We start from the raw sequence: 288,358 nt of genomic DNA, 5'->3' as shown, positions 1-288,358 counted from the left end.
ATCTATGACATACAAACCCTTAGCCTAATTATAATTATGTTCTAAAGTCTAAGTACCAGTGATTGTATATAGAGATTCCCTTCTTGAATACTTGTTTGTTAAACACATCATTGGAAATATGATGTAAAAATAGAGCAAAACCTAGATACATAAGGCCATATAGTATAACGCTAAATGAAAGGATCTCCAGGATATAGAAACAAAAGCCATATAATGAGTGATTGTTGTCCTTAATGTACTATTATCTCTCATCTCTTTTGCTGTCCCATGGTTATCTCATATGGTTACAGTATTTTACCTTGCTATCTGATATATTGTATATATGTTTATTTGGTTATTTGAAATAGTACAGGGAAGAGGGAAAACAAGATGAGGGGTGGGGGTGGGGAAGGGATATGGGGACCAAGACATGAGAAAGGGTATCAATGTTTGTGAAGTAATGTACCTTCTTTCTGATGAATATAATGTCCCCTTCTATTAATTACAATAAAAATATGTGAAAAAAGAAATATGATGTAAAAATCAGTGTTAATAAATTCTTTAACTAAAAAGAATCAACAGTAACAACAAACAGAAAAAAAATCCAGGAGCAGTGCTGTGGCTCAGCTTTTAAAGTATCAGCCTAGAAGGAGAAGAGCTACAGTACAGTGATCAGACCTTCAGTTTAAAAAAAAAAAAAACAGCCCCTCTCCCCCAGTCCTATGAATAAATGAAACTTCTCTATCCCTAAATTTAGCACATTTATATACGACAGATTATTTATTTGTCATAGTTTCTATTGACCAGGAATTTGATGGATGTTTGGCTCAATGTTTCTGGCTCAAGGATTTTGTCAAGATTTCAGTTTAGATACACATAACGGCAATAATTCACTGAAGGCTTAACTGGAGAATCTGCTTCCAATATGGTCTCCCACAGGGCTGGTGTCAGACTTCTAGCCCGTCTTTTCTTCCTTTCCTCCCCTTAGAACTGTGTGAGTATGTTTGCCCAAGAGCCCGTAGCTCACTTTTCCCAGAGAAACAAAGAGCAAGATGGAAGATGTAACTTTTATGACATGATCTTAGAAGTTGCACACAGTAAGTATCTACTCCCAAAATACAGCCTGTGCTCAATGAAGAAAATCATAATCTGCAATGAATTGGAAAATAGTCAAAATTACCTGCAAATATATATATATGTTTGTGTGTGTGTGTGTGTGTGTGTGTGTGTATTATCACCAAGTCTACAATGAATCAAGAGTCTTCCTCACATAAATAATTCTTGATTTTATTCCCTATATACTTGGTATAAGATTTCATCAAAGATGAAATTATAAAACAGAATACTTGAATTTAGGTTCATCATAAGACATGTATGTATTAAAGCTGGTGTCACAAAGAAGAAAAAAAGAAAAATGACTTTTTAGAAAATATGTTATATACTTATTACAAACATACCATGCACAAATTATTTCCTTACCAAGTACTTTTCTTTAGAGTGAGACTATACAATGAGAAGTAGAACAGAGTCACCGTTTTCTCAAAGAGGCATTGTATAGCTTCTATTTTCTCCATAATCAGCATGGTGAAACAGTACGCTTCCCATTTTTTTACAGTATTTTTCACAGCAACATCAATTGACCTAGATTTGGCATTCTGGGTAATGACCATGTGTCAGAGATTGCAAATTCTGCACAAAGGAGGATGAGGTAGAGTTAGGCAAAATGTTAAAAAAAAAAAAAAAGAAGAAGAAACATCTTACACTTTTTTAACAGAGCCAGATGTACTAGAATACGAAAGGAAAGGAAATCCAGGAAGCTCTAGAAAGACGGACCGTAGGGGAGGCCCTTACAAAAAAGCAAACACCACCAAGGCAAGGGAGTGTTATCCAAAGGTTGAAAACATTAAAAAGAGAGTTTGACATAAGTGGTAATTCTACTACTCTCAGAGTATAGGATTGGAAGGCATTAATTCTTAGTTGTTCTGAGACTTCACAGAACCCTGGAATTTGTGGAACTAAGATGATGGTGACCTTATGAGGAAGTATAGATTGGAGACATGTTTGAATGATACTCAAAATTACATTCGCCTGACTTGAGGCTGCCTAAAATATTTACGTAAATGAAATGAATGTGGAAAGTGAATCCCTTGGACTTTCTCAAGGCTAGAGCTCTACCACTTGAGCCTCAGTACCAGTTCTGGCTTTTTTCTATGTATGTCGTACCGAGGAATTGAACCCGGGTCTTCATGCATGCTAGGCAAGCACTTTAACCACTAGGCCAAACTCTCGGCCACTCTCATCGGAAATTTAAAGGCCATTTAGATATATATGTTTCTTTGGCAGAATTATTCTATTACCCTATAAATTCTTTCAGGGCTTTATCATAAATGAAATCTTGGATATTTGCAAAGAAAGCCACATGAAAATATGTTGATAATAATATTTGTTAAAATGCTTTTAAAGTCAGAATCTACTTCTATGAACAAAACCAAACAGTTAAATCTTCTATGATAGACTAATGCACAAATGCCAATGACAGCCTTCCTGTGGTTCTCACAATGATATAGAGACATGATATGATGTTTAGTGCTATATTCTGGATACAAAATCATATTCAAGAAGGAAGATTTTATTAATATGGGGAATAAATACACTGTAACATGGATCCCTTTTGTTTGTTTCTGATTGTCTTCAAAAATGTCTACAATAGGAATGTGTTATTTTTAAAACCCAGAAGTGGGGGGAAAGAGACCATGGTCAGCAATAATATTTTTTGTTGGTCATGGGTTTTGAACTCTGGGCCTGGGCACTATCCCTGAGCTCTTTAGCTCAAGGCTACCACTCTACCCCTTGAGCCACAGCGCATTTCTGTTTTTTTCGTGGTTAATTGGAGATAAGGGTCTCATGGACTTTAGTGCAGAGGCTGATTTTTAACCTTGATCCTCAGACTTCAGCCTCCTGAGTAGCTAGGATTACAGGTGTGAGCCACCGCACCTGCTAGCAGAAATTTTTAAAAGGCAAGGGCAAAGGATTCTTTTTTTTATCAGATGCTAAAAGACGTAGACATAATATTAATTATGATTAGTGATTGTTTCCTGTGGTTCTAAAAAGGAGGCTTTGGATTATGAATAGTGAGAAGGCAATACTTTACTATAAAGAAGAAAAGTTCAATTACACGTATTCTTTATGATTTTACATTGAAATTACTATGCTTTAAGTTAAATGTAAATTAAACAATAATTGATTGGAGGAAAGGGTTGGGTTGCAAAAGATGGGGGAGAATGATGAAAGGGGTGATATCTATCAAGAAATACTGTACTTATTCATTGATTGGTTAAATGGTATGCCATTTGTACAGCTACTGAAAATTTTAAAAAAATAATTAAAAAAAAAAAACAGAACAGGCTGGGAGTTTGGTTTAGTGGTAGAGTGCTTGCCTAGCATGCAGGAAGACCTGGGTTCGATTCCTCAGTACCACATACATAGAAAAAAAGTCAGAAGTGGTACTGTGGCTCAAGTGGTAGAGCTCTAGCCTTGAGAAAGCCCAAGGACAGTGCTCAGGCCCTGAGCCCAAGCCCAGAACTGACAAAATTATTATTATTAATAATAATAATATAATAATAGTCACATAGTTTTCACTCATTAAAGTTTTGTTGTCTTTTCCTCAAAATTAATAAGCAACATAAACAAAAATATAATGTGTTCTCTTATATTCTGTGAGATCGCTGAATCAATGCATCTTTCCTCATGGGAAGATATGTATGGACTTTTATGGGATTATTTCACAATATGAAACATCAAAATGGTGATCAGCTGCCTGCTACAAGCTAATCACTCTCATTATCAGAGGCTTAGGAGGTATTTATATATAAACAAACAAAAACAGTACTTCTAGTTCACAGTATCAAAAACTTGCAGCTGTAAATAATTTTTTATTATAATTAATAGAAGGGTTACAGTATAGTATCCAGATAGAAGGCACATTTCTTAACAATCATTGCTACCTCTTCTCATGTTTTTGTCCCCATTTCCCTTCCCCACCCTCTCCCCTCATCTTGTTTTCACCTTCCCTATCCTATCTCAAATAAGCAAATAAACGTATATATAATATATCAGATAACAAGGTAAGATGAGAAATTACATAGTACATTAGGCTGTAAAGATATTTTTATGTAAATTAAATCCTTAGGTACCAGAATTTAAACTATGGAATGTGCCTAAAAATAGAGGAAAGTTTTCTTCTCTAAGATGGATTCATTCACCTGGCCTTTTCACCCTGTTTCTCAAAAAAAAAGAAAGAAAGAAAGAAAGAAAAGAAAACAGAAGAAAAACGAATACTTCAAGTCCATACTCTTCTACAGAATGAAGGAAGGATGCAGCCGACAGCCTCATTAGGTTGAGAGTTGTCCTGAACTTACTGCCACTTCCTAGAACTTACTGGAGAGACAAACATTCACTCATTCTTTTTTCTAGATCCCTGACACATGCACAGAATTTAAAATGTCTCCCATGAAACAGGAGGTCGTACACTTCAGTGGTGTTTTACTCTACCAGATTCTTTAAAAGTCACTTCCTTTCCTTCTTTTACTTTTCTGCTTTATTTTGTTGTTGTTGTTTAGAAAGAGGAAAGCTGAATGCACAATTCCCCTTACTTTGATCGATGGATTTATCGATATTCACTGAGTGGCTATGTAGGCAATGCAATTCCCCCCAACTGCATTATTAAATAACAAGTGCAGAGCACAAAAACATCACAGTAGCATAGGAAACTTCAAGACTGTTTCAGAACAGAGGAGAAGTGAATAGCAGTTTAACCCCATCTCATGCTGCAAAATTTAATATACATTTTGCCCTGAGCCATACAATTTTAAAGTGATGTCTTCCTGATTCAATGCATTTAAGACAAAAAATAAAATAAATAAAATAAATAAAACTCCCCCAACACATAGGAAGCCGCTATTTGGGTAGTTAAACAATTGCATCAATTATAGAAATGTCCTGACAACAAAAACATTCAATTTTCCAACAAAGGTCAGCAGTAAATCTCTCTAAAATGTACAACTCATAAAAGTCACGGGTCTGCATCTGTGATTGAAACAGATGTTCATAAAATCAGCATTTAAACATGAAGACACTGTAAAATAAACAAAGATGAGATTAACTTAACAAGTTACTTCCAAAGCTGCATGGGAAGAGAACATTAACAGAAAAGCATGCTATGCCAGTAAGTTGTGTTGCAATGTAAGAAGACAGAAATGAGCTAACACACTTGCCTGGACAGGCTATAAGGAATGATTTGAATATTGCACATTTACTCTAGACCATTCTACTGCAGAAAGTAAAATTGTATTCTCACATTACATGACTATATAGACCAACAACAATATAAAGCCATCAGGTCAGTTTCCTCTTCCTTAATTGGAAGTGGGAGATTTTTATCTCAACTAACTAAATTCTAGGTTTGCCACAAGTTCCATGGTGGGGTGCGGGGTACACAGGAGGAGCAAAAGGAAAGCTGCAAGGACCTTATTACTTTCCATCACCAAGTTAGATGCTGCAAATAAAACAAGAGAACCAAGTGGAAGTTCCCAGAACACTTAGGATAGGTTCCCAAACAGGTGTGAGCAATTAGCAGAGCCTTATAAACAGGAGTCTATAGCCCAGCTGAGAAAAACTGCCCTGTTTGCATGTTGTCTACAAATAAAGGCAGGCGGCAGAGGGTCATTTCTGGGGCAAAGAGGCCTTATGCTACTTTACATATCCACACACAAAGCATGCCCCTGAACCATGAGACATGTGCCATTATGCTCCTTGGGTGTGAAGTAAATCTTTTGGGACTTCTCACCACTGCTGAGTAGCAAGTAGAGTTTGGGTGGCCTTGCTGTGTTCTGGCCTCCTGCTGTTGGCTATAATTTTTCTTGTAGAAAAGGATGAAGGGCCTCCCGGTTGGTTTTAAATCTTCATAAATAAAGACAACTGGGACTGAAGTTTCATTTGGCTTGCTTGTATAACTCCAAAGGGGACAAAGGAGAATAGCCATCAGCTGGGGTAAAAGCACTTCTCTCCTAAGGCAAGTGCCAGAGACATTTGCTCTTAACAAAAGTAGGTTCACACTTAACTAATTTTCGCAGTGTGCATATTGGCTTCTCTGAAATTACTCTTGGCAAACCAGTAGTTGTACTTGGGAGCTTTCTATATGATTTTTGGCATAACTCACCACAAAGCTGAATTTGGCCAAATCACGGATGAAGAGGTAAACCCTCCAACAATTAAATTTCCTCCTTAAACATAATTCGGAAGGTAGTCATCAATAATTCAGCATTTCAGATTTCTCTAGTCCTTTATGTTTTATCAATTCAATATGTCTTGCATATTTTGACCACCCAGTTGATCTTGTTAACACAGAGCAAAAATACCAACAGACAATTTTTCACTATAATGATTTGTCACTTTAAGTTTAAATTGATGTTTTCAACAAGCATTATTCAGTACTGTGAAAAGACCATTGTGATAGATATGATGTAGGTAGTGGGTAAGAAAAGCAGATGAATATTGTTTTAATCCTCAGTAAATTTACTATATGCCTCTGTTGTATCTCAGTGGTGGAGTATTTATCTTTTTTGTACAAGGCTTTTAGGTCAACCTCAAGCACTGTAAATAAAACAAAAAATCATTTCCATTTCTATTTTTTGGAGAGGTAATGAGAAGAGGAGGAAGACAAGAAAGGACAAGGAGATGAATACAATAAAGTATGACTAAATACATGCATCATTATCCACTGTATAGGTATGTGAAAAATGTCATCATGAGGAAGTAGCACTTGGCTCAAGGAGTAGAGAGGTAGCCTTGAGCTGAAGAGCTCAGGGACAACACCCAGACCCAGAGTTCAAGCCCCACAAGTGACCAAAAAAATGTTTTTAATGTCATCATAACTTTTTTGATATAAAAGCAGTATGTACCAATTACAGAAATATGGAACAGTTAAATATACAAAGATAAGAAACTTTCATTTCAAAATAAAAACATTTTATTTTCAAATAGTTTAGATTTACAGAAAAAAGTGCAGTGATGGCTCTGAGAGTTCTTTTTTTAAAATATTTTTATTGTAATTAATAAAAGGGTTACATGATATTTGTCAGATAGAAGGTGCATTAATTCACATACATTGATACCCTTTCACATGCCTTGGTCCCCATTACCCTCCCCCTCCCTGTCTTGGTTTTCCCCCCTCCCTATCCAATTTCAAATAACCAAATACAAATAAATCCAATACAACAGATAACAAATATATCAGATAACTGTAACAATATGAGATACCCAAGGGACAGCAAAAGAGATGAGAGATAACAGAGTACATTAAGGATAACAATCATTCGTTATATGGCTTTTGTTTCAATATCCTGGAGGTCCTTTCAATTAGCTTCATACTATATGGCCTTATGTATCAAGGTTTTGCTGTATTGCAGATCTCAGCTAGTAGAGCCCAAGGTTTCTACTGATTATGACAAATGAGGGAAACCATTGAGCCTAAGTTCCTTTGAGTCTGGCTTATTTCACTTAATATGATTTTTTCTGTCTTTCCATTTCCTAACAAATGGGGCCATGTCGTTTTTTCTGACAGCAGCATAGAATTCCATTGTGTACAAATACCACAACTTGTTGATCCACTCATCAACTGAGGGACATCTAGGTTGGTTCCATATCTTTGGTATGGTGAATAATGCTGCAATGAACATTGTTGTGCTAGTGGATTTAGTATGCCCTAGTTTCTGGATGATTGGGTAAGTGCCAAGTAGTGGAATTGCTGGGTCATAGGGGAGCTCTATGTTTAGCCTTTTGAGGCACTGCCATACTGCTTTCCATAGTTGTTGAATGAGTTTGCACTCCCACCAACAGTGTAGTAGTGATCCCTCCTGGCCACATCCCCTCCAGGGCTCTGAGAGTTCTTATATGCCCTGAACTCCATTTCCCTATTTTCAACACCTGCATTTGTTATACTTGATTATGCTATTGTTAACTCAAGTCCCTAGTGCAATGAGTGTTATTTTTATCTTTAGTTTATTGTTTTATAGTTGTTGTCGTTTCAGGATTCCATGCCAGCTATGATATGAATTTGTTTTTCTGGCAGTACTGGGCTTTGTGCTTGTTAGGCAGTCATTTTGTTACTTGAGACACAACCCTAACTCCACACATTACATTTAGGTGTCTTGAGAACTTGCTTCTTTGGGCTGTGACAGTTCTTCAGACTTTCCCTATTCTTGATGACCAAAGGGTTTTAAAGTAGTGAAACACTCCATACAATATCCCAATACAAATATCTAATTGACGTTTTCTCATGCTCAGATCAGGATTATATGTATTGGAAGACAAGGCACAGAGATAAAATTTTTATCACATTGCAGCAAAGATAAATGCATCGCCAAGATGACTTACTATCATTAGAGGCTGAAACATACCTCCAAACACCTATGCATTAAAGATTTGGCTGCCAGCATGTGGTACTGCTAGGACATGGTGGAATCTTGAGAAAATAGACCATAGTGAAGGGAAGTTAGGTCATAAGGTGACATGCCCTGGGATCTCTGTCTCCCATTGCTTCCCAGCCACTGTGAAATGAGCAGTGTCCTCTGCCATTCTGTGCTCATGCTTATATGGAACCAGGGGGCAAAAACGAGCCATACACTAAAACCTCTGAAAACCTACAACTAGGAACCAAAGTGCATCTTTCCTCATTTTAGTTTTCTGCTAAAATTGATTTCACTTGCTTCTTATTGTTTTTGAACCCGGCTACTAGAAATATTCAAAGTACATATCTAACTTGCATTACATCCTATAGTAACTGCAATCTAGCGAAAGATCTGAAATGTGGAATTCCATGCAGGAATACCCTCTACCTGTGTTCTTCACAGGTATGGAGAGATTCAACTGAAAGATTTTAAAGGACTTATTTTAAAAAGAACTTGCTTTTTCTATTTCACATTGAATATCTAATTAGAATAAATTTTCCCAATCAGATTTCAAAACAATTTTATATGTCGGTAATATTTCTTTAAAAAATATTGTCAGTGATGTTGAAAGGTTGTCTTCCTTACAAAGATTTTCCAACTGTACAGTATATGAGCCTGTTTAGAAAGGAAAGTGCTTGAGGTAGCAAAATATACCAAAAGAAAGAAAGAAATGAAAACAAAAAATGCAAATTGGGGAGAGCAGAAGTAGCTTCAGGTATCAGAAATGTTTTGCTGCTTCTAATGTCAGAAATTGCCATTTAATTAGTGATTGAATATCTAGAAGTAGGAGTTTTAATCTTGTTTAAAGAAATTTCCTTTCAGAAAATATAAACTTTAAAAAAAAACCTTTTCTTTGAAAGTTCTGAGTCTATCACTTTAAAAAAAGTGGTCTGACTTGACTCAGACATATAAATTATTCAAGAGCATAATATCCTTTTGTGTAGCTTTTTTTGAAATGGGACAGATAAAATAATATGGGAGGCTAAAATTCTTAAAATCCCAGGGAGACATTTTTTGCCAAAGGTTTGGATCTGTAACTAATTAAAAATGAGACGTTTCCATGGCAATTCAAGTTCACAATAAAATTGTCCCAATGGCTAAGACATTTTGGAAGACAAAACTTTGTTTTTCTTTTTTTTTCCTGTTGTTTCCTTTAATGGTTGGTAATAAAACAGGAGGGAAGATATTTTAGCCCGAAGACACATCTGGAAATGATATTTCAAATAATTCTCCTAGGGGTCTCCCAGAATGGAGTTTAAGCACCCTGGCAACCGACTTTGAGTACCTCTGGAAACTCTATAGAAGAAATCAGAGGATTATTGACAGCACTGAGATTTCCTTTTGGCTCAGGGAACATAAATACACATTCCTCTCCTTTAAAACTCAGCAGTTGTGGTACCCATGTTTATAGATGCTTTCAACCCAAGTGTCCATAGATGAAAGACTGGATATATAAAATGTATTATATGCATACAAGGGAATATTATTAAGCCTTTAAAAAGGAAGAGAATTTTGATACACAGTACAACTTGATGGATCTGGAGGATATTAGGATCATAAGATAAGATAATCATCAAGGGACAAATACTACTGAGTAATTCCACTTACAGAATGAAATAAAACTAATCACATTCATAGATACAGAAATCAGAATTCTGGTTTCCAGGGCTTCAGTTCAAAGAGAATAAAGAATTGTTGTTTAATGGTAAAAATAGCTTTAGTTTTGCAAGATGCAAAGTTCTGTTTATTGGTTTGTATTCATGCAAATATACATAACTCTACTAACCAGTCTACTTAGAAATGGCTAAGGCAATACTTTTTATTTGTGCATTTTTCTTTACCACAATCTTTAAATTCTTCAAAAAACATTCACATCGACAGAAAGGTTTACAAAGTATTTGGTGTTAGAAGTGAAGAGTCCCCAGTTGTATGTATACATAAGAAAAAGGCCCTAGAGCCAAGATTACTTTGAACTAATATTATACAGTTAATTGGAAGTTTGACCAGGATAAAAATTAAATTCCTTCACTATAAAGTGTGTCTTATGTCATAGCTCTGTGGATAGCAGTTTACTCTGGAGAATTCAACGTAAGTAGCAGGTAAGAATCATTTTTGAGGTCTTCCTTTCATTATGTAATGCTTCTTCCAGCAGGTTTTACCAAATGTGAAAAGAGTGAAATGTAGAAATGTGGTAGTTCATGACCCTTCTATACATCTCAACTTCAGTAATCCCACTTTTTATGGTCTTCTTTAAAACTGATGTGAATTGTTGGCTCACTCATTCAGAGTGGATCGACATGATGTCGTAGGTTATGGTGAGGTCCATGGGATTCGCGTGGTTAGAAGGTCTATTGTTTTAAGTCATGAGACAAGAATCATCTGTATAGAATGCTTCTGTGAAGAGATGATGATAATGTCATGGTCCCGTGGCTTACACCTGTAACCCGAGATATTCAGAAAGCTGAGATCTGAGGATCAGAGTTTGAAGCCAGCATAGGCAGGAAAATTCCAAAGACTTATCACCAATTAACCAACAAAAAGCAGAAAGTGGAGCTGTGGCTCAGGTGGTAAAATGCTAATCTTGAGGGAAAGGAAAAAGTAAGAGACAGGCTTTGAGTTCAAGCCCCCAAACCAGAAGAAAAAATATAAAAGGAGTTCATGATGGAATGCACACACATAAAAAGATAAATACCATGCACCATTGGAGTGTCTGCATCAACATTCAGGATCATCAGACATCCAGTCTTAAGCAAACTCTCCTTCTCAAACCTCTGCTGACCTGCCCATCCACTCCTACAGGAAACCAGGCTGGCCCAGCCCTGTACAGACACAATTCTCTTATCATTTCTTTTTCCTTCTTGACAATGACAAGAATTCCCAGCGTTTGCCTAAAATCCTGCACTCCACATATTCCCTTCCTAAACCATGAATCGTGACTTCTGAGAAGATAGTTCAAGTGACTCTTCATTTGCTCATTCTCTTGAGCACAGTATCTCAATAATAATATCATTGGGTTTTTTTATACTCTTCTTAGAAATATGACAGGGACCTCTTTTTAGAATGACTGTTTCCACTCTGTCCACAGAAAGGAACCTGAGCTCAGGGAGCACACTGGGATATATTCATTCACTGAGAAAACTGTGCAACACTGCTCACAGCAAACCTGGCTTCCACACAAACTATTAGCTCCAAGGATGAAAAATTTCAACATTAAATCACACTACATTTCTTTCATGATAACAGTTGTTTGGGTAGCTGATTATTCAGCAGTTCTTGTCACAGAGATCAAGTACAGTGCAAAAGTCAATGTAATCCGGAGCACACCTGTAATCCTAGTTACTGGGGACACTAAGATCTGTGGACCGTGTTTCAAAGCTAGGCCACACTCCAGCCCAATCATGAGACTCTTATCTCCAACTAACCACCAAAAATTATGAAGTAGGAATGCAGTGCAGAGTACTAGCCTAGGGAAAATAAATATTCAGGAATAATATCTGAGTTCTCTGAGTTCCAACTCTGGTACTAGCATAAAAACAAAAGCTAATGTCAACCAAAACGTGTATTTCAGGGGTTGAGAAATTGTGCAGTGAGCAACAGGTATACACATCATATTAGTAAACTACTGCAATTACTGAAGAGTATGTAATAATAATAATTGATATATATATTTGGTGTTATTAAAGTTGTTAGATCATAACTAGAAAGACAGACTGAAAGACAGATGTGTTTATAGTATTTATATTTTAAATTTTATTTATAATTTAAACCTTAACTATTTTTTGCTTGCCCTGGAGAACTCTGAAAATTTTTGTGGATAAATTGACAAAATATGTGAACTTTTGTTCTGGGATATCCTGGAATTTGTTTTGTGATAATTTAAAAATATTTTAAGTTCATGCAAGGAACCACTGTGGACTACCTGCTTGTTTTGTGTCTGATCACTGATGCCCCAACACACCTTCTAAAAACTATGCCAGAGAAGAATCCTATTACAAAAAGTTGAACAACAGGGAATGAAAAATCTACTCAGAAATACCATTGCTAAGCAATTGAACATGGCCTCCAGTCTGAAAGCTGAATAGATTCCTTGTTTAATATGATGGTTCTATGACATGTTGTAGAAGTCAACTATCGGCTGTTCTCCTTCTGGAAAACATAGACTGGGAAATTCTCATTCTATTTAAATAAGATATATAGGAGCTCTAAACTAGTTTCCCTCCAGCCTTGACATTCTTGACCCTGATAAAAATATATCAGTTAATGAACCTCAATTGGTGCAATAGCAACAATCATCTCACTCTGAGGAGGGTTTCCAGCTAGCTACCTTTAGAAAGGAATTCTCAGTACCAGCTGATCTCAAAGAAGACAGTTGAAATAAAGTCCTGAGAACTGATAGGAAAGGAAGTGTAGAAAGAGGTTGGATAATAAATACCAAAATAGGGGCTGGGAGCATGGCCTAAGAGTAGAGCCCTTGCCTAGTATGCACAAAGCCCTGGGTTCAATTCCTTGGTACCACATACACAGAAAAAGCCAGAAGTGGTGCTGTGGCTCAAGTGGTAGAGTGCTAGCCTTGAGAAAGCTCAAAAACAGTGCCCAGGCCCTGAGTTCAAGCCCCAGGACTGACAAAAAAATATTGTCAGATGAGATTAATAAATTCTAGTGTTCTCTAACACTGTGTACTGACTGCACTTTACAACCTATTGTGTGTTTTATGAAGAAATACAGCAGTTCAAGAATGCAGGCACAAAGAAAGCATAAATGTTTAAAAAGGTAGAAATGCAAATTGCTCTGATTTGCATAGTACATACTGTGTACATGTATTGAATTCTTACATTGTCCCCCTCTAAATATGTATGTATAGTATATGTCAATTAAAAAGAAAAATTTAAGAAAAAAATTCATTTGTTTACACTTTTGATTTCCATCATTCATGTGGGATGGGACCACATAATGAATTCTACAAAAAGGAGTCATGTGTGGGTTTCATTCTTTACCATAAAGGGCAAAATTAAGTGACTTTTACATCTTATGTAAACATGTTGTATTTAATTTACATTATTGTTATTATATAAATGATATACAGAGGATTCTAATTACATGACTCGGGTAATGAGTACATTTCCTTTATTAAAATTTTATTTTATTTTTTATTGTCGGGTAATGTATAGAGGGGTTACAGTTACATTCGCCAGGTAGTAGGTGCAAGTAGGTGCATTACTTCTCACATATTGATACCCCTTCTCATGTTTTTGTCCCCATTCCCTCCCCCATCCTCTTCCAATCATCCTGTTTCCCCCCTTACCTTTCCTCTTTCAAATAAACAAATAAACGCATATGCAATATACCAGGTAACAAAGTCAGATACAGTGTACATTTCCTTTTGTGCAGTGTCTTTTGTTCCCTCATTCTCTCCCAGAACCTCCCTCCCATCTCTATCCATGAGTTGTGCAGTTTGATTTTTCACCAGTGTCCAGTGAGTGCCACTGCTGCATTTTTTTCATCCTTTTCCCTAGATTTCTGTACCATCCACCTCCCCACCTCCTTTCCTGAAGAGATACCATACATAAGCAAAAGAAGACAGAATCATCAAAAAAGAAAAAAACTAAAACCAAATTTTAAAAAGCAGCTCTCTTCTCTTGTTTCCATAGTTTAGAGTTCTTTCTGGTTTCTTTCACTAACTATTGTGCCTGAGTTGGCTTCCAAACTCAGTTTTCAGATCCTCCAACTTCCAAAATAGCAAGAATTACAGGCATGACCCACCAGATCCTGGCTTAAACATCTTGATGAGAAGAGACCCAAATGTATAATATGCCCATAATGTGATTGTGAATTTCCAGCTCTCTTTACAAGCTGACTGCAAGGCTTGGGCTACAAACAGTGATTACCTGTGGTCATGCATGGGTTTTTCTCCCTTTGTTCCATTTTTACCTGTTCCTTAACTTTTGCTAGAAGTCACCTCAAATACCTTAGGTAAAAATAGAGTCAAATATTTCAGTAAAAGTTTATAGTGAAGTTTATTTGGTCTTCTTTAAAACATTTTCACCACTGCAATGGATTGTGTATATTTCAACCTGTTCCTGCAAGTTCAGCCATTGTAGCTAAACTATGGAACAACCTTTGGAGACTCTTAATTATCTTCATCCACAATTAAGTAATGGCCAATAAATAAATAAGAATGTATCCTCCATGCTCCTGTGCCTGCAGCTAGCCTTCATTCATTACACCCTACGAGACGTTCCTTGTTCAAAAGCAATGTGGTGGGAACAGATGGCCCACCTGTGTTATCTCCATCTCTATGAGCACTGAGGACATTTTCTGTTGTGTGACTTAGTACCAGGATTTTCAGGAGTCTCCACTCCACAGCCATCTGGCATTGATTTTTCAACTACAACCCCTGAGGTTTCTTTGAGTGTCTCAACAGGAAGGAAGTAATATGTCTCTAGCCACTGCAATTACCAAAATGAGTGACCAGAAATTTTTATGTCCACTAACAAAAAATGTGGAAATTATATTGAAAAGGGTGTGTTCTCTTTACGAGTCAAAAGACTGTGACATTAAACTGAGAGTTCACCATAGTTACTGGACAACCAAATACCTAAGTATACCTAAGTTGAATTGTAGCCCCCTGAACTTATCATTTAAAGCTCAAGTATGTCACAAACACCCTGGTTCTCAATTTCCTTATGTGTGAAATGGAATAACATCAACACTTGAATAGTTAGAAGACTAAACGTTAAAGTGATAGTCTAATGAATTATTAAAATTCTGTAAGGGAGAAAAGGTGTTATAGATGCAATGGATTTGAGTAATCTATAATTTAGCTTCTTATTGTGTATAAATTCATATTCATACTTTATCGATTGTGAGTTACTCCTATAACTGATAGTGCAAATATATTTTTGAAATGGTGAAGTGCTTCAGTGGAAAATAGATTCATGTAGGCCTCCCTTCACACAAAAGGAGTGATGGTCAACCACAGGTTTGGTACCTTGATTGGGCTGAAAGACATCAGGAGTAAAACAGACTTCTAGTTGTATGTATGAGCCCAAACTTTAAGAGGTGCAGGGAAAGTAGGAGAAAGATCTGCCCTGAATATACCTTACATCATCCTATAGGCTTGGACCCCCAAAGAAATAAAAGGTAAAGAGGAGGAATGCCGGCTGACACAGCCATGAATGTTTCCCTTCTCTCTTTTTGCCTCCTAGCTTCCATGAAGGGAACAATTTTGCTTCTCCACACCATTCTGTCACAATGTTCTGCTTCAGAGCAGCCCCCAAACTACAATTGCCCAAGCATGGACTCAAATTTCTGAAAGCATGAGCCAAAATCAATCCTTCCTCCCTTAAATTGATATTGTCAGCTAATCAGTCACAGCCATGGATAGCTAGCTAATAGTGGTATTCTTAAAAAAAAATAATCTTGAGTCCATGATGATACGTTGATGACAACAAATACCTCTTAATTGTATATAAATATTTCTGTAATAATCATGGTTAGAAAACAATAACTTTATAACAATGGCAATTCTACTTTTGGAAAGTCTCCTTTCAGTTTAAATTACAACATCCAGTTCTTTCTTGTCCTTTCTCAAAGCTGTACGATTTTTTGCAACATTTACATTTTCATTAGTTATCTTAATTTGGTTTCATGAGTGGACTGTGCCAAATATTTCTTAGTTGGTAGACATCAGTGAACAAAAGCAAAGCGAGTAGCCTTCTAAGTACTCAGAATCTTCCCTTCCCTCTTGCCTTCTTGCTACACAATACCCAGAGACAGACACTGCCTTCAGAAAGTTGGGTAGAGAATGTCCTGTCCTTTTTCTTTCTTTTCTTTTTTCGCATTGACTCAGGAAGGCCTACTTTGGGTGGACCAGCTGATGAAGCTGTGTCTGGCAGGGTCTAGAAGAAAAGGAGATTTTCCTCCTATTCTGTTCATCCAAATCAGTTGCCCTACATCCTTCCTCTGTTGCTGACTGTGCTAAACAGATACTTACGCAATTCTCATTTCCCACTGGTGAGTGAAATAAAAGCATTTGTCTACGCTCAACATCAAAAGATTGGGCCCACCTTAGTATCTGAATTGATTTTGATGCACCATCTCTCTACATTTATGACTACTTTGTGCGTAGTGTATTTTATTTAAAAATGTCAATTATAAAGAATTGCCTACCAGCACTTCTATCAGCCAAATACTATACAATCATCGAAGGTGAGCCTTTCCTACAAAGAAACAAAGATTTTTTTTCCCCACTAGGTTTGTAATACTGCTTGTATAACTGACTTGTTCCAGTTTACTAGAGACTATGTGCTAGCTTCCCATCATTACCACAATTTACCCAAGACAAGCCACCTAAGGGTGGAAATATTCATTTTAGCTCACAAGTTCAGCCTATAACCATAAGCTCCCATTTCCCTTGGGCCACAGAAAGGCAGGATATTGGGTCCAGGAGTTTGGCCTAGAGGTAGAGTGCTTGCCTATCATGTACCAAGCCCAGGATTCCTTTTCTCCCTACCATAAACAGAAAAAGCCAGAAGTGGTGCTGCTTTGGCTCATGTGAGTAGAGCTCTAGCCTTGAGAAAGCCCAAGGACAATGCTCAAGCCCTGAGTTCAAGCCCTGGCATTGGGGGGGGGGGAAAAAAAGAAAGAAGGAAGGAAGGAAGGAGGAAGGAAGGCAGGCAGGCAAGTAGGCAAGCAAGATATTGCAGAGGAACTAACTGACAAAAGAAGACGACCATCTCTAGCATCAAAGATGTAAAGATGGAGAGGAAGAAGAAGAAGCCAGGGTTTCAATAGGCCTTTCAAGGCCACACCTCTCACAACCTACTTCCTCCAATCACCTTCTGTCTCCTGAAGTTTTTCCCAGTAACACCAGCAGCCTTTCCATGACATGGACTGGTCATTTTAGCCCTGTTGAGCAATGAAATTAACTGGACCCAAATTCTCCCTACTTAAGTTTCTCTCAGATCACCATCACACTAAGCTCTCTACAAGTGTAACCTTCATTTATGAAACATTCCCCTTTCTTGTCTCATTCATTTGTAAGCTTTAGAAGATTTTATAAGATGAGAACTCTTCATCCTTTTTTTTTAATGAATTAATTTGGTTGGTTTTAACTAAGCAGTCAGTTCAAAGAAAAATAACAAATAGTGAAATTTAAAATACTAACTGTGGATTTATCATTTAGTAGAGTACTGGCTGCATTTGCTTTCTTCTTTTATAAATCACACTGTGGGAGGGGGATACTTGTATAAAATAAAATTTTAGTTATCTCATATTGTTATAGTATCTCACTTTGTTATCTGATATATTGAATTTATTTGTATTTGGTTATTTGAAATTTGATAGGGAAGGGGGGAAAACCAAGATGGGTGGGGATGTGGGGGGGAGGGAAATGGGTACCAAGACATGTGAAAGGGTATCAATGTATGTGAATTAATGCACCTTCTATCTGGCAAATATCATGTAACCCTTCTACTAATTACAATTAAAAAAATGCAAAAAAAAAGAACAGAAAAAAATAAATAAAATTTTATGAAATAAATTTTAAATAATTTGACCAAATTATTAGTTTAAATTAATTTAATGTTCATCATTAGAACTTGACAGGAAATGCTCCATTTCTGCTCAGGACTGCCCGTGCTGTTCCAAGGGACAAGCATGGCAGAAAAGAAGGCATTGCAGAGTCCTGGAGATAGAAGTAACCACGTTTAAAAATGTTGAAGTAGGGGCCGGGAGGTTGGCCTAGTGGTAGAGTGCTTGCCTAGCATGCAAAAAGATCCAGGTTCAATTCCTCAGACCCACATACATAGAAAAAAGCTGACAGTGGTGCTTTGGCTCAAGTGATAATGCTCTAGCCTTGAGAAAAATGGTCAGGCCCTGAGTCCAAGCCTCATAACTGGCAAAAAAAAACAAAAAACAAAAAAAAAAAACGTTGAAGTAGGCCAGCCATGTGACAAGCTAACAGAATCCATTGTATGGATAAAATACTGGGACAAGTATAGAGTATCTTTAAAAGTAGAAAGCTCTGGGGCGGGGAGTTTGGCCTAGTGGTTAAAGTGCTTGCCTAGCATGCACGAAGACCCGGGTTCGATTCCTTGGTACCACACACATAGAAAAAAGCCAGAAGTGGTGCTGAGGCTGAAGTGGTAGAGCTCTAGCCTTGAGAAAGTCCAAGGACAGTGCTCAGGCCCTGAGCTCAAACCCAGGACTGGCAAAAAAAAAAAAAGTAGAAAGCTCTGTGGGTATAAAAAATTCTAATATAGATTCAGCTCAGGAGGACAGAGAATGAAAGATGAGTATGGTAAAGAGTATTATCGGCTGAGAGTTTGGCCTAGTGGTAGAGTGCTTGCCTAGCATGCATGAAGACCCAGGTTGGATTCCTTGGTGCCACATACTTAGAAAAAGCTGGAAGTGGTGCTGAGGCTCAAATGGTAGAGCTCTAGACTTGAGAAAAGTCCAAGGACAGTGCTCAGGCCCTGAGCTCAAGCCCAGGACTGGCAAAAAAAAAAAAAGAATATTATCATCATACTTGTAGAACAATAAGGCTTCAACTTATTATATTTCTTTGGATTGACCACAGATTACCTACAAGAACCCCAGAAGAATGCCATGTAGAATGTCTTTGTGGAGAAATTCACCATGCTAGATGACATCTGACCATTGGATTTATCAGAATAAAAGGGGGACAATGAGTTAAAGTCAACTGGATCCTGACAGATTCAGGCCTCTTTGCCTTTATATTGATCTGTTCTTACTTTTGGTTACTGCAAACAAGATGAACGAGGCAAGTCATGCTAATTATTTCCAGAATATTATTGATAGAAAACTCTAGGAAAGTCGTTGTGTGTAGCTAAGTATTAGTCCTTTTCTATTGTGCCTGGGATAAGAAGCAAATCATAAAAGCTTGCCAAAAGGATCAAAGAGATAAGAAAGATTTCTACTATTATTCTATTTTCTGAAACCAAATGCTCCTTTAAAAAAGTTTTAATATTTTAATTAGTACTCAACTTTTCTGTCTATATGACTATTTTTATGTTCTTTAAGACTAAAAAATAGATTTGAAACTATTTTGAACTACATAGATGAATGAAGCCATTAAACCGATAATAACAGTCAAGCCCTTGAGAGAGAAATGCTATATTATTAGTTACCCTCCACCCTTTCACGGAGGTAAAGTTTCATTTTTGTAAAATTCAATCTTGGATTGAAGAGAACTGAGTTGTCTGAGGAGTAAAGGCAGGATATGTGGCAATTGTTTGGATGAATACTTGAGAGCAGAGGTGAATATATCCATAACTATAAACTATTCTGCATTATAAAACCTTACAGATCCTCTGTTGCATTTTATTAAGAAAACTAAGCCTCTCAGGGGAGAAACATTATATAAATTGTTCTGTTTAAGAATTGCCATGTTCATTATGAGGAGCTTAATTGTGGCCATCATTTACCAAAAAAAAAATCAAAGTGTTGTCAAAGAATTCATAATAACGAATGCTTCTCATTAAAAATTAATGAACAAGTGGCTTATTTTGAAGGAATGATGCCTGTAGAATATCATAATTTTCCTCTCTTGTTTTAAAGAATTAATATTCATGCAAATTATATCCAAATGACTACCGTTTAGGTGGATGGTACTTAGTATTACAGATTATGGATTTGTTTATTACCGTAGAAGCCAATTATATTTGCCAACACAGGCTAGATTATGCTAGGATAAACAAACCTGGGAATCTCCATGGTTTAATAAAACAATAGCTTCTTTCTTGCTCATGGCTATTCCCACATAATGTCTCTCCTCTGTGCAGTGACTGAGTTAGCTGTGCCGGCTCCATTTTCAGCCCCGACCATTTCAACTCTCAGGATCACCAAAGAACAAAGATGGGTAGAAGGTTGAATATCAGCTGTTTAAGGCATCAGCCTCAAGAGGCACACGTATCACTTCTGTGCAGAGCCCAATGCCAAATAGCTAGAACTAGCACAGGTGGGATAGACGCAGAAGCGGATGTCTATCCTGAGAATAATAAGTACCTACAACAGCAATATCAAAACCAAACTAGCATTGTAAGAGGATTGCATACACACTAAGTATGTCCTATGAGGATTATCTGTATAACACAGGAAGGTGACGAGAGGGGGACATACTTGAAAAACATAACTGTATCTTGAATCAGTAAAAACTTCAAGAATCCGTACTAGTGACACAATTGGCATTGTATCCATGTGACAAAGATACTACAATAATTGGTCACATTCTGAGAGGAATGGAGCCATCAGTACAAAAGTCATTTTTTTTTTCAAAAAGAAATTCATCTCTCTAAGGAAAATGGAAGGTATTGCTTCCTTGTATGTAGGGTTATAAATACGACAGGCAAAGTCTATTCTTCAGTTGGATGTACTATGCTGTTAAAATCTGAGGGATGTTCTCTCCTGACCAGATTAACAAGGTACAGAGAATGCTTTGATTAGAAAGGAAAAGCTCTCCCTTCTGAGATCTTATTTGAGTATAACTTGCTTCCTCATCCCTAGGCTAAAATAGCCAATAAATGAAAGACTGAGTTAATTAAAAGCATATTTTAACAGCATTTATCTGGCATTGATTGGCTGAGGTCACTTCCAATAAAGCATGGAAAGCAAGTGTTGGCCATCTCCTATAGGAGGTGACCTCAAGGTTATATAATTGTAGCAGTAATTTATTTAGCTTAAAATGAATGTGTTCTCAATTAGGTTGGTAGGCACTATAATAACACAAGTGGGATTCATGTTTGCTTATGTCTTGGCTTCCAGGGTTTAGTTATTGGACTCGGCTTGTCTGTATTTAGCCCTGTAATCCATGATTCTTCCTAGAAAAGACTGGGAGGTTTGACCATTCTGATAGAGGCACCATCCTAATATTGCAGATACTTGCCTCATCTCAAAACCAGCAGCAAAAGAGAAGACACATCGAAGATACCAGAAGAGAGAATTATCTGGTGGGTTCTAGGAGGAATTGTTTGTTAAAAATGGTAAATTTAACACTCAAAAAGATATACATACACATATATGCATGTATGTATATATGTCTTCAACACTATATATAATATATTCAGCATTAAATATTATATATCTAGTGTTATATAATGCTTATATATTATCTAAGCATTATATTATGTGTAGTATATAGCATATATAGTCATTATATTAAGTATACATATATAAGCATTATATATGTAAATATAATTATTTATGTGCATATAATGATGTTTCACATCAAGATATGTTGGTATATTTTAAGATTTCCTGTAGGATTTATCTTGCCAGAGAATATATTTGGCCTGCATACTGCAATCCCCTGATCGACAACTGTCTTTATGTGTTTAGACACAAACTATTAAGCATTCGTTTTAATGAACTTCTTAAGTAAATGTGCAAATCGCAAAATCTTTTCCAACTTCTGTATTTTACAACCTTTGTACATAAGTATGCAGTTAATAATTATGTATGAGAAATGCAGTAATTATTATTAACTTTTCTACTTACAGTCCTCCACCACATGCCATTTTGGTCAACAAAAAAAAACTGCATGGAACAGTGACTCCATATGATTTAATGACCTAGTCACAGTAACCATCTTCTTAGATCATCACAGAAGAACATCTGTGATGTTCGCAAAGTGATGAGGTTGCCAGAAGATGAGAACCTGACATGCGCCTGTATATTCAGGCTTGTCAGAGATGGGAGTTTGAGCCAGGAGAGTCTGGTCTAGGAGCTCAGAAGTCATCCGGTAGATGTCTCTGTTAGACTCAGTACAGAGAAGTATTCAAGGCCCCTTGGGAAGGCGCCAGCCCTCACTGGCTCAGTGCAGCCTGCTTGCCAAATGTATATTTCTGTCCAAAAATTTTTAAAAGAATTCAAAAAGGAAACCTGGCACAATCTGTATTTGTGTTCTAATTTATTCTGTCATATTCAGAACACAATCTCTATTTTGATGGTCTACTGATAGACAAGATTCCTCCTGAAGACAATTCAGTCCTATGTGCAACCTTCCCTCTGAAGTGAACACTCACCTCACTGTCAGCTCTGTGGCCATCTGTTTTGTTATGCCACCTTTCACCAGCACAAATTGATGATCCTTAGGAATAATAAAGAGCTCTTTACTTATTTATGCTGGTTTCCTCCTCAAGAGGGTCAAGTAAGTGATCAAAACTCTGAAACATGTGATAGATGACTAACACCAGTGCGAGAAGGAAGGTAGACCCATGTGTTCTCAGAGCAAAGCAAGCTTGTTCCCAAATCAGTTTTGTTTGGTACTTAAGCTTTGAAACTCAGAGAAGTAGCTTCTTCAGATGCCTACCAGTGGATGAGTGGAGGATATGAGGACTTCGTATTTAAAGGCCACATAAGCAAGCCTCAATTATAAATATGTCCCCAGACTCAGGAGATTCTGCCCAGTGGGCAGCGTATTGGTCTGGCCATTAGTCTTGTGATTGTCAATTCTTATTTTGGCTCTCTGTGATATTGAATTACTTAACCTGAGAGATCATGTTTACTCCTATGTGACATGAAGATAATTAGATTTGCTTCTCTGGATTGTCCTGAGGCTTACCTCAGTGTGTGTGTGTGTGTGTGTGTGTGTGTGTGTGTGTGTGTCTGTGCCTGTGTGTGTATCCTGTGTCTGTATCTGTGTCTTTGTATGTGTGTGTATGATAGAGAACCACAAAGCACATGTAACATACACAGTCAATGACAGTGTATTCTTTTTCTCCTTTTTCCATCAATCTAATTGACAGGAAGACATAGAAGATTTTTTTTTATTTTGTTTTGTCAGTTTTGTTTTGCTTTTGTGGATCATGGGGCTTGAACTCGGCCAGGGTGTTGTCCCTGAGCTCTTCGGCTCTAGGCTCCACCATACCCTTGAGCCAAGTCCCACTTCCTGTTTTCTAGAGGTTAATTGGAGATAAGAGTCTCTGGTCCTTTTGTGCAGGGCTGGCTTTGAACCTTGATCCTCAGTTCTCAGCCTCCTGAGTAGCTAGGATAGCAGGTGTAAGCCACCATACCCGGCTTCAGAAAGTTGAAAATGGAATTTAGTAGCTGCAATTACTTTATAATTTTTAATTAAAATTTTAAATTTACTTTTCTATTCATATACATAAGTTGTACAAAGCAGGTTTCATTGTAAGCTTCCCACGTGTGTATATATTATGATCAAACTTGCCCCTTCTGTCTTCCTTTCTTAACATGTGCTCCCAACTAAAACAGTTTCAGCAGATTTTATTGTTCTCTTATCACACATGCAAACAAACTACTTCAACCATATTCATTCTCATTGACCCCCTTCCTTAGTCCCCTCATCCCACCCCTCCCCCTCAGCTCTAGGGGTTTTAGAACATATCGGGTAATTTTATTGACTGGATACTCTCTCCAAATCTTTGAACACAGCATGTGTTCAGAATCAAAAGAACAATTGCAGGCCCTATACTGTTGTACTTTGGTTTAAAAGTTATTGATTAATCTGTCTCCTTACCTCTCACATTGTACTAAAAAGGTTTGCGCCACCAAATAGCAACTACCAGAAACTAAGTATAAGTAATATCTCCTTTTCTAGTAACCTACCCATTCATTGTAATGTTTACTGAGTCCTTGTTCTGAGCCTTCTGCTGATAGGAAGAATACTCTCCTCAGTGGTGTCTGCTGTCAAGACAACTTTTGAGTCAGGAAGAAACATTTCTAAATGAGTATCCCCAAAGCTGGTTGACAAATTAGGTATTTGGTGGAATTTAGAATCAAAAAGAAGTAGTTCTCTAGGCTTAAGATAATGCTGCCAATTGTGAAACATGTCCCCAAAAAGAAATATTATTACTGGTGGAATTCAATTAACTAAGGCAAAAGAGCTGGGCAATTACTGGTGGAAGAAGTGGGGAAATAATCTGTTCTACTTCACTGTATAAATTCATGGTTGTAGGTGACTACACAAATTACACAACGGAAAATGTAAATATTTTGGTCTCTGATGCTGCTAGGATTTCCATGGGAAATAAGGAAACAAAAAATTAACTGAAGTATATTGCAGTTTAAAATCTAAGTCTAAGCCAGTATGTAAACAGTCTTTTTAGGTTTAACATAGGCTCTTTATGATCATAAGCTTTCTAGAATGCTTCTCCTTTATACATTACTTCCCCTTGTAAGCCTCTGATAGAAGATCTCTCTAGCCTACCACAGCAGATCTTTAACTTTTGGAAGGGTAGCAGGGTATAAAATTAACCCTCAAAAATCAACTGCCTTCCTCTACGCCAACAGTGAGAGGAATGAGGCAACAATCAGGAAAGCAACTCCTTTTGCAATAGCCTCAAAGAAAATAAAGTACCTAGAAATTATCTTAACTAAGAATGTAAAGGACCTTTCTGATGACAACTTTAAAACCCTGAAAAAGGAAATTAAAGCAGAACTGAGGAAATGGAAAAACCTCCCATGCTCCTGCATTGGAAGAATCAATGTCGTGAAAATGACAATCTTGCCAAGGGCTATCTACAAATTCAAGGCAATACCCATCAATATCCCAATGTCATTCTTTAAAGAAATAGAAGAGGCAATCCAAAATTTCATATGGAATAATAAAAGACCCCGTATAGCAAAAACATTTCTTAGCAGAAAGAACAGTGCAGGAGGAATTTCAGTACCAAACTTTAGACTCTATTACAGAGCCATAGTGACCAAAACAGCTTGGTACTGGCACAAGAACAGGCCTGAAGACCAATGGAATAGAACTGAAGACCCAGATATTAAACCACAGACCTATGGTCACCTAATCTTTGACAAGGGAGCCAAAAAAATAGAATGGAAGAAAGACAGCCTCTTCAACAAGTGGTGCTGGCAGAACTGGTTAAGCACCTGCAGAAAACTAAAGTTGGATCCTTCTTTGTCACCCTGTACTAGAATTAAGTCCAAATGGATCAAAGACCTGGAGGTAACAGCTGACACACTGAAAACTTTACAAGAAGGAATAGGAGATACACTAGGCCTCCTTGGCACAGGTCGAAACTTTCTTAATAAGGACCAAGAATCACAACAAATCAAAGAAAGGCTGGATAAGTGGGACTGCATTAAACTGCAGAGCTTTTGTATGGCAAAGGACATAGCTAGTAAACTAAGTAGGAAGCCTAGAGAGTGGGAGAAGATCTTCACCAACCATACAACAGATAAAGGCCTCATATCTAAAATATATCAACAGCTCAAAATATTGAATCAATCCAAAACTAAACTCCAAAGTAACAACCATCCCATTAAAAGATGGGCCAAAGACTTAAAGAGAGTCTTCTCTGAAGAAGAAACAAAAATGGCCTATAGACACATGAAGAAATGCTCAACATCTCTGGTCATAAAAGAAATGCAAATCAAAACAACTCTAAGATTCCACCTCACTCCAGTTAGAATGGCCAGGATCAAGAAAACTAATAACAACAGATGCTGGAGGGGATGTGGCCAGGAGGGATCACTACTACACTGTTGGTAGGAGTGCAAACTCATTCAACCACTATGGAAAGCAGTATGGCAGTTCCTCAAAAGACTAAACATAGAACTCCCCTATGACCCAGCAATTGGCATTTACCCAATCATCCAGAAACAAAGACATACTAAATCCACCAGCACAACAATGTTCATTGCAGCACTATTTACCATAGCAAAGATATGGAACCAACCTAGATGTCCCTCAGTTGATGAGTGCATCAACAAGATGTGGTATTTGTACACAATGGAATTCTATGCTGCTGTCAGAAAGAATGGCATTGCCCCATTTGTTAGGAAATAGAAAGACTTATAAAAGATCATATTAAGTAAGCCAGACTCAAAGGAACTTAGGCTCAATGGTTTCCCTCATTTGTCATAATCAGTAGACTCTCCTAGCAGAGATTTGCAATAGAGCAAAACCTTGATACAAAAGGGCATATAGTAGGACGCTAAATGAAAGGATCTCTAGGATATAGAAACATATGCCATATAATGAGTGATTGTTGTTCTTAAGGTACTATGTTATCTCTCATCTCTTTTGCTGTCCCTTGGTTATCTCATATTGTTACAGTATCTCACTTTGTTATCTGATATATTGGATTATATGTGTATTTGGTTATTTGAAATTGGATAGGGAAGGGGGGAAAACAAGATGAGGGGTGGGGGTGGGGGGGAGGGAAATGGGGACCAAGACATGTGAAAGGGTATCAGTGTATGGGAATTAATGCACCATCTATCTGGCAAATATCATGTAACCCTTCTATTAATTACAATAAAAAATATATGGAAAAAAATTTTACGTGACATTATTTTTAAATGCAGCTCTTTCAGAAACACAACTGAAACAAAGGTGTTATTCTTGACTTCAGTGCACCAAGAAACCTTAGTCAAGGCTGTGTCTCATTTCTGTTATCAGGCTATATAGAGACACTTCTACTCTCATGTTTGTAAGGTTTTTATTTACTTCAGAGCAATAGTTTGAAATTATTATATCAAAATGTGCCAATTCTCTTTAGCAGTGGTGCAACTGCAATATAATAGTCCTAAAATGGAAACAGCATCTAATTTTTTTAGCTTTCTTTCATGCTAAAAGATTTTCCCAATAGCCATTCTGTAATGTTTATGACAGGTCAAATACAAACATTGCACAAAAAGTCACCAGTTCAACTGTAACCAGTTTTACACAAGAATAAAAAATATATGGAAAAAAAGAAAATAAAAGGAAAGCCATAATAGGCAAGAAAACATGTGCAAGCCATTCGTCTGGTAAAGGACTTCTTATTTTAATATATGCATAAATGTTACAATTTATTTAAAGTTGCAAAAATTGATAATGAAATAAAACATTTACAAATACAAAAAAGAATATAGGTTTGAAAAGAGATTGCCAGAAAACAGAAACTTTGGGGACAGATATGGCTCCAAAGCATTCATACTTCAAATCTGTACTGGCTATAATCAATCACATGAAAGCCAGACATCAGTGGTTCATAGTTCTTAGCTACTCAGAAGGCTGAGATCTGAGGATGGTAGTTCAAAGTCATCCCAAGCAGGAAAATCTATGAGATTCATCTCCAGATAACCACAGAAAGCTAATCACTTAAAAATGAAATATACAACTTGTGAAAAAGGAGAGTTGGGAGAGAAACAGCATGGAGAAAATGAAGAAAGAAGTGATACTGTTCAACCAGAAATGTACTTAATAACTGTAACTGTGTGACCCCTCTGTACATCACCTTTACAAAAAAATTAAAAACAAAAAAGCCACTCAGATCCTTGACCATGGCACTCAGTGGTACACTTCATAAAAGTGAAGGCATCTTCTGGAAAATCAAGAATGGCCTTTTTGCAGATTGGCCCTCTGTTAGAACTTGGGATAGATATCAGTCCTAATTTCAATAACTGCATTGATGTGACAGGACACACAAACTGTGTTAAAAGTTCATCTTAACAGACCCCCGTCTAGGAGTTGGTTTTCTGACATCTCTTGCTCTTCTCCTGTCCATGTTTCCACTCTGTAATATAGAGCTAAACTTAGCACCTTTTTCCCTACCTTTTTACGCCACACTCCTCCAAGTTGTCTATAGAGAGTGGTATTTGAATAAGGTAAGGGATTTTAGAAAATATGCTACTGCTAAATGTTTCCAGTTCTCAAATATTTGCCAAATATATGCCTCTAGTAGGGTCAGTGAGCCTAAAATGGCTAAATCTGCAGTTTATGGATTGGCCTTTTGGGGTAAACATTCCAGGATATCTCTTTTGTCATGGAGAGTCTGAATATTTCTACATTTCTGATTATTGCTCACTCAGAGTATTAGAGGTCATGGCAAAATTGGAACTTCCAATGGCAGTAAAAAGTCGTAAAACATGTATATTCACACGTAGAGTGTGTGAAACATCTAGAAAAAAGTAACTTATGAGTCGCATCTCCAAACTATAAGAAAAATAAAATAAAATGATGTGGAATAATATTGGCATATGTTTGCACATATCAGTAAATTTAATAATGTCAACAATAATATCCATATAGGTAAATATTTTACTTCTTTAATAGATACCCTGCCATAATATAACCCCAAAATTGTTTTTGTTTTTGTTGTTTTAATTTTATTTTACTGTCAGAGGGATTATAGTTAGGTAGTGAATACATTTCTTTTCAAACATAGTTAAGCCCTTTCTCATTTTTCACCCACTTTCCTTCCCCCCAGTTGTAAAGTTCATTTCCAACAGGTTGTCTTGTGAGTATCACTGTTACATTAGTTCACCCTTTTGTTGTTTCATCATTTTATTGCTCTCCTTCCCATCTCTAATTCAAATAAACATATATACAATATATCAGGTACCAAAAGCAGATACAAGGGATAAACCATAGGGGAAAAACAAATGAAGGAAAAAATAAATGTATGTTTATTTGAGTTAGAGAAGGGAAGGAGAAAATACCTAAATGGTTATTAATATGTAAATGTAAGTGTACTTATTAAAAACATATACCCAGTGAAATCTGATGTGATCTTTCTCTATGAAATGAAGTTCTTTTCTTTTCTTCTTTCTTTCTCTGATATTTTTTCATTTTTCTAGCATCAGCATGTGTTGTTTCAGATCCAATTTCAGATAAAAGCAATAGGATATGTCTGTCCACAACTCTACTGTACAATGTGCTAAAAGGTAAATTATGTCATAGACCCATTTTGCTACTTGGAATACAGGATGTGAAGTGCCTGCATTAAAGACAAATTATATACGTTTTAAAAATTTACATAGGACAAAAGTGAAGGGAAAAAGAGAAGAAACAAATATTAGAGAGCCCAAATATTGATCTCTTAAGGTATTTAGAGTAATTTCTGTATAATCATTTACTCTCATAGAGATCCTGGACAAAGGAGAGAATGTGATAAAAATGATTCTTCATCTCTCTTATGTTTGTGCTGTGTTTTGCTCTGTTTGCTATTGTTTTGTTAGTTTTCTTGGAACCACTAAAAGTTTCCTGGTTAATACAATCAGACCTCCCAGAGTGCCTGTGAATTGACAAATTATGTGGACTGTGCCACAGAGAAATTAGTGGCAAAAGTAATATACATGTATATATGCTTGCACTGGATATTGTTAAATACAAAGTGTCTTTAATTCATGTACTGTGAGAAACAAGTTAGTGATTAGATTTATAAAAATTAACAGAAGGGAATAATCCAGTACTGGTTCTTATCCAGTTCTGGGATATGAATGTGTCTCGACAGAATTATTGCTATCAATGTATAGCAATGGTTGGACCCCACTTTCCTCTGCAGTAACATAGATTGAATTATGAACTGTAATTACTTTGCAAAGGAACTGAGTGTGTCCAATAATCTTTATATGATCAGGCCTTCTTATAGACTGTTTTTCTGACACAGGTTTTATAGTCTTATAAAAGTTCTCATATGTTTAACCTGTACATATGTAACGCAAAAGAGGAAGTCCAATACTGCTTAAGTAGCAATTAATTATACTTCCTATGAGGAAGGAAAAGCATTATTCCCATAATTTGTATATTCCCTATTTTTCATGCAATATTTCTACTGCCTAAATGTACAACATCACCCAAGCATATTTGAGATACAATTAAAAGCTACATAACAAGGACACAGAAAGTTCTGAGTTCCTGAAAGGACTAGGCATGCCACCACAGAACCCTGACTGTATGTCTCATTGGCATATGTCTTTTTTATTTAAAAAAAATCGTGTATACTGACGTATAGAAAGAATGTACCCGTTACCTTACATACGTAACTGTAACCCCTATGTACATGAAATTTTTTTAAAAAAAGAGCTTTTATCCAGTTGACACAGGTGACAGGAGATGAAGCTCTTTCCTCCTTGTAAAGTTGCTGCTGTACCACACTGCCTTTATCAAGCCATGTCTGAATTATACAAATGCAACAGAACAGTCTGGTTAGATGGCAGTGTCACCAGCTACTGCAGTACATTTTTAATAAAAAAAAATTCCTCCACCTTGATCAATCCATGCTCTTCATTTTGAAACTGAGATTAATTTTCCAAGACATATTATGGTACAGTATTAACACTTGAAATCATCTCATAACTGCATGCTTTCACATTTGGCATAACTATTGTACCACCTTAGAACCTGCTTCTATTGACCTTTAGATTAAAAATATGTTGGATTATCATGATTGACACTTTTTAAATGACTCTGTCTTGCCAAACACAGCATAACAACTTTTCAACATTCCCTTTTCTTTACAACTGCCTCCACTTTCATTATATGAAATACGGCTGTGTTATACCTCTCATTGCCTAACATGCTTGCTTTTTTAAAAAGAATTTTTTTTTTCAGAGTTCAAGAAGATTTACATTTGGAGCTAAATGTTGCAGTGATTGCTCTGCTGGGTTTCATTATATGAGTATAGTTAATCAAAGCAAGTCTGGTCTTACTACCATGATTCATTGTATGATTTTTTTCCTTGAACTTAATCATTTACACAAAATGAATATACACCTTATCACCAGGGCTGGATTTCTTTAACAGCCTGCAAGACATGGTACTGTAAAGCTTTTGTCAACTACTTGGTCCCAAGAACTCCTCAATTGCTAGCATTTGGAATAAAAATATTTCATGGAGGAGTTCTTGATTAGAAAAAGCAAATAAGAAGCCCATAGGTGGAGCAGGACAGAGTAGAGGAAACTGCAGGCTGACTACTTATCACCCCATGCAGTTGCCTGGCAAGCCTTCCATTTGTACATTTTTCTTTGCATAGTTAGTGTGTGTGGTCTTCACAATCATAATTAACAAGGAACATTTCTCCACTCTCATTCCTAATCCCATCATAAATTATTGGCTGTTGGCATTGGGGTAGGGTTTGGCAGACCTTAGGTTTCAAGGACAGCCTGAGGGAATTTACAGGGATTGTTGTTTTTGAACTTCAGAAGCTAATTGTTTAAGTATTAACATCTGTGAACCAGGCCGAACAAACCTAGTTTCTGAGCAGCCAACAGTGATGCGCCTAGTGATGCTAGAATCATGGGGGAAAAAAAGAACACTGATTTCTATATTCCTATTTGGCTACAACTCATGAAAGCCAGCTATAGACTTTTTTCAGGAATTAAAGGAGTTATCAAACACATCAATTATTTAAAATCAAAAGCATAGCTCATTCTTAATGAAGTAAATCCTAGATTTAGGAAGATAATATGCAGACCTCGTCACTTCCTAAGGCGACTTACTACACTGAGCTTCTAGCTGAGATCTTGGAGTTACCTAGTTGCTTGGTGGCGCAGGTGCACATTTTGTACATCGCCTGTATGCTCAGTGACAGGCCCTGGGCGTGACCTGAAATCAGCCATGAGCTGATTATGCTCACATGGTGGCAATCATAAATTCTACACCCAGGATTTAGTGTTTGTTTTGCCTTTTGTCTTATGTATGAGGGAGTGCAGTTGGCTCTTCATAGCTTAGCCTCGTCATAGCTTCTATACCTGTGGACCCAAGCCACCACCATAATATGCTATATAATCACATCAACAATGATAGCAGCCACACAGAAGAGGCAATAGCGATTGTTTTTCTTGTCGTCCTTTCTTGCCACTCTTTTCCCTAAACAATACAGTGTAACAACTATTTCTATCACATTTGCATTCCATTAAGTGTTATAAGTAATCTAGAGATGGTTTGTGCTCTACAGGAATATGTGTGTAGAAGATAGGCAGATCTTATTGTATAGGAAAGCTAGGAATAGGTAAGATTACGGGATCAGTGATGAGGTCTAGAGTCAATTCCCTTATGGATACTAAGGAGGGGTTATTCTCTGTTGTTTTCACCTACAAGAATGTTGTCTTAAAGTCTTCAGGACAAATACTCAGGCACCTGCATCTCCACTGCAGGGTTTTCTGACTTCAAACTCTACCTCTAAGTCTTGTGCTCTACTATGCCTATTTTTGGTGGCCCCCTCTATCCTGCCATAGTACCATATACATTCAAAAAACTTATAACTACTTTAAGGAGTGTTTATTTGGCAAGTTCCCCCTGTGCCTTGAGTAAGGTCCAAATTATGTACAATGAATGGCCTATATTTTTGCCCAAAGACTCCATTGTACATTGACAAGTACTTAGTGTTTCAGTGTCAATTGAGGGAAATATACACACTGCTATTGCACATGCATTACTATTGATTCTCTTCCATAACTTTTCCTAACACTAGAACAGACTAAACACTACTTCCCAGGGAAAAACCATTATGTTCATTTTTTTAAAAAATCACTAATTACTAGAATTTATCAGTTGTCACACCTCTCAACGCTCTTCTGACTGCTCTTTGAATCACCAGCATTGCTACCAACCTTGTTTTCTGATACCTCCCCAGATGCTCCCATTTAGCTTCAGAACATGTCACACAAAGGCTCTAGAATCAGAAATGTGAAAGAAGAGAGTTACATAGACTTGTAAAGAAACACTAGCCCAGATGCCTATTCTTAACAGGCTCTGAAAGACTTAGCTATTGGATTCCCCTTAGCCCGAATTCTTTCGAGGCCATTCAAATCATTTTTCCATAAGGGAAACAGGCTACCTATGGGAAGCCATTTTTTCAACCAAATACTACATTGTGGCTGTTAGATGAAAGGAACATATAGCTTGGTAGTTAAGAGGTGAGACTACAAGGTGAATAAAGCTACTTCTTGGCTTAACCACTTCTAATTCAGAATTCTATAGCATTATCTAGGAGGATTCTCAAGAAAGAAATGGTCTCTGCATGTACCTTCTACCAGAACTGTGTGAGAGTCTAAAATTGTTTGTTGTGAGACTGAAACTTTACACATATTCTAAATAAACATAGATTAGTTGAACAACATAAGGGATTTTGTGTTGACATTTCCATGCACAAAGATAGGCAGGCTTTAGATGAATGGCATAATGCTAATGAATTAATTTATTTCTATAGTATGCTCAAAGCTCTATCGATGACAACTCAAAGCCTGACCTGTAACACATCGCAGTGTTTCTGTTCATTATTGCTATCCTCTGCAGCAAGAATTGCCTTCAGCTTTACCACTGACCCTGAGAGTCACAGCTTCCTCAGGGCCATCTACTATGGCATGACGAGTGTTTCCTCAAAACCATTAGTCACAGCAAATGTGTTCCTTATGTTTCCTGCCACCAACATTGTTGCCTATTTGGTAGAAACTGACAAGTTTCTACTTTTCCCTTCTGATTTAGAAATTCTATGCTGTGTTGCAGTCAGATACAAATCACACTCTACGTTTCCAAGAAGCTTTATGATAAAACACTCAAACAAAAGACAAAACCATAACAACACTCCTCCAACAGCTATAAAATTCCTCTGCAAAAGGGATACAAAAGCTCAGTGCCAGTGGCTCATGCCTATAATCCCGGCTACTCAGGAGGCCAAAGTCTAAGGATCACTGTTTAAAAACAGCCCAGGCAGGAAAATTCATAAGATTCTCATTTCCAATTAACCAGCAAAAATCTGGAAGTGGAGGGGTGGCTCAAGTTGAGTCTTGAGTAAAAAGCCCAGGTACAGTGCCCATACCCTGACTTAAATAAGAACCCTCTTAACTGAAGATCATTAATGAGAAAATGCAATCAGTTGTTGGAAATTACATTTTTGTCTCATTAAAACTGCATTTCAAGACAGGTTCAGATGACTCATGCCTGTAATCCTAACTAATCAGGAGACTGAATTCTAAGGGCAGCAATTTGAAGCCAGTCTGAACAGAAAGTCTGTAATACTCCTATCTCCTATTAGCTAACATCAACAAAAACCAAGAGTAAAACTGTGGATCAAGTGGTAGAGAGCCACTGAGAATAAAAAAGAAAGAAAAGAAAGATAAGGGATAATATCTAGCCCCTGACTTCAAGTTCTAGTATCCACAGTAAAAAATTGCATTTCATAAGACTAGGATATGATTCAGTTGTCATTACAGATACTTATCATGCAGAAGGCCCTGGATTCAATCCTCAGTACCACCAATTTTTTATTGACATTTTGATTTTATTCTTTTAATGTGCTCTAGCAATTATTTTTGCCTGTGCAAGTTTTCATTTTCCTCCTTAGCTAGACTAAGGATAAAGTATTGTGCAAACAGTAGGTGCATGAAAGCACTAGTCCACTGGCTGACATTAAAAACTGTGGGATTCTACAAATTGACCCATTAAGCAGTTGCTCTCACCTAAAAGTTTGTCCTATTAACACACACACACACACACACACACACACACACACACAAATGCAAGGTTAGACTTCACACAGGTTTGGCAATGACAACCTCATCTAGTTGTTTAAATCTAATTTGTCAAAATCCTAGGCAGGTGAACTGGAAGCTGGGAATAGAGATGCCAAGCTGCCTGAAGATTTGACCTTCCTTCATGCTCTTTTATAAAAGATAATTCTATTTCACTCACTTTGGGGTTGAACAGAAAGAGCAAGAAAAAAATTACCCATGATTGCATGCTGTAAACCTTTAAGACAGAAAAAAATTAACAGTGTGATTTGGTGTAATTCAACTCAATCGAACAAGCAATTTCCATTCTTGAGTTTGACTTGACATTGCAGATAAAATCTGTGACTTGGGCTAAGTCACTTTCACTCATTTACCTCCTCACCTATGAAAAGGAGGAAACAAAAGTTCATTAGAAATTACCTCATTTTTGTATCTCTTTTATATTTATAATCCGAGCACTCAGGAGGTTGAGAGGGAAAGAGCACATTATTCCAGATCAGCTTGGGACTGTCTCACACACACACAAAAAAGACCCCTAAAGTTCCTGAAGATAAAAATTCTACCGATGTTATCTGAAATGTTGAGAGTGGAGTAGGGGGAGCAGGGAGATAAGCTAGAAAATTCTAAGGTGTTCTTGGCTGGGTAACATTGGGGAAAAAAAATCATTCTGAAGAGGAGACACCATTTTCTCAGTACCTTGCAGGATTCTGGCCATTTGAGCCTCCAAAACACTCATATTCATTGAATGCAGACAAGGAAAAAGACTATACATGTGCTTATTTATTGATCTGCATGCTGAGGTTTTAAATGTGATTCATTATGTACCATTTCCTTTACCCTAATCCATCTGCTAAGGTTTTCTTCTTCAGTGCAGAAGGAATTTGAAAGGGAAACATGATTTTAACTGAGAAGAGAGTAACCGAACCGCACCGTTAGCACCACCTGCACTAGGAAAGATTCAAGATGGTATTTGTCAAATATTGGAAGCTGTGTGTCTGCTAGCTGAGGGATAAGGGGGTGTTTCTCAGATACTGTTGTAAAAGTTCTATGGCCAAGAACAAAAAAAAGCAAAGATGCACTTGCTTCTTATAATACTGGTTATAATTTCTCTTGTGAATGTTTATTTACTGATCATCTTACTATGGCTTCCTTTGGATTGTCTTCTTGTTTTCTTTTCTCTTGCTAGAAAAAGAAAACATCCTGGCTCCTGTCTCTTTCCATGGAAAGTACTAAGTATATACAAAGTTAAAAAAAAAAAAAAAACCTTGCAATGTTAATGAGAAGGGTTTGAGACAGGCATTTGGTAGCAAATAGTAATGATCCTTCAAGAACTGAGAGAAAGAATGAATAATGAAAAGGAAGCCAGGCAGTGCCAGTAATTCTAGCTAGTAAGGAGGCTGAGGTCTCAAGATTGTGGTTCAAAGCCAGCCTGTACAGGGAAGTTAAGAGATCCTCATCTCCAATTAACCACCAAAAACATTAGTTGTTTTTTCAGGACCCAGTTCAAGGTCCAGAACTGTAGCCTAAATCAGTTCAAGACCAAGTATTGGCACTAACATCCCCCCAAAAAATGAAGAGGGGAGAAAAAATGAAATACGTACAGGGCATTGTCAAAGTCATCATCCCACACATATATTAAACATGTGCAGAGCAATTGATACATTGTCAACTATTCTCTATGTACACAACATAGCTAAATGTCACCTTTGGAATCAGCAAGGAGTATTTCTTGGTCCTGATTTGTTAACCATGTATATTAGAATTAATGTCACAAATGATATTTTGAATGCAGCAAAAATATTTCTGTACCCTCATAGTTCCCGCTTGTTATAAACAAATGTTTTCATTTTCTTGGTTTATTGGTAATTACTGAGCTCAAAATAACTTACTGACATAGAAGCAGAATTATTTAATTTTTAAATTAATGTACGTTTGTAATATGAGAGGGTATTAGTTCAAAGAGGACTTTTATTAGGAAAATAATATCACCATCAGGCTAAAATTTGGGAAGTAGAGAAAAAATGAAAAGAAGAAAATATTTATAATGTAATCAACAAGTGCTATAGAAATAAAGACATGTACCTTTTGCCCTTTTTTGCCACTCTGGAGCTTGAAATTGGGGCCTGAGCACTGTCCTTGGACTTTCTCAAGGCTACTGCTCTACCACTTGAGCCATAGCACCATATGCATGTGGTACTGAGAAATCGAACCTAGGCCTTTGTGCATGCTAGGCAAGCCCTCTACCACTAGGCCAAACTCCCAGCCCCTTTTTACCGTTTATTCTTCTTTTTACTTGTACTTCTACACAGTTTTAATATTATGTATTTGCAAGCCTGTCAATTCTATAAAACATTGTATTTTCATCACTCATATATTATATCATTAAAAATTACATCCATTATTTTATATTATTTTCAGGTGAATTGTGATTTATTTAATTGAGTCCATAGATTATTGGTATGTCCCTCTCAACTCAGGGTCCATAAGTAAACAGTTCACCTAGTAGGGGAAAGTGAAAGATGCTACATTATAACAACAACCTCATCCTAGTACTGTGAAAACCAGAAGATCACGGAGCTTGCTTTCAAATTTAATCAAACATGATGTCAGTTCCTTCATGAAACTATGCAACATTGGTGTTCTCCAGAGCATACTTTGAAAAATCAGGACTACCATTTTCTTCTTGTTGCTTGATTAAATTATAAGAAATTTTACACTATCATACATAATACAGAATTTACCATCGTAGGTAAATGGAATTTTTTTCATATTTAGAATTTTTTCCTGAGAATTCATTCACAGAAGTAAAATAAAATGAAACAAGTAAAAATATTTGGTTCAAGACCTTGGATAGATCTTGCCAAATTTGCTTTCCAAATGGTCCACTGATATTTTAGATATCCTCATGACCAGTATTAAATTATTCCAAAGAAATTCACCCCTGCTGTTAGATTTTAGTGTAAATAAGAAAACCACAGACCAGGCACCAGTGGCTAATGCCTAGAATTCTCCCTGCTCAAGAGACTGAGAGCTGGAGGATTTCAATTCAAATATAGCTCAGGCAGAAAAGTCTGGGAAATCCATCTGTAATTAACTCACAAAATGTGGGACTGGAGGCATAGCTCAAGTGTCTATTACTACACACACTAGGGTACTTAGCAATACTCATCTTATTTGTCACCTATAACTAATCTTATTGTCATTGAGAAACTGTCTATTCTCTCATTCATTGACATTGTTTTCTATTCTATTCATCACTTCTCTCAGCCTGCCTATTTTAAATACATCTTAGAAGTGGAGAGCCCATTATTTCCCTATTTATTATTTTCTCTCTCCTCCTTCCCTCCATCTCTTCCTTTTATCCCCCCCGCCTTTCTTCCATCCCTTTCTTCTCTCCTTTCTTCCTTTTCTTCCACTTCACCCCTAAGAACTACAAACGTGTAGTAGCCTGTACTCAGTGGTAAGCTATTACTAACAGTTGTACTCCCATGTCATTACTAACTATACCATTACTATGCCATTACTCCTGTGCTTTGGGGGTACAGTCGAGTTTCACAAATAACAGATGTTTGTTTTGTGTTGATTTTTTTGTGCTAACTATATTTAATGTATGTTATTCCTACCCCTAGTGTTTCCTTCTATGTGGAAAGCTGTAAGGAAATTGGATACACTACCCTCTTACTACAGCGCAGTGCTTCTCAACCAGGAGTGATTCTGCCTCTGCAATAACTAGAGATGTTTGTCACCTTGGGCAACTGGAGAGCTAATGCGACCATTTAGTGGACAGCAGCCAGAGATGCTCTCAAACATCATGCAATGCAGAAAACAGCACCAAAATAACAAAGAATCATCATCACATCCTAAACATCGATATTGCCAAGTATGAGAAACACAGATCTAGGGAGAATTACAATATTAAGCTTAACAGTAGTTGAGACTTCATCAGCCAGATTCTGTTCCTTCTCTTTTTCTCTTTGACATTTGCCTGCCTGCAGATACTCCATTTTGAGCTATCTGCATTATTTCACCCAATAAGTTTAATGAGGCAGGTTCTATCATCCACAGGGAAACCCTGACGTTCAAGAGTGTAAGTTCAGTTCAGCAGAGTGTCAGAAAGCCCATACATTTGTGTTCCCTCTAAAAAAATGACATGTTAATTTTCCTTTGCTTGGATACTGCTCTCTCTCTCTCTCTCTCTCTCTCTCTCTCTCTCTCTCTCTCTCTCTCTCTCTCTCTCTCTCTCTCTCTCTCTCTCTCTCTCTCTCTCTCTCTCTCTCCTGTTACTCTAGGTTCGTTTGGAACACGAGAAGGAACAGTTACTATTTTTGACAATTCTCTCAAATTTCAAAATTACATTTAATACAAACAAGACAAGATACGCATGTTTAATGTTTACTGTCTAGCTAAGTGTCTTCCTTATTCACATAAGCTCTGCTAATGAACAAGTGAAGTCGTGGAAGTAGTGAAGTAGTAGCTATTACAATGATTGTCAAAGGTCTGACAGTAGAAACATTTTATTTAAAAATAGAAGAATAGACTAAATAGATAGAAGCAAAATACATGCATGGCACATACATAGGTGATATACTGATTCCCCATTTGGACACTGAAGTGGATATATCATTTTATCTGTCTAGAATACATCATTTAGCCAGATACTCATGGTTCGTGCCTTTAATCCTAGCTACTCAAGAGGCTACTCAGCCTGGGCAGAAAAGATAAAAGATAAAACTTTTATCTCCAATTTATCAACAAAAAGCTGGAAGTGGAATGTGGTTCATGTGGTAGAGTCGCCAGCCTTGAGCAAAATAGCTGAAGGATAATGCCAAGGGGACAGAGCCTGTCTGTGACAGACTACCTTCTCTAGGCCCCAGTGATGGATCAGTCAGAAGCACATACTCTAAGGAGAGCCAGCCAAATACAAAGGTTCTGCCAAAACCAATTAAAAGAGGATAGTTTTTATTTCTACTGGTTTTGAAACTGTAAGGATAGTGGCCTGATCTATGAACACAAGACACATGACATTGTGAAAAAACAAACAGAATGTTTTAAAAGCTGACACCAGGTCCTAATGGCAACATTTGATGACTGATCCAGTCATGTCTAAATTTTAGATTTTTAAGTTCTGAAGGCAATAACTAAATGCCATCACTACCACCATCCTTTCTTAAAAAGAAGAAAAAAATGAAAGACAGGAAGGAAGGAAAGAAGAGAGGGAGGGAGGGATGGAGAGGAGGGAGGGACGGAGAAAGGGTGAGAGAAGGTAAAAGCTCTGCAACAGTCTTGAGTGATTAAAGACATCATCAACTACCCATTTTAATTTGTCCCTTCCAATTTGGATATATAATGTGGCATCCATTATATCCCCCAGTGTGTACTCTTGATTCTCACCTTGATTTCATCTATTCAACTGCATTTGCTGCTTCTGAAAGCATTTCCTGTTGGCCACAAATATTCTGACAGCCATGAGTAAATTGATGCTATGATAAAACGCCACATAAAGAAGTGGTTTTAGCATGTATCTGCCAAAAGCCTTGGAAAGACAAATCTTTGTTTTATTTATTCTGCAATAATGACTAAAATAACAGAAGATAAGGTTTTAACAGCCCAACCATGGATTTGCATTTTGTTGCTTTTCCCATACAGCCATCCCTATACATTTTTCAGCATCCATGGATGATCGGCTCTACCCCCCACCCCGCCAACTCCTCCATAAACAGCAAATTCTGACCATATCTAAATCCCTTCTATAAACTAAAATAGTATTTTCACATAATGTACGCATATCCTTCCATATACTTTAAATCATGACTAGACTGTTTATTGAGTCTAATACAATGTAAATGTAATGCAAATCATAGCTTTAATAATTTGTTTAGAGAATAATGACAAGAAAATATGCCCATGCATGTTCAGCATAGTACAACAGTTTCTGAATATTTTAAATGTGTGGTTGGTTGAATTCACGGATGTGAAAGCTGCACCGAGGGAAAATTGTATTATGCTAAGAGCTCTCAGTGCCATCTCATTTGATCCTTCCCTTACCCTGAAATATAGTCTTTCTTTCCCCCACTTGACAGCACAGAAATCTGAGTCACCTCAAGTTAAACAACTTACCAGAGGTTATGAAGCTAATGGGAAGTGACAGTGCAGAGAATCAGATGGAAACTCCAAAGCCTCTACCACTCTCACTCTACTTCTCAAGATCGCGCTCAGGTGAGTCTCTTGCAGCAAGGCTTCACAGCAGTCAAATGATGAGAATCAATGGTAGACAGTCTTGATCATCTCTCTCAGAACACTCATTCATACAAGGATTCCTTTAGGCATCTCTATGGTATAATTTGAAGATTAAAAAGTTTCCAAGTGAAAAATAGAGCAGGAGGTACAGTGCCTGGCCCCTTGAAAGATGCAGATCCAATAACTCATGATTATTAGTTTGTGACTGTCACCAATCACTTACCTCTCTAAGTCTCAGTAGTAGAATGTAGGGTAGAGTGATCAATGAAAGCTTACTTTCTATATTACACTCTACTTTATATCCACTAACTATAAGCAGTGCCTTAGTGTCCTATTCGATCTAAACCTGTGATTACAGACTCTATCAGTTAACATGTTTTGGACAAGAACATGCAATAATATAAAAAATACAACTGGTTGTAAAACTAAGGCAGTCTCAGAGAGAAAGAGGATACATGTTTCTCTCATATGTCAACGAAAGATATAAAGTATATAAACATATACCAGGTTGTATGCATATATACACACAAATCTATTAACTAAAGTATGGTCTATACAGGAGAGGATTGTAATGGCATACTCCTTTGAGCAACTTAAAATTTAACAAAATGAATACCAGGAACCAGGCATTGGTGGCTCATGCCTACAATTCTAGCTGCTCAAAAGGCTGAAATCTGAGGATCATGATTGGAAGTCAGACTGTAAAGCCCTGTAAAACTTCTCTTCAATTAGCCACACAAAGCCAAAAATGGTACTGAGACCCAAGTGATAAGAGTGCTGACCTTGCACAGAAAAGCTCAGGGACAGCACTTAGGCCCTGAGTTCAAGACCCAGGACTGAGGGACTGGTGAGGGGCATGGAAAAAGAATAGCAGGAAACCCCTGTGTGTTTTTATTCAGGAGAGGATTTCAAGGAGAGAAGGGCATGTGTGTGAAAAGAGAAATGTTGTACAAATACATACATGTCTGAAACTGGAAGCAGGTAACTTGAGGGGCCGGATGGGACTAGGAGAGATGGAGGGAATCTTGGAGATGATGACATTGATCAAGATGTACTGTTTTCACAAATCAACAAGTTGAATTGGTATCCCTATTTAAAAACAAATTAAATTGTGAATAACACTACCTCCAGAAAGGTTTTTTTTTTCCTTTTATTCTTCACAGGGCCGCACTGTTTGTGCCTGGCAAGTATACACACTGCAGCCATTATCCTTGGTCTGGAGCAACGACCAATGGATTTTTGTGTGACTAAGAAATAAAATGCTTAGAGCCAAGCCCTTGGCAGCCTGCCCTTAACCTTTTTACTGGGTCCAATTGCCCTACTGACACCGGATAAATGTGTGAGAAGCCAGAACACTTTGTGAATATGCAGAAGTTTCCTCCAGGGGCCAGGAGAGGCCCTCCATGACTCAAAGAAAATGAGGTTCCTCAGAAGTGAACTGCCCTGCAGGGAAAAGGCAGAGAAATTCCACAGGAGAGAAGAAGGGAAAAAGAGAGAGAGAGAAAGAAACAATAAATTTCAACAACTCCTTCCACATATAATTAAAACAACAGGGACAGTAAATGACAACAGCAAAGTTTAGATACTGTCAGGCCTCCAAGTTAACTTCAAACCGGTTTTCACTGGATGTATTTATTTTTCTTTAAATATCCTGGGATGTGGCCATGATTATCTTTGGTGGACATCTTTTGTAAACAGGGTGCTTAGGCATGTTTGCATTGTTCTGGCTTGTTGCAGTCATTGACCTGATTGGACCCGGCACTGCTTTGATCACTTAAAAAATGAAAGCAGTTTTTACTGCAAATTGCACTGGAATGATTTGAAAACTAAACAAACCAAAAGGACATGTTCTATTTATTCTTTATTACTCACACATGTAAAAGAACACGAAGCCCTTCCTTCCTAACTCCACAAATATGAATATGCTCCGAACAGCCTTTTCTTAAAAACTTTTTTCAACTCTATTCCCTTTCCACACTCTAGGCAAAGGTTTCTTGAGTGTTTCTGGAAAGGGGCTGGCAGTTTTGTAGTTTTGCTGTGGAATGCCCGCTTTAATTGACCTCCCAATCCCTCACTTTGGCTCCATGTAACAGGCCCAGGAGATTCTGAATTTGCATTTTCTGCCCATGTTTTGTTGGATGTAACAACTGAACTAGGTTTTATTTACTTCCTCTATAAAATGGAGATAATAGTTCTAAATCTCTTTGAAAGCTTTATGCAATTTAATTTGATATAACTATCCAAGAAAAACAGACCCATTTTGGTTTGGTTTGGTTTGGTTTCTGTCAGTCTCAGAGCTTGAACTCAGGGCATAGGTGCTGTTTCTGAGCTTGTTTTGCTCAAGGCTAGTGCTCTACCACTTTGAGCCACAACTTCACTTTTGGTTTGTAAGTGGTTAATTGGAGACAAGTCTCATGGGCCTCTTCTGCCCCAGATGGCTTCAAACTCCGATCCTCAGATCTCAGCCTCCTGAGTAGCTAGGATTACAAGCGTGGGCCTACTAGCACCCCACTGGGATATGATTTATTTGTGGTACTGTTTGTTTCAATTTACACATGAGGAAATAAAATCCCAAGGACACTGAATGAGACCATTAAACACAGTATAAGAGAGAGACAAACCCTGTACTTTTATCATAATGTTTACTTCTTCCTATGTTCTTCATATAATAGAACTACCGGGGAGCTGAGTGCTATAATCCTATCAACTCAAGAGGCTGGAATGCGAGGATCCCAGTTCAAAGCCAGACCTTCTGTGGGCAAGCAAGTTTCTAAGATGTTTATCTCCAACAAGCCACCAAAAAAAATCTAGACGTGGAACTGTGGTCCAGGTGGTAGAGCACCAATCTCAAGTGAAAAGTGAACACCAGGCCCTGAACAGTAACAAACACCTAAATTAAAATGGTGCACTTGGAATTCACAGGATGAGTCCCTTGTCTCTCCAATTAGATGGTCAACACTAAGTCCTTTGTATAAAGACATGCTAAATCTATTATTTTCTCTACTATTTTTTATTAAAACATCTCCTAATTAAAAGATACTATCAGGAAAATGAGTTGAGAGGCAATGGTTTCAAAACCACTATTTGCATAATGATGTATCTGTGGCTGTGGTTTTCTTCCCTTGTCTTTTTGATCAACAGCAGTGATAGCCCTGTCTTCTCCCTGAACAGTCAGGAGGTTATTAAAAGGAACCAAACACCCTAACAGCCTCGTACCTTTTTGATTTTCTGCCATAGTCTCCAAGTTAATGAGCAAGAGGGTCAAGGGAATTTATTCTTGTGCTTTAGGAAATCTACAAACAATATTAAAAGAGAAGTTGGTGGTAGATTAAGAAACTTTTAATAACCTTGTGCAAACCTTCCAGACGCTCATTACTCAGCTTCAGTTAGCACATATAGATGATTGAAATATGCAATTTCAAAATATGTTGAGGGAGTTAGGAGAGAGCCAGCGGCTCACAGAGAGGTGGTTTGGGCAAGAGAAAAAGAAGTTCAGGGTCAAGGGATTCAGCAAAGAATCAGCTCCTCCTGTTTTAATTCTTCTATTTTCTCCTCCTCCTCCTGCTTCTCCTCCTCCTCCTGCTTCTCCTCCTCTTCCTTCTCCTCCTCTTCCTCCTTCTCCTCCTCTTCCTCCTCCTCTTTTTCTGTCATATTTTAACTACAATAACTACATAAATGAGAATGGTAGAAGCATTGAAGTATCTTCTACATGTAGTTTGTAAACAGTTCCAAATGAATTACTAAATTGTAATAGACTCTACAGAGAGCTCAAATAATACAATTTTTTAGAAAGACTAAATCAAAGACCAATAAAACAAGCACCAGAAATTCGGTACTTGCAAAGAGGGTAGGGCCAATGGGAAAGAAGTAAACAATGCATGAGGGGAGATTTCAGCATACTTTCCTATATTTTTGAACAGGTGTTTATCTTCCTAATACTGTGTTTCTCAAAGCCAACTGTCAACTTGCACACAGACTGAGATTATCAATTGGATTCCCACACTAGTTTTAGCTCTTTCTGTGAACTTATGCCAGTCACACCATGCTTTAACACAGAATGCATCAAGAATTATATCCACATCAGACAGTCATCTGAGGCTCAGAAAATGCAAGAGATTTATCCAGAATCATACAGTATGGGAGAGAAATTTTGACTATATCACCCAGATCAAAGTCCTTGATACAAAACTGCATCCTGGCATCAGTTATTTTCTTCATGAATTTATCATCATCATCATCACTTCTGCCACCTTATTTTTTTGCCAATCCTGAGGCTTGAACTCAGGGCCTACATGCTATCCTTGAGCTTTTGCTCAGAGCTAGTACTCCACCACTTGAACCACAATACCACTTCCAGCTTATTCTCAGTAAGTTATTGGAGATAAGAGTATCATAGTCTTTTCTGAATGGGCTGACTTCAAACCACAGTTCTCAAATCTCAACCTCCTGAGTAACTAGGATTACAGATGTGAGCCACTGACATCCAAATCTCTGCTTCCTTCTTGCAGAATGTTTTATAAGGATCAACTGGATTAATATTTGTGAAAATGCTGTATAAATTCAATATAGCAATAAATGTGAAAGAATGGGAGGTTAGATAACCTCTTAATGGTTATCTAACCATTTTATCTAACCTCCCCATTTTCAACCACGTGAGAGGAAGGGGAAGAGGAAAGAAAAAAAGAATGGCAATGGATTACAGTGGAGCAGAGATGGGCAACTTTTCCTTTAAAAGGCCAAAGAGGAACTAGTATGCATCTGTGGTGCCTTTATTTTGTTGTAGCTCACTCAACTCTGCAGGAAACCATTTTTCAATAATCCATAAAGAGTTGAGCATGGCTGATTTCCAATAAAACTTTATTTATGGACACTGGCATTTGAATTCATTTCATATTCATAAACACAAAACATTATTCTTGTTTAGATTTTTAATTTAATCATTTTATAATGTAACATTTGGGGCCGGGATTTTGACCTAGGGTAGAGTGCTTGCCCTAGCATGCACGAAGAACCAGGTTCAATTCCTTCATACCACATGCATAGAAAAAGCCAGAAGTAGTGATGTAGCTCAAGTGGTAGAGCTCTAGCCTTGAGAAAGCCCAAGGACAGTGCTCAGGCCCTGAGTCCAAGCCCTGGGACTGACAAAAAAAAAATTTAATTTCTACTTTTAACTTGTAGCCTATCCCCAGAGAGGCCAGAGTTGGCTCATAAAATATAGTTCACAGATCCCTGAAAATGAAAGAACATCGAAAAAGATCACCTGGCTGACTCGTGTGGATAATGTTTGATAAGTTAATACAATGTCACTAAAGTTCATTAGTAACATGATTGCAAGACTATCAGTTTGAAATGGGTTGCCAGGAACTTCGGTGAATTATATGGATATTTATAATACACTTAACAAGAAATCTGAAAAGTAGAGCTCTCGGAATCCATTTATAAATTTAAATGTCATTAGAGACTCAAATTCTCTTCAAACTTTGACTCATGCATTCTCAGTACGTGGGCCTTCCATAGTCACTCATGGTCAGAAGGTTGCTGCCATAGCTCCAAGAACTGTTCCCTTAAAACAGAATTCTCTTATGCCAGATGGAGAAGACTCTTCCCTAACAAACTCTCCCACCAGATCAGAAGCAAATGCTTTCTCAAAAGCACACTGCAGACTATTTTCTCTGTTAAAATTAGGTCACATGGCCACATCTTTAAATTGCAAGGAAAATGAAATGGTCGTGATCATCTTAAATCTTTCATCAGTTAATACACTGGCCCAAACAAAACTTGGAATCTAGGAGCAAATAGGAAATAGAGCATTGATGGTTGCCATGGATACCAACAGCCTCCACCCCCCCTCGCAACCATACCTCAGTGAAAAGAAGCTGTGCTTTGTTTGTAATTGAACTAAAGACCAGGTAGAAGTAAGATGAAAGTTTTATAGTCTCACAAGATCCTGATGGTTACCACTTAGCATGTAATATGGAAAATATTATTAATCCTCTATGGGAAATTGGTGAAAATACTGTCAAAGGCCAGGTCAATATCTTACTCCTTAGGGTACTTCTGTGGGGGCCTATATCTGCAATTCCTGGGGCACTGAGAATATATGGCAGCTTGAAATGCTAGGGCTCATAGTCACTGTTAACTGGGAATGAGAGAGAAAAGGGAGGAGGGAGGGGAGGGGAGTCACTATGAGTTATCCTCTCCCCAAAGTTTCTGTGTCCCATTGCAAAGAACTAAGGAAAATCTGAATACACTTGAAAGAAACTTCAGTAAAATTTTTAAAAAAAAGAATGACTCAAAATAAGAGTTACTTATTAATAAGCAGTGGGAAGTTACAAGGCCAGTTATCAATAATTAAAGGTTTCATTTTCTGTTCCTGTTTCACAATGGATATATAAGAAATGTATTACCTAGGCATAGTAGCATATATCCATAATCCTAGTTACTCAGAAGACAGAGATCTAGAGAGTTTCCATTCAAAGTCAACCCTGGCCAAAAAATAAAAAATAAAAATTCACAAGACCCCACCTCAATAGAAAAGGGTAGGCACAGGGGTCTGTGCCTTTTTTCCCAGCTATTGTGGGAAAAGTAAGAAAATTACAGTCCATGCCAACCTGGTACAAACTGAAACCCTATCTTAAAAATAATAAGAGCAACAAATAAAGCTAGTAGTATGGGTCAAAGGGTACAGTACCAGTCTAGAAAGTACAAGACCACCATGATAAAAGTATCCGTGATAGTCTCTCCTAACTGACAAACTGGGGGCAGCACCACTGCTGATGGCAACATCCAGTCAGTAAGTATTGCAAAACTTTATAAGGAGCAAAATAAAGAGAACTGTGTCTTTTATGGCAAAGTGGCAAGATCGTGCATTTTAGGTTCAATGTTCTCAACAAATAAAATATATACCAATGTTGTATCATTAAGAATATGCTTTTTATTCTTCATGCTGCATGGTTAAAAAGGCAAAAAGAATATATAACTCGGATACATGGCTGTAATCATTATTCATTTTAAGTAGGACAGCCAAGATTTCATAGTTTGTCTTTATCACTTTACCATTATCTGTGACCCTGTAAATATTTCTTTCTTTCCCTAACATTTTGTATAGCATTATCTTAGCTTCTCACATATCAAAACACAGCACAGTTTATATAAGGAATCACATGATCATTTACACAGTAATTTTGAGGATTATTTAGTTCATGTCCAGTTCTCTTTGTGTTTCACCCTCTGTTCCAGATTTGAGGCCCTGGTTTCCCTGGCCTCCTCACTTCTTCCACACTTTCCACTCTCTCCCATCTCCCACTACCTACCACATGGAAGGTAAAGGCATTGAGTCTACCATATCAACCTCACCTGGACTGCACTGATTGCTGAGGGAGCTGTGTGAACAACTGTGGGCAATGCCCACAGAATGACTTTCTTGATCTTCCTAAGTGCTAAAGAGAATCTGCCTGAGAGTATCAGAGGCAGCAAGAAGAGCAGGGTACATCCATGGTCCAAGCCAGGAATTTCATAATTTCAATCTGCACTGAGCATCAGAGAGACAGACACAGAGACCCAGAACGACAGGTGGAAGATGGCTGAAGAATAGACTGGAAGCAAGTGGTAGGTAGACAGAATAGAGTTGGAAGAGTGGAATCAAGAAAGAAGCAGATGGAAAAACAAGAATATGGATCTATTTGCATCAAAGAAACTATTTTCCCCACATGGTATCTTGTGTCTGCAAAATTTCATTCTCCACACCCATGACTACTAGGGAAACAGCACTTAACTAGGTAAAAGAAAAATATGTATCACACATAGATAAGCAAACACATGCGCGCACACACACACACACACACACACACACACACACACACACACACACGGATGTACACACATACTTACCAGAACATGGTACACAGATCTCCCCAGTTTGATCATTTTACACCATTCATGTTCCTTCAGCACGAATCTTCATACTTCTTCGAGGCATCCCATGCTTAGGTGATACTCTTACCTTGGAAGATTTGGTTGTGCAGCAACTATAGAAGACTTCAGTTGCTTGTTTGTTGGCATGTTGCCCTGGCCTAGAGGTAGATTTTAATTTTAGGTATCTGCAATGCCAAGAGAACTATGGGCAGAAGGTTACAAATAGAGGCCTTGGGCAGTAGTGATGGAGTGTTGGCATAACCACAGAAGCACACGGCTTCCAGTGAATATTGCTTCGGACAGGTAGGGAGAAGTAAGAAATTCACTATGCAAATGGGAAATATGACCAACTGTCAATGATTGCAAACAGAATGCTTGAAAGCCTGGGGGAAATGAATCACAAGATTGTATGCAAATTCAAGTCTTATTCTTAGAATTAATCTTAGGTATTATTCATATTGATTTGTGTACCCTCACCTGGTGATTCACCTGCGGTCATTTTAAAGGCCCGCATTCACTGATACCTGAGACCTTCCAACTATCAAATAAAACCTTTTTATTCCATCCTTCAGTTCACCTCCAGGAATTATATGTCACATGATAGGGGTAGACATTTAGAAGATGATTTGTGGATACTCATTGTGAGAAGTTAGAGAAAATCTAATAAATAAGAAAGAAAAATAACCTCTGGCTTAAACTGGCACTAAGATGCTTATTTCTGTTGCTATCAAAAATGCCTTTGGAGGGATGGGCAGGGATAAAATTGGCCACCAAAAAAAAACTAGAGTTAGCTTGCAAACTTAAAAGTAAATACATTGAACGATATGCAAGTGGCAGAGATTGTATTTACTGAAATATGGTAGAGTCAAGAGAGAACTCAGATAGTGTAATTCCTTAGAAAAGCAAAGTCAAAGTTCAACAAAATAAACCCCAGGAAGCTGGTACTGGACAGGGGTGAGTTGGGGTCAAGGGAAGACTGGTAAAGATAAGAGGGAAAGAGTATAGTCAAGAATTCAATGCATACTGTACAAAATTAAGAAAAATGAGGGAAGGGAAGGGTAGTAGAATGATGGGTGGGAAGGTTTAAAGGGTTTATATTGATCAAGATGCCTTGTATTCATAAACTGCTTTGCAATTCTTTGTATAGTTACTCAAAGATAATTTTTTTGTTACATAAGGAGAGCCCAAACTATAGACCCCTCTAAGGATGGAAATGTTGCCTTCACTTTAAATTTTATTGTTTTTTTCTCCAGAGAGTCTGCATGTTAAAAGAAAGCAAAATATATTTATTGATACTTCAGTTTAAAAGAAAGAAAAATAGTCCACAAAATAATTTGGGTGATTAAAAAAAAGAATGGACTGGCATCTACTAGAATAAAAAAAAAAGTATGTTGGGCATCTCATGCCTTTCATCAGTGGTTCTAAAGAAAGGATGATTTTGTTCTTTGACTACCCGGGAACATTTGGAGATGTTTAGAGACCTTTTGGGTTGTTATAACAGAAAAGTGTGTGATTTTTTTATTTGCCCAGAAAAGAAAAGCCCTAAATGTAACAGAACCTCAGCAAATACTTCAAAGACGATACATCCTGTCATTTAGTGCTATACTGTGAAACTAGCAACTTTATCAGATATGGTTACCAAAAAATGTGTTTTTAAGACCAAGACTATAGCCGGGGGCATAAATGGTATTGATTAAAACAGCTTGACTGTGAATAGACCAAAAGAAAAATCATCCCTAAAACCAGAAAGATCTTAAAAACAGATTCCTATGTAAAAAAAAAACAGGCTGGAAAGCAACAGGGAAAAGAACTGGTGAAGAGTCTCTAATGGGGAGAAGTCTGAGGTTTTTCAACTTCAGATCCTAGGTTACAGTCTTCAATGGCATGTTCCACATGCTGCTGGAAATCCAGCCCTTATGTCCAGATTCCATAAACCACAAGTGTAAAACAGAAGAAGAAAGATTTCACCCTGTGCTTAAAAAAAAAATGATTTGTTCTACTTGTAGCTAATTGACCAAGCACAGATCTATGGCCACACACAGAAGTAAAGATGACTGACCAATCTGGTCTTCAGGAAAGTGTTGCCAGTTCAGTGTAGTTAATTGGGAGGGAATGGACATTGGAGCAGCCTGACCTTTACTGACCTCTGTCACTTTGACTTGTGTCCCTCATTTGGAGAGCAACTAGGAAAGGAAATCCCACCTCCCATTATAACTGTTCAAATTCTTGGCATTTATTTTCAGATGGCATTCCTCCACTCAAATCTTGTGGGTCCCTTGACCCACTCAAGAGCCATCCTTCATGACCTATCCAAACCCTCTGAGGCAGGAACCCTGAACCATTTGTACCTTACAACACAGTTACGTTGTAGGAGTTCACATTTTCTCCACTAAACGGTAGCAGTCAGAGGACAGAGCCCATTTTAAAAATCATACTTGTCTTTCACACACTAGGCATTTAACATTTGCTCCACGGGGAAAACAGTTGCCCTGTATTTAGGGAGAGAAGAGACAGCCCACCACATCCACACAGACACACCTGGGAGACGTTCATGTTATCTTTAATGCTTGCAAAGATAACGTATTGTGGAGATTATTTCATTTTGTTAAGCCGATTTGGGAAAGGGGGAAAATGAGATTGTTGAGGGAGGGGAGGACTACAGGGAGCTTTTTAATATAGCTGATGTGAGAGACTCAAGATTTGGAATAAAATCCCACCCCAGCCTGCTCCGGAAAGCCGAGCATCTGCAAAACCCAGCCATTACTGAATGACACGGTGCAGAAAGGCTGTTAGGGAAGCCTAATGCCTATACAGCTGGTGTAATGAAGAAATGGAAGGTTTCGGCACAGGAAACCGCAGCTCCAACAGAAGGAGCTGAAAAGATATAGATAAGATTAGTGACATATGTAAAGGCCCAGATACTGTGTGACAAAAGTCTACCCAGCTGAATAGGCTGAAGCCAGAAGTAATAGGAAGACCGTGTTCTTCCTAATCCCTCCAAGATAAGCTGTTCCACCCAGAATTATCAGCCAACAATCTTCAGGGTATCAGGCTGAAAATGAAGTTTCAGACTGCTTTGATTCCTCATCCATAAATGAGAAAGTGCCTGAAGGATCTTTATTTATTCTCACTCCCACCGAAACACTCTTCAAAAAAATAAAAAAGCACCAATATACTAGCAACAGATGCATAAAGCCTCCCTCCCTTTGATTGACAGAACATGATATAAAGCAACCCTCACTTGACATTTCAGTTTCATAAGGATCCTAGCAGAGGAAGGAAAAGAAAAAGAATCTTGTAAAAAAAAAATAAAACACTAGAAAATAAAGAGGATTTATGCAAACTCACATGAATGTTTTCAGAATCAAATTTAACAGTTTTATTTCTACACAGCCTTTATTTGATATTTGGGGATGCAGATAAAGAATCTCAACAGCCGTTAATTCCAGGCATGTGCTTATTAACGTTGATGGCTTATTAAAACTAAGTATTTACATGTTAATGTTTGTTGATTACTTAGATGTGTAAGTTGCTTAGTTCTAAATGATTAGGGGTATTCACTCTGGGGAGGAGATGTTTAATTTGGTGTTGTGTGTGTTTTAATTTGGATTTCAAAATAAGTAATTGAAGGAGAAAATGTCATCCACACCTTTGCATTTCAGTTTTCAAAGGTCATCCTATGGTTAGTTTGTACATTTTCAAATTCTTGTCACATTGCTCAATAAGATATTAAAGTCAACTGCATTCCTCTACATATTTTGTGCAATTGACATATAAATGTTCTGCTGGAAATAAGGACTGAATCTCATGCCTACATTTTTAAGGAAAAAGCACTGAAGAATCTTTCAGATAAGCTCTCCAAAAAAAAAATACTAATTCTTTTTGTCTTATCAAAGTAATCAATGTGTGGGTACTTAATTTCACTCTGATTTTTGTCCTCATAGGTTGAAATTGTTCATATGCTGTGGAACCATTGAACTCCAGATGTCCTGGGGCTTGCACTCTAGACCTAGATGCAATCTGTGAGCTCCTTTTGCTCAAGGCGAGCAGTCTGCCACTTGAGCTACAGAACCACTTTTGGCTATGTCAGTGATTAATTGGAGATGAGTCTCATGGACTTTCCTGCCTAGGCTGGCTTCAAACCTTGATCCTCAGATCTAGTCTCTTGAGAAGCTAGAGTTACAGGCGTGAGCCACTTGTGCCTGGTGAAATTCAGATTTTTTTTTTCTGGTAAACATCAAAGCTACTTTGTATGCTGGGTTTGACTTCAGGTCACTCAAAGAACATTTCAACAAACTTCACATTGGCATGTAAACTTGAGGATGAGTAAGAGTAAGAGAAAAGAATATAGCAAACTTGAGAAAGCATGGCCAGATAACAAGTCAGATTTATCAAACACAATTTAATCATCTGTATCCCTTCATGCTTACTCTATGCTTACTGTACTTTCCTAAATGCTGTACACCAGAGAGAAGATGTTGCAACTAATTGCATTGTTTGAGTGGTATGGATGATGGGGGTGGCTTAAAATGGTGATTAATTAACCCAAAGGAAGGGAAAGCTTTTTCTTTCTCCAGAAGAAAAAAAAGCTGTAGAATTGCTATTCTCGATGTTTTGTTTGAATGGCTAAAAGATTGATATAATGTTTTCAGACTTCAACCAACTATGCAAACTCTTTAATGCACTGTAATCTTCAATTTGGAAAAAAATCTTTTTAAAGCTTCATCTGAATTCATGCAGAAGGAAAAGATGAATAGAAAATAAATAGCAGAATTTACATAAATACCAAACTTATTTTAGAGATAGACTCCTATGCCCCTTGTCATTTAGTATTGATATTCACCTTTAGCAGGCAATGGTGACTCATGCCTGTAATGCCAGCTACTCAGGAGGCTGACATCTGAACATCAAGATTCAAAGCCAGCACTTTAGGAAAGTCTCTGAGGCTCTTACTTCCAATTGATCCCCCAAAACGTTTGTTGGAAGTTGAGTTGTGGCTCAAGTGATAAAGTGCCAGACTTGAAAAAAAAAAAAAAACAGAAACAAAAATATAAACAACACTCAGGCCCTGAGGTCAAGCCCTAGTACTGTCACACAGACACACAGACACACACACACACACACACACACACACACACACACCATGCTAGAAGCATGGTAAAGCACCTGTCTAGCAAGCACAAAGCCCTGAGTTCAAATCCCAATGCTAGTGATAGAGTAGTGTAGCTATGTAACCAAGCCCATATGTAAAAATTCATGCCTCCAGACCCTGAGTCATAAATAAATGGCTAAAAACATGTAAAGCATATATTAAACTGCTCCTAAGAAGTTCAAGGTTTGACTACCAAAGTTATCCCTGGGGAGTATAATTTGATCAGCTGTAGCTTTTTATGTCATTGTCATTGATTTATTCCATAACTGAATAAAATTTGCAGTGGTCCAGAGGTCCTCTCATTATTTAGCCTCAGAGAAACACTTGATGACACAGCGTATGTGGTATCGTGGATGGATGAACCTGCCGTGTGGGTTTTCAGGAATACTTCATCATAACTCAGTGACAATTGACTGACTCTTCTGTTGGGGGATAGGAGATTGTCTGGACCTGGAGCTTCAACCCAGGGATTGTCTGTTAGCTTTTCCACTCAAGGACTGAACTCTAGAATTCTACCACTTAATCCCCAGATCCACTTCTGTCTTTTCGATAGTTACTTGGAAATAAGTTTCACAGACTTTTCTGCCCTTTCTGGCTTTGAATCACAATCCTCAGATCTCAGCTTCTTGAGTCTTTAGGTGTAAGCCACCAGGGCTGGGCAAATGACAGACTCTAAAATAATGAATTCATTGAAACAAGGCATGGCCTAGTGGTAGCGTGCTCACCTAGCATACACGAAGTCCTGGGTTCAATTCGTCAGTACCACATACACAGAAAAAGCTACAAGTGGTGCTGTGGCTCAAGTGGCAGAACACTAACCTTGAGCAAAATGTGTCCAAGGACAGTGCCCAGGCCCCGAGTTCAAGGCCTAGGACTAGCAGAAAAAAAAATCAGTCACATTGGCATAGAAAACTTAATAGATATATCTTAATGCTTGTGGTGAGACTGGAACTTTACATAAATATATGTGTATATGTATATATATGTGTGTATATATATCATATATATATATATATATCATCCCCACACACTAAGAGAGGAGGAATCATAAACCCCCTTTTAACAAAGAAGGGAAAAGGGTCTTCTCTCTGAGCTTAACTGCACAAGGTAAGCCATAATGTTGGATGTAGCTGAATCCAGCTGCTGGCTCAGATTGTCTGATCGCAAGCCTACCTTTTCCTCACCATTTCATAGTTTATATTGCAGTTTAAAGTTAAAAACATGCACCATAGCCTATATTTTACTTGCAAGATCTCTTGATCTCCAAGGATAATGAAAATATTGCCAAATGTAGAGTGTGCACAAAATTGCCACAATACAATTATATGGTGCCAATTAGTAGCATGTGTTTATATGTGCATGTGAGTGTTTAAAGGAGTCATTCTGTCATTCTAAAATATACTTTTCATGCATAAGAACACTTGCTTTGCTAAAGGCAGCATGTCAGAATGATAATTATAATTTTGGGATAAGCACAAATTAAGCCTACCACTTAAAATGCAAAAACTTCCTATATACAGACTAGATTCCAAAAATGGCCATTTCACATGGAATCATTGAATAATTCATGCTGCACTATATGGGCAAGCTTGTGCACAGTTGGCATTGGTACAAGTCACATACACGCTCAAGCATTTCGGATTATTATTTATTGCCCAAATTTCTTACAAATGCGTAATGCTGCTTATGAAGGGAACCAGATCAAAATGTGGATGAATCAATTGGGTTTCCCTGACTATCTAAGATGATACTTACAAATAAAGACTATATTTCTTTAATTTAGGCATATTTAGTACAAAAGAAAAAGAAATGCACAAAAAACAGGGAATGCTAAACAAATCGGCCCATTTATATTTATTGTGGTACACCTCCTGTAAGCCTGTATCCCTACGATATGCCTAGGCTCAATTATTAGCAAGGAGTTTTTGTTGTAAAGCAGACACTCCATAAGTATTGGTTGAATGAATAAATATTTGAGTGAATTCTCTATTCCTTTCAATTCCCCTGAAGTCATTAGAGGGCTTTGGTCATTATATCTTCTGTAGAGTGGAGCTTTGGGGGGGGGGTATTGCTTATTGGTGTATAGGACATCTGTTTGTCTTCTATCTATTCCTGTTGGGAACTTGATCTCTCCCTACCTTATTTTTCTACTTACAGGTTTTCCTCCTGTAAATAACTTAGGCCACCATCACTCTTACATTTTAAAATCCAACCTGATAGTATTTCTTGTTCAGCTGCTCTGTCTCTGGCATATCAGCTAACACATCTTTGAACAACTAGTAGGAATTGAGGTTGCTTAGCAGAACACAAAATAGCAACTGGAGACTCAGGAAAGTCAATAAACGAGTAGCACTATATCCCAGCCCTGACTAGCAAACACATCTCAAGTTGAAGAATGTATCTCAGGATCAGTTCCAGTTCACAAGTAGCACACAATGCCAGTGTGCTCTTCTACAATGGAAGCAGGCATTAATTACATTACATAGTCTCTTGATCGATCTTTTAAGCTAACTATTTTTGAGATCAAGAGTACTATAACAAATCTGTAGTATCAGAGAGAGTCCTAAATATATGATTGCATTAACAGATTTATTCATCATAAAGTATATACATTTACTATACATCTTTTTAATATATTTTACAAAAGTGACAAGTCACCACATACTTCAGAAAAAAACACTATTACAAATAAACTGGAAGCTTTAATAAGTCATACATATATACCAATAATCCTTTCTTTTAGTGCTTACCCATTCTTCATCCAAAGCAAAAGAATTCCAGAATCTATTACCAAAAGTCATTTGGGTATTTTTTTAATTTTTTTTTTAGATTTAGGACAACAATCATTCGTTATATGTCTCTTGTTTCAATATCCTGAAGGTCCTTTCAACTAGCTTCATACTATATGGCCTTATGTATCAAGATTTTGCTCTATGTATTATATAGTGTATGCTCTTCATGTTGTATGGAATCACCTGGATGTCACACTAATAAATCTTTATTCATCCCTGGTCTTGGGATTTAAACTCAGGCTTATGTACTGTGCCTGAGTGTCTTTGGCTCAAGGCCAGCACTACCACTTGAGCCACAGCTCCATTTCTGAAGTTAATAATTAACTCTTTAGTAATTAATTTTTCATAGCTAATTGGAGATAAGAGTTTCATGGTTTTCTAATCGATTGGTTTTGAAGCATGATTTTCATGTATCAGCCTCCTGAGTAGCTAGGATGACAAGAAAGAGACAATAGTACTTGGCCTATTAAATCTTTTATTTCTGGGATCCATCCAGCTTGTTGCAGGTGGATGTACCTCACTCAACTTCATTTCTGAGAAGAAGTCCATGGTACTAGTACATAGCCATTTGCTTATTCATTCGTTTGAGATTTTTCCATTTGGGTCATATTATACATCATGTTTTTATGAATGTACTTATTCGTGTTTTACTGATTATATGTAACATTTCTTTTGATATGTATACTGAAGGGAAATTATTGGGTTTCAATAAAAACACATTTTTAACTTTTAGAAGGCCAGGCCAAATAGTTTACTAAAGAATATGAGAATTTCAATTACTCTGTACCTACCAAACACTTGATAATCTGGTGTTGGTTAATTGGCTGATTTTGCTGATTTTGTTATGGCTTCTGTTTATTTTAGTCATTCGTATGGGTATGCAGAGGTATCAGTGTGGCTCTATTTGCACTTCTCAGATACCTGAACGCCTTCATTTATGCTTACTGACTTATCATAAAATGTACTTATCATAAAAATGTTTTTAACAAATGATTGCACAATTGATTTCTAGCATTTTTCTTATTAATCTAGAGAAAGTGAATCTGGATGAATATACATAGATTTGTAAGCTTATAGAAGTTAGTTTTGCTGGAGACACGGGGAAAATAATATATTGCCACTCTCTGAAAGATGTCATTTGGTGAATAAAGGTTCTATATTTTAATAAGTACAAATACATCAATGTTTCCTTTTCTAGGCTAGTGTTTTTTTCATTCCATTTAATAACAGACTTTATCCTCAAAAAATAAATAAATAACATTATCTTCTATAGTCTTCCAAGAAGCTATACATTTAATTTTAATTTCCTGTTTGGTTCTATACTATTTCTGAAATTGAATTTTGTTTTTCATTCTCCAAACCCCACTCTTTTCAGTGCTATAGTTTATATTTGTGTTCCTTCCTAAGGCCTCCATTGAAATTTTGAAGGGAATTAGTAAAAATTGGTGTCATTATGCCTTTTTAAATTTCAAGGTGGAAGTGTCAATAATTCAACCTTCCCTCTCTATTTCTGTATATTTCTGAAGATACCCATAGTAAAGTAGAAAAATTTCCTTTTTCCTTTTAGCTTTTATTACAAATAAATTTTGTTAAACACAAATCTAGCAATGTGGCCCTATTTCTCCATTATCCTATGAATAAACTGAATTTAATCCACTGACTTAAAAACGCTAAGCCAACCTTGCATGCCTGGTCAACTCTAACCTGCTTTTCATTGTTCTTTTTAAACATGTCTGGATTTAATGTGTCAGTTCTGCTGAGAAATATTACCTTTATGTTAGTAAGTTCCATACAAGGAAAAGACTGCAGAATATAGCAAAAAAAGCTGCAGAATATAGAAAATCAACAAGGCAGCTTCTCTTTTATGTTTATTAGTAGCTGACTTGTGAAGAATGTGGATCCAAGCAGTTAGGGGTGGATGCTAATGGTAGAGCTCCCACCCACAAAGCACAAGGTCCTGAGTTCAAATCTTAATACCAAAAATAATCCTACATAAGAAAAGCTATTTTTGAATTCTCAAAAAATAGAAACATGAAAGAACATAAGTAACAAAGTTTGAGACTTACGTTGATGTAATATACAAGAAATATAAACCAAAGATATTCAAGATGGTTACAAAAGAAGACCTACTAACCTTCTAACTTTATTTTTTTTTTTGCCAGTTTTGGTGCTTGAATTCAGAGCCTGAGCACTGTCCTTGGGCTTTCTCAAGTTTGGCACTCTACCACTTGAGCCACAACACCACTTCTGGGTTTTTCTGCTTGTGTGGTATACCAAGGAATCCAACCCAGGTCTCTGTGCATGCTAAGCAAGCACTCTACCACTAAGCCAAACTCCTGGCCCATAGCCTTCTAACTTTAGACAAAAATAGAAAGCATCTGCCTGAAAATTGAACCATTCATTCAAATACCTCTGATATTTCAAAAAGCTCAAAATTTAGGCAAAAAAATCTTGGGCATTTATTCTTGGATTGGATCTTGTCTTCTACAAAGGTATTTTTAATAGGAAAATCAGAAAAATTTAAATGCGATTCAAATGTCATTGTCAATTCTTTGGACTTAAAATTTTGCTTTGATTACGTAGGACAGTGTCCTTGTTTCAAGAAATGCACCTTTAAATATGAAAAAGGCGATAAGATACTGAAATTTATTTTCTTATCGTATAGAAAAGTATATGTACATACACATTCTGTGTGTTTGTATGTAAAAAAAAAGAGGCAGAAACAGGAAGAATGGTAAATTATATACACAACATGTCAATATTAATTGTGTACCATGCTATGGTTAGAATATGTTGTATCCCCTCTAAAACTCATGTTGAAACTTGACTGTCATGATGGTAGTGTTGGAACACGGGTCCTCTAAGAGGGGATTAGGTCCTTAAGAGGGATTAATGCTTTTCCCAGCACAGTGGATTAGTTATCTCTAGAGTAGGTTGTCATGACGTAAGGCTGACTCTCATGTTTGTGTCTATCTCACAAAATTGCTGTTCTTCTACCTTTCTGTCATAACATGGTCTGGCATAGGGCTCTAATCAGATGTATTCACTCGATCTTACACTTGTAGATTAGTAAATGAAACGAGTCTCTAACTTCTCTGAATCACCTAATATCTGCAACACCAGACAATTTTAGCAACAACACAGCCTGTGGCAAATAGGATTCCAAAGATCTTTGTATGATTTGTACCTTTCCTATAAATTTAAATTAATATAAAAAGTTAAGTCAATTAATTAATTAATTTGCCTTACCATGCCATGATTCCTAAGAAAATGCATCAAAGTAAATGCATGTGTGCATCGTGCACGCACATGTGCATACACACACACACACACACACACACACGGCAATGGCTCGAGTCTACAAAAATAATTCAAATAATTCAGCACTGTAGTTAAGAGGAAAATATGGTGAGATAAATACTAGTCTATTCTGCACAGTTCTCTCCCAAGGGATAGACCCCAAAATCTGGGTTCCAATTTTTTTGGGGGGAGGGCGGTCATGAGACTTGAACTCTGGGCCAGGGCCCTGTCCCTGAATTCTACAACTCAAGGATCCCTCTCCAACCCTTGAGCCACTGTATGACTTCTGGTTTTCTAGAGGTAAATTGGAGATAGAGTCTCACAGTCTTTAGGGCTTTGAACCGAGATTTTCAGATCTCAGCCTCCTGAGGATTACAGGCATGAGCCGCCATGCCCAGCATTGGATTCCAATTTTATGTCCACTTTTCTGTATTTCAATTTATTGATTTCTAGTTTCTCAGAGAATCGCTTTGGCAAATTTCATCCCTTTCCAATATTTCTCAGTGGAGCCACTTTCCAAATATACTGTCTAAGCCTTAATAAATGTTTTCAATATAGCCCCATATTTCTCATGTAGGAGATAGATATTTTTCTGGACAATTATTAGACAGTACTTAGTATTTGGAGATGCTTGGGGATATTTTGCCTGAAAATTGTCTTTTTTTCCTTCCCTCCAGCCTTTGGCTTAAAATAGAGAATATTGAGCTGAAGGCAGAGTACTACAGAATTGTCTCTTATCAGGTGGGGTTTGTAATACAATCAAGTTCACCTTTTCATTGTGATTTTTCAAATTCCAAATATTGAGTTTCATGGTTTAAGGTTATTTTCCAAAACTGTTGTTTTTACAGAAAGAATCATGATATCAATAATTATTTCATCTATAAACTGCAATAGGCAATGGTCCTAATTTTCTTTCAATGTTCTTGATGAATGAGTCTATTTTAGCAAGTCAAACTTTTTGTCCCCCATTGAGGGGGGCATTGAATATAGGTTCACCACAGAAAGGAGACACTTTTGAATCTATGCTAACCAAGAGTCCGAAAGAGGCATGTTGCTTAGCTCTGAAAAGATTAAAATTAACTTGTAAAACTGTAAGCAGCACAGCTGAAGGAAGGTTCCAGCTACTCAGCGGGCCCTTTGTACTGCCCCTGTAACTGAAGAAGAGGACACTGGAAGGGAGATGAGATACTCAGAGCACTGTGGTCAAGATAGAGCACTGATCACCACTCGTGCTGTGTGTCCTGAGGTGACATAAATAGCCAGCTGGCATCAGTAGAGTCAGGACTCAGCCACCAAGAGGGACAGGCTGAAGAAGAACTACAGCCAAGGTGGGCAAAACTACTATAGTATGCATTTTATACCAAGAATCTTGTCATGGACAGATGAACAGATCCAGTAAAACCCAAAGACTGAGCTTCTCTGTTGGAGGGGCAGGAGGATGAAGCTCTATAGCTTAGAAATAAAATGATAAAGTGACCTATTATCATGTACGTGACCTTAGTACTGCAGGGCACTAATATGGAAGAAGCTAGACTGTTTTTTTGTTTTTTTTTCATAAGTCAAGATTTGATTTCTATTATTCAATTCTTAAGATTCCTACTTTTACCTCCTAACTTTCTGCTAGAAAAGTTAAACCAGAGAAAAACTATAAGCCAATGTATGTTTCTGGACGAGCCATTCAAGCATCCAAAGGTGGAAACTAATGATTTGCTATCATTCATGCTTCTCATCCCACACATGGGTAAAAAAGCTTGTTTAGACCTTTGAACAAGTCTAGTATGCCACCAGAATTTCACTCATTCATTCATTCAGCAAATATTTGATGATTGCTGCGTGCCAAATACTTGATACATACACAGCAAACAAAGCAAAATTTCCCCACTTGTAGGGCTAATAGTGTGGGGAGAGAGATCATTAACACAATACCAATTAATAAGGCAATTAAATTGCAAAAGATGGAGAGTTGCTCTGGAGAAAAGTAAAAGCAGGGGTGCTAGACTATAGCATCCAGGCTGAAAGAATTAAGTACCATAAATAGTTTTCACATTTTGTAATGGGAACCAGCGCTGTATTGTTTGATCCAACGTATCTAAATGTGTCCAAATATGCTGGCAAGAAGTCACCAGTAAAGTTATCCAGATGATAATTTCCAGTAGTAATAATTAAGCTGGACTAATTTAAATTAAGTTTCATCATGTGACCTTGTCAGGATGACATAATTGAGTCATGCATTATAGAATTGTATAGTTTTAGAAATGAAAATAGTTGGGACCGGGAGTTTGGCCTAGTGGTAGGATGTTTGCCTAGCATGCATGAAGGCCTGGGTTCGATTCCTTGGTACAACATACCTAGAAAAAGCCGGAAATGGTGCTGAGGCTCAAGTGGTAGAACTCTAACCTTGAGAAAGTCCAAGGACAGTGCTCAGGCTCTGACCTCAAGCCCAGAACTGGCAAAAAAAAAAAAGAAATGAAAATAGTCCAGTTGGGATACTGATGGATTTTCCTCCCACCAACAAGAAAATTAAGATCCTGAGGTTTAAATGATTCGCCCAAAATCCTCCAACAAGTAAATAGCAGAAAGAGAATTAAAATACAATCTCATTTGTTTAAAGTCTCATTTTCTAATGTAATAATGTAATTTTCAATATTTTGTAGCAAGTTTACTCTTCTATTTCCTGTTTAGATTTGATCTCTCATTCCCATCTCATTATTACCCCATCCTACCCTGCCTTATTGCTTAGGCATCTGTGTGTGTGTGTGTGTGTGTGTGTGTGTGTGTGTCCTGTATGTTTTTCTCTATGTAAGTACAGAAAATACTATTATTTTAGTGTTTTTTTTTGTTTTTTTGTTTTTTTTGCCAGTCCTGGGCTTGAGCTCAGGGCCTGAGCACTGTCCTTGGACTTTCTCAAGGCTAAAACTCTACCACTTGAGCCTCAGCACCACTTCCGGCTTTTTTTTTATATATGTGGTACCAAGGAATCGAACCCCGGTCTTCATGCATGCTAGGCAAGCACTTTAACCACTAGGCCAAACTCCTGGCCCCTATTTTAGTGTTTTATAAACACAAAAGAAACATGTAAACTTATTTCTACTTAGTTGCCCTGAAAGAAATGCTTCACCTAAATTCTCCAGTTTCTGGCATGCAAGGAAGGATAAAATACTAACAATGATCTTTTTCTTGGTAGAGATTAAAACTATGGAACAGAGTCCTTTAATCAGAGTTTTAGTTTTAAAAGATACAGTCTGACTACAGATAACAGAAAACCTGACTTAGACTCAAACAAATAGGCATTTTATTTTTTTCTTAGAACAGAAGCCCAGAGATGGGTGGTTGCTGGCATTGAGTCAGCGGTTCAGTGATGAATTGGGAGCCTCGATCTTGTTTTTCATGCCATCATCCTTGAAAGTTGGTGGGTTTTTTTCTCTCTCTCTCTTGCTGTTGCTTCATAATTGTAAAAGGCTATTGTGCCTTTAGGCATTATCAACTTTGGGAATGGGAGGGGGATGTTGTAAAGTACCATTATCAGGAAGGAAAATTCTACCTGCTATACCGGGCCAGAACTGAGTCATGTGCCAATTTCTAGGCCAATAACTGGCTAAGAAGAATGACAATCTGAGTCAATTAGCCCTAACTGGTGAGGCTAAGACTTATCTTCCCATAGATAGATAGCACTTTGCCCTGTCCCTAAACCAAACAGGAGTCTTCCAGTAAGAAATAAGATCAGGAAGAGTGATTAGGCAAGCAGTAATCAATACTTTGTAAGATAAATAAATAAATGTGTAAATTTGCCTACTGAATGTCTAATATTGCAAAAGTGCATGCTTTAAGAAGTGGGGGGAGGGCACTGTTAGCTGTTTATCATGTATTTTCTCACAATCCACCCATAACTGTATTCATGTAGTTATCAGCTTTCTGTTATTATGACAATACCTGAGACAATCAACTTTAAAAGAAGAAACGTCCAATTTGGCTTGCCGTTTCATAGGTTCTAGCCCATGCTCATTTGGCTTTGTTACTTTGAGCCTGTAGTGAGCAGGCAGAGAGTGAGATGGAGCAGAGAGAATAAGATAAGGCAACTTGCTTGCATCTTGGTGACCCAAAATAAGAAAGAGGAAGGGCCAAGATTCCAATATTCCTTTCAAGGGCATACTCCCATATGACTTCTAGCAAGTCCCTATTTCTTAAAGCTTCCACCATCTCTCAATAGTGCATAGGCTAGTGACCAAACCAGTAAAGCATGGGAGTTTAAACGACACTTATCCAAACTCCAAAATAATGTTCTTCATTTTAAGATATACTTTCCAAGGACACTGATTTGTCAAGTATAATTTTTTTTCTTTTTTTTTTATGGGTCATGGACTCAGAGCTCAAGGCTACCGCCCTACTTTTGAGTCAAGCCCCACTTCCCATTTTCTAGAGGTAAGAGTCTCAGGGCCTTTTGTGTCAGGCCTGGCTTTGAACCGTGATCCTCAGATCTCAGCCTCCCGAATAGCTAGGATTACAGACATGAGCCACCATGCCAGCTCAAGTATAAAATTTTAGCTACTAAATATGAGATAATGAAAGAAAAGTAAAACTTCCAATGCTTGCCACATTGAGGTTATGTCAGAATAATGAAAATGTGATCTATGAAATCTATGTCAAATAATGCCATAAAATAGACACATGCAAATATAGTTATATATACATATATGTAGTATATATGTATATATATGTATGTATATGTATATACATACACACATTTTGGTCTGTTCTTAGTAGTATTTACTAATCCCCTAAAAGAGTAACTTTGGAGTAGAGAAACTCCAGATATCACATTGATCAAGGGATCAAAGTAAACATCACCAATAATGAGATAAATTGAAAGCATGTGCCACTGAGTAGAAAGCAATGAGAAGACTATCTTGCTAAATATGGATAATCTATATCTCATCATAAGGAAACAAAACACACCCAAATAAGGACACACTACAAATTATCAGGCTTGCAATTATCAGCAGAGTCAAGGTCATGCAATTTAAGACAGAGAAATAGTTCCAGAGAGAGCAAAGAAACTAAAACTCCATGATAGCTAAATATAATACAGGATTCACAACTGAATGCTTTTAATCTAGAAGAATAGTAAGAAAATTAACAATACTTGGCCAAAGGTTCATGATTATATGGTAAGAATGTTGGTGGCCGGGAGTTTGGCCTAGTGGTAAAGTGCTTGCCTAGCATGCACAAAGACCCGGGTTCAATTCCTCGGTACCACATACATAGAAAAAGCCAGAAGTGGTGCTGAGGCTCAAGTGGTAGAGCTCTAGCCTTGAGAAAGTCCAAGGACAGTGCTCAGGCCCTGAGCTCAAGCCAGGACTGGCAAAAAAAAAAAAAAGAATGTTGGTGTAAATGTCATGATTTAGGTATGTGTTGTGTTTGTTTCATAGGAAAATGACCTTCACTAAAGAAATGTACAGTAAAATATTGAGATGATGAAACAGCATAACAGGAGCTTATGCTCCAGTGGTTCAGGAAGAAATGTGTTTTCCAGTATTCTTTCAAGCTCTCTATACATCTGATACCAATTTGAAATGATTATGCAGTCTTACTGTTCGGTTAATGATATATAGGGTTGCCATTTCTATGCCACTACTACAAAGTATTCCTTCCATTTTACGGAAATAAGTCGTTTTCTACTACCAGACATTGAGATTGTTTGTATTATAAAGTTTATTTTCCCTTATAATGAAATGACTATTCAGGAAGCTATGGTCTTGTGCACGCGTGCTACTTTATAAGGTGAATGTCGAGAGTAGAAATCAGCCTAACCGAGTTTAAGTGGAATCTGTTATGGGTTGAGTTTGTATCCTAAAGTTCTTGTGTTGAAACATGATCTGCAGTGTGGCTGCTGGGGAGCACAGCCATTGGAAGATGCTTTCATGGGAGCACCTCCTTCCTTAACAGAGCAATGCCATTATTGTAAGAATAATCATGTTATCTCAGGAGTGGGTGCTTTAGAAAGGAGGACAGTCGCTTCCTGCTGTCTCTTGTCCTTTCTTCATACTTCTGTCACAGGATGATTTTGAAAGTACGTCCCCCGCAAGATACCAGTCCCATCTCGCACCTTTCAGACTATTATAAATTACTTGATTTCTAGTACTCTGTTAGAGCAGCAAAAAATATGAGGTTATGAACCCAGATACATAGTGAGCAATGTAATAAAATAAAGTATTAATGAAAAGTATCTTTGGGGGTGATAGATATGGTTTGATAATGTTTCCATTCATTTATCTAACAAATATTTTCATTCACAGCTGTGAAGGAAGCTCTGTATTCATTTGGGGAATACAACTATTATCTTTGTCTTCAAATGACATTAAAGCTTAAACCGGAAGCAAGCTGGAATTAGTTAAATTTTCCCAGTTTAAGAAATGTCTTAATGTTGATAATTTTTAGTGTAGGCAAAGATGTTAATAGCCTTTATCTCTTTCACCTTTCAACATTTTTTCTCAACATGGAAAGGAAACACTTGAAAAGATTCAGATACTTGTCAGGTGCTAGTGTCACAAATCTGTAATCCTACCTACCCAGGAGGCTGAGATTTCAGGATTATAGCTTAAAGTCATTCTTGGCAGAAAAGTCCATGAGATTCTCACCACCCATTAACCAGCCAAAACCAGAAAGTGGACATGTGGCTCCACACAGACCTGAGTAGAAAAACCAAGGGAGAGTATGATGCCCTGAATTCAAGCTAACTGCAGAAAGGGGGTGGGGGCCTTCTGAGGGGCGGGAACCACGAGACACTTCACTAAACACTTAACCTGATTGTTACCATCAAAGTATTAATTTTGTTTTGAACACATTCAGCTTTTTGGTTTGATGTACAGATTCCCCTGTTTTTATTCTCTCTCTCTCTCTCTCTCTCTCTCTCTCTCTGTCTATATATATATATATATATATATATATATTTTTTTTTTTTTTTGTTGCCAGTCCTGGGCTTGAGCTCAGGGCCTGAGCACTGTCCTTGGATTTTCTCAAGGCTAGAGCTCTACCACTTGAGCCTCAGCACCACTTCCGGCTTTTTTTTTTCTATGTATGTGGTACCGAGGAATCGAACCCGGGTCTTCATGCATGCTAGGCAAGCACTTTAACCACTAGGCCAAACTCATGGCCCCTCTATATTTTTTTTTTATCACTGAGCTTCCTTCAGTTAAAATCGTTGTCACCAGCTCTTGAAAGACTCAATACCCCATCTCTTAAGGAATAATAAAATTGTCTAGTTTGTTTTTTTCTGCATACTTTCCAAAAATAATTCAGAAGCAAAAACATTCATAAAAATATTTTAACATAAGTGGAGGCCACTAAAGACACTCACTCCAGGAAATTGATACTTAGAGAGCTGACAAATTGCATAAATGGCCTTTTATGGATATTGATACCAGCTGTGCAGACAGAGGAGCCTCTCCACCAAGAAATTATCAAGGAGACCAACAAAATAAATGAGTGTGCAGAGCTCAGAATATTCTGAGCTATCATTACAGAATAAGTAATAACAAACAATTAAAATACCCATGGACAAGTAAACAACTTTCTGAAATTAAAAAAAAAATGTCTTCTAAATTAAAGACCTGGTGGAAAGGATTTGACTTAGATTTGGGGCTGTTGTCCATATTTGAAGTCAATCTCTGATTCTACAGAGTCAGGCAGTGGTCAGGAATATAACAATGGTTTTGGGTCCATAGCCTCAGTAATTTATAGAGGGAGTACCTTATGAGTCAATAATTTAACTTCCTCGGAAGCACGTACCCACTTTTAAGCAAGACCTGAAGAAAAAGAATCACAAGTGCCTACTAGACAGTTTCCCATTTGTTGCCATTTGTAAGTGCAGGTATAGGTAACATGACTAGTAAAGATTTTGCTGGACTGATCTGAACCTGCCTGTCAGTCTCAATTGCCTTTATACCTTACCTAGTAAAAATCACTTTAGGGGGAAAAAAAAGTCCTATAGTGCTCCATTGTAAATCTCCATGATGCCCCTTTGAGCTAAAGCACTTCTCCATTTTCTTCATAATTCCAGGGTAGCATCCACCACAGAGCCCTGTCTTACCCACCCCTGGGCTTTTCCACTGGGCCAAGTCAGGCCTGTGCCTATCTGCCTAAGGAAATGGGGTGTGGAAAGAGGGATCAAAGGCACACAGAGTGAAGGCTGAGGAACTCCTTTCAGACCAGATTCAGACAGACTTTCTACCTTGTGCTAATGAGGTAGGCCTAATCTTAAGGACCAAAATCTTATGGGGGCTAGGGACAATTTTGGCAGAGGAGTGAGATCAGTGAAGATGACAGAACGGATAGAATAACAATGTCACAAACCCAAATAGGGCCTGCCTGATCAGGAGGGCACACTTACACACTTTGTGCAAGCTTTCCATCTCCTCCCCTTTGGTTTCCTAGGTGATAGTGACCTAGGGGGCCAGTAGTACTGGTCCAGCAGGGGTGTTATCTACATTAATTGTGGCAACTTACAAAGCACTGGCGGGAGGTGGGGGGGAGAAGGTGAGTCCTATGTCTCTGAATATGACAGCCTGGCTTCTCCCAAGGTCTGTCTCAGGCATTTTTCCCATAACAGAGAAGACAAGGAGTAATACTAATATATCCTACTGAAGGAGAGACAGAGAGAGTTGGAAGTGACAGCAAGTGAAGTAGTTACCAGTTTTTGTACAGAGGCTTTTCCTATTTCAATGGTACTCAAATTTTAGCATGCAGATATCCCATGGAATGCTTATTTGACCCCAGAATCAGTCATTCTGACTATTCTGAAGATCAGGAATGGAGCCAATAATTTGCATTTCTAACAAGATCTCTTGAGAGGCAGCTGCTGTAGATCCAGCCGGCACACTTAGAGAAATGTGGTCCTCAATTATCTTCTTCACAACTCTCAAGAACAAGATGGGATTGTTGCAACCCAGTAAGAAACAGTTATTAGGGAATTAAGTAAACTGCCCCCTGCCCTGTGCCGTTAGCGGGATGTGAAACTTTAGTTCCAGGCTCTGTTGGACTTTAAAGCCCATGTTGTTTGTTTGTTCATTGTTTTGCTTTCCTATCTCTCATTCTTCTTCTTCCACAGCTGTCTGCAGATCTTCTGCAAGACAGCCCCAGCTCCCAGCTCTCTTCTTTCACTCAGCATCCAGATTGCCCACAGCTCATAAATGTGAGGGTGGGGTTTAAAGGAACATCTTGTTCTTCTGAGCATTTCATTTTCTTTAGAAACCATTTTAATGCTTTGAGTCACTGTTCCTCCTCATTCTAGCCTTGAAGTTGATGTTCAGATACCATATGTGCAGTTGCTCAGACATGTCCTCTAACTTGGTTTAAAATGCAGGTCCATCTTTTCCATAGGAAGCATACTGCATGGAAGTGTATGATCTACATGCATCTTCCTCCTGCATCTTGCCTTTTCCAGTGAGTTCAAGCCCTGGTGATTCTTACATTACATCCTCCCCACACACACATACACTGCCACCACCACCACCACCACCACCAGTATTGCTAGGAGATTTTACATGGACAGATTGCTCCTTTGTGTTTTCTGCAGAGCTTTCCCTGTGTTCATATCCTAACATTTAAATATCCTCATGCTATGGATAACCTGTCAAACCCTGCTTCTAACTCTGGATTGTTTGTTATAGTATTTTCACTTGTTATTTCTATTGTCCATTTAGTAATGGAAGGTATGGGGGGAGGAGACAGAGACAGAGAGACAGACATACAGAGACAGAGAGACAGAGACAGAGAGACAGATAAAGTAATTGGGAAAATGGCTTACCCAGATGGGTTGGTAGTAATAAACATTCATAATAAACTTTAATGAACTAATGTTACCCAAAGCAGGCAATCCCCCTAAACTACCTTTTAAAAAATTTTAACTTGTAATTGACAAACAATTACTATATATGTATATTCATGAAATACAATGTCATATTTTGATATGTTTATATTGTCAGGGGACAGTCAAGATCCAGATTAAGGTACTATGCATAAAATTTCTCTGGAACATAGACAAGAGAGTAGGAATAGTGTTTACTTCCAGAAAATACAACTGAGGAGCTGAGAAACAAGATGGAAAAATTACTTTTCATTTCATTTTCGTTGTTACTTTTCGACTGCTATGCCACCTGATCACATTGGATTCATTAAGGAATTTTTAAAAATATTTAGACATTAAGAAATAGAACTGCTCCAATTTTAAAAAAGAATCCTAGAGGTATCAAGGATTTTTGAGAAATTCTAAGCCAAGTTTCTGAATCTCACATTGTATACACAAAGATTACAAAGAAGTTGAGTGACCCAAAAGCTCACAGAATCTGGAGGAAGAGCAAAAGGTCCTGGTTCAAAACTTGATGTTATCACATGGCAAGATAGTCCCCTGGGTTTGTCCCTTGCCTCATGAACTTCCCATCGCTCCACCCTGGTTTCTGGAACACCCAGAAAATGCTCTGGAGATGAGTCCTAACTAACTTTACATGACCTATGACCTTGGGCAAGTCTACAGGCTCCTCTCAATCACACTCTCGATTTGTTTCATGATTAGTTTATTGCATAGTCACAGAAGCTCCCAAGTGCTTACAATGAAAACTGTATTGTACACTTCTGTTTAGTATGTGTGTAGGTATGCTGGAACTAGGGTTGTTTGTATACAAGATCTTACTTTCTCACTTGAATTTTCACTCAAGTTTGATGCTCTACCAATTGAGCCACTTATGCATTTTCACAATTTTTTAAATATACTACTAACTAGAAACAACTCTGAGGTACATACTGATTTCAGACATGTTAAAATATGAAAAATGCATATCATAGAATCTCTATCACAAATGTGGGTCCAGTGATAACTGAGAAATAAACCGACAGCAGTGATTAAAAACCAGGATGACATCAAGAAAACTTGACTGGCATTGAGAGCAAAGTAAGTCAACAGATAATGTGATATAAATGCTTTGATATTTATCTAGTTTTGATGAAGGATACACAGTTTTCACATGCATAAATAAAAATGTAAATATAACAGAATTAGGTTACTTTTCAGGAAGTATCCCCTAGTTTCAAATAGTATAACCAAGTATCAAAAGCCCATTATCTGTCTTAAAATGGCACAGTAATAAGAAGTCACAGAGGTATTGGGGAACTTCATGCTGGGGTGAAGGACAGACCTGTTTTGGGTCATCACTTGGTTGATGTCAAAGGAGGCAATATAATAAGAGGCTTGGGGAAGTCCGGGTAATATATCAACTGAAATTCATCTAAGAATTATGAGGGCAATTGTAAGTGCTGCTTAACCTCATGAGACTCTGAAATAATGCTGTTGTATGTGACTAATTCCCCCATGTAGCACCAAGCAATGGAACTGAGCCTGGAAGAGGGACCCCAAGCACTGGAAGGAGACAGCGGTACTGGTTAATATCTTTGAGATGAGCAAAGTCTAGATCAGCCTGTTCTCAGGCTGTGAGGGTGCATTGAAGAGGTCACAAACACTTACCTCAGAAAGATGTCGTAAGAACTAATGACATCACCGCGTCTGGAACCAGGTAAGTGCTCAATAAATGCTAGCTATTATAAAAGTGCTTTGTCAACCATAAAATGCTATACAAATATTTATATTGTATAATTTGTTTAGGTACCATCCATGATTAGATCCTGATTCTTGAGGCTTGCAATCTAGACCTCGCTGCAATATGCCACACTATGCTCATTTCATGCACTATTACTTTAAATTGAACTCTTTTTCAATAAACTGCATTATATATACTTATTCATAAACAATATTTCTGTGCATGGGTGCCGTGTATCTTTCAGATATTTCCATAATACATACACACAGTGTAACATGGAAACAGATTTTTCTGTTAAAGAGCAAAGCTTCAGCAGTTTTTCCTGAATTTTATTCTGTCATTTGACTACATTATATTTCTGATGTTCAATTTGTGCTGAGTACATTATGGACTTCTCTAGGGAACAGAAAGCATTTTTAGGTAAACATAAAATGCTTTGATAAATCAAAACATGTGAATGAGATTTCTGGTGAAAAAAAATGTCCCAATCTGTTGTGAGATTTGAAAGAAAGCTTGGTCTTTTAACATAATAAAACCCATTAACCTAAAGGCAGCAACAAAATAATGACTTGTTTCTAATTGAGATAATGCAGAGGGTATATTTTGATAGGCAAGTCAAATAGAATTCAAAGGGGACTTTGTAGGCAGCTAATTGTAGAGATACTTAATGTAGTTGTTAAATTGGATGTTACCCAATTTAAGCCAGAAGTGCATGCAATGGGCTGATATTATTATAAACTAGCCATAGTATCTCATGTTATAATATTCCAAATATCATGGACTCTCATCTCAGTGTATTACAGTTCATGGTGATCAGAATTAAGCCCTCTATCATACTCCAGCTTCCTCCCTTTCCAAACCAGTCTCCACTAGCTTAGATGAACACTATATGTAGATATGCAGTGATCTAAGAAATCCCAATAATAATGATTCACACTAAAAGAGAAAAAAATTAAACACAACTCACATCCTTGGAGAATGATAACTAAAAATACAAAATGGTTTTGAGCTTGCAAGTTTGTCCAGGTCAAAGGATGGTGGAACAGAAAGGTGGAAATCTCAACTCAGCTAATTAGTCAGCTTTGATTAGTAAGCTGCTGAGCTATGCTATGCCATTTTCACTTCTCTGAATTTTGGTTTCTACCTCTAGGGTAAAGGACACATTTACTTGTAGCTCATTATAAAGTCTCTAGATTCCCTGAGCTCAAGGACTGTCAGCTATGACTCAAACTCACTCTGCAAACCACCGTTATTAGACTTATTTCCTATTACTTTTGTAGGACTTAAGAGAACAAGTTGATAATGTTGCTTGTTTGTTTTCTTTCTTCTCCAGAGGTACTAGGACTTGACTTCAAGCCTAAGCACTGTCCCTTAGCTTTTATACTTGAGGTTGTGCTCTATCACTTTAGCCATGCCACTACTTTCAGCTTTTTGCTGGTTAAATGGAGATAAGAGTCCCATGGGCTTTTTTACCTGGGCTGGTTTTGAATTGTGATTCACAGACCTCAGCCTTCTGAGTAGCTAAGACTTATAGGTATGAGCACTGAAGCCCAGCTGTTGTTTGCTTTAGAATAAGTAAGGAAGTCATGTTTCTACTTCAAGAGTTTCATGCCTTCTTTTAGCTTCCATGACATATGGATAGGTTTGTGAATCTGCAAGGAGGATGAGGCCTACGACATTCCCAGTTCTTGACATTAGTCTCTCACCTCAGAGAAACATCAGATTTTTACATCAAGCCAATATATCTTGGGTCTCTTTATCAGAAATATAGCCCAATCACATTCCCATTCTCTAAAAATACCAGTAAGAATCCCAGCACTTTGGCAACAAAAGCAATCAGATTGGGAGTTCAAGGCTACCAAAACTACATAAGGAGACTCTGCTTCAAAAAGAAAGGTTGGAAAGGTTAGAGCTGTAACTCCTTCTTAAAGCACTTGCCTAATGTAGAAGGCCCTGCATTCAATCTCAAGTACCACAGGTGGAAAAAACTTTAGTAAAATAGAACATTATCTATTTGTCTGGTAAGGAGATAAATATTTAGTGGATATGACTCTGTTAAATGAGGCAATAGCATTAAATGTTTTTCAGAATATAACAAAGGGTGGGTACTGCTATGGTTTAAATGTATATGCCCGCCTCAGATTCATGTGGTGAAATTTAATCCCAAATGTAATTGTATTAATAGGTGGCAATTTTATAAGGTCATAAGAGCTCCATTCTCTTGAATGGGATTAGTGGCCTTATGAATGGACGTGAATGAGCTGATCTGACACTCCTTGTCCCTTTGCCTTTCTGTCCTTTCACTACCATGGGAGAACACAGCAATCAAACACCATGGAGCTCTTTTGCTTGGACCACTCTTCCAGTCCAATTGCTTGAACATTGTACCTGGGTGCTTTCCCTGAGTTTTTATGCTCAAAACTAGCCCTCTATCACTTGAACCCCAGCTCCACTTCTGGATTTTTTGTTTTAATGTTTAACTGGAGATAAGAGTCTCAAGGATTTTCCTGCCTACCTCAAAGATTCAGGTTGTGATCCTCAGATCTGTCTCCTGAGTAGCTAGAATTACAGGCATGAGCCACCATGCCCAGCTAGCCCTGCTTTATTTTGCTGGTTATTTTGGTTATTTAGTTCACTGGTTCTCTTGATAAAGCCCATCTATCAAACTTTTCTTTAAGAGCAGGCTTCAACCCATAATTCTTTGCATTCAGCCAGTAGAGTAAGTAGGATTAGAAGCTTGAGCCATGAACAGGCCCCTGGCTTGGGAACATTTTTACATAGTAGAGTACTGCATGGGAATCAGTTTGGAATTCTGCACTATTATACAATCTACTCCGAATTCAGAATATTGCACAGAGACAATGTTTTCAATAAAGATACTGATAAATAATTTGTAAGTCAACTCAGCATAGGTCAGCCATAGTATTATTTCTATTCTCTGGAAAAAAGTGACAAAAATATTTCCTTTCTATAAACATTTTTCTTCCTTTTATTTTCTTCCTGCTCACCTCTGTACTCCTGAGGTCTGTTTTAAGAATCATCTTCCCAATTTACTGTAATGAATTTACTACAGTAGAATTTTTCAATAAAATGGGAAGTCATATGAGATCGGGTAGAAAGGTTAGAAGGAGATGAGCTTGCAGGAGCATAAAAAACTTACTATCAATGAAATGACTTCCAACAATGAAAGCAAGAGAAAGTTTGTCATGTGCTAATTAAGGAGTTTGATATGTGTGAATTTGTTTCCAATTATGAGAGGAGTCTAATAATGAGTTCTTTGAACCTGTTTCCAAAGTAACATATTTGGTCCTAGAATAAAATTTCATAACTGTCCCTAAATAAAAATAATTCACAACCTCCATGATACTTCAGAGGGAAAATGTCAAAGGTGCACAGTATGCTCTTAATGGAAAAATGTTTTTTTTTAAAGGACTACATTGAAAACTGTAAGCACCTAGAGAAAATTCAAGATAAAATATGTGAAATAAAGCAAAAGAAAATGTATCTTTCCAATAAGTAGACAATAAGAAGAGGAAATACATTTAGTTTGTAGAATCATAAAATCATGGGTGAATTTCTCATTTACTTGGATTTCTGGTAGTATTGTATTTGCACTAGTAGCAGAAATGTACTTAAAGTATGTCTAGTAAGGTAACTCTTGCTAGTGAGCCTGTGGAATCAACGAGTTTTGTCAAAGGAAATACCATGGAATAAGGTGTAAGCAAGGTTTTGACAAGCAACAATGTATGGTGCAAGAACTGGGCTGCAAAACAGGGCATTGTCACACATGAACATAAACCTATAAAGCTAGAGCTATCAGTGAAACCTAAATTGGGCTGCTCCATAGAATGAAACCACCACCTAAGCTAAGGGCTATAAGAAGCCTGTGAACAGCATCAAACACTACAGAGAAACTAAAGCATGCGTACCCCTGCCTCACATGCAAATAAAAAATAGAACAAGAGGTGTGCAGCAGTGTAGGAAGAGAATCTACCCATTAACACATGTTCACAAAGGGCATGTGAGAAGGGCTTCAGGTTAATGCTAATGAAGAGAAATATGGCTAAAGGCATTCCTGAAACCCTAGAGCATTACATAAACATGTTTATTTCTCCTTATGTGCAAGAGTATCCATGCTGTGCTTGCTTGGCTGAAATAAAATGTTCCAAAACATCCTGCACTCTTCATTAAATTAAGAGCAAAAACTAATGGCTCTTAAAATAAAAAGAATCAGAGCCAAGCATTGATGGCTCATGCTTATAATCTCAGTTCTTCAGAAAGCTGAGATCTGAGAATCAACGTTCAAAGCCAGTCTGTGAGACCACCAAAAAAAATAATCTAAGGAGCAGTGCAAGCCCCTGAGTTCCAGCTTCAGTACTAGAACACACACACACACACACACACACACACACACATACACATGCACACACATACAAACACACACACTCATTCAAAAAGAACCTTGTTATAGCTTTGTTTAAAAATCTATTCAGACCATACTTCCTTATAGCATAAATTTATATATACTATATTATATATTTTATATAGTATATATTTATATACAGTATATATTATTATATATACTATATATATATATTAGTTTATGCCCTCAGGATGACTTTCAAATTTCTCCTGAGTAAGGTAGCATTTTTTTCTAAATGTATAAGTTGCTGTTGCTGATAGTGTTGTTACTGATGATGATGATGACTTATGGAATATTTACTATGTGAGAAACCTCTAAGGAGGCACATATTATAATTTTCTCCATGTTAACATTATGTGGATGCTAGCTTCTTCAAATTAAAATACCAGTAGTGATTGCAGATTGGAAGGCAGTCAACCTAAAGACCATAAATGTAGATACTCTACAGCTTTTCTCTCTAAAACAGATCCTTGTGTATTTACTTTAGTATTTAGAAAAACGATTGGTGGTTTATAAGACTTTTACTTGAAAGCTCATCAAATAAAACATAAAACTAAGAAATAAAAAAAAATGGCATCACAGACAGGCCAAACTGACATAGAGGGCAGACAATGAAACTTCTAAGCTGAGTTTAGTGGACTTACCAGCTTCTGCCATTCCTGAATGTCACTTGTTTTGCATCTTCCCATTTGAACTGAATATTTGTCTTTCTCGTTCCTAATCAATTGCTGTGCAAACTTAGAATATGGATTTAATGCAGTGCAATTTCATGGCAGACTTTCTTTCAATAGCTTGTTTTGCCATTGGTTTTACACTTACAGCATGTCAGCTTTATTCTATGAAGAGATATCATAAAATTCTATACTATGTATAGAACTGTATCTGTCATATTAATGTGTTGTTGTAATTTTAGAAGATTTTCTTCTTTTTTTTTTTTTGCCAGTCCTGGGTTTGAGGTCAGGGCCTGAACACTGTCCTTGGACTTTCTCAAGGCTAGAGCTCTACCACTTGAGCCTCAGCACCACTTCTGGCTTTTTTCTATGTATGTGGTACCGAGGAATCATGCATGCTAGGCAAGCACTTTAACTACTAGGCCAAACTCCCGGCCCCCTGTGTTGTTGTAATTTTATGATCGAACACTGGGTTGTTTATATTACATAGACTTATATGGTTAATGTATTATTAAAATAACAATAATTTTCAGTCTACTTTTCAATATTAAAGGTTAAATAGCCATATCCTATAAATGCCTTCGATAGCCTTCAGCATGAGTCAACCTTCTGTACAGAATGAGATGCTTCTTTAACTCTGAAAAGAGTGTCCTGTCTTCCCATTTATCTGATGATAGTCCAAATAATATGTAAAAGTGAAACTCATAAGTGAGTACATTTAATGACTTGTTAACAGGACAAAAAAGGTTGGTGATGAAATTAAAATATTTATGTGAAATGACATATTGAGGTTAACAGTAGGATTTAATTAGCCATGATACCCATTAACATGAAAGGGAAGAAGTTGCCATAAATTTCCTAAAGCATGGGCTGGCCCATAGTTTAAACCTTCCTTAGCAGAAGAGATGAGAAAGAATTCATTGGCTTCCAACTGATCTAACTTGTCAGATGGCTGTGTGCCAGTCTGCACTGATGCAGATGTGTGAACTCTAGACTGCTGAAGACAAACCTGTTAAATCCCTTGTCTTTACCACATACTATAAAGATTTTATGTGAGCCAGGTATGAACTTTTAAAGTCGTTCTCTGTACTGCTCACTTTTTTTGCCTCTTTGACATCTCCTCACTTTTTATTCTAGTTTATAATTCTTCAATCTTTGTAGGTCTAAAGTATACACATATATGGAAACATATACAGAGTTACATGCATACATATGCAAGCGTATGAACTAAAGTATGGTATATACAGGGGAAAATAACAATGGTGTAACTCCTTTGAACAACTAACTTACAATGTAACAAAACGAATACCAGGAAGCTACAGGGGCCATCAAAAGGAAAGGAGACAAATAGGGAGAGGAGCAGTAGAGAAATGCAGTCATAATACTCAATGTACATATGTGAAGATGGATCCAGTTAATTGGAAGGGGGTGGATGGCATTAGGAGCAATGGGGGAGAACCATGGAAATGGTGACGCTGATCCCAATGTTTTACACTCACAGAATGATATGGAGAACTGAAACCCCTTTATACAAGTGCAGGCTGATAACCTTACATTTTTATTTTTTTAATTTTTTTCATATATTTTTATTGTAATTAATAGAAGAGTTACATTATATTCACCAGATAGAAGGTGCATTATTTCACGTACATTGATACTCTTTCTCATGTCTTGGTCCCCATTTCCCTCCCCCCCACCCCTATCCCTCATCTTGTTTTCCCCCCTTCCCAATCCAATTTCAAATAACCAAATACAAATATATCCAATATATCAGATAACAAAGTGAGATACTGTAACAATATGAGATAACCAAGGGACAGCAAAAGAGATGAGAGACAACATAGCACATTAAGGACAACAATCACTCATTATATGGCTTTACTATATAAAATCAAGCAACAGTGTCTCAAACTTGCTTTGTAGATCTACTTTAGCCCCAATCTCAGATAATACGCTTTGTAATAAATCATATGATTCAAGAGAGATCATGTGGTTTATCTTAGACTATTGAAGCACACCAGTTTCCTTGGACTTGCTTGCTTACTTTCTTACTTGCTTTCTTCCTTTCTTTCCTTATTCCTTCTTTCCTTCCTTCTTTCTTTTCTTTTCTTCTTTATTTTGTCGGTCTTATGGCTTGCATGAAGGGTTTGGGCATTGTCCTTGGGCTACCACTTGAGCCACAGCACCACTTCTGGCTTTTTCTGTGTATGTGGTACAGAGCAATTGAACCCAGGGATTTGTACATTTTAGGCAGACACTCTACCAGTAGGCCATACTTCTGACTGATATTATTTCTTTAGAAGCAGGAGAATAAATAGGCATGATAAGCATCCAAAATTCCATTTGTCTGGGCACATTTTTGTTATTTAAAGATGGACATAAATCCACATCAAAGTGATCATAGTGTTAATCGTGAGTGTAGAAAAGCTATATCACAAAAGAACTATTTTTTCTTAAGCAGGCAGGATGATTAACACTAACAATGATACAATTTTACAGCTAAAGGTACCTACATAGATTCAAGAATGAAATGCATTAATAGAGAAAACTGAGAAATTTGTGCATAATAGCATTGTCTAAGACCCAAACTTTTCCCCAAAATGAGACTGTAGTTTTAGTGACATTTACCAACTTGTCCATCTGTGTTCCTAGATGAGTTTGAAATGATTTTTCTTTCACTGCAATAAGAGAATTATAATTTCCTGCCTTCATTTAGTCTTGCCATCTACTTCTTCTAGAAAAAAATACCTTTTGATCTCCCTTTTGATCTAGCACTTTACTATTGAAGAAAATGGAACAATAAATCTCTGGTGCTTAGCTTGAAGAGCACAATCTGGCTTCTTCTTTAAGTTGGCTGGCTCAGACATGTGGCTTAGCAGCATGAGGTCAATTGGGAGGAAGAAAAAAAGTAAGTCCCAATAGGAAGTGGTTAGAATACTGTGGCCTGCTTGGGAGAGGGCAGTTGTGGTCTCTGAGAATAGTACATTGTGGTCATTTCTAAAATCAGGAGTAAAATAAATAGGAATGATTACAGGCATTAAAACAATATTTTAGGGACATCATTTAGGAAAATATGGATGCAGAAGTAGTAATACTGCAGTTCAAAGACCAGGATAGTTTCCTTCAGTTCTTTGCTTCTTGAACTTAGTGGGAGGCAGGAAGACAGCCATGTGGTTTGGGCCACTAGAGCTTACTCTGGAGAGCAACCCTGCTAAACACATCTACAGAAATGTTGGCCACTTCCAGACACACTAACTCTGTTGATATGTACTCTAGAGAGCAGATGATTCTCAGCCTGGGCCTATGAGTCCTTTAGTAACTTCACCTTAAGAAAACAGAGGCCAAGAAGCAATCCAGAGAGAGTGTCCCACCTTCCAGCCACAGAGCAAAGAGCTTCACACATTGGCTTCTAGACCAACCTTGACTTGGCCTTAAGTCCAGGTCCAGGATTTTAAGCAAATGTTTAAATTATCTATACCTCCTTCTTTTCATCCACAAAATAGTTCTTTCCCCAGAATGTAACTGTGAGAAATAAATAACCAGTATATGTCAAAGAGTAGATACTTTGTCAGTGTGATTCACCCTTACTCTGCATCCTTGTACTGCAGATCAGTGGGAGACACCATTCCCTATACACACCTGTTGCTTTCTATTGTTCCCTCTTCCATTTCTCCCTTCACGTTTCCCTGCTGAAATGCTGCCTATCCATTAAGATTTAATTCAGAAGTCACGACTGCCACGATGCCTTCCTTCCAAATAGATGAACTCTTTCTTTTGGCTCTGGCTCTTTGTAGCAGACAGAAATCACATGTAGGGCAGCACTTCTTAATCCTGGCTGCATATTAGAAGCACTTGGAAATCTATTAAAAATATTGATGCCTGGGCCCCAATCCCAGAAATTCTGATTTAATTGGTCTAGGGTGAGGCTCAAGCATCAAATATGTTTAAAAAGCTCCCCAGGTGATTCTACTGTGCAGCCAAGATTTAGATGGTTGAATGAGTATGTTCTTAAATAATGTTTATTAATGAATTCAAGCTAAGATATTAATGGCTTAAAGTTTTAATAGGCTAATCTTTAGAATACTTGCATTTTTATTAAAAGCAATGCAATACTGTGCTTCAAGAATACCAAGGTAAATATGATTTGTAAAAGTCTAGCCTACAGGAAGGAATCACAATTTAACTAGAACGTGATAGAGATAGATCTTTGAGCCTAGACTATGATAGATAAATGGCACCCTAGAAATGTGTCAAAAATGTATTAGGAGCACAAAAAGGAAGGGCCCATAGTAGGAGGTAGCAAAGAAGGAGGGGGAAAGGTGTTGAAATATGTATGACACTAAGCTGAGTTTTGAAGGAGGTGACAAATACTTGGCTTGTATCAATTCATATGCCTTCTTCATGAGAACAAAGAATTGCTAGTAATGGGAATGACAAACACTGTGCTTTAAAAAAGGACAGGCATTGCCAAAACCAAAATTATATTAAACTTCTTTACTTTTAATAGACCATATCCCAACGTGAGTTACTTAGAGGGAAACAAATGAGAGGGAAATAATGAGTTGTCTTCCAAAATCAACTTATAGGGAGAATGGGTATGACATGGAACTGCTTCCAGACCCCAGATTTCTTTCTAGATGTCAATGTCAGTGTTTCAGGCTGTCTTTGTTCACGACTGATTTCAGTCCTATATTCCTGGATTCTCATCTCTCCTACCTACGGAATCATGGGCCCAGCCTATCATTAGGCTAAGCCCTAAGGCAAGATGCGGAGTCAGGCACAAAACATCTGAGTAATCTAGTGTGGATTGGTTGGCACCATGGCTAATAAAGTTGAGTCTATTGGAAGTTTTCTCCTTTCTTTCAAGTAAGCTCTGTGGTTAAAATAGAAGGAAGGAAGTGCAGGAAAATTTAAAAGAACAGAAAAGTATTGTGACAATCTAAAGATGACTCTACAAAGCCTTATTCCTTGGGCATGATCTACCCTCTTCTTATTTAAATCATTTCCCTAGAGATTCTGTGATTGATTGGTTATGAAATAAATCCAGTCCTCCACCTTGCCCTCTGTCCATATTCTTTGCAATATGGATTTGCAGCAAGTTCCTTAAGGGATCGAGTCTCATGGGTGCCATGCTCACAGCACCTAAATCCCAGCAATGGAAGGGCTGAAGAAGGAAGATATGGAGTTCACTGTTAGCTTGGGAAACATAGCAAGACCCTCATCTCAAGGAAATTCAAATTTAAAAGAGATGAAAGTACTTCCCCCATATTTTTGGTAACTTTTTATAGCACAAGAAGACACAGGCTAGGTCTAAGCCTAATTTAAAATTCTGTGTGCTTCTATTTTTTCTTTTAAAATGTTGCTACCAACATAGATCAAGTCCAGGCTAGTTTCTGGAAGATGAGAAATACTCTACGCAGAGTCCAATTGTTCTAGGTGAGTCTATTCTGGATCAAAACCAGTCACCGGTCAAACCACCAGTTGAGTCACAGACTCATGAGTAACTCAGCCAAGATCAGCCAAGCCTTGCCAAGACAAGAGCTGCCCAACCTAGCCACAAACTCGTGAGCAAAATAAATGGTTGTTGTTTTAAGCTACTGGATTTTGTGGTTATGTGTTAACAGAATTTTTGTGGAAATAGATAACCAATATAGCCACTAGTTCACAAAATATAATAATATAGCCACAAATATAACCAGCCCACATCAATGCCACTGACTCCATATGAGAAGGTAATATATGTTCCCACCCACTAGTACAAATGTGACTTTTCTGATACAAGTAGTTAATGCGGGTAGAAAATTAGGATGACAACCATCAAAATTCCCCAGTTACAAGTGGGGAAAAAAGGGCCAGGATGTGGCCTGATGGTAGAGTGCTTGCCTAGCATGCACGAAGCCCTAGGTTCAATTCCTTGCTACCACGTACACAGAAAAAGCCAGAAGTGGTACTCTAGCTCAAGTGGCAAAGTGCTAGTCTCGAGAAACCTCAAGGACAGTGCCAAAGACAGGCCCTGAGTTCAAACCAAGGACTGGCAAGCAAAATGGGGAAAAGAGAAACTATATGAAGTAGCAAATACTATGTAGCAATTCACGATGCTATTGAGCCTTACACTTTAGCCCTCCAATTTCCTTTGAAATTTCCCTCAAGTGTGTGTGTGTGTGTGTGTGTGTGTGTGTGTGTGTGTGTGTGTGTGTGTGTATAGATGGGATAACTGGAACTTATTGCCAAGGATACACAGACAGACACATATACCACACACACACACACACACACACACACACACGAGCGCGCGCAACTCAATATATCCTTCTGGATGGAGATAATAAGATAAATTATGGCTTTGGTAGGTCTCATTGGCATCTATGTGTTGAATCGGTTCCTTGGCAATATATTGAGTTCTTTAATTGGCCAATCTGGTAGCTTAGTTTCTGCCAGCTGGGGGGTTTTCCTCCTCTATGTTCTTCAGCTGCAGCCCGAAGGGAAAAAGAAAAAGGCTTTGGGAAGTTTGAATACCACAACCTCCAGCTTAGCACAATTGATGCAGGAAACACCAGAGTGCTGGGGATTTCCTTCAGGCTGAAGCAATCACTGGCTCCTGGATTCACAACCACCTAATCATAATCACTAGAAATGTGGTCCTGCCTGATAGGTAAAGTATATATCATCCTTACTTTACTAGTCTCTGCTTAGGGTTTGGTTTAATGAATTTGATCTCTGCCTCTGACCTGTGGTTGGAAGGTTTTGTAGAGAAAGCAAGCAAAACTAATCTCTTTTCTAAGCCCGTGTGACACTAGAGTGAATTCTCTAGGGCTTGCCCTGCTAAAACAGCTTGGGCTGAGAAATGGGGTTTCACAATTTTTCAGTGCATGAATGTCAGACTTCCAGCAGTGCAGGAACAAATTCAAGAAAGCTAGCTCTCTCCTAATGCTGTTCACTTTACAGAAAGGGCACATCTACAGCCCTTGCAGGACCATACTGAATGACCTAAGGGGTAGGATATTTTTCTACTGCATCCTCCACAACTTGATGGTTAGCCTCGATGGTTACATGGTTTAAATTCCAAGAGACCACAAAGTACAGTTTACCCAAATAGCTTGAAATAATCTGTGTAGCCACCAAGATTTGAGCCAGGATGCTCTGCCCAGAACATCAGTATTTCTGGGGGAGGGAGGCCCAGGTGGAGAGAGTCAAGCAAATAAAACAAATCTCTAACCACCATAACTTCATATGGTACATTGCTCTAGAACTGCCAACCTTAATTGACTGGTAGGGTCTATATACAATTCTGTGTGAGGAATCCTGAGACCATGCCTGAATTCTGTGCAAATGAAAGTTATGATTAATTGGTTACAGCTTGCTGAAGTCAAGAGGTAGGAAAGTAGTAGTACATGTGACATCTTTTGCCATTCTTTCTCTGCATCAATTAAACTTCAGATCAGTTCTGTTACATGGCTTTTTCTTTACAAAAATGAGAAGTTCGAAGTTCAGTAAGCACTTGAGATATAACTTTAAAAGAAACATCTAATAGGAAAAATAACCACCTTAACTTCTCTGTAGAAAACCTTTATTTTGGGAAACAAGTTCATTTGTATGTCTACACACACACACACACACACACACACACACACACACACACATCTCAACACTGCTCCCAGAAGCTTTGTTTGCCCTATAAATATGTCATAGTCATCCCCTATTGAAATTATCACATAATTGACATTACTCATCTTTCTTTTTCTTTTCTTCTTTTTTTTGCCAGTCCTGGGCCTTGAGCTCAGGGCCTGAGCACCATCCTTGGGCTTTCTCAAGGATAGCACTCTAGCACTTGAGCCACAGTACCACTTCCAGCTTTTTCTATGTATGTGGTACCGAGGAATCGAACCCGGGTCTTCATGCATGCTAGGCAAGCACTCTACCAGTAGGCCAAACTCCCAGCCCTTTCTTTTTCTTTTAAATAATACTTGGTGGCATTTGCAGGGAAGTGGATGAATCTAGAGCGAATCATGTTGAGTGAGTGAGACAAGTCAAGACCAACGGAACAAAAGGCACATGGTATCTTTAATATGTGGCTGTTAGATCCAAACAGTACAAGAGTGAGGAGGACTCAATATTTGCATACGCAATGCTATGGACATGGTACTGGAAATATAAACACAGCTACACAGACATAAAAACTTATGACCCTATAGACATAATGTTTTATTACATAGATTAATATGTATCTATGATATACAAACTCTCAGCCTAATTTTGATTATGTTCTAAAATCTAAGTGCCAGTGATTGTATATAGGGATTCCCTTCTTGAATACTTGTTTGTTAAACACATCATTTGAAATATGATGTAAAAATCAATGTTAATAATTTCTTTAATACTAAAAAATGAAAACAAAAATGATATATTTTTAAGACAGTATTATGATGAGTTGAATTTATCCCAATAAGGAAGAAAGGGGAATAGGAAGGTGCATGGAATTGATTAAGGCACCTTCTATTCATGTATGAAAACATGACAATGAAACTTCAATGTTCAAGAAGTAATATACCCAATATTTGATGTATGTAACTGGGTGCCCTGTATAAGTTACTCTGACAATGAAATACAATAAAAAAAAAACTAATAAATGCTGATAACAATGAAAAATAATAATAATACTTGGTGGAAGTGTCACTGTGGCTGAAGTTGTAGAGTACTAGCCTTGGCACAAAGAAGCTCAGGGACCATGTCAGGACTCTGAGTTCAAGCCTCAGCCCCAGCAAAAAAAGATAAATAAATAAAAATAAAATAAAACAAGACTTCAGATAATAACTAAACATCTTATACTCTGCAAACACGTTCTTGAATTTTTAAGGTTCAGAAATAATACTTTCTCTGACTACCTGGGATCTGTGAAAATCAGGTGGACTTTGTAAAGCTAAAATGCTGATGCAAGTTATATATACTATATTACACTCTTGGCTAGCTAACACTGATTCTTTTTCCTGGATTGCTCCAATCTCCTTTGTGGATTGTCCTCAGTCTTTACAGGTATGGCTTTGGCTGAATGAGGATTCCAACAGAACTACCAGTGGTGGGGTGGGGGTGGTAGAAGAGGGGTCCAGGATGGAGGCCTCAGATTCAGCTCATTTTCTGATATTGCCAATGTACAGCCATGTGAGAAAACCGCAGAATTTAATGCTTGCTCCCAAGATGAGGCTATTGAATATGGACCAAAGTCAATAGTAGCAATAGATGTGGCTGTATTTTTAGTGGGGACTGTGGTGTTAGCAGTGTCCTGCTTCTGACTTGACCCTTCCTGAGTGACTATAGAGGGCCTCTTGGTGCCTGGTCTCCTGTTAACAGTCTCCCAGTGGAACTCTATGTATCCAACATTTCCTACAAATTCATTTTCTCTTTTTATTTTATATCCCAATGCATTTATTGCTTAAGCCATCAGTAACTGCACTATAAACAGGAGTTCTGAGTAGTACAGTAGAGGAATAATGAAATTGGCCCCCTGTGTTCATGTCTTGGAAAAAAAGCCAGATATGTCGCAGGTGTTCAATAAATAATTGCTGAATAAATCCAAATGCGGAAGACAATTGACCTTTGATTTACTACTTTAATTAGCCATATGCTGAGCCTAATGTAACACCAGACAATGTGACTAAGTTCAAAATAGGAAGGGGCCGTCCCAGGTGATAATCTTTGATGATGGAAGTAAAACATTTCCTGGAAACCATCATCTAGAAATCTTGGACTTAATCCTCTTTGCCTAATGTCAGCTGCTATAGAAGATGGGAAATCAGGTATCTTATGTCATCCAATGTTACCACAAGCAATACAAAATGTTATTAAGGAATAAATGGGTGGATATTTTTTAGACAACTAAAGATGTCTACAAACAGAAAGGAATTAATACAAACTAAGCAATAAGTCTGGTCCACTGAAAATTAGAGAATATAGGAATCTGAACCACTAAGGAGACAAGAATTCTTTCCACTGAAGATGAGTCCTGATCCTCAATATCCAGGTTCTTTGCTTCAGGCCAAACATAGATACTCCTGTAGAGGACCTGTTAAGTCTGAAGATGGGGATATTAGCAGGAAACCTTTAGCTGGAGAGGACATATTTGTTCTGAGGAACCAAAATTTTTATAGCTGATCAAGCTCTGGGAATCCTGGAGATTTCCACCTGAAGGCAGAGATGCCCTACAGTACACAGAACTAAAGGCTAAAGTGTATAGTTCAGTGATGCAGCTATACTGGCTAAGTGTTTTCAGCCATTGTCAAGAGTCCTGTTGAATCCTTGGCTGCCACAGGCTTCTGATCAGGCCCTGGCCTACCCCATCTGGATGTACCATCCCATGACAGCCTCCCTGCCCCCACTAACCCATCAATGACCCTTACTTCACTAACCTTTCTCTTAGCTCACTCCCTCTGACCACAAGAACTAAACAGTCCCATGCTTTGCTCCATGAAGGCTCCAAACACTGGGTCTGAAGAGTAGCTAATTGGTTTTTTACAAGCCTAAGATAATACAGACATTTAAATATTGATGTTCATTTCTGGGTAGCTATAAACACAAAGGGGGAGAAAGAGCATGTGTAACTCATTCAGTCTCACCATAGTAATGTCCTGAGTCAATAAGCCCAGCTTTAAAAGAGGAGGCTCATTGGAATCCAAAGGACTGATACAATGTGTTTTGTCTCATTCTAACAGAATGGCCCATCTATGGGGTATCATTGGCTCTGTTCACCCAGAGAACTCCACACAAGTATTTGTGGATGGAAGGAAGACTAGAAGACTTCTGCATCCTGAGTTGGCAGAAGAATAGAGTAGACTATCCTCAATGCCCGAGGAAGCATTTCCCACTAGGAGAAATGGCCATTTAACTCCATTTAACTCAGCCTGGGAGGCTGAGCCTTCAGCAGTGAGGAGGACTGGTAGATACGTAAGATGCCAAGATTCGACCAGGAAGAAACCACTGGGCTACTTCTGTTCTTCTCCCAACCCATTTATCTCCTCTACTATTCCTGTCCTACTAAGTCCTCAGGCACACTTTTCCATGTGTACCTGATAATCTGCTCATATATTTTTTTAAGGACTGTTCTATATTTTTTTCTTTAGAAGATCAACCCACAAACAATAATTTTAGTGCTGAGATTTCTGTTTCCACCTTTGTCTGGCTGTTATTAAATGTTTATAATCCACCCACAGGATCTGATTGCTTTCTAAATTAGGATCATGGACAAGCATTAAGATGTTGTAACATTCTTAATAATGGTAGAATCCTTTGGTTCAATGAAAACACCATTAGTATTACAATGCAAGTTCATAGAAGGACAATTTGTTGATTTATGCATAATTGAAAGTTGGTCTATCTCTCATGGACTTTTATGTTAATGGATCCCTTATGTTATATTTATGTTGGTTTTCCTGTTATCACTCTACAGATGCTAGGGTTTGTGGGGAAGTACTTTTGTTGTTCTGGGGCTACCAATCAGATATTGATAAAAATACAATTTCATTCATTTTTTTCTGTCCAGAGATTCTTTTTTTAATTGTAATTAAAAAATTAGAAGGGTTACATTTTATTCGCCAGATAGAGGGTGCCTTAGTCAACAATTTTTGCCACCCCTTCTCATGTTTTCGTCCCCATTTCCCTCTCCCACTCCCTCCTCTCATCTTATTTTCCCTTGGTTATTTCATATTGTTACAGTATCTTACCTGTTATCTGATAGATTGTATATATGTTTATTTGAAATAGGATAGGGAAGGGGGAAAACAAATTTTCATTCATTTTTCTACTACCTAATACACACCTAACTGGTAGCAAGAAAAACAAACAAATGAAATGAACACTTCAATTTAACAACACAGGGATGAAAGATGAAATTTCATCTTCATTTATGTTTAGTTATACTATCTAAACACTCAACCTGTTGGGGGGAGAATGCCCCCTTAATCCTCGATCTCTACTTTTATTCATATTATTCTCCCAACATGGTCTCTGGGTATAGTGAAAGAGATTGGGTTTGTGTAGCTGTGTGAGGACACAAAGTCTCAGAACAACAGAGACCCAGAAGACACCAGAGCTGGGAAAATAATGACTACAGAAGAAGGTATACTGGCTCTTCTTGCAGAAGGTTCTGATGAGAACTGACATAGAGCTTGGAGTTTGTGTATATGATGACCATTTTTCTCTTCCCATAATTTGTAGCTGATGGTCATCTCTCTGGTAACGTAGCCCTGAAATTGCCCTTGTTGGTGTTATGAAACTATACCTGTTATTCCTGAATTGCTAACTGCTCTTCTTTTAATAAGCTGCTGCTAGATTCGCCTTTAAGTCTTTGGATCACTTTGGATCTTCTGAGTCTTATAACATACCCTACAAAAGTAAAGAGAAGTTCCAGGATACCCTGTGATTCATCTTGTGGTTTGTATGTATGCACTTTCATATTGTCATTCCATGATTGTTGAGGCAGTCTAGAAGGCTCTATTTTTCCAGAGCTCCAAGTGACAAAAAAAAGAAAAGAAAAAGAAAATTTCTCTCTTCCTTTTCCTCAACTTAATGTGTTATAATGCATTTGATTGAACCTAAGTGGCCACTGATTCAAAGCATTGCCATTGTGTGATATGTGCACTGCAGAAGATAGCAGTTCACCGGTGCCTACAAAGCTATGATTCATCCTGATCCACCCTGATTTCAGAGAAAGTATGGCCAGGACAGGTACCAAAAAAAAATTTTTAAATGAGTAAAAAAATGTTAAAACCACATTAAAATACTATATTAAAAGGCACTTTTTTCAATCAGGAGTTTGGCCTCGTGGTAGAGTGCTTGCCTAGCATGCGCAACAACACAGGTTCGATTCCTTGTTATCACGTACATAGAAAAAAAAGCCAGAAGTGGTGCTGTGGCTCAGGTGGAAGGGCTCTAGCTTTGAGAAAACCCAAGTTTTCAGTGCTCAGGCCCTGAACTCAAGCCCAGAACTGGCAAACAAACAAACAAAAAAAACCCAAAGCATTTTGTTTTGTTTTCATCTTCCTAAAAATTCTAGTATGAAGTAATGGACAAAATAGTGCACATACAGAAAATTCTAGATAAAACACAAAAGATGAAAAAGTTTCTGTTGGTTCTCATGGTTTCTCTGTTGTGAATAACTGGGAAGGCATAATTTGTAGCATTGACTTTCTGGCTAATTTCCCACAAGAAAGCTAAATTGGGTCTGTTTTTAAGGGATGCATCAAAAAAGTTGTTGACCTCTTTGCTATTTCCAAATTGATACTGTCTCTCCCACCAAAAATAACCCTGAGCCCTATATACTTGTATTCTTTGTGTTACAATGTTTTGGGTTCGATGGGGAGGAGTGAACTTTTGCTTCTTCTTTTTTATTTTTTGCCGTTGTATTATGTTAATGTCTCACAAGCAGAACAGAGGTTATGCATGAAAACTGATACTGTTATCATAGATGAATGTTCCTTTCCCAGTATCATTTTGGAGTAGGCCCAAAGAGAATTTCTAGGGATGATTCTTGTAGAAATTTTGTCTGCTAATGAAGCTTTTTCTTTGTTGTCTTTTTTTTTTTTTTTGGTCCATCATGGGGCTTGAACTCTGGGTCCGGGCATTGGCCCTGAGCTCTTCAGCTCAAGGTGACCACCTTACCCCTTGAGCCACTGCACTGCTCTCTGTTGTCATCTTTAAAAAGAAATCCTACTGGAGCCTGGGCTGCCTACAGGAGGAGCAACTAACTCATAAGGGAATGGCTCCTTCTTTATTCCTTTCAAGACACTGACAACAAAATATATATAATTGTATAGATCTAATTGTAAAGTAATGTGCATGTTACTCATATAAAATACTAGAAGCATTTGAAAGATATTATAAAACACCTATGCTGACTTGTTAATATGTATCATGTGAAAACACCTTCTGTATAAAATGGAATTTTTCCTACACATTTTATTCTCCAAAGCCTCATTCTCTTTGTTTTTTCTTTTCTTTCCTTTTTGATGAGGGATAGTATGAGGCCTTGAACTAAGGACCTCCCATTCTTTTTTTTTTTTTTTTTCTGTTCAAGGCTACCTATTGAGCCACATCTCCACCTCCTGCTTTCTGTTCATTAGTTGGGGATAAGAGTCTCAGTTCTGCCTGTATGGTCTAGCTTTAAATGAAGTTATGATGTTAGATCTCATTTTGAGTAGCTGGGATTGTAGGTGTGAATCATTGGTACCCCAGGTCTCTTTCTAACACGTTAGTTCTAATGTTTCAATCACCGACATCTCTTTTGATAGTGTTTGTAACCAGGGTTGTTGGTGACATCCAGGAATCTCATTCACCTGGAGGATTGAAAGAAGAAGAGAATCAGTTTGATGCCATGTTTGGCTATGAAAAGAAACCCTTCAATAAATATAAAACAAGATGATGAGATACAGGACAAAGGATGAACCAGTGTAACAGCAATATTCACAAGATAATATGTTGGAAATGAACTTAACAACTTGGGAGGGGATCAGGGAAGGAGAAGTGGGGGGAAAAAGATGAGACAGGGTAACAATGTTCAAGAAGTAATGTATTCACTCTCTTACGAATGTAACTCTAACCCTTCTATACATTACTTCGATCATGAAATTAAAAAAAATAACAAAGCAAAGTATAAAATAGAATGGTTGGGTAAGTATCATATATCTTTCATGATACATTGTGAGGTGTGACCATCTGTACCACACTGAGAGTGATGCATGTGTGTCTGCATGTGTGTCTGCCTGTGTGCGTGTGCCTGCGTGGTTGCACATGACTGAGGCATAGCAGTGAGCTTGAATTTGACATGGAACTCATCAGGAGAGGATATTAGTGAATATTGCTGGAATTTACTTTATTGACACTACTTTGGGACAATGGTGGTAATGTAAAAATATGTCACCTTGTTTTGCAAACTGATGTTTAGGATCCTAATCATTGAGATAAATTTTAATTTAAAAAATGTCATGCATAGTGGAAAGGGAACATTTCTTTTTATAGTAATTAACTGGTAAAGGCTACAAGTATGACCCAGTATTTCCCTCATCGGTTTTGCCTCCTGTTGGAAATGGTTCCCAGACCTTTCTCTGAGCAGTGTTTCCCACCAGCAGGTTAATAAGATGCACCACACAAAAAAGGGCCAATGAATCTGTTTGTTACAGTCTAGTTACTAAAGCCATGGCTACAATACTCCAGTGCTGAAGTCAGGGAAAAGTCATCATCCAAACACAATCCAAGGAATATGCAAGCTGATACAGCACAAAGATGCTTTGTTTAAGAATGGCAGAAATTTGCAGCAACTATCTGGAGAAAAAAAAAAGTATGCAGGATAGGAAGGAATGTAATCAAATAACAAAACAAACCCCAACTAAAAGAGAATCTTTATAAACCAGCACAAGGACACTTTGTTTTTAAGTGCACACAATGAATTTTAAAGATCTTTGTTCAGAAGGGAAATAAAGTATTATGAAGGACTGACACATTTGATGGATGGATGGTTTCTGAAAAACCACATTATCAATTACTTTTTCCTTGTTTGGCTCCAGTCCAGTAATTTTTATTTGAACAAGCCACATGCTAGCATGGTTTTGATTGCAGGAAGTCACTGGTTGTTGTTAAAGGATAGTATTTCATTGATGGGCTTATCTCTTCCTCCCTCCTCCCCTTTCTGATGGGACTTTGATATGAAAGGCACAGCTTCAGTTGTTATAAACAGAGTCCAGGATTGTTTGATAGACCCAACCCGCGTTTTGCTTTCAGCTTTCTGTGGTACAATCCTGGCAATGTATTCAGCAAGGCTTCAGAAAACAAATACATGAATTCAGCTTATTTCTGTCCTGAACTTTGATATGAAATTTTGATTTGTCTCATATTTGTGTCTCTCATAAATCTGTCTGCCACCAAAAAAGTGATAGATATCGTATTCTTTTTTAAATATTAGATTACTATCTCAAGTGACCCTTGCTGAGAAAAAAGGGAATTTTTATGAAATATTTCACTAAAAATGTATCAAAAGATTTTCTCCACAATGCAGTACCTTGTTTTCTAGCTTCTCTAGTTTGTTTGTTTGTTTTATTGAAACATGTACATTATAATCCTACTTAGTGATGGCAATATAAGAAATTCAGTTAAACTATATTATTAACTTTTCATATATAAGTAAGGAAATATTTAAGGGTGGTTGTCAGTGGGCAGGAAAAGTATCTCTGGCATTAACTGCCAATACTCTTAGGGGTGTGTGTGTGTGTGTGTGTGTGTGTGTGTGTGCTTTCCATAATTTCTTTTATGACTATTTTTTGCATGTTAAAATACATGTTTGATGCAGGTTCTTGCTCGTCAACTCAAGCTTGTCAGGAACTAAAAATGTAAACTAGACTGGCTGCAAACTCCTCCTCTTGCCTGGGTCTCTTTAGTGCTAGGATGACAGGCAAGCATCACCCTCCCCAGCTCCTAGTTCTATATTTTCAACACTAATTTTAGTAATTATTCTGCCAGGAATTTAAAAACAACAATATGCTTAAAGAATGGGTACTTGATTATTTATCATTACATGCAAATAATTTGAATGAATTAGAATTGAACATTGTTCAGTAGAAGAAATATAAATTTAGTAACCATTTGTTGACTCATTGGCCCATATGGAAATTCTTTTGAAGAACATTGCTTAAACACAAAAAGATCACACAATATAGGCTCATAAAACATTTTAACATATGGAAAATAAATTAACTCCAATTTATTCCTTGAAAATAAAGAAAAGAAAATATATTTTATATCAAAATCACATATCTAGATGTCTTATCTTGGAAAACAAGAAAGATATTTCCTGGAAAAATAGTTCTTTCATTTTCATTTTGGTCAGTACTGAGGTTTGAATTCAGGGCCTCATGATTTCTAGGCACACACTTACTGATACCCTGGGCATTTCTCTGCCCTGGGCAAAACAGTCTTGAGTTTGAATCTTACTACTTGCTGGTTAGGTGAAATTGGTTTGGTTAGAGCATCTGTATGAGGCTTCCTAGATTCACTTGCAAGATGAAAATGAGAGGGAGATTAAGGAATTATATTGAAAGAATTATGTGATAATGTATATAACATTTATTATTTTTAAATATTTTTATTGTGATTAATAGAAGGGTTACATTATATTCACCAGCTAGAAGGTGCATAACTTCACAAACATTGATACCCTTTCTCATGACATGGTCCCCATTTTCGTCCCCCCCTCCTCCCCCCCATCTTATCTTGGTTTCCCCCGTTTCCCTATCCAATTTCAAATAACCAATTAAGCACATTGTATATAACATTTATATACATGACAAAAGTTAAAAATATCCCCGCCTGGGAGACAAAACAAAGGTCCTTTCCAGGGACCAGCAGAAACCTGTGAAACAAAGTCCTAAGAAAAATCAGAGCCTTTTAGCATTCTGTCTTTTACTGAAAATGTCTAAAGCAAAATTACAAACATCCCTTTTTATTGCTATTTAAATTGCTCATTGAATAAAAGTTAGTACTTTTATTTGGCCATTCTTTTCCTGTATGCTATAAGTCTGTACATATTTGGTTTTAATAATTAGGAAAGTTCTGGTTATACAAGCAATAGCTTTACAGATAATAAAATTTTAATTAGGATTACTTTGATTGTAATTTTGATTATACATTTCCTAAGCATTGAATAATTAAAAAATGTATGTGACTAACATATTTATTTTAAGAAAAAACTAAAGTCTCCTGAATTTTCAAAAGATAAGTGTTATTTGCAGTTGTTTATATTGGTCTATGGTTAAGAATTCTTTCTTCTAATGGATGGAAATATATAGCTAGCTTACTTTTTGCAAGCATAATTTTTATTGGATAACATTTTTGTGGCTTAGAGTATTTACCTAAATCTTGCTATTCTTTCCAACACTATTCACCTATTTAACATTTTTGGAGCAAATTATTAAAAAATAATGATGGTTACACTTCAAGCTAAAAGTTACAGAATGTTTTTAAATTCAATTTGCAATAAATATCTGACAAGACTTTTATATTTTCACTCTTATTAAAAGGTATTTATACATGAAAATCATCAAAACAATTTTTAAAATGATTAATTATATCCTAGAAATTTCAAAGTATATATGATTCTCCAAGGAAGGATAAACTATTTCCTTTTAAGAAAGCTAACATACCAAATTTCTTTTAGCTTGTAAAGGAAAAATTGTCTATACAGTATTGCCATTAAGACCTTGATGGATGTCATTCCTGGAGATCGTAAGATTATTTTCAGCATGACTTTCCTTTGAAAAGGTTTAATTTCTCCCTAAATTCTTACTGGTTAAATTTCAAAAGCTAACTTAGTTTGAGTTACAAAGGGAGACTAGAGAATAGATGAGTCATTTCTGCATCTCTTCCTTTCATATGGATGTTGCAAAAAGTAGTGCGATTTACAAATCTACCCTAAGCCATAAAAGCACTGGCCAGTAGCAACTGTCCTGGAAAGAAGTATGCTTATCTATGCTATTATGCCATGTGGATTTCCTCTGATACTGAGGGCAGATGAGGGAAGAGTTATTACATGGATAGTGTACCTCCTACTGAGCAATTCAAATGAGTGAAGATAAGAAAAGGACAGGAATACCTACTATTATATGTTCAATAGGAACCTTTTTGACTGTGAATCTCTCTCCATCTCCCAAATGTTCACTAAAAAAAAAAAAAAAGAAACCATCCATCACACCTAGTTTATGTTGAAATATATCAGAAGCGTAAACAATGTCCTAAATGTCAGCCTGGTAACAGAAAATGGACAGATGAGCAAGAGGCATATGATAGAGCACAAGCTTTCATCAACAAGAAATCACAGCCTGCGATGATTCAGAGAAACAGAGGCCTCTCAGAATCCCTGGAGCTACTGAGAAGGATCTTGGGTTGCTGATCATACATGGGTTATGGGTGAGTCATTCTTGTTTAAAGCCACAAAAACAAGAAATCCAGTAGGCTAGCTATGAGGACATCCAGTTCACTGACATGTGCTTCATGCTGATAATCCCGTCCCATAGGTTTTCTAAATACAAATACCAAACCACACTTACTATATATGGCATATTAAACCACACTTACTATATATGGCATATTAAACCATACTTACTATATATGGTTATATGCATATATTTAAATTGTAATGTTGTTAATGTTTCTCCCTCTAGTATGCTCAAGAATCAGAACAGTCACTCTTAATTATACTTTCCATATATGTAAGGCAGTCATAATACCTGCCTACCTAACATGGTTTTGCAAAAAATAAAGAGGCATATGGAATATGGAATACTTTATAGGGCACACAGTATTATAATTGAAAGGTAATAAAAGGCAGGCAGCTATAGAGGTATCAAAAGAAATAGCTTCTTCTAAATGTTCATTTGATTCTCAACTTGTGTTGTTTGCTTAATATAGCTGTATAATATTCAAGGAGTTGGCTTCTTTGAATCTCTCTCATGGTCTGAGAAATGGGGACTTAATAACCATTATGCCATAGTAATCTCTTAGCACCTTTATATATGATCAAGTGTCATAATATGTGATGGAAATATATAAACACTTGTGGTCTACGAAAAACTAAGGTATTAACTGGCATCTCTTGCACATAAAAACCAAGCAGTATGGGGCCGGGAGTTTGGCCTAGTGGTAGAGTGCTTGCCTAGCATGCACGAAGACCCAGGTTCAATTCCTCGGTACCACATACATAGAAAAAAAGCCAGAAGTGGTGCTGAGGCTCAAGTGGTAGAGCTCTAGCCTTGAGAAAGCCCAAGGACAGTGCTGAGGCCCTGAGTCCAAGCCCCAGCTGGCCAAAAAAAACAAAAACCAAAAACAAAACAAAACAAAAAAAAAACCAAGCAGTAAAGAGATGCTCCATGAATGAGAATCTCCAAGACTATCAGCTTTTCTAAAATTATGAGTATACTAGACTAGCAATTGCACTGCCAATGATGGCTCATTTGCACTGTTTTATAAGGATGACTACTAAAGGAATTCATATGATTTATCAGAATTGTTCCAAGCAAGGTAACATGGAGAACAGGTCTCAATTGAAAAGAAACAATAGGAGCATACATTTTTAAAAATATTAGCATTAGGATATGGACTTTTAAGTCAGATGCCAATGGCTCATGCCTATAATCCCAGCAACTCAGAAGGCTGAGATCTGAGGATTGAGGTACAAAACCATCCCAGGCAGGAAAGTCCATGAAACCCTTATTTCCAATTAGCCACCAAAATCATAGGTGGAGCTGTGGCTCAAGTGGTAAGAAAAACTTGCCTTGAGCAAAAATGCTCAGACAGTGTTCAGGTCCTGAGCTCAAGTCCAGGAATGGCACTAAGGGGGAAACTAAAAAGATACAGGCTCTTATCAGTCAGTAGCTGTCAGTAGCTCACACCTGTAATCCTAAGTACTTAACAGACTGGGATCTGAGGACAAAGTTTTGAAGTCAGCCTGGGGAAGAAAAATCCATGAGACTCCTTTGGCCAATGAAGAAGGAGCTGGAGGTGGAGATCTGAGTGAAAAAGCTAAAGAACAATATTTAAGGCCTGAAGTCATACATACACACACACACACACACACACACACACACACACACACACACACACACACGCACACACACCATATACATTCTTATATTTTGTCACTTTATAAGAAAACAAACATAACAATAAAGGTATCTTTAATCACTTTTCCCCAGACAATTTTCGTTTCAAGAGTGTACATCTTAGAGAAAGAAGGGATGACATTGTCCAAGAACTGTACTCATTACCTGACTTGTGGAATTGTAGCCCCTCTGTACAACTCCTAAATAATAACAATATAGTTATATATATGTATATATATATTTTAGTCCAGAATTGAAACAAAATAAAACAACAAAACCCCCAAGTAAATGGTTAAATAAATAAGCATACTATCTAGGCACAAAAATGACTTTAAAAAGAGTGCATTTCTTGTAAAGTTTTAAAAGGATGGGGTGTGGAAAAAAGCACAATCGAATTTAGCAGATGACATTAAATAAACATCTTCTCTGTGACCAACCAGATGAAGTATGTTTAGAAATGCAAATGTTGGCATTTGGGGGGAATGGGTATAGAAACCACACATCTACCTTATGGATGAGAAACTATGGAGATGAGATCAGGTAGTCAAAGGATTGACAAGAGTGGAGCAGACCATGGTCGATTGTAAAGTAGGCCCCACGTCCAGTGTAAACAATGGTGGACTTCCATGAATTATTTTTTTCTATGGGCGTGTATAGTGTTTAGTTATGCTTTCTTTCCTACACCTACCTCATTCCCATGCTACCCATTTCAGAAAGTAAATACGAGATTTTCCTCCTGTAATATCTTCCCTGCCGGCTTCTGTGATAGTTAGCAAGACTGGGAGTCTGGCCCCTAGTCATAGCTGCATAGGTGTGAACCTTGCTATTTGTTGAAAGGAAGAGGACTAGAGCTTCAGCACCATCCATTTCCCTTGAACTTTACTTATCACGCCTGCAGATAGTCCAGGCTAGGACCTTTGGGGAGCAAGTTTTGCTTCCTCTGGCTATGGGAACCTTCAGCTTCAGCTTTTGCCCAGATGTCCTGCAACACCATCTCTTGATTCACCTTCCACCACCCCCGTTCCAGCAATAAAACATCTACTTGTAAAGAAACAAACTAGGCAGGTGAGTTGTGTTGTTACTTCAATGACCTACCTTAGCCCCATTTGTGGAATTCCAGTTCATGTGAGGTACAAAATCAGGGGATAGAAGACAGGAGCTCTGATATCCCCTTTAGTTCTTTTGAGATATGTTGCCTTTGACACATAATTCCTTTCTGAACCTCCGTTAATTCATCTTTAAAGTAGAACTAATATGTTCCTGGTTTGTTTAAAGGCAAGGGAAAGGCATGGAAACATCTCTTCAAGTCCTTTCTAGATTCAAAGAAAGAAAAGATAATGTGAACTTTTCTCATGGAAGGGGGTTATTTTTAAGTGTATGGTTTGCTTGGTCAGGCAACCATGAAGGAACTTTTCTTCTTCTACAGGCCATTTGGATATTTATAATATCATTTGAAGGCCAAAGGGGGGGGGGAAGATCAATACAGGCAGATGGCCAGGAGTGATGAGAAGCAGATGAACATACATGTCTTGTCATGTACCAAATAATTTCATAGGCCTTAAAAGACTCTTGGACTTGAGTGCCCCCTTCGCTGGGTAGTGTAGGAATAAATCCATGGCTCATTTTGACTCTGATATTTGTTCAAGATGGTCACAAATCTAGGGTTTTCCCCACACTTTTAGAACTATTACTGATTTAGGCTGTGAGCTTTTAATGATAGAGGACTTTACCTTTCTGACTTACTCATCTGTTTGTTTCACACTATCCCATTAGTAAAAGGATGATTAAACCAAAAGGGAATCCCTATCTTCAACCAAGAGCTCTTTCAAGATGAGAAAAGACCCATACTTTTTACCTTGGAGTCACAGCTAGTGTAACATGAGGCACCCCTGTGTTCTCTTGTTCAAGATAAAATTTGAAATGACTTTTCTCACATCACTCCTGTATTGTAACCCCTGGAGAGAGTAGGAAGAACTCAGTTGTTTACCAACTTCCTATTTTGCAAGGGAAAGAACTAAGAATCATTTCAAGGACTTCAAATAATGTTTCATTTATAGGGCTCTTTTCTTAAAGAGCCTCCTTAGAATCTATGTCAATTATTGTGTGTGTGACTCAACACTGGGACTTGAGTTCAGGGCTTTTTCAATCACGGTTAGTACTTTACAAATTGAATCATAGCTCCACTTCTGGCTTCTTATTGATTAATTCGAGTATAAGGGTCACGGTCTTTCCTTCTTAGATTAGTTTCAGACTGTGATCCTCAGATGTCAGCCTCCTGAGTAGTAGCTTGGATTGCAGGAGTTAAACGCTGGTGTCTGGCTCCTCTACGTTTTATCCACCAAGAAAGAGCATTCTACTAATGTGTTGTTCATCTCCACCAGTACACAGGGACAATTAGAAAGGATAAGGCTTTATCTTACCAGACAAGTTGGTTCCTTAAAATATTTAAATCTTTGTAAATAAACAGGAATTATCTCCATCTTATTATAGACAAAAGGGTGGCAATAAGTCAGTTTTTGAGCAAGTCTACTGCTGATCCAGATATGGATCTTCATGCCCCAGATTCTCTCTATAGCCATTTATGTTTTAGTTGAATATTCAATATAAAATTTGCATATTTGAATATCATATGTGTTCTCTAATTAGAATGAGTCCATCAGTCATTTGTGGGGTGAGACAAAGGTAAAGCCAAATGTGTGTGTGTGTGTGTGTGTGTGTGTGTGTGCGTGAGAGAGAGAGAGAGAGAGAGAGAGAGAGAGAGAGAGAGAGAGAGAGAGAGAGAGAGAGAGAGAGGGAGAAACAGACAGGGGTGAGGAGAAGAGAGAGAGGAAAAGGAGAAAGGTAGGGTATGTGTCTCTATAATCATCAGCTTCCCCTAATCAAAGCAATAGATTGTTTTATAAAATGGATAAAGCTGTTTTCCTAGCCTTATGTCAAGACTGATTATATATACTTTAGGACCACTTTGATGTTTGTAACAATCCCGTTACTCCAGGTGTATTATCCTTCCTCCTAACCACAATATTTTTCTATTATATGGAGGAAACAAATGCTTTTAGTGGGCATGAGAATTCCATGTGTCCTGGGCCCATGGACATGGCCATTATTTAAATGGATGTATGTGTCCTCTGACACAGACTAGTCTTTTAAAAAACCATTCATATTCACCAATCCATCTCACAATGAACCCTGTAAATCCATCTGAAATTAAAAGTGATTTTATTTTTCCATGGCTGACTCTTTTAACATTCTGGCTGCTGCTTAAATGTCACCTCCTTTGGGAAGCTTCTATGACTCTTCATCTTAACTGGTTCCATCACTGCAGTGACTTCCCTACCTCCCTGCGTCTTTTACTTTTCTGGATCCACCACCTCCTTCATATGAGGCTACTTGTTTAACTCCTTGTCTATCTCTGTCAGAATGTATGTCCTAATAGGGAAGAGACTTCACCTGTGCTATTCACTGTATAGTGATCAGGAGAGAAATATGTATTTGTATAAGTACATTTTAATATCTAAAAAAAACCACATTACCAAGATCAAGGATCTGCAGCAAAGCGGGAAAAGGTAAGAGGTCAAGTAAATACTAGAATACATAAAAACAAAACAGACATACGAGTCAGCTACAATCACCAGGGCTGAGATACACTCGAAAGAAGCTCATTCAACAACTATCCACTGAGGAGCCAGTGGCAAACTGGCCAGGGAGTGCCAAATCAGAGCCACACTCCAAAACTACCTAAGGGGATATTGTAGAGGAAGCTGCTGAGTGCTGTTGTTTGCTACTTATGCTTTGGGAAGCTCTTTCTTTCCTTCCACCCACTAGCTCCTCAGCCCCCCAAAATCAGGAAGCAAAACTCTGTCCTCTGCAGTGTCTTTGCTGCAGTGCGCTCTAATGAGGAGCCTTTTACATCAACTGGAAAATGTTTAAAGGGCCCAGATTCATTTTCATTGAGCAGGCAAAGAAGTTGAGTTTTGAGCTGGCAGACAAAAAATGGACAGTAACCATGTTGACCATAAGTTTCCATACTTTGACACAGTCCCATTGTTCAATATATATTTGTTGAGGTAATCATTTATAGAATTAACAGCATCTAAGTGAAAAGTATGCCTGCCTGGCATATGTCCTTTTAAGATGGGAATCTGCTAGACTTCACTGCCAAAACGAAAGCTGTTGCAAAAATCCTTCTCTATAAGAACTCTGGACTTCCCCAACCTGTGATAAAACAACTCTACAGGTCTGGGAGTGTAGTCTAATGATAGAGTGCTCACCTAATATGCACAAAGCCCTGGGTTTGATTTCTTGGTACCACATACACAGAGAGAGCTGGAAGTGGTGCTGTGGCTCAAGTGGTAGACGGCTAATCTTGAAAAAGCTTAAGAACAGTGCCAGAGCCCTTAGTTCAAGCCCCAGGACTGATAATAAAAAAAAAATGAAAAAAGAAGAAAAAAAATCTTCAGTGATTTCATAGGTTGGCCTATCAGTTTGTATTAAATATATTGAGAAATCAGGAATAAAGCAGAGCAGTTTGCAAAAGCAACAATGAGTTCACCTTGTTTGTGTTGGGACCAGAGCTGAGTAACAGGTTATCTTAGTTGATACCTTTTCAGAGACATGCTAGGAATGATGTAGATCTGCCACATAGTCAAAATGCAAAACACATCCAGGGGACATAGTTTAAAACTTTACTTAAAGAGCAAAGAAACATTCTGAGTTTTGTAGGCACTATTCTGTTGGTATAAATTATAAAGAACGATGAGGAGAAAGGTCCCTATTAAAGTAGGTATGTCCCTAAGAGCAAAGTTCCTTTCTCTACTGACCCTTCCAATAGCTCTTCAGGTTTTATTATTAGAGTTTTTACAAACAAACACATAGAATCTCAATAAATAGGGCTGAAATAATGCAGCAGGTTTCTATATTGACAAAACACAGCATTTATTCATCAATACTATCAACAAATATTTACTGAGCACCAAACAATGGAGTTGAGCCTGACTCTAACAAAGTCCCAGATCTTGTTCTCATAGGACTTATGATTGTTCTGATGGAAACACAGAACGTGGAGCTTCCTAGAAAGATACTGTAGTGACTTTAATAAACTACTGAAAAGTTCCAGTGGGAGTAATTAACCAACCTCAGAGAAAATTACAAAAAACCCAAGCAGGGTTGTTGATGTTCTTAGATCCTTGTGTAGACACTATATAATGTTTATATAAGGTACTATATAAGTCTTCTTACACTTGGTTTTTGAGGTGTTCAAAGCAGCTTGAACTATAGAAAAAAATTTGAAATCTTCTGGACATTTACTATAAGGTAAAAATAAAGTGTAGTGAAATAAACTTATAGTCAAGTGCTAGAGGTTCATGCTTATAATCCTAGCTACTCAGGAAATTGAGATCTTAGGATCGCATTTGAAAGGCATCCTGGGTAAAAATCCCTGAGATTCTTATCTCCAATTAATCACCATAAAGTTGAAAATGGGAGCTCAAGTGGCTCAAGTGGTAAGGACACTGCCCAGGCCTTCAGTTCAAGACTCAGCATTTGCACACACACAAAAATGAATTTACAAGTATTTTATATTATAGATCATATCCAAAATACAACTTCAATATTTAATCTTATAATTCTTGAACTGCTTTAAATTCTTTATTTTTTAACCACCTGTTCAAAATGTCATATGTATATGCATCTATTAAATATCTTATTTTGCAGTGGTCACATTTCAAAAGCCACATGCTTTTGGATATGGGGACTGGGAGACCCAGCAAACAGCCAAAGGAGTCCCACACCCTACGGGTATTTTGAGGATGGCCAAGAAAATATTTAATGAAAACACACGGATCTTTAGTTACAGATTTTGTTTTTTTTTTTGTGTGTGTAAGAAACAAGAAACAGGTGACAACGATCACATAGTTTGCACAAGTAGGTCCATAAGAGCCAGCGCCTAAGGTAAACCTCATAGAATGTGCTAGGTTGGACATGATATCATTGATTTATCTGCTGAGGAAAGGGACATCATTGTGCTTAAAAATGGTTTACCACTTTATTGAACGATGAACAGCACCATGTCAGCCAGTCTATCAAGAATAAAGCGATGGGTGCTCAGAAATCAAAATTTCCCAAGCCTACTTCCATTAGTTCATATGCTACCAGCCCTTTAAGGAAGGGATGGTACCTCCAGCTGAATCCCCTGAAACCTCCAAATTGCCTACAGCTGGCCAGGGCCTAGGAGTTGGTTTGACCCCTTAGGATTGTCCCTTCCTGGCCTGGTCTGACATATCCATCCTTCTTCTCCCGAGGTCGCCCCACTTTCCCAGCCCTGGCCATCTCACCCCCCCCACCCCCACACCGTGGTGGCCAACTGGACAACTGTTAGGGCCCACGTGGGCCCCCTGACCTACTTCAAGACGATCTTGACCTGTCTTTCCGGAGAATAAAGAAGATCAATCTTCCTACCGACTGGGTGCAGGGAAGTGGCATCTCCAGAAGCCCAGTAGCTGATTCTTCCTACTGTGGGCCTGCTCTAACGCTGTCAGTCTTGGGATTCAGTGCCACCCCCGCCCCGACCCTCCTCCCCCCTGAGCCTTCAACCCCACCCTCACGATTCCACCACCACGACCCTCGCGAATGCGCTTTATCCGGAGTTACGGGGTCGGGGGAAGGGAGGCTGGCAGCCTTTGGGGGTTAACTGGCAATCACAAGCCCCTCGGGGCGAGGAGGGACGGGCACATCCCCACCCCCACCCTCCTCCTCCGCCCCCTGCCCCCTGGCCAGCGTCTCGCGACTCCGGGCTAAGACTCTAAACAAGAACTGGGGCCCCGAGTCCGCTTTCACACGGAAAATTATGCCGGCTCCAGCGGCGCGTAAAATTGATGTGAACCGAACGAAGTGGGATCAGCGTGATCCTCCCTCTCTTGTCTCAACAGGGGTTTCGCCGCGTTACACAAGGCCGAGCTTGTCTCTTTAAGAAGACATTGGACCCTAATTAGTCCGCATTCCTGGCGCGGCCGCGGGGAGAGGGGCCCGGGGTGTCTGGGGTAGGAGGGAGGCGGGTGGGAGGACGAGGCTCTCGGAAAGAGATCTTCAGACCAGCCTCCAGACTCAACGCCCCTACACTCTTTTCTTCTTTTTTTTTTTCCCTCGCCACCATCACCACTAACACCTAGTTCTGGAGATGCAGCCAGGGCAGCAGCAACAGCAGCCACCGCCGCTCCCCTCAGCCCCACGTTACTTTGATTGACAGCTGAACAAATGTTTCCCCGGTTCGAACGCTCGCGCTAAGGAACGTCAGCCAAGGCTTAGCTCCGCCTTGGGCGGGCTGTTTCCGCCCCGCCTCTGCCAACCCCAATCCTTTGAGTTCATTGGTAGGAACCGCCCGCGACGCCCGGCCCCCACGTGGGTTCCAGCCCGTCGAGCCCCGCCCCTGAAGCTTGCCATTTGTCAGCGGTGAAATGATGGGCAGTAACACAGAACGGCGATTAATGTTCAACCATCTCTGATTGGTTGCTGGAGATGCTGACCGCGCCAGGGGAGGGCGGGGCGCTTGGAGAGCACCCCCCCCACCCAGAGCGGTCGCGTAGCCGGATGGTGATTGTAGTCAATCCTGGCGATATTCTTTGCTACGGTGGCTCAATCGGAACTACATCTCCCGGGATGCATCTCGACACCTCGGAGGACGGTTGTGAATATGTATCAGAATGTTAATGATTAGCCGCTGCTAAATTTGGTCAAAGAAGTCACCTACACAGAGCGTGTTGTTAGAGCTGTTCTGAGCGGGTGTTTGGGCTGTTGGCTGCTTTCTTCCCCCTCTTACACACTTGTATATTATTTCGAGCTGGTGTTCGCAGAGTTTGAAAGGAGAAAAAAAAATTTTTTTTAAAGCCGCAAGCGTTTCACTCTTATTTTTTTTATAATCCCCTTCAATTTTTTTTTTAAAGACAAGAAAACAGGAAGGAAGAAAAGGAAATGAGATGTTGGTAAAAAGAAGCTAAAAGGTGCCTTTAAAAAAAAATCGTTGCTGTGAAGTGAAAAAAAAAAAATCTCCAGAGAAACCAAAAAGCACCGCCGAGACCTCTTCCGAACCAAAGGAGTTTGTGTTTGCTTTGGGGGAAGAAGAGCGATCATTCATTCGGAGGAATAACAGCCAATTAAAAGACAAATAATTAAAAAAAAAAGTTTGGAGTGGGACGCGGAGCGAGCGAGCGAGCGAGCCGGCGAGTGGGGCGGCGCTGCCGGCGGGCGGTGGGCGCGGAGCTCGCACTTTTTTTTCCGGGTTGAGTGAGCGGCGCGGCCCGGCCGCGGCTCGGGGCTTGCCGGGCGCGCCTCGGCGGAGCGGACGTCGGAGCGTGGCCGCGGGGAGACGCGCGCCGGACAATGCCCGCGGCGGGCCAGTGACGCCCGCGGGGAATGCGGAGCGGCCCCCGGCAGCCGGCACCCAGCCGACGCGCGTTCCTGCCACCCGCGTCACGCGAGACCCGGCGGGGACCGGGACCGCCCGCGCCTCTCCTCGGACCCGGCCGGCTGCTCCTGCCACGGCGGCCGCCACCACCGCCTCCTCCTCCTCCTCCTCCTCCTCCTCCTCGGGGCCATTAAAGCCAATGAGCCGCGCGCTTCTGCCCAGCGCAGCCAACTAAATCGGTTTGGATGATTCGCGACCTGAGCAAGATGTACCCGCAGACCCGACACCCGGTGAGTACGGCGGGCGGGTGCGGGCTCGCGGGGTCCCCGGCCGCGCCCCCCCCCTCGCCCCAAACCCTGCGCGCCGAGTTGAGTGTGGTGGCCGGAGGGGCGTGGGGAGCGGCCGGGTCTCGGGGCGCCGCCGCCGCCCGCCGCCACCCCCTCTCCACGGCGCGGTGGCCGTCTCAGTGGCGGGGATGGCGGGGTGGGTGTGTGTGTGTTGGGGGGGGGGTTGAGTATTGCGGAGAAGCGATTGAGTTGTAGCCATTTTCTTATTGTTGTCTTTGAAGCCCCTGGAAGCGGCGCGGAGCCATTCGCCGTCCCCGCGCCGCGGCTCCCCGGGGGGCGGGGGTGGCGGGCGATGGAGGAGGCGCGACTCCGCGCCGGGGCGGGGAGGGCGCCCTCGGCGGCGGCGGCGGCGGTGGCGGCGGCGGCGGCGCTGCTGCTGCTGCTGCTGCTGCTGCTGCTGCTGGGCCGGCTGCGGCTCGGGAGTGCGGGGCGCCGGCCCCTCGCGCCGCGGGTTCCCGGGAGCCGAGGACCCAGCCAGCCGGAGGGAGCGGGAGCGAGCGAGCCGGACCGAGCGAGCGGAGCGAACCATCGAGGCGGCCCGGCGTGCCCGTGGAGGAGCCGGGAGAGGCGGGCAGCTGCGTCTCCCCCTCCCGCACCCCCCCCTCCCGGCCTGACCGCGGCCCGACGCCATGGCGCGGGTCCCCTCGACGGGCCAGTTCCGATTCCGGGTGGGGAGGGAGTGGGCGCGGTGCGCGACCCCGGGGCGAGCGGGCGGGGAGTCGGGGCTCGAACTCGCAGGGGTGTGTGTGTGTGTGGGGGGGAACCTGGGGAGGCGGGCGGGGAGGAGGGTCACCCCGCCTGCGGCTCCGGCCGGGCGGTGGGACGCCGCGGAGGGGGCAGAAGGAGTTTTTACATCGCTCTCGGGCTGTCGGCGCGGCGAACCCCGCACCCCCCTCCCCCTCCCCCTCCGCCCCCCCTCTCCTTTCCACCCCGCTAGCGCCGCGTGGTGTGTTTTCCCCATCTCTGCTTCCCCTGTGATGTGGGCTAATTAAATATTTTATTGTTGTTCTTTAGGCACCGCATCAGCCTGCTCAACCCTTTAAATTTACAATTTCCGAATCCTGTGATCGGATTAAGGAAGAGTTTCAGTTTTTACAGGCTCAGTACCACAGGTAACGATATTGACTTTAGCTGATCTTGTTTGCTTAGCTCTTGTCGTCGCCCCCTCCACACCAAACACATGCAAACACCACCACCACCCCCTCTTAAAAAATATATATATTGGTCACCACAAAGGTATTATTATCATTCTTTTCCTGTGGGCAGAAAGAGCAAGTCAAGGCCTCTTTTTTTAAAAAAAAAAAAAGAAGAAAAAATTTTCCCCTTAGGCGGGTGTAAAGAAATTAAGCATTTCTTTCTTCTCCCGTAAATAAATAAAAAGGAAGCAGAACAATCGAAACTGGGGAGACTTGGAAAACGCTGAGGCCAAACTTTCGATATTGATTTATTGGGGCCAGGAGAATGGAAGGTTGGGAAGATTCCGGGGCCTTTTGACTTTTTTTTTTTTTTTTTTGGTTCTTTATAACTCTGGGCTTGATTTCTTTTCACTTCTTTCTGCCTTTCCAATGAATAGCCAAGAGCCCCGGGAAGTAGCCAGTGAGCAATTTCATTACTTTTCATGCTGAAGAAAATGTTTTCCGTCTTAGAGGTGCTTATTAGACTTAGAGTGCCTTTCGAAACATTTTTCTTTTACTGGCTTTTTAACGATGTATAATTCTTGTTTCATAAATGCATGAACCAAAACAAGCTACTGAACCCAGGCAGTAGCTTGAACCACCCTGGGTGGTGGTATTCAACTTGTCTGTGTGCTTTGGAGGGGAAAAAAACAAGACATCATTCATAAGACTATTTGATTCATATTTCCATGAATCTCCTCCTAGAACATTAAAGAAAAAAAATCCCTCGTATGATTTTGGAGGACTTATTTATACTCTAATGTGTGGTCATTATTGATGTTTATTTTCTTGTTGTTGTTTTATTAAGTAAATGGAGTGGATATTCAATTCTTCCAAGTTCTTGAATTAAGCTGACCAAAGCGTTTATTTCTTTAAAACATAGAAAACAAAACAACACCACACAAATACACACCAAAAAAGCTCACATTTGATCCTTATTGAAGGGGCAAGTCCAGGCGGGTTCTGCCCATTCCAGCTCACTTTCTCCTCCCTTTTATTAATGAGGTGATATTTAAGATTGTTGATTTGCTGTTTGTAGGTGATGATTTAGAGGAGGGAATGTGTGTACAGATTTGAAGGATGTATAAGTTCTGCACTGTACTTAGATTATTCCATGTCTTGAACAGTCTGAAGCTGGAATGTGAGAAACTCGCCAGTGAGAAGACTGAGATGCAGAGGCATTATGTCATGGTAAGAAAACTGTCATAGATTCAAGGTGCCTATTAGTTTGGGATACCAAAAAAGCAAGCATGTTCAGATTGCTGGCGGCTGCAAGAAACATCATAGTGCCCCTGCCAGTGCAGCTGAGGTTGTGGGAATGTGTTCATTAGCAACCTGTAATTCTAGGATATTATAACTTGCCTTTGACAACCAGCTTTGATTTCAATTTTCAAAAAGTTCAGCTACATAGGGTATAATTTTCTATGCTTTGTTTTTACAGATTGAAAAAAAAAGGAAAACAAAATCTCATTTATGTTTTGTTTAGTCATAAGCAAAATGTTATTGTTAGTGGTTTTCTTTGTTGTTTTATTGCTCTTGCTCCAATTTTAAGCAGGCAGATTTTCTATATACTCTGAGATTTTTAATGTGTCTTATTTCTTTAAAAGAAGAATGGATCAGGAAAGACACAAGACTCCTTTTCAATTTTTCCCTATTCTTTGTTACTACTATGTTTATATTTTTATGTATGTTCTCAATTTCCATAGTGTTGGATTGGTTTTTGCAGAGCGTTGATTTGTTCTGCCAGAAATTTTATAATGCCAGTTTTATGTTCAAAAAACATGCCGGAGTAACTCATTAATCCATTTCCTATTAAACTCTTTTGCCTTGATGAGTAGCTATGAGTAGCACAGTAAAAAATGAGAAATTAAACTATGAAGTGAAATCACCTTCCCCAACCATTCTTTCAAAGAATCAGCGTTTATATAAGGCATATTTCCATTGTGCCTAGAGATTAAGAGTCATGTGGCATTGAATTTTCATTAGACTTATTTCATTCATCTGCTTGTGATGACATTTGGAGATGTTAAAAAAGCTATGTTTGAGCATAATTTTTCTTAGTTTTGTGAATTTCTCTGAGAGGCTGTCCTAAGGTGGTTGCTGGTTTACTAAAGGTAGTGACTGGATATTCTTTTTGATTTATTGGTGTGGCTCTTATGGGTATTTCATTTGACGTGAGGCTTTTTATGTTTCTTTTTTAAACACACTTGAAATATTCTGAACAAAGTAGGGGAGATTGTTTGAAAGGTATGGATTTAATTGTTTTTTCTTTTTTTTAAACAGTATTATGAAATGTCCTATGGGTTGAATATAGAAATGCACAAGCAGGTAAGTTATTTTTTGATCATCATTTTAAATATCAGCAATAATCATGCACTTTGAAAATAATTATATATTCCTACTTTATTCCTGAAAATTCTTGTGGCTTTCTGTGTTTTAAAAAAGACTAGGTATTGGAGATAAAGCTACTTTTTCGTGTGGTTCCTGATCTTCTGATAAAAATTATCCCAGTTTTAATCATTAGAAGTGTTACTTAAAAAAAGTATGAGAATGCATATATAACTTGGTATACTTTTAAAAACTGTGTGCTAAATTTTAAAATACAGTTTTTCTTTTGAAGTATTGCTTTATGTAGTCTGGGCATTGCAAACTTGTCTTATGGACGAACGCTTCTTGGATAATGCTAATAAGTAAAACTGTAAATTGTGTGGAGCCTTCCTGGACTCGGTGTGAAAGAATGGATAGAGGGTGAGCTAGGAGGATCAAAATGAAATCTTCAGAGCTACAAAAGAAATTGATGTAAAATCCTTGTACTGGTCCCTCAAGGCTACTTAGTTGAGTCTTACCAGGAGTTATAACCATTGCTCCAAAATTTGTACAGAATAAATGAGCCTGGTAGGAAGAAGTGGTAAGGTTCAGCACTGGGTCTTGGAATCTAGCAATTAGTTTAGCAAAAAAAAAGAAAAAGGTAGTGATTAGTTGGAAAGCATTGGGAGGTTTGTCTCAAGTATGCATCTTTTTTTTTTTTTTTTAAAATTCCAGGAGACCAAATGAAATCATTTGGTTTAATTTTCATAGACAGGAAAAGAAAGAACAGATAAATTTGTGTATATATACCTATATATGTGTATGTGTTTTAAAATATTGCTTGGCAATAATTCCTGTTGAAAGTGTTTATTTTTTAAGTGATCTGCCAGTGACAGTGTTTTAGATTCAGCAACCATTAGAATAGGTGCATATGTATGTATGTTTATATATATATATATATATATATATATATATGTTGCCTGCTGGAAAAAAGTAATGCTTTTCATAACTTATTATTTATGTTCAGGGAGTTATGTCATTATCTTCTAAATTAAGAATGCCTGAAATGACTACTATTTTACTATTTATGTTTTTCTTTTAAATGTAGTTATTCACCTCATACTCAGAACACACCTATGTAGCGCATCACTAAAAGACGGCTGTTACACAATAAAGGCATTCGCATAGTATTTGATAACAAAGTAGAGCCAAACAAATGTAACGTTACTTCAAAGATTTTTTTATTTCAGATGCTACCTTGTACATTAGTTTTGCCAATATTAGCCGTATATATAATACTTAGCCATATATGTTTTACGTATATATATATATGCTGTACACTAATATATATGTGTCTATACATTAGAGTTTGGAATGCCACCTGTTAAATTCTTGTTTTTGGTATCATCATTGGCAGTTCTGTTTAGAATAGTAATGTATTCTTTCTACTTAAGCAAAATCTATTCACTTTTATGGGTGGATTTTGCTTAGCCTCTACCTCATGGGGAATAAAAATTATAAAAGAGATGTTGCTTTTTAATAGCCCTTGTTACATACTCACATTAGGTTGGATTTTATGCTTTCTTTTCTGCCCAACCCATGATTAGTGCCTGTACCTTTCTAAAGACTGATTGGGATGGTTTAAAATGCCTCTTTATTCTTTTTCTGTCTTTTTTGTCTGAAATTTATTTGTCCTAAACATTTAGTTTTCACATCTTATGACAACACTTTGGAAAAGTACATAGATTATTGAATTTGGTTTTCCCTTTTATTTTGTTGTTGGGTGGTATGTGAGATCCCTTAATTTTACACATTTTAGTTCCTCTATAATTCTGTCATCTTCTTGTCCCATTGGCCTTTAAAGCTATCTATTTGAAAGTGAGAAGAGTACATTTTTCCTCCCCCCTCCCTCTTGCTTTTAAAATTCAATCATATCAAAAATCCTGAGGGCAGTTTATCACATTATGAAATACAGACAGCCCTGCAAACCACCTACTTATTATATTTTCTTTTCTTTTTCTCCCCCTTAAGCACAGAGGCATATCTGTCTTTATTTGTTTTCCTAGGCAGATAGCCTTAGTTCCTCCTAGCCTCTCTTGCAGATGCACTTACTGGGTACCCTTGTAATGGAAAGCAGCAATAATGCAGGGAAGTTGCCTTTTGGCATAATTGGGCCTAGTTCTCAAGATCGGGTTAGGCTTATTCACTTATTAGATTTGTGTTTCGAAGGGTTCAAGAGTAGAAGTCCTAGGAGTCCTTGGAAGTACCCTAGTATTTGGTGGCCCTGATATTTGAAACCTTTGTGTATTTTTTTTTGTTTGTTTGTTATTGTTCCTTTTCTATTTGGCTGCAGCCAGCCACAGAGTATTTATTTTTAGAGAAATATTTCACTGGATCAGAAAATGATGGTTGTGATGGAGTCATGGACTCTGCCTTAGCAAACTGATAGAAGTATGAAAGTATGAAGCAGTGGCAACCAGGGTGAGTGAACCTCTTTCCCCCACCTCTTCCTTTTGTGTCATGCTCATCAGCAGTCACCCTGTGTTGATTCTGATAGAGAACTATAAAGTGAAACCTATGGGGAATTTGTCATTCTGAAATGAAAGCTAATGTAATTAGTACCAATTAAAGTACATTTAGTAAATTGGATTTAATCTTAATTAAGCCTGCATAATGTTGCCAATTTTTAACAATTATGTTTGAGAACATAATTAATTTAAATTTTGGTAACTGAGTAAATAGCATTAGTCTGATAGAATCAGTGTTTTTTTTTTTCGTTTTTTTTTTTTTTAAAGGAGAACTCAGTGACATGGCATAGAATGGGAGCATAAAATATGACTAAATCCTGATAATCTTTAGAGGATTGATTGCTGAGTAGATGAATCTGGGGGAAGAAAAACCTAGGGAAAGTTAAGGTGAAGTTTTCTAGGCTATGATGGGAATTAATGCTTGCCACTGGCTTAAATTCTAGTGTGAAAATGAAGATGACAAATAAGACATGGTTGGAAATGATATGTTATATTGTGGTATCTTCAAAATGGAGTTTTTACAAATGAAAGAGCATTGGTTTTTATTCCCTAAGGACTTCCCTAAGTGAGGGGTTTTGCTTGTATCTTTAGATAAGGCAGTTGGTTCCTGATTTAGCTGTTATTTCTTTTACTGAGTATTCTTTATATAAAGTGTGGCTTCTAATTGGGTTAGCGACCTAGGCAGATGGTGGTGATGTGAGCAGAGCATTTGATACCATTACTAAATGCTGCTTGTTGAAATCCTTCACCTGAGATGCTCTAATTGAGGTGAAATCCGGCAGCAGTGGTTACTGCTCTTAACAAGTGACTATTGGATATAGATTAAGACCCATGGGTATGGGAGGTCAGCCTACAGAAACTAAATGGGTGAGCATACTACATTCTGATGGGGAACGGGAGAGTAACTCATGACTTCCTCATAGCTAGTGTTGTGTAATCGGAAAAATGTCTTTGCTGCTAAGATAATTTTTGCTTAGTATTTGAATGTTAAAAATCATTAGAAAAATTTAAAGTCCATAACATTTAGAAACTAAAAGGAAGTGCTGCACATTTAATGCACAGATATATCTGACGTGCGTATTCAAGTGTATGCATGATGAATATGTATATGTGTATTTTATTTTTAAATCAAAGCAACAACTATTTCTGTTTCACTCAAAGCCATGGAAATTGTATTTCAAGACTTGGGCCCCAACCTTTTGAGTGCTGCTGAAATATTAATTGAATAGAAATGAAAGGGCCTTGCCAACTGATAGGATATCATAATCATAGCCTCTTTGGTCGATGGTAAATGATGATAAATGACATTAGGAACCTTTTAGCAAACTGTAATAACTACAAGGAGGGAAGCAGTATGGATTTGCATTATATCTGATACCCTCTAGTACCAAGTGGATTGCCAATACTGCTTGTTTAGCATTTTCTAAGGGCAATAGGATATTGATTTCTGACTTACAAGGAACAGCTCTATTTTCACCATTGAAAAGTATTGCAGGTTGTTAAGAAGAAATTGACTTGAAGAGGCCGACTGCTGCCCATCATGGAGCAAATAAAGCAAAACTGCCGAAGCATGGTGGAGCAGCGAGACGGGCCCTCAGCAATTTGTTGCTATTAATTTACCATGCTCGACAGCAAATCAATCGGCATCTACTTCATCTGCTGGAGAAAATGCTGTCCAGGGCAGATAAAAGGCTCGGCATGGTACAGAGAATAGACTGGATTGGCCAAAAGGAGGCTGCAGTTAATGTGTAAATAAGTGAAAATCAAGGCCACCCTTGCAGAGGAAGCTGTTGTTAATTAGGTTGGTGCTTTCTTAGTCAAGTATTTTAGAAAACAGCCTAGGATTTGGAGAATGAAAAGAGATTTATTGAGTTTGAAGTAATGTATGACTGGCGTGACTTTCCAGCCAGGAGTATTCTTGATTCTGGGACACAGTAAATTTATTTGGGGACAGTGTCTGCAGTGTAAGTCTATTTGTTTGAAGTTTTGTTTAAACAAGATTTCTCTTAAGATAACTTGTTTGGTGGGGTGGTGTTGCATTAGCACTTTTTCACATCATATATTGCATTCACTTAGGTTTAGAAGAGAGTATATGGACAAAAATAAATGCATTTTGTTGCATGGAAACTTATTTTTTCTTTGAGAAGTGGATGAAAGAATTGAATTCATGTTCATAACAAAAGAAAAGTTATTAAAGATGAAGTGTAGTAGCTGAAAATAAGGAGTAATCAATGAAAAATTTGCTGTTAGGACTTACTTTTGCTTTGTAAATACACTTTAAGGAATTACCTGAAGGAGCTGAGCATTGAGTGATTACTACTGGATTGAGCAGCCAAATATGCAGCAACATTTTGATGGCTGCCCATAACCTTTAGATACAAGTACAGTGCGTTCATATGTCTGTCGGAGGTGGTTCTTGTGGTTTTTATTCTTTTAAGTATAAACCTGCTTTTTCAAATTAAAGATTAGTTATCACTTATTAGTATCCCACAACTAATCTTAATAGAATGGAGGCTTTTGAGGGTTGTTTTGCTGTGTTTCATTTGGATATTTTATTCCTATTAGTAAGCCTAGATAGATATATGCAAATTTTAAATGACTTTTTTTTTTACTCCCAAAATTGTCAAGAGGATTTGTCATTGGGGCAATAAATATTGGGTGACAGCTCCCTGATAAGGACCTAGCACTCTCTTGTTACCTGTCACACCTACAGATCTGGAGAATGAAATTTAACCCATTACAGTAACCATATAGGCTAGAAGGAATGCTTTCTGAATATTATGGATTTCTCCTCTCCCCCTTCTTTCCATTAGATTTTGAGGCATAGTGGGAAAATATCTGTCCATTTTTGAGCCTAAAGCAATGATTATTGAGTGGAATTAGCATTTTCTTCCATTGAAAGTGAACATTTATTATATATCTGGCATGTGCTTGCCACAAATCTGGGCATAGTGCCAACATTCTTTCCTTTAATTCTCACAACGATCCTAAGAAAGGGATTATGTCCAATCAAAAGGTGATTAAACAGGGTCAGATCTGCACAATTTGATAAAGCTAATGGGTGATGCATTCCGGCTTCAGATATATTTACCTGGGAGAATGCTCTCTTGGGAGATGGGTCTGCTATGAGTTAGAGATTCAGGCTCCAGCTTGTTCCTGGAATGGAGAAGCCTTGGGCAACAAGAAGATAGTTTTTAGTTTTGAACTTGGGGCTTATATTCAGAGCCCCTTGAGTGTAAAAGATACCCTGTAGCTCGATAGGTCCCTGGCCTGGAAGTTCTGTCTGGTCTATTAATTCAGGCTGTATTCAGTAATTGGGTAGGGGTAGCTTTCACTTGTTCTCTCACATGTGCGTGAGGAGAATTGCTTGCTTATCAAATGGGAATTTATTTAATTCCTAGGCAGCCTGTCCCTCATTTGTTTACAAACTTGTTCTTCTGTTTAACTTTTATCTTTTCCTTGTGGCTTCTAAGACTCCATCTAAAGACAAGGGGCTGTTTGTTAATCATCATCTTGTGGGTTTCTCTAGAGGGAAGTTGGGAGGGGAAAATGTGATGTTTTGTGGCCTCTTTGTAGTTTAGAAAGAGGTTCTTAGATACAGGAAATCACACAGAACTCAAACTTTTAAATGAAGGCAGATGTTTTGCCTTTATTGTTAAAAAAGATTTCTTTGTAGCATTCAGACAAAGGGGATACTTTTAGGAGCTCAGTCTCTTGTTACATTTGTTTATTTTTACTTGTCTTTTTAGCTGGCAAAGTACCTAGGTAGTATCAGTCTGAGCTGAGTTGAACTAATGGACCAGATTAGGGCTGAATTGTATATTTGCAGCCTTAGTGAAAGTGATAAGGTTGACCATCTTCTTCACATTTTTTTCTTTCACTCTTTTCTGTCCTAGAATTTTATTTTTCTCTTGCTTTGTCGAATAAGCAAAGGAAAGCAGTTAGGAATTAAATATTAAATTGGGCGTCTAGAAGTTATTTGTGTTTCCAATGAGAAAAATTTTATAGGATTTGCTGTTCCTTAGTCTGTTATGTGCCTGCTTTTTAGTAACAACGTATTTCATGGCTGTAGAGAGAATAAAAGAGTTGTAATTTCTAGAAGGTACTTTCCTTGATCTCTTTCCACACCCCCTTTAAAAAAAAAAAACCTGGCAATTGTTGCAGGTCCTAGGTCCTGTAGGCTTGTGTAGGCTACATTGTTATTTTCCCAAGCTGGTCTGCTAGAAGGAAGCAAGAAGCAACAGCACATTTTAGGCATAGACAACTAAGCATTTATACTGATGACAGTTTGCAAGGCTTGAGACTTGTTCAAAGTAAGTACACTGCAAGCAGTTCATGAAATTATTAGTCTGAGGAGGAAAAGGACCTCAGAAGTTTCAGTCAAAATGAAAGTTAGAGCTGTTTTGACTTTGCTTTAGTAACAGCTGTCAGTGGTAGTTGTTTTCTGTCTAAAGAGGGATTTAGCGGGCATTGCCACAAATATATACCTTCTCTATTTTCATTGGAATTGACCCAGCACTGATGCCAAGCTCTTGCTATTTCTATACCACGGAGCCAAAACTTATCCTGGGGAGGGGGGTTGGGGAGAGGGGGAAGAGGGAGGGAAAGAGGGGGAATTGAGCACAAGCATGCACTCCTGTATAACCTATATTCCATCCAGGGAGACAAATAGGCAATTTATGGGTTTTTCTTTTTAAGCTGGCTTATCAAAGAACTGGGGTTATTCTCTAAGAAACCCTTTGGGTATTGTGTTCCCTGGCCAGTGGATATTTGTCATCCCTTTTGAGGTCTTTTGCTCTCACAGATACCTCAATATTTGTACCTTAGAGGGAGCTTCTGTGCTTAATGGAATGAAAGGATAATTTTCTCTCCTTGTGTGGTACCAGGCTCCATCGCCAACTTGAGTTGGCATTTGGTGTGTTTGGAACTCTGGGGAGCCTTGTGCTTGCAGCAACCTAGGCATGTGAGAGACTGGGGATGGAAGATGGCTGTTCTGATTCCTTAGCAAATTTCTCGTTTCACTTGATTGTAATTAGAATTACTTCTTCTTTTTTAAAGACTGTCTCTTTATGTTGTTCTTCAGGCTAACCTCTAACTTGTGATTGTTCTGTCTCTACCTCCTACCAACTGAAATTACAAGAATATACTATTCTCCTGACATCATTGCTATTTTCTAGTTACATATCCCACTTACTTTGATTACAGAATTTAAAAATGCAAGGAAATAGATGTGGAAATAATAGTGTTAGCAGAAATTCTAAGCACTCATACCTGTCTGAAACCCTTTCTTTGCAGAGAGCTTAAGACATTGTGTGTGTTCTTCTTAATCTTCCTGATGTTCTTGTAAAGCAGGTAGCAAGCTTGGATCCCTGTATTTATTTAAATAGCTTCTGTTATTGGAGTACCTGGGGGTTTGCCAAGCAGTGTGATTCCATTGGCCTCCTTTAACAGATGACACTGAGGCTTAAGGGCTTAAGAGAGGAGCCCAGTGTCACAGTTAGGGAGGATCAGCACTTGGGTGGGGATACCAGAGTTCAGGCAGGTCAGTCAGTAAAAGTACCCGAGGTCACATAATGAGAGTCATTGGCAGAAGTGGAAATAGATTTCTTATTTCCCTTCCAGAAATCTTTTACTGACCATACTGTTTCCAAACAGCAATAATAATAATAATAATAATAATAATAATAAAAGCTTGTTTCTCTGATGTTCTAGGCTGTCCAAAAGTGCTGCAGTGTTATTTCTAGTGAGAGATCTGATTTCTTTGCTTGTGTTTGAAGGGCAGCTTCCCCTCTTCTCTCTCTCTACCTTTCAGGGCCAGAGCTCTGCCTCAAAGGAGTTAAGATCCACTTTTAAGGAAGTGCTTAGTAAAACTGGCTGCTTGAACATTTTTGATCTCTATACTGTGCAGACATACTGGGTAAATACTTAGATTTTTGCCTGTCAATCTTTTCTAGCTAGAATGCAAGCTCCTTGAGAACCAGGAACTCAAACATTCCCCCTGGTTTCTTGTTACATACCTGATGCTGAGAACACTCTGTCTCACAGCACAGGTGCTGGTGTTTGTAAATAATTCAGTGGAAGAAAATGTTTGCATTCAGATAGAGCCTGCCAAGAATCTGTGATTTCGTATTTTTAAGGGTTGTAGGAATAGATAACTAGTGCTGGGCTTTCATGTGTACATAGGCCTGTGTTAGTAGAGCTTGTAGGGAAATGACATGTGAAAGATCAAGTAAAAGCAATTGAATTTGAGGTGAAAGATATGTGTGATGTATGTATTTGTGTATATGTGTGTATGTATATATGTCTATTTTCTTAAAGATGAAGATATAAATCTTTTATGAATGTATCTGATGAATAAGCTTGTGTATGTATGGTTTTGAATGGGTGTGGGAGATAGTGGTCTTGACTCTACTATTGTATGTTTAGCTAACTATCTTTCAAATCAGTAAAACTCAAGCTCTGAAGAATTTTTTTCAATTGTGGAAATGGCATCATGTTGAAAGACTAATAATTGTAGTAGCAAGCAATTTCCGAGAGCTTATTGTGAAGGAAGTATTTTGCTTATTTTCACAATAACCTCAGGAAATGACAGCATTACTGTTATTTCTATTTCATATGTGAAGAGTCTGAGGTACAGAGAACTTTACTGATTTACCCAAGATCAGCCATGTTTTATCATGCTGGACATAGATCCTAAGGCTTCTTGTTTGCCGGAAAGGCACTCTGCCACTGAGCTGTTATCTGCCCTCCTATGTCCTCTGAGTCCTTTTAAACTTTCAGATTTTTAAATCCAGAATTACCTATTGGAGCTATAGGTAGAAATGTATATATAGTACTTGTATTTTGTAGGGTACTTTACCATCTACTTTTTACTTAATGCTCTTCCATATGTTATCAACTATGTTTATCCTATAGATGAATAAAAATGAGACAGAAATACCACATGACAAATTGTACTGTAGACTGTTTTCATAGGCCCAACATACAGGGTAAAGGATGTTTGACACAGAACTAGAACAGGTATGATAAAGCATTAATATAAGATAACATTAATTATCAGTGCTTCTTTACGTTACCAGTGTCTACTTTTTTTTTGGCGGGGCAGGGGCTGTACTCTGAGCCTGGATGCTGTCCCTGAGCTCTTCATGTCAGGGCTATTGCTCTACCCCTTGAACCACAGAACACTTCCAGTTTTCTGGTGGTTAATTGGAGATAAGAGTCTGATGGACTTTTGTTCCCCAGACTAGCTTTGAACAATCCTCAGATCTCAGTCCCCAGAGTAGTAGCTAGGATTACAGGCGTGAGCCACCAGTGCCCAGCTATGTACTTTTTATTTAGCATATGTCACGTCTTTAAAAATGGCATAATTATAATATTAATGTAAATTTTCTTCCAAAGATATACATACAGATGTGGTATATAGTAATTACGTGCTCTGTAATTATTTGCTGGAATTAGTTATCCTTTTTGAGTCTGTTGTAGATAGGTTTACCCCATGGAGAAATGCATGTCTATAAACTATGGCATACCGTGAGCTTGACATAAGCATCCTCAGGGCTTTCTTGCTTTGTCTCATCGGGAATCCTTTCATTTAGGGAAGGTTTGGATTTTACAACTTGATTTATAAAGAGCTAATCATAAATAAGTGACTTAGTGCTAAATAAAAGAATGTGAGAATGTTTAATCTTGGCCATGAATATCATGAACTTAGTAGAAACCAGATTTCTCCACCGAGTATAAGCTCTAAAATGAAAGAATGTACATTATTCACTGTTGGACAATCTAGCATCTAAAACGAATGTCTGGAACACAGCAGAGAAAAATCAATGCATGAATGATGAAACAGCTAAAGGAATGACTTAATTTTCACAGTTTTGTTGGATGTTCTGCCATATCCCACATTGTGAGCCACAACTACTTCTGTTTCTTATTTCTGAGTTTTCTTGGAAAAACTCAGCTTTGTGATTAGTATAAGGGGTCCTTGGGCAATCAAATTGGGGATACCCAGTTCTGTGGCATGTCCTTGAACTGGTAATTGGTGTTTTTGAAATGTAGGATTGGGTCATTATTTGATGATATATTCCTATGGCATGTTTAAACTATACATCAGATTTTAAAGTGACCAGTATTAATGATAGGTCTAGCCTCAATTTTGTTTGACATTGGAGATTTGCCATTACAGAAGTTAAGGTTGAAGTTAATGTTATATGAGAAGGAAATATAGTAGCTTTGTTCAAGATAACGTAGAAGAGGAAGTAGAGGGCTTTGTTTTGTTTGATCACTGTTAGGCTGTTGTAGACAGCTTTGATATTTCTGATATTTCCAATATTTCACAATCTTGAACCATCGTTTTTTCTTATAGTTAAAAGAATTTATTAATTACCTCCTATAATTAGTTTTTTCCATATGTACATCGAGCTGAATGTTAGACTTCTTGAGCACTTACTGAGTATCAGGTGGCATGCTAAATGCTTCAGGTGTATTAGTATTTAAATTTAAAGTATTTTTAAATTAATTTGTAACTTTGAGGAATAGATCTGGTTTTCCTCCAAGTAAGACATTTTTTCAGTGTTATGGAGTTGATTCAGGACTGTACAGTTTGACTTCAGAATTCTAGTTCTGCACATAGTCAATGCCTACATCTTAAGGTACCATTTTCATATGGTAAGTATTAATTTGGTTGTTACTGTGTCCACCTTCCTCCCTCCCCAGAAAATAGGTAATAGGCACATTAGATTAGTAGACTCCATGGTTCATCTTTTATTGCTGATTATACTGCTACTTCTTCAATAATAACAGACCTTTAGATATTTTTGTACTGTGAGATTTCTAAAATAGGCACAGTGTTTTTCTTTAGCCCCATGGGAATGTCCAGAGCACTGAAAAACTTGTGAGTGCCCAGAGGGAGTGTGGGCTGGGAGTTCTTGCCCAGGTTAAAGGGTCCACATAGTCCTTGAACTTACATGCCAACTTTTGTGGCCTTTTGATGAAGGAATAGAATTCTTAGCTCTTACTGATCCAGAGAAGATAGTATAATTCAAACAGAAGTTTAGGAGTTATTGTGCTGGAGTAATAGTGTGAGGCTTAGATATTTTTTTCCCCCCTCAGGGATTACACATTTGTCTGATGCTTCAGTTTTTGCAGTTGTCACAGTGTGGAGGTGCCACTGGCGTTTGTTGGGTTGGTTGAATGTGCTCAATGTCCTACAGAGTGCAGGATTGCCCTTAAAATGAAGAGTTGTCCAATCTAAGATGTCAAGCTTGAGCAACTCTACTCCAGAGAAAGAAAAGTTGTGAATTGTACTCTGTTTGTACGGTCAGGAGAGTTGTGGTTTTGGGGTCATTACTACTACTTTGAATACAGTTATGCCAAGAAAATAATCAGCCTTATGTGACTGAGTCAGTTTGAAAGAATTTTCAAACGCTACTTGTCTACTCAAGTTCTCCCTTTTCTATGATGATAAGTAGAATGAAACTGGTCAAAAGGGATATCAAATTCCAAAGTGGGGTTGCTACATAGCCTTTTTTGTAAATTATTTGTTTCTTGGAGAAAAGAATGTGATAAACCTTTCAGGGAGAAGAGACTGTCCTCTTCAATGTCTTACTAGATGACTGATTTCTTCTGAAAATATCCAGATAGTTGTGAGGCTGTTAATATGAAAGGCAGAATGATTTTACATTGCAAGTATTGGACTGGAAGATTTTTTTTTTTTAATATGAGGCCTTTGGAACATACTGGAAGTACTCAGTCCTTATTTTAATAACAGTTTCTGGGAAGTATTGCCCACCCTTAGCCTTCTTTTGTTCATGCTGAGCATTTTAAGTCATGTCACTCATTCTAGGATACCAATGTGGTTAGTACAAAGATGTATATTATACAAGGCCTTAGCTGAAGGATTTGAACACATCATGGTGTAAGTCCTTCTGCTCTTTTTACCTAGGCTTTTGCTTAGTGCAAGGCACATTGTGGTTAGCTTTGTCTAATTGTAATGACATTATAAATGAATTGGTATCCAAGTTTTCTAAGTGGCTTAGGCCAAAACATGCATTTTTTATTTTTGAAGACATAGATGGATACTGATCAGTGAATCCAAGTTTAATTTGCTTGGGCTTCCCTTTTTCCTCTTCAAAGTCTATGAATGTAGATGGCTGTTTTACAGGCTTTTGAATTATGGGAACATAAGACTGTTTTAGAATGTGGCTTTTTGCCTTTAAGTATGTCTACCATTGGTTAACCTCAAAAAAAAAAAAAAGCCAACCCTAATAAAGTGGTCAGTTAAAAACATGGTGGCAATTATGTAGCTATACCTTGCTTAATTATTTTAGGGGGTAAATAAGGGAAAACAAAAATGCTTCCTTAATGAAGAAATTGTACCCTAAAATTTCCAAAATTCCCTTAAACTTTCACTGTCCTATTAAGTTCTGGGAATGTGGAGCATTAGAGCTTTGACAGCTCTACTTTCTTAAAGGCTTTCTTTTAACATTTAAGAGGTGTTAAATTTAGGGGAGGCTGGGTCATTGGTAGTATGTTTATGTACAAAAACCTTTTGTTCCATGGAAACTCTTTCAAAATGTGCTTGATATGGCTGGCCTGGAGGTTACATAATAAAGCTCTGCTTTAACCAGATCTAAGCAGAGCTGATAGGATTTTCTTATAATCTAAGCAGGAATTCAGGGTTGTTTTGTATTAGTTTAGGATGTACATTATTGAAATCTTATTAAGCTAGCTTCCCAAATTAGATTTACAAATCCCACTTTTTTGGGAGGGGGGGTTATTTACATTTTTAGATTATTCTTTTGCCCTTTTTTTTTTTTTGGAGATGACCCCAGAACTTAACTTTATCAATTAGAATATTAAGCTTATGAAATCCAAGTATCTAGTACTGGGCTTTTTAAAAGTAAAGTAGTTCTGGATACTTCAGATGAAAAGTAAAGGCTATGGCTGGCTTTTGCTTTTTCATTCAACAAATATGAACTTCATACTAGTAGGGTGATTTGAAAGTTACTAAGTTAAAAGAGATAGAAGGCTTGCCTCCCCAGAAAATCCCATCTTCTACCATTTGGACTAGTGTAAGCAGTACAAGGCATGTCACTGTTGTGACTTAGGCAGCTGGAAATGCCTTCTGGCTCTGGAGTGTTTAAGGATGCTGTTCTAGAGGAGGTGGAGGGATTTTTATTGAAATCTGGAAGGGTCATACTTAGGGGGGGATTAAGCAAGATGATTCCAAGTAGAAGTCACTGAGACAGAAAAATATGTTAGGGTGTGGTTAGCATTTTCAACGTTGTTGCAAAATATAGGAGAGAATAATTGGGAAGATTTGGGGTGCATTATAAAAGGCTGTGTGTATAGTGCTAGGGCTAGTGAATGAAAAGGGAAGATTAATCATGTGACTATATCCTGTCTTGCTATTTCACTGCAATCTCTTCAGCAAAGCAAACATTCAGTGAACAGCAATTACAGGAATTTGAATGGAGAAGAACATGAGGGCATGAGGAGGGATGGTATTAAGAAGGTGAAGTCTGAACTAGGGTGGCAGTAGTAGCATTAGGATGGATGAACTTTCTGAGTATGTGACCACAATACCAGTTCATGGGAGGAGTGGTACAGTAATGCATAGGAGAAAGGCCCTGAGACATTGTTATCTACAAAGTGGCAGAATCTTGGGACCATGAATAGAAAGAGACATTGGATGAGGAAAATTTGGTGTCAGTTATGCTACAGTCTCTGGTGCCTGGGGAAAGTGTTGATGCTTCTTTCACCTTCATGTCTTGACTTTTTCATTTCTCTTGCCACATCTGTAAGCACTTTGCCCAGATCATCCAGGATTCTATTCAGTATACATCTGCTTTAGCCTGTTTTGTATACCTAAGACTATAAGAGATTTTTTTCCCCCCAGACCTTTGAGGGCAGTTGATGGAGGACATGTTGGTTTTATGGAGTTGACTATTGAGTGTGTGTAGGAGAGAATTTGAGATGAATCATTTTTGTTCCATTGTCATTACCTTCTTTGATAATAATGATGGTTTGAAGTGATTTAAGTTTTTGATTTTGTCTCTTTAAAATATTTTTAACATTAAAAATAGATACAGAATCCCCTTAATTTTTTACCAGGCCTTGAATCCTTGACTTTAGGAGTTTACCTGTTCACATTTCCTCTTAATGTTTGTTTCATCAACAATTTTGAATAGGTTCCTTATCCTTTTTGTGTTGAGAAATTTCAAATAAACATGAGCAACTCTGTAATTGTCTTGTGGAATTACTATATTTCAAAAGATAATTATTCCCATTGTTTACCCATGATGTGATGAGCTAACCTCCATAAATTATGTGAATTATTTGTGTGTGGTTAATTTTCTTCCTTGATTTTTTTTTCTCCCTTAATAATAAGAGACACATTTTAAAGCATTGCTATACTTCTGTAGTTGAGTAAATACAGCAGTGATAGTAAGGAAAGTTAAGTAAACATGAAATTAAAAAGGCCATAGAGTACATTTTGGTAAACCAAAATACTGCTTGGTGGCATAAAGCCACAGATCCATTCCAAAAAAAGAAAAAAAAAAGTGCGGAAATGTGGTTTTACTGTCTGTCATGCAGTCTGTTTCAACTGTTAGAAACATAACGTTGCTTTATGGAGTGGTGATTTCTGTTTTTCAAGTCTGACCGCATCTTTTAATTTCCTTCATTCTACCCACACATCCTACCACACCCCCATGTCTCTAGTGCTAATTTATAGGCCATTTGAATGTAATGACATAATCATTAACCAGCAAAAGGGTCAGCACTTGTGGCAAAAGCTTCTTTCTTCAGTGTTCCCATTATGAGTTTATATTTTGTGCACAGAAGTTGCTCTTGTTGGGATCTTTAGAGGTAGTTTTTAAGTGCTTTGTTTTTGCTTTTAAAAGAAGTAGACATTAGAGAAATCTTAGAAAACAAAACAAAGAATTGCAGGAATTTATGCTATCTTAACTACTGACTAGCCAAATGCCAAAGGCTGATTTCACTGTTTTCTTTCGCTGTGTCTGATGGAAAGATTACTCCTCCTTCCCACCATCCAAAAGTGATGTTTTGAATCAGGTTTAATGGCTCATGCCTCTAATTCTAACTACTTAGGAGGCTTCAGATTGAAAGGATTATAGTTCGATGACAGCCTGGGCAGAGAAGTATGTGAGACCTCTTCTCAGCCAAAAGTTGGGCGAGCTAATGTGCTGCTAGCTAGGCTACAAAGGAGTCTGAGAAACTAGGCATGGGGTTACACACCTGTCATTCAGTTATGGTAGTAAGCAGAAAATAGAATTGTGGCCCAGGCCTGAACCTGGGTGGGAAGTCTTATCTCAAAAGTAACCAGTGCAAAATAAGGACTAGAAACATAGCTCTGCAGAACAATACCTGTCTAACAAGTCTAAGACTCTGAGTTCAAAACTTTGTACTTCCCCCCCAACAAAAAATCAATTGAGCTTTAAGAATAGCATAAAACAAACACTGTGCTTTTACTTACTTAGAACATATAAAAAGGTATTGATACATGAAACCTCATATCTTTATAAACATTTTTATTCTGTAGCTTTTTGTGTGTAAATTATTTAATGTTTTAGTTAACCTTTTCAAATCTTAGATCCTCATACATAAACCAAAAAAGTAGATCAGTATTCTCCCCTCCCCATGATCAGAATTTTTAATAAAATGCTTTGGCATTGGAAATTTTCTGAAAGCTCCAGTGTGATTTCAGTGCGCAACATGATTGAAGACCAATGAATCTGAGCAGTACAATTCAAACTTTAATGTGCATACAAATCCTCTGGGATCACGTTGAAATCAGATTTGTTTCAGCAGATCTGAACTGCTGCCTACTATTCCCCATCATATCCAAAGCTGATGTCCTGCTGATGCTGTTGGTCAGTAGAGTCAATCGCTGAGCAATTTCTTCAGTGTTGTTTATTATCTCCATGGTAGAGTTCATGAGATCTCAGATGCTGCTTTAATGAGAGCCCACATGAAGGATGTCAAGATTGGTGGGGTAATATCTGCATAATCTCTCCTTGGTTAAGCTGTAGAGTCGCACCTTTTTGGAATAGTTCTGCATATTGAAGTCATTTTAGTTGTAGAGTCAGTCTGGTGTATGCAAGGGTTTGTACTTGGCAGATTCAAACAACCTGATTAAAGGTATTTGAGATGTAATAAAATTGTGTCTTTATTGACCGTATCTAGACTCTTTCTTGTCATCATTCCATACAAAATAACTTAATAACAACTATATAACATTTATAGTGTGTTAAGTACCATAAGTAATCTAGAGATGATTTTAAGCATACTATACTTATATATAAAATGGCATTTTGCGGAAGAGACCTGAGCACTTGCTAATCTTGGTATATCCAAGCACCTTAGAGTCAATTCCGGGGATTACGGGGTGTGGTGGGCAGGAGGGGACGCAGGGGGATGACTGTACCTTGCTTTAAGTAGTAGTTTGCCGGGTTGTAAAACTGTTACAGAGAAGAGGGTAATATTTTCTTTTTTACTACTTGGCTCATTGAGACCCCTTTCAAATATATATATATATATATATATATATATATATATATATATATGTACGTACATACACACACACACACACACTTTCAAATTCTCCTTTCTTCTCATCTTTCAGGTGCTCTGCCATGTTGACTAGTTCCCGTCTATATTTTAATGTGAACTAGTGTAAAGAATTGTTTTGTTTTATTTGATTTCTCAAATGAGCACATTCACTGTGGAACATGAGTTTACTGAACATGAGTTAAAGCAAAATCTCCAATATGGAAGTACTGTTTGTTGTGGAAGAAACTCAGTCACAATTAAGCTGTAAAATTTCTTTCCAACACTGTCATTTGGTAATTGTTTTATTTAAAAGTAAGAAAATACTATTTGTAATTCCTGGTCCTCTATTTTTGTTTGTTGTAGCATAACTTCTGACTAGAAGGCAACATGATTTATTGGGAAGAACACTCCTAAATGGAGTGTCTGAAGTTCTAGTTTAATCCTTCACTCACTCATTTTATAAGTAGTTTATAATTATTTAGCTTCTATAAAGAAGCCTGGGAGAGGATTAAGGAATTCTCCATTCCTGGAGAATTTTGTTGCACTGAAATATATATTAATCATGTATTGTACATTTAAGCCAGTAAGAAATAATTTGAAATTTTAGGAGTTTGTTAAAAAATTTAATTTTTTTTTTTCCAGTCCTGGTGCTTGAACTCAGGCCTGGGCACTGTCCTTGGTTTTCTTAAGGCTAGAACTCTACCATTTGAGCCACAGCACCATTTTTCTGGTGTGTGTGTGTGGTACTGAGAAATCAAACCCAGGGCTTCATGCATACGAGGCAAGAACTCTACCAGTAGGCCACGCTCCTGGCCCATGAATATGGGCTATGGTCTATGGGCTGATACAGCTCTATTCAACTATTTGTTAAAGACAAGGTAAATAGAAACTTCTGTGGAATATAACTTCAGCATGCTTTATCTATAAAACACAAAATAAGCAAAATCCACCTAAGCAAATTAAATGTTAGAAATTTTATTTTTATAGCCAGGCATAAACCCTTTGTCTTCTTTCTGTTTGGTAGCAATTCAAGGGCAGGGAATTTTCTTATAGTAGTACGTCGGAAAATTTTATCAATAGAATATGTAACAGAGGTATATGTATAAGCTTGGAGTAGACTGGAGCCAGATGCGTTTGACTCAAGCCTGTTATCCTATCTACTCCAGAGCTTGAATTGGAAAATCTTGGTTCAAAACCAGCCCCTGCAGAAAATTCCTTGAGATTCTATCTCTAACCAGAAAAGGTCAGGCTGGAGGCATAGCTCAGGTGGTAAAGTACTAGCTGTAGTTAAAGCAAACCAAGTGAGCTTGAGGCATTTACTTCAAGCCCCAGTACTGACAAAGAGACTGAAATTGTAGTTCATAACATGATGTAAAACATGAAAAAACAATTGAGATTAAACATAGGATCATAGTTAATACATTGCAGATAGGTACAGCACACTTAAGGCAGTTGACAGAATCAGAAGTTGGAAGTTATTACTGTTGAGTTTTGCATTAACCAAATACAAAATCTAATTTATATAAATTCTGTTAAATTCTTCTCACAGAGAAATTAGTTCATTTTTTAATTTTACAATTTACACAATGGAAAGAGCATATTTCTACAAACCCTACATAGTTTTTTATTCTATTGTTTTTAATTTCATCTTTTCCCTTCACCCCCTCCTCATCTGTTAATACTCTTTATGACAATATATACTATGTACTTTATTACTATTATATACTGTCATATAAAATTTACAACATCTAGGACAACTGTCTGTTACCCAGTAAAGAGAGGAAGACAGATCTTTTGTCAGTAACAAGACTCTTTTCTGGGTCACCATGCCTGAAAGAAACATTGAATTTTCTAGGATGACCTTTCCAATCAGGAAGCACTGTCTATGTTACTGTCATACTACTTCCTCTTAGATCTGTTTCCAGCCTCTTGGGCCCTGCAGCCCATCTCCTGTATAGTATAAATTACTGAGGGATGTTCTCTTAATTGAGAGATAGAAAGAGCCTTAAGCTTGAATCAATATCTAACAATACATTCATTCAATTTGTAGTGCTATCTAATCTCTGATCTGTCTTCAAACAGAACTAACTTACCTTAAGGGATTTTATTCATACTTCTGCCATCATAAATTTTCCTGCCACCTATATATAGGCAGCTGTTGTTCCCATTTCATGGTTATAGAATGGAGTTTGGACCCATTTGAAGTTTGCTTAGAATTGTGGTTCAGCTAAGTTAGTAATTTAGAAAGTCACTTTACCATTTGAGACCCTGTAGTTGTATCATTCATAATAGCTGGTATACTTTTCAAAATGTTTTGTCACTTGAGTCTGAGTTCTTCCCATGCTTTCCCATAACTGTTCCTCCAAATAAACTTTGACATAAGCGTGTGGCTTGCCTATTTTAATGAATGATGGATCCAGTCTTATAGTCTTAATCACTGGAATCATGTCCAAATCCAATGTAGCCAAATGTGCTGCTGTGTGTCCTGTTTGACTGTCATCCTGGTGACAATTGAGTCTTTTAGACTGTTATGTATGGGGTTATGCTTCCCCTTTGCTGTCTTTTGTCCCATGGCCTAGTCCTCTGTATTTTGGGGTATGTTTCTAGGGGTCTTATTGACCCTTGAACATCTTGCCAGGGTTTCCAGCATGTCTCTATCTTCTTCATTTACTGCTTTTTTTTTTTTTTTGTAACCTCATTCACTCTGTTACTTAGATGATTCTTTCCCCTTCCTCTTATTAAAAAAAAGAACAAAAAGCAAAAATAACAATAACAAAAAACAATCCTAATCCCTTCTCTGACTCTATTGTCATTTCCTTCTAGAGTTAACCTCAGCAGGTCCCCAAATGACATACTTCCCCACAAGTCTGCCCAGGTCCAGTCCAGACCCAGGTCTGAGGAAATCCCAGTCTCACTCTTCTAGTTTCTCAAGTCAAACCCAAAGGGGGAGGCCAGTGATTGTTGCCCCTCCCTATCCTCTGCTACCACACCCAGCCAATTCTCCTATCATCTGGAATGTGCTCTTTGCTATTCTCCCTCCGGTTTACTTGTTTCTTACTGTCTGATCATGATTACTTTCATACTTTGTTCTTACTTGGCTGTATCTGTGAAATGGGAAACAAGATGAATCTTAAAATTGCCCTGAGCATTAAGTGAACTATCAGGTATACCATTCTCTCTCCTTCCCCTTTCCCTACCTCTTCCCCCTCTCCCACCCCTTCCCCCTCCCTCACCCCCTCCCCTTGTCCTTCTCTTTCCTTCCCTCCCTCTCCATGAAGGTTAGGGAGGTACTCATGATCCTTCATCCTCTGTTTACAGTGAGTCTCACTATGGGTACTGCAGTAATGTGGTCCTCTCTGGTCTAACTTGACTGTAGATAACCCTGGTACAATAGATTTTTCTGGAGCTACTATTGAAGCCTCCTTTTGTGCTGTCACTGCCCCCTTTCACATTTCCTGTTCTTGTACATGTCCTGTGGTATATCAGGCTAAACTTTTTTAGAGTGGTAATCTTTTTCTTGATCCCTTTCTTTGTCTTTAAGACTCCCTTACCCCTCATTTATTCAGGGTAAATAGTCCCATGTTAATCATTTAAATATACTTTACTTGTCACTGTTAAGTCTCATTTAGTAAATTATGGATTCTATAAACTCTGTTCCCCTTCCATCTTGGATTGTGGAACAGAAACTTGTAGAGTAATAGACAATTAATAAAACTTATGGAATTAATATAGCTTACAAAATGGAATTGTACTACATTGGCCATTTCATTTCTAGGGCCCTCTCTTATGTACCATCCAAGGCACTTAAAACATGGAGTCTGTTACTGTGTTTATTCCAGTTTATTCTTCCTTCAAGGATTCAAAGCAATTCTGCATCCACTATACTTTGTACCACAGTTCCAAGATTTGAGTAGGGACCAATACATATGAACATCTTGTTGTTTCTTAAATCTGGGGTACTTTGGGAATTTATTTTGTTCTTATTCCAAAATTACCTTTGATCCTCTATCTTTCCTCTTGTGGCATGTTCTGTGGATCTAAATGTCTTCCTTCTAGTCATGCAAGCTAGAGGACAGAAATTCACTGAAGTACATTTGGAATTTTCCTTGTTTTTATTTTTTGGGGGGGAGGTTGGGGAGGGGGTGGGGGCTGTCCTTGGTAGAGCCTTGCTACACCTTTGTGTAACCATCTAAACTTTCTATAATCTGATCTCAGGCAGTCCCCTTCTACTCTTACTTTCCACTGTTTATTTAATTGTGTGCACCCTGTGCTCTGGCTTAATGGTTTTCAATCCTGTCTGCACATTGGAATCATCAGGGAGCTTAAAATAGAATAATGAACCTGGATCTGAAGCATGGAGACTTGTTCTAGGGTTGTTTCTAGAGTGAGGTTGGGCATCAGTATTTGTGAAAAGCCTTTTTGTAATGCTGGAAATCACTGACCAGCTGTTTCCCACAGAACATTCTCTCTTCAAAGAGCCTTGAGAAGAAAAGGTTCTACAGTTGAGGAAGTTCAAGTGCTATTTCTTTCTATGTGTTTCTTTCCAAAGATTTAGTGTTACTCTCAAATGAAAGGCTCCAGGTTTTCCCTCGGGAAAGAGAGCTGTTTAACTTTATACAAAGGAAAGCCATCCTATCAGAGATTTCCTTACTTATATACTTGATAATGACTTCTACAGAACTGTGGTGTAGAACATGCTTTGGGAGGTGTTTTTGCGTGCACATTTCAACCTTTAAATCACTTCTCTTTTTGTCCTTGTTTGATTATCTTATTTGGTCTAGTGCTGAACCAACCCCCTTAGCTTAGTGTTCTCTCTGAGACCTCCTATTTATTTTTTGTTATGCTTCATAATCTCTGAAATTCGTCTTTCTCTACTTGTATATTTACTTCTATTTTCCTGCCCCTGTGATGGTGATGTGAGTTTATCTTGCTTATCTTACCCCTGTGTCTCCATTTAGAACCCTTCAAAAGTTCCAGGAGATAAATATCTTTTTAATAGAAATAAAGGTAGTAATGTGTTCATGGTTTTTTTATGAGGTGTATCTTGAACTACATACACAGTTTCATTAAAAAAAAAAAGCAAAACCTTGAGATACAGTCACGGCCCTGCGTATCCATGAGTTTTACTTCTGGGTTTCAGCAAATCGGTCTGGGTATTCAGCAAATCATCAGTCGAACTCATTCAGGGACAAAGTTAATTCTGAAGTAAATATGTAGTGATACTTTTTTCTTGTCACCATTTCCTAAGCAGTAGCATATCCAACAACTATTTACATTGTATTTTCACTTTATTTGATATTATAAGTAAGGAGTGAGATGTATAGGAAGATAGGTTTTATATACATCTCATGCTGTGCTATATAAGGGACTTAATGTCCCCAGATTCTGATGCCTGCACATTCTAAAATAACTGAGAACATACACTTACAAATAGGCAGTATATTTTCAAGTGTACAAAAATAGATGGCACTTTGGTAAGTATACAAATAGTTTGTATGTGCTATAAACAAACAGGTAGTATATACTGAGAATGTAGCATTATAATAGTTTTAAAATATATTTCTTTTAAATTTCTCAACCTTTCTAGTAGAGTATTAAAAAGGAAAGAAGAAAACAAGCAAAAGTAGATATAAGACTGCTTTTAGGGATAATCTGCAATTTCTCTGTAATGTTTGACTTGGCCAGCTTGTGCCAGGCATCTTTCCTTAGCCTCTGAGGATCACAATTTTGTGAGCCCTTTCAAGCTCAGTGAATGATGACTCGTTTACTACCATCCCAATGGCACAAAATAAAACCAAAGACAGGCTAGAAATTAATCTGCTTTTAGTATCAGTTTTCTGATTATTAAGTACCTCAGCACCAACAGTTCCCGTTCCCATCAGAGACAGTTAGGAAGAAGTTTGTATATGAGAATCCATATGTGGGATCCCCAGTCCATTATCAGCCTAGGGGGTGAAGTGACAAATGAAGTTGCAGCAGTTCCTGGACCTTCTTCAATAGTACTTTAAAAGTTTTTTTTTTCCTTGGGAGGTATTCTCACACTGCAGATGTGTTCCTGTACCCCAAACTCTGCATCTCATGGTCCAATATTGAATGATATGAATAAATATGAACTACTTCTCTACATCCTGCAGCATGTGTGTAATTTTTGAGATCCATTTACATATTGGAATTACTAGAAACTGCTATTCTCCTTCTTGTGAGCCAAGACAGGATAACATGACTAGAGCCTGTCCTTGGGCTATACTATTAATTCATAGTAGATACCATTCTAGGCATTTATCCTGAACTTTGAATACACGGTTCTCTCAGTATGCTGTGTAATATGTATACCAAATTCCAATTACTCAGGTGCTCAGTAATCTGGTATAAATAATCTTAGAAGAAGGTTTGAGCTGCATCTCCTTGAAGTTTCTAAAATCTTTCAAAACTTGTATCCAGGGATTCAGAATGGAAGCTTTAACCATTTATTCAACAGCAAGGAATTGTCCAGAATGAATTTATATTTCCTCTTGCTGCCCACTGAGCTGATTAGTTCTTATTTTTTTTTGAACTTATTGAGCATCCTAAACGCCAGAAAAGGTGTATGGTAGGAGGTTCAAGAAACTGAATCAGAATGTATGCAAGTGTATCAGATGGCTACTCTTTTATGGTTGACACAGTGATGTATTTGGATAATTCCAAACAACTGGGAATGTTCCCATGAGAATTTACTATATGGACAATATTTCCTATGAAACATTAGTGCTATAGAAAGATCTCTACCTTCAACAAGCCCTGTGTTCTCTACAACCCTGGTGCTCTGCTTGAGGATGTATGCTGTGGTCCAGCGGTGTCAGATGTCAACATCACCTTAGATTTTGCAGAAATGATAGCCTTTTAGGCTTTTCTGTAGTCTTATCTTTAAACAAGTCTCTAGAAAATTAGTGTGTACATTAATGTTTGAAAAGCATTAGTATAGTCCACCATTTGCACATCATGTACCAAGAGGTAATTTCAGGTGATGAAAAATGTGTGTCATTCCTGTAATCTCAGCTGTTTGGGAGACACATACTGGGAGGATCATGGTTTAAGGTCAGCCTCCTCTCCCCTCTGTTATCTCAGTTACTGGAAGGATTGTGGCCTGAGGCTTTCCTGGGCTCAAAACAAACAGATTATACCTGAAAGTTAAAGCATATAAGAGCTAATGGTGTGATTAAAGTGATAGAGCACCTGCTTAATGCACCCCAAAACTGCCCAAAATATGCAAGGAGAGGAAGAGAAGACTAAGTCTAGAGAGTGGAAAAAGAGGGATAAATCAGTAAAAGGCATGGTTGCAGGAGATGGTTCCTATAGGCTGGTGTTAACTTTTGAGTAGGAAATGGGGAATGAGCCCTACCATAGTCTGGGAAATAGGTTCCTGGGCTGAATGAATAGGAGGTTCAGAGGGTAGAAAAGTCACTTTTGCCTCTTGCAGACACTGCCTTCTAGCCAGGCCAGGGCAAAGTGCACTGTGATGTACTTGCTCACAGTGTTTCAACTTGGAAGTAAAGCAGAAAGGAATGGCTCAGTGATATCTAAGCAAACAGAAATAGCATTTAGAGTTTGATCAGAGCTGGCTACTTTCTGTAGTGGGAAAAGAGTGTGATCAGAAGGATGTTTCTGCAGTGATGGCTTTAAAGAATGGAAATTTTCATGTAACTAGAAAGAGAGAGGAAACAACTGAAGGGTAAGCTACAATTGGAGTAGAGAAAAAGAAATGCTGAGGAATGTGGCCATAAATGGAGATTTAGTAAAAACTGAAGATCTAAAAAAAGATAAGGAAGTTTTAGTATAATTAAAGAAAAAGATTGAACTGTTTCACATGGTTTTCATTGTAGGAGAAGTAGCTTGTTTCTTCCCTGGATAAATAGGTATCCTTGATAAGCACTTCTTAAGAAACATTAGTCTGTTTTGTTTTATTCCTGTTTACATCTTCAGGTATTGCTCATATAATTTTGATTATATCAGTCATAATGAGAAAAATCAAGATGAATGTTCTCCACCTTTTACAATCTCTGGAGTATATTCAACCACTTATGAGCCCTACCTCCAGTCCAACAGTTTGCTGGATAATTGGAGATCAGAGTCTTCCAGACTTTTTTTTTCCAAGCTAACATTCTAAGCATGAGTCAGAAGTGCACTGTAGTCCCTGGATTACTTTTTCCCTTCACTATGGCTAAGTGATAAAATGCTTAATTGCAAATTCACATTTAAAAGCAGCCGAGAGAGAGAGGGAGAGAGAGAGAGGGAGGGAGGGAGGGAGGGAGGGAGGGAGGGAGGGAGAGGGGGAGAGAGAGAGAGGGGGAGAGAGAGAGAGAGGGGGGGGGAGGGGGGAGGGGGAGGGGGGAGGGGGAAGGGGGGAGGGGGAGGGAGGGAGAGGGAGGGAGGGAGAGGAGAGGGAGGAAACAAATTAGAAAGTCACTGGCAGGGCTTGACAGATTCTAATTTCGGAAACATTTACACAGCCTGGGTGTTGAAGTGGTCAGAGTAATCAGGTTCTCTGGCTAGCTCTTCTTTCCTCTGTTGAAATCTACAGCAGAGTAATGTTTTTTTCCTATTCCTGCTGACATTCTGTTTTTTCCCTCCCATCCTTTCTGTTTTCCTGCCTCTTCCTGGAGCTGAATACAACTGTGATAACACTACTTTAGTGTTTTTTTTTTTCAGGCCTGAGAACTGAAATGAGTAGACTCTGTATGAGTGATTGTACCCAAGCACCAGGATTGTCAATCTCAGACTTAATAGTAAATCACTTTATCATTCTTAAACTTAGTAATCAGAACCCAAATATGTGTAGGACAGTAAGTAGCTACGACAGTAAGTACCCTCTACAAAGCTCCAGTGGTAAGACAAAGGGACACTTTTTTTTTTGATTCATTGTAATAAACAAACTAAAAGAAGCTACCATAAAATATCAATTAACCTTTGGGGGGATACATGGAAATTGTTTTATGAAATGTAAGTACACCATGATTCTTAGCAGAAAGGACTTTGCTCTTCTTATTCCTGCACAAACACACAGTAGCATCATATATCTTGTTAGAACAAAAAAAATGAGGTATTTGAATGTTACACACTGAGTACTTTATCGCATGCAGTAAACTGGCAAAAATGTGAGTTCAATTACAAAGCCTATGGATGTTATTTTGGTATTACTATCAGTAGAATCTTTGTGTAAGCTCACTGGGGGGAAATACGAAGAATCAATCATATTTGAATAATTTAGCACTTTGGTATTATTCAAAATATTATGAATTGAGTACCTCAAAAACAATACACCTTCCTCATTGAAGTTGAATGAGCAGAGCTTCTAACACGTCTAAGTACTTTGCTAACAAAAGCAATAAAATAAGTAGCATAAGAATTGGTGTTATATTTCAGTTTCCCAAAAGACGAATCAACCTACCAAGACTCTTCTGAGAAGTTTTTAGATCTGTTAGAAGTAGAGGTCTAACTGATTTCTCCCAAAATGACTAATTTGTTTTATAAAGGAAATATGTATGTGATATTGTGTGCTTAAATGTTTGTTGCTTTTTAATATGTTGAGTTTTGTTCTTTTCAGTATATGTCTCTTTTTTATGTTGTAAGGTAGTTACTAAATATCCCCACTTTCCTTGAGTATTAAAGAGTGTGACGAAGGGCTGAAGGATTTTCAGTGTTCTTCCATTTCATTACTGAATGGTGATGCTGTTTAGTGTTTCACTGTCCGAGTTACCCTGCTAACATTCACCTGGCAGATGTTGAATGCATAGCCAAGAGAGTATCATAAGATTTTTTTTCATTGTTACCCCTTTTTTAAGATATTTTGCCAAAACCAAGTTTCTTTTTTTAGTAGGGACAATTGTCGACTTTTTTCTCAGCTCTTTTTATTGGCATATAGTATACTTTCTAGGAAACTAGAAAGAAGAAATAAAAAGGTATTGAAAAAATGTGTGTAACTTAACTTTGTAAACAAATAACTTGACGACTAAGGAGAAAACTACATAATGGGAGTGACCAAAATTGTTGAGTATTTGACAAAGTATGGCTGCCAGAATGATCATTTTTGTTTATTTTTCAGCATGAACAATTGTCCTTTTATTGTGGCCATTAATACTATTTTTGAATATCATGGACATCGAAAGGCAATAGTTTTAACAGCATCCATAAAGCATCAAATGCCATTATAACATCTAGTAATTCTAACAGCAGTATTTCAGTATCTCTGTCTGTTTAAATGAGCTATCTATCTGTGAATGTACTTGCTCAGGGATGCATGACCCACATCACCTATAAATTTGATTGGAAGCTACAGAGCTGGCATAGGGTGATGGATAGCCGATTAGAGCCCTGATTAACCATGTGATTCAGAGACTGAGAATATATTGTCTAAGCAAGATTCATCAGATGCAATCAGAATTTCAAGTGGTCAGAAGAAATTCAAATGTGTTTTGTGGCGTTTTCTCCCCTAGTGCTTTCCCTCCTAGGTTGCCTTTTTCCCCCCTTCTTTTTCCAATGCTGAAAAATGCTTCTTTGATGAATCTGCTCCTTACCCTAAAGCTGTCTGTCTGTTATTCATCAGAAAGCAGGTCGCAGTTCAGTGAGCAGAAGAAAAGATTTTAATAGAAGCTGTGCCAAGGGCTGTAATGCATCATTTTAGGGCCCTAATTACATTACAATGACAAATATCAATGGTGACAACAGCAATAACCTACATCCTTTAATGGCTGTGCTGGAAAAGGAGTTTGGGCCCCATGCCATTAGATTAGACTCAGTTTCAAAACACAGGCCATTAGAAGTGTGTGTCCACAGTATTATTGGCTGATAGCTGAAGCCCAGTGGAAAGGCCTGTAAATAAATGATGTCTCCCTAAAGCCTGTGTCCTATGGGACAAAAGAGGCAAAATTAGATGACCATGGAAGCAGCAGTGTTTCCGAGACAACTTTAGCTTTCAAAGTGAGGAATGACCTGCTTAATTTTATGAAATCTCAAAATCTCTACCCCCCAGTCTCCTCCCCCCACCTCTGCCCCTCTCTCTCTCTCTCTCTCTCTCTCTCTCTCTCTCTCTCTCTCTCTCTCTCTCTCTCTCTCTCTCTCTCACACACACACACACACACACACACACCTGCCAATTAGCTTGTTCATAAAAGTCTTTTGGCATAACAACTTGGAGAAATTAAGAAGTCTTTTAATCAAAAGACCTTTAAAGTTTGAAGAGTTACCCTATAATTTTATGAAGTATCTATATTAACATAAATATTTTTGGTGTTAATATATTTTTCTTTGTATATCAGTCTTTAAGAAAATGTTGGATTTTTCTCTCATTAGTTGTTCAGAATTAAAATAGCTTAGGTCCAAAATTAAGGAACCAAATGCTCTTTGGTCTTTATTTTATCAGATGAGTAAGTTTCCTGGGTAGTTTTATTATGTAGGCAAACTAAAGAACTCAGTTTTCTTACATGCCCACACATTTTTCAACTCTCCTAGCAAGGGACTATTTTATTTATGTAAACAACATAATGAGGAAAATATGCTTGGCAGATGGTTCTAAGCATTAGAATCATCAGTTTGGTCTGCCCCAAAGTGTCTCATTATCTTTTATTCTCTTCCCTCTCCACCTCTTCCTGCAAAAATCTTAACAACCAAATGCCTTTGAGACACTACTTTCAGCCTGCTGAATGGTACTCTTATTTTCTTAGCTCACCCTGGAATTTCACCCCATAACCACTGTGGTATGTTCATCCAGGTGGAGAGTGGTTTGGTGATTCCCATTGCAGCCTTTCATGGTGGTTTAAGCATTCCTAAAGGATGGCTAAATGCTCCATGGGGCCAGCGCAGTAAATTAAATCAGGTCAGCACGGTTGGGTCCTTATTCACTGCTGCTTATTGGTGCTATTTTTGTTATTGTTGTTTTGTTTTGCTTTGTTTTTTTTCCCCCCTTTCTGTCTGTCCTGTTAGGAGAACAGACTGAAATGGAAAGCTTAGGTTTTGAAACTTCAGGGTGAGTTTGTGTTTTCTGTTGGCTGGCAAAGTTTTTAAGATGCTGGCATTTAAAAGATTGCATACCTACAAAGTCAAAAGGATTGCAGATGAAAGAAGGAAGCCTAGATTGCACAAGTAGAGTGTGGCTGTCATTCTGGTAATGACTTAGCAAAAGAGCTTATTTTTGTCCTTTGATAAAATGAGGAACTGACCCTGGATGAAATTTATCTTAAGAATGTCTCAGGAATAATTAATTGTTTCATAGTTTTCTAGCATCTAACACTACTTGCGTCTCACTTGCCCCATCACTCAAATGTAAGATATGCTGTATGTGTATATATTAAAAACTGTCTACTTATTAAAAATATGCAACATGTTGCTCAGAAAGGCAAAGTACCTTTTTAAAAAGAAAAATATAGGGTGGTGTTTTTCCTTTTGGCTTGTAAACATATCTGTTGTGCATGGGAAGTGCACCATGTAATCCACACTCTTTGGAGTCTAAGGCAGGAGGATCCTGAGTTTAAGAACAGCCTGGGCTACCTAGTGAGACACTGAACTCCTCATCAAAACAAACCTAGAAAATCCTGCATTCTGGCGTTAATATTTGGTACTTTTTTGCACATATACAGAAAGAAGATACCGTTCCCAAGGAGTCTCTAGATAACTTCAACGTGCTTTCTGCCAAGTATATTCAGGCTGATTTCTTCAGAGCCCCCCTTTCTTTCTCCTCCCCCTCTCCCCTCTCTCCCCTTTCCATCTCTCCCTCTCTCCTTTCTCTTCCCTCCCTCTCTCCTTCTCTCCCTCCCTCCCTCCCTCCCTACACAGACCCTACACACAGGCCCACACAAACCAAGAATCTAGATTAACTTGCTTGGTTGGTGGGTCTGGTGCTGTTCTTTCAGGAGATGTTTAAAAGCAAAGGCCACAAATGTAGATAGAGTTGGGATAGAGAGCAGAATGTATGTTTATGATCTAGACTCTTCAGGACTTAAAAGAGTGTTATGACAAACAACATTAGAATAAGCAGAGTAATTTTGTGAAGAGGAATGCTGGCTAAGTAACCCGTGCTGTTATTGTGCTACTGTTACCATCTTCTTCTTTAGGAACTAACACCAGCCAGAATATTGTATATTTTTAAATCGTCCTGTTACTTACTGCTTTGAGAATCTTTGATGAATGGACTTTTTCATTTATTGCTTTCCTCTCTCTTTTTCTGCAGGCAGAAATTGTCAAGAGGCTGAATGCTATCTGTGCACAAGTCATTCCTTTCCTGTCCCAAGAGGTAAGGTAGTTGATTTCAGGCACTGGGCTTGAAGTTGCCATTTTAGTGATTTTTGCAAAAAGAGATTGTGGAGCTGACTTTCGCCTTGTCCGTTTCTTGGTGTTTGTATTTTACATTTCTAAGATAGTGGTCTCATTCCAACTTCTATACCTTATTATCGTTCAGTGGAATGTAATTTAAATGTGTTTATATAGGGGACTGTATTTTCTAATGTGCTAAGCAGAATTCAATTGTTAAAATCTGATGTGCTGTTGCTCAGAATTATGCCTGTTTGTCATAATGCCATCTAATAGGGAAGACTGAAAAATTGCCAGCAAGATAAGAACACGTTCTACATTTCTGTCACTGAGCATTAGTAGTTGACAGAAGACATCAGATAGAAAGTAAGTAGTAAGTAAGTGAATGTAAATTTCAGCTGGCTGCTTTTTAAAAACATTATTTACTGTTAACCTGATTAAGTCTCATAATACTATATTAAGTCTCATAATATTATATTCTTGTGATATTATTAATTGAAAAATATGCAGATTAGACTCAGAACTCATTGCTCTGAGTGTCACTTTTCTCCAGATAAGGCTTTGTTGATAGGGGCCTTCAGGCTTTGCCAGTGCCTCCTCTGGGTCTCACTAGTTTTGTCTTGCTCATCATCAGGCCAAGTGCATTCTGTCTACAGAATACATGCAGATTGGGATGAGGAGTTGCATTTCTAGTGCTTGGTGGCTTCCTTGAGCTCCTTGCCCTTTTTGTTTGCTTTTAGAAGACAGCGAGAGAAAGGAGGGGGGAGAGAGAGAGAGAGAATTTTTGCTTCTGAATTAGAAAATTCATTTGCATCTACACCTGTAATATGTGAGAACTACTATAGCTAATGGAATATCTGCATGTATTACAGATACGATGTGCTTTGTTTTGGACCTAGAAGGCATCAAGGCACCTTTTTCCCCCACCTTTTCAGTTCTGTGTGCCCTATCACTGCTTTTTTTAGAGTGCTATTTAGCCACCTGCCTCCCAGTAGGCCTGTGCTGATGTTAGTATGCAGGCCATATTTGAGCTTGCATGTATATGAAAGATAGGTGTATTGGTTACCACTGTCTTTTTCTCTTCTTTGAGTTAGACTTGAGTAGGCCTAGTATCCTTGGCTGGGTGTATGTTGGGGGATACATTCATCTGCACAAACTTTGATGACCTCCTGAAGACACACATTCTTCTAGATTTTAAGTTGTATTTTTTCTCCTTTGTTTTTTAATTCCCCCTTAGCCAGTATTCCCATTACCTCATTTTAGTTAGGATTTGCTTGTGAATGACTGGATTAGAGTGGTGAATAAGAGTGTCAAGGAGACATATTTGCATTTTTTCCCATGGTATTAGGAATTGAACTCAGGGCCTCTTGCATACTAGGTGAACTCTTTATGGCTTGAGTCATAGCCAATCCTAATCCCTTTTTACTATTGTTGTTTTTCAAGTAGGGTCTCTTAGTTTTTTTTTGTGAGATCAGCTAGAACCTCAGTCCTCCTATTTAAAGTCTTTTGCCCAGCTAGGACCACAGATGTGTGCCCACCACAGCGAGATTTTTAGTTGAGATGGGGAATCTCACTACCTTTTTATCTGGGTTGGCCTCAAATTGTGATCCTTGCAATCTCCATCTCTCAAGGAGCTGGGATTATGTATGAGTCACCATATTTGTCCATCTACTTGGTTTTGTCATTAAGCTCCCATTAGTTTAGCTCATATTGGCTTTCAACTAAGGGTCCTCTCTCTGCTAGGTAGCTCGAAGTACAGGCATAAGTCATCATAGTTGGCCATGTTTTGCATTCCATTTGGAAGCAGAAGCTTGATAACCCCTTGCCTGATTCAGACCAATGTTTCTTGTTAAAAGCAGCTCTGCTTTATATAGATAGGGAAAGGGAAGAATGTGACCTAGGTGACAAAGGTGGGTTGTCATACTCCTGGGACTATGAAAGGGAAAAGTTAGAAATATTCATGGAGAGTGCTATTATATTTTGGGTCTCATTGGCAGGCATAGATCTCATATATAATTACGGGGATAGCTTTATTCCCATGGCCTTTTTACAGGATGTGTGGAATAGATTCAGAAGTGAAAGGAGGTTTTGGTGTTGGTGAAGCTGATTTGCCAGTAAGTTGTTTTCCCTAATGAATTACGTTGCTTGTGTGATCAGGCCCATTAGGACAGAACCTTTTTTTTCTTCATGAGTTTTTAAAATGTTTGTTTATTTTCTGAACATATAGGCCACAAATGTGGTTCTTCAAATCAGAGCATCTCTGATGTTTTGTTTCTCAACAGTGCTTACCTTGTTTCTTCTTCAGGGCATTCTGTGAGCATCAAATTCCTCACTTCTTCTCCGAGGCCAGATGGACCTTAATCTGGAGGGAGGGGAGGAGGCAGGTTATTAGAGAAAGATGAATTCTATTTCCTGTCTCTTCAGAGGCATGGAAAATCACTCTTGCATGGCTGCAGGCGTCACTTGGTGCCAGGACTGAAGGCTTTTAATCTGATCTTTTAACACCAGCTCTCCCTGTGTCAGTCTCACTGCCAAAACAGCAGCAGGGGCATTAGAATTTATTTTAAAATGCTTTTTATTTAAAAAAACAAATGATTGAATCTAGGGGAAAAAAGATATTCTCAGAAGATTAGCATATAAGCTACAGAACAGTGATTGGAGATATTTTGAGCATGTGGAGCTTGATAGGAACAAGAGGTAAATTTACATACATCTCAGTGAACTCTTTGCCTAATTGTACTTTTATTATTTTTTAAGTAGTTGTACGAAGGAGTTATCATTCAATAAATAAATAAGTAAAATACATCTTGGTTGATGTTTCCCCTTTATTACTCTCTCCTTTCCCTCCCAGTCTGACCCTTTCCCTCAGCTCTCTTAATTTTACAGGATGTGCGTTGACTTTTGTGACTATATTCTAGCATTTCTCTTGTAATTTGTCTACCTCTCTCCCCTTGATTCCTATTCCCTCCCTCAAGTGCCAGTTTTCTGGGATTCATTTTGTTGGACTGTAATTTATTTAGTTTTTATAAGGAATTAAACTGTTTAAAATCTTTACTGCAAATGCCATTCTTCTGTTAATACACTGTGTACACTACATATAACCCCATGTGTGTATACTTGTACATATATAAATTCATTCCAGCTTTTGGTATGACACAAAACAAATATCCTTTGTCTTACTGGGAATGACTTACTTCACTTAACATAATGTTTTCCAGGTCTATCCATTTCTTTACAAATGATATACCACTGTTCTTGTAGATGAGTAATAGTCCATTTTTGTGTGTATGTCTTGTATATGTGGTATATGTGATATATATGGTATATGTGATATATATATTTATTTTTTAAAAATATTTTTATTGTAATTAATAAAAGGGTTACATGATATTTGCCAGATAGAAGGTACATTAATTCATATACATTGATACCCTTTCACATGTCTTGGTCCCCATTACCCTCCCCCCCCAGTATATCATATTTTCTTGATCCATTTCTCAATGAAGAGAATGTGGGGTATTTCTCTATCTTGGCTGTGGTGAGTAATAGTGCAGCAGTGAACATGGCTGTGCTGGTGGCTTTACTGTGTCCTGATTTATAATCATTTGGAGGAAATGCCCTAGAGTGATATTGCTGGATCATAAAATAGTTGTTTTTTTTTTTTTTTGAATAATCTCCAAACTGTTTTCTAGAGTGGTTGAACAAGTTTACATTCCCATCAACAGTATATTAAGGTTTCTCTAACCCCACATCCATGTCAGCATCTGTTATTGTTTGTATTTTTGATGATGGCCATTCTGTTTGGGGAGAGATGGAATCTCATTGTTGTTTTGAGTTGCATGTTCTTTGTGGTCGGAAACCTTGCACATTTTTCATGTGTCCGTTGTCTGTTTTTACTTCTTCTGAGAAATTTCTGTGTAGTTTGTCTTCCCATTTATTAACTGGATTGTTGCTTCTTGGAGGATTTAGTTTCTTGAGGTCTTTGCATATTCTGGACCTTAGGCTTTTGTCTAATGTATGGCTAGCAGAGGTGGACTCTTCAATTCAGCCTTCATGTACTAATTCTTATGCCTTCTTAATAGTGTTTATGTGTAGCTTGCCACATTTTCAAATTAAAAAGCTCTATCATAATGAATGACAACTATTAAATAAATTTGGTTTTGACTGTAAGAATGTTTTCTTTGGAATTGCATTATTATAGCTCAAAAGTACTTGAAGTATGTAGATACAATAATCACAGAAAAGTAATTTCTCTTTTCTTTTTTCTTTTTGCGATTCTTGGAGTTTGAACACTTTTTGCTCAAGGCTAGCACTCTGCCACTTGAGCCATAGTGCCATTTCCAGCTTTTTCTGAATATGTGGTATAGGAGGAATCAAACCCAGGGCTTCGTGCATGCTAAGCAAGGATTCTACCACTAGGCTACACTCCCGGCCCTGAAAAGTAATTTTTCTATGTCTCACAAAATATTTTAAACTTATAGGAGTTCACATATAACTACTCTCAGAATCCTAAGCATTAGACAAAGATATTGCCCACTCTTCCCAGGTTTGTAACATCACTTATAATGCTTAGGCCTTCACAGGATCCCTAAAACTAGAATTTACAATAAGCTTGTGAGCTCTCATTTATCCGAGGCTGTTTTCTCCCACTTAAGTTTTTAGCTGTTTTTTTTTTTAATTGTTTGAAATGGGGAAGACAGATCTATACTTTTCCTATTTTCTAACTTTTCTTCTTCAGAAGCCACATCTCAAAAGAGTAAATGTGTAAAGTTACTCCATCTCCCAAAATGGATCTCATTTTTGGGTGAAGTATAAATAATCAACTCTGGGTTGATATGAACAAGAATTTCCATAAACAAGAAGTACCCAGGCAAAGACAGTCATTTTCTGGGCTGAATTTTGACTTCCATGTTAGGAAGCTGTGTGACCTTCAGTGGGTGATTTAGCTCTCTAAACCTCAGTTTCCTTATTGGTGCAGAGAAGATTGTAATAACAGAGTGTCTCCAGTGACTGAAGTGGATCACTTCTACCTGTAGAATATTGGTACTGCTGGTGGTGGCAGTCACAGAGGCTCTTGAGTTTGTTCTGTGGAGAACCTCCAGGTCCTTCATCTCTTTAAGCAGTGCATTTTGGAATAATGCAAATTAAGTTTTATTTCTTTCTCTAATGTCCTTCCTAAAGAGAGCGGGAAAAACATTAACTTAAATACTGAACCCAGGCTTCTCAACTCGCTGAACATCTCTAGTTATTTTTCATCAGCAATTTCAGAATAAAGCTTGTAGGTCCTTAGTCTGCTGTAAAAATGAAGCGTACCAGTGATGTCCTTCAACTTTACACTATCCCCATTCCAAGAAGATGTATCTTGTCAGGCAGTTCTAATGTGGATTAAAAACTGTGTCCCTGTTTCAACCTGGCCAAAAGAAGATACATTTATACTAATCTGGATTCTTGCTTTGTGTTGGGAAATTTCTTAATCTGTATGAAACTTAGCATCCCTATAAAATGAGTAAGTTAAATGTTAGCAAACCCTCTTTTCAGTACCTCTTCTTCTTCTTCCTTTTTTGTTAGTGATGAGGCTTGAACTCAGGGCCTGGGCACTTTTCCTGAGCTTGTACATTGAAGGATAACACGCTACCACTGTGAGCCACAATTTTCTGGTAGTTAATTTGACATAAGAGTCTCACTTACTTTACTGCCTAGGCTCACTTCAAACCATGATCCTTATATCTCCTTCCTGAGTGGCTAGATTACAGGCATGTACCACTGGCACCTGACATTCCCTTATTTTCTGTGGTACTTAGAGGGAAATGAATTTTATTTTCCTAAGACATTTGGAGAGGAAGTAGTAAAAACTGGGAAGAGTTCAAGGTAATATTCAGAATGAGCTGGCTGACTGACATTCTTCCTGTGAAGTTCTCGTAAGCCTTGTTGCTGTAGCAGTAGGCACTTAGTACTTGCGGATTATCTCTACAAAGGAAGAGAGTATTTCTTTTGTCCTAATCTATTAGATTAAGTATTAAATAGTGGAAATTTAGTTGAGCATTTGATTTGGAGTTGAGTTGTAGCTTTGGTGTTTTTATTTCTCTGTAAGAAATTAGTCACTATTTTTTTTTGGGGGGGGTCGGTTGTGGGGCTTGAACTTGCTCTCTTCTGCTCAAGGCAAGTGCTCTTCCACTTTGATCCTCAGTGCCATTTCTGTACGGGTTATTTTTTAAAATGAGTATGGTATGTTTTATGGTAATAAATACGATATTCCAAAGACCTTTGTGAACTGTAAAGGCCTTTTTTTCTTTCTCCCTCCCTCCCTTCCTTTCTCTCTCTCCCTCTCTCTCTCTTTTCCCTCCCTTCCTTCCTTCCTTCCTTCCTTCCTTCCTTCCTTCCTTCCTTCCTTCCTTCCTTCCTTCCTTCCTTCCTTCCCTCCCTCCCTCCCTCCCTCCCTCCCTCCCTCCCTCCCTCCCTCTTTCTTTCTTTCTTTCTTTCTTTCTTTCTTTCTTTCTTTCTTTCTTTCTTTCTTTCTTTCTTTGATTTTGATATAGGTCAAGTGATACAAATTTTATTACATTATAGTTGAAAATTCTTTCCTCAGGGTACATTTGTATTTTTGAGAAACTTGATGGTGACAGGGAGCCGAGTTCATTGAAGAGCCATGTTATGTGACAGGCAGTGCAATAAGAAACTGAGATGAGCCAGATGCTCTGCTAGTTGGTGTGTGTGTGTGTGTGTGTATGTGTGTGTTTGTGTTCCCACGTGCATGCATGTGCACATATTTAATTTTTGAGCAAAATACTTAGATTTTCTGGAATACATTTTCCTCATTCATATAATGGGATACCTATTTAATCGTTGTTATATAAGGATTAGTGATAATGTAAAGTATCCAGTTGAGTATTCTGGCTACTTTAACAGAGATCAGAGGAACTGTGGTTTAAGCAAGACAAAAGGCTTCTTTCTCTCTTCTATATATCTTTGGTCTTAGAGCCACTGTAGCTGATTTGGTAATTTTATGTTGTAAAATCTGGTTCTTTCCATACTGATATTCCCTAGCACCTACCATATCCTGCTAATATCCAACTGGAAGGAGAAAGAAAAGGACATCTTTCTCTTTGGATCTTTGGAGAGTATAATTTAGAAGATATGTTCCTCCCACACCCACACCCTGTCTAATGTCTTGAAACATTGTTATCTGCCTCTTGCAGAATTGGAAAGGTAATTATCTGAGGGCCTACCTAATACATAGACTAATGTTTAAAAAAAAAAAGACGACTGGGAAACATCTAGCAATTACCTCTGAACATTGCTATATACAAAAGTAGAAATAGTATTGCAATGGTATATCTATATAAATTCTAGGTCTGACAACTTACATTTTTACTTTTCATTTAATATATAAACTATACATAGTCCTTGTTATAGAAGTCTCTCCTATAGTTAAATCTTGGCAAAGAGTTTACTAAGAGAGTAATGCTTATTAATTTGTAAGTTTACAGAGGATGGAAAAATAATGTACAAGAATGGATATGGGCTCTGTGGGCCATCTAAATAACCCAAAGGGCCTATAAATAGCCATACTTATGTCCATTAAAAAATGAGGTACTAAATCTCTTAGTCATTTCTCAATATAAGGATGGGTTGGAGCAAGTCATACATGGTCAGCCATGCAGTTTTCCTTCCTTTCATTGGAAGGAAAAATACTACTTAATTAAAAAATAAGTATCCAGGAAGTATATGAGCTATTTCTTTCCTCACATCTACCCATGTGCAAATATAGTGCCCCTGGAACCAGAAACTGAAATCAAACAGTGAGTGACAATTTTCCTGTTCAAGAAATTATGGAAGGTATTGGATAAGCCACTCTTGAATTTGAAGATTTCTCAAAAAAGTTGTTTCTGCTACGTTAAATTGATTCTTTATAATGGCTTGGATTACAAACCACTTTTAAATCACAACTGGAAGTAACTGTAAATGAGTGTATCTTAAAATGGATTCAGGGTACAGAAAGTGATTTCCTTACCACCAGTGACTTCCTAATTTTCATTTCTTCAATCAGTGATCCTTGTTACCTTTGGACAAATGACTTTCATTTTTAACCTTATCATTGGTTCTTGTATTGTTGTTTCTGGTTCTTTTGTTTTGTTTTGTTTGGTCCTGGGGCTTAATCTCAGGGTCTGGGACTATTCCTGAACTCTTCAGTTTAAGGATAGCACTCTACCACTGTGAGCCACAGCACCAGTTCCGGTTTTCTGGTGGTTAATTGGAGATAAGAATCTCAGGATACTTTTGTGCCAGGGTTGGCTTTGAACTGAGATCCTCAAATCTCAGTCTCTTGAGTAGCTAAGATTATAGGTATGAACCACCAGCGCCCAGCTGTTTTCTGGTTCTTCAGTGCAAAGGAGATGTACATCTGCTCCCTTCCTCCTGTAATTCCATAGTTAGGTGAGTTTTTCTGGTTGTTGTATTGTTGTTTTATCTTTTTTATTCCTTAAATGTAACTGCTTAGGAACTGATGAAAGAGCCCCTGGAAGCTCCTTACTATGGCTATGAGAACATACTTGGGCCTTGGTATTACAGGTGAGCAGAGCTGCTTTTCCCATATATCTGTTACTTAAAAAAAATGCTGTTTTCGCAAATGAAAGGGGGAACTCAAGTCATTCTTTTTGCAACATGTAACAAAAGTTCTCTGATCCATTGTGTGTGTGTGTGTGTGTGTGTGTGTGTGTGTGTGTTTCGGTTATAAAAAGGAAATCAGGAATTAAGAATTTTATTTAGTCTTTCTCTTTATTCAACTGTCTACCCACTGAAAGGTTATTTATTTATTTATTTATTTTTTGCCAGTCCTGGGTTTGGGCTCAGGGCTTGAGTACTGTCCTTGGGCTTTCTCCAGGCTAGAGCTCTACCACTTGAGCCTAGGCACCACTTCCGGCTTTTTGCTATGTATGTGGGGTACCGAGGAATTGAACCCGGGTCTTCGTGCATGCTAGGCAAGCACTCTACCACTAGGCCAAACTCCCGGCCCCTGAAAGGTTATATTTCAAATTATTTTTATTGTACATTTAATTTTAAATTAGAGCCTTTAAAAATTATCTTAGGACTTTCATATTAACAATGCCTTTTCCCAAAGAATTCTGGGAGAATCTTGTGGATATTCTACATTTAATGGTAGAAAATTAGCAGAAATAGTAATGATACAAATATATCTGAATTACAATTCTAGTAGGTCAGAACAGAACCTCATGTATCAGGTACTGTTTTAAGAACACTATAAATTTGGTTCTTTGGTAAGGGGGAAAAAATGACAACTGTACCAGAGATTCTGAATACTGTCATTTTGAGCGCCTAGATTGATAAGGTATATATTACATTTCTCTGAATTGCATTTTGCATGTAGGGAAAAATGGAGTGGAATTTGAAAATTGTGATCAGTCACTTCCATATTGTGCCTTAGTGAGGAAATGAGCAAAATACATGGTTACGTGCATTGATGGCAGTGTTGTCACCTTGTAATGGCACTGAGATAGCTCCTTTTGTTGTTAACTTCATAAAGAATCAGTGGCTGTGACAGCATGAGTTGATGTGTAGGTGAGCTTGGCTGAAATCACCAGAGATTCCCTGATAAGCACACAGTAACACCCTTAAGATCATCTTCAGAGTGTTCATTAAGTGTTTGCAGCTAGCATAGAGCATGTCTGCTTTCCATTGTTCCCATGCAGAGCCATTTCTTCAGTCCTGACATGTAATGCATTTTAACAACATTGCATACGGGCAGAATTTCTTGCAAGGATTAATATACAGAGATGGAGCTTTCAGAGTATTTGATCCAAATTTCTGATTTTTATTTTATGTGTGGGCATTGGTAACCTTTCTTTTGTAGTAACCACCCCCCACCCAATAATACTAAACCAAGCCAGCAGAGAACATAATTCTCTCCCAATTCTTGGCTGACTTATTTTTTGCCTATGTGTGTTGGATGACAATCACGACATAATAGTGGCATTATGGTCCTATTAATCTCAGGAAATACAAGTTGATTGTCAGGAAGTAAATTCTTCCCACAGAAATTGGTTTTTCCCTTGACATCTGATGTTTATCCATAGGCAACAGAGTGAATGAATCCTTGTATGCGCATGTATACAAAAATTAATAAACATGTATTTAACAATCTCATTTCAGTTAGGTTTGATTGAATTATTACTAGAGAAAAATTTTAAGGTAGATTTAGTGGTACTGCATTGTCCAAGACTGTTATGATTATCCAGAGTTAAATTACAATTAAAGTTTTAAAATTTCTTCTCTAGTTTTAAGTACTAGATTGCTTGTAATCCTAGTTACTTTGAGGCTAAGATTGGGAGGCTTGTGGTTTGAGGCCATCCCAAGTTTTTAAAAAAATGGTAACATCCCATCATAGTAAATAAAACCCTGGGCTCAGTGATAAAATAGTGACAAGTGTAAATACATAAAAAGGTCTCAATCCAGGTTAGCCTCAGCAAAAAGAGATTTCAACTGTGTCAAAATTAACTAGAGCCCAAAGTACTGGAGATAGAGTCCTGGGCAGCAAGCAAAGGGCTTCAGTTAAATTCCCAGCACTGGAAAAGAAAAAGGAAAGAAAAGACAGAGGGAGGGAGGGGGGGGGGAGAAAAGGAAAATTAAAAATTTACTAGAATGCAGCTGTGGTATTCAGTATAGACTACATGGAGAAATGAACTATGCAGCTTGTGGGCAGGAACAGAAGGGAAGAACTAGGGGAAAAGGAAGAATGGGGTGACATTGTTCAAGAGAATTGTGAAATGGTAATCCCTCTTGTACAATACCTTAATAATAACAATAAAGAAAAATGTCATTTTAGCCACATTTTAAATGTGCAGAATCTACCCAATTTGAGGTCAGTAGCTACCATATCGTGACCACAAATTCCATTTTTGTAAGGGTTGGAGAAAGGAGACTTCTACAGGAGAGTTTGTTTGCACAACCAAACTATTGGCCTGAACCAATGTAGTGTGCAGAAGGGTGTGCTTATAGCAGGAAGAGAAGTTATTTAGGGAGAGGCATTTGGTCCAAGTTTAGGCCTAAATACTTTTCATGCATATAATATTAACAAGAGCTCTCTAGCTCACTGAAACCTACCTTTTTTTTTTCACTCTTCCCGGATTGATATTACTAAAATGCAGAATTGATAGCACTCAGCTGCTTCAAACTATTTAATAATGTCTGATTTCCTACCAGGATTAAGTCCAGCTTCTTGCCTTTGCTATTTCACCTTTCCAGACTTTATTTCTCACTTAAAACATAGCTACGTAGAATATACCTCATCATACATATCTTTATACATTTACCTTTATTGTTTGTGAATCCGTCTTCCATTTAAAAAAGTTTTTGTATGTCTCTGTTTTATATCAAAGAATACCTGACAATTTTATTCTATTTTGTTTCTCCAGAGTTCTCTATACTTACCTTTTGTCATTTCCTTGAGAGATGCAAAGCTTCTTTCTCCTTTTGGGGCTTTTCTTATTTTTTTTTTTCTTTTTCCTAGTGATAATTGAGTAGATGCATGTAATATCCATTGAAGAAGTTCACCCTCTGCAGTGTGGTTTCCGTATTCCTTTTCTTTTCTCTCTTCAGTCAGTAGTAGTCTGGTTGCATTATGGTGTATGTGTGGTATTTAGTTCCTCTTCACTCTTGATTTTCCTCTCCTCTGTCCTGCTGATTGCTTGTAAGTATCCTTTTTACATTGCTCTGTGCCCTTCATCATTGTCATTGTCATTGCCTTTATCATCAATGATCATTATAAGTCTAGATTCCATAAATGAGAAAGCATATGCAATATTTGACTTTGGAGTTCTATTGAGAAAATCCTTGTCTATGTCTATATCTTCCAAAGTCTTAGATCTTAAATGAATGTCTTTGGTCCATTTGGAACTGATTTTTTCTACAGGGTGAGAAATAAAGGTCTAGTTTCAGTCTTTGGGCATGTATATGACTAATTTTCTCGTCACCACTTGTTGAAGAGGTTGACCTTTCTCCTGTATAACAATTTTTCAAAAATCAAATGGCAATAGCTTTGTGGATTTATTTCTGAGCCTTCTGTTGGTTTTTCGGCAAATACTGTGCTGTTGTTATTAGAGCATTATAATGTAATTTAAGGTATGATAGCTCTGTGTTGATTTTCTTTTAATTTTGAGGATTACTTTTGATACTTACAGTCATAATGATTGATTTTTCCATTCCTGTCAGGAGCTACATTGGAATTTTGGTGGGCTTTGCATTGAGTCCATACGTTACTTTTGAACATCAGCAATCTTTCATCTTCTAAAGTCTTTTAGAGGTCTTTCAGCTCCTTGGTTAAGTTTATAGCTAGGGTTTTTTTTTTTTTTTTGCGAGTCCTGGGCTTGAGCTCAGGGCCTGAATACTATCCTTGGACTTTCTCAAGGCTAGAGCTCTATCACTTGAGCCTCAGTACCACTTCCAGCTTTTTTCTATGTATGTGGTACCTAGGAATCGAACCCCGGTCTTCATGCATGCTAGGCAAGCACTCTACCAACTAGGCCAAACTCCCGGCCCTATAGCTAGGTTTTTTTAAGCCATTGTTTATGGGACTTTTTTGATTATTTCTCATTCTGTTCAGTGTTGGTTTACAGAAATGTTACTGGATTTTTGTTGAGTTTTGTAACCTGCAGTGTTGCTGGAGATGTTTATCAAATCTACGGGTTTTGTAGTAAAATCTTCAGTCTTGTAAGTGTGATATCTCATATACAGTTAGGGATAATTTGACCTCTCTGTTTGAATCCCTCTTACTTTGTTTCTTTGGCTATAATGAATTCAGGAGTGAAGACAGTAGATGATATTGTGTAATTCTTTAGAAGAGTTTACTGTGTTGTAGACAGTAGGTTTGTCAAGTTGAATTGAGATAAATTCCTTTTAATCCTAGTTTCCTCAAAGCTTTTTATCATAAAAGGATGATGAAATTTTTTATTGAGAATTTTTATAACTTTATCAAAGAGACTGATGCATAATTATATTTTTTGTTTTATTCTTACTCACTTTTGCTTTGAGTGTAGTACTAGCTTTATTAAATGAATGTTTCCAATTTCTTCTGTCTGTAGTCTTTGTCTCTTCATTCATCATGCACAGAATACCTGAAATTCTTTCAGGTCACAGTTGTCAAGTCAACTTCCTCAGGGAATCTTCCCCCAGCCCCTAAGCTAGATTTAAAGTATTTTCTTAATAATTTATTGCATGGCATCTCATAATTTTCTTATGGAAATTATCCTCAATAAGGATGTAAATACAGAGCCTTTAGAGTCTTTATTGGCTGTTTTCCTTGATAGAGTTTATACTGAGAGCAAGAGCCATGGTCCATCTAGTTTATCCTCAGTGCTTAGTACACTGTCAGCTTTACATTTGGTAATTAAATATTTGAATGAATTAAAAACAAAGGCTTTTCCTGTATTCCTCGTAAAATGTCTTACTATATTTTATATCCTACATTCCTGTGCTATAAAATGTGACCCCCCTTTTTTTGCCAGTCCTGGGGCTTGAAAATAGGACCTTGGTAATATCCTTGGTTTTTCTCAAGTCTAGCACTCTACTACTTGAGCCACAGCACCCTGGCTTTTTCTGTGTATGTGCTATCAAAGAATGAAACCCAGGGCTTCATGCATGCTGGGCAAATACTCTGCCACTAGGCCATGCTCCTGGCCCCCATTATAATCCCGTTTGAAAGGTAATACCTTAAATGCCCATCGCACACAAATTGGTTTATGAAGGTCCATTTTCTAGTAAGCTTTGTTGACTTACTAGGGGTGGAACTGTTATAATCTCTTTCTTGTGGAGAAAAATATTGCAATATTTTACTCATTTAGGCAGATGTTAGAATAATTTTGTGAAGCAGAAAGTAGTAAAGTCAGTTAATGCATGGGATTTTATTTCATAGTTGTTAATCTCCTCCAATAATACTTGTATGCCTTATATCACAGTATCTTTAAAAATCAGCCTTTGTAAGGTTTAGTTTACTGGTTTTGTGTACAATTTGGTAAATTAACAAACACAATTATCACAATTTGTTTTAAAACTGAAACATTGTAAATCACCATATACAATAAAGAATAAAAAAATATTCTTTTCTTCAAACCCTAGTCACTTATGCTGATTAATTATTGTGTTCTGACTCTAGTGGAACATTCAGTCAGGGCTCATATTTGGAGCAAAAGAAAGAAAATTGGACTTTTGTCTTCTGCAGATTGACTGGGGCCAGAGTGTCTGTCACCACCTGTGAGGTGTCAAAGGGGATAAGCAGGAAACAAGACAGGAAATGGGGTAAGGGTGGAGTGAGAGTGGGTGACAAATTGGGAAGGGGAAGTAAACGCGGAAGAGATGGCAGACATAATGACAAACCAATCAGTGTTCTAAGAAAATGTGAAATCTCGATTTATTTTCTGAGTCAGAAAGCTTATTTGTTAAAATCTAAGAATGGAAATAAAATGCTTCCTGGGTCCTTTTCTTGGGAGACTTTGGGCTGTATTCTTTGTTCATATTTCACTTTCGTGATCTTTTGCTCTGTTCCTGGGGTTTTCATTTTCACACCTTCTTGGTGGGTGGTTTCTTTAGTCTGTGGTGTGATAATGTTTACTATGTGATGGAGTGAGTAATATTCAAGGTATTTTGAGTATTTTCAGAGCTACAAGGAGGAAGCATCGTTTGCCTTATGAAGCTTTTGTTCAAAAAGTCCTTAAATTGCAAAGGATTCATGAGTTGTGATCAGAAGTAAGAAAGTAGAATTCTAATTCTGAAGTGCAGGTAAAATGAGATATTTTGGCTGTTTCCATCCAAAAGGGCTAGCTGAATCATGACTTCCATGGTCATGTTAGCTTTCTGTCAACTTTCTATAGACACTTCTGATGACAGAGTTATGGCTCATTGGTGTAAGTTTTTAGTTTTCTCAAAAACACCATGCTTGATTTTAATGTGGATCCTCAAAGATAGCCCTATTACCTAAGGAATCTTTACCCGTCTTAGCAATTGGTATCCCATTCGTGAAACTGGGCAATTTTCATGGTAGAGAGGTCTCACGTAGGTATACTTTCCACATCTGTGTCATGGAACTATTCTTGAATACTTAATATCGAGTAGATAATATTTCATAAAAATGAAGCTATTTCAGTAAAATAGAAAAATGGCAGGATAAGAGCTCAAACACTGCTTGAGTAAATGAATACATGAGTAGAATCGGTGATAACACTTGCTGGATGTATATATGATCTTTTATTTCAGCTTCTTAGAAGGTTTAAGTATCCATTGCTGAATGTTCAACAGAAAGTATGTGACAACCCATCACAGTTTCTTTCCATATTCTCATGTGTAGTCTTAAATGAATTTCAGGAGTTTTTTCCACTCTGCTTTGCAAATGCTTTTTTTTTAAATATCTATTCCAATTCAAAGGATCTATATGTTATCTCTATGCTTTGCATTTAGTAAGGGCTCAGTAAATGAGAATTTGACCTGGTTCTTGATAAGGGTGATATTTTTAGAGTAGGCAGATGGTAGTAAGACTGATTTTTCACTAAATGTTTTTTGTGTGTGTGCTGATTCTTGAACATGGAGCCTCTGCACTTCAGCTTCTATGGAATTGCTGCTTAAACTCATGTTTTGAAACTGGAAATCCTGCAACTAAAAAGGTGTTTTTACCTTTCCATATTGTGAACTTCACAAAATGTGAAGTTCAGTATCTATTAAAAACTGAAAAATACAATGGTCTATTATATGGCATTGATCTTCTAATCATAAATATAAATGCACAATCCTATAAGGAAACAAAGAATGAAAGCCTTATCTTTTATATAGATAACTAACCTTAGGCAGCTTCCTTTACCATATGTTCCTCTCACTACTCCTATATAGATCATGGGTAGAAATTGTGGTTGTTCTATTTTAATATATATTTGAGGATTTTAGAGTTGGGAAGCAAATAGTCAAAAAGTAATTCCACATTTGATGATGACTCTTGGTATATACAATTGAGTTCTTGCTTTCTTGGTGAACCAAGTAGTAAAATTAGCTAACCTTCTCACTGAAACCATCCACAAGACTTCCATCTGCATAGAAGAATTCTTATTTTATAGCAACATTCCTTTGGTTCTTCACTTACTAAACCCGATTGAAAGTCCAGGGTCCTCTTTTGGCTCCTCTTTTAGACTTTTGAGTCTAAATATTACATTAGTTAAGTATATTTAGTTTCTCTTTGGGAATACATTTGTGTGTGCCCAAAAATGTGTGAATACCCCCATGCAGAGACTTAAATTTCCCAGTATTAAAAAAAAAAACCCTTCATTTTCCCAGTATTATTTTAAAAAACATTTTTTGTTTACTTCCTTGTAACTGAATTATGGATGGAGGGATTTTCCTGTATTATCAATTCTACTTTTTCTAAAGAAAATTTTCCCTGTCTTAATTTTCTCAGTCTTAATTTTTCTATTACGTTAATTTTTAGAAAAAATAAGACACTCCGTAAGTGTCAATTGTACATCTTTTATACTTTAGTTTTTTTCTTGCAATGCTGAGGAATAAACCCAGAGCCTTATGCATGGTAGACATGTGCTATAACTCTGTGCTTCATTCCTAGTCCTTATATTATATTTTAAATGTGCTGCCCTTTACGATAGCACTTCCAGCATGGACATTTCATGTTCCCAGAGAAAACATTAGCATTGAATTCTAAATGAACTTCTAGTATCCATTATAACATTCAGGGGAAAAAAATTAAGTACATGTAGGAAATAATATTTTTGTATAGATGACAAAGAGGAAAGGGAGTACAAACAAAACATAGCTAGATTTTTGTTAATATTAGTAGAAGATGTTTAGTCATCCAAGTTCTCCCCTGATTTGAAAGTGACATTGAAGCTGATTCTGCAAGATATAGGGGACTGTCACTTATTGGGACATAGATGGTTACCTGCATTTTGATGTTTAGTTACTCTCCAAGTATTACAGTCCTAAATGTACCTTCGATGCTACCCATTTACCTGGAGCTTTTATTTGGCAATTTGGAAAAACCCCAAATGCTGTTGTGCATGTAATTGAAGTTAGAGGACATGAGGAAAAGCTGTTCTGACCAAGTAGAAAACAAATAATTGTATTCTGTTTCTGATCTTCATTTATAGCACCAGCAACAAGTGGTGCAGGCTGTGGAACGGGCCAAGCAGGTGACCATGGCAGAACTGAACGCCATCATTGGGGTACGTGGCCTTTCCATTTTAGCTCTCATCTTAGTGTGTATCCTCAGCTTTCTTGCTTTCTCTTAAAATTTTTTTATTCCAATGAAGGCTCAAAAAAAAAAAAAAGCCAGTAGACGACCACAAAGTGAAATTAAACACTTTGTCTTTAATCTCATGTAAAATATGATGGCTGTTTCAGAAACTTTGAGTCACATTCTTTCTACGTTCTTAAAATCTCTTCCCTAAGATAACTGGGTTGTTCCTTTTCATATTTCTTTCTTTTGCAATCAGCTTCTGTTGTTAACCTAGCGCAGAAAAAAAAAAGTACAGATTGCCCTGATGTTAAAATGATCTGATTTCTTTTATCTTTCCTCAAGTGATATAGTCTGTCTTGATAGCATTTTTAGTGAAATATATATTTTCACATCTTCCCTGCCATTTTTTCTCCCCTGTATAAGTGATTCTTAGGGGCTAGTGTCCATTTGTAGGAGAAATAATAGATGAACTACACACTTTTGAAAAACTCATTGGCTTAGGAAGTCATTTTCCGCAACTAATAGTGATAATACTGCCTAGAAATCCAGCTGGACTTTATGGGTTTGGGCAGTCACTCCAATAGCACTTAAATTTCTGTTCTCTCTGACTAAGTTAACATGAAATAAAGTTGTGTACTAAAGAAAACTTAGAAATAATAATACAGTAAGAGTAGTTTCTTAACCTTTTTCTGTTGAAGGCACTACATCTATTCTTTCTCTTTCTGTCCCTTCTCAAACTACTTTTCTTTTGTGTATAAATTATACGGGAAAGTCTTCTCTTTTTTTCCCTTTAGTGTATCAAACATACTTTGAAATGCTAATTATTCCATTTACTTTCATTAAAATTCAAATTGCTGAGTGAAGATGGGGATAAGGGCCACCTGATAATCAATCTGAAGTGAAGATATTGCTTCAATTATGCCTCTGTCTTTTAACAAGGAAATCAGAACTCAGGGACCACTGCTATGGTGCGGGCACAGTAGTCTGATTGTAGCTTGTTCTTTAATAGGCTATTTAGAGCTCTATTTTGTGTCCTTCTGACCACAAGAAAGAAATGATAGTAAATTAGCAGACACAAATGGAAAAGAGTAACCTTTATTTCCTTCAAAAGGCCCTTGGAAAGATGAGGCTGAGTCAGAAATGCCACATAAGAACCAGGGATAGCATTTATCATACATTTTCTGTCAGGCAGGGCTAGAAGGACATAGGGATGAATACATTTCATGATTAGTTTTAATTTCTTTAAACCAAAGGAAACAGCAATATATTAATTTTTTAAATAAGGGAGCCTCCACATTAATAGTTAAACATGTATTTCTGTACCATCTCTGCTTGACTGAAGTGTTGGTATATGTGAATGCATAGTTCTTATGTTAGGATGGTATATATGTTTTTGTTACTAGGTCTCCTACAGGTCAGAAGTGATAGAAAATGCATTTGTTACTGTACGATCTAGTGGTTATAGAAAGAATGTATAGTGTGCGGTCTGATAGGAGACCTTGCAAAGGGCATTTTTAGCTTTGCGTTTATCATTTGTGTAAATGGCTAAAAGGCAGCCCTTCTACCTTTCCTTTTCTAGGAAAATGCTTTTGTTGTTGTTGGTTTTGTGTGTATGTGTGGGTTTGCTGAACAGTAAGAAGATTAAGGTTTAAAAACATGTTGTGTGGCTGTTGTTTAAAAATGAGGAAAGATAGAAAATGGAAACATTCTCTTCCTCATATAATGGGTATTTTTAATGCTGTTCCTCTCTGTTTCATTTTTACATGCTTTATTTTGAATGGGTTTGGATGGGTTGACACATTGTCTTTCCTCAGGGAAATGATGACTTACGTTAGCTTGTAGTCGAATTACTGATGTTTCATACGTAAGGATGTCATTGCTAAAATAAATCTGGTTTAATTTTGTGATCCAAAACTTATCCAAAGAACTAAGTCAATAAAACTGCATAATATTAGAGTGGCATGTACTGTAGCTGATAGATCTTGGATCTTGTAGACTTTATTTGTTGTATTTGGACAGAGAATGAAGTAAATCTGGTTGTTCAGAAAAACATTGTGGAGAGAGAAAACAAACCCAGTAGTTTCAGGGAACCGCAAACCAGAGTGAGAAGGAAAGAGCCCAACTGAAAACTTGCTGAATTTCTACAGTTCTAGTTCTCTTTGCCTTTTTCAATCTTGACAGTGCCTCCTGTCCAGGAGTTTTTCAAGTTGTAACATTGTGGAATTTTCAAAGCACCTGTTCTGTGTCCTCTTCTGCATTTATTACTTTACCTTGTATCATTTTGAATAGTTACCAAAACCATCCAGGTTAGTCTAGTTTAGATTTCTTGCTTTCTTTTTTTAACTTAAATTTTAGTACATAGTTGGCAAGGAGTCTCTACATTGAAAGAATGAATGACAATTTTTTCTTCCAGCCATATGCCCATCTAAGCCCCATGCAGATCTTCATTTATTTATCTCTATGTAGGGATCTGTTTTATATGTACACACATCATCTAGACAAGAGCAAATGTTCCCATATTTAATGTAATCTGATGAAGCACTTTTTTAACTCTACAATATTATTCTACCTTCTTTGGTAAATGAGCTGAACCAGTGATCCATGCAGTTTAAATGCAAAATGCTGAAGTGAGTCTGAAACCTGGAAAGGCGGCTGTTCTCCTGACAATAAGCTAGTTGTGTTTAATGGAATGAAACACAGTTATAATGATTTCTTTCACAGGTCATGTTCAGTTTAAAACTGTTGATAGATGGAAATAAGTTAAATATCATTTATCTTTCATTTATAAGGAACAAAGCCTGGAAAATTCTTGTGTTGCTTTTCTGATAGCTAATATTTTGTGTTTTGAAATCATATATCCTTGAAAATGTTTCCTGAGTACCCCCAAATGGGTTGGGGGATGTTATGTATCTACTTTGATCCTGCCATGTGTCCTAGTAGCCACTGTTTTTAAATTAGAATCTCTGCAAGATCACACTGTTGGAACAACACACAAATTGTAGTTTTAAATCAGTAATATGATCTAATTAGAAATGATGTTTTCATTTCCTGTCTTATTAAATTGAGTCATCTGACTATCTTAAAATGGTTTTTAAATCCATTACACTATATAATCAGTGCATGCTGTGTGAATGTGGTTACGCTTAATAAGAGAGGCTAACTTGAAACCTCATAAGAATTTTAACAAAGAAACTACCATTAAGGAAAGAAGTTTGTTAGGATGTACTTTGGAAGGAAAGTGTTTGGCTTTTAAAAATAGAAAAATGCAATTTTAATCCCCCCCACCTTCCTTATTTAACCTGTCTAAGAAACAAAATGATAGAAATGTGTGCATTAAAATAAAAAGCTGCCATCCCCCCCCCCAAAAAAAGAGCCCTTTAAAAACAGGTATGTCATGGTGTTGGAAAATGCAGTTTAGCCGTAGAAATGCTGAACCTCAATTTTCAGCAGTGACATTTTAATGATAGGAAGTCTGCAAAATTATTTGCCATCAATTGTGAAGGCAATAACAAGCCTTGGTGGTTTTTCACACTCTCTGTGTTAAGTGCTTTCAGAATGACAGCGTAAACTGTGTTAGAGAACTCCAAGGAAGTAAAACTGATTAAAATGTTCATGCTTGAATGGTGCTGATGGAATAGTTCATTTGGACTTTCTCTACCTCCTGCAGCTCAAGCTGAAATATTAAAATTCAGTGGATTTAAATCTCTCTCCTCTCAGCTCAGGAAAAAACATTACATTTTAATAGGTTCTAAACCCATAATTCATTGCTTTGGAGCAGCACTATTAAATCTATTTAAATATTACTTGTATTACTAAGGAAATGATTTAAATGACTTTGCCTTTACCATACTATGTGTTTGAATTATTTTTTAAGAAAGACAGTATCTACCTTCCCCTCTTAGCATTTTTATTGTCTCTATCATGTGATTGATCTTTACATTATTGTGTGTGTGTGTGTGTGCACGTATTTATTTATTCCAAATTAACATTACAGCAGACAGTCTTGCAGTGTGGTAATTTACAAAAAAAAAAAACCCTAAAAACATGTCCTCCTTTTTTCATTATATATTTCAGAGCAATCATTTGTAAGTTTCAGAGACATTTAGATGAATAATTTTAGCAATTCACCTTGTTAATTGTTTAATTGTTTGGTTTTGTTGTGTTTTGAGACACTGTCCTCAGGTGTGTGGATATCCATGTGTGTCCCAGGCTGGCCTTGGATTTGAGGTTCCCTTATGTCAGCCTCCTGACATATAGACATGGGCCTCCGTGGCTATCTTTTTAAAATTTCTTTTAAAATGAATAGCCGTTTGGCAAAAAGCCTCAGTGGTGTTCGTATTAGGAGATTAAAAACTTGTGTCTATGTGTGTGCCCCTGTGTGTGCTCACGTGCACATGAGTGAGTCCATCCTTGCAGAAGTGTATGATATATGTGGATGTTACAGCCTCTAATAACACAGAATTTGCAATGAAATGAAAAAATACAGGTTGGAGCTGGGCCCTGGGTGTCAGTGGCTCACACCTGTAATCCTAGCTATTCAGGAGCCTGAGATCAATGTAGTTCAAAGCCAGCCCAGGCAAGAAAGTCCATGAGACTCTCTCCAGTAAACTATTCACAAAAAGCCAGAAGTGGCGCTGTGACTCAAGTGGTAGAGCAATAGCCTTGAGCACACAGAGGCTCAGGGACAGAGACCAGGCCCTGAATTCAAGCCCCAGGACTGGCAATAATAATAATACCAACAAATACAACTTTTTTTTAACACAAAAATGTACTAAGCATCCCAGTATATTCATTCCTCTGTGTTGTCTAATGGGCGTTCCAAGGATCTGGTCTCTGTAGTATTCAAGCAGTGCCCTTCCTGGGTCTACCTTGATACTTTCAGTTGGTGCCAATACTACATGTCTCCTAAGTCTTGGTGGGAGCACTCTAGGAGGAACTTGCTTTGCACCAGTCCTTTTGGAGGACCCTTGTATGGGAATCCACCTTTAAAGGGTCCCACCTAGGTAGAGAATCAGTTGTTCATCATCATGACTTGATGTTTTAGTTTCCATCCCTTCCTGATTCACTTCCCCTGGGGTTCCCACTCCTTGTTGAGGATCCTTCCAAAGCTATGTGTAGCCAGGTTCTGGCCTTCTACTTGCTGTAGGTACTACCATACTCAAGGTATATTTACAGGCTCTTTTAGGAGGCTTGGCCTTGGAGGTAAGTCATTGTGGTCACGTGTTATAAGAATCATGGCTTCTTTTCTGTTGTTAGTACCATGTATAAAGCTTGCTCTTAAAGATCTCAGCTTTTACAACTCAAGATTACCACTATTCTTTTTTTTAAATCCTTATCATACCTAGGGGTGAGCTTGTCTAGTTCTTCTCTCAGTTGACTGCTGTTTGTTGGTATTTTTTTAAGTGTGTATAATATGGAATGAACTTTTAAAAGTGATCTATTAAAAAGATTGATGTTTTTTAGAGAGTGTTATCTCATCTTTGTTACTGTCTTGCTTTAATGATGTGCTTGGAACTTAAAGGCTTTATAGTGCTGGCCACAGATTTTATCATATACAGAGTATGAGTGGAGAGGCTGGCCTGAGTATGTCCCTTGTGTTTTTTGTATTTGTATGGTTCTGCTCCCATAATCTCACAAAGCTGTGGTGGCACTAAAACCATTGTAGTGTTACATTGTACCCCTTTTTATCATTCTGTTTTGATGTTTTCCCCTCATGCTGCCTTTACTTTTTTTATATTGGTCTCTTTCCCTTGGAGCAAGGGACTACATTATTGAATGATATAGTTATAATCTAATCTTTCTGCTATAGTCTGATAAGGCTTTAAGAGACAGTAATTTCCTTTTTCTCATAATAAAGATTTTTCTCATGTTTAAATTTTTGTAGTTGAATTTCCACTTTAGAAACTCTCCACATCCCTCTCCCCGCAAAAAAAATAAACCCACAAAGTAAGGAACTAGATTTCTAATTTGTTGCTATGATGTCCACTTAGTTTCTATTACAAAGGTTCTCTGGAAGAAATTTCTAGAAACCAGTTAATTCCTCATTTCCCAAGCTATTGCTGACTTGAAGTGCTACTGTATTTCTCTGTGCTTAGCTAAGAGCCCTTTCTCACTAGTAAATGTACTTCCATAGATCAAAGTGTTAGTTAGCTCAAAATCTATATTTTAATCTATTTTTTAATTTAGATTTTACATCATCACCCACCTCCATTTTGAGCTGTGATTGAGAGGAAGTTCAGACAAATAGAAAATACTATTCAAGCCTGAATATCATTTACAAAATGACCATAGGGATATATCAATTGGGTTTTTAATGTGTAAAATATATGAGAAGAATGGATAATCACAAAAGTACCATCCACTTTAACATTGTATGACTTTGTATGCTTACATTTTTGATAATTGTGCATCTTCATTATAAACTGGTGGTCCTTTTGTGTCAGTTATTGTTCCAGATTTATCATATCTGTGAATGTTTATGTTTTTGTCTCAGTGGTTAACTAAAAAGGACAAATGTTTACTGAAAGTGTTTACTCTGTGTCAAGTACTATATTAACTATTAGCATGCATTATTTTGCTTAAGCTTCACACCAACCCCATGTAGAAGGAAAAATTATCTGAACCTTACAAATGATGAAACCAGAAACAGGAAGTAGTTTTCTGAAGGAGCCATATATGTAGGAAGTAGCAGAACTAGAATTCAAGTTCCTAGTACCTATTCATTCAACTCTTTAAACTTAAACATTTGATTGTTAGATTGCTCCTGTCTCTAACTTTATCTCTTGAATTTGTGTTCCTTCTTTACACTGGGGCCATCTTCTTCTTATCTTATAATCTGTCAGAATTGTCCAGCACTCCGGTGGGAAGAAAATCAAAATTTTTGTTCATGATACATTTAGTAATTAGATAGTCTCCATTATATGAGAGCCAAGACTGGTAGAACCACCATTACTGAGAAAATATATTAAACTTGATTGGGCTGTCAGTTTTATGATAAACTTTGTTCTTTTTTTCTCCTCTTTTTCTCTGTGAATAAAACTTATCCAGCTACTTATGAATAGCAGTTACTCACAGGAATATAGTAATAGTCAAACTTTAAAAAGTGGTATTGACTTAATAAAAATTAGAGCTCTCCAGCCTTTGTAACCAGCCTCTTAAGAAAAATATAAACGATATTTTCTTGAAATGTAAGACAGCCGTATGGTTAGACTATTCCTTGTGATTCTCCTATAGATCTTTTTTTTTTTTTGTCTTCGTAGATTTATAAAAATAGAGGAGAGTTTATCTCTGACAAGATTGTCTTCTGACCAATGGTGCCTTACCACTATGGTCTGCAATCAAAATGGATGTCATATTGGTGGTTGTGGTGATAGTGGTGGTGGTGGTGGTGGTGGTTGTTTTAATTTCCCTGGGGTATTTCTGGGTTGACTCAAAGCAATTTGTAGACACAGCTCTGCCAAATTAATGTCTGAAAGAAGAAACTATTGCAGTTAAAAAACAGTTCGGAGTTCTTTGCTGTCTACTTCGATTGAAAGCTCAGAAACGTTGTAGTTTAAAAAAAGTGTTTTTTAAAATTTTTAATGTGCAGTAGTGTCAGAATGACCTATGTACACAGATAAGATGTTGAGGTAGGCTTTTTTGTTAGTTTTTTTTTTTCCACAATGCAAGCTAAAATATTTTAGATAACCTTTCTAGTTTTTCTTAGAGGTGACCTGTGAGCATGTGACCAACCTTATCCATGCCCATGAGATATAAGATGTGTTTTTCTCCTTACAGATAGACACATGGAGAGGAAATTGTTTTCCTTTCTGCATTTTTAGCACAGTTATATAATAGTATGAGGTAATACATAGAACTGTAGCAGGCATCTTGTGATGAAAGCCTGGATATGATAGAAATTATAAGTACAGAGAAGTTGATCTTGGGCCCTAAAGTGCCAACTCATCTAACTCTACCCTGAGCTGATTATATTAGTAATAAAAGCCCCTATTATTTACTAGTAATAAAAATCCTTACTATTTACAATGCTTTTATGTGGCTTCTCTTTAACTTTGAAGATATATATTATATACTATATATTATATATATTATATAACTGATGTATATTACATACTGTATACATATACTATATGTATGCCTTTATTTTTAATTCTGTGTTGACTAACAAAATGATGTAAACAACTATCTAGAGCTTGGGGGAAGGCTGATTTAAGTGAACCTTCACATATCTAGATAATGGCATAATATGTAGCTATTACAAATGATGTATTTAAAGTAGTACTAATTGTAGGGAACAGTGTTCTTGATACCTACTAAATAGGACAAGGAGGAATAAACTAAACTCTGAGATGTCTTGGTGTTACTTTTATTTAAAATGCTTATATATGCTTTGGAAAAATACTGAATTGATCCACAAACATATTAGTGTTTAATAAGATAATATTTCACTTTTCTTTTCACCCTGCTTGTCTTCAGTTAACACACTGTTTTTCTTATTGGAAAAAAGTTACAATATACATTTGTATTTCTGTGGCAATGCCTCTTCTTCCTCATGTAAGTAGTGCAAGCATCTATCCTGTTACTTTAGAACCAGCTTTACAAGAAAATCCCTTTCCTTTACATAATAACTACATGTCTTTTGGGCTCTCTTCAAAACTATATCTCAGCTTCTCTTCCGGGCCACTACCAACACACCCCTCCAGGTTATCACTTACTGTGCTTTAGGATTTGAAACCTATATTATATGCCCTTGTTGCTATTTTCTTCCCTCACATTCTTGCTGCTTTCAGATCCAGTCACTGCATAACATTTTGAACTTTGAAAAAAAAGTAGATATCTTTGTTTTTTAAAATAGCACATTTTAAATACTTTATGTATTTATGTACTTTATGTATTATGTACTTTATGTCTTTATGTAGGCCAGTGTATGCCAGTTAACACTCACTTGCATAAAGTACTTACCGTGTCCTTATGAGGACCTATGTTTTAGGCTAGGTTTATTTTTTGAAGCTGAACTTTTGGTTGCCTTTTAACTGAAATAATCAGGATTATAATTATTTGTTGACTGTGTGTTGCAAATATATCTTCTCCTAGTTTCCGGCTTGTCTTCTCATTTTCTGTAAAGTATTTTGATCAACAGATGTCTTTAATTTGAACCAAGTAATAAATACTATCAATTTCATTCTTATGGTTTGAGCTCTCTGACCCATTTAAGAAATCTGATTTCAAGCTTTAGAGTACTCAGAAACAGATCTACTCATGTATGTCATAGTAAATCTATGAGGAAAAACTGGACACCAGACACCAATAGCTACTAGTGGGGAATACTTACTTTTGTGGAGAAAAAGTGAAAATGAGGTGTGTGTGTGTGTGTGTCTCAGTCTCACTATATGCAGAAGTCAGTCAATCACGCAGCATAAAAACCCAAAGTAAGTATGTCTGTCTGTTTCTGTCTGTCTCTTTTGTCTTGGAGCAGATTTCTTAAATTGGCCCTAGAAAACTCAAACCATAAGAAAAGGATTGATAGTATTTATTATTCAATTGAAATGTAAAACATCTGTTCCTCAAAATATTCCTCACGAAAAAAAAAAAGAAAATGAGAATACAAGCCAGAAACTCAGGAGAAGATATTTGCAATGCATAAGCAACAAATTATTATAATCTTGATCATAACCAGTTAAAAGAGCAATTCAGCTTAATAAAGTGAAACAAAACCCCAAGCCAGCATCCTTGTCTTGGAAATCTCATTATTCTTAAAATTGAAATCCCTTAATGGACAGTATTGGATTCCCAGAATACTCAGGTGTTGCCCAACTTGCCCTTTTACTTACAAGGTTGCCTTTTCTACCCCAGTCTCAGCAGGCACCAATCCCTTTCAGAGACTTTGCAAATGGTTCTCTTCAACCTCTGATTCTGTTCTCAGAGTTCTCTGTAAGATGTTCTGATTTGCACCCTGCTGGTCTCAGTTCAAAAGTCATTTTCCCAGAGTGAATACTTTCTGTGAATGAATGATCTCACTGGATCAGATACGGTCCTGAAGGGGCAGCAGGTACATCAGTGAACTAGATAATGAAGGCTTATGCTCCATTTCTTGATGCAGTACTATTCTCCACTAACCCTCACTTTGGCTCTCAAATGTGTGTTGCTGGTGGTAGATTGTATTGTTATTTTTTTAAATTCCCATTTAATGATGCTTATCAAAGCTACAAGATTCAGAAACAAGAGTTTTGTTTAAATTGTACTGTTGGCAGTTTTTTCTCTTTTCTTTCTCTTTTTCTTCGGATTTATTTCCTCTTCTCACTGTTGATTTCTGTACCTTTGTCTTGTATGTATATGCTATCTGATTTGAGGAAGGGAAGGAGAACTACAGAAACAGTGGGTGAAAGGTTGAACCAATTCAAAAGTGATACTCACTAGTAGATACTATGTTGGGAATGAATTTTACAATTTGGGGGTGGTAACTTGTGGGGGGATGGGGAGAAAATGAAGGAGGGGGTAACACTGTTAAAAAAGAAATGTACTCCTTATCTTATGTAGCTGTACATTACCTTTATGATTTTATTCATATGTGTGTGTGTGTGTGTGTGTGTGTGTGTGTGGTGTGAGTGTACAATCAAGAATCCATGCCAAACATTTTAAAGCACAATAGATACAGAAAAGAATAGAACATGTTAGTATGCTATAGTAGTATTGGAGTTGTTTATTATACATTTTCATTATATGTATTCTATATAGACATACAGATATATACACAAACTGGAAACGCACATTAAGGTAGTAAATGTTAGAAATCAACTCATATAGAAGACCTTAGAGATTAATTCCACTTCTCAAGTTGCAAACTTTAATTTGGGGTTATTGAAGGGCTTGAAGTAGATAGGATTTTAAATTGTAGCTTTGCTTTTTGAGTGTGGGTTGGGGGCAGAGAGAGGGATACTAGAAGCTTTAGCTCTTAACTAAAGCTCTTTCAGCTTTTTCATTCAACCAGTGGTACTATACCACTGCAGCCATGCTTCCAGTTCTTGCTGTGTGTGTGTGTGTGTGTGTGTGTGTGTGTCCGTCCCTATATATCCCCTATGTGTCTGTGTGTCCGTGTGTCCATGGGAGGGGGAGGGGAATGTTCCTTGGAGATAGCAGTTGGGAGGATTTGTCTCTTCCTGGGCTAGTGAATCCAGATCTTTAGTTCTCAGCCTCCTGAGTAGCTAGGTTTACAGGTGTGAGCCTCTGATACCCAATTTTATAAAAAGTTTCAAATAGCTTTACCAAAAAGCTTGACTGAACATAAATCCTTTCATGATATGACTCTAATGACTAAAACACAGCAGAGTAGATTATAGGTTTCAGTAAAAATTAGTCTTTGTATTTTTTAAAATTTAAATAGGCCTCCATTCTTAAATAAAAATGTATTTTTATTGCTAATTTGCTTAGAAATAGCTGTCCTAGTAAATTTAAGGCCATTTCAGAAGGCACGTTAACAGGATTACTTTTAGGGAAGATACTATATAACTCTCTCTCTCTCTCTCTCTCTCTCTCTCTCTAAATATATATATATATATATATATATTTTTTTTTTTTTATTTTTTGTGGGTCATTGGGGCTTGAATTCGGCTTGGGCACTGTCCCTGAGCTCTTCAACTCAAGGCTACCGCCCTACCCTTGAGCCAAGACCCACTTCTGGTTTTCTAAAGGTTAAATGGAGATAAAAGTCTCAGGTCCTTTTGTGCCCTGGCTGGCTTTGAACCTTGATCCTCAAATCTCAGAGCCTCCTGAGTAGCTAGGATTACAGGTGTGAGCTACCATACCCGTACCTGACTTCCCTCCTGGTTTTTATTCTTATTTTGTGAGTTAAAGTTTTAGCAGTGAAATTTTAGTGCAGATCTAATGGAATTTACTTTTTTTTTTTCTTGTTACCTGTCTTATCCTGAAGACCAGTCCTGAGATTTTAGGGAGTTTGGAAAGATGTGACTTGTTTAACATGAGAAATACATGTTTTCTTGGGTTACTTCAAGGCACATCTTTCTCCTACCATAAAGCCCACATTTTAAGTCACTGGGAATGAGTTACAAATAAGCTTATCTTGAAATGTTTCTTCCTTTGTTCTTTTTACTTGTTTCTTTCACTTTACCTTTAGCTTTTGCCAGAAATTGTTTAAAAAAAAAGAAAGAAAACAAGAAATACTATCCTAAGGCAAGAAGGGTATATCTGCTTTTCACTATCCCCTAGAGAGAATTTGAATTAGATACTAAAACATTGTATAAGTGTCACCTACATTTGTCCACTGACATATTGTCTGTCAGTTGTGGTTATATCTGTTGGTATATACATACACATAACTTTTTAAGTGCTGAACAGTGACAGTCCATATTTTCTCATTAATATTTTAATATGTTCTATACCTTGCATGCACAATTAATAAAACCCTGTATCTATCCATCCTTATAGTTCTTATTGTCCACAAAAGATCCTTCATAGCATTCATTGTCACATCTGTTTTCTTTTACTCTAGAATAACCGTCAAACCATTCTTTATGATGTTCACATTTCCAAGATTTTAGACCAGTGTTCCATAATCCATGTTTGTTTATGATTGTCTTCTCCAATTTAGATTAAGTCTTTTTACTAGAATTACTACCAAGGTGATTGTATTAGTTACTTATTTTTTTTTTTTTTTTTTGCCAGTCCTGGGCTTGGGCTCAGGGCTTGAGCACTGTCCTTGGACTTTCTCAAGGCTAGCACTCTACTACTTGAGCCCCAGCACCACTTCCGGCTTTTTGCTATGTATGTGGTACCGAGGAATCGAACCCAGGTCTTCGTGCATGCTAAGCAAGCACTCTACCACTAGGCCAAACTCCCGGCCCCTGTATTAGTTACTTATATTCTGACCAAATAACGTGACACAACTTAAGAGAGATGAAATTTGAAGGTAGATTCGCTATGACATTGGTATTTCTGGCTGCTAGCCAGCTTTATAGTGTGAGTGAGAGGCAAATAGGAAAGCACTGAAAAGCCTTGAAAACTGTCCCTGGTCAGAAAAAGCTTTCTGAAGGTGGTAGCTGAGAAAGGCATCTGAAAAGATGAGCAGTTGATTATTTTAAGTTCAGTCCATGGTCATTTGGCTCCATTGGTTGTGAGCCCTTGACTAGGCACCATCTGTTAGCACAGGAGTAAAGCATTTTACTATAAGCAGAGGGTGAGAAAGGCACTGGGAACATGATGCAACTTGCAAGAGCATGCCCGTAGTGATTTCCTCCAAATAGGTCCTGTTTCTTAATCTTTCCAGATGTTCCCAAAACAGCGCCATCAAGTGTTTAACACATGAGCTTATAGTAGGAAGGGCATTTTATATTCTAATTTACAACCTCCTGCCTCTAGTTGCCACAGGCTCATGGCCATCTCATAATGTAAAATGCTCTTAGTCCATCTCCAAAAGTCTGCAAAGCCTTATCAGTTCCAATATTGTTCAAGCATCCAAATTCAGAACATCTTGTGAGACTTGGGGCATACGTACTCTTGGCTCTGAGTCCTGTTACATATTTACAACATACAGTGGTGTGGTTCAGAAGGGAGGAAAGGGAAAACAAGAGCGAGGAAATAGGATGGAAACAAGATTTAAATCCATCTGGGCAAGCATCAGATGTTTTAGCTCCATGTCTAGCATCTGCAGTACACGTACAGTGGCATGATCTGAGTGCTGACAAACTTGGGTAGTCCAGGTGGCTTCACCAAGCACAGCCCACAATGACCTCTGCTGGGATGGTTCCATCTGTTGTCAGAATTTTCCTTTGTGCTTATTCACATTTCTGATATTTCCATTACCCTGGGATCTCTGTTGTTTAGGCCTCATTTCTCAAGAGTGGCTGCAAGGATCTTGATCTTGCCAAACATGAGCCTCAAAGGCCTTCCTTTATTATCTGAGTAGGAACCTTTATTATTCCCTAACTCCTGAATTCTCTATGCCTACAAAACTAGCACCCCACAGACAACAACGAGGTCTGCTGCCTGCCCCAACAATTCTTGGATGCAATTGGCCTAGTTTTGTTGTTTTGTTTTGTGTTTTTGGTCAGTTGTTGGACTTGAACTGTGGGCCAGGACACTGTCCCTGAGCTTTTCAGCTCTACCACTTGAGTCATATCACCACTTCCGGTTTCCTGGTGGTTAATTTAAGATAAAGAGCCTCATGACCTTTCTTGCTTGGGCTGACTTGAACTGCAAGCCTCAGATCTCTCAGCCTCGTGAGTAGCTAGAATTACAGGCATGAGCCACCAGCGTCTGGCCCATTGGCCTGGTTTTGAAATACCTTTTAAGTGACTGAGTGTCTGAGATGGTGAAAGGAATCCTGGGGAAACAGTTTCTAGATAGCCCTATTCAAGTGGGACACCCTGGAGAAGCTGTGTTCTGAAGAGTAAGCCTCAAGTGTGTATTCCCTTTTTTGCCCTTCAGTCTAGGATGGATGGCATCTGGAAAATCTCTGATGGGCTCCTAGAGCAAGTCTTGGAACAGAATCCTTGGCTTCTTTGTAATAGTACTAGTCATCTCTTTAGATGCCTTTCTCAGCTACCAGCTTCACAGAGCTTTTGCTGGCCATGTACAGTTTTCAAGGTTTTTCAGTGCTTTCCTATTTGCCTCTCATTTGCACTATAAAGCTGGCCAACAGCCAGAAATATCAATGCCATAGGAGGTCTACCTTCAAATTTCATCTGCCAGGTTCTGTTACTTCTTCACATTTAAATTCAACCTCCAATAAAGTCTGCAGACAACTTCTTGGCCACGGTGTAAGACACATGACCTCTAGTTCCGTTTGTTTATTTATTTATTTATTTATTTTTTGCCAGTCCTGGGCTTGAGTTCAGGGCTTGAGCATTGTCCTTGGACTTTCTCAAGGCTAGCACTCTACCACTTGATCCTCAGCACCACTGCTGGCTTTTTGCTATATATGTGGGGTACTGAGGAATTGAACCCGGGTCTTTGTGCATGCTAGGCAAGCACTCTACCACTAGGCCAAACTCCTGGCCCCTAGTTCCGTTTCTAATAGAGTTCTTGTGCTCATCTTAAGTCCTCATGAACCTGGCTATCACTGTCTGGGTTCCATTAGTGCATTCTGGTGTTTTGAGCTCCTTCAGGCATTCCCCAATGGGCTTTGCTTGCAACATGCTCGTACTTCTCTAGCCCACATCTCCAATCCCTTCCACACACTAGTTCTAAAGAACCACATGGTTAAGTTTAATCACAGCAAGCCCTTCACTCCTTGAGAATCAGTTTTTTTTCATTGCTGTGAACAAACAACTGACAGAAACAATGTAAGGGAGGAGAAATTAATGTTGGCTCACTGTTTGAGTTTACAATTGCTTAATCCAACATCATGATGGTAATAGCATATAGTTAGAGGCTGCTCCCTTCCTGAAAGGCAAGACAGAAAGTAAGAACGGTGTTGGAACATGATAAAAGGTTGGGGGAAAAAACCCATACTGCCAGTTATCTATTCTCCAGATGGAGCTCCACCTACCTAAGTCCTAGAACTTTCAAAAATAGTACCACGAGCCAGTGACCAGCTGTTTCTTGGGGGACACATGCTTTGCCAGTGAAAACCCCACTAAGTTTCTGACAAAAGGTGTTATCACAGGTTCACTTTTCATTTTCTTTTAGAAACCAAGATACCAACACTGAGTATGCTCATTACTACTGGGATATTATTACTTCTAAGTATTTATCTGTGGCTGAGAATTCCACTATTGAGATCTTAGTAGAGGTGGCAATTTTAGTAGCAAACAAGAAAACCTCTGTCTGGCTTCTAGTTGGAGATATAAAGAAACTAAGAAGTATGGACTAGCAGTTCTACCCTTCCTCACCAGCTTCTGGTTGGTCATTATTGATCACTCAGTTCCTATAGCAGTTGGGTACCTTTGATTAAAAGTTATTTTACTTGTTAACAGAAAGATAACATTTCAAAAGACATTTCCTGTGAATGTGATTTCCTAGTGGTTCTTTCCTGCTTCCCTTGCCAAACTTCAAGCTGCAAGGAAATAATTCTTTGTTACAGAAAATCTAGTAAAAAGCTATTAATAGAATTGAAGCTGTGACTACCACTCTATTGCTGTATATTTTTAGACATAATTACTAGCTGTTTTTCAGAATTAAATTAATTATCTTAATGGAGTACTTACTTGCTAAATTTGAAGTTCACTCCATTTTGATGTTTATTCTTTTGAATGGCCCATCAAAAGATTTAGAGGAAGAAATAGCTTATTTTGAACTGTGATTTGCACTGTTTGTGTTTTTGTTTGTTTTTAATAAGGCATCTAAAGAAAATGATAACTTAGGGAGATCAGTGAGAATTTCCCCATACTTCTCTCATAGTTTTTTTGTTCCTTAGTTGTAATTACATAGAGGCCATTTATTTTAATGTTTAATTGGTACTACAGTATACCCTAAGTACCTTTACTTGGTCCTTAGGCTTGTTCATTTGTCATTGCTGTTGTTCTCTTGTTCTAATTTCTTCTTCCTCTGTTCTCCTTCTTCTTCGATTTTTGTTTTTAATTTGTTGGTACATAATTGTTCAGGATGTTGAGTTATCTCAAAATTGTTTTAATAACAAATCTTTCTTGAACTAGGTGCTCTTAATATATATTTCCATTCCTTTGGTATTGAAAAAGAGAAGACACTGTCTAGTTCTTCCTGCAATATAGAACAAGTTCATTGTTCTATAATTAGTACCGATAGTATACGGGTCAGGGGACAGTGGGCTTTCTTCACTGTAATGAAAGGTGGTTCATTAAATTCTACTTCTCTCAGCTACTTGAATATAATCCTAAGAAGCCTGTCTTCTCCACGGAAATGTACTGTGAGTTTTCTCAGAACAAAAGTTATTTTTTTAATTTTAATTACTGATATTTTTAACTTTTTTTAATTTTAATTTTTTATTTAATTCATGAATGCCATTTGATCAGTTAAACATATTTTCCCTAATGGAAATTCAGCTAAGCCATTAGTGTCTTCATTGTTTTATTTTTAAAAGATGGTCTTAAATATGAGTATTATCAATTATAATGGTTAATTATTAAAATAATTGCTATAATATCACATATATAGCCTTTCATTCCAGTAGTAAGTCAATTCTAATATTACAGTACCTGCATTTTTAATCATATGCTTTCAGTTATTATCATTTTATGTCTGATTATATATTTTGAAAGCTTGAGAAAAGTTATTTTCTGTAGTATACTATAGTGGATATGCTTGTTTTGTTTGATAATATATATAATAAGTGGTAGCATCATTTTATGTTAGGGTACACCCCCCATTTGCCATACTCAAAGCATATTACATTAAGGAGTATGATTATAATTTTGTTGTTGGTACTCATAAGATCTTTGAAAGAAATTTTGTCACAATAAGTGAAAAATTAAAAGCTTCTCTAAATATGATGTATCCTGGTTTAAATTCTGGGACAGGAAAAATGTCAGTGGAATCATGAGAGAAATCTGAGTGAAGTCTGTAGTTAGGTTGATAGTAATATGCTCATGTTAATTTCTTTTTGTAAAGTAGTTAGGAAAAATATTATGGTTGGAAGAAGCCAAGTGAAGCTATATAAGAACTCCATGGAATGGAAACTTAGTAAAAGATTTGATTAAATAGTTTGAATTCCTTAGCTTAGAGTAAGTTTAGTGATTGTATGTGACCTTGTTGTAAATTGTGATATTATGAATTTAAAAAATTAAAATATTGGGGCTGGGAGTTTGGCTTAGTGGTAGAGTACTTGCCTAGCATGCATGAAGACCTGAGTTCCATTCCTGGTACCACATACATAGGTGGAAAAAAGCCAGAAGTGGTGCTGAGGTTCAAGTGGTAGAGCTCTAGCCTTGAGAAAGTCCAAGGACAGAGCTCAGGCCCTGAGCCCAAGCCCAGGACTGGCAAAAAAATAAATAAAAAAATAAAATAAAAATCCCAGCAATGTAAATCTAAGCTTTTTTTTTAATTGATGAAGTATCAGGCTCCAAATTTGATCACTGGATTATCAATTTTGCTCATTTTAGATTGTTGATACTTACTTTTAAATGATTTGAATGGAGAGTTACAGTAGAAACTAACTTACCTATTAAGGTTTTATTTAAAATGTTGCAGATTGATGGATTACATGAAATAAGACTTTTAGCTTATAAAGTTGGTTCTGACATTGCTTACTAATTTGTTTAAACACCTAAGAGTAAAAATCTCTAAAACTTGGAAACATTTCAGAGAAAGAGTTATAATTTAAAGTTTGAACACATGCATATTTATATTATTTCTTGATACAGATAAGGCCTTTTGTTTTCTTAGGTTTTGTGTTGCATTAATGGTAGTGGCCTCAAGTGCTGTTAGAATTGAGAGTCTGTGGTAGAGATTACTGTGTGTCAGAACGCTGAGGGTAGCCTTCGGAGGTGAGGTGGGCATAGAGCATGTGTAAAATGTAAATTCACAGAGACAAATGAGTGAGGACCCATGTGCGTGTGCATGTGTTGATGGATAGTAAAACTGAATTGTAGGGGTAGAGTTGTGTCACTGAATTGAATCTTGTAATGGGAGAAAAAATTCCCTGGATGATATTGTACAGTATTCTGCAAAGTTAGGCTGGCATTTGTGGTCTGGCATGTGAAGAAATGTGAACTTACACTTTAGATAAAAGAGAGTCTTACTGTTTTGAAAGCTGGGAGTAAGTAACAAAGAGGTGCTTCATTTTCAGTCGTATCACAGGGAGTTTAGTGGGGATTTTTTGAGTAGGGGCAATCCATCTAGATACCAATTAATACAAAGGGTCCTGAGACTTGTTTCATATCTACAGAATTTCACAATCCTTGGCACGCCAAGTTCCTTTATGAGACGGTGCATGCCAACAAATGAAACAAAAGTGTTATATAGGATAGATAGGCAGGCTGTTTGGAGAAGCCATAGGGGACAGGTGAAACAGGAGTTTGAACTAAGCTGGGTGATTACCACTTGGGTAAGTAATGTGGGGATTTTTCTAAAATATGTGGAATGGCCACTGTTGAGGGGGGGAACTTCGATATGTGATAGTGTATGCTCACCAGAATGGAAAGGAACTAACAGAGGTACTCAGTGATCAGTGTATGGTGTAATAAGTATCTAACGTTGGGAAAACCTGTGCAGGATTCAAAAAAGCCATTATAAAATACAGTGTGGTTTTTGCCGACTGGTCCCTTCATGTTCTCACAGTCATGGGCAATTCATTCTAACCAAAAATGTTAGAAACTCCGGTAATAAGCCTACAACAGGATAGAATCAATGACAGACTACCTGGAGATGTTAAGGGACCGAGTTGAAGAAGGGCTAACACAAAGAAAAGAAAGGGGACTAGAGAAGAAGTGAAGAAGGGGGCTAGAGAAGAGAAAGGAACTTTGGAAGAGACAAGAACTTAATTTCCTCCTGGCAAGGCATAAGGAAGAAGAAGAGATAAGTCTTTTTAGAGCCATTCTGAGGTGAACTAAAACTTTTACATTGGGAATTTCCAGGTACTCTTTACGGGAATATAATTTCAGCCTATGATAAGATCCTGGGCAAATTAAAAAAAAAATGAAGAAGTTTGTGCCTTTTTATTCCATCCCTTGAGAGTAGAAAAATAAAACAGTAGAATCATTGAATTTACTGATTTTGGCAGATTTTTTTTCTTCAACATTAACTAAAATAGACATTGTTTAATGTATTGCATGATGTGTGAATGTTTCTTGTCTGCATTTGGCCAACATGTGTGTCAGATGTAGAATCATACAGTCTTTAAAAAGGAGAATTAAAAGTGACATAAATTCAAACTCTTACAAATTTGTGCCAAATGAACTTAGAGCTAGCAGTGGCTATGTGCCTAAATATACACATGAAATATTAGAGAAATTTAAAGTAAAAAGAGAACAGGAGTAGTTTTTGCTGATAAGTTGAATGATATTTTGGAGTTTATGATATGTAAATTTTCTGTTTTCTACATGTATATTATTTTTTCATATTCAGAAAAACATACGTGCTCATACATTTTGGTCATAGAAAAATAATACATAAATAATTACAAAGATCATTTCATCTACTTGAATGAAAAACTAACTTGAAATGTAGGCAGTTAGGAACAGCTTTGATAGGGCTTCAGTTGTGAACTTGGCTAATGTAACATCTGGATACTACTCAGCTTTCCATTTTATGTATATCCACTTACCTTCAGTGTTCATATTTTGTGTATATAATCAGAAAACAAGATGCAAATAAATTGACAAAAGAGCTGATACCTTCATCATCAAATACAAAAAGACATGGAGAAAGGACAAGGAAATGAAGTGATTTGAAAAGAGATGAAACATGACTTTTTGTCTGAAATATATTTTTTAATGACATTTCAGGATTCTTCTTACTAGAATAATTTCATGTTTTAGAAAATTATGAGAGACATTTAGCTATCATCAGCTAGAGCTAAAAATGGCTTCATGAAGGTAGTAATTAATACATTAGTCAGAGTATTACTCAGCCCTTTCTGATAGTGTAGTGTTAGCAGGGTTCGGTGTTGAAGGGATTCCTGTTGAGGGCTGTGTTGAGCTTAGCATCCTCCTTTCCCCTCCTCTTTCCACTTTCCACTCAGAGAAGGCAGCAAGGGCTGCACACAGCAGTTTCTGTAGCAGAGCCTGATGCAGCTTCAGTTGAGGTCAAGCACTCCCATTCCATCCTCTCCAGGGCTTTCTCTATGTGTTGCCAGTGTGCTGGTAAAAATGACTTTAAACTCTTGTCAGCGCAGTTACTGGTGCATGCATCACAGTCCCACTCAAATAAACCTGTCACAACACAGAGTCAGCCGCTAGAGAAGAGTACAAGGGCAGGCCTCAAGCTTTTCATTCGAGCATCACTAAACGTGCACAGAGTGCCCAATTATTTCAGCATTATTGAGCAAGCCTACAGGAGGACCCAAGCCTTGCTACATTAGATTTTCTTTAGTAATTTGCTCAAGTACCGCTGAGGACACTTAAAGGGCTTAAAACGGTGGCTGCAACCAGTTTCCTTTTCTGGGCTGTTAATTCAGGTTTTCTCTTTCAAATTAACTCTCTCTACATGCTGTGCAGTGGTTCTAGGAGAACTGTTTAACACTAATTTTCTCAATTTTCAGCTTTTTTTATTCAACATAACTGCTTTAACCGTTATTCATATATATGTTTTGATTAGAAATGTATGATAGCAAGGCCTCTTTTTTTTTCATAGCAAAATAAGGAAGCTTTGTTAAATTGAAATTTTAGCTCTTGAAAGTTACATGGCTAATTTTGTTATTTTAAAAAAATACATTATTTACAGGGCATGTGTGTATTCACCTCCCAGTCCTTTAGTTACAAAGATAGAATTTACAGCTATATATCTCTTTCCCGCTCCTTCCTTTTAAAAATAGGTGTGTGTGGGGAGGGGGGGGGAGTTTGGCCTAGTGGTAGAGTGCTTGCCTAACATGGACAATGTTCAGGCCCTGAGCCTAAGCCCAGGACTGGCCAAAAAAAAACCCCAAAAAACAAAAACAACCCCCCCCCAAAACAACCAAAAAAACGCAGCTGTGTGTCAATATGTCTTTCTACCTTCTGGAAGGTGGATTCAGGGAACACATTCAATATCTGTGTCGAATTTTTCACAGCAGCAACAACTCCAGGCTCAGCATTTGTCACATGGACATGGTCTGCCTGTGCCTCTGACTCCACACCCTTCGGGACTACAGCCTCCAGCTATCCCACCCATTGGGAGCAGTGCTGGACTTCTGGCTCTCTCCAGTGCTCTGGGAGGTCAATCTCACCTTCCAATTAAAGATGAGAAGAAGCACCATGATAATGATCACCAAAGAGGTGAGTGATCCTTGTGGGGTGTCGTTTTTGACATTACTGTTGCTGAATGCAATTTCTAGTTTCAGCTCTCTGCCTTTAGTTTACAAGTACTAAGCATAGGATTTTCCATAGTAGGCAATTATGACAAGCATTTGTTGGCTACATCATACCCTAGTGGTATGATGGCCCAAGTACCAGGAGATTGTTTATCCTGGTAATTACCTATGATCCCTTGCTGCCCTGTAATTCTTAAGTCAAAGTCCATAATGAAGTTCTGTGATGTCCTGTATATGAAATGATAGGTGGCATTACTAGGTAATCTTAACAACATTATATGTGAGGAGGAGGGGGAACTTACTGATAAAAGCTTACTTGACATTTAACTAAATTAATTAATTATTTGTAAATCAGATGAGACTGTATAGAATAGTAAGAACCTCACAGGTAAGAAAATAGTTACAGCAGCCTTAATCATTGGGAAGGAAGGTGGACTCCAATTTAATGAAATCTGTTGATTTAAGTATTTCTCATGAAGTCTGTTCAGAAGCATAAAATTAATTCTTTTCATTAAGAATGACACAGTTATACATTGTTTTCTTACAGAAAAGATGATAGAACAGATACAATTCAGTGTGACAGTGAGTGTTGCTTGCTGACAATTTTATTGAAAATTTTAAAAATAGTAAGGAAAAGAAAGAAAGTGGGAGGAAGGAATAGAAGGAGGGTGGGGGTGGAAGGGAGAGTCTTCTAGTCTTCTAAGGTTCCTTTGTGGGAATTTACATAGCACCTGGGCGGGTCATTGGTTTTGAAAGGATATGTTTCGTAATTGAAAGCTTCTATGTACTCTTGTTTTCAGTTTCATTACTATGAATTATAATCTTGGGTAAATTATCCTTATCACATAAGCATAAATTTACCATCTCTGATGTTAGAAACACTGTAATATTTGTCTTACAGTTATCTTAATGCTATGGTACAGAGTTGACTCATGATTATAAACACTTTTATAAGTGGAAAAGTCAATAAGGTACATAAATAGTAAAGATATGTGGCTTTGGTCCTTCTGAAATTGTGTCAAAGTTAGATTGGTGCTTTCCAGAGCTGATAATGTTAATGATTAACTTTATAGCAAAGTTGACATCTGTGCAATTTATTGTTTAGCAGAGATCAGATTTGATAAATGAAGGATTTTGTGTAAACTAACAAGTATTTTTTTCCCTTTCCCCCCATTACTTTATCTGTTTGTGTTGCTGCTGTTTTGCCTACAGACAGAGACTCCATCAAGGTAGGACCTGAAATTCATAAACAAATGAATGGCTTATGGGGGAATCCAAGTTAGTGAAATTGTCAAGTAATAGATTCTTTGAGATTCTGAAAATAATAGACATGTGTTTAAGAAATAGTTATTGACTAACTTTTAGGTATGTGGTTGATGTTTTTAAAATAGTCTATTTCTCAAGCAGTACTAGATTGTTAGAGCAATATGGTTTGCATTGCTCATTTTATTATGTCTTGCTGTTTGAAAAATAATGCTTTTATTCAGTTAGATTTTGGCTATGAAATAGTGAAATTCAATTTATAAATAAGTTGATTTATAAGAAAGTACGTATTAGTTTCATATTTGGGGATATATTTTCACTCTACAAAATACTCTGCAAAAATATCAAAACATTTGTTTGGGCTGGAAGAGTAGCTCAGTGTTTCAGAGATGCTTGATATCAAGCATCCAAAAAGTAGAAATGTTCTAAGAACATTTCTGTTCACCAGAGTGATTTTTCTTCTTTAATATATGTTTCTAGTTTGTCAAGTTAGTTTTCTTTTGGTTTTGCATCTGTCTTTTCTGCCTTCTGAATCTCTTTATAGGTAGATCGTACGGAAAGAGGAAAAGTATTTAGGGCTTAATGATTTGTATATGCTTGTGTAGTGTCAGAGTAAAATGTGTTAAGGATATTTAAATTTCTTAGTAAGAAAACAAGCTGCCATGGTAGGAAATGAGTAAACTATGAGAGATGCTTTATTCACTTTGGGGTCAGGTGTAATATACTTGTAATGCAGTATTATATGTGTTATTGAAAGAACAGTTCTTAAGTACTGGCCCAATTATAGATGCTGTCAGTTTTTTTCTTATATTTTATAATAACTGAATTTATCTAACATAAGTAGTTACATCCTTTACAATTTGTTGGTGATGGTGGGGTTTGAACTCGGTGTGTGAATGCTGTCCCTGAGGTCTTTGTGCCCAAGGTTAGCAATCTACCACTTTGAACTACAGCTCTACTTCCGATTTTCTGGAGTTTAATTGGAGATTAGAGTCTCATGGACTTTCCTGTCCCCACTGGCTTTGATTCAATATCTTCAGATTGTGGCTTCGGCTCCCTTTTCATTTCTTAATGAAGCTAAAAAATTATCTTCTAAAATAATTTGTGCTGTCACTTTACTCTTTGTCTTTTTATAATAAAAGAAATTTGGGCTGGGAGTTTGGCTTGATGGTAGAGTGCTTGCCTAGAATGCACAAAGCCTTGGCTTCTATTCCTCAGTACCACATATGCAGGAAAATCTGGGCATGGTGCTGTGGTGCTTTCTTTGAGAAAGCTCAAAGAGAGTGCCCAGGCCCTGCGTTTAAGCCCCAACACTGGCTGGAAAAAAAACTTTTAATAGATGAATGAAAATCAGGGGTTTATTTCTAAGCCTTTAAATAATGGAAAATTAAATTGAATATTCATAAGTTATTCTTCAAAAGTCTTTGAACTAAATGAGTGTCTACAATAAGCATCAACAACTGGACCCATATTCATCAAATTACTTAATTACACATTTTCTGTTGTATAGTTTATATAGTTTATTGAATAATATGGCATATCAGTATCTAGATTCAAAAATAATACCTAGATTTCTTTTCTTTTCTTTCTTTCTTTTCCTTTTTTTTTTTTTTTTTGCCGATCCTCAGCTTGAGCACTGTCCTTGGACTTTCTCAAGGCCAGAGCTCTTTCTTTTTGTCGGTCATGGAGCTTGAAGTGAGGATCTGGAAGCAGCCCCTAAACTTATTCTCAAAGCTAGCCCTCTACCACTTTCAGCCACAGCTCCATTTCTAGTTTTTGAGTGGTTTATTGGAGGTGAAAGTCTCAAAGGGCCTTTTCTGGCAGACCAGCTTTGAACCTTGATCCTCGGATCTCAGCTTCTTGAGTAGATAGGAATACAGGCGTGAGCCCCTTAGATTTCTTAATCAGATAATGCTAAATGTTTCAGAAATGTGCACAAAGAAATAACTAAATGCAGTGACCAGAATTAACTGATAGTATCCCTTGGAGGCCCTTTCTAGTAATTCTGAGGCTATAATATAAACATCCCTTGTATCCACAGGATAAATACATACCTTATGGCAAGCCAGTGAACTAAATAAAAGCCTCCTTTCATACTCCACTCCCAGCAGATTGTGAAAATATTATTTATACTTGCCTGCACACTTTTGTGTTGGTTACATTTTATATTCCCTCACCTAAAAGTGTGTATTTTGAAATTATCTGCAATTATTCAGTTAGACTGGAAGTATATATGTAGCTAGATTGCTGGTAGGGGAAACCAATGAAAAATTAGAAGCTGATAATTTTGTCCCTAATTTATTATGGAATAGAAACTGAGTTTTTGTTGTGTATCATTCGAATTCAAAATTGTGTATGTCAGATCAGGGGCTGTCCTGTAGCTTTGCTTATGTGAAATAGTTTCTAATTTTCTTAAGTGTGTTTGTGACACTCAGAGAAGGCAGTTGCTTGTTCCATTTTTCATTCATTTGACTCCATAAGTTGTTAAGAGAAGTTGGCTGTACTGGTGTGTGTGTGTATGTGTATATGTGTGTGTGTGTGTTGTTTGTTTTTATTTTTTTTATGATTGTTGGTTGTGTGATGATTTTATCAGCCAGAGTGTGCCAGTTGCCTGCAGCTGGAGTCAGGCTTGTATGAAATAATTTGTTCATGCAGGATAATGCTCCTTAACATTTAACAGGTAATGCACGTGACATAAATTTCCTTCTTGCTTTTCATTTTTCCCTTTCCTCTTCTAATGTGCAAACAGGCAGGTCTGGTACTCTAAATAATAAGTAAATTTTGGCCATCTGTCAAAAGGAAATTTCAATACAAATTTAAATTAATGGTGCCTGAAATTTTTTATAGCTCCTCTAAAAGCCTCTAATGTGCAGAAAATTCTGGATCTGCTAGTAGTAATTAGTGTTGCATGTAATGAGGAAGTGGGCAATGTTGTACAGCCCCATTGTAACATTTGATATGGTAGCAAAATTTTGATTTATACAAGGCTGTGGATGGATTTAATTGTGAGAGACACTTGAAAATGTTTTCTTGATGTTAGAGATTATTAAACAGGGCACATTTCAGAATTGCTTATAAAATACAAACTTAAACTTACTGTAAAGCCTCAAGTAATTAAGATGCTTTACCTTTAGATACCAAGTAAAATGAAAGAAAAGCACTTGTTAAATGGTGGTTAGGTTTCTTTTTTCTCTCTTTCATGTCTTGGAGGTTCTGTGGCCACTAAATCACATCCTATTGGCTTTATTGATCTTGTTTTCTATAGCTCCACTAGCCAAGTTCATTCTTAAGCCTGTTATTTGCAGACCTCTGTCTGAGGTTTTTCAACAAGGATGTAGAATGTAAATATGGATATAAAGGAGAAAGCTCTGTGGGAGTCCACGAATCAATTGCCTTGGTGAGGAGACTCTAAAGCAGTATATGTAGTAGGACTATTGAACTAAGGGAGCACTGGGCTTGCCATCTTGCATATTTGTCATTGGCTGTCCTGTGACTGTCTGCCCAATAGTTATCTCCACTTTAGAGGCCTGAAAGCAGCTAGAAAGAAACTCAGACCATGATTATTCTCACCATGAATGGAAGGATAGAAAGCACAAATTTCAGCTCTCAAGACCCTCAAACTCAGTTCCTACTTCTGTTTCCTAAGTGGAGCCAAAAGGATTCTCATAAGGAAGTATTTTAATGCTGTTGCCACTGGGGTTTGAGGGGTAAATGTGGTTTGATCAAAATAACCACCAGAGGGGATATTCCTGCATTCTGCTAGTACCTTCCCAAGTCTTGTAGATATCAGATAACAAACAGGAGTCTAGCCATTCATTTTCTCTTTATTCTCCAGTTTTCATCCAAGGGATTAAAATTTGAGTCAGGTACAGTGGTGGCTCATGCCCAAAACCCTAGGTACCCATAAGGCTGAGATTTGAGGCTCTTGACTAGAAGCCTTCCTGAGCAAGAAAGTCTGTGAGATTTTTATCTCTTAACAAACTACTCAAAAGCTGGAATTGGAGCTGTGACCCATGTGGCTGTATATTAGCCATGAGCATAAAAGCTTAAGGGTGCCCAGGCCCTGAGTTCAAATCCATGAACAGCAGCAGTAGCAGCAGCAACAACAACAACACAGCAGAAACAAAAAAAAACCTTAAGGGTAATGATTCAAAGTAGTGATAGTTAAACTTCCTAAACTTGCTTCAGGTTCCACCTTTTAAACTCTCCCTACCTCCCAGCATCTACATAGTATCTTGGAAAAAATAAAAACAACAGGAAGGTCAGCATTGCCTTTGTCTACACAGTCTACATAGCATCTAGGAAAAAAAGTAAAGAAAAACAACACAAAGGTCAATATTACCTTTAAGTATAACAAGTAAAACTCACTAGTGTTAAATGTTAATTAGATCCATGACCTCTCCCAAATTTATATTGTACATTTTTTTTATTGTATTCACTTTAAGTGTTTACATGGCCCTCCAGTGTTGTATCTTCATAGCAGCAACCTTTACCATCACTGTGAAGGAGTTAGTCACTTTTTAAAATCTTTATTGGTTGTTATAGCAGAACTAGTAGCTATAAAAGGCTTACCATTTTTTTTTTTTTTTTTTTGCCAGTCCTGGGCTTGAGCTCAGGGCCTGAGCTCAGGGCCTGAGCACTGTCCTTGGACTTTCTCAAGGCTAGAGCTCTACCACTTGAGTCTCAGCACCACTTCTGGCTTTTTTCTATGTATGTGGTTTTATAATAAAATTTTGGTGTTATAATAAAGTATAGATGGCACACTTAATTTTTTAAATGTATATAATTTTTATACTGAATACTATGCTTTTTCTCAAGTGATTTTTTTTTTGCTTTTGTTTAAAAAAGATTTTATCGTAATCTCTTCAGTTATGTTTAAGGCAATGCTAGTTTATTTTGCTCTGTCTAGATATTGGTGTTTATTATGGGTAGATGACTAAAAAACATCATGTATTGTTCTCTTTACTCCTCCACTTACTCACTGTTAGCAATAAAGGTTTATCAGTGGAAAATTAGAAGGTTGTTTTTATGTTCATATTCAAGTGTATGATTCTAGCCAAGAAAGTACTTTGGATTCATTAGCTGGTATTACAGAAAGAAGTAATAGCTCTGAATTAGCAGAGTGATTATTTCTGTTTTCCACTTCATTTTTGTACATTGACTTAATGGTCATAGCTTCTATTCTAGAACCTTGTATAACCTGTATGATTTTCTTCTTCCAAAACCCAAACCTGTTTCTCCTGTCTCAAAGGAAAATCCATAAAATAATTGAAGGCTAAATTTATTGAAAAGGAAGGAATGAACGAATACAACTAGATACCATCAAGAGAGTCTAAGCAAACAAATGAATTAGGGACTGTAATTTGAGCAATTCAGTATATGAACTTAACCTAGAGGAAAACAAAGTAGGTGTCATCCCTACTAGTGTACACTTACCTTCCTTGAACTTCTGAGACAACCAGTTGTTTGATGTATAGCTCTTATTATAGATGTCACCTGTGAAAGTAGGTGCTATACTTACTCCCCTTAATTACATACCTTAGGAAATGATTAGAGGTATGCAAATCTGACTCCTCTGACATTCTGAAAAGAGAGCTCTTGGGATGACTCAGTCTTACTCCATTATTAAAAATTAGAAGCATTCCACAAAGAATAGTACCAAGAACTCCCATATGCCCATGGTCAAAGTATAGGAGCTATAGTATTTAGCCATGTTTTCTTTGCTGTTCAAAGTAGGTGCTATGTCGTATATATATATTTTTTTCATATGCTTTAATTGTATAAAATGAACACATTTCTGTAAATGTTTTATTTTTATATAACCATAATGCTTATATGTCTTAAAAACAAATAATTCCATGATCTCTTCAAAAACTCGGTCTCTAATAATTGTTTTCATTATTACAAAGGTATTACTTGCTGGAAATGTGATCTGAACAGGATCCATTGTTCTATTTTGTTGACATAACTTTCAGATCTCTCAATCAAAAGTCTCACTTTAAATTTTTGTTCTTACAACATGACCTTAATTCTGCTACAATTTCCTTTTTAAATAAATCCTTGATATTTTTTTCTTTTATATAGTTCTTGCCTTCAAGGAGCTAAAAATTCAATAGATAGAAGAATACTTTATTCTGTTGAGGCATGAGGAATCATAGGCAATAGATTAAGCATATCTTAAGCAATGAGGTGTAGAAATGGATTTGAATTTCCAGTATGTCATAGTCTATATGTAAAGGATACACAGAACTTTACTAATTTTCACCATAAATTTCCAAATTTTCTTTCTCCCACTGAATTCATTATTGGTAAAATTCACTTTTCTATTCATTACCACCATGTACTTGTAAACAGACCTTTTTTTTAAAAAAAAAAAAGCTTTTCCTGATGGGAATGGAATGTTATTGACACCACAATAAGGTATACTTGATATATCCAAAATATGATGAATATTCTCCATGAATGGTGTCCCAGGTTCTTTACCCATGCTGTCTACTACTAGATAAACTGTATCAGTGGCCAAGTCACTCCGTAGATTTCCAAGTTGTGATTCTTGGTATTCTTTTAGCTATTAGAATGTAATTATTGTAGTGTATTCATACTCTTTGAATTGAGTTATAAAGGAAAAAAATGTTGTACCATAGGATATGTCACCAAGTTGTTTTGGCAATAAAATTGGACATCTTATTGAACAAGTAAATACATTTGGGAGATAGTGGGGTGTGGGGATAGTTAAATGTTTAATATATACTTAATATAAGGTTAATTATGTCTTGAAAACATTTCATCTTGCAGCTTTAATTTACCAAAATATGATATCAAATTGCTTTAGCCCCACTGTTGTTTTTTTTTTTTAACACTTTTAAAGATGTGATTTTGTTTTTCAGTCATTGATTTCACTGGTTAGAGTTACCTTATCAAAGAATAATTAGGAACTCCTTTGTTTTATTGGCTTATGATGCAATAATTTGTTCATTATTAATTGACCCCTGCTTCTAGGCATGTAAGCTGTGTAAATGTAACAGGTGCCCTAATTCCTGAAAATGTGTTGTAATTGTTTGTTTGCCTAACAGATGAATAAATGTCTTTAGGGCATAGCTGGTCCTCAGGTGGTGAGCATGAATGGATTAATGATGTGACTGGGGGAGACAAGCTTGTTTTGCTGCACCCGCCTCCACAGATTGCTGAAGCAGAACAAATATTAATTAATAGAGCCAGGCTGATTGTCAGGTCTGCCTTTCCCAGTTGATTTTGGCAAAAGTGATTTTCACTCCTTTCTCCTTTAGTTAATAGACCTTTTCATCTTCAGGGTTTTTTTTTTTTAATCTTTCTTAATTAGGATGTATTTCATCTCTTGGAAAAATATTATACCATAAAGTTTTTCTAAAAATGTTAAGTAAAACATTTTTATGCTTGGCATTTGAGTTTCAGAAGCATTTGTTTCTCAAAATGTAATTCCCAATGAAATTATTTCCAAAATTTGATCACCATCTTTCTTTATGTTCTTATCGTAATCCTCATTCCCTCTGGGGGAAAGAAAAATCACAAAATCACCTAGAGGTAAACCTAATTTCTTGGTTTCTTAAATTTTAGCAATGCTTACCCTCACTTATCCTAGGTATTTTGCTCTGTGGTGGTGTGAATTAATTCATATCTTTTGGATTCAGAAACTTTACTTGGACACTACTGTCATGAGCCTCATATGATTTTGTACTTAATGAATTCTATTTAATTATTTACTGTTACAACTGAACATAATTCTTCAGATTCACAAAGTAATAATGGAACAGAAGATTTTTCAGGGCTAACTAGTATTTTCTGAGTTTTTGATTGTTTTAAATAAGCTTGCTATGCTATTAATGCTTCTAGTTTTGCTTCACTAGAAACTATAACAGTATACACTCACATGAAATGCAGCCTTCTTTTCTTCCCTCATACTGTTAAATATTCCACCTCCTCTGCAGCCGTGAAGTGTGGTGAAAAGCTTACACTTTTCCTCCCTCTCCTCACCCTCCCATTTTACTGAATTGCAGGCAGTGAGGTGGAAGTTAAAATGGCTTAAGTATTCTTGTTGTAAGTGAACTTTTTAAGATATAGTGAGCGATAGGGTGAGAAAGAATAATTCTTTTTCATGGAAACAGACCACATGTTTAATTGCATCATATCCTAAAGGATTCTTAAATTTCATTTTTAAGCTGGTAGTTTTTAAATTTCTAATGATGTCCACATTTGAGAAGAGGAGACTGTTGTGGAAGAGCAAGTTAGCAAGTAAATGATGCCACCCAATGAGACACCTATGAACAATATAACAGTTCTTCATCTTTTTAACATTTATTCCTTCTTATGGTCATTAATTATTTGAGAAATTTGAGAATTCCGTTTAACTTTCTTTTAACTTCTGCTTTCTTGAGCAACATTTGGCCTTTTGAACAACAAAATAAAATTGGAAATGCTAATGTTTTGAGCCAACTAAAGGAGGAAAATAAAAATGTCACCATGGTAACAAAGCTGCTTTCTAGATGGTTTCCTAAGATATGCCTGAACTAGAAGCAGATGTCTGATTTGAGAATCTTGCCTCCTTCAATGTAAACAAATAACTTCTGGGCAGGTGTTGGAAATAATATGGAAATCCTATTAAGGGGCCCCTGGGTTCCTGTCAGTCAGGAAGCCCAGTGCCACAAAAGGGCTGGCTGTCACATAAAGGAGCAGAGTAAATTCTCATTAGGCTTGAGCTTTTCCCAGGAAATGATTGTCTTCGTGTGTTCTTTCTCCTGTGAATCTGAATGTAAGCTGTTGCTTCTATTGATCTATTCACTGGCTTTATATTTTTCTCCTCTTCATTTCAAATCCTCCCTAGCCCATACCAGCCTATATTCCCCACTCCCCTCCCTTACTCTCTCCTTCCTTTTAGTTTAACACTTGATCTGTGCTACTGCCCTGAGAGTGGTGACATTTGTGATTTTAACCTCCCAGCTTGAGTGGGGAAAGGGGAGGAGGGATATTTCCAAAGATCCAGGCTAATTGAACCCAGTGCTGAGGGCTGTGTGGACTGGCACACATAGCAGTAGTAGGAGTACCATCTTAGGAACATTTACTTGAAGTTGTGTATTTATGAATTAAGCAGAAAAGCATAAAGAGGGGGAACATCTTTTTAGCAGTTTCTATAGTTACCTGGTAAGCCTCTAAGGCTATACTATCCAGTGTGATAGCCACTAGCCAAGTGGAGCTATTAACAGCAAATTTGAACAAATGAAATGCAATTTCTCAGTTTCATATTTTGCATGTTAAATACCCAGTAAATCACATGTAGCCATAGAAACTACCAGAGCATTGGAGGTTCCGAACATCCCCATCAATGCAGGTGGTTTCCTTGAATGGCCCTGGAAGATACGGCTTGCTTCTTCTGTACCTCTGGTTAAAGCTGGCTCCTCAGGCTCAAAGGCACACACTTTCTTGATGTATAGAAAACAAGGGACTGTACTAAAACAGCATTCTCTAAATGGTTGTAGGTCTTTTCTCTCCCTGCCCCACCTCTTCCCCCCCCCCCATGCTTGGACTGCAGTTATTTAATGCATGGTCTTCCAAAAATGGAACTGTAGGTGATGAATTTTAATGTTTCTAGATAGAAAGTTGAGGCATTTTGGTGGTGGTCCAGGAGGGTAGGGGGTGGGATTTGAAGGCTCTACATAATGGTGCTCTTTCTAATACTCCGAAGGTTAAACGTGGGTAAACACAAAACAAGGCTTCAGAAAAAGCCATGCTATTATTATGCAGCATTTCTCGGACTATAGTCCCCGAGATGCACTTCATAAAGCCAATAAAGCTCTCACTGGTGGTCTCCTGTTGCCCTAGCAACGGACCATGGGGCACAGTGTATGTGAAATGCATGAACATCTGTGAATTAATCTTTTTTAGTTTGTTCTTTTCTTGGCACTGATTGGGCCACTCGGGCTTGTGCCTGTGACACTGCGTGTGGAAGGGTAATCTGGAGCAGTCCCCAGGGCCTTGCCCTAGAGTGGATGTTGGAATGGAAAGAGAAGGGAGATTTATCCAGGGTAGTGCATTCAGCAGTAGAGGGATTTAGCTTGACAGCACGGTGGGATGTTATTAGCTTACTTTCTGGTGCATGGGGAAAAATGAATTAAAAAAAATTCTAGTAAGTCTCAACATTACTGAGTTTATTGGGTTGCCCTGAAAAAAAATCTGCACAGAAAACTGAAATAATCACTTATTTTTATACCACAATTAACAGGAACTTGGAAGCTCTTAGTTATTCTAGTCCTAGGCTCAGTCTGTGCTCCAGAGGTTATTAGTAAACCATAGTGATGTATCACTGGTCTGAATAAGACTCTTGAATTGGATGCTTAGGATTCTGGTATCTGTTTTGATAATAAAACTTGATAGTAGCTTAGAGTGACCTTATTTTATATATATATATATATATATATATATATATATATACACATATTTGTATTTTTTTTTGTGGGAGAAAGGGGCAGTCTTGGAGCTTGAACTCCGGACCTAGGCTGTGTCCCTGAGCTTCATTTGTGCTCAAGGCTAGTCTTAGTCACTTGAGCCTACAACTCCACATCTGACCTCTTGGACGTTCATTGGAGATAAGAGTCTTACAGTACAGACTTTTCCTGCCTGGGCTGGCTTCAGACTACAATTCTCAGGTGTCAACCTTCTGAGTAGCCAAGACTATAGGCCCGAGCCACCTGGGCTCCTCCCTATTTGGGAAATTTTTAAGCTGGTGCCAATTTTTTTTCTTCTTAGTAGAATAGAATAATCTGATTAAATAAGCAACCAGGAACCATACTTTGGTTTTTACACTACCTCAATAGGATTGACTTCATTGATTCTTCACTCTTCACTTTTTCAAACCACCACGTTTTGGAGTAACTTTATACACTCTCCGTGTTACTCTAGTCACTTGAACACATACATAATAGTAAATTATTTTACTCACACTTTCATGTTCAGTTCCCGTACTATTTTTCTTCCTTCACACCCTTTCCCCGACCCCTTGCCATTCTTATGAGAGAATAATGTGAAACATTTCGATGACAATCTTTTTTTTTTTTTTCTTTTTGGCTGGTCCTGGCTTTGAACTCAGGGCCCGAGCATTGTCCTTGAACTTTATCAAGGCTAGAGCTCTACCACTTGAGCCTCAGCACCATTTCTGGCGTTTTTTTTTTTCCTTTTTTCTTTTCTTTTCTTTTTTTTTTTTTTTTTTTTGCCAGTCCTGGGCTTGAGCTCAGGGCCTGAGCACTGTCCTTGGACTTTCTCAAGGCTAGAGCTCTACCACTTGAGCCTCAGCACCACTTCCGGCTTTTTTCTATGTATGTGGTACCGAGGAATCGAACCTGGGTCTTCATGCATGCTAGACAAGCACTTTAACCACTAGGCCAAACTCCCGGCCCTCTTTTAAACTATTTAGAGTAAAATTTTATGTCAGGGGGGCAGGGTGGTCCATACATATGAAGCTAACAGGAGTCTGAGACAGGAGGACACAATTTTAAGGTCAACTTAGGCTATCTAACACAGGAACTTATCTCAATATTTTTAAATTATTTAATAAATATATTAGGATAAAAGTGTTCTTAGAACAGTTTTATTTGTTTAATTGCCATTTTATACTAAAAGGCTTTTGAATAGGAAGAATTAGTTGTAAACTCTAAATTCTCATCCTGTGAATATCGGAGACACAGCTGTACTTCTGTAGTGAGAGATATGTTCTGATTCTCCTGTTAGAGACAACCAAAAATTATTTTAATGGTTCTTGACTATGAAACCTGTCAGTATTAATAGGTAAACTTGAAAATTGAGCAATGCAGTCTAAATAAAATATTTAAAGTTACTAGTTACCAGTTTGGCAACTAGAAGGCAAAAGACTTGCCTTTGTCAAAAGGCAAAAGACTTGTCATTGGGGGTACAGATTAGATACAATCCCTTGCCTCAAATCATTTTTTCTGTTAAAGTGCAAAACTATGATAGGATGCCTTCTGTGTAGAATAAAATATATTAATGGATTTTTCCTCTTCATTTCTCTGAGCTTCCTGTGAGTCTTGAATTCTTTAAAAAATGTGCATATAAAAGCAGTTTATGATGATTAGGGAACTAGCTGTGACAGCAAGTCTTCCCAGGAATCTGCCAGGGTTGATGTGCAAATACATGCAAACATGGAACCTTTAGCAAATACTGACAGTAAAGCTAGTGGCAACATTCTGTAGACTCCTTATCTTGATATGTGCCTTTTAATTGAGTTAAGACTATATTATATAGGAATCCACAAAACAGTTGAACTCCAGAGCTAATCAGTGTGTCACCTGACTATTTGAATACCGTTTTTGCTTTTGAGGGGCTTTCTCTGGTTTAAAAACAATTTTTATAGCATTTTCTCTTTAAAGGTGTGTGTGTGTGTGTGTGTGTGTGTGTGTGTGTGTGTGTGTGTGTGTGTGTGTGTGTGTGTGTGTGTGTGTGTGTGTGTGTAAGTGTAGGTACTATAGATTGAAACTAGAGCCTTGATACAGGCTAGGTAAGTACCACCCCACTTGAGCCATACCCTGAATGAAGTTCATCAATTTTATGTTAGTAAAGCTTTTAGTTGTTATTTTGAAACTAGAAAAAAGTAGTATTGGAAATTAGAAAATTGTCAGGTGGAGCGACTCACACCTGTAATCCTAGCTATTCAGGAGGCTAAGATCTGAGGATCATGGTTCAGAGTCACTAAAGAACCAGTTTCTTTTGTTAAAAAAAATAATTTTTTATTGTGATTAATAGAAAGGTTACATCATATTCACCAGATAGAAGGTGCATAACTTCACAAACATTGATACCCTTTCTCATGACATGGTCCCCATTTCCCTCCCCCCTCTCACGCTTATCTTGATTTCCTCCCTTCCCTATCCAATTTCAAATAACCAATTAAGCACATATAAAATATATCAGATAACAAGGTAAAATATTGTAACAATATGAGATAGCCTTATCTCCAATTAATCACTAGAAAATGGGAAATGGTGCTGTGGCTCATGGGCAGGGCAGTAGTCTTGAGCTGAAGAGCTCAGGGACAATGCCCAGGCCCAGGGGTAGGGTGGTAACCTTGAGCTGAAGAGCTCAGGGACAGTATCCATGCCTATAGTTTAAGCCCCAAGACACACCAAAAAAAAATTAGAAATTAGAAAAAATAGTATTCTCAAATTGTGTTTTTTCCAACCTGAACTATTGCTTTGTAGTATGTAGTAAAATTTCCGTAGAAATGAATGGCATTTTCTAAGCTAACTATAGTGTAGTGAAGAGAGAAAATAAGTTTGTCTATGACTCTCCACTGTTTTTTTCTCATCTGACTAGGCATAGAAGTTAAAATTCAATGCAAAGAAATCCAATTTTCATTAGTATGGTGAACATGTGGATTCATGAAACTGTTTTAAGGGGAGACTGAATATTCTCATATGCATTTCTTCTATACGCAGTATTTATAATCAGTGAAAGGTTCCATAGAAGAGTACTTTCTACACTTTTTAATGAGGCTACCAAAAACTGTACCTGATACCATACTGTTATTGAGTATATTCAACACTGCACCTATAAGGAAGGACTGCATATGGAGGTCTTCATACCACATGTATTTGATAGCTAGCTATCTCCACTTATGAAAATATCATTATGCTCCATTCATCCACTAGAGGTATCTAGGTTGATTCCATATCTTGGCTATGGTAAATATATGCTGTCGTGAACATGGTTGTGCTAGTAGCTTTAGTGAGGCCTTGTTTGTGATCTAGAGGCTAAGTGCCCGGGAGTGGAATTGCTGGGTCATAGGGAATCTTTATGTTTAGTCTTTTGAGGAATTTCCATACTGTTTTCCAGAGCATTTGAACAAGTGAATATAAATGTACAAAAATATATAAATAAAAAGTATGCGTCTCATTAACAAATACACCTTTGTGGTGATGAAAGAACGAGTTTTAATTCAAAATTGTCAAGCCCATTCCAATCCATTGCTGGAATCTGTTGGGTTCTCCCCAAAGTTTGAAAGCTTCATCACATCCTAAAGGTTGTTCTAAATCAAATCATTAATATACCCCTGTTCATCTCCTAAAGAATGGATGGACCTAAAAGTAGCACAGGCCCTTCAGTTGTGGAATTTTTGGCCTTTCAGCACTCTATAGAGTCTGGTGAGTCTTGGTGCAGGTACGTTTTACTGGTCCTAACCATGGAATTTTAATATATAAAATGTCTTTAGAAGCAGATACTTTGAAACTGTGCTTTGGCAGACTGCTTACAAATGTCTATCTATGCTTAAAAAATAGTTCTTTGCAATTCTACATGCATATTTTACCCATTGGAAGTGCTTGTGAAACGGGCAAACAACAAATGTTGAGTAAAAGTGTAGTGGAGTTCTCAGGCACCGAAGTAATGCTTTTCCACCTGGCCCCTGCCTCCGCCTACTACTTAGTCTGCTCCCTTCTGAAGCCTGAGTGGTAGTAAAAATGACAGGGAAAGGATTAGTCATGAAGACTCAGGTTTCTTAGACTAGAGATTATCACTGAGAACTAACTCGGGTCATGATTTCTGTTTTCATCTGCCTTTGTTCCTTTTGTGCACTTCTGTGGTCAGACAGCTAGAAGTGCTGCAGAAATATTTGAAGAGCCCTGTTTAGTAGTTTATGTGAAAAGCTGTTGAATAATTCACACAGCAAATGATTAGACAAGCACTTGTCCATCTGACTGAGTTATTCTGCATGTTTGCCGAAGCAGCAAAGAAGGTGAACTGTGTTTCTTCCTCCAGAGGGTATACAGTGGCCGTATTGACCCATCTAGTTATTGGGTTTCAGCCTTTTGTTGACATTGTTGTAAATGAAAGCAGCTCAGATGATCTCTGAGCAGCTGGGCTGGATAATTGTGAAGGATTCATGCTTGTTGCTGTTACCCTCAGTGTTTGCAGTGGGTTGTTTGCTTTGACTTTTGTTGAACTGTTGACAAAAGCATTAGATACAAATGGGAACAAATAAAGTGGTGAGATGCCAGGAGGGTTTGGCAGGAGCAGTGGTTTTCATTCTGACTTAAATGGAGGATGGCAGAAGGAACTTATCTGGATGGGAAATAGAAGGTGTGTGCGTGTATGTGTGTGTGTGTGTGTGTGCATATGCATATGTGTGTGTGCACATGCACTCTCCTGTGTATGTGCCTCTTTTCAAATTCTAAACTATAAAACAGGTTGATGGTTTTCATATTTTTGGCTTACAGGCATGAGAAAATCAAGGAGGTCACATTCCATAATCTTCAGAAATCCACACTACACTTGCTGTGCTTCTCAAATTTACTATTGGCCCAAATTGTTTCAACAGAAACAATCCATTTCTGGTTCTCTCTACTCAACATTTTTTTTTAATAGGACAGATATTTTGGATTGGGGAGATGACAGGCCTGAGTCAAGGTAAGGAGGATTAGGAAGAACAGTATATGCTAAAATAGTATAGCTAGCAAAATGGAAGTCATTTACTGGAACGCTTTTAATTTGGTTTAAACAAAATACTCCTTTGTATATTCAAATGGGAGTAGCTCAGCTGTTGTGAAGCCAGAAAATTAATGGTATTTTTAGTGAAATAGCAAAAGCATGTCAACAACATAGCTGCAGATGATAATGTTGGCATTTTATTCATGAGGAATTATCAATGCAGGTTACTGGACAACATAGTGTGACTGGAAATGATTGAGTGTCGGAGGAGCTTCTGTCCTGCTTGAAGATTTCATTTTGCATTTAGTCTTCCCCAGCTTCATTTGTGCATGAATTTTCCCTATCACAAACCTTCTTAGCTGAAGGTACTGTGCATATTTCTCCCTCTAAAATGTCTGCAAGTGGATGTTCCCTTTCAGCATTGACTCAAAAGCTAAAGAGTTTGGAGGTAGTTAAGCTTCAGGGTAAGGTCCAGTCTGAAGAATTCATCTCAGCAAATCTGTTGTAGTAGTCTAAAAGCACCACATTGGAAATTGTCACAAAATTTGCCTTCCCTGGAAAGAAAAGGCTTTGGAAGTAGTAGGCAATGGGGGAAAGTGGGTATGATGTGAACAAGAATATACAGAAAATATATTTAGATAGTTAAAATGTACTCTGAAATAGTGCATTTCAGTAATGACCATTCAAGTTTTTGCTAAAATATATCTGAAAGAATTGAAAACTTAAGCCCTGTCTTTGTGTTGAGTCTCTGGTCTATAGCTCTATGGGTACTGTGTTACTCAGTTGGAACAAGGAGGAGATAGAGGCTCCTCTTTCTTCTGCTCTGTAACTCATCATTGGGTTCCCCTGCTAGTGACAAGAGATTGTACCTTTGTGAATGGTATTTTGATTAACGTAGTCCTGAATATAATCCTTAAGGAACTATAATCAGAAAGCATAGTTAAAAGCTAAAAGTACATGTTAAAAGTATAGCTGGTAGGTTGTTGTAGTATTTGCATGACCTGTAGTCCAGTTATGAGTTGGGAAGTCTGCATATGCATTATATGGTTGCAACACTGCAGTATAATTGAAAAGAAATACAAATGGAATGTGCCAAAAGTACAAATGGAATGTGCCAAAGGTGATACTTTTGTTTTAACATCAGATGGTCAAGTACAGGGACCTAGGTCTTGATGATGTTCTTTTACTGAGTGTCTGGGTGATTAAGGAGTTAATATGTCTCCCGGGGTTCTGTGCACAGGGGAAGGAGATAGGGAAATCATGCAAGTTAGAAAACTTGAGAAAACAGTAAGAAGTTCATCATCCTAAGCAAGCTAAAAGAAAAGGAAAAGAGTGAGAATCCTTATACTTGTCTCAGCATGACTCCAAAATTATGAGACACCCTGAGCAAAACACAATAAAAAGCTCACAAGTGAAAGAATGAGTTCAAGAGAAATTTACTTAGTCCAAGACAAATAGATTGGTACACTGTGCCCTCCAGCAATGGCCTAGGTTGCAAGGGTAAGCATATTCTGGAAGAGTCTGTTTTACAGAAAAGATCTGTCTCCTCTTTCCTCCTCCTCCTTTCCCACTACTCATGTACGTATTCATGTTGGCTGTGCTCTTGAAGTTAAAATAACAACCTTGTAAAGGCTGACTCAAGGTGATTCTTTGCAACACTGTCTGAAATGAATTTAAGTAGCTTGTGTTGGGACCTGTTCACTTTTGTGCAAGTGACATTATGAATTGTAGTCAGACCCCAGGCACAAAAGACAGGAAAAGAATGTTAGTACTACACTCAGGTTTAGGAGGCAGATGGACTGAGTTCAAATCCTGCCTCTGCCATTACAACCTTGTGACACTGGAAAGCTCCTTCTGTGTGTTCTGTTTACTGTAAGGTACCTGGACATGGGTGCTTCTTGTTTCTTATTTTTTAACAATATAAAATGAACAGTTGAAAGCTGGTTCTCTTCATTCTTTTGGAGTTAATTACCATACTGACAGCAGGAAGAAGCACACCAGACATGTGCCAAGTGCTGGTGGATTGGTTACATGAACATGTTTGAAAATTAACTTTAGCTGATTGGAACACAGACCTAATTCCAGAGGGGATTTTATGCTTCAGGATAGTTGTACATGGGCTGAGACTATGACTTTTATGTATTTTTTCAGCAAAACCACTTTGCACTCAGAGATAAAATCAGAGACCAAACAGGGTGAACATTGTAGGTTCCTATCATTCTAAGTCTTGATTTCTAAGGCACTCACCTGCTGTGCTACCATGGTTCTTGCTGCTAGTAGGAGAAGCTAATAACTACCCGTGCAAGAGCTGAATGAGTAGCCTGAGGACTGTTCTCAGAGTTACCTTGTATTTTGCAGTCTCTTTTATTTTCATGTCAGATTATCTGTAAAATGGACTTCTCCCTCCAGTGCTGTAAACTGTAACAGTGCTGCATTCATCTAATTGTGTGGGGAAGGAGTATACCCAACAGATTCTTGTTGAACAGGAGAGATCTTGCCTCTTTTCATTATTTTCCTACTCATACAACCTAATCCCTGTCAATAAGGTTGGCTGTTTGGGAGAAAGAACACACATCTCTGCATTATAGTACTGATGTATTTCCTTCAGGCTGAGTTAACCCAGGACTCTCATGTGGCATTAAGGATAGGCCTGGATGTGGGCATTGGCTAAGAGGCTTTTGCAGCATTCAAGAGTCCTGGGGGGAATAGCTGACCTGGGTCCAGCAATGTACACTAAAAACTGTGTCCCTGTTCTCATTTCAGAAGTACTTCTGAATGTAAATCCTGGTTGCTGTGATTTTTGTAGACAATAGCTTTACGTGCTCTATTAGCAGTCTGTGAGAGATTTTTTTTGTTTAATGATGTTTTTTAGGATGTTGAAATCCCTCCTTCCCTCCCTCCCTCCCTTCCTTCCTTCCCTTTCTCTTCCCTTCTTCTTCCCTCTTTCCCCCTCCTTCCTTTCCTCCTTTTCTTCCTCCCTCCCTACCTCCCTCCCCTCCCTATACCCTTTTAATGATCAGTTGTTTACAGTTGTCTTCCAGAGCTGCACAGTAAGAGGGCCCTACATACATCCATGAGGAGAAGGTAACCAAAATTAAATTCAGAATACTCAAAGTGCTATCTATGGATGACTAAGAAGTCTTTGTAGAGTGGGTTGTGCAGAGAGTCCCTTAGCTTTTCTTTAGTCTGTCTACCTGACATATGACATATTGTATGCTTAGCTCAAGTTTGGAATTTGACTAAGAAGGATTCACATTTCTATAGTCATGAAAACTAAACACTAATTGTGTTCTTAGAGATTTATTTAAAAAGATAAGGGAAAGAAGCATACACTTGCCTAGCTCTAAAAACATTAAGAGGAATGACTGGTTTAAGTGAAAACTTCCTACAGCTACAATTAGAGTTCTGCTAAAGAAACAAGTGCAAGAGAAGGGCAGGTGGGGTGGGTAAATCACTCAGCCTAGGGACTCAATTAAAAATGCTTTTCAAATGCAATTCCATTCAACTTGGGTAGTCTTAGAACATTGCAAGATGTGTGAAAACATGCTGTAAATGCCAGCAACCAGTGAAAAGGGCATGGTTTCAGAAACCCTGCTATAAATTATTTGGCTTTCAAGAACTTGGAGGATATACATCACCAAAATATTCAGAACAAATATCAAAGAAAATTATGCAGTTGTTTTTCTGCTCAAGGATTTAATGAAATTTTTAAAGATCTAGTTTTGTTTAGATTTATATCTTAATTTTTTACTGTGTTAAATTTATTTGGGGGCAGTGTATAATTTAACTCTGATAGTAGCAAATATCATTATAACAATATCCTTATAAGTAAACAATTTATATACCCTAACCTAATATCTACCTAAAACAGTAATGAATGTGACCCAGTTCCACTAAAGCAAAAGAATGTGAGTTAATGTCAAACGATTTTCCTTTTATGATTCACTCAGCTGTTGAAACTTGTACAACTAATACTATACAAGTGTATTGTCAATGAATAATTTTAAAACACTTGCTTACCTTTAGAATATATACTGTATGATCGCAAAAGTGTAGTTTCCCTTTAATTTTCACATAGTTTCCTATTTGAAGCATATACTTCTGTGGCAAGAATCCAGCTCTAAATGAAAGGCTGCTATGAGTCCTTATTTTGCATATCTTAGTTTCTCATCATTTTATACCTAGAAAACTATGTATTTAGTAAAATAGTGTTTCCTTAAAATAATACCAGTAATAACATTTACTTTTTACTTATTGTGAACCACCAAAGCCACAAACTACAGTATGCTTAAATACAGTTAATTGGAGAGGGTGGGGGCTTAACAATGTAAAATTCCTAGGCATTGCCACATGGGAGTGCTTTTTGTTTTAGCCCCACTTGGCACTTACCTTCAGTTCTACCTATGAATGCTTTTCACAGTGGGAAATGTCACTTTATGATTCCTCTGTTCCCCAGTTCGGGTGCCTATCATTTTGGGATCTTCTTTTTTCGCCTTTTTAGTCCTTTCATATATGATGCATGCTTTGGGCTTTATTCTACTGTAGGAAATCCTTTATAGCTAGATTTGAGTGGTGAATTACAATTGCTTTCTCCAAGGCATGTGAGAAATCTTGAAGACTACTTAATATAGAATAAAAAGGTACTTTGTAGAACCCATATTTAGTTCTAGAATAGCTCTGCTACCTGCTAATTTTATGATCTTGGACAAAGTAATGATAATTAGTACTATGGATGTGTTTATTCTGTGCTGCCCAGGTTCTTACAGGCATCACTAAGGAGGAGTTTGCTGCTATCTCCCTAATGCATATGAGGAAAGTGAAATAAAATGAGATGAAGTAACTTTCCCAATGTCATTTAGGGTGTGAGTGATTAACTGATTAGAACTCAGTTCTGCTCTCAGCCTTTGTCATCTGTAATCTATGATCATGTTGATCCTCTTGGATGTTACTTTATGTGGTACAATCCAAGTTTGAGTTTGAGACATGGATGCCTTTCTCACTGAGGGAAGTACTTGATATTTTACTACCTTCTTACCTTTCATGACTGTCTCAACAAAAATCCCAACTAAACAGATGCTGATTTTGTATGTTTGTAATTTGTTTCTCGTGTAGGTAGTTTTTGTGTGTATGTGTACTGTTATGTACTCTTTGGATATAAACTCTTTATGATGTGTCCATTTTTTGAACCTTCAAAATGGTGAATTTGAGTCCAGTTTTTCCAGTTTTACACAGCATTCTAGAAAGTCATCCTGCACTTCTGGGTGTGTGCTCTTGTGTTAAGTCTCTCATATATAGCAGATGTATTCTCCTCCTCTTATAGCTCAAAATCTGTTGTCTGATTAAAAGTTCTGCTGATGGAAAAATGTCTGGCAAAGAGTGTAACAGACTTACCAATTTGTTGGAGACTAATTGGAATATTTTTACAGTAATAGAATTTCCTGATATAGAATTTTTAGCCAGGGGTTACTTTCATTTCATGGATAAGTAGGGATAAGTAGGGCTTGAACATTGGGCCTGAGGACTCCCTGAACTCCTTTTACTGAAAGCTAGCTGTCTACCACTTGGGCCTACTCAAGCTGGCTTGGAATCAAAATCCTTAGATCTTAGGCTCCTGAATAGCTAGGATAACAGGCATGAGCCACCAGTACCCAGCTCATTAAATTAAAAAAAAAAAATAATGTACCCTGCTCAGGAATTTTTAAAGATTATGACTACTAACTGTATTTAATATAATTCATTTATTCATTCTTTTTTTTTTTGGTTGGGGGGGGCTAGTTCTGAGACTCAAACTCAAGGCCTTGGTGCTGTCCTTGAGCCTCTTTGTGCTCAAGGCCACATTCTACCACTTGAACCACAGTATCACTTTCTGCTTTTTCTGAGTACTTTATTTAGAGATAGGAGTCCCATGGATTTTATTGCCAGAGCTGGCTTCAAACCGTGATCCTCAGATCTCAGCCTCTTGAGTAGCTAGGATTACAGGCATGAGCTGCCAGCACCCAGCTAGTATAATTTTTTGTGACCTGAGTGTCTATAAATAATACTTAATAATTTTAAAAATCTGTTCTTTTTTTCTCTACTTTTTTTGAGTTGATGAACCATTAGTTAAGTTTAGGCTGGTGTTTCCTATCAGTTGGCTTTTGAAGATTTAGGACATACTATGATTCATACTGTTTATAAGTTTTCCCTTCTGCCGCTGCTACCTTCTCCTGCCCATCCAAAAGAAGACATATTAGTACTTTGAGTAGGACAGATTGGGACCGTTGGGTAATAGTCACAGAGAAATGGTTAATTCTACTGCTGTGTCAGTTTATTGAGGATGATTTAAGGAATTCAGTTGAGAATGCTACATGTTGTTAAAGTGTAAAATACCAGAGTATTTTATGTGGATTTCTGTATCAATTTGTAAAGAATTTAGACATCAAAATTCAATTTGCTTCTTCATTTAAACCTTTAATTAAAACAAAAATAAAGCATGGTCAGGCTATCTTTTAAATCCAAAATATTACAGTCAATTACATTAGCTACCTATTTGTTTAATTTCAAAATTCCTCTTTCATTCACTAAGTATGACCAGTTCTGTTCTTAACTAGCCATTTTACTTCTCTTTACCATTGTTGTTAGCTTTTACATTTGGAAGCTAGAGTAAGGTAAGAAATATGATGTCTTAGAATTCTGTACCAGCCACATTGATCTGACTAGCTAGCTGGCATCGTGAAAGTAGACTGCCTTGGTTGAATATCCATAAAGGATTATTTTATGATTATTTATACTGATTCCATATTTGATGGTCTGTTGATTGCTATTGATACCTGTCTTAAATGCTCTACTGAATAAGATTCTCAACTGCTTTTGCTTCCCAAGATCTGCCTAGTAGGAGATCCAATAATGAAAGAAAGTAAATTACTGCTTTTGTTGCCATTGAAATTATTTTGGTTCAGTACTCAGATTCACTGAGTACATTTCTCTTAAAATATCTAAACTTAGTGAAAAAACAACCATGGATGTAGTAGAGAGCACAGAGCTAGGATTCAAGAATATACTGCCCTGACTGAACCTGCATATGCTCAGTTCTCTCAGAGCTTTCATTTTCTTATCAATAAATGACAAGCTCAGACTGCATGATCATTCCACTTCTTCTGAGCCTACAGTTTATAATGTATTATATGATGAATCCTATTAAATATTCTGTTCACTTAATATTTAATAGTGCTATCTTACTATGCAAAAGCCTCAGTGTGTTGCTTTGAGATAAATGTTATTTTGTACATTCAGATATTCTGAATGAAATGCCAGAGATGCCTCAGAAACATAAATCAAATATTTTCTTCACTATTGTAATTTACATCGTATGTTTGAAGTACATCACCATCTATCCCATATAAGAATGATGATTTTAACCATGAATAAAACATAGTGCAGAGGATGATATAATGGCTTAGTATACAGATGGATAGATCTGGGCTCACATCTCAATCCTTTACAGACTAGAGATTGATGACCTGGCAAGATACTTTATTCTAGTTAGATTATTTTAATAGAAATAAAATAAATTAAAATAAAAAATAATAAAAATAATGTTATTTTAATAGTAGAAAATAGTAATATAGATTTCATTGATTTTTGCATATAAAATAATAGAAATAGTAGTATACATTCATTGACTTCCTTCAGAGTCCCTACAGAATGCCCTACATTATAGTAATTTCTCAGTATATGCTATTGTCATGTACTCAAGATAGTGTTCTGGCTATTTCCAAACACTTATTTGCTTGCTAAAAATGATAATCCCTAGATGCAGTTAAGGAAGTGACATTTTCATGATGTTCTGTCTCATTTGAAGGTGTGTTTATGATAGAACAAATGAACAGTGAGGATACTAAAACATCTTGACTCTTGTTATGAGCCAAACCTTGGGCCTTGTGCTTTATTTGTGATAATTTCATTCAAAACCCTCCTTTTCTTCAAGATGGTACATGTTTTTACAATTTTATTTTTATTTTTTAGTAGTTGTACAAACCAGCAAAGTGTTGTATATGATCAATTTGATCCATCTTGATCAATTTTACTCCTTTCTTCATTCTTTCCCATCCATCCCAATATCACCCTTTCCCTTGGTTTTCTTAATTTTGTAGACTATGTAGTGACTTTTTTGACTGCCTTTCCCCCTTTCTTCATTCATTTATTCCCATTCCCTTGATTTACCACATCCCCCTTCCAGTGTTTATTTTATTGTGCTGTTAGATTTTCTAGAGAATTCCATCATTTGAGTTCTACCTAAGTACATAGTGTATACTTGGATACCTCCCTGAAAAATATATTTACAAATGAATTCTAGTTTCCAGATAGGAGAAAAATATACATCTTTTGGGCTGAGAGTTTGGCCTAGTGGTAGAGTGCTTGCCTAGCATCCACGAAGACCTGGGTTTGATTCCGTCGTACCACATACTTAGAAAAAGCCAGAAGTGCTGCTGAGGCTCAAGTGGTAGAGCTCTAGCCTTGAGAACAATCCAAGGACAGTCCCCCCAGGCCCTGAGCTTAAGCCCAGGACTGGCAAAAAAAAAAAAAAAAATATATATATATATATATATATATATACACATACATACATATACATACATACATACATACACACATATATTTTGTCTCTATGGACCTTGATTGACTTCACTTAACATGCATTTTTTTCCAGGTCCTTCCATTTCTTTTGTCAAAGATGCAATATCATTTTTTCTAATGGATGAGTAAAAATCCATTGTGTATATATACCACATTTTCTTGATTCATTATCCATTGAGGGGGGCATCTGGGCTGATTCTATACCTTAGCTCTGGTGAATAGTACTGTAGGTAACATGGCTGTGATGGTGGCTTTCTTGTATCGTAGTTAGTAATCTTTTGAATAAATACCCAAGAGTAGAATTGCCAGATCATAGGTTAGATCTCTGTTTAGCTTTTTGGTGGAACCTCCATATTTCTTTTTTCCATATATTTTTATTGTAGTTAATAGAAGGGTTACATTATATTCACCAGATACAAGGTATATTACTTCACAAACATTGATACCCTTTCTTATGTCCTAGTGGAACCCCCATATTTCTTTCCAATATGGTTGAATTAGTTTCACATTTCCACCAATTGTGTACTATAGTTCCTTTTCCTCCTCATCTTGATTCTAACTGGGATGATATGGAATCTCAGAATTGTTTGAATTCGGATATCATGGTTATTTTAATACCTTTAAGAATTCGAATGTAGAAATCATAGATCCTGGTGACTTGCTATATAGTTGTTTCTTCATGAAGCTTTTATAAAGACAGTTTTGCATTGAATTAGTATATAATCAGATTAAATTTAATTGGTTTCATGGTCATAAAGTTGAGCCCACATAATATAAGAAGTGTTCAAGGGTAGCATCTTCACAGCTTTCCTGCTGGAGAATTTTGTAGCATTGCCATTGTTTTCAAAACATCTTTATATATGTGGCCAGATTACGGATATTCTTTGGCCTATAGAATCACAAGTGAATGATATAGAAGGTTCTTCACATTTATCAAACTCAGAAACATCAATAATCTTTCTTCTGAAGTTCAGGTTAATCTTAACAGATGTTCTTGGTTTCATTTCTATCTTTTGAATTTATGTGTGTATACTAAAAGTATCAAACCGGTACACCCAGCTTTTGCTAGTAGTGAGTGATAAAACAGGTTCTGTAGAGGGAAGTTCCCATCAGCCATATCCATGAACTGTGTTTTGTAGAGACCAAGAGAGCCAGCTGAATCAGGTTTTGTACTATTGACCAAAGCAAATCGACCAACGTTAGCATTAGGTATGTAGGCAAAAGAAGATGTAAAAATCTGTAGGTACTATTACAGTCTAGCTAACACCATGGTCTTAGAGATGAAGGGAAATCTTTCCAAGAGGGAAGCCTATGAATTGTGGTCCCCACAGCCCAAGCAAATGCCTTGTGATTTGATTCCCTGTATCCTCTTTCCTGTGTCTTGTCATTACACTAGAACTCTTATACTAGAATGCTTCCTAAGAAACAGCCCAGGCCCCAATATGCATCTCTGTGTTTGAAATAACACAAAGAATATTGTTTCCAAGACAACTTCGGTGAAATGTCAGCTTTTTCTGAGTTTTAAACCCATATGAGAAGCATTGTTACCCACATTCCTGCTGGGTAATTTGTATACTGCAGTAGCTTGTTTGGAAACATGCCTGTTGTTCTTTAAAATATGCTTAATGCTAGATTAGAGAACAGATATTTTTTCTGTTTATGCAAGCTCATTTCTAAAGCATTTAAAATAAAGAGCTTGGGCATGTATGGTATTTAAAAACCCTTCACATGATGTTTTTAAAACAGATCAATTTCAGCATTAAAATGTTAGGAATTCAGCCAAAGAAAATTCAGCTTGGAGTGTATAGCTGTAATGATAATGTATTATAACCGTCTTCTTTGAAAGTAATTGTAGCAGCAGAGTTGAACCTAGCGAATTATATAATTTAAGAGTGCCAGAACACTGTTGTTAGGGGGATTATTCAAGCCTTTCCTAAACCAAATCAAAATGAAAGATTTTATCATGAGGTATTTAAATCATAAGAATAGTCATCAAAGAATATCTAAAGATAACTCATTTCAATTGAACAGAAGGTCATATGTCTACATGTCAGCTATTACACTTAACTGCTTGAATGAATATTAGGATGTAAGAAGATGATTTCTGGTTTTTAGCTACTTTTTCTTGAATTGAAATTGCCTTGAGTTTAAGTATTAAATCTGAAACTTTATAATTGAGATGTTGACAAAACTTATCACTTCAGACATACCACTGAAAGAGTAAGTTTTCATGTGTTTTTGCTTCATCCTTAACTCAGTAGACCAACGTCTCAAGGACATGAGACATATATATATATATATATATATATATATATATATATACTGCTATCTCCATTTATTCAAAATTTTGAGTCAGTGAATATTTTCAGAATTAGATTTATGATTATAAATTCATGCCATATGAGTTTTGTTCTTTTGTGGAGTACTATGAGTTCTGTTAGCGGTTCTGAAGGGAGGAGGTACAGTCAAGACACTAAACAAAAAGGGATGGAGGTGGGGGAGGAATTCGGTGAGGGGGGTATTTCTGAATAAGCCTCTATCTTGACATTGAGGCTAAATATGGATATGATGAGATAGTTGGCTGGAATGAAGTTACTGAAACACTTCGGAGACAGTTGTCACTGTTACTGGAAGAGGCTACAATGTAACATTTTTCTAATTGAATTTCTTTGTGGTCAAGAACACCTGCTTATTGGCTGATTACCAAATCTTTGAACCAGCAAAGTTTTTGTTGTTGTTGTTTGTTATTGCTTTTGTTTGGGGGGGGGTTTGGTTTTTTGTTTTTTGCTGGTCCTGGGGCTTAAATTCTGACCTGGGCACTGTCCCTGAGCTCCTTTCTGCTCAAGGCTAGCACTCTACCACTTAATCCATAGAACTACTTCGAGCAACTGCAGATAGGAATCTCATGACAGTGATCCTCGGATCTTAGTCTCTTGAACATCTAGGATTACATGCACGAACCACCAGTGCCTGCCTAAGTAGTTATAATGATAATGATTATTATCATTACAGTATTAATTATGTCGGTTCTTTCCTGATGTCCCACAAAAAGGTAAATTACAGTTCTTATCTCTGCTGTTTGTGAATGTGACTATATTGGGAGATAAAGTCTTGGTAAATATGACCAAGTTTACATGAAGTTCATACTGGGATAGGACTGTAGCTTCCAGAACTGCAAGGTAAAAAGTGTATTGCTCTAGACCATTGGGAATGTGTTAATTTCCTATGACAGGTCCAGAACTCATACAGACACGGAGTAATCCACATATGCCAGCCCTAGGAAAGACATTCATTCCCCTATTCACTCCTGTGGTCCCTTCTTTCTTCTCTTTTCTTGCTGCTGTAAGTTACCAGTTGATGCCTTTTCTCAGCAAATAGACATCATTTCCTTTCCCTTATATGAGCTACACCATCCTTAAAATTAAGAGAATTATCTTCTGCTATCCTTATTTTCATCCTTTTGGAACATTATGTGACTTTAACTTTCATCCGATGAGTTCAGCCTTCCATCTACAGAGTCACATGAGCATAAAAAGGACAGGTGTTGGTTACCATACAGATTCTGATGTAATAAGTTTAAAAAGAGGTAACACTAGCAGTGTACTTTTCTAACAAGGCTGCTGGACAGTGGACCACTTTCCCGAATAGTAGGAGACCCGGTGGTCCTGTTTCTTTCCAGCTGAAGGGGACACTGACCCTGGTGTAGCTATAGGCTTCACACCAAGAAGGCCTATTGCCTACCTCACTGGACTTCACAAGACAGTGTCATCATGCCTGCACAATGTGGGCATTGAATATAAGGGGCCCATCTGATAGTATTTGAGAAAAACCTGCTGTTTGTAGTTACTGTTTTATAGCAGGGCTCATTTTTTTGGTTTTGGTTTTGGTTTTGGTTTACTTCAGGCTGAAACTAAACCCAGTGTCTAATGCATAATTAGAATACTTTTCATGTTGCAGTTCTTGTGGGCATTTGCTTTGGTTTCCCCGATTCCTTCATCCCACAGTCATGGTAGATTTATAGCCATCTTCATAACTATGATTAAGTCTCTCAACTCTCTTGCTTTATGTGGCGTTCTTGGCCACTTAATTACACTACATTAAATGGTTTGCTGTTGCTCTCAGTATGGATTGCAGTGTGGATAGGATCTTTGGACTATTTTAAAAAATGTTTCTATGATATACTTTAGAGCTTGTAAACAGAAGTGCTGAGTATGCATAAAATCATTTTGAAGAATTATTTTATTATTTAGTTGAACTGATGGTGACACTAAACATTCCAGACTTTGATGTTTTTATACGGTATTCTTTCCCACTAATTAACTGCACTAATGAAGTTAATTAGTGGGGGAGAATGTCGTATAAAACATCAAAGTCTAAGATGTTTAATCACAACTTAAAAAGAACTTTTATACTCTTTTAGATTGCCAAATACATTCCAATTAGCTAAAGGAAGGTCAAAAATTCTGTTTCCCCCTCTGGTCTTCAAAGCCGTTCCACACTCTTTGCTAGCTGGCAAAGGTACTTGAGCCTGAGTGTTAATCTAGACAAGCTGACATTGGCATGTCAAGGACTAAATATCTTCCCATAAGCTGTAACTTGAGAAAGAGTCCATTTCTGCAAAAGACACTAACAACTTTCCTTTGATGTACTGATGGAAAGTAAGGACAGTGGATAGCATCATGGGTTGTATTAGCCTTATTTTCTGTTGTTACAAAATACCCAAGGCTGGTATTTTATAAAGGAAAGAGGTTTAGGCTTAGAGATTTGATGCTACAAGTCCAAGATCCATTCATTAGCCCCTGATGAGTACAAGCTGGTGCTTGGCATCCCAGTGATGGGAGCACATCCAACAGTTCACATGGTAGAACAAAAGCCATCAGGCTCAGGGGCTAGGGTAGCTCATTCCTAAATAACTCATTCTCAAAGAACTACATTTCATCCTTTGGGAAGAAAGCCCCTTGGTGATCTAATTACCTTATATTAGGCCCTACCTCTCAAAAGTTTCACCACCCTTGAACATACTTGGAGAACAAACTTGCAGTGTATGGTCCTTTGGGGAACACACACAAACCTTATCCAAACCGTTTCATGGGTATCTGTTTTTCTGTTGTCCTCTGATTTTATAGGCACCCATTTATTCTATGTGTTATTGTGTGCCACTTTTTTGCCACTTCTCAATCACCCCTTACCTTAATGAGCTAAAAAACAACATGTTTACAGTTATGGGATAGGAGGACTCTAAAATATTGATTATAAAAATGATTAAATGAAACTGAGCATGGTGGCTCATGCCTGTAATCCTAGCTATTCAGAAGGCTGAGATCTGAGGATCAAAGTTCAAAGCCAGCCCAGGCACAAAAGAACCTGAAACTCTTATCTCCAATTAACCCCTAGAAAATGGGAAGTGAGGCTTGGCTCTAGGGGAGAGTGGTAGCCTTGAGCTGAAGAGCTCAGGGACAGCTCTCAGGCCGAGTTCAAGCCCCATGATCCACCCCTCCCCCCCCAAATGGTTAAATGACCAGTAGTTGAGCAAGAACTCCTTCTCAGGTCATTTCCCTGTGGTATGTATTCTATTAATTATTTTAAAATCAAGCAGAGTTTACAACAGCAATAATGTAATTCAGATAAGCAATTATTGTAATTGACCTTGGCAATGAGTGTCCTTGGCATTTACTACAGTTTGCTTAGATCCTGAGGATGGCCAATTATCTCATGATACCCCACTTTATTGAGATCATTGTTTTAATTATTGCACTCAAAATATATCACTGTCAGCATTGTAGAGTCGTGCATGGGAACATTGCCTTCGGGCATTCAGAAATGGATAGAGTGGCTAGCCTCTTCTTAGGACAACGGTGTGATTGAGGTTTTTTATTGTTTTTGTTTTTCTGTTTTCCATCTCCAAACACTTATTTTTTAAATGTTACTCCTTACAGTTCTTTATCCTGGCAGGGTGAAATACAGGGAGATGAAGTTTATGAACCTCTGACCTAATTGTGCTCTTATAAAGATGTCCTAGGTGATTTAGTGTTAATAGGTAATCAGGTCTATTTGATTAGGAGTTCTAATTGACAGCAATCACAATGGGTCTTCCATCATCTGAATGTGCCCTAGGCCAGAAGTTGCCAACTTGAGCATCACCCAGGAGCTTTTAAAATTGCCATACCTAGGCCTTTGCCCAGGCTCACCTTCTCTGGAGAGACTGATTGAATTGCTCTGGGATGGAGGGAAAACTGGACTTGCTTCATTTATTTCTTCCCCTTCTCCCCCTTTCTTCTCATCCTCCCCTCCTGCCATGAGGCTTGAACTCTGGGCTTGGTGTTGTCCCTGAGCTCTTCAGCTCAAGGCTTACAGCCCTACTCCTTAAGCCACAGCACTACTTCCTGTTTTCTAGTGCTTAATTGGAGATAAGAGTCTCACTGTCTTTCGTGTCCTGGCTGGCTTTGAACTTGCATCCTCAGATCTCAGCCTCTTAAAATAGCTAGGATTGCAGGCATGTGCCACCATATCCAGCTACATTTTGTTTTTTAAGGCACACATTCTCTTGATAAGCAGCCCTGACTAGAACCACTACCTGGGCCTTAGATTTTTGATTCTTTGCTGGTTGTCTCCAGGGCATCACCCAATCCAGATGATAAAATACCTTTGGTGGGTGGTCTTTGCTGCTCTCTGCCTTCTCTTCTGTTTTCTCCCAAATTCAGCCCAGTGCCTCACATGCCTGAAATAGCCCCATTCAAAAGTTGGGACCTACAACTACTTACCCCTTCCCAAGTGGTTCCAGATCCAACTGTCCCATACAGAGTCTCAGTGGATAAATCCCGTGCTGTCATAAACCTGTCAGCATCCTTTCTTACTAGTTTCTCTTACAATTTTGTTTATCACATAATTGGAACATACTTTTTCTATGGGTGTGTGTGTGTGTGTGTGTGTGTGTGTGTGTGTAAGTGTAAGTGTAAGACTCAGCATTTGCATAGGCAAAGACTTCTTGAACAGAATCCCAGGGTCACAACAGATTGGAGAGACTCAACAAATAGGACTACCTAAAAATAAAAAAAAATTCTGCACAGACAAAGGCATAGCTACTAAGGTAGAGAGACAGCCAAGCAACTGGGGAAAGATATTTACCAATGATACATCAGGCAAATGCTTAATATCCAATATCTACAGGGAACTCAAGAAACTAATCCCCCCCCCCCACAACCAAACAAACCAATCACTAAATGGGCAAGGGAACTAAAGAGAGACTTATAAAAAGAAGACATTAAAATGGCAAAAAAAATATGAGAAAATGCTCATCATCCATGGTCATAAAGAAAATGCAAATAAAAACAACCCCAAGGTACCATCTTACCCCTGTTAGAATGGCCAATATTCTGAACTTAGACAATGAAAAATATTGGCGGGTGTGCCAAAAGAGGAACCCTACTGCACTGCTGGTGGAATGTAAACTAGTAAAGCCACCTTGGAAGGCAGTTTGGAGGTTTCTTAAAAAACCTGAAAATAGACCTTCCTTACGATCCCACAATACCACTCCTGGGCATCTACCCTGAGCATCATATGATAAGGACACCTGCTAAGCCATGTTCATCTCTGCACTATGCACAATAGCCAAGCAATGGAAACAACCCAGAACCCAGATGCCCTACAACAGATGAATGGATAAACAAAATGTGGTGTACACATACACACACACACACACACACACACACACACAATGGAATTCTACATAGCCAACAGACAAGATAAAATAATGGCATTCACTGGAAAGTAGATGAAACCAAAACAAATCATGTTGAATGAGACAAGTCAAAAACAAAGGAACAAAAGGCACATGGTATCCTTAATATGTGGATATTAGATTCAAGAGTACAAGAGCAATGACTAAACATTCGGGTACCCAATGTTATGGACATAGTCGTGGAGATATAAACATAACTACATAGACATAAAAATCTATGATGGGATATATACTCTATGGACATAGTGTTATATAGATTGATATGTATCTATGACATACAAACCCTCAGCTAAATTTTAATTATATTCTAGAATCTATGTGCTAGTGATCATATATAGATTCCCTTCTTTAATACTTGTTTGTTAAACATGGCATTTGAAATATGACGTAAAAATCAGTGTTAATAAAATCTTTCCAAAAAAATCAGCATTTGTAGTTTAACATCTAAAATACCTGATATACCACTTGTGAAAATATAATTCTTGTGCAGTTATAAACCTCCCAATATTTTCCTCCTGTGATAGAATTCAGCTGCCTTATGCAGTACTGTGAGCCCTCTAAGGTTTGGCCTATTCTCGTAGAATACCTAAAACTCCTCCCCTTTTTGAATTAAGAACCTATATGCTGGGGTTGGAGGCAGCTCAGGTGATAGAGCACCAGCCAGCGAGCTGAACAATGTCAGAATCTGAGTTCAAATCTCAGATAAAAGAAAAATAAAATAGCCTATATAAATTTTTTTGCAGATTTTTGAATATGACGTGCTGAACGTGACATTTAATCTTACACACTTCTGTGGGGAGCCATTCAGTTATACCTCTAACATCCTTCTTGGCTTCCTCTTCCTTTCTGTATTACTCTTTCATTCTGAGCCCACTAATCTCACATTAGACCACTGGTCACACTTCTGGCCATTCCCTTGCTTCCACTGGAAGGTGCCAAAATTATCAAAGTTCATCTTCCATAATCAGAATTTTGCTATTTTACCATACATGCAAGGCTTGTACTATATGTTTACTATTGCTTTTATTTTTAATTACAAAGGAAGGAGGCAAATAAGGTAAATTCTCCTTTCGGTTCTTAGAGTCTTAAGCTTCATTACTGAGATTCTAACTTTCTGTAATTTGTCTTGACTATGTTGAGACTGATTGGCTTCCTTATTGCTTATGTGTCAAAGAGTCATCTGCTTGAAAGAGGCCCCCAAAAACCCTATTGGAAGTAGGTCTCAGTTTGCAACATTTCATTTAACTTTATTCTTAGGCTTTGGGGCCTGGAACACATAGTCTGGACTTCTATATAGTAACATTGTGTTTTGTTAATTAACAAGGAATTACATGCTGCATTCTTCCTACCCTGCCATTATACCTGATTCCTGACTCCAGAGTCAGTTTTCAAATTGAAGTAATGCTTGGGATGCAGATCTAGACTGTACTCTGCCAATATAGCTTGGGATTGTCCTCAGAAAGCACATTTGACCTGGATTTCACAATCCAGACCTTCAGGGACACCAAGCCACAGTAGGTTGAGACTCAGACTTAAGAATATGCTATCAGAAATGTTTGCATCTGGAGAGATAGTTTCCTTTATTCTTAATGTAAGTGTGTATGTCTACCTTATCACAGAGAAGCTCTTTTCTAATAGCAGGCAACAGTGCATCTTGCACATCTTAAGATTTTTAAGAATTTAAGGAGCCTTCTTCAGGCTTGAAGATTATACCACTTTTTTGCCAAGGAAGACTAAGAATAGACAATCATGGCAGCTTTCTAGGTTTTCAGCTGTCTAGATTAATTGCTAGCCATGGTTTGGCCATTGTGTTTTGGGGCAAAATCAATATAGTTATCTCAATTAAGCATTAATGACAGCTTTAAATCCATTCAGGCCCCTATAACAAAATGCCATAAACTGGGTAGTTTAAACAACAACAATTTATTTCTCACCGTGTAGAAGGCTGAGAAGCTCATAATCAAGGTGCCTTATCTTAGGATATGATGAGTCCTGGATGACAGATGGCAGATTCAAGTTCCTCATATTAGTAATGAGAGGATGGGCTTTTTTAGTTCTCTTCTCTCAGCTTACAGAATCCATTCCTGAAACTTCCATCCTTGACCTGATGACTTCCAAATACTGTCACATACTCTGTGTTTGTTTCAACATAGGAATGTTGATGGAACACATTCAGACTATGATAGGAATAATCCTGTAGAGAAAATAACCTAATCTCCAGCTGACAGGTATGAAAAGTGAGGCCTGAATGGGCCTGGAGTCCTGTAGATAATGAGTCCAAGAGCTAAGAAAATTGAAACCAAAGCACTCCTCATTGTAGAGTACAGGCCTATTTTGTCGCATCCACTCTCCTCTACATTCCATGACGTGTCAGTGCCTTATTTGCTTCTGTTCCTCGTATCAAGGACGTTGGAAACACAACTCATTCTATTTAAGTTGTAGGATCCAGCCCTAGCCTGCCTGTAGCATCTATTATTCTTCATATACATCAAACCTCATTTTTCAAGACTCTGTGCTGAGTACTCCCATTCCAGTGGTCTGGCTTACCTTCACATGAATGCTTAACTTCTAACCTCACTTATCCACCCTTTATTCACAATGGAAGGAAGTTAATGAATATCTGTCTTAGCCAACTTCATCAGTGGCCCAAATATCTGTGACATGATGTGTGATTTAATTTCATGCTTTTAGACACTTTCTAGACACATATTAGATTGTGATGTCTCCTGCATATAGATTACTGTTCCCATGATAATACAATGTTGGTTGCATTCACAAAGGGCTGTCCTGTGATGAGACATATTTACACGTTTGCATCTGTGTGAAGAGAGACAGACCAGAGTACAAAGTCAGATCTCTGAATTATTTTTGCCTTTATCTATTTGTTTAGCAAATATTTACCTCATTGTCATCACATTACAGAATGAGGGATGGCCATTGAACCATGTTTACGATTTAATGGTGAAAGGATACCACCTCATTTCTCCATATGGAGAGCAAGAATATTTTCTTCCAGTCCATATTCTGCTTGCTACTATTGCTGCACCATTTAGTTCAATGCCAAATTGCAGTTGGCTCCATTTAGTTCTGTTTACTGAGTAGCTCTGTAGTGATTAAATGTCACTGGGTACACCAAGTATACAAAAGTAATTAACCTAAAAAGGACATGATAAAATAAAGGTCAACAACCTCTTTAGACCCTAGTGCCGTCAGCAAGACTAAGTATCTATCAATAGAGATATTGCTGGTAGAGCTGGGGCAGTGAGGAGAATATGGAAAAGGAAAAGGAAAGAAAGAAGGAGGGAAAGGTCAAAAGGCAGGCATATAGATTAGTACTCTGGGATAGCAAATAGACTGGGGGGAGGATTAAGGTGATTTTATTCCTTATAATTAGTTCTCTGACCTATAATTATTTGGGGAAGAGAATGAGTTTGTGGACTACAGCTTAACTTCCCTGTCAACATTTTAACACTGTTTAGAGGGTTGTTTTCCTGGTTAAACCATAGTAGCCTTCAGCCTGTTCTTTTATGTGTGTGTGTATGTTTTGTTTTTTTATTTTTTAGTTTTTGTCAAACCCTCACATAATTAGATCTTTAGATCTTTTCACATGAAAGGTACCATTTGAAATCATGTCTTTAGAACTACTTGAAATGGTATTCATAAATATCTCTATCATTTGCTTTCTGTATGGTATACTGAAGTCATTATCAGTCACCACTGGTACAAATGATGTTATGTTGCCTTACATACTACATTTTCATGTCAAACTCTAGGTATGTAACACTAAAAAAAAAAAAAATCTACCAGCATAAAGCTGCTTCATGGTTTATGGTAATTTACTGCCCAAAAAAGGGGGTGGTAGTTTGTTCTGAAATTATTTACTATTTACTCCTTGGGAAATAAACACTATAGGGAAATCTCCACGTGTCACTATTCCTTAGGAGCCCAGAAAAACTGCTGTTGGCTGTATCCTTCCCATGGTAGATCTATATCCTTCGATGTGATCCCTTTAAATTTAAATCTCAGCTTCTCAATGGTCAGGTTTATTTTTCCCTTTTCACAGACAGCTGATGAGCACAATATGAGTGACGAAGACAGAGAGTAGTCAGTTGAAAATGGTCTTCCTTAGGCCAAAAAATTTTCCATTTTAGAATAAAAGAGTTGTGAAATGGTTGCACTGATATATTTATTCAATAAGATAAGACTCAAGGTACACTCTGGCAGAAGACAAACCTGCCACTGACCTTGGAAAAGAAGCTCCGCCCTTGATTAATAGAGAGCAAAAGAGAAAAGTATTACCATATTGCCTTCGACTCTCTTCCTGGCACTATTCTGACCTCTTATTTTGTATTTTTACTTTTTTGCACTATTTCCTTTTACTACTTTTTATCATAGTTCTGAAAATTGTCACCCTGTCACTTTTAAAATCACCACATTTGAAGGTTTCCTTTTTTGGTTTACCTACACATACCTGGACCTCACACATGGACACCCAGAACCGTTGTTGTGTTACATGCCAGGGAAGTAATAAAAATAATATGGGAGCAAACCAGAAGTATTCATGAGTAGATTCTATTTGGGGTTTAACAGCAGTTCAATTGAGACATTACATGGTAGTCAGAATAGGTATAGTCTCTGCCTTCACAGAACTTCCAATCAAGCAGAAAAGATAAGCAAATGAAATCATAGTAGTGATATATAAATGACAGGAAGGAAACACAAAGGGGTGATGATAGGAAGAAAAGAATCAGGAAGGTTCAGAATGTAATATTTAAGTGGAAAATTAAGAGGTAAAAATATTCCACAGAAGACGCTTAGCTCTTGGAAGAACCTATAAAATAGGCTCCAAAGAGCAAAAATGCTTGAATTGATGAGCACGCCAAGAAAAGCTTTCAGATGAGGTTAGAGAATATAGGCAGGGAGCCAAGCAACCCTGTAAAGGTGCTGGGTACTTCAGTGAAGGGACATTTCTTTTATGACCCAGAGGCCTTTCAAAATTGTATTGTCTGTTGTTTCAACCAGAAATCACATGTGACTTCTGGTTAGTCTAAATTGAGATGGGAGGTACCTATATTATGAATGTAATATGTATTAAATATGTATTACATGTAGAATGAATACATCACATGTATAATACCTATATTACATGTATTAATGTAATATATATTACATGTATATATAATATATATCAAACCAGAATTTAAAATTTTTGTACTAGAATTGGAAAAAATAAAAAATGCTTTAGTAATTTTGATATTGTTAATGTATTAACATATTTCATGAAACTTTGGGTTAAATAAATGTGATAAGAATCAGGCTTTTTAACATTTTAAGAAATTTGTCTAGTATAAAAATGTAAAAAAAAAAGTGGGGCTCATTCTGCTTGTTTGCCAATGTTGCTTTGAAGAACAGCTCACTTTATTTTTTTGTATTTTTTTCATATATTTTTATTACAATTAATAGAAAGGTTACATGAAATTTGCCAGATAGATGGTGCATTAATTCCCATACATTGATACCCTTTCACATGTCTTGGTCCCCATTTCCCTCCCCCTCACTCCCACCCCTCATCTTGTTTTACCCCTTTCCCTATCCAATTTCAAATAACCAAATACAAATATATCCGATATATCAGGTAACAAAGTAAGATACTGTAACAATATGAGATAACCTAGGGACAGCAAAAGAGATGAGAGATAACATAGTACCTTAAGAACAACAATTCATTATATGGCTTATGTTTCTATATCCTAGAGATCCTTTCATTTAGCGTCCTACTATATGGCCTTTTGTATCAAGGTTTTGCTCTATTGCAAATCTCTGCTAGGAGAGCCCAAGGTTTCTACTGAGTATGACAAATGAGGAAAACCATTGAGCCTAAGTTCCTTTGAGTCTGGCTTACTTCACTTAATATGATCTTTTCTAAGTCTTTCCATTTCCTAATGGGGCAATGTCATTCTTTCTGACAGCAGCATAGAATTCCATTGTGTACAAATACCACATCTTTTTGATCCACTCATCAACTGAGGGACATCTAGGTTGGTTCCATATCTTTGCTCTGGTAAATAGAGCTGCAAGGAACGTCATTGTGCTAGTGGATTTAGTATGTCCTTGTTTCTGGATGATTTGGGTAAATGCCAAGTAGTGGAATTGCTGGTTCATAGGGGAACTCTAAGTTTAGTCTTTTGAGGAACTGCCATTCTGCTTTCCATAGTGGAAAGCACTCCCACCAACAGTGCAGTACTGGTCCCTGCTGGCCACATCCCCTCCAGCATCTATTGTTATTGGTTTTCTTGATCCTGGCCATTCTAACTGGAGTGAGGTGGAATCTTAGAGTTGTTTTGATTTGCATTTCTTTTATGACCAGAGATGTTGAGCATTTCATCACTTTAATATTTTGTTGAAAGCCCTTAAGACGAAGTAGATGATTATTGGAAACTATTTAGCCATTTTATTTAGTAGGAAGACCTGGAGTTTCTGATTAGCAACTTCAAAACTGCTTGACAGCCTTGGTTTAAATTGTTACATTGTTATTTCCTTCTGTGTTCCTGCTGAATTGCACTCAGATATTGTATAGAGTATATTTGCATACATAATACATAAGAATATATATGAGGCTCTGTGGAGTTAACACTCTTTGGAAGAAAAAATGTTTAGCCTTTCAAATAGATTAAAACAGTTTACTGGAAAAAATAGTAACATGAAAAGACTTTCTTTTCCAATAAATTGTAATAGTTACTAAAATGAGGATTCTGGTCCATTAAGATACAGCTTGCCAAGTCTTTAAGCTTAGCCACTTAATTTCTCTGAGCCACTACCCTTCTTGGGCTTTTTCGAAGTACTACTAGAGCTGTGTTGATATTGCTATTCAGAAACAGAACACAGAATAAGAATAGGTTTAAATCCAATTCAGCCCCCCCCAAAAAAAAAAACCAGGATTTTTTTCAACTCTCTTCTACTTTCATTCAAATTTTAGCATATTTGCCAGTCAGACTTAGGAATAGGTCTTATAAAGCAATTCTGTATGATGCATTTTATAGGTGCAAAACTGAAGACATAATTCCAAAAGAAGTTGATTAGTACATTTGACTATAGTTTGCATGAGGTTGTCATATAAGATGTTTAAATTATTAATGATGTGGGAATTCTTAGGGGAGGACAGAAACACATAATAATATAAGGCTTTGCACATGTTGAGGAATACCATTGGATTGAAGGATATGAGATAGCTTTGGGCTATTAAAAGATACCTGCAATGCAAAGTCATATGTCCTTGCAACTTTCTGTTACAGTTTCTGTAGACATTTCATACTGTATACCACATCTAATAATTAGGAAGAACATTATTTGAGCTATTCCATTTCGGCTTTTTGTTCTCCTCTCCATTAGTGAGCACTCGTTCTCTCATTTCCCCAGTTGCTTTCTCATATGGCCCATAGCTTGTGCCACAGGCAGATTGTGTGACTTTCCAGGGAGGGAAGCTAAGCTGCCTACACAAGAATCAAGCCTGTATCTTTGGCATCAAAGCATGTTCCATCAGCTGAGTTTGCCAGCTAAAGTAGCTGTGTTTAATGAAATATCTGGGGTAGAGCCAACAGCTTTATTCCAGGAAGAGGAAATAACAGTCAAGAAACCCCAAGAGGACATTAAGATAATGTTCTAATTTAAAATCAATTTTATTGATACCTTATAAATTATTAGGGCATTTTGTCGTGACCAAGTAATAAATAATGCTGAGACCATGAGAACAAAGCAATGAATGGTTGAAGAATACAGTGTTGTATTTTCTAGTACATGAAGGAAAAAACTAATAAATCTTTTGTATTATATATATCTTGTCTCCTGATGGAGGGAAAGGTGTATATTTTACTTACCTTTGTGTGCCTGTAATCAGTAAACATTTGTTGAATGTGTGGAGTTGGATTATGGAATGGTTGCCACACTTGTCAAGGAGGAATATTATCTCCTCATGCTAGCCACTGTGCTTTAGGATATGACTTTTTAATCCTTATCTTTCTTACTACTGTGCTAGGAAATGGAAACTTGGAGAAAGATCCAATAACTTGTCTAAGTTCCTGTAGCAAGTGGCGAAGCCTAGTCTTGAATGTAGGCCAATCAGACTTAAGAGTAGTGAATGCTACTGCATGAGTCCTTCCTGTCAGTTTCTCTGATTTTATACTATTTTGAATTTATCTTGAGTTTCTGTCACCAGAGATACAAAGACAACAGTAGAACTAATATGACTTTGGGGGTTTTCTTTTTATATTTCCTTTTTCTTTTTTTGGTGCCAGTTCCTAGAGCTTGAACTGAGAGTCTTTGCTCAAAGTCAACCTATTACCACTTCAGCCACAGCTCCACTTGCAAAGCTTTTTGATAATTAATTGAATATCAGAATCTCCAGTTTCCTGCCTGGGCTGGCTTTGAACTTTGGTCTTCAGATCTCAGCCTCCTGAGTAGATAGGATCACAGACGTGAGCAACCTGTGCCCAGCTAATAATAAACATTTTTATAGAGCATGAAATGCTATAGCTATAGAATATTTATTGCTGATAGACTTATAGGTCATATAGAGATTATATTCAATCCTCTTTTAACAAAAGCAGGTCACCGGAAAGTCCCAGTCATTTTTGAAGGTGAGTTTTGATTTATGTTAATTTGAAAAAAGCAAGTTCTGTGATGGTTATATACAGATTGTGCTTTTAATAACATCCTTAATCAGGAAGGTTATAAAAAAAATCTTAACTATAATGAACAGTAAACTGACACCAGTGACTTGACTTAGAGCCTTGCCATATTCGCTTTCCAACAGCAGCATACTATAAATTTTATACTAATTTACATACATTTGCATGTGTTATGAGTTAATATGTAATACTTGTGCATTTTAACTAAATAATTTACTTTTTAAAGTCTTTATGCATGTTCACATCTGAGGATTATTTCCCCTATCAACTCTGTTCTTATAATGTGTAAAAATGTTCTTATAAGTCAGTTTTATGAATGAGAATATAAACATATTGTATGATATTGATACTATAAAATCTCAATGAAAAGTACTGCTGCTATGAGGTATTACATTAAAGCTATTGCATTTATTTTAAAACTTATTGAAAACATTTCTAAAGTATAGAATGTTTTGAAGACTGTGGATGATTCATACTTGTAGGCTCTCTCTTCCTGAAAGTTGGTTCTGTTAAATAAAAGAAGTACTTTGCATCCTTGTTCATTTGCAACAATACCTTGGCCTTTCTGAATTCTGTGAAATCACTAGAGTTTATTTCTGTCCTACATGTTGGCCTTTTGCTTTTCTGAGAGGTTACAGAGGAATTATAATCGAGGATGTTGCTTTTGGCCTCAAGAAATCATCTATAGGGAAGGGGGTATGCTTCCCTGTACAACATAAAAACTCAGCCTAAATTGTCCTGATCCAAACTCTCATTTGAGAATTCCTCAATGAAGTACAGCTAGAGTAGCCATATAATGTATTGTCTTAATAGGCTATTTTTGAGAGTGAGGGAAAGCCTGGACAACAAAGAAAATAACCCAGGACATGTACATTTTCATGGTGTCTTCAGCCTCTTTGTTACCTTCTTTATTTGTTTCAGACCATGGACAAGTGAGCCATAGCCAATGAGTTTTAGGGTGCCTGTTCTTGGTTGCCCACTCAGCCTTTAGCATTCTTTCTGGTTGTAATCTTCTAAGTAGGTAGGGATGTCTGAGCATTGTAGCTATGCATGTGTAAAGCAGAAATCAAATATCTTGTGGAGGTGGTATGGAATAGTCCTTACATGTACCTTAAAACAAATATGGTAGTTCATAATCCTGATCTGTAATAGAGTCAGGTGGACTGCTCTGTATAGTGACAGTACCAGAATTGCCACAAGGTATTAGGTCATATGCATAGGACCTATCTTTGTGCTCTACGGATTGTTTTTCTTAGTCCTCAAAACGATTCAATGGGTTGGGGGTTTGGGGGTAATGTTGTTATACCATAGCACAGAGAGGCAGAGACTAGAACTTCCTTAAAGCTACACAGCTATTAAGTAGTAGACTCTGGTCTTAAATCCAGGCAGTCTGACTCCAGAGTGCTTTATTTTATTATTTTTGCCTGCTATTAAAAGCTGTCATTAAAATTAGGTAACTATATCAGTGTTGTGCCAGTACTAAGTTCTTGGGAGGAAATAGTGTATTACATGGCCATCTTTGATCTTGAGATTGCAGAGAATGTTACAGGTCACTGGATTTGTCACTTTTCTAGCTGATTTGGTCAACAAAGTCTGGGTAGATTCCAAACTTATTTAATTTTCGGAATAACCTGTGTTATACTATTGGGAATAGCTGTCTTTAAAGCTCAACTTATGCTACTAACCACTTGAGGTTTTCATGTAACCATAAAAACACAAAAAATTGTCCTTTGTTTCTCTTTGTTTCTTTCTTCTCTTTCTTCAGCTAAACACATCTACCTTACTCTTTTTAAATTATTCTATTAACAGGGTATTGCTTTCCTCAATGTTTACACTCCAGGTTGTTTCGCCTCTTGAGGTTTGGACATTACTCCTTCCTGTGACTTTGCATTTATAACATATTTGCTGATAAGTGTGATCAAACTATATTGAGAAGATTGTCTTTAATGTTCTAAATGTCTAGATATACACATTGTCATGATGCAGCTCCAGTCAGTTTCTGAGGTAATAAAGTATGGAAATGACTAACTTTAGCGACCTTTTAAAATAATAATAGAGAAAATAAAAATAAGCTTCACTGCTTTTATCAGTATTCATTTGATTCCTTATATTCACATGCCCAGCCTGTATCTAAGTGGCAGAGTGGTGGCTTCTAAGATTCATGATGAGAATCTCTGCCAAGTCCAATTGGATTCCAGAGCAATTATGTTATTAGAACATTGCTTATTGCCCTCCTGCCCATTGCAGAGCTTAACCTTTAAAGGCTAGTGATAATTCGCTACCTTATCATCTCACTAGCAAACTCCAACATGTAACTCTGTCCTACAGTAAAAATAAAGCAATAATGCTGCCTTACAATCAGAAACACCTCAAGAAGGCTAGAGCAGATGAGTAAGCATTAAGATTTAAATAGGTATTACTATTTAGCATTAATTTTTAAGACAGTAGTTGATCACTGTTTAGAGGCCATTTTCCTCCTTTGAAAACTTGCAGTAGTGGTGACAACTTCGTGTATAGTTTGTTAGAATCTCAAAGCTGAGCATTTCTTCATTTTGTAAAACATCAAATTGGGAGGATGAAGGAATCTTGAGGTTATATTGGAGTAAAGAAAAGGAAAGCTTCATTTTATTAATTCTGAGGGATAGGTGGGTAAATGCGTACTCTTAAGCAATAAAAAAATATCACTCTAATCTCTAAGGTTTCCAATGGAATTGTTCATCCATCATATGAGTTTTGAATTAAGACTGAAGCTTGCATATAGGGGGCACAGCGACTCATTAGTGTTTAGCAGCTCTTTGCTGCTTTCTGTACTAGGCACCCTTATTCCCAGGGAAGCCATAGCTGAGACGGGCAATGGCTTTGTCCACAAACTGGCACACATTTGTTGCATATGCTCTTATTATCCAAATGTTTTAAGGGAACAAAGAAGAACTAGAGTCATTTCTGCTTGACAACAGCCTAAGAAGCTTGAAAAGTGACATTAGAACTGGTTCTTAGTGTTGAGGAGGACTTAAATATATATTAATATATAATATATTAATAAGATGTGACAGTAATAAACATATACTACAACATATAATAAATGTATAAATATTTATAAAGGCATAATAATGACAAATTGGTCAACAAACATCTTTTGTTGGTGAGTAAGAGATTCCAGAAATAGTGAGAATAGCCTGGAGAGGAGAGAAACAGATGAGATTCTGATATGAAGGTGAGGCTTGTGCTCATGATTTCATTGGTCATAAAAGCAAGATTGCATTAAATTATGATGTGAAGAGGTAACATTGAATCAAGTCTGGTGGCTTGAGAATGAAATTTGGAGGAGTGCTTTACTGAAATATTTTCTTTTTTTTTTCTGAATTGATTTTTTACATGCCTACCAAAGATACTGCTGTAGAGATTCTTTGTTCTCTGTAGAACTTTATTTATTTTATCCCCAATATTCATTTATCACCCTCCAAAATTATCCTGTTCTTTACCAGGCTGAGTTCATTTTGCCCTTGGAAGTCTTACCCTGGTTCCCTTCCAAAGGATTTGCCTACTTTTTACCAGCTACCCAAAGCAGGACAGCCTGCAATGGATAGACTCCCTCTCGTGCCTTGCTTTGACTTGCTTCTTCTCTTCAGTCCAGTCTTCAATAATCACCAGCCAGTCTTAAGGGTACAATAGTTCCAATTTCACTTCTTCATCCATAGGTCTGAACTTTCACACTATCCACAGGGTGCCCCATAGCCACCTCACCTCTGTAGCAGAAAGATACCCTTTCCATTAGTGCCATTTGCTGTGTGGGCCTCCTTCAGTTGAGAGTTTGTTCAAAAGCCACAGTGGGAAGTTTGCAGCCTGAGCCATGAACTTGGCCTGTGACCATGGCCTCGGAATGTGAACCTTTTTATTTATTTTTTCCTCTACTCAGTGCGCTTCTTGGGATTCCAGAAGCAAAATCATAGCAGGCTTATGAAAATTTAAGAGTCAAAAATAAATGTCATGGTTGCAGGTGTTTTTCCTGTTACTTGGCATCTTTTTGCAGAACAAAATCTTTTCTCCTTTTCTCTTTCACTTTCTCCCCTCCTCCTTCCTCTTCATACCTCACCTCTCCCATCCCTTCCTTTCTCCCTTTGCTTCTTCTCTCCCCTCCCTTCTTCTCCTCTCTATTTCCTGTCTTTCTCTGCCTATCTCTTAGTCGGTCGGTCTGTCTGTCTGTCTGTCTGTCTGTCTGTCTGTGTCTGCTTGCCTGTCTGCCTGTCTCTCCCTCCTTCTTTTCTTCCTTTCCATCCTTTCTTGTTACTAGGCTTTGAACTTGAGAGTGGTCTAGCACTTGAGCCACACTCCCACTCCTTTTTACTTTATTTTGATTTTATTTTAGTTCTCATGCTTTTGCCTAGATTGTCCTTGGACTACAGTTCTCCTGCCAATGAATCCTGAATAGCTAGATTACGAGTGTATGTCACCATTCCAGTTTGTTTATTGAGATAGGGTCTCATTACCTTTTGCCTTGGCTTGCCTTGAACCACAAAGTCCTATCTCAGCCTTCTGAGTAGCTGATAAGATAGGCATGTACCATCACATCTGGCCCCCTTTCTTATTTTTAATTGTAATTGAAAAATTGCTAATTATTGCTTAAGTTCAACTCTTTTTTAGGGCCTCAAAATAATGGCTTCTCATTAATCAGCAACCTTAAAGAATTATCTTCCTTCCCCAAGTTTGTAGAAATGTTTCTCAGTAATATAAAGATATACTTGAGAGCAAATCCATTCCAAAGCCCAGTTTACACTGTGCCTCTCTATTCGTTCTTATTACTCTCCTTCCAGTTCATCTCTCTGCCTCCAGTTTCTTGTTCTTTACCCTTTTCCCTATCCTTTCCCTTTCCATCTTGTTTTATTCTCCTTTCCTTACTCATCTCTATCTTGTTCTTTTCATCTTCTTTCCTTTCCCTGTGTTCTCTTAACCGCTTTCCAAGTGTATACTACAGAACAAAAATGTAAAAAAAAAAATCTCAAGTGATTTTTCAAATATACTGTTAAATGAATGATCACTTCTCAACTGTGCTTTTTGTTTCTAATTCTAGAGCTCTTCAGTATCCCCATCAGCCAGTTTCCGAGGTGCTGAGAAGCACAGAAACTCCTCAGACTACTCCTCAGAGAGCAAAAAGCAGAAAACTGAAGAAAAGGAAATTGCCGCACGATACGTAAGTTCAAGCACCTGTCTACCCTTTGACTACTACATACTGAAGCCTAGAACACAAGACATTATTTAGGAGAAAAAAATTATTTATTACCTTTATCCTTTATAGTTCTGTGTCCATTGAGTGGCTGAAGTCCTGTGTGTGTGTGTGTGTGTGTGTGTGTGTGTGTGTGTGTGTGTGCGTGTGCGCGTGCGTGTGTGTGTGTGTAGCAGGTGCATGATTCCATGTATGTGAGAGGTTAGAATCTTCACCCATAGCTATTAGAAGATTTGGACTTCTGTGGTATAATTTTTAGAGATCGGTTTGCTCCCTGATAGTATTTCAGGATATTTGAATTTTGAATGATTTAAAGAAAAAGGTTACATCATAGAACATGTTGGACTCGTGTGTTGAGGAATATATTAAGGTTGTGTACTATTCATGTACAGACAGGTAGTATGTCCTTAGTGTGAGTTGAAGCTCACTTTCCTCTAGTAGCCTGGAGCCCATACAACAGAATGGATGGAGCTGAGTGAAAACTGTAGAAGCAGGTGGTTGCAGCTCTGTTTTCTTCCTGCTACCCAGCAGAATCTACAGACCTCTCAAGAAGCCAAAAATCTGGGGGTTTGCCTCTCACTTCAGTAATGTGGCAACTGGATTGAGAGTTCTTAAAACACTGACAACACTGCCCACCCATGCATAGGCTGGATTTTAGACTGCAGTTTTGTTGACCTATCTAAGGTGATAAGCTATTCTCCTCTATGATTTTTATATTTGCCTTATTTTCTTAAGAGTTTACGTGACTTAGATATGGATTTCATTATTATATTTCTGCATGTTTATAGTATATTCCAATTAATCCCATTCTCCCCTATGACTCTCCCAGCCTTCCAAGCAGTTTTAATAGTTCTTCATATATTTTTAAAAAATAACAAGTTTTGGGCCGGGAGTTTGGCCTAGTGGTAGAGTGCTTGCCTAGCATGCACGAAGACCCGGGTTCCATTCCTCGGTACCCCACATACATAGCAAAAAGCCAGAAGTGGTGCTGAGGTTCAAGTGGTAGAGTGCTAGCCTTGAGAAAGTCCAAGGACAGTGCTCAAGCCCTGAGCTCAAGCCCAGGACTGCCCCCCCCCAAAAAAAAAGTAACAAGTTTTTTATGTATTTTCTAAATGCTGTATTTTGACAGATTGTATACATAATACCTAACTATTTCACTCCATTTACTGAAGTTTTTATTCTTTACTTTGTAATAAATTTTTGTTAGCCTCTATTTTATAATAAATTCACATGCTAAATTGGAAGCCCTTTGTACAACTACTTAAAGGTCACTTTTTAAAAAAAAATCAATCTCCATTATTTTAAACTGGAAAGTGAAGTCACTGCCTACGTCCTCACATACTCATCATGAATTATGATTAAAGTTAAGCACATAGATATTAAACACTATTTTTGACATTTTTATCACATATGAAGAGTTAGTCAGGACTGATTCATGTTATATCAATCTACCTAAAAATGTAATTGTTTCCATCTGGGGTTGAAGGTAATATTTCCTCATTGTGTGTTCAGGATAGTGACGGCGAGAAGAGCGATGACAACTTGGTGGTTGATGTTTCCAATGAGGTATGTTTAGGGCTAACTTGACTTGTGTGCTCCTCCCCAACTAATAACCAAGGCTACTGGCCAAACTGTTCACATCTAAAAACGTTTTCTTTGTTTCCTCATGAATCCACATTTTGTTCATATAAGAAATGATACATAAGTCATGGTTAATCATTCTTTGAGCCTTTTTGTTGTGGTTATTGCTGTTCATTTCTGTGATGAGCAAGTATAATTTCCTACCACTTCAAATGAATGCCAAAGGTTAGTGGTCAGCCTGCAGATAACATTGACAAGCAGATGGTGAGTTCTTAGGGTATTGGTACTTGTTTTATGTCAATACTGTATAAATTCTGAATTGTTTTCTTGGCTTCAAAACCAAATATGTATGTATGTATGTGTTTATGACACCTTATATAATAATTATATGTAAATAATGTGTTATCATTCATATATTTACATGTAATCTGTAATAATCTATAATTAATATACAATATATATAAGTTTAGTGATTGCCATCTATTCTAGAAAACTATTTTTATATGTACTTCTAGCTAAAGTCTCAACTAAAAATGTCCCCACCCAAGGAGCCCTGTGCTATGAATGTGCTACAAGTGTTACCGCCCCTGCATTCCTTTGTAGGATCCATCTTCCCCTCGAGGGAGCCCAGCACATTCCCCACGAGAGAATGGCCTAGACAAGACTCGCCTGCTCAAGAAGGATGCCCCAATCAGTCCCGCCTCCATTGCATCTTCCAGCAGTACTCCTTCCTCCAAATCCAAAGAACTTAGCCTTGTAAGCACCTTTTCTCCATCTTCTTCCTTATTCCCCATTAGATTTGATTTGATGGAGATTAATTTGATCTTACCTTTTATTCAGAGTTTATATATTTAACATTTTTATAGGATATTGATTTCCAAATAATGTGTCTGTTTAGTGCTTATGTTTAATTAGCACATTTTATTTTTGTTTTTTGCCAGTCTGGGGTTTGAACTCAGGGCCTGGGCACTGTCCTTGAACACTTTTTGCTCACAGCTAGTGCTCTACCCCTTGAGCCATAGTGCCACTTCCCGCTTTTCTGTGTATGTGGTACTGAGGAATCGAACCCAGGGCTTTGTGCATGCTAGGCGAGCAGGCTACACTCCTGGCCCTAGCACAAATATTTTTATGGAGTAGAAGGGCGTTCTAAATTGTCAGTAGAGTATTTTTTGTTAGTATTTTTGTAACATTAGGAGAGGGATGTAGATAAATTGAGATAAATCTCCACACTGGAGTATAAAGATGTGTTTATTGCCTGTGGTTCAACATAAACTTTGGGAATTCAGTGTCATTTTCTTACTAGGTTTGCTTGAATTAGCCAGCTATATTTGACTGCAATAATGTTCCCTTCCTACCTAAAAAATAATCTGGCATTTATAAAAGTCTTGTCTTGACTCACCACAAATCACAAATGCAGAATGAACCACTTACAAGTAAAAAGAATCTCTCTACATGCCTCTTTCTATGGCTGTGTAGTTAATGAAATTTTTGTGTGGTCCATCCTTTTGCTTCACTAATTACATCACTCTGTATTTCCCTCATTAAAAAAAAGAAAAGCCTAATTCAGTTTTCACATTCCTTTTGAATTCACAGCCAAAGGAAAGGAAAATTCTACAATTTGTGTGCAAATTAAAAATATACATCTGGCAAAGACCACACTAGATTTTGTTCTTTTGCTGTTGCTTTCTCCTGCTCGCTCCTGTCCTTCTGGCCTTTTTGTGGCATTTCCCTGCTGCTGAGTCGTCTCTGGAACTTGAGGTTTTAGTCTTTTCTGGTCATATTGATCTTACCTGTTACCCAGGAAGACTATTTTACCCGAACAGTTCACTGAGTGCCCAACTGGAACCAATCATTCTTAAAACAAGTAGCCCTTTACCCATGGAACACTATGGTTTGTCAACACTTTTTTTGCCTTTCAACTCAAAGTTGTTTTCTAGAGATGACCCAACTCCATGAGGTCAGCTTTAATGAACATCCTCCGAAATGTGCTCTCCTTTGCTTTTCCTGGCTTATTATTAATGTAAGAAAAAAAATCCAAATTGAAAAAATTCATCTATTTCTCTTCTTCCTTTGTGTTTTGTTTACCTTAATATTACCCTTTTGTTAAAACCATATTCTCACAGCTGGTACATTCTATCTCTTATCAGAATGAAAAATCTACTACTCCTGTTTCCAAGTCCAATACCCCTACTCCACGAACTGATGCGCCTACGCCAGGTAGTAACTCCACCCCAGGATTGAGGCCTGTACCAGGAAAACCACCAGGAGTGGATCCCTTGGGTTAGTATGACAAAAATGGCTTTCTATATTTATATTTGTTTTGTAAAGAAATTAAAGTGATGAAAAACTACATCAAGGGTCATGAGTTTGGCCTAGTGGTAGAGGGTTTGCCTAGCATGCATGAAGACCCAGGTTTGATTCCTTGGTACCACATACATAGAAAAGTCAGGAGTGGTACTCTGGCTCCAGTGGTAAAGCTCTAGCCTTGAGGAAAGCCCAAGAACAGTGCTTAGGCCCTGAGTTCATCCCCAGGACTGCCCCCCCCCAAAAAAAAATGTTCATTATGCTAGGTGCCATGTACCTGCAATCCTAGCTACTCAGGAGTCTTGATGTCTGAAGATTGAAGTTCAAAGCCAACCCAGGCAGGAAAGTCTATGAAACATAAATCCAATTACAAAAAAGATGAGAGTGGAGCTGTGGCTCAAGTGGAAGAGCATTGGCCATGATCAAAATAACTCAAACCAATGTCCTAGCCTTAAGTTCAAGCCCTATGATTGGCAAGAAAAAGAGGATGAATGAATGAACCCTCTGAAGACCTGATTGACTATTCAGGTTATTAAAATCCATTCAGTCATTGTTATTGTTGTTGTTTTCTGCCAGTTCTGGGGCTTGAACTTAGGGCCAAGGTGCTGTCCCTAATCCTCTTTGTGCTCAAGACTAGTACTGTACCACTTGAGCCACAGAACCACTTCTGCCTTTTCTGAGTTCCTTAATGTAGATAAGATCTCACAGACTTTCTTGCCTGGGCTGGCTTCAAACCAAAATCCTAAACTCTCAGCCTCCTGGTGGCATGAGCCACCAGTACCAGTCCGGTTATAACTTTTTTTTTTTTTTTTTGCCAGTCTTGGGGCTTGAACTCAGGTCCTGGGCACTGTCCTTGCACACTTTTTGCTCAAGGCTAGCACCCTGCCACCTGAGCCACAGCACCACTTCCAGCTTTTTCTCAATATGTGGTACTGAGAAATCGAACCCTGGGCTTTGTGCATGCTAGGTGAGTACTCTACCACTAGGCTACACTCCCAGCCTCGGTTATAACTTTTTTTTTTTTTTTGCCAGTCCTGGGCTTGAGTTCAGGGCCTGAGCACTGTCCTTGGACTTTCTGAAGGCTAGAGCTCTACCACTTGAGCCTCAGCACCACTTCCAGCTTTTTTCTATGTATGTGGTACCCAGAAGTTGAACCTGGGTCTTCGTGCATGCTAGGCAAGCATGGTACCACTAGGCCAAACTCCCAGCCCCCACTTTTTAAAACATATTAAAAAGTATCTCCAGTACTATTTTTTTTTTTTTTGCCAGTTCTGGGCTTGAGCTTAGTGCCTGAGCACTGTCCTTGGACTTTTCTCAAGGCTAGAGCTCTACCACTTGAGCCTCAGCAGCACTTCCAGCTTTTTCCTGTGTATGTGATACCAAGGAATGGAACCCAGATCTTCGTGCATGCCAGGCAAGCAATCTACCCGTAGGCCAAACTCCTGGCCCTCTTCAGGACTATATTATATATTGGTTTTTTCCCCGTCCTCCTTCCATTGTGGTCTGCAGCATCCAGCTTAAGAACTCCAATGGCTGTCCCTTGCCCATATCCAACGCCATTTGGGATTGTTCCTCATGCTGGGATGAATGGGGAGCTGACCAGTCCAGGAGCTGCCTATGCTGGGCTACACAACATTTCCCCACAAATGAGTGCAGCAGCTGCTGCTGCTGCTGCCGCTGCCGCCTATGGAAGATCGCCTGTGGTAAGCTTATGGTCTTTTACTAATGAACATTTCAGAGCACTGAATATACTTAGTATAGTAGGATGTTTTTATCGAAGTAGGAGAGTATATTTGTAAGTTAAACCACCTGTGATTAAGTCTGGGATCTTTTTGTTGTGGTGTAGAAGGTAGAAAATATCTTTATATTATATCTTTTCAAATTAATATTATTATTTTTGACATTTCAAACATACAAAACTAGACTGTATAGAATAATTGCCTTCTGTAATGAGCTTCACTTGTTATTGGTATATTTATATTCTATATGTTCCATCTCTGAGTATGTGTCTCTTAGATCCCTCTTGTTTCATTAGTGAATGCACCTGCATGTACCTTTAAATCATATAATTTTGAAAGATTTTCCCAAGTTTTAGAAAAGATACTAAGATACAGCAAATGAACATAACTACTTCTGTTTGTTGTCCCGCATGGGAAATATTCTAGGTGGGGTTTGATCCACATCACCATATGCGTGTGCCAGCAATACCTCCAAACCTGACCGGCATTCCAGGAGGAAAACCGTGAGTACCTTTGTCACTTTTGTACTCAGGAATGACTGTACCTTCTCCTTTTGCCTTTTAGAATTTGAGCACTGTTAGTGTCAAGGGTACTACCTGCACTTTATTTTATTCTTTTCATATATTTTCATTGTAATTAATAGAAGGGTTACATTATATTCACCAGATAGAAGGTGCATTATTTCACAAACATTGATACCCCTTCTCATGTTTTGGTTCCCATTTCCTTCCCCCACCCCCACCCCTCATCTAGTTTTCCTCCCCTTCCCTATCCTATTTCAAATAACCAGATAAACATATATACAGTTTATCAGATAACAAGGTAAAATGCTGTAACAATATGAGCTCGCTTCGGCAGCACATATACTAACTGCGCTTTCTTACTTGCAACGTATTTTTAATTTTCTGTATTACAAGAAAAGAGGCAATAGGCGGGGGTTGTGTGTTCAATTTAAAAACCTTCGGGTTGAAAGGCCAAAAGTTGTATATGATATGAAGAGAATGGTGGGACAAAGCGGTGAACTAACTCAGCAGTGATATTCACTAGACACAACTTGTGGGAAGAAGAGTTGGGGGGGGAAACTGAGAGAAAACAAAGGAGTGGTGACATGTCCAAGATTACTTACCTTTCATAACTTTAACCCCTCTCTATATCACCTTGACAATAATTTTAAAAAAATAAATAAACCCTTCCGGTTGAAAAGTAAATAAAAGAAGTCAAGGCAGCTCCAGCAAGGAGGTCTTCTCCTTGACTATTGCTGTTTTTAAGATAATTTGTTATCCTACAAATAGGCTTAAGTCAATGGCTTATACCTATAATTCTACCTACTCAGGAGACTGAGATCTAAAGATAGTAGCTCAGAGCCAGTCAGGGCAGGAAAGTCCCTGAGACTCTTACTTCCAATTAATCACCAAAAAAAAAACCAAAAACAAGAAAGTGGTGCTGTGGCTCAAGGGGAAGAGTGCAATCTATCCTTGACTCAGGCTTTCAGGGGCAACGTCCAGGCCCCTTTCAGGCCCCAGGACAGGAGGAGGAGGGGCAGGGACAAACGTGAATGTTCCAAAGCTCAAAATCCCAGCAATCTTATGCTCAGCTTATTTCTAGAGAAGGTGTCTTATTCATTACGCTTCTTTTACTGCGAACTAGACATTTAGAGATTTTTGTGTTTACAGCCCACTTGGCCAAACAAACACAACATACTGATCCTTGCAGCCTTCTCTTGTTTATTCAAATACCTGAGTATCTTTTTTCATTTTAATGTAAATGTACCTTTTTATCATTTCTCAAGCTCACATCTTTCTAAATTGGTTGTATCATCCCAGATAGGAACTTTACTATACAGTTGTACCAGCTCTTCCCTTTAAAATTCCATCTGATTTTTCTCTCTCCTATTTGGGAACACTGTAGACTCCCTTGCTTACCATATGTGTGTGTATTTTCATCATTCTGCCTGGGTTTCTCTCTGACACTAAACCTGCCCTAGGCTTGCTGCCTCCCCAGTCTCCAGTGTTGTCCAGACTTTGATCCACAGCACTGAAGGTCCTCCCCTCCAGAAACTTCCCTGCTAGAGACTTGCCTATGAGGGCATTTGCTGTTAATTTTCTTTCTCCATCACCGTTTCCTTGGCTGTCTAACTTCAGGTCTCTGTGAGATGACTTCTTAACAGAACATTCTGCACAGATAACTATCTTTTCCCTTTATAATCCATTCCGCTACTTTTTATTATTATTACTGTAACTGTTATTGTTTGAGACAGAGGCTCATTATGTAGCGTAGACTGGCCTTGAACATGTCCTCAATCTCTCTAATGCTAATAAATATAGACATGTATTATCCCACAGCTTTTTTGTGTTGATTTATAACCATCACCATTATTGGCCTCTCCACATTTGAATATAAGTTCTGCAAATACCAAGCACAACTTAGTCTTTATTTATAGATACAGAACATTTAAGATACAGGCCTGTAAGTAATATCTACATTATAATGTCTACTCACAATGTTAATGACTGTGTGTTGAAGTCTACCTTCTCAAACTTCCCTTTGGTTGTTACCTATTAATACATACTAAGGCACTTTGTTGCCTCCTTAATGTTTCCTGTGTGGTTTTGTTCTGTCCATGTTTCCTGACCTTGTCCCTCCTTTTCTTATCCATATGCTGAGCAAAAAAAATCCCAATTGTTCTTTCCATAACTGACTTCACTACAGTCTCTACCCTAAACTTTCTCCATTGCAGCAAACAATGCTGGCTCCATAGACAACTTGGTCAGTAAATATTTGACTGACTAATAAGGGAAACAAGGCAAATTAGACTTGAGTTCCTTGAGAGTTGAAGGTATAAATATCAATTACCAGAGAATGCTGTGTACCTCTGTGTGTTTTGCAAATACTTGTTGACTGACTGACAAGTTTTGTTGACCAAGAACCTTGATGTATTTGGAGGTGAGAGTTTGATCTATTTTTAAACAGTGACTAAGTAGCAAGGTCATTGGATTAATCAAATAACAATTCAAATACCTAAAATTCCGTGTGAACAGATGAGTGAGCTGGCAAGGCTCTCTCAGGGGTACAGTGAATTGGAGTATAACCATTAGTGTGAGGCTCCATTGCTGAAGTCTCTGTTGCTGCTGCTTTGAGGCCATAAGGAGGATGCAGTATTTGATGTATTTAAAGCAGTGACAGTCTTGATTGAGAGATTGGCCCACTGGAACTTCCATAAAATCATAGTTAGTCTGACTTAGGCTGCTTCTGAGCTTTAAGGTAAATGGTTTTCCTTCTTTCAGCTGAGCTATTGGCCTATAACATTTTTAAAGCTGTATTTTGGCAGGTTGATGGGTTGAAAGATTATTGAGAATTTTGATTCTTGGAAACACTAATACCTAATACTTTGGGAGATGACTATACCAGGAAGAACAAAAGGCTTATGATGTGGTTGATAAAAAGTGGATTCAGGATTATGTCAAAGCCAAAGTCACATGGTAGTTTTGCCTTTGACCTCTAAAGATAGGGTATTACCCACAGTTTACTATATTAACCTTGTGAGTTTCATTTGGGTCATCTGTACTAAATGACACTTCCTGAACGAGAAGGATGAATATCCTGGTAATATAGCCATCTTTACTGTCATGTTTGCTATGTAGTAGTTGTTTAATTGCTCACAGCATCATTTCCTGGTCTGTTTTGCCTCATATTTTTAAGGTGCTTATGTAGTAGAAGGAATGGTATGTGGTAGGAAACCTGGTAATGAAGATTGGATCTGTATTTGCATCCCATATTTTCTGTCATTAGTATGTTATAGCATCAAATAATTGAATTCACATTCTTTATGTTGTATGTGTGTGCTGATACTGGGACTAGAATGCAAGGCTTTGAACTCATACTTGGCTTAAATTTTGCTTATAGTTGGTATACTCTTGCATTTTGAGCCATACTTTCACTTCTGGTTAATGAGCAATAAGAGTCTCTCAGATTTATATGCCCAAACTAACCCCAAACCAAGATTCTCTAATCTCAGCCTCCTGAATAGCAAAGATTACAGACATGATTCACTGGTACCTGATAGAGATAATGTCACTTATTATAGATTTTCATAGCAAAACTAAATATAATGACTATATGGCTTTCCAGATCATAAAATATAGAATTATGAAACTTGGCCTTATGTATATTTTTTCAACAGAAATCCTTCTAAAGTGCATGCGAAATTAGAACATTAAATATACTAAATCACGCAAAGACCTACACTACAGTACACACTCTCAAAGTAACTGCCTTTCCTTAGAAAGACATAAAAATTGTACATCTCTGTCCTAATTATTTTGCAAAATCAATTGCTAGATATTATCAGAGTTATGATTAAATGTGTATTCCACACTCATAAAGTAGCATTTATTTGGTAATTTACTTTCAGTCCTCTTGTCTGTTCAGGCTATTGGAATAACTACATGGTTTAACTTCAGCTTATGCCAGAAATGAATTTTTACACTCATCTGCTACTCAAATTTAAGATTAGTATAAATAGGGTAATAGGGTATATCTATTTGATTAAAGTTATGGTACTAATTGTATTATAGAATATGACATGCAAATGCAGGAAAAATAAAAGAACTTGGCTTCCTGTGTTTCCAGTCCATTTCAGGAATTATTTGCTTTTATAGAGTAAAAAAAAATTAATGTTAATAATCAGTGATACATAACAAAATCCTGTAACTGCTCTGGTTTTTCATGTGCTGTGTAGAGCCTAATTTTCTATTTACTTCATAAATTCAGATCTATAAATGTGAATTTAAGGATTAGTGCTGTTTACAAGAGATTGAGAACTTGGAGATCTTGCCAAGTCAGAGAGAGGTGAATACAATGTAAAGGAATTGCAGCTTTTTAAAGAGTATAAATGAGAGATAGGTGAGAAGTCCAAGGAAGTATCCAAATTGATATTTTTTCTCAGCTGTCTTCTGTTCTTTTCACGTCTGTCACATAGCCACTGTACACTCATGTATCTTACTCACTGCATATCTGTGTGTGCTTGTACATGCATACAGTTGATGCTTTCTGGGAGGGGAATGTAGGTCACTGTTTGTTAGTCTCCCTGTACCAACTGCTTCCAGCGCAGTTGCTAGTTTGTGGTAGACATCTCAAACAGGCATCCTGTGTACTTTTTATACTTTCTGTTCATTACAGTCAACAAATACTGTCACATACTAGGTCCTAACCAGTTTACTCTTTTTTTTTTCCTTTTCTTTTTTTATAATCCATAGTACCTTTTCACTTCCTGATTCTTAGAAACTTAATCTTTATTGGCTCCCTTATCACATCTCTTCTGTAAGTCTACAGAAGTTATATATCCATTGCTACTGCCAGTTTGTCATCATTGCCCTTGCTTATTTTAGGTCCCTGAGCACTCTACGTAATTAGTATAATTATTTCTTATTCCTTAGAAGGAATCAGCCTTCCATCACTGTGACAGAACGCCTGAGATAAAGAACTTGCACAGTGGAAAGGTTTGTTTTAACTCTCCGATTCAAAAATTCATTCAATGATGTTTGCCTCCCCTGCTTTTGAGTCTGAAGCAGAGCAGTCTATTGTCATGGAAGCCTGTTTGGGGTCACTGTTCACCTACTGGCCACTGGAAGTCAGTGAAAAAGATAGGAGGTGATCAGGTGTTCTTTTCTGCGCCATACCTTCAGTGACCTCACTTTTCCCTCTTGGTCCAGCTATCTAAAGGTTCTGCCACCTCTAAGTAGCCACAGAATTGAATCCCAGGCCTTCAACTCCTGGGCCTTTGGGCCAGTCAGGATCTAAATTATAGAACTTTCCCCCACTCCTTGCTACTGAACTTATTTTTCGAATGGCTTTACCCCAAGTATTGTCACTTCTTCACTTTCTCCCAAAACCTTTTAATGAATCTTCCTATGAAATTCTCTTGCCAGCATTATGACTGCCCCTTATAGCATTATGGTAAGATAGAGTCCCTACTATGTTTTGTTGGCCTGTGGTTCAGCGACCTTGTTCAAAAACTGTGTGTGGAGTCTTTGTTGAATATATGAATTGCTGGATTAAATCAATCCAGAAATTGTATAAATCATTCCACCTCATCCTTTTGTAGTGCCTGTTCTCTGGGATTCCAGCCACTGAGAATGTTTCATCTTTTGCCCTCTTGAGTGAAATTCTGCCATTTTTTAAAAACCCATTTGTTTCATATATCTCCTATGAGACCGAAATGTTTCATTGAAAACCACCTTCTAATTATACTTGCTATTGCACCCAAGCATAGTGGATCATATCTATAATCCCAGCAACTTCAGAGGCAGAGATCAAGAGGATGATGGTTCAAAACCAACCAGACAAAAATTAGCAAGACCTCTTTTTAACAACAGGCCATTCATTCATTTTCCTGAGTGACAACCATTCCAGCTGTATGAGAGGCCCTAGATAGAATCACAGCCCAAAGCCAGACCTGGACAGTAAGCAAGACCCTATCTGAAAGAGAAAAGTGCTGGGTGTATATAGTTCAAATAGTGTAGGACTTGCAAGTACAAGGCCCAGAGTTCAAACCCCAGTACCACCATGAATTGTAGGCAGTTCTGTCTATACTTGTCTAATCGTCATTCCTAGATCATAAGGCACATATAGCCAAGGCATTTTACATTGCCTAATTTTCTACTTAACATAACATATTACAGTATAGGTTGCACTTTTACATATTGAGCTATTCAGTTAGAAAGAGAACAGTCCTTGGAGTCTGAATTCAATGATTCTTAGAAATGTTGACTTTCTTTTCAGAGTCTGGTACTTTTTGCTAGCTATATGTTAAAGGGTTTACTGAGTCCAGCACCTATGGCCCACAGCTCTAGTCCTAGGTACTCAGGAGGTTGAGATCTGGAGGACTGCATTTAGAGAAAAGTTTCTCTAAACTTTATCTCCAAAATAACCAGTGGAAAGCAACCTTAGAGGTATGGCTCAGTAAATACAGGGCCATGAGTTCAAAACTTAGCACCCTTCTCTCCCCAGAAGTGCTTTTTTAAATGTGTTAATGTAGTAGTGCTTAAGCCTTAGCTTTCCCATTCCTTCGTGCAATTAATGAGGCTCTTGAAGCTCATTTGAATCCATTTAAAGGGATTGCCAGTAAGGTACTGGGTGCTCACAGAGTGGTTAAGCTGAAAACTATCCTATTGATAACCTTGGAAGAAAGTATGGGTCTGGTTTCTCAACTATTTAAATTCTCAAGACTCTCTAAAACCCATTTAGTGATTCTACATGGGAAAAAGACATGTCTGCTGAAAGAAATCACCATTAAGAATGTGTAACACCATCTAAACTTGGAATAACCTTGGTTCCCTTGCTTTAAGATTTAGCCTTCATGACCTTCCTAATTGCTAAATCAATTAGCCTTTTTCTGGGTCATCATTTCTCAGAATCTCAACCTTGCTTCTCAAACATTATTGCCTTACTGATTTCTCCCACTTATCTGAACTGAAACCCTGGTTCCTTCTGAGATCATCCCTTTACCTGCTAAGGGAAGTGTGACTTCATTTTTCTTGTATCTCCTAACACACAAGGCATGTGGTAGAAATGGCTGAAAATACTCTCCCCCACCCCTACCCCCAATACCCCCTTCATCAATTTCTTCCAGAACTGAATTTCTCTACCTATTGGGAAAACTCTCCCAGTTTCTTTTTTGTTGTTGTTTTTTTTTTTTGGGGGGGGGGGGTTTGTTTTACAAATATGTGCTATTTGAATCTGCCCCTCTTCCAACATGGTAGGGAGTTTTTCCCTTAATTTTTTTAAGGACTTTATACATGTTTAAATTCTTCCTCTACTCAGAGTCCTTGTCAGTCTGGTTGATTCAGGGATCCACCTGAACCAACCAATAATTTCATCCTGTTTCTTGAACCATTTCATCACTAGTGCACAACTGCTCTTCAAGTTACCTGTATTGATAGACTCATAAAGGAGAGATGGGCAACAGCACCCTAGTTGGTTATCTTCCTTTGTCTTCTACTTACCAGCCAGAAGCATTGTTTGAAAACATTATGCCAGTCAAATCTTAGGTTGTTTGCCATTCTGCTTAGATGAATCTTCTCAGTACATTAGAATCCTTATTAATCAACTTCCTGTTTTGATATTCTCTTGAGTACACTCAGGCCTTCTTGCCTGGTTTTTACCTGAAGGCCTTTGCATTTACTGTTTGTTCTACCTGGTACATGCCTACAAGATAATGTACCAAGGTCTGTGTCATTCCTTCCCATCTCAGTTCCTCTGCCCTACTGCCTCTATGGAGATGTAACCCTTGCAACTCTATACCCTTACTCTTTAGTATCAGAGAGAATGAAAACCTTCACTTCTCTTTACTTCTATCTGCCTTTGTTTCCCCTGTAAGATGAATGCTTACAGTAGAATAAGAGACTGTCTCCTTCACCTCTGATTCCCCAGACCTACTTCATAGTACTTGGCACATAGAAGGCAAATAATAAACATGAGCTAAGTACTTAATAGACTTGCCCCATTGCTATGGACTTCACACATTGCTCTGCCATGTCTACCTCCTGCTCATACTGAGATCCCCAGAGTACCATAGTACTTCTATTCTTCGTAGCACTGACAGTTTCAGTTGTGTGGGGGTATGGATCTCACTGATGAATGTGCTTCCTGCTGCTTCCCATTGCTGGCTGTAACCTCAGGCAGAGGGAGTGTGGCCTTTTCTTCTTGCACGTTCCTTGGAATAATGCTGAGCACAGGAAAGTACCCCCAAAATATGTGTATATAAGGGAATGACTCAGGAAATCGCCCTTTATTGTCTTTCTGTCTTTACTCACTGGAGGTTCTCACCACATCATCTGGTCCAGATTTTTTTTGTTTTTTTTAGTCCCCTCAGCTTCAACTATCACTTCTTCATACATGATCATACCTTGGTATTTCTAACCCGGATCTTGCTCCTGAATTAATTAAAACCATTTGAATTTTCATTTGCACTCAAGCTTAAGAAAAATCAAATACCAACCTCATATGTGTACCCTTGAAGTTTGCTTTCCTGCCACCTTCAGATGTTTCTGTGATCAACTGAGTTCCTAGGCTCTAAGCTAGAGAGTACTCTTTCTTCTCAGGTCAGATATCAGTATGTCTGCAAGTCCTGTTAGTTTGACTCAAGAAATACTTTGTATTCATTATCTCCTCGCTTCCTACATCCTTCTTCCTCAGCAAATCTGACATGTACTTCCTTCAGAGCAAGTAAGAACCTTCTACAGTCTGGTACTCATATCTTTTACAACCATAGGCAAACTTCATCTTGCCAGGAAGATTCAGGTTGTTGAGGAACAGCCCTTGGTAATACACTAAATTTTGCAGACATGAAATGCCTGTAGATTTTTGCATTAAAGAACCATGAAATGTTTAATGCTAAAGCTCCCCATGGTTTAATCTAACCTCCTATCCTTTCTGTACCTACAGATTATGTGACATAATTTCCAACATGAGGCTATAGCCCAAGAGGTAGTAGATGCTTCTGGCTAGGTTGAGGAAGATGCTGTAACCTCAGCTGCCATTTATAATCCAGTGCTTCACATGGCTGTGAACTGAAGGCTGACACAGGGCATGCCCAGAATCTCACTCCATTTGGAGTTATTATGATTTGTGATCCTTGAGTCTATTCAAGATAGTAAAACTAGACTTTAATAGTTTGGTTTTATTTTGGCATATCTACCATTTTAACAACCCTGTGCTTCATAGAGCTTCATAATATCTATTAGTAAGTCACTTGATTGGAATGTTCAATATAGGCAAAATCTGGTCATGGGCCTCAGAATCACACAAATCTCTATAGCATGCCCTTAAAAGAGTAACCACTCCACTTCTCATTAGTTATGTCATTTTAGTTCACTGTGAGTTATGGGTACCTTATCTCTCTTTTTGAATTTAGAGGAACAAGGTTCATGGAAGGTAACTGGGAATGTCACAGCTGGTGTGCGATCTGATTATGGATTGGATCTAGCTGTAGTATTCTTGTTATGCTAATTAAATCAGGGTACTGGAATTGTTTGTGTTCTTTTCACTTGATGCATTAAACAGTAACATCTTCCATGTTGCCCTCTTTCTGCCTTAGAGCATACTCCTTCCACGTTAGTGCAGAAGGCCAGATGCAACCTGTCCCCTTTCCCCCGGATGCCCTCATTGGACCCGGAATCCCACGACACGCTCGTCAGATCAACACCCTCAACCACGGGGAGGTGGTGTGCGCCGTGACCATCAGTAACCCCACGAGGCACGTGTACACGGGCGGAAAGGGCTGCGTCAAGGTCTGGGACATCAGCCACCCTGGCAACAAGAGCCCTGTCTCCCAACTGGACTGTCTGGTGAGCGAGCAAGGATGGCTAAGTCTTAGGTCTTCACTCAGGAAACGGGAAGGGATGGAGTACACACTGGCTATTTGTGCCGTGCTACAGTAGTGATCCCAAGTAGAAAGCTGGGCTTCCTCTCAGAGTGTGTCCAGAACAGTCCAGTTCTTTTTGTGTGGCACATGTACCTGTATTGGTTTATATTAACACAGTCCCCAGAAAGAAAAGGCAAAACCACTTGTTGCGCTATGCGAAAGGTTTTAGAAAACTAAGAGCTTGCATGTGGTTTCTAAGCAAGTGTACCTACAAATCTTCTCATGCAAAGAGTACTAAATTCTTCTTATAACAGACACAAGAACCCCCTTAAAGCTGATAAAACTGGCATTTGTCCTTGAGTTGCTAGGAATTTTGCCTTGGTTTTCATCATTTGTATGTACCACAAGAATCTTGCTACTGTCTTTAACATGATTAAATGTAGATGAGCTCTCCTTTCTCTCTCCTCGCCTCCCTCCCTCCTCCCACTCTCTTTCTCCTCCCTCTTACCCCCTCCTCTCTCTCCCCCCCACCTTGGTATCTGTCCTGGGGCCTGAACCCAAGTTCGGGAAGTTGTCCCCAAGTTGTTTTTGCTTAAGACTAGCTTTCTACCACTTTAGCCACAGCTCTACTTCCAGTTTTTGGCTTTTTTGGTTTTGTTTGCTTTTTCTGTGGTGGTTATTAATTGGAGATAAGAGTCTCATAGACTTTCTTGCCTGAGTTTGCTTTGAGTTATGTTCCTCAGATCTCAGCCGCCCCAGGCATGAGCTATGGAATACTTGACTCAAGATGACTTTATGAATAGAGACCATATTTTTGTTTTATTTTTTCCTATCACTTAATAGTACAGATTGATTCTTCTAGTTGATACTACTACACTGAACCCATGATATGCCTTGTAATATCCTGTATTTGCAAGCTGGGCACAAAAAAAGGAGCAGACTGCCGGGTGTCTTGAACCTTAACCCCCTCCTATAGTAATAAGACCCTCTTGCCACAGCAGAATGAACCAGAGATCCATGTTTAGATATTCCGCAGATGTGATAGCCCCTGCATTAGTCTGCTTGTAGATCTATTTATGCAACTGACATAAGCATTGTTTGAGTTGGTGGTGCTGGGAGTAGGGCTAGATCCTTTCCATTCTGATGCTAATTAAGATTAAATATCTCAGTGCCAAATTTTGAAGATCAAGTTTAAGTACTTCCTTAATTTCATGTAATTTTCTAGCATTAATCTACTTTATCATTGTCATAAGTATAAATGGCTCATTAAACCAGGAGGGAACACAATACTTTTATGGATTTCTGCTCTCCTGTTAATGCTGTTTTTCTTTCCCCATGAGTAATCTCTTGATGGTTTTTGTCTCTACAGAACAGGGATAACTACATCCGTTCCTGCAGATTACTCCCTGATGGTCGAACACTCATAGTGGGAGGGGAAGCCAGTACTCTGTCCATTTGGGACTTGGCAGCTCCAACCCCACGCATCAAGGCAGAGCTGACGTCCTCAGCTCCTGCCTGCTACGCCTTGGCCATCAGCCCGGATTCCAAGGTCTGCTTCTCGTGCTGCAGCGATGGCAACATCGCCGTGTGGGACCTGCACAACCAGACACTGGTGAGGTAGGTCAGCAGGGTCCCTCTCCAGATGACCAGGAGATACTGCTTTTCCCAGGTCATGTGAAAATGCTCTGTATGGGAATGTGTGTTTCTGAGTTGGTGGAATACTATTTATCTTACTATAAAAATTGTTGCTGCTGGGCTCAGTGGCTCACATCTATAATCCTAGCTACTCAGGAGGCTGAGATCTGAGGATCAAGGTTCAAAGCCAGCCCGGACACAAAAGGACCTGAGACTCTGACCTCCAATTAACCATCAGAAAATGGGATGTGGGGCTTGGCTCAAGGGTAAAACAGTAGCCTTGAGCTGAAGAGCTCAGGAATTAAGCCCAGGCCCAGTGGTAGGGCAATAGCCTTGAGCTGAAGAGCCAAGGGACAGTGCCCAGGCCGAGTTCAAGCCCCATCACCCACCAAAAAAAAAAAAAAAAAATGTTAAAACGGGTCCATTTTAAGATGCTGCTAATGAATTACTAATGTAAAAATCTGTTTTGTTTTTTTTTACAGTATTTATACTTACTTCATAAAGCAAAGAGGGTTGTCTTCCTAGCATTTACTAAACTTCATCAATTCACATTGTTAAAAAGGAGGTCAGTTTGGCATAATTAATGTACATAAGGTTCCCCTGACCCCAAGAGCTCATTAGACATCTATAATTTGCCCTCTGTGCTTGCTGACAAACCCTTATTTTCCATAGATACTCATTGAGAAGCCTTATCAATGCGTGGTGCTGTCTTAGATAGCTAGCTTGTGTATCTGAGAAGTCACTCTTACCAAATCTTTGTTTATGTAGCATTTACCAAGGGTCCAGGCACAGCGTGGTGCTGCTCTCTGACAGATTATCTGTAGGCTAATATGTAAGAACGTTTATATATATATATATATATATATATATATATATATATATATATATATATATATATATATAAACATCTGTGATGCTTACGTAAAAGTGATACTGAGTAGGATCAGTGTTAGTAGGTAAAAACCATGAAAACAATCCCAGCTATCAACACTTAAGAGATTGGCAAGAGATCCTCGGGAAAGAGGTATAGTCAGCTGAGCATGTAAAGAGAAGAGGTCTTTGTGGTCTACATCTTATTTTTAATGAACCAAACTCTGTATTCAGTTCCAAAAATGAAATAATTGTCAGTGTATTTGCTGAATTCATTTGAGTAGCCACTTGACTTCCTTCCCTTGATGTCCTAGGGATATTTTACCAGAAATGATTTCTGGATCTGGAGTGACATTGAGGGTTGAGTTCAATAAAAACCAACCTTGGAAGGGTTTTTTTTGTGTCCCAGGCAATTCCAAGGCCACACAGACGGAGCCAGCTGTATTGATATTTCTAACGACGGCACCAAACTCTGGACGGGTGGTTTGGACAACACGGTCAGGTCCTGGGACCTGCGCGAGGGGCGGCAGCTGCAGCAGCATGACTTCACCTCCCAGGTACAGCTGTGTGCCTTCCGTGTTAGAAGTTGCAGACTTGGTTTGGTTGTATTATTGGGGTTTGAACTAAGAGCCTCATCCCTGTTAGGCTGGTATTCTTATCACTGGAATCATACTTCCATGCTTGATTTTTTTTCCCCTAATTATTTTAGAGATAGAATCCAGGGAACTTTTCCTGTGCAGTCTTGACTCAACCCACAGTCCTCTAGATTTCAGACTCCTGCTTAGCTACAGTTAAGATCAGGTAGCCAGTGAATCTGTAATAAGAAATGTAACTTCTGACTAGTTCACTTTGGAAAGCGGTTTGATGTGGGTTTCCTGTACAGTTCAGATTCCAAGTAGCACCCCCACAGAGACTGTACTTCCTGGTGAAAAAGCAAGTGTGTTCACTGTACCCACCACCACCTACTTTAATCCTAGATCTTTTCCCTGGGCTACTGCCCCACTGGAGAGTGGCTTGCAGTGGGGATGGAGAACAGTAATGTGGAAGTGCTGCATGTCACCAAGCCAGACAAATACCAGTTACACCTTCACGAGAGCTGCGTGCTATCCCTCAAGTTTGCCCACTGTGGTAAGCAAGCCCGTTTTGCTCATCTTCTGTTGATTCATCCCAAGTTGAGTTCTTCACTTTATTACACGTTTCCTCTTCAGAACCATGTTGCTTCTTTGATCCTGCTTACCTCTCTAAAACAATGTGATTTCTCTGACATCAGTGCGCTCTGCCCTGATCACAAATACAAAAGATTCACTAATCCAGAAGGAAGGGCTTTATTTTTTACTTTTGAAGTGAAAGACATTCTCCTTTGTTTGTTTTAATGGATTGAGTAATTTGGTTTTGTATAAAGTAACTCCAGGTGTCTCACCAAGTAACATAAACATTACCATATCTTTTAAAAAAAACTCTTCCTAGGCAAGTGGTTTGTAAGCACTGGAAAGGACAACCTTCTGAATGCTTGGAGGACACCTTACGGGGCCAGTATATTCCAGGTAATGCCTAAGTTGCCTGATGTGCATGTGTCGTGTGTTTACTGAAGGCAGAGAAGTTCGGTCATGCTATATCTGTGCCCCTGCTCGGATGAACAGTGCACTTGAGTGTGCTGGAAAGCAGGAGCCAGTGCCAATCCATCCCAGTGTCCCAGAGAGGACAGTGCCTGGGGGAGGGGAGGCAGCACAGCCACACTGTGTGGAGGAGGCTTGAAGTCTAGTGTGAAATTGCATTTTATGTTCAAATGTCAAGCACTTTGCTTTAATTCTCATTGCTATTAGCTCTTCTTGGTTAATTTTTTTCCCCAAAGAAGACTGTTACAGCAAAGTTATCACAGATTGATTGATATGTATATACTTTTTCTTCCTATTGGCTAATGAAATTTTGTCTACTTTTTGTGAAAGTGTCGAAGAACCAAGTAATAGATATGGTAAAAAAAAAATCTGTACACACACACATATACACACATGTGTGTGGGTACGGATACACACACAGTCTCTCCAGCTCCACTGTGATTTGTTAGAATTTTATAGGCAAATCTCTTTTTTTAAATCTCCTGTATTTTCAATGTTATTATCTTTTTTTAGGGATAGCATACCTGCTACTTTCCTTAACCAAGTGTTATTAAGTCATCATAGGATAGATTGAATTAAATCCAAATATATTTCTGTAGAGAACAAAAATACCTGAAGAATAGTTGATTGTCCCTGTCATGATGCTTACTTATATTTTAATACAGTGTTTTTCATATTGTGAATCATAGCTTACGATGGAGAATTCTAGTTAGCTTTTGAAACCCAGTAATGGAGTTTGAACTGAGGCCTCAAACTCACTTGGCATCATTGCTCATCTGTTGCTCTACCACCTGAGCTATGCTTCCAGTCTAGGTTTTGTTGGCTAGCTTGGAATCTCATGGACTTTTCTGCCTAGGTTGGCTTTGAACATTGATTCTCCAGCTCTTAGCCCCAACCTCATAGAGCTACGACTACAGACATGCACTCCAGACACTCATCTCTATCATAATTTTTTAAACAAAAGTGAAATTGGAAATATTTGAGTGTGCCTTTTATAGTAAGCATAATAAATCTCATCATATATTGGATCACAAATTCAAATTATTACCAGTTGCAATTTAAAAAAAAATAAAGATTGAGAATGGGTTAGCAAGTATATGTCATACATTTATTTCTAGATGTTAAAAGTATTTTTCATAGTCCAGGTATAAATCCTGCCGAGTTTTTGTTATCATTGTGCATTTTTATTTATTTGATGGGCACAATTCGGAGAACTTAACATTGAACCTTTTAGAGTCTTGTTGAGTTACTATGCAAATCATGTAGGTATGACACATTTCTCTCTACTTAACCCCACCCCTTGCACATTCGCATTAATTACATCGGTACTCTTTGGTACTCTCAGTATTTTCCTATTCTGTATCCCCAAACAACATCTGAAAACACCTCTACAGTGTTTTGAATGCTGTTTCCATGTTATGACTTCCTTTTAAAGTCATAACGTCCCGTTTTCCTCATTGCCTTTGAAGGAAGCCGAGGCCCAGACCCCACAGTGCTAAGTGATGTGTGTGCTGCTGCACAGTACACCTAGACCAAGCTTTCAGCAGCAGTGAAGTTCCCCACATCTCGAAAACCCTACTCTGCCCTAGAGAATGGGCCTTGAAGCCCGGCCTGGCCTCATCATCGGCAGTGGTGATCATAGCACTGTTGCCAGCCTGCTGGTGTCCCGGTAGCAAGCTTCTGTGGCCAAGCTGCTGAGGGATGCCCCATCCTTGATCCCGTGGTGCCCTACTGCCCGTCTCAGAAGTGCTGTACCTGCCCTCGCTGCTCAAGGCTCCTCTCTCTACCCCATGCCATACATGTGTGCCCAAGTCCTCCAGTTGTTCATCTTGGTACTTGTCAGCTTTTATTTTGACATTTCACCTGTTCTTATTATGTTTCCTTCTAGTCCAAAGAATCCTCATCGGTGCTTAGCTGTGACATCTCTGTGGACGACAAATACATTGTCACTGGCTCTGGGGACAAGAAGGCCACGGTTTATGAAGTTATTTATTAAGGACAAATCTTCATGCAAACTGGACTCCTTGTAGCACTTTGCTCTCTCATCCTTTTCTTTTGTTGTTGTTGTTGTTGTTAAAACCACCCCACCCCTACACCCGCATCTAAAACCAAGGATTTCCAAATATTCATTGCCCGCCCATTGTGGAGTTTCACCCTTCTCTTTAACCCCATCCCCTCCTTGCTATTGAATTGTGAATACTCATTACAAACCTGTGATACCAAATCTTCAGCTATCTACTTGGAAGAACACAGAATAAGCATACTTACCAGTGATGGAATCTTCAATTATGTATTATATCTGTAATATATTTATTTTGTTTAAAGAAGGCTTTCTAACAATGACTGACTAAATAAAGCTGTCTGCTCCTGCATTGATAATGAAGGTGCATTGTATTTGATACCCCTCCCCCCTTTTTTTTGCTAAAGGAGGGGAAAGGAAGGTTTAAAATAACTGATTTAAAAAATGTCACTAAATGTAGACTATTGACTGTATAGAGAAGTGAAATGTATAATTACACATGGAAGCAATATGTTGCTGTGTTGTTATTAAGGTTTTGTTTTTGTTTTTATTTTCCTTCTCTATTTCTGAAGATGTTCAGAAATTTGGCTGAACAATTAGAACTTGACCAGCCAAGTCATATTCATTTGAGCCTATTTTGGACAACTTTAACAAATATATCTCTAATTTTAGATTATACACGATAAAAGTAATTGGATTCTTTTTTTCTTTCTTTTTATTTTTTTGACCTGTTGACAACTGTCTTTGTAATATGTTTTTAATTCCCTTTTTTTTATTGTATTATAGACAGACGAACAAATTAAATTGGGCCTCCAAGAGAGAACCTAATCCCTTCTGGTTATTTGTTTTTTTGCCATGTTATTTTGCAAAGACTTGTGTATCTTTGGGCAGTTTTGTTCTGGGAAATTATGGGCTATTTTGTGGCATGCTCTTTGGGAGCTGCACCAATAGGGAGAGGACTCCCGTCAATGGGGCAAGTCAAGTCTTTTACAAAACAAGGACCACCAGGGAGGTTTGGGAGACCTCCCTCTGAAAGATACAAAAGAGCAGAGCAAGACTCTCCTGGGATGAGGACTTGCTTTCTTACCTCCGGTTCTTTCCATGTCTTAGTTGGATGTCCCTGAAATGGACACAGGCTGTGCCATTGTGCCAGAAACATTGTGTTTTCTTTTATGTTGTTGTTGTTGCTGTTAAACTATAATATGTGACTCCTTTTTTTATTATTATGTTTTGTTTGAATGCTTTAAAAAAATCTTTTAAGTCTGTGGATCTGCTGATGTACAGTGCCTTTGCTGCTATGGATCAAAATCAAAAGAACCGTGTAGATAAACTTTATTGTGTAAGTAGAAAATGACTTAATTTCATACTAGACATGGATGGATGCTGCAAGCTGAAATGGACCTGTCCCCTGACGTTCCTAATGTGGTAGCAGAAAAACAAAATGGTGTCTTAAGTGCTTAGTGTTTGATGTCATTAACAGTTTCGTAAAACTACAGTGTAGAAAGATTTTGATACTAAACTGTGCATTGTACATAGTTCTAATGCATTGTATTGATCACCAGTGCTTCTATAACAGTAGATTGTTTGTGCATTCAGACTTTTAAGCATTAAACATAAATAACTTCTAGTATGCTTATTTTTCTAATTCTTTGTTTTTTTTTTTTACTGGCTTTAGTTTATTATACTTGGCTATGCCCCTCTATTTTCAGTTACTGGTTGTAGTCGTGGCAGCTTCAGTTTGATATTGTTAGTTTTGTTTGTTTCTATTTTACATGTGGTAATTTAGAAAGGAAAAGAGATTTTTAAAAAAAAATCAGATGGGTTGCTCTCTACTATTTATTAAACCTCTCTTTATTCTGTCCCCTGGTAGCTTGAGAGGCAGAAATCAAGAAGATGGTGGTTTGAAACCAGCCCTTCTTTTTAAAAAGTTGGTCAGACTTCATCTCGACCAATAAAGCTGGATGTGGCAGTGTACACTTGTCATACCTGCTATGCAGAAGGGACAGGTAGAATGATCATGCCAGTCAAAAATGTGAGTGATTACTCAAAAATGAAAGCACAAAATTCTGGCAACATGGCTTCAAGTAGCCTTGAATTTCAAACCTCAGTACAACCAAAAAGAAAAAAAAAAAAACACTATTTATGGAAAAGCAGCCACCCCACTCTCAAAACCTTCCTCTTTAAGGGTTATACTGATCAGTCTAGTAATTAGTGGCTATTCAAACATAATTATGACAACTGAAATCTAGTTTAACAGCAGCATTAACTACATTTCAAATGCTGTGGCTAACGGCAGTTGTACTGGACTGCACAGATTTGTGGAAGATTTCTCACTGCCCAGTGTTCTGTTGGACCAGTACTGCTTTCAGAGTTGGCCATACAAATCACTGCCCTCTGCATGAGTGTAGCATACTGATGTCTTGGTTAAAATACAGCCAAGGAGGAACTTAGAAGTTCAAGTTCTGGGACCCAAGCGTCTGACATTTTGTTTTTGTTTTTAAAGAATGGTCCAGGTAAAGGATGAACAGATCCAGCAGTGCTTTTCCTGTTGGATCAGCAGTGCTATGGGCACCTGGAGCCACTGAGAAATGACAGAATATAGAAAAGACAGGGGTAGGTGGTTCTCTTCAGAGGTGGAGCCCAGCAGGATGGTGCTGTTTCTGTTAGGCTGGAGGAAGAAGAATGTTGTTGAATTTCATCTACTTCTTAGAGGGCCCAGGAGCTCAGATTTTCCACAGCTTGTTTCCTGTGTGGGTTCCAAAGATGGGGAGAGTCAAAAGCAAAAGCAGATATCTCTAGGGGTTCTCTACTGAGAGCTTTTTTCCTTCCTCATGTGGGATGTGTGTGCTCCCCCCACCTACCCCACTGTTTCACCAGTCTGTACCATGCTTACAATAGTCTCTGCTGCCTTGTGATTGACTTGGTAGTGAACATAGAAATCTCAGTTCTCTCCATTTTTTTAACTGTTTATTGATGTGTATGTATCTATCTTTACTAAGATGTTTCAAAAAGATAATACAGCTTTGGAGTAAGTAAAACATGTTAAAACACAAACCCCCAAAAAAGAAAAAAAATGACTGTAGAAAGTGGCCCTGTGGCTCAAGTGGTAGACCCTAGCTTTTAGCTGAACAGCTCAGGGACAGCACTCAGGTCCAGAGTTCAAGCCCCATGACGGACAAAGAAAAAAAAAGATTGTATACATGATATGTGGTGCCTCTAAAGAAACTGCCTTTATTCGTACGTTTCTGATGAGTCAGAGAGTATGATACTCTGCAGTTCTTTTAAAAATAATCCAATCCAAGAGCTCCAACTGAGGTGTGGCTCAATTAGAGTTCCAGCCTTGAGTGAAAAAAGCCAAGCAAGAGTGTGAGTCCCTGAGTTCAATTCAGCACAAGCACCAAAAACATCCCCCCCTCACTCTCTTTTCATATGTGTGTGTGTGTGTGTGTACGTGTGTGTATACACACATGTGTTTTTGAACTTGATTTGAGTACATAGAGATAAATGGACCTCTTGTGTTAGGCAAAATTTACATATCTATATAAATCTGATGTGCACAGAAGTCTTAATGTTTTAATTGTAATTAAAATTGGGGTTGTGACCAGCACACTAGTACAGCCTGCACAAGGCCCTGAGTAGTCTTGTGACAAAAATTGAAATGTTAAGAACTTAGTTAACTTAGTTCTCGGGTTTATCTTAATTTTACTCCAAGAACATCTTAGTAGAGTTTGATAAAAAGCAAAGATTGGAATTGCCCAGAACCAGGAAATGCCTATTTGCAGTGGAATAAGAGAGTGGCACAAAGGATTGACTTAAACCGACAGGATTGTAGAAGGAACACCAAATTCAAAAAATTCAAAGTGGCTCACACCTGTAATCCTAGCAACTCAGGAGACTGAGATCTGAGAATTGAAGTTCCAAGCCAGTCCCTCACAGACAAATGCAGGAGACACTCATCTCCAATTAAACAGGCAAAAGTCAGGACCGGAGACTTGGCTTAAATGGTAGAGCACCAACCCAGGGAAATAGCTAAGGAAGAGCAAAAGGTCCCACTGACAGGCACACACAAAACAAGGAAACTATTAAGGCCTTCTGTAGACTGGCAGATCAAATGGAAAACAATTCAAAGAGTGTCAAGATTTTCTTAGCTGTACACTTCACTCTAGGGTCATTATAAGGTGATTTTCTGGTCAGTGAACTTCAAAAGATCAGATCCTGGAGTGGGGTACATGTGGAGATTAGCTACAGTCCTGAAGCACCTCTGCATGATGGAATTGCAAAACCCTGAGCTGTCTAGAAACTCCAGTTTCAAAGCATCTCAATTGTAAAATGTGATCTACAATTGGAAGTAGATCCATCTGATATTGGGGGGGTGGGGGTGCGGTGGTGGGGAGTCATTCTGCAGAGTTGTGACACACCTTTTTCCCATACCCTGAGCTTTCACCTTAGCTGTTGTTTCCATGACTCTTTCTTTCATGTCTATCCTTGCACTCAGGCATTTAGAGACAGTGTCCAACAGAAGGCATTTGTTGACTGGCAGCAGGCTGTTGCAAGGAAGGTAATTCTGAGAGCCCTTCTCTGGCATTGACTTAAGCAATGACAAAAAGCAGTACGTACTCCCATGCACTTACTTCTGGACAGGGCTTCAACAGTGAGCTCTGTGTTCTGCTGCTTCTCACTGGTGCCTGGACATAGGAATCTCGGGACCATCTCCATCCTTCCTAGCAATGTATTTATACTTCTTTTCAAACCCACATTCCACACTGGCCAGGGAAATGCCATTTTTGATGATCTGGACACATCAGAAATCCTTTAATAGTAAGAGGAGGATTTTAATAGCGGTGATAATCTAATGAAAAGATAGGAAGATCTCTTACAGGCTGCTGATTCCATAATCAGGTTGTTGTTGTTTGGGATTGTTTGGTTTTAATTTTTTATGGGCGGGGGTGGGGGTGGGGGAGTTGACCATAGGTAGAAGAATCTTACAGGCCACAGATAGAGATTCTTCTGCACTCAACCTCAAGAGAGGAAGTCCTCAGCTGGGGCCTTAGGTGTTCGGCTTGCCCAAGAGGAATTCTCACCAGTTGCCCTTGGTTCCTAGAGCCTTCATGAACACAAGTTTCCACAGATGCCTCGTTTGATCTCACAGCAGGGCTAGACAAGGTGAGGGCCCAGGATCCTGAGTTTACCGACAACACAAAGTCTCAATAGAGAAAAGTAAGTTACCCAAATTCTTATTTCCCAAGAGGCACAGTTGGGCTTGGAACCCATGTTTCCTGACTTACAGTCCACCTTGGCAGATTGGGGGTAGGAACAAAGTGAAGGTGGAGTTGACTCTACCTCCTCACATGTGGGCCTTGAGTTCATACAGGCAAACTAGCTTGAACTCGAAACATCACACAGCCTCCTAAAATAATAATAATTGACTTCAATTCCTGTGCTAAATAGTCCTATCATGGACTAAATGTAGTATAGATAACACTCTCTGGCCTACAAGTTTGGTGCCTCCAATTGGGCATCTTACTGGCATCTCTACTGCTGCTTTTAAAATCTGGATACCTTGGTTTTATCTCGTATCATGTCACACAAAGTGTGACTTGAAATAGAGATTTTTTTTTTTTTTGCCAGTCCTGGGCTTGAGCTCAGGGCCTGAGCACTGTCCTTGGACTTTCTCAAGGCTAGAGCTCTACCACTTGAGCCTCAGCACCACTTCCGGCTTTTTTCTATGTATGTGGTACCGAGGAATCGAACCCAGGTCCTCATGCATGCTAGGCAAGCACCTTAACCACTAGGCCAAACTCCCGGCCCCAGATTTTTTTTTTTATTCTTCCCTTGAGGCTGGGAAGTTGCAGGACGAATGAACAATAACCCAAGGGTAAAACACTGCAGCCTTTGTGATCCTGAGAACTCCAGACCAAGATGGTGCCCTTTCTCCTTGTGGCCCAGGAGAGATGCTAGCTGAAAACACCCCAAGGAAAGGAAGGAGTTCCTGGGATGCAAGCAGAGGAGAGTTTCCCTTAGAATCCCTATTTGAATAACTTCAGCCAGATCACCTCTTTATCCCAGAAAAGTTCAGCTCAATAGATACCTGTTCCTTAACTGTGGGAGAGAGGGTTGAGTTGCTTTGGGAAGTAATGTCATGAACCCAAAAGACACTCCCGTTTTCACCCCAAAGAGCCTGTGAGTCTTTCCTGGGTAAATGAGACAAGACTGAGATTCTGAGTTCATTGATGAAATCAGCAGTTACATCTTGTTCTTAAATCTCAATCAGATATTCAGTTTCTCTCATTTTCCTCTAAGTAGGCAATCAGTGGTAATGAAATGGCATTTCAGGTTTTATGGCCGAGTCAGGAAATTCAATCATGGTTTTCCCACAGACATAATCCCTCTGTATGTTGGATTTGGGGATATCAAAGTTTTAGTGTGAACAAGAGCACTACCCCAGGCAGGAAGACTGACAACGTAAAAGGTGTTGATTCACTGGCCCTGTTCTGAGCAATCGCTTTAATCACAGAGCACACAGGGGCCCTGGTGAGAATTGTAGGGTTGACTACTGAAAGCAAGGGATGGGCTTAACTGTACCCCTGCAGGCAGTGTGGTTTTCACAGAGAGGTGGGGCCAGAGGTACTAGCCTCAGCTTGGCAGACACCTGCTCTCTGTGCAATACCAATTCTGAGCAGGAGCTGCCAACTTGGCTCCCAGCACCTGCCCTGCCACATTTCCACCCTCTGCATTTTGGGGTTAGTCTTTTTTCAGTGCTTATGTCTCAGAAGACAGCATTGTGTTATCTTAACGTTCCATGTCGTTAGGTTTATAAAACTCGTTAACTCATAACCTGAACACAGATCTGTGGAAGCCATATAAGATAAGGTAATTTTGTGTTACTCATTCTTTTAGAGGTTGTTGAAAATGTTTAAACTGTTTCCTGGTTTTACTATGAATGTTTTACATTATAATTTACCTCAGGTGTCTGCATCTTGAAAAAGTCCCAGGTTTAATTGTCTAAATAACTGACATTTATGCCTTAAAAAAAAAAATAAAAGGGCCGGGAGTTTGGCCTAGTGGTCGAGGACTTGCCTAGGATGTGCGAGTACCCGGGTTCAATTCCTTGGTACCACATACATAGGAAAGCTGGAAGTGGTGCTGTGGCTCAAGTGGTAAAGAGCCAGACTTGAAGAAAGCCCAAGAACAGTGCTCAGGCCCTGAGTTCAGGCCTCAGGACTGGCATGCTATCCCTGCACTTTTTAAACTCAAAGATGGCACTCTACCACTTAAACCACAGCTCTGTTTCTGGCTTTTTGCTGATTCCTTGGAGATAAGGATTTCTCTCACTTTCCTGCCTAGGCTATCTTCAAACTTGGATCCTCAGATCTCAGTTTCTTGAGATCTGCCAAAATTATAAGCATAAGCCACTGGTGCCATGAGACCACACTAATTAATATTTGGAGGGAATATATAGTGTTTTATACCACTAACTACAGTGTGGAATGAGTATGGACCATCCTTTAGGGCCAGTTTTGCCCCCAAATGCATCATGAACAATCTAAGAGTTTTCTTTCAATTTTCAGTTTTGGATTGAAGACATTGATTTGTTCCCCCAGGATATTTAGATTATTTCTATTTTACAGACATGGCACCAAATCACAGAGACTGTGTCTTGAAAGATGCAATGAGAGAGTGCTGTCTGATGCCCATCTGTGCCCTCTGCCTTCTTGGCACCAGCATTCAGGTCAGCACTAGTATGAGCTCCAGCTTTGCAGTGGGTACCACTGTGCTCGGGATGTTTTTGCTTCCTCTTTGTTGACTTACTCTCACATGTTGCTTCCATATGCTCTCTGGCTTTCTTGGAATCAGTTACTGACAATTACTTTTCCACACTTTCTCTAAAAAGAAAAAAAAATGAAGACTGGGTTTTGCTTCAGTGTGTCCTTATCTCTGAGAGGCTTTGCTTTTCCAAAAGTCTGTAACTAAAAGCTGAGTATTTATACAAATGGCACTGATAAAAGCCATACACTTTAATGGTGGTATAAACATTGACAACAAAGCTGGGCACGAGTGGCTCACACTTGTAATTCTAGCAACTTATGAGGCTGAGATCTGCGGATCACCATTTCAAATCTGCTGAAGGCAGGAAAGTCCATGAGACTCTTAGCTCCTATAAATCACAAAAAATATAAATAAAAAATTAATGCTGAAAATGGAGTTGTGGCTCAAGTGGTAGAACACTCTCCTTGAGAAAAAGCAGCACAGGGGCAGTGCCCAGGCTCTGAGTTCAAGCCCCAAGATTGGCCCCAAAACAAGAAAAGAATGTTTTTAAAAAAACAATATTTTACACAGTTTTTAAACTCCTTGATGGGTAAAGTTCCAATTCTTTTTATTTCTTCCACACTTCAAAATATGTAGCTCTTTAAAAAAATACAAATAAACTTTGTATCAGTGTTTTGATAATAGTATATATTTTGTTCAGGGCCTCTTTCTTTGAAAAGACAACTTTGAAACTTCCAGTAGTCAAGATTGAGAGATAGGTCACAGTAAAGCTTTGCTATGATTACTAGTGTGGGTCCATGGTTGTTAAAACAATCATTTACAGTCACATGAAAGTTGTACTGAGAGCTGGTCTCTCTGGTGGCTTATGCCAGTAATTCTAGCTACTCAAAAGGCTGAGATCTGGGAATCATGGTTTGAAGCCAACCCAGGCAGGACAGTACATGAGACTCTTATCTCCAATTAACTGCCACCCCAAACCCTCCCCCGCCCCCCAAAAAAACCCCTCAGAACCAAACAAAACAAAAACTGAAGTAGAGCTGTGGATCAAGTGGGCAAGTGCTAGCCTTGAAAAAAATAAAAGCTCAAGGACAGTGACCAGGCCCCAAGTTCAAGCTCCAGGACCAACCAGGATGAAAGAAATTGCACTGAGATTGTGAATACCCTGCTGAAGGAATAGAAAGTGTACAAGGGAAAAGATGCAGGTTGTATAGGATCCTAAGTATCCCTCTCTTGGATATACAAGGGCACTGTGATCATTTTGGAGGGGAAGGGGATTGGGAGTGAAACTCTGAGATCTGAATTTTACACCCGGGTCAAAGCAAAGTGATTCTCTGCACCACTAAGAAAGAAACTCAGGGAAATCAGAGATGACTTTGCAGAGGTTTAATTAAGAACTCATCTCAGAACTTGGACCTATTCAGTTACTATCTGAATTGCTTTCCTGTGCGAAGCACAGGCTGCCAGAGCTGGTGGAGGATGCAGAGCTATTTAGACAAGTGCATAATTGGCTCCCTAGAGGAGAATTGGGGAGCCATGAGTGTTTTAAATAGGATCATCTTTTTTAGGGATCTTGCAAACCTATAATCATATTCATCTGTGTTTCCTGAAAAATCTTTCCTGAAATCACCAGCCTGCAGAGGTAGCACTTAGGTCCAGAATTGAATGCTGACCCCTTCGCTCATTTCACCTTCTCTCTGGAGATAACTGTGTGCCAGCAGCTGGCACAGCAGGCAGTAATAAATGTTCACTCTTCCCCTGATTCATGCACTCTTCTCAAGCTGTTAGATAAGACAGGCATCTACAGCAGATATCTGCTCTTGGAACTATTATTTGACTAACTTATGGATTAAAAAGTTGCCGTGTAAAATGTGGCAATGGTGAAGCAGATTGGCAACTACATTAAAAAAAAATACCAATGTGCAACTTCTTACAATATAGATGGGTGGAAACTTTTTATATAAAAACATTGGCCTTGCAAAGTTTAGTAAGGAAAAGCCTTGCCTTTCTTAAGTAGCATCAGCTATGTGTGACCACCAATACCAAAGCCACATTTTGGGCCCAGGGGTCTGATTTAGGCAACAACTAGTAAGAGAGTATTCTGAGATAAGGGAGGAGAAGAAATTGGCATAAGAGGTGGGGAATAGCATTTACTATGAGACATTCACATAAAAACACCTTGGAAGATGGCAGAAATGCACATCTGAAAGCAAGGGAAACAACTGGACTGAAAGATCCCTGCCAATGTTCTCCATGAAGTCATAAGGTGGGAGAGGATGGTCTCAATCTGTCTAGGAAAAGGGAGGCTTGGATAGCCATAAAGACCCTCACGAGATGCTAAATAAATGCCAGAACTGTGATCTTGGACCTCCACAACCCTGTGCCAAATAAACATGGATTCTTTATAAATTAAACAGACTCAGTTACAGCAACAGAAAATGGGCTAGGGCAATGGAATGGGCACCATGGAATGGTCAGTTGTGGTGGTGCTGATTGGTTTTCAGGTGCCCACTCGAGAGAAATACAGAGTGGGCCACATAGTAAGGATAGGAAAAAACGTGGAATGTGGCTATTCCAGTCACATTGGCTGGAAGAGGAATGTGACAAATTAGCTGCAGCCCTGGTAGTCACAAGTTTTCTACATGATTAGCTGAATAGCGGGAGTCAAGTTTACAGTGTAGAAAGTGGGATAAGAGATGAAGAGCATGGGTGAGCGGCAGACAGCCTTTGGTGACTTCATATTACTAGCAGAGGACAGGAGCTTAATAAGACTATCACTGACTTTGGTAATAGTTGTTCTTATGGTCCTGTGTGTGTGTGTGTGCGTGCACGCGCGTGCGCTGGTAGTGGGAATTGAACTCAGGGCTTAGTAGGTATTCTTGAGCATATTTTATTTATTTATCTATTTATTTATTTTGCTCAAGACTATCACTCTATTATTCTACCACTTGAGCCACAGCTCCACTTCTGGCTTTATGCTGGATAACTGGAGATGAGTCTCACAGACTTTCCTGTCAGCTCTGGCTTTGAACTCAGATCCTCAGATCTCAGCCACCTGAGAGACTAAGATTATAGGTGTGAGCCATCAACTAAGTTAATTTCTAGAAGCAATATTACCTACATGTGAATGGAAGGGAAGAGCTAATCCTTTTACTTGCCTACAAAATGCCAGACATATTAGTACCTATATACCTAAACACTACACACACACACACACACACACACACACACACACACACACACACACACGGGTGTGTGTGAAATCTCATTTCTAATTTCAACTCTAAAAATTTAGAGACCCATTGCATATATTAATTGCAAGGAAGGCTGAGCATAGTTTAAAATTCTACCCAAACTTGAATTGCCAGTGCAACCAGTATAACCAGTATGCAGCCACACTGGCTTCCAAACTTTGACTTCAATGAATTTGCTCAAATTTTCACCCCAAAGCAGATTACAGGTAGCGTCTGTTTAACTGAAACAGCATTTCGTATACACTTTTATATCTGAATTTATAAAGGACCAGTTGATTTTTCTCCAATATATATACTATACTATTATTTCTGCCTATATATAAAACTTGTCCAAGTAGTGTGTAACTCGATCTATCCCAATGTAAATCCTTGACCAACAGTTTGCTTCCTTCCGGAGCTAGGTCTTTATAAGATGGGGTGATTCTCTTCTACAAGTGGGAACTCTGGTTCACCCCTTAGTGAGAATCTACCAAGCAGCCGTTGTCTTGTTGTTCATTCTTTCACTGCACAGTACCAACTAAACATGTAGCTGGTACTAGGACTAAGTTTAGGGCCGGTTGGATTCTAAGGGAGCCACTTATTCCTGTGCCTACTAGCACAATGAAATTTCTGCTCAGCCCATCACCATGCACCCACAGATTGAATGTGGAATCACTCTTTCCTTTTTTTTTTTAGTAAAGCACTACAATGTATCTTTTCTGGTCTGAAGTAATGTGCTGATGAGGCCAGCATGGGCGAGCTTTGTGAAATTCAAGCTCCCTTACATCTGTTTCATTGCTCTGATCTCTCAGACTTGTCACTGTTTTAGAAGGAAATTAGATGCTTCTGACAAGAACGTTCTTCCCGTTGCTATGTTGATTATTACCTAGTATTCTCTGATCATATGGGTGTTTGCAAATTGATTTTTTTTGACGATTTGTTCTAGTAGTTTCCAGGTATGAAACTAAATTGACTGCTATGTGATTTGCAGGGCTGTCCCTTTTCTCAGCTGTAAATAAAGACCTCTGTGCTTCTTACCAGGTCTCTGTCCTAAACCATGTCTGTCACATTTCTCAGATTGTTTTTGTAAGACATTTTTAGCCTTGCTTCAAAGTTACCTAGGGCTTAAGACTGAAAGGAAATAATGATTTGAATACTGACAGTTAATTTTAGAAAAAGAAAACAACCAGCACGGAGAACAGTAACATAATGTGTTTTACAAACTCATACATTCTTACAGGCCTTGCCACACCAACCCTATATCTAAAGGTTAAAAGATGGCTATTCTGTACAGGGACATCAAAATGGTAAATATTTAAAATTACTCAAGGATGTTTAAAGTGAATCAATTCAAGTATTTCTTCCTCTTGACAAGTTTCCTTTATAAAAGATACACATAGATGACAGGGCAATACACACTTTTGAGATATACACAGGTTTGCTTAATTTTTCTCTTTCCCTATCCAATAGAGAGAGAGACAGACAGACAGACAGACAGACAGACAGACAGACAGACCTACCACAGAGACTCTGATGGATGGGCAACTTACCTGTTTCTTTCTTTCCTACATGTAAGTTTAAACATAGGTGACATTTCCAAACTAACTTATTATGAAAATACAGTGGACAACAATGTTAACAACAGGTTAAACTACCATTGTGTGCAAAATCTATAAACATGACAAGTTTTGATTTTCTACCAGACATTCTTTGTACCAAGTTAAACATGGTAAAATATGATCAATGGGTTATACTATATTTCATCTGTATGAAATCATCCTCTGGTATGTAAACTGGAGTACAATTTGAGTGTGATTATCGAACATGCTTATAATCCCAGCTACTCAGCCAGATGCAAGATGATTGCTGTCTGATGCCAGCTTGAACAAACAAAAGAGCGGGGCATGACTCAAGGATTAGACTGTCTTCCTGATATGCTTGAAAGCCCTAGGTTCAGTCCTCCAGGACTATAAAAGAGGAGAGAGAATGGTAAGAGGGGAGAGGAGAGGAGAGGAGGGGAGAGTATGCAAAGGGAGGAGAGGAAAGGAGAGGGGAGGAGAAGGTAGAGGAGAGGAAAGATGGAGGAGCAAAGTATTACAGTGGAAAACCATCAAACATCTGCAGAAGGAAAGTGGGTACCCCACTTCAACCACCATCACCACTACCACTAGATGCCAGATAAACAATGGCACTGCCTTTCATCCTCTAGTTTCTTCTTAGCACTGTCTCATTGGTACACTTGGCTTTGGGGTCTTGATGGTGATGGTGTAGGCCTTGTGGCCTCCTCTCCGTAGCTTGCCATGCCCCTTTCCCAGACCCGCTTGGTCAAAACAGTCAACAATCAGTGCTGGCCCAGGGTCTCTTCCTCCTTTCCCGTAGTTTACTGTGCCCTGCACAAGCAACACCAGGCTCGTTGATTAAGGGAAGTCAATAGCTATCTCCTATCTCTTCACCTTGAATAACCATATAAGACTGCAAGATCCCCCCTCCCAGATGACCTTCAGGCCTGGGCAGCTGCAGAAGCCCCTTATTTGGGCAGCAGCCATAAATCTCCCGCCATGATGAAACTCCTAGTCTTCATATCCACCCCAGGGTCTCCACCTCCTCTCTGCCCCCTAAACCCTATAAGTTATCATAGGTCACTCTAGACAGCAGCCGGCATGTCTTATCATCTTCTCACGTGAGCACATGAGAGAAGGGGTCTGCCGGTCAATAAACTTTTTCCTCTGTTCCCTATACCTGAATGTCTGCATGGTTCTTATAAAGTCTGCATATTATCTAACAAATCTAAAAGCAATAGTTCAGTAAAGAAAGCCTTATGGTTCCAAAGCAGACAGAAGCATTTTTCAATTGCAGAAGCACTTAGTTCTTTCCCACTTGATGTGTAAAAGCCATTTGGGTGATGGCCCAGGCAGGGTATTGCAGACCTGGAGTGAAAAAAAAAAAAAAACAAAAAAACAAAAAAAAACAACTCTTGGCCTCTGAAAAGAAACAGTAGGGGGGGAAATATTCAGTTACCATTTACTAAGAGACCAAGAAAAAAAATATTTTTTTTAACTTGCTTTTGGCACCCAGGCTTAAGACTCTCCGATTTGGAAGTTAAACATGGGAAAATGTTATAAACGGGCTTCACCGTATTTGTCTGTCACCCTCGTTCTGAAGTGGCAATCTGGCTGACTGGAAAGTATGAACACAACTCTATTCTGGTGCAGCAAGTTGCTGAACGCAGCCTGCCTGTTAGGCTGCTGCTTATAAATAGAAGGAATTTGGTGCATGCCATCAAAGGGGAGCTTCCATTTGCTTTTTTACATGGGTGTGAAGGTAGTGAGGATGCCTTTGACAGGACAGTTTGGCTGTTGTGAGCAAGCAGTGACAGAAGGAAGCAAGGGGCCCTGGGAAACAGTCACTCTCTAAATGTGCTCTCAAGAGAAAACAAGATCCTCTTAAAGCAGTAATTCTCATTGCTGGGTCAGGACTTGTGACTGGCAGGTAGCTCAGAGTTCTGTCATGGCGCCCAAGGGAATTCTAGAATACCCCATGGCTTTGAATGAGCTATTGAGCATTGACTCGTACTTCCAAATGTCGGGAGTTCTCTTCTTCCTCTTGTTGGGATGGTGGCAGCCATTTTTCCAGATGTTAATGATAACTAGGCCTCAGGATGTGGGTGTGTTGTATAGGAATAAGATTGCCAGCTTTGGAAAGAACTCAGCATGGCCAAGTTTACTTCTGGTTAGCAAGCACAAGGAGGAGGTGGACTGATCTCTTTTTATCCCTAATGTCATGGGCCCCACCCCTCTGCTCAGACTGGTTGAGCTCAGGTTCTCAATCTGCTCATTATTTGCTCCTTTGAATAAGGTAAAAAAAAAAATTAAAGCAGGATATGGCTTAATTACAGGAACAGGATGTCTTAATTAATAGGAACAGGTTCTAACTGAAATTCAATGAGCTTGTAACAGGCATTCTTAATTTAAGTGCAGAGGATTATGATATAGCAAAAATGCAATCAACCAGGGAAAAGCCACCCAGCCAGAGCAGGAAATTAAAAAAAAATAACAATTCTCACAAGATAGAAAGGAAGCAGCCTACTTTGATAGAAAAGATGACTTTTCTCATATTTCAACTTATAAACATTTTGAAAGGATGATAAGATGGTCATACCAAGGTGTAAAAATAATATCAGAAAAGAGATAATAGCATAGTCACTGTGGAAAACAGTATAGAAACTCTTTTACAAATAGGGGGAGTGGATTGGGGAGGATCTAGAACTACCATGTGATTTAGCCATTCCAATCTTTGGTCTGTTTTCAAAGGAAAGAAAATCTTTATGTCAAAAGAGATATTTACACTGCTATGTCCATGGTAACACTGTTCAGGAGAGGTAAGAAGTCAATCTAAGTGTCCATTCATGGATGAATAAATAAAGCAAAGATGTTGTAAATACATGGAAGAACACCATTCAAGCTTAAAGGGAGAATGTGTAACAACTCATAGCAATATAGATAAACCCAGGGAACTCCATACCTGACTTACACACACTTGGAATCTGAAAAATCAAATTTATGAAAGGAGAGAATAAAACAGTAGGTACTAGTTTCTAGGGGGTGAGAATCAAATTGAAAGTTGTTTTTCAAGGGGTAAGAAGTTTAGATTAGATGAGAAGAAGAAATTCCAGGGAATCTTAATAATGATGTAATGTATGTTTGAAAATTGAAGATTTTCAATTGAAAATTGAAATATTTATGTATTTATTTATTTAAGGTGATACTGGAGATTAAACTCAGGGACTCATATTTCCTTTAAAAATGTCCTATTATTTAGGCCATGGCTTCAGCCCTTTTTGCTCTACTTATTCTTCATACAGTCTTAACTTTGACTGGGAACCCCCTACTATACTTCCATGTAGCTGTGATTACAGGAGTATGCCATCATGGCTGCTTGTTTGTTAAATTTCACTAATTTATTAGCTTGGTTTGATTTGAACCATTATCTTCTTCTCCTTCTCTGCTTCTCAAGTAGTTGAGATGTATACGTGTCAGTATAAATCTAGTGAAAAGAATTTTTTAAGTGTTTTCACCACGCAAGAATGTGATGAGAAGCTAGGTGCTAGTGCCTCACACCTGTGCCTCACACTCCTAGCTAATCAGGACCTTGATATCTGAGGATTGGTGGGCCAGCCCAGGCAGGAAACTCTTTGAGACACTTACTGCCAATTAATCACCAGAAAACCAAAAGTAGTGCTGTAGCTCAATTGTTAAGTAAAACAGTACTTTTGAGCAAGAAAGGTCGGGGACAGCATTGAGGCCCTGAGTTCAAGCCTCAAAACCAACCAAAAAAGCAACAACAGCAAATTACATGAGGTAAATACATATGAGTTAATTTAGCTATCCTACAATGTAGACATCTATCAAGATAAAATGTCTCACACTCCAAATTCAAAATTATAGCTGTCAATTTATAACACATTTAAAAAAAAAAGGAAATAGTCAGGCATGGTAACACGTCTATACTCTTAGTGTTTAGGCAGCTGAGGCAGGAGAATCATGAGTTCAAGGCCAGATTGGGCAACTTCATAAGACTCTTGGCCTAAATGAAACAAAACATTGCACATCAGTCAACAATGAACCTCATATATGAAAATAATCTTGGAAGCTTATATTGTCTCATGACGTGATGACTACTTTGATTTGTTTAGGTCACCCTGCAAGTCATCCAAAGATGGATGCACTCACCAAATAACAGAGCTATCCAAACACATTATCAACAGGAACACAAATCCCACTTAGATACATGGACATGAAAGCTCAGAGAAGCAAAGACTATAACTGCAAGTCTATAACTAGTAGGTGAGAAATGTCTTCCCTACGGAGATTCCATCCTCCACATACCCCGAATCAGTGGCTTTCACTTTCTTCCTGTAGGTAAAGGGCAAACATTCAGTTGCATTGAGAACTTGATAATGGGGCAAAGAGCAGTGAGCCTTTTCCTATAGATAGGGTGTCACTTGAGTCCACCCTTCTACACAGAAGCAAAGAAGCAGTATGCAACTATGCCCTGGCAGGTCTGCTGAGGGTTCACCTGGTGAGGTTCTACGCTAGTTCTGTTTTAACACAGGGGATTATCAGCCACTTGTCAACACCCTGTGAGCCTTTCAATGTTTCAGAGTGAGCAACACGTTCTTGGTGCATTCCTCCAGAGATAGTTGTCACCCAGCTGTCATTCGGGCCCTTAGAGAACAAGAGTTTATGCTGTTCATTTGGCCATGTTTCTCACCACTGTGACATGTGTTTCTTCTTCTTTCCTTCCCTAATCTCAGGTTCAATTTAGAAGGACAAAATCACTTATGCTTAATGTCAAGATAAACCCCAAAACATCTTGGTGATTGATGCTTCAGAACCACCATGATAGAGCTGTTTCGAAGCTGATACAGTTAGTAATATTGTCCCTAGACTTTGATCACACATACCATCACCACACACACACACACACACACACACACACACACACACACACACACACACACACACATACCTTGAAGGATCATGGTTCTCTAGTATCTTTCATTAGAACTTTTCCAAGGAAGAGCTTTATTGGCTCAGTTTGGTTCAACATGCCTAGATATTGAATCCCAAAATCTGGATCCAAGACAGGGTCATGCTTTCGGGGAAGTTTTGAGCATGTTGTAGCACTCAATAAATTATCAAATAAATAGGGGAAGAATTGGTAGAATTTTATATGTCCAGTGTTTGTTTCCAATAATTTATTTCATGCTCCTCCTCTGCAAATAGTTCTATGTGAGTTCTTTTCTTTTTTTTTTTTTTAGTATTCGGTGTGAGTGCTGGGTCTTGCACATAGGGCCTGGTGCTGTTGCTTAAGTTTTTGCACTCAAAGCTAGTGCTCTATCATAGCTCCAACTTGGATATTTTGCTAGTTAATTGGAGGTAAGAGTCTCACTGACTTTCCTGTCCAGGCTGGCTTTGAATCCTCAGATCCAAAATCCGCAGATCTCAGCCTCCTGAAAAAAGGATTATGGGCATGAGCCATCAGTGTCAAGCTCCATGTAAATTCTCCAAATGTCTATCATTCCTGAAATGATAAATCCGGAATCAGGAATGCCAAAATTGACATCATCGTTTCTACCATCCTATATTTACATCTGCCAAAGTTATCAGTGGAGTCATTCAAAGACTACTAGGAACAGGAGGGACTGGGATAAAAGAAAATGATCCCATTTGCTACGGAAAATAACCCTCCCCAAATAATATCCACCTTATTATTTTCATAGTTGTATGTTTAACAAAGCAATGTTGTAAATGGCAACAAAGTTGCCATTTAACAAAGCAGTTTATGAATATAATATAATCTTGATTGATGTCACCTCTTTCAACATTTTCACCCAACCCTTCCCTCCCCTCCCCTTCCCTCACTCTTAGTTTTGTAAGATTCAATTCAGGTTCTTTCTCATCCATTTTTCTTCTCTCTCCTCTCCTCTCCTCTCTTCACTGGCCTTGAATGAGGCAAGGTGGTGGACCTTGTTTGGTATAATATCACCACGTAGGTGGATGAACCTATTTATCACACAGAGACACAAAGAATTGGGCGAAGAATACATGAAAACCTCTGTGACTTGTGTCCCACTGTTCAGAGTTCTGGGATTGGGTAATTTCATACATCACCCTCTTGACTACAGGCCCCAGGGAAATGCTTCTCCATCTTTGCCCTCCTCCTAAAGCTATGAAGACGTATGTAGTTGCCACACTCCCGTGTTACATAAGAGATGAACCTACTTTGAAGTGTGCAAAGAGATTTGAATGGCAGACATGCTTAGGTAAGAGAAAAAATCAAATTAATTAACTTGTCAAATCATTTTTTTCCCTGACAGAATAAATGCAAGCAAATCTTGTGTGATCAAGTATCATTTCCTAGTCCTGCCAAACATCCACTTTATTATTTCCTTTGTGGTTTCAGAGATATTTACAAATCAGCATACTATTCAGAACACTTGTGCATAGTCTGAGGAACAGCTTCTAAAATTAAGTAATTCCAATCACTCCTAAATCTTTATAGCTGTGGTTTGAAACAGAATGTACAAAGTTGTAATTTTCTGTGAAAGAGATATGTTTTTATGAAAGGATGATATTCTCTATTTTTATATTTATGAAATGAAAATGAAAATATTTTGTAATATTGTCAGTGGTAAAAGTAATCTATTGTATGCAATCCAAACATAATGTTTGAACATGATCACAGAAGTTTATTGACAAGTCTATTTGGGATTGCTTTAGCAGAGTAAATGCTCTCAAAACTTAATAAAAAAAACTAATTCAGAACAATATTTCAAGAAAAGTACCTATTTTGGCATGGCTGTCAGGAGACTCCAAAATTTGCCAAAGTGTTGATTCAACCTAATTAGTATTTTACTGAAACAAAGGCAAGATAAAGAAACTTTATGGATTATATTTTTGAATTAATAGGAATATTTTTATTACTTATCAAGCATTACTATCCCTTTAAGCAAATACTCAGACATGCACATTATGATTAAATCCAGTCATTGCTGAGAGTTGGCTGACTTTCAGTCATGCAGAAGTATAACATGAGACAGTTTTTATTCTTTTGTCTGTGGGTCATGGGGCCTGATCTCAGCCTGGGCGTTGTCTGAGCTCTTCAGCTCAAGGCTACCACCCTATCCTTGAGCCAAGCCCCAATTCCTGTTTTCTAGAGGTTAATTGGAGATGAGTCTCAGGTTCTTTTGTGCCTCTTGAGTAGCTAGGATTACAGGTGTGAGCCTGGCAAGGCAGTTTTCATTTTGTCACAATGTATATATGTATATATACACTATTTTAAAAGATGATTTTATTTACATTTTCAAAATTATTATCTTTAAGTAGTTGTACAAAGAGTTGCCATTTAAGTGTTCTCTTACCTAGCTTTTTCACTTAATGATGGCACTGTACCATTTTGAGCCACACCTCCACATCCAGCATTTTGCTGCTTAATTGGAGAAAAGTTTCTCATGGACTTGTCTGCCTACTGTGACATCAAGCAGTAGTTCTTAGATTTCAGCCAGAGTAACTAGGATTACAGGTGTGAGCCATTAGCAACTGGCTTTGTTCAATATTTTATAATCACTTAGAAGTGTGGGACATGGAGAGCTCTTTGTACCTTTACCATATTTCACATTTGTGCTTTTCTGCTTCCTTTTCTTTCTCCTTCCTGTGATATGGCTCTATCTCCTATTCCCTCTTTCTCTTCTAAATATCAAGTGCTTTATAAGTGCTTTATTTTCATGAAATCAAGCATATCTCTCAGTTTCCATCTCTCTCAAATGGCAAGCAATTACAGTCTCAGTCACTGGAGAAAATGTTCCTTGTTTTTCTTTAGGGCCATTTAAGAATCAGAGAGTTTACATAGAAATCAAGGGTTGGCCGTTCCATCTTGCGTATCATGTTAGCCCTGAAATCCTGTGTCCCAAGTTAAGTATTTCTTGGAGACTGAGGTTTGTGACTTCCTTGTGACACTGGGACTCCTCCATTATGGCTGCTCCTTGAGGCTTGTGGCTGAAGTCCAACTCCTCACAGAATCTAACTCATATCCTTACTTAGGTCCTAGGCCCAGCCGAGGATGCATCTCTTTGCTTGAAGAATCTGATACCCTCAGCTTGAGGACACTCTCTCTGCTTCCTGTACTCACCTGATGTGGAGAACAGGTCATTGCCAGGATAATTTCTTCTGGAATCCAGTGCTTTGGGATCAAAGACTTGTTTAATTCTTTAAACAAGCCTTTCAAATTCTTTAAAAGCAGTTTTTGAATTCATGAACACTAAAGGCTGGCTAGCTGCTTGAAAGAGGGGAAAACTAAAACATAAGAACTTTAAATTCAACCCCCAAATGTCACATATTTGGATCTGGAGTATGGAAGGAGGGCACTGCCTGCTTAATTCTGGAGACCTAAAGAGATGTCAGAGATAAAAACATGGGGCCTAGCTAATTATAATTGGTTTTGGGTATTGAGGGAAATGCCGAGTTTGAATTTACTGACTGAGGAAAAAAACATAGACAGAGCCTCAACATTATGCTATTGAGTATATTTGGCTGGTGTACCCCTCAGGTATATCTTGTATCCATTTTCTAGAAGCTCCAGTGTCCACTCCCTCCAATACCTGCTGCTCTGTGATCTATATTTAAAGCCCATACTAACTGATTGAGCTCAAATGTGAATGCCTTCCTTCTTTCCTTTCCAATTTTTTTTGGCCAGTCCTGAGCTTGAACTTAGGGCCTGAGCACTGTCTTTGGGCTTTCTCAAGGCTAGCACTCTACCACTTGAGCCACAGTACCACTTTTGGCTTTTTCTGTGTATTTGGTACCAAGGAATCAAACCCAGGTCTTCATGGCATGCTAGGCAAGCACTCCACCTCTAGGCCATGTTCCTGGTCCCCTTCTTTCCTTCACTTAGTCACTTATTCAGTAAAGATTTGTTGAAGGTATTCTAATGGCTAGACATTGTAGTAAGTGGTGAGAGTCCACAAGGTGCTCAGTTTTGCAATGGAGAACTTACAGCTCAATAGGGAAACTACTCAGTAAACAAGAAACAACGTAACTATAAAGCAACATAAGTGTAAATTACAAGTTGGGACTAAGAAGTTGAATTTGTCCAAGACTGTGCTATGAAGTGGCTAGCCTGTCCGTCCTCATCATCTATACCTGTATTATCCAATATGGCCCCCACTATTTCCTGTGAAATAGTATGTGTTCATACTATATATATGACCCAGGATATATTTTCCTCAGATACAGTTAGTACATGCCCTCTCCAGTAAACTGGCACAGATAATATCCTTGCATGTGACCAAGAATGGGTGTGGGTACAGTACTCACTAAGATTCTGTAACTGAGATCTTGGGAAAAATAAATAGGGAGATTATAGTCCAGGTTAGACTAGGGAAAAAAAATAATCAATACCTTATTTGAAAAGTATGTGAATTAATTCACATATAATGTAACCCTTCTATTAATTACAATAAAAAATATATGAAAAAAAGAAATTGGATAGGGAAGGGGGTAAATCAAGTTGAATGGTGGGGGGGAGGGAAATGGGGACCATGACATGAGAAAGGGTATCAATGTTTGTGAAGTAATGCACTTTCTATCTGGTGAATATAATGTAACCCTTCTAGTAATTACAATAAAAATATATGTAAAAAAAAAGAAAAAAATAAGATAAAATAAAAAAATTAAAAAGCTGGAAATGTGGCTCAGGTGATAGAAAACATGACTAGCAATTGTGAAGCTATGAGTTTGAATTCCAATATTGCTAAAATAATAATAATGACTTGAGATGCAGAAAGGAAAGCACTATGGGTTTCTGTGCCAGAGGCAAAGCCTTTCCCCTTTGTTATGAGAATGTCTTAAGAGATGAGGTCATACCAGTCAATGGCAGTCATATTCTATATCCATTCGAGAAGGCATTAATTGCTAGGGTCATTAAATCTGTCAGGCTGCAAGCTGCTAATGCATTGGGAAATCTTTCAAGCTGGGAAGAAGAGGAAGTACTGCCATATTGTCAATCTATGATGGTCGTGAGTAGAGAAGGTGGTGTGGTGGAACAGTCTTGAATAGCAGAAAACTGAAGATGACAAATGTCAACTTCTGAATTCCCATAGATTACAGAAAGTGCCAATTATAAACATCTAAAGGTGTTACATTTCAGGATCACCACATTGAAATGTCCAGGAATGGAGCTAGTAGTTTAGTGGTATGGTGCCTGCCTAGCATACACGAAGACCTGGGTTTGATTGCTTGGTACCACATATATAGGAAAAAAAGGCTGGAAGTGGTGCTGTAGCTCAAGTGGTAGAGCTCTAGCCTTGAGAAAGCTCAAGGACAGTGCCCAGGCTCTGAGTTCAAGTTCCAGGACTGGCACAAAAAATTAAAGTGTCCAGAAATGTTGATGACCATGGACAACTCATACAGAACGTTTTTTTTTAAAGCACCTCAGAGATATTTTAATTCAGATTATTATATAGAATGAAAAATCCTATTTACCCAAGAAAATTTGTCTGACATTCTGGTTCAGCAGTAATTTTTCAGAATACTATCAGAAATCAATTTCTTAAAATCAACGGATACTCAAAAGTAAAACTGAAACATTCTTACATCTATGTTGATTTTTGTTTCAAAAAGTATTTTATTACCTTTAAGTAATTCTACATATCAAGATGTATTGTGGAACATGTTGCATTGTTGGATCTGGACCTGTGTTTCTCAAAATGTGGTCTCAATCAGCAGCAAGAGCAGCACTTGAGGTCTGCTTAGAAATATGGATTCACAGGCACCCATTTCCCCCCTCTCCCATCCACCCGAGCTGAATCACCAGAGATGGAGAACCAAGAATCTGAATTTTGAAGAAACATTTGTACCTTCCTTTTTAATGCAATACTGTTCACAACAACAAAGTTAGGGAATCAAAGTATGTGTTAATCAACGGATGGATGAATGAAAAATGTAGTATTCATTCACAATGGAACACCATTTAGCATTAAAAAGAAGGAAATTCTATGTGTGAAAATGGAACCAGATAAAGTGAGTGGGTGGGTGGGATTAGGATAGCTGGGGTAGACAGTAACCCAAAGTGGTGACACTGGTTAATTAATTAATTAATTAATTGGGTGGGTTGACTCATAAGTCAACATGATGAATCGAAAACCCATTGTGCAACTACATAAAGATAGTAAAAGCATTTTAAAAAAGAAGGGAATTCTATTTTGTCATTTGAAGCAACCTGGATGAACTTGTAGGGCATTATGTGAAATGACAGAGGAGTCAGATAATATTCATATGTAGAATATTTTTTGAAATGTCAAACTCAAAGAGGTTAAGAATAGTTATCATTACCAGATGATAAGATGAGGTGTGTGGAATGAAGAGAGGTTGGTAAAAGGATACAAATTCCACTTGGGAGGGGGAAAAGGAATATATTTTAGAGATCTTTTATACAACATGATAAAAAAAATAGTCAATATAATGCTTATTTACTAATTGCTAAGAAAGTTAAATTTAAATGCTCTTGTCAACAACTCAATATGTGAGGTAATGGATATGTTATTTAATTTCAGTTGATTTGATCATTGTACAATGTAGACACTTACCAAAACATTGTATTGTACCTCATAAATATATATAATTATTACTTGTCAAATAAAAACAAACAAGAGACACATGCATTTTAAAACAAGACCCTTGATCTTAGAGCTTTCCTAAATATTTATGAGAAAGTGATACATTTTCCTTAAAAACCATCTGATGTGGCTGTGTATCAGCTGCTCATGTCTATAATCATAATTACTCACGAGACTGATATCTAAGGATAATGGTTCAAAGCTAGCAAGGGGCACAAAAGTTCATGAGATTCTTATCTCCAATTAAATACTAAAAGGCTGGATGTGGAACTGTGATTCAGGTGGTAGAGTGCTAAGTTTGACCAAAAAGCTTAAGGATCAGCACCCAGGTCCTGAGTTCAAGCCTTGGAGACACACACACACACACACACACACACACACACACACACAGACACACACACGAAAATAAACAAAAAACTTCCTTTTGGGAGGAATCCTATTCATAAGACAAACTTAGTGATTTTTTACTAGCCTGTTGTAGCAAATGCTATAAATTTAAAATATTTATTCGTTTTTTATTGTAATTAGTAAAAGGGTTACATGATGTTTGCCAGATAGAAGGTGCATTAATTCACGTACATTGATACCCTTTCACATGTCTTGGTACCCATTACCCTCCCTCCCCAACATCCTCTCACCCGTCTTGGTTTTCCCCCCTTCCCTATCAAATTTCGAATAACCAAATACAAATAAATTCAATATATCAGATAACAAAGTGAGATACTGTAACAATATGAGATAACCAAGGGACAGCAAAGGAGATGAGAGACAACGTAGTACATTAAAGGACAACAATCATTCATTATATGGCTTTTGTTTCAATATCCTGGAGGTCCTTTCAATTAGCTTCATACTATATGGCCTTATGTATCCAGATTTTGCTCTATTGCAGATCTCTGCTAGTAGAGCCCAAGGTTTCTACTGATTATGACGAATGAGGGAAACCATTGAGCCTAAGTTCCTTTGAGTCTGGCTTACTTCACTTAATATGATTTTCTTGTTTTAATCATTTACTGTTGGTGTGTGTGTGTGTGTGTGTGTGTGTGTGTGTGTGTGTGTGTGTGTGTTTATGTTGGTACTGGTACTAGTCCTTAAACTGTAAACTTCATGTTTTTGTTTAGCCTTTTTGTTTAAGGCTGGTGCTCTGTTACTTAAGTCATGCTTCCACTTCTGGTTTTTGTTGGCTAAATGCAGATAAGATTCTCTTGGATTTCTCTGCCTGAGCTAGCTTTGTTGGGCCATCCTCAGTTCTCAGCCCCTTGAGTAGTTAGGATTACAGGGATTACAGAGGGAGCCACCAGTACCTGCTATCATCTACTCTAATTTATGCACATTTCTTATTGGAGAAGGATAGCAAGTCTGAAGGTCCTGTACTACTTCATGGTCCACCTTTGAACTGCAGAAAGCTGGACTATACCTCTACAGTGCTCTGGACTTTGATTCAGAATGGCCAGGAACTCATATCATCCATCAGTTCTGAGCCTCAGAAAGATAAAACACGGGAATGTAAGTTAATCAGACACCACCTCGTCTATGCAAATTGATCAGGCAATTCTTAAACACATTTTCAAATGACCCTTTTCAGTTGAAATTGGCCAGTCCAAGTTTAGTCATGGATGGCTCACTCTGATTGTATTAAGATGGTGAATTATAAAGATTTGCTCTCCATGTATTACGGCTGTGGTTCATGAAACTCACATTTCTCATGGGTACGTAGACATTATGGAGCAAAGCAAATTTATTTCCATGTCTCCCTTCCAAGTTTATAATTTGAGTTTATAATTTTCTGCTAAAAGGCCATGCTGCTGAGTCTGGCTGGCCAGATGACATTTGGAGTCCATCAAATTCTAATAGATGAATAAACACATGGACGCCATTTCTCTTCTGGACTTGAATTATGGCCTTGTCTTGGTCACAGAAGACTGAAGTGTTATAACATTTTTGCTTTAATCTCTTCTCCATTTGGCCATCTTTGTCTCTCCTTGACAGCATCTTTGAAAATCTTGTGAAAATGCGTTCAAGCTTATTACACCCCTTGTTTATATTAGCCATTCACGAAGAGAAGGTGTCAGTGATGTAAACATTACATGAAAGAAAAGGGTGCAGGGGGAAAACAATTCTTAAAGGAGCTGCTTTGTTAGTGGGAAATGAAAATAGATTCTGATGTTAACCAGAACTGGTTCCTCCATGACATGCTTGCCTTCCAGAAAGTGTCAAATAGCCTTTTAGTAACCTTAAAAAAAATCTCTGTGGTTATTTATACAAAAGTGTTTCAAACTCTTCCTCTGCTATAAATTGTGTATAGCCACGTGGGTGCATTAGGGTTTATACAGAACGTCTTTATCTGGTGAGATAAAAGGAATGTTTATGATTTCTCTGAAATGTATTTGCCTTTCCCATGGCTTGTGATAATATTATTAATCTCCTAAAAGGAGCCATTTAAGAAACAGCTGTTTAACCTCCAACACAAACAGTAGCTTAAGACCCATGGTATTTGCTAATGCTTGGGGGAAAAAAAGTACTTGTCTTTGCCCAATTTCTTAGCCTTTTCTCTAAGAAAGGGCTTAGTTTGTGAAGTTGATCTGGTTAAAAATACCAATGGCATATTGTTATGAATGGCTTTGTTTCTTGAATTCATAAATGTTGACAGTATGCCTTAAAGAAGATGAAAATTAAAGCACACAGTTTTTACCTACTAGATTGGAGCAAAGGAAAGAAAAACAACATCAAGTGTTGGTGAGAACGAGTTGTGCAAAATCCTGTATAAGTTGGTGGCAATGTGCATTGGCAAATCACTTTTTAAAACAACTTGATCCATAAATGTATATAATAATTGTGTGTGTGTGTGTGTGTGTGTGTGTGTGTGTGTGTGTGTGTCTGTGTGTATTCCAGCACTGGGACTTAAACTCAGGGCCTCATGATAGCCATTAGTGCTTTTTTCTTCTGCGTGAGGCTGGCACTCTTCCAGCTAAGCCAGACCTCCACTTTTGGTTGTTTGCCAATTAATTGGACTTTCTTAACCTGGTCTGGCTTCAAACAATCCTCAGATCTCAATCAGTCTCCTTTGTAGCGAGGATTGTAGACATAAGACACTGGCATGCTGCATAACTTGGTCTTATGTAATAAAGTAGATCATATGAGTTGCACACGATTTAACATTTCCCCTCCTGGAAGCAAGCCTTCAGGAGATTATTGCTTATGTGCACCAGAATAGATAGAACTATATTCTTACTAATGTAGTTTCTCCTAAAAAAATTACCTATAATGAGAAAAACATATAAATTCAAGTTTTTATATTCATATAAATGTTATACCACGGCAAAAGTAAGACACAGCTCTATGAATTAGCATGCATAGATCTTAAAAACATTAGATTTTCTTTTTTTTTTAAAGCAAGTTCAAAGCTACTGGCACTGGTGGCTCACACCCATAATCTTAGCTATTCAGGAGGCTGAGATCTAACACTCTCTGTTTGAGACTCCTGTGAGACTCCTATCTCCAATTAACCACTCAAAAACTGTAAGTGGATCCCAATGCCCAGGCTGTGACTTCAAGCCCCATGACCAACAAAAAATAAAAAAGCAAGTTGCAGAAGAATATATACAGAAATCTTCACATGCATCAGGTTAAACAATAGGCAACACTATGAAATACGTACTGGGGCCGGGAGTTTGGCCCAGTTGGTAGAGTGCTTGCCTTGCATGTACGATGACCCAGATTTGATCCATCGGTACCATATACATAGAAAAAACAGCTGGGAGTGGTCCAGTGGCTCATGTTGTAAAGATATAGACTTGAGATAACCCAAGGACAGTGCTCAGACCCTGGTTCAAGGCCCAGGATTGGCAAGAAAAAAAATGACTTAGACATGCAAGAGAACTATTACCCAAAATAAGATGGTGGTTTTTGTTTTGGGGGAAAAGAGGGAAGAGGGCTATGATTACTAATGTGGAAAACTGTATCATTAAGTGGAGGGGGTGGATAAGGTGATATAGAGTCAAGTGGGTCTTCTGGTTCCAAAGTGGAAATTGTGTGGTTTCTACTCAATCTCCACTGTCTCAAAAGTCTGAGAGAAATGCAACATAACACCTCTGGAAAGACAACCTGAAAATTTGTGAATAGTCCCAATGGCCACAATGATTGCTATATATTGATAGCCAACTCCTGAGTTCATTGCTGAATCTTTCATCTCAAATTACTGCAGGGCACATTTTTTTGCCATTAGAACTCTGATTGGACCCAACGTGCTGTATTGGAAAAGCTTCTTTCTTGAAGACCTTTGAGAGAATCCCTCTTTCCACTCATTCTAAATCCAAGATATTGAAAGCCTGAGTAACATGTTCTAATTAGGATCAATGCTGCCATCATTTTTCTGTGGTCTATGGCAGTGGAAAGTTCACAGGCATTCTTCCCAGTACTGGGGAAAGGCATATAAGTTGACATTTTTGGGACTGTGAGGTAGGTGTGATGACCCTAACCTGGTTTGGAGTTCCTTACAGAAGGAGGAGAAAAAGTAAGCTAATACTTGAACTAGGACACACAGTGACATTTGAACAATTATAATGGATGTGTGGTCTCTCAAGAGGAATGAACTACAAGCCAGCTGAAATACTCGACATATTTGTCATTCATCTCATAGTCTTGCTTTCATTTTTTTTTCATGGATATGTCTGTGAAGCAACTCAGTGTAATAGTTGATTTAAAACTCAGAAATCAAAACCTGAATCTTGATTCCATCTTTTTCTTTTGGGAGATGTCCTGGGAAAATTCTGTAGCCAGTAAGAATCTTGAACATTGGCTTGTCTTTGCAAATGATGTAAAAAGAGCTTGGAAGTTCTGGAAGCAGACAGGATAGGATTTAGGGGATAGTATAACAAGCCTATAAAAGTCTGGACAGGCTACTTTTTGTGCTTTATGATAGCTGAGGCATAAAGAAATGCATATTGGCAGAATGAGGAGATTGGGATGATATCAAGCATGTGAAAGCCACCGCATCCGTGCCTGGTATGTTACAAGTATCCCATCACATTGCATCCAACCTTCTTTGCTCTATTTGATAGGATGTTCCTTGAGGCAAGCAGTCAGAATGCAATAATTTTGTGCCGCTGTAAGGGACTGGTGACTGTGGGGAACACTGCAGATGCCTCACAAATGTGCACTACACATGCAAATGAAAAGGTTATAGGTGAGACTTGAGAGTAAGCATTGGGCCTTGGTCAATTAAAATATTGGCATTTTTCCCCCTTGTGAAATCTGCTTTCACAGGAGTGTTTGGTAGGATTTATTTCCACACCATTTAACTGAGATCTGAAGGATAGCAGCTAAAATGTTTGTTGATTTATTTTACTCCTGTAAAAAGTCTTAATGCAGGCAGGAGAGGGCTGGCATGGTGATGGCATTGGAAGTCCGAGAGGCCTTTAATCTCTTTGCACAAGTTGGAGTAGAGGCAGGGGAAGTAATGCAGAACTGATGACACAATCAGGGAGCTGTCTTCACCTCCTTCCCTCATATCTTTAACCAGAAGTTCTAACTCCAGTGGAGATTGGGAGTGTAAATTTTTACATCAAGTGACTAAATTTAGAAGAGAACAGATAGAATAATCAGAGGTTCTTTCTACCATATCACAGCTTAGACAGCAACATGGTCATTGTTACTTAGTAGAAACATGTCCTGGAATCATGTGTGTGTGATGACTGCTTTCTAAGGATGGAGGAGAGTGCATTGAATGCTTCAACGTACTAGGGAACCACTTAGGAGTCTTAAATTGTCCATTTGTATATGAGAAAGGAATTCCTTTCCATTTATATCTCTGTGATTATTTTTTAAGAACTCCGGGATTCTATTTCAGCCCAGTTACATTCATCAACATCATGAATTTGAACAACAAATGTTGGCAGGGATATGGGGGAAAGGAAACCTATTGTGGTGTTGGTGGGAACGTAAACGAATATAACCAATCTGGAGAGCAGTGCAGACGTTCCTCCAAACAGTAAACATAGATCTTTCCTACAACCTAGCCATACCACTCCTGGACATCGGCCCAGAACATCGTAAGTCAGAATACCATAAAGACACTTGCACAGCCATGTTCATGGCTGTACTATTCACAACAGTCAAATTGTGAACAGCCCAGATATCCTACAGTAGATAAGTGGAGCCTTATATACAATGCCTTACACCACAGTTGTGATGCCTATATACAGTGGAACTTTACAAGCTCAAAGAGACAGCATGTTTTTTTTTTCCCTCTCATATGTGGAAGCTAGATAAAAAAAATACTGGGATATGATAAATCCAGCAGGTCTCTAAGCATTCACTTGCACACAGTGAGACCAATGGAAGATACTCTTAGGAGAGGAACAGAAAGGCACAATGCCTATGTGCACCTATAAAATAATATTTACTGAAATGAACATTGGAAATGGGAAGAAGAGGTATTATTTTTATTTGTTAAAAGAATATCTCTGATTTTTGGAGTTTTGTTGTTCACCACTATCCTTTCATCCTCAATGAAGTCAGTGGGTCTGGTATGCACGGGTATCCATGTGGATATATGTGGGTTGAGAAGCTTTAAACTTTTTTTCCTATTCTTAGCCTTACATTATTACCCTCTGGGGAGCGGATAGGCCTTCTCTGGAACCAGCAGCTACAGCAACTGACATGAAACCAGCCTGCTCTCCACCCAGCTGTGACTTCATTCTATTAAGCTGAAATTTAAATCAAGAGTAAGTTAATATACAGAACTGTACCCCAGTGGCCTCCAATTTATTCTCTGCTCACTTACAGGGTTAGGGACCATATATTGGCATCTTATACTAGTCATACAAATTGTACAAGACTTCAAAAAAAAGAAGAAAAATCAATCAAATCAGAAGTAATAAGATGATACAACCCAGCCCTAACTCACTGCAAGAAATCTTACTATGTAAAAATTCAGACACATTCAAAGTGATAATGCCGCTACAAAAAGTTCCCTTACCAATTAATTTATAGAATACTTAATAATTTGTCAAAAATCTAAGGTCTTCCAAATAAGAATATTGTCTTTCACATTTATAGAATTGTGTCCAAATGATCTTCATTTCAACTTTTCACAGAATCTACCTGTTATGTAAAATGAAATATACTGGCTCAAGCACCCAACCTGCAGCCAGAGCTGAATAAAAACAGAACTTTATCTCTGTAACTGACTGGACACTGTCAGTCTGAATAGCCTGGAAAAAATGAAGAAACATTCTCTAAAGAAACCATAAAGAAATTAAAATCATATTTTATTAGCATAAGAACCGGCACTCTATATTTTCCCCATCAGATTTTTCATGCTTCTGATACATCTTTTTCTTTTACTATAGTACATGCCTAGTCTACTTTCTGTTGTGATACTTTCTGCATTGTGTGTGTGTGTGTGTGTGTCATGAACGCACGTGTGCCCATGTGTGCCAGTCCTTGTTCCAGGCACTATCCCTGAGCTTATGTTATCAGAGCTTGTGCTCTGCCACTCTACCACTTGAACAACAACTCCACTTCTAACTTTTTTGCTGGCTAGTTGTTGGTAAAAAGTCTTAAGGACTTTCCTGACCAGGCTGGCTTTGACCTCCTCAGATCTCAGCCATGACTTCAGGCATGAGCCTCTGACATACAGAGTATGGTAGTTCTTCTAACACTGATCAGTGACTGTTCCTACCCAAATAGCTGCTCTACACGCATATGCACTCTGCATGAGAAATGCTTCTTTCTAAGGCTGTTCAGCCAATGTTGCTATCTCTGGCATTCACTGTGTGACCAGGCCAGTGGCCAGTGAGTGTACCCAGCCAATGTTCCCATCGGCCTTTTTTTTTTGTCAATCATAGAGCTTGAATGCAAGGCCTGCATACTCTCGATGAGGTCTTCTGTTCAAGGTTAACGCTCTACTACATTGAGCCACAGCTCCACTTGTGATTTTCTGGTGATTAATAGGAGTTGAGAGTCTCATGGACTTTCCTGCCTGGGTTGGCTTTGAAATGTGATCCTCAGATCTCAGCTTCTGAGTGGCTAGGATTACAGGCGTGATCCACCAGCACCTGGCCTCCTGGGTCTGCTACAGTGACTGTGCTTCCACTGCTTTCTTAGTTCTCAATCTTGGTTCTTAAAATATATTGCATTGTATTTGGAGCTGGAAAATGGATCCCTTCTCAGATGCAGTCTAAAAGTGTTGCTATCCTTTTTTTTTCCAATCCTCTATATTATATTATATCTAATTTCATGCTAAAAGAAGCAGAGAGAAAAAAAAATGAAACATTTCTAGTCTCTGCTTCAAGACTGACCAGGAACTGCAGGCCAGGTGCTTCTAACTCCTGTTCTTAGGACAGATTCCCACAGGTGAATCTCACGACCACTTCCCATAGTGACTTTTGTTTGGTTCTTTCAGGAAGGTGATAGATAGCGCATTCTCTCTCCCAGATGGTGAGTTTAGTCTTGGCATGTCCTTCAGGTGGTACTTATCCATTCAGAATCAGTGTTTTCAGCCATAAAAGGGATAAATCAAAGCTTGGGCTGAGTCAGCAGGAAATAGCAGAAATCCCTTCCAGGGCCTCACACATATTTGTAAAGATTGCTTACAAGTGTTCTGAAAGCCAGACCTTATTTGAGAAAGCAGAAATGGAAGCTAACATCCGACCTTAGAGATGTTCTAATGATGTCCTGTTGTGAGGTTGTGCTCATTGCTGGGAATGCACTCCACAGAGGCTGGTGTGGTGTGGAGACGCAATAAGGTTGGATCCCAAGTCCTCTCTAGGTTCTCATTGACAGTTAGGTTTTCATCTGTAGTTCCTAGGAAATCAGGGTGAGAAGGATCATAGTCACATAGCAAGACATCTGGCTTTCTTTTCTAGAGCTGTCTGTGGAAGTGTAGTTCCTTAAAGCAAAAAAGAGTAGTGCTAAATACTACTTACCGGAGTGAGTGACTGCCTGCCTGCCTGCCTGCCTGCCAATGGAAGGTTTTTGTACACAGCTCGAGGTGAGACTTGTCTCTAAGCTTCCAACATCTTTGTATTGATTGTAATTGTGATACCTGACCCTGAGGCATGTGGTTGTTAGAAAAGCCGCATAACCACATTTGTGGTTAAAGCTGCAAGGCCTCAGAGAGGTGGGTTTGGATATAAGAGAGAGAGTTGGGGCTATTAGTAAGGAAGGATTCTTTCAAGGTCTGGAATATTTCCAATACCAAGGCTGCCCCAGAGAGCTTGACGGCTGACCCTTCATTTGTCATGCTGTTCCGTGTGCACGTTCACTGGGTGTTTAGTATCTGCACGGTGTTTTTGTTTGTAACACACTCCTCATCTCTCCACTATTCATCCCTCACGGCACCTCCCTCCATGAGGTGAGAACCATCTGTATTCCCCATTGCATAAAGAAAGAAACTGAGACAGAGGGAGGCAAACTTCCCTGGATACTCTTTAGTTACTAGGGGTTGCTGCAGTTTTACAGATGGAAAATGATTTCTTGAGACTGTTTTCCTCGATGATCTGGCTTGAACCAGCTGCCTCACCTAATGATGGATTAGCAAAGTATTGCCGGTATGTCTGCCCTCTTTAGCATACTGCGAGTGGCTTAAGACGTTCCCAGATTTCATCTATGCCTTGCCTATATGTCTGCTTGGCCCTTAAATGATGCCCCTGGTCCAACACATTGTCTCACATTTCTTTCCTAAAGCAAATGTATTAACACGTGTCTCTGCTTAGATGACTATAAAACGGTCCTTCTGTGTGTCAGTTGTGAGTCATGAACCCAGGATCTGGGTGCTGTCTCTTTGGATCAAGTCTAGTGCTCTACTACCTCGAGCCACAGCTCCACGTCTAGCTTTTGAATGGTTAATTTAAGATAAGACTTTTCTGCCTGGGCTGGCTTTAAACTTTGATCCCCAGATCTCAGCTTCCTGAGTAGCTAGAATTACAGGTATGAGCCAGCAGTTTTTAAACAGTCTTGATAGCATACTTAGCTTGAACACATTTGTACAGCAAATTCAAAATTTTCAATTTAACTTCTGATATAAGCATCTTCACATAAAGGAAGAGCTGTTACAGTGGCTCATGATTATAATCCCAGCTATTTAAGAGGAAGAGATTGGAAGGATCATGGTTCAAGGTCAAACTAGGCACAATGATCTAAAGACCTCATCTAAACCAGTACTAATTGATTGTGGTGACATGCATCTGCCATCTCAGATAACACTAAGGGTATAGGAATATCTCAGTCCAGATCAGTATGAACAAAATCTAAAGACATTATCTGAAAATAATTATAACATAAAAAAGGGGGTTGAATGTAGCTCAAGTGACAGGCTGCCTGCCAAGCAATTCTGAGAGTGTAAGGTCCTAATTTCTTTTTCTTTTCTTTTTTTCCCCCTGTACCTACACTGGGACTTGAACTCAGGATATCTCACTCTTGGCTAGCTTTTTCTTTTACTTTCTTTTTCCTTTCCTTTTCTTTCTTTCTTTCTTTCTATTTTTTCCTTTGTGGGTCATGGGGCTTGAACTCTGCCTGGGCACTGTCCCTGAGCTCTTCAGCTCAAGCCTACCTCCTTGCCCTTGAGAAAAGCCCCACTGCCTGTTTTCTAGAGGTTAATTGGAGATAAGAGTCTCAGGTCCTTTTGCACCCGGGCCGACTTTGAACCTTGATCCTCAGATCTCAGCCTGCTGAGTGATAGGATTACAGACATGAGTCACCATGCCAGGCTTGGTTGGCTTTTTCAATATGGGTATTCTACCACTTTGGTCATCTCAACTTTTGGCTTAAAAAAATGACTAGTTAACTGGAGACAAGTCTTATGGACTTTTTAAGGGGGAGGCATGGGGGAGGAAGGCACAGGCTGATTTTGAACTGTGATCCTCAGACTCCTGCCTTGTGAGCAGCTACGATTACAGGTGTGAGATACTAGTGGTCAGCAGAAGCCCTGATTTCAACCTACAGTCCCATCCCCCCCCAATTAAGTAAATATCCAATTACTCTGTTGGTAATTCACAATTATTTGGGCTGAATAGTAGCATCCTGAGTTCATACCTGCCTTTTGAATCCAAAAGAATCATATTTAAATTTAAGTAAAACTCTGAAGTAGGTAAGCCATGAAGAAACTTTTCAAAGAACCTAGGATATTACAGATAGTATATTGATGTAACAAACTTGCCGAGGAGATATTGGCAGGCAGTGTTTGAAAACTGGAGTCAAGGGAGTAGGAAGGGGAGGGAAAGTGGGCGAAAAACACGGGAAGGAGTTGCAGTGTTCAAGAAGTAATGTACCCACTACCTGATGAATGTAACTGAAAACCCTCTGTACATCACCCCAACAAAATAATTTTTTTTTAAATAAGGGAGTAGGAAAGGATGTGGAGAACAGTGGAAGTTGTTAAATAAGGCCATTGGCTAAAAATTAGGCTGTCAGCTTGGAAGCATGAACGAGTGGTAGCATGCTGGCCTTGTATGCACAAAACCCTGAGTTCGATTCCTTGGAACCACATACACAGAAAAAGCCGGAAGTGGCTCTGTGGCACAAGTGGTAGAATGGTAGTTTTGAGCAAAAAGTGTACAAAGAAAGTGCCCAAGACCAGAGTACAAGCTCCAGGACTGGCAAAACAAATATTCAAGATATTAATCCCAAGTGTTCCTACCCACATTGCCATTTATTTACTTGTTTATATTTTAATTTTAATTAATTAATTTCTGGTCATGAGGCTTGAACTCAGGGCCAAAGTGCTGTTCCCAAGCTTTATTTCTTTGATCAAGGCTAGCACTCTACCACTTGAGTCACAGTACCAAGAGTCTCACAGACTGTCCTGACTGGGCTGGCTTTGAACTGTGATCCTCAGATCTCAGATCCTCCTGCGTAGCTAGGATAAAGATGCAAGCTACCAGCACTTGGCTTTTATTTATTTTTTAAATAGGAGCTCATGTAGGTGCAAGGCCACACAGGAACTAGGCATTCCTCATGTGGCTAGTTCATATATAAAACAAGGAAATAGTTATCCATGACAACTGGCATGTCTAAGGATACAGAAGACTCAGGGCCTGATTCTCTGCTCTGTTCCTATCTCATGGCCCTCATGAAGACACACTGAATGTAGTCTCTCTGATCCTCGGGCATTCCGTGCATTTGGACTCTTAGGATGTGTTGGCCCAATTCTGATTGGAAGCAGTGCTTCATTCATCTCTTTTGGGGTAGTGTGACAGGCTCTTCTGAAAGCCTTCCTTCTCTCTTCATCTCCTGGAATCCTTGATACCCTTCAGTGTGCATCTCAGAGATCCTGTAGGCTGCTCTGTTTCCTTTGTCCTAGCTGGGTGCATGCAGTCTCTTCTTTGTGATTTCTGTATTACAGCATGGGACCATTGTATTTATCTATATCAATGTGTTCATGTCTTACATTGATTTAAAAAAATAAAGAAGAAACCTCCCTGAAGGTAGAATTCATGTTTTCTTCATCATTTTTCCCTTCACATCACCCTACACAGTGTCTTGCATATAGTTGTTGAAATGAAAACATGAGATGTTTTTGAAAGGTGTGAAAATTTTTTTTTTGTGAGTCAAGGTGGTAGTAGCTGAGTTCACCAAGAGAGAGGGATGGGCATGTGCTGGGTTTCTATACCAAGACCATTCAGATTGCTTTCCCCCTGGAATAGCATACCCTTCTCATTGCATCTTCCTTGGCCGTTCTTCCTTTCCCAGAGATGAATTGAATTGCCTTCTTCCCTTCCACCCCCATCCACCCCAAACATTTTCTTTGCTTCAGAGCAGTGTGTGTGTTTGTCAGGGGAAGGCAGGGCAGGTTAGGTTTCAGCAGGACTTTCTCCTCTTTCCTCATCGCTTCTCTGGTGTTAGGTTTAGTCTAGAGTCCAGCATAGACTGCCTCTCCCTCATCAGCTGGATCTCATCTTGCCGCCAGGGCTGGACTTCTATGGCGCCAGGAGGAGATGGTGTAACATAAGCAACACATTTCCTTTATTATCAGTGTGTTGAAGATGAGCCTCATCGCCCAGGCAGAGCTTGGCCTGGCTATTTTTAAAACAGTAACTTATGCTCATTTTTGTGTATCTTAAGAGCAGGGTTTAACAGTATGTAAGAGAAAAGTGAGCGTTGAGGTTGTTCTTCTCTTCTTCCCCTCATGCTTTCATTTTTGAATGGGACACTATAGGAAATGGGGTCTATTTGGGAGGGCCAGTATTGAATGTATCAGGCAATCTTTGAGTCTCATTGCTCATGGCATTTCCTACTTCCTCAAATAAACATGAATTTTGGCAACTTAATAGTATTTTTGTCTTAAAGTCTTTAAATATGCAAATGGATGAAGAGGATTAAAGCATGTTATATACATATACACACATATACACACATTATATATTATGTATATAAGATAACTACCATATATATGTTCAATATATAATACATTATATATTAATATAATAGAAATAATTATATCCTAAACCATATATGATATTATATAATATATAACATACTATATGTAATTTTAACATTACATATTAGATATGATATATGATACATAAGATCATAGTTCCTAAGTGTTAATGGACTATATAGGTGTATATATATATATATATTATAATGGAATTATCACAACAGAATTGTCACAACGAAACCCCCTTGCATTATTTACTTTTTTGTCAGTTGTGGAGCTTGAACTCAACTCTTGGAAGCTGTTTCCTGAGCCTCTTTGAGCTCAAGGCTAGTGCTCTACCACTTTAGTGGCACTTTCAGTTTTTAAGTGGTTAGTGTTAAACATCTCAGCTAGGGCCCGGAGTTTGGTATAGTGGTAGAGTGCTTGCCTAGCATGTGTAAAGACCCAGGTTCAATTCCTCAGTACCATATACACAGAAAAAGCTGGAAGTGGTGCTGTGGCTCAAGTGGTAGGGCTTTAGCCTTGAGAAAGTCCAAGGACAGTGCTCAGGCCCTGAACTCAAGCTGAGGTCTGCAAGAAAAAAAAGAAGAAAATCTCAGCCAGGTGCAGTGGCTCATGCTTGTAATCCTAGCTACCCAGGAGGCTGAGATTTGAGGATTGAGGTTCAAAGCCACCCCCGGCACCAAAGAAAGTGAAATGTTTATCTCCAATTATTCACCAGAAAACAGGAAGTGGGGCAGTGGCTCAAGGGGTAGGCCGTAGCCTTGAGCTAAAGAGCTCAGGGTCAGTACCCAGGCCCAGAATTCAAGCCTCATGACTTACAAAAAAACCCCAACAAACTCAAGGCTGGGGGCGGGGGGTGGGGTGGGCGGGAGTTTGGCCCAGTGGTAGAGTGCTTGCCTAGCATGCATGAAGACCCTGGTTCAATTCCTCGGTACCACATACATAGAAATGGTGCTGTGGCTCATGTGGTAGAGCTCTAGGCTTGAAAAAACCCGAGGAAAATGCCCAGGCCCTGAGTTCAAGCCCCAGGACTGGAAAAAAAAAATCTCATGGGAACTTTTCTGCCTGGAGCATGCTTCATGCTTCAATACATGATCCTAGGATCTCAGCCTTCTGAGTAGATAGGATTACAGGCATGAGCCACTGGTGCCTGGATACTTCTTATACTATTAAGTTAAGCAAACAAACATACATGTGTATAGATATATGTGTATATATGTATATATGTGTGTATATATGTGTATATATATTATATATACATGGAGATTAAATATGAGAGTCCATAGAAATGATCTTTCTGGAGACTGAACTGGGCCACCTGGGCAGTGAAAGACACAAAGGAAGAGTGAATCCTTTGGTAGTTAGCAATTCAATATACCTCATTTAAGCATCTGGGCAATAGAAACTTGATGGGAACCCCAAATGTCCCCCAGTCCTTCCAGCTCACTTCAAATATTTTAGACCCCCAATGTTCTTTGATCTCTAAGTATTTTCATCCTCTATTATCTCTTCCTGATCATAGCTAAGATTGACTGAAAACAAAAAGGTTTTATTTATTCCTAGATAGAAGCAGGACACCAGGAAAGAATGCGAATGAATCATCAGGAGCAGAATACACAGTTTCAATCTCTGCCCAATGAGTTGAGCAAGCATCTCTTGGGACATAAACAAAACTAAGTCGTTTCACCCAGCAGATCTTGAAGCTTGATTCAGTGGGATTCAAATCTCTTTAGCCCTCATGCCTGGGGAATCTACTCTGACAGATTTTCTTACATTTGCCTCCATTCTTTTTTTCTTTCTTTTTTTTTTTTTTGCCAGTCCTGGGCTTGAGCTCAGGGCCTGAGCACTGTCCTTGGACTTTCTCAAGGCTAGAGCTCTACCACTTGAGCCTCAGCACCACTTCTGGCTTTTTTCTATGTATGTGGTACTGAGGAATCGAACCCAGGTCTTTGTGCATGCTAGGTAAGCACTCTACCACTAGGCCAAACTCCCGGCCCCTGCCTCCATTCTTATACAAAAGTTACTTCAAGGTCACTTTACTTTGCAAACACCATCTCAATTCAGTAATTAGAATGGCATAATGAGATGTTTATCAGAACTCTGAACATGATAGCATTCTATCAATTTCCTTCTTCAGGCATGGTCCTCTGGTTTACTCTCGTCCTCTTGCCTTTCCCTGCTCACCTTTGATTCTCTGCACATTTTCCCTTCCCTTCTGGAGTCCTTTGTATTTTTGACATGGCTAAAAGATTTGAGATTTTGGGGGCAAATTTTGCGGTCCTTTTCTTTGGCCATCTGTACATAGAGGCTGAATGGCTTGTCTTCTCTCATATATGGCACCTGTTCTCTTACTGAAATTGAAGTTGTGGTTGGAGGAATTCCGTTCTTAAATACTGCTGCACATATTACCTAAAGAAGCTCTGATTAGATAGCTAGCATAGTTTGGCATTTGTAGCTGTCATAAAATATTAAGTACACTATTTGGGATTCTCATCTTTAGAAGTCTTAGAGGATATGCCTGTCCCAAACAGTTCTCCTTATCTGAGCTCTCAGTATTACCAGTACTTTAC

At 38.1% G+C, this 288,358-nt stretch overlaps 1 protein-coding gene and 1 long non-coding RNA gene across 10 annotated transcripts; one reads left to right on the top strand and one right to left on the bottom strand.

The window, feature by feature from the left end:
• Positions 1-105,954: 105,954 nt before the first annotated feature.
• Tle4 (TLE family member 4, transcriptional corepressor) lies at positions 105,955-249,860 on the top strand. Of its 9 annotated transcripts, none has more exons than XM_090329596.1 (20): positions 105,955-106,092; positions 107,164-107,261; positions 108,452-108,515; positions 109,608-109,652; positions 139,929-139,991; positions 157,159-157,233; positions 178,885-179,086; positions 180,334-180,350; positions 225,953-226,072; positions 227,618-227,671; positions 228,290-228,442; positions 229,834-229,966; positions 231,500-231,693; positions 232,156-232,232; positions 241,826-242,075; positions 243,462-243,709; positions 245,007-245,154; positions 245,575-245,725; positions 246,065-246,141; positions 248,102-249,860. In XM_090329596.1, exons 1-20 carry the CDS (start codon positions 106,048-106,050, stop codon positions 248,207-248,209), a joined length of 2,322 nt encoding a protein of 773 aa, XP_090185722.1. In that variant the 5' UTR covers positions 105,955-106,047; the 3' UTR covers positions 248,210-249,860. The 9 variants fall into 9 exon arrangements, with proteins under 9 accessions (XP_090185722.1, XP_090185721.1, XP_090185726.1 ...); XM_090329595.1 differs by having other exon boundaries at positions 178,882-179,086; XM_090329598.1 differs by lacking the exon at positions 105,955-106,092 and adding an exon at positions 106,638-106,817.
• LOC150065009 (uncharacterized) lies at positions 126,008-130,120 on the bottom strand. The gene is made up of 3 exons (XR_016534727.1): positions 130,059-130,120; positions 128,824-128,957; positions 126,008-126,129 (listed from the first exon to the last, which is right to left on the bottom strand). It is a non-coding gene; the product is annotated as an uncharacterized LOC150065009 (long non-coding RNA).
• Positions 249,861-288,358: the final 38,498 nt, after the last annotated feature.

The sequence above is a fragment of the Megascapheus bottae genome, chromosome 3 (assembly GCF_031878675.1).
Source record: "Megascapheus bottae isolate mThoBot1 chromosome 3, mThoBot2.hap1, whole genome shotgun sequence".
Lineage (NCBI taxonomy): Eukaryota > Metazoa > Chordata > Mammalia > Rodentia > Geomyidae > Megascapheus > Megascapheus bottae.
This window is presented reverse-complemented; position numbering and strand designations above follow the sequence as displayed.

What these genes read in the sequence shown, in the direction of transcription:
- Tle4 (XM_090329595.1), top strand. Translation starts at nt 106,048, where the DNA reads ATGATTCGCGACCTGAGCAAGATGTACCCGCAGACCCGACACCCG. An exon ending in AACTGAACGCCATCATTGGG is followed by an intron (nt 157,234 to 178,881) that starts GTACGTGGCCTT and finishes AATTTTTCACAG; the next exon opens with CAGCAACAACTCCAGGCTCA. An exon ending in GGCATTCCAGGAGGAAAACC is followed by an intron (nt 232,233 to 241,825) that starts GTGAGTACCTTT and finishes TTTCTGCCTTAG; the next exon opens with AGCATACTCCTTCCACGTTA.